The following is a 288,358-nucleotide window of genomic DNA, read 5'->3' as shown; positions in this document are numbered from 1 at the left end:
TCATACTTGAGTTTGACAAGATTCTCCCAAAGCCACATGAACATTTTTCTTCTGGATGAAGTAGGGAGGATAATAGATGTGAATATATGCTGCTTTAATCATAACTTTCAAATCTACCAAAAAGAGACAATTTACATTAAAAAGAATTGGAAAATATTTCTAGTTAGTTTATAACAAAGTTTTTAAGCATTTAAGAATAGAATTTTAAAAAATGTTACCAAACTTGTAAGGCATACATTTATTTATCTACAAGTATGATATAAATATATAAATATATATATAAATATATAATTATAATGGGAATATTTCTTTGCTGAGTTGATGACAGTGTAGCATTTTTATATAAGAGTTTCCTCCAAAGCAGAATGCAGCAAAAATCCATACATATTAAGGGGGCAAAGAGTTGTAATGGATTGTTGAATGTGGCATTTACAGAGCTGTGAGTTCTTTTTGGACTGATACTGTGAACAGAGGAGTGACCAAGTAATCCAGGACTGTGTCATCGGTCATTACCTGCTTGCTGGTAGACTCCTCTTTATTTAGCCTGGCCAGAATCATTGAGCATTTCTTGCCTCGTAGCCCAGGCTTCCTTTTAAAAGAAAAATAAAGCTTGTGAAATGTGCTTTTAGTTGCAGCCATTGAAAGATGTCATTTTTACTTGCATGCAAATGAGCCAATATTCTTGCCCATTCTTTTTTTGAACTGGGTTTATAGCTTTAGTTATCCAGTCAGCTTATTCATACAGAAGGCGACATTATGAGAAAAAGCCTGTAAGAGGCTTGTGCCAGCAATCTTCCCAGTCCCCTCTTTCAATATGCCTGGAGGAATTGGGAAACTTCTATTTCCTTTTATAAGCAACACAGTTTATTTTGAAAGCTGGACCCAGATAAATGTGAACCTTAGGTATGATTCATTCATTGAAGCAGATAAATTCAAACCACAGCTTGTGAAGGTTGATTTATTTCAACAGACCATAATTACAGTTAACTATGGGGTTTATGTTCAGGTAATATTACCTCTGGATGCAATCATAGTGTCCAATGAGACCAGGATTCAATATTTTGTTCGTGTGTCTGTATGAAGGTGCATGTGTGTGTACATGCAGGTAATGATCTTGATCTGTGGCTTCACAAAATATAAGAACTGCCAAAATATCCTGAGATTTGTGGCTTTAGTCAGAGAGTACATGTATAGTATAATCAAGAAATCCTCGTAAATATGTGTTACTGGAGACGCTAGAATGAAGGGTGGGTTTTCTTGTGTTCTCAAAGAGTCTTGACACTCTTTAAAGAGTTAGAAGCTTTGCAGGAATACGTGCAGGTTGTTACGATTTGTATAATCCCAATCGTGCCAAATATTAAGGCATCGGACAACTGTTTTTCTGTCCCTGCCAGGTGGTGGAATATAATTGCTAGAACGGGCAGTGGTCCACTTAGAAAAGAATCTAAGTTCATTTGACCATCTATGTGGAAACCCCCGGTGTTGGTGTGGCTGGAGCTGAAAGAGAACTCTGTTGAACTGCGTGATTCTGTTTTGAGATCTTATTTTTCCCACAGATTCTACCTTGAGTGTATGTTCTGTTTAGTTATTCTAAACAATGTGGTATTTATACAAATCAGTTATGAGCTGATAGCGCATAAATTCACAAAGCCTGTTTCAATACTTAAACTTGTTTCAGGCTATTATGCGTTGTGTAGCAAAATGGAAAGTATTCATTTTCATAAATGCTAGTAGTGTTTGAACGAAAGTGGCAAATAAAAGTGTTTGCATTAGAATTGAAGCAAACCTGTGGTGATGCTTACTTTTTTGTTCTGCAATGAAACATTTACTTGTGCTGGAATTTTTGTATTCAGTGCTTTAAATCTTAAAGGCAAGTCTGGAAATGACATTATTGTCGGAGATATTAGGCACTAGCTATATTATAGCCACCCAAGCTCAAAGGATTATTCTCTAGACTCTGTAGTGTAGATGTGTTGGTAACTTATTTTTTTATTCAGTGCATCTGGACATTTTTCATCTGTGCTAAATTGATTCCTAATGTGATTCAAAAGGGAAGTGAAGTAAAACTTTTTAATATTATACCTCGTTACCTAATGCCTAATGTCGAAAAAATTGTCTGTAGTGAGTAATTTATCTCATTTTTTAAATGAGACTTGGTAGGTTGGACTTACATTTACCTCTTCTCTTTCAAAGAATGACAGAGCATTAAAAGGGAAGGATAATTTCATTGCCCTGCACTTTGCAGAATGAATCTTCAATGTGAAATTTTGCCATTATCTTCCTGCGTCTGCTGCTATGCATTAGTCTTATCAAAAGCAATAGATTAAAATTAATATAATTCTTAACACACATCATTGCACTGCATGTCTGAATTGTCTGATTTGCTTTAAAATAGTTAGTGTAGACAAACATAGAACAAAAAAGAGGAAAAAGAATCTAAACAATTGTATTGCTTTTTTCCTTGAGAATGAGAGATGCTTTTTCCAAATATTTGTGAGACTCCAACTTATATTTAGAGATCCACATGAACTCAGGATACAATTTTGTCATGTCTTCGGTGTCTGAAAAGGTGATCAGTAAGCTGTTATTTTTAAGAACACAGATTTTTTTTGTCAGAAGAGAGCTTAATCTCTGAATTTGAAAATATTTCTTACCAATAATTTTAGGTTTATGAGTTTTACTTCTGATGTATTCAATTTCTAATGTCCTGTTAGAAGAACAAGTAAAGTTTATGGAATATACAACTCACTTCAATTTAGAAGAAGTGGGTTGTATATTCCATAAGCTTTACTTGTTCTTTAATTTTGTTTTTAAAAAAACCTTCTCTATGATTTGACATAGAATTGCTCTAGAAAAGCTTCTTTTGATGCTTAATGGCACAGTTTAAAAATATATATTACAATGAGCCTGAAAAGTGGAATTTAGAAATATGATTATAATTGGAAACAACATAAAGGTGTCATTTTTATTAGTATAATTCAACTTTTATTAGTAAAAGATTCGTCTACTTATTAACAGACTTGTAAATATATCAGACTTTTATATATTAGCAGAAAATATCTGAAATAAATTGAATACAAATGAATTAAATTCTCTTATTGGAAATTGCTGCTTATGCCACATTTTTTGAATGAATCTTATAAATTGTTTTCTGGAGTTTTGCAGTCCTGAATTATTAAAGGATCAGATGCTGTATATTGAACCATAGCTGATGCCTGTTGGAGGAGACCCAGGATTCAGACCTATAGGATTCTGTTCTGGTTGAAAGGATGAGATCTTGCATAATTTTGCCAGTAAGTTATTTGCAGATTAGGTAAATCTATTTTCTAAGATAATGTTTATAACATTATTTTCTAAAAAAACAACCAGATTATTTGTCAATCACTTGCAATACATAGGCCTTTGAGAGGAGGAGTTAAAATTAAGTATAGCATTTTTAAAAATTCATTAGTAGACAATAAACTATTTCTAACATTCTGATTGTAACTTCTGTGCTCCAAAATTTTGAAGGGTATATTTTCTTTGATATAAATATTTTGAATGTTTATACTTCTTTTTCCTTGGGCAATGGATTTTTTTTGTAGGGGACAAGTTCACCAAAGATGGCTAAAGATGCTTAGTTGGAGGTGGACAGGTACAATATATATGGAAGTCAATTTTGGAATTGCAAATTGAATACTGAAGATCAACTTTTGCAGGTATATAAATGTGAACCATTGTTGGATCAGGCAAAAAAAATTGAGAATTCAGCATGTTGTTTCTTGCAATAGAAAGCTGGTGTTTTAGAGAATGTCCTTTTTAGCACTTCTGATCTGAAGGTGTGCTGCTTCTGTATATGCAGGTCATGTTTCATTGAGACGCATCGCAAATTGGTTCTGTATTGGCAGTTATATTCCTTTTCGTTTGTCTAATACTTTTAAATAAGTCTGTTAATGTCTGTCTCTGCATCTTGTGATGTGGAATTCTATATATCAATTATAGGAAAAGTTACTACATAAAACAGATTGCGGGGTTAGACTTAGAACCTTGTATAATGTCACAACCAGGGAACAAAAATATGCTCAATATTCTAAGATTATGTGTCATGCTAGTATATTCTGTAGGCATGTCCTTATGGAAAACCTGTTTACTTATGCCATTATTTCCCATGTAAATCATGTTTTCCATATACAGGTAGTCTCATACATTTAGTAACCATTCAAAGTTACAATGGCCTTGATTGAATGATGGCTATGACCAGGCCTCGGCGTTGCTGCCATTCTAACACCCTCCCCAGTCACGTGATCCCGATCTGGACACTTGGCAGCTGGCTTGCATTTATGACTAGTTGCAGTGCTCCACGATCACATGATCACCATTTGCTATATTCCCTGCTGGTTTCCCCAGAAAGTCAATGGGAAAGCTGGCAGGGAATATCACAAATCATTCCCCACCCATGCATCTTTCCACCACCCCCGAATTCTTGCATATCTTCACTGAACCTCATCACATTCCCCATCACTACTATGTACCCTTGCACTCCCTCCCCAAGTCTCACTGTGCAATGCACATCCCTCACGCCCTCTCCCATCAGCAGCAGCCACTGTTGACTTGCTTGAAAGCCATCTGGGACTTGTAAGTTCCTGTCAGTTTCCCCACTGATCGGATCGTGGGAAGCCAGCAGGAAGTTTCCTTCCCCATGGACTGTGAAATTTTATTTACAATAGCAACTGGAACTGCAGGGATTATTGTCACTAAGAGATATGGAGGTATTTTATGACCTTGTGGCTTAGTGACAGAAATTCTGAAACCAGTTTCTGTCATAAATCAAGGGCCACCTGTATATTTTTACACAAATTGTTAGAAAGCAACTAGAATTGCAAGAAGTAATACAAAAAAGAAAATTCATTAAAATTTATTTTGCCTGAAGTCCAGATTTTCATTTAATTTTGTCAAGCAAGATACATTCCAGCATAAAGCACTAAGACAATTATCATGGATTCATTTTGCTGGTGAAGAGCTGGAGGAGATGGACATTATATGTGCAGGGAAAATGGGGTGTGCCATCAGAATTTGCCCCTGCTTGTCTGGGGAAGCCAGCAGCCATGTTACCCCGATAAAGGAAAAATGCAAGGCCTCATCTGAGTTTTGATAGGGCACTATTTTGCCTGGCAAGTTTGATCAGTTCTTGTTTTTAATGGGACATCTGGATTTTTGTAATCCAATTCTGGTATACCTGCATTTACAGATATATTTCTGAACATTTGTTGGTTTTGTAAGTCTCAAGGTTGTTTAAAACTTTTAACTGGTGCCTTCCACTTTCTCTTTCCTCTCTCCTCTCCTGTGAAGCCATTTCTTCAGCACTTGCAAATTGTGATGGGTGTGTTTTTATCTCTTCTGCAGGTGCTTTTCTTTCTAAAATCAAAATCTGTATGGGCCCATAATATCTGATGTCTTTTTGCTCCTGGAATATAAGGCTTGCTATGTCTCGATCTGACATGCTGATTGACTGACCCCATTCTTGCCTCACATGGCATTGGTTTCTTAATAGTTCATGATTTTTTCCATTTGTTTGGATGTTTTGTTCTGAGAATGAAAAGTACTAGTAGACCTCCAAGCTTTATGGCCTTTCCATGGCTTAAAACCACTAGCAGAGTTTGAAAATACCTTTTGCCTTACTGTATGAACTAATCTTGACTGGGATGAATTTGGGGTCCTGCTGAAAAGGAAGTAAGCTCAGATTTGCAAGTGAATGTGAACCAGAGCCTATGGAATTAGTTTATTCCCAATATGCAACTTTTTTGGGTTTGTCAGAGATTAATATGTTCCCCATTTGATACCACCGGTCATCAAATGCCATAAAATCTACAGCCAGTCAGAGTGATTCTGGAATCAGACTTTGACCTTCCCCTGTTCTTTGTCAAATAAGTCTGGTAGCATTTTATTGCCAAATATCCAGAAATTGCCAAGTCACATCAGTACTGCTATTTAAAAATAGGTTCAGATGTTTTAATACTATTTCCATATAATCTGTATGCAGAATTTTGTATACAGTTTTAAAATATTGCCAATTATGTCTAAGGCTAGGTATTTTTCATACAAAAACTTCCTCCAATTACAAAAATTTAGTTTATTTTTCTCTTAAACATTAATGAGCTTTACTCTTCAAGGGCCCCATTGGGTCAGCTGTCTCTATAAAAAGAAGTTCTTCAAGGCCAATTTCTGCATAGCTTCCTAAATCCTGATTCTGTATATATTCTCTCTCTCTCTCTCTCTCTTTCTCTCTCTCTCTCTCTCTCTCTATATATATATATCCTTTTTATATTATACCAAACAGATAGAACTGAGATTCCATTTAGTAAGTAACTCCTTCTTGTATTTATTTATTTTTATTTATTTATTTTATTTACTATATAACTCCCCAGCCCTCCTTTGTAAAGAGGCTGAGTAAGTAAATAGTTATGGGTTCTTTCAGTGAGAGTCACCAAGCTGTGCTCTAGGTAGCATTGGAAGAATGAAAAGAAATTGCTTCTTTTTGCCGCTACCGCTGCAAATAGTTCCTTATTGAAATTGGTACAAAAAATACTGAATGCGGCACTTATCAAACTGTTTCAACAGCAGCAGAATGTTACAGCTGGATATGAAAAAAGCTATTGCTTGGATAAAATGAGTTGCTTAATGCATATTTAACCTACTTGGGTTTTCTGCATGTATTTTTCATTTTAACTGAACCTTCTATTCCAGTGATATAAGCTATGTTTGCTACATACCCCGAGAGATGAATCCATTTTTCATTTTGTTGTAGAACAGTTTGCACCAATATATTCACCTAGGCATACATCTAACTCTGCTGTTTAGAAATCTGCAGTGAATTTTTAGATCTATCATTCCTGCATTTATGCTGATTGGACAGTGTTAAATGTTTCTGTTTAAAGGGAAACAGAAGATGTAATCCTTCACTTACCACGTAAAGGAGCTTTAATTCAGTGACTGAAGTGCTAACCCCATTTGTTTGGTAGGTATAAGCTTTTTGCAGAAATCAAAGTTCAGGTAACTACCAATACAGTTTTAATCTGCAAGAACTCCTGGAAGGCAGATGTAATCTAAGAGGTTTTTTGTCTGACTGGTAGTAAATTATTGCTGTGAATCGTTGCTTAAATGAGAGAATTAGTGCTGGTTACAGAGTCTTTAGTGACCTTGTCTCTTCCCAAGAATTAATGTAATGTAATGCTGCCAAATGATTGCTGGGGCGGAAATTTACTATTTTCTAACTATTGATGAAAATCTGAGACATTTGAACGAAGCATTTAAAATTGCCGTGTATTTTTTATAAAGCATTATTTTTCCATTTGTGCTTCCTTAAGTAATCTACCCTTGATTCCACAGTTTAATAGTTTAAGGTAGAAGATGCTGTATAATTTGGAAACTGGACACAATGGGCCTGACACAATAGTATGTGTATTGATGAATTTGCAATGCTCCACGTTTTTCAGTATGAAAAATAAATAAATTTCTGACAAGAAAGTGTATTTCCGTTGCAGAAAACAAATATATGAAATAAGATCCTTTGAGTTGAAATGTAGATACTTTTCGTGTTTTCGTCTTCTTTTTAAAAGTAAACACACAATTGCTTCAGGAATATTAAAAGCACACTGAAATTCTTTCCCTTCTGTAGATGCTACAATTTTTTTAATGCAGAAGGAAACTGGTTCATTTTGTCACAATTATGCCTACTATTCCTGTAAGAATCTTGTATCTTAAGATATCAAGTTCATGTTTCAGAAATGCTTTGCTTACAGTCAGTCTCCAACAGAAAAACTTAGTAAATGACCTGTACTTAAGAACATGGAGAATCGCTTTACTAGGCAACGTGGACCAGCTGACTTAGCATAAGATTGGTTCTTATGTTCCCAGTTACTCTGGGCATTTGAACATCAGTACCTGATCCCTATCCATTCTTGTATTCACATTTATTGGAAGCAAAAGCAAACTTGTCAAGACAAATGCAAGATGCATACAGGTGTGCCTCTTGTTCCCTTTGCTGTGGCATTGATAGAGAGGGGCTTTTCTAATATTGAAATACAGATGGCAATACATATTTTTTAATCATACTCTTTATATGCAGTTACAGATTTTTTTCTCTCAAATGGACATTCCTCGTGTTCTAATTAGTTGCCAAATTCTATAAAGGCAAAAGACTGTGGAAGCCATGGAGAAATATAGTCTGAATCTTAGTTGAAATCTTAGGAAGGAACCTTTCTCCTGTTGTGCTCCCAGTCTGGATCTCTGTGGTTTTCACGAGGGAAGCTCCAATGTCTGTGGTAAGCAAATTGGCGTCAAAAGGGATCCTTGAGGGAAAAGAAAACTTGAAAACCACCATTTTAAGGGTCTTTACAATACGATGTTATGCTTCTTGCACTTGTGTATCGGCTGAATGAGCCAACATTGGCTATAATATCAAATAGCTGCCTTGCCCTTATTCATTGCATTAACATTCAATAGAGAAAAGTGGAGAAACTAAATGTGAATTATCATGTTGTTCATCAGAAGCTCCCAGCCTTTTGGATTAACAAGGTATCTGAAATTGAGGCTAGGAAAACATGATTTAATTGATGAACAAGTTTTATAGGGTTCCTTTTCTTACGCTGTATTTGAATGCAATTGTGTGATTGGAGAGTCAAAATAATATGACAGATCTGTTCAAATAGGAAATAGAAAAGGATGTGTTATCTTATTGTGCTAGGAAATTAGGCTGAGGAAGGAGTTCCCTTTTTATTTTGCTCCTGTTGGCTTCCTCTCATCAAATTAAACACGACAGAAATTGCATTCCTTTTGTCTGAACTGAGCTTGTGAATGGATTTACTGGCAACAATGTTATTTCTTTATTGAAAGACATCAAATGCAATTCTTTTTATTATCAGCACCTCTCAGCCTGCGGCAGTAGTTGGTAGATGTTGAAAAAACCAAGCAGGATCAAGTTTGAAAGAGATCCAATTAGTGTTGGATGGGAGATTATCAGGATTCCTAAAGCTGTGGACCATACTGGAAAGAAGGCAAACTACTTCTATATTGATGGCAAGGGAATTATAGAGACATGCTTGTAGGGAAATAGAACTCAAAGGAGATTGTGTAGTTTTTACTTTATTATTCGAAAAATATTAAGTATCCCAAGAATGACGATTCAAATCTACATGTATTAGAACAAACTACAGCACGTAGTGATGTTGTTTTCTGTGCGGTAATGGAAACAAATAATTATTTTCTACATTAATAGAACTTCATTTTAGAATGAAACTTGGAGATGGCATTCTGTTTGCTAAATCAATAATAATCACAACTGACAATCAAGATAAAACAACGAGAACGTCTTCAAAGGAAATAGAGAAGCACAGGGTAGCTGAGTGGAAAGTTTTCCTATAGAAGCCCCAAAGAAATAGATAAATGAGAACTACTTATGACTACTTATACTATATGGAGATCATAAAAAAGGTATTTTCTGATACTCTCTGTGTGCGTGTGTGTTGATGATTTATAACTCATCCTGTTCCCATTAGACCAGTGACTTCTAGTTAGTCTTGTCCCATAATAATGGAATATACTTTCTTTTTCTCTACATTATACATGGAGTCACCTTTTAATAGCAGTGACACATGGGAGAGACTGTTATAGAGGAAGGCGAAATTGATCTATTCAACTGGGGAGCAGTGGTAGTACTGGTTTATGTGTCAGAGGTCTATTTTGAATAACATCTCCTACCCTCAGGAAATGTCACGTGAAAGAACATTTAAATTAGTGTTGTTCCTCTCTCAGCCACCGGGTATTGGAATTGTAGTCTGCTCAGGAAGAGAATGCTGTGCAATTTCAGCAAAACTTTCTGTGCCTCTTTCTCTGGTGCTATTTATTTTTAGCACTTGGTTTTTATATAACTAACTAACATTCTTGTTTATAGCTCTTGACCACATATATCTAATGTAGATTTTCAAAGACTATGCTTTTTTTACTACTTTGATGGCAAATCACTGTATGTTGAATTATTTACAAGTATCTTGGTATTTTATGAATTTTATATACAGTATAAAATGCACCATGAAGAGCTTGTCAGTGCTTTGGGGAGAGGGCATGTTTTTACAATATTTGAGAATGAATTATTGGCTCCCCCTCCCTTATGGCTCTTGACAAATACCATTTCTTCCCATGCCCAGGCTTTCCAGGATGAGGGTGCTCATATGAGGCTTCCGACTGTAAACTATGTAATTAGTCTGAACAGTTTGAGAAAGATCACTGCAGCAAGGTATAAGAAGCATGCTCAGTGAGCAAGGCCAGATGCTACATGGGTGAAACTTGCAATCCCTGATCTCACTGTGAACTCGAACTCCCAAGATGTCTGGGGGGGCTTGCTAGGAGCTTAGCACATGCATAATATACAAAGAGAAAGAAAGCATTGTACACTTTACTTGTGTGACAGCAGCACGTCTGCATTATTTCAAGAATCCATTTCATTACTACACTTTTTTTGCTATTATTTCTTGCAAGCCAGCTTTTAAATGTAGCATGGCACTTTAAGTATGTTATTTTAACTTCTCCTTTTCCCTTCTTTTTCCCACAAGCACTTTAAATTCTATGGATATTGTTAGGTATTATATACAGGAGGATTGTCTTAGATGGAAAATAGGTAGCACTGATTACCATGGTGCAGAGAGATTAGAAGATTTTTTTTTTGCAGCCCTGATTAGCACAAAGGAGAACCTCTCCGCTCCTTGGATGTTTGAGCAGCTCTGCATCTCTTGTAAGACAATCCCCAGCTGTCTCTGTGTTTGTGAGCATATCAACCACTTCACTGGGAGTCCCAACAAAGTGTTGCTTGTTGTGCATATTTCTGCATGGGTAGACAAGTGGGAACAGCTTTCAAAAGAGGGGTATGATTTGCACACACCTGCATGTTGAAAACAGTTTATAACACTTTGGAGTGCCCTAGTAGCTTCTGCAGGAGGTGAGAGTATTATATACGCTCACTTTTCTTTATCGGCACTTCTGCACTCCTCAAGACTATGAAAGCAAAATGCTATGTTTGCATCCCACGTTTTAATTCAGATATATAATATTTGGACAGTTGACATGCAAGGTTGCTTGTGAAATAGGATAGTTTTTGCTTATTGAAATGGGCTATGTTTTTGCATCAAATCAAGTTTTTAGAAAGCTACAGAGCCATAAGAAAATGCAACTGAAGCTACTAAGGTTTGTAACATATACAGAACTGCAGCAATAAAATGGGCTGGACTTTCATCAGATCAAATTGTATTGAAATAATGACAGTTTTAGATTTTTTTGTAAATATCTCTGCCTCAAATAAATTCACCTTGTATTGGAGTGGGAGAGTGGGGCTTTCATGGTGGCAGAGTAAAAGCTGGGCCTGTATTGGGTAGTTTGAGTTCAGTTGCCCTGCTAGCTTGACTGCCTGCATTGTAGAGATATTCTATCTTTTGGCCACATCAAATGGAAATAAACATGGAATGTTTGAATTGCAGAGATACTAGGTAATTTTAATAAAAGAAGCAATTAGGGCTGTGGTTCAAGTCTATTTGGGGGTTGGGAGCTAATGTCACCTATCACTCTTAACATTACAATATATTTTCCCTCTCTCTGCTAGGTGGGTTTTGTTTCTGCTTTCCTTTTTAAAACAAAACCATTCCCCATATGATACACTCTATGAATCTGAAATAGATGGATAATATTTCCTTTTTTGTTGGAGTATTGAAACTTCTTGCTGTATATTCTTTTGGGTTGATTTTCATTGCTTTGAATTATCAAGATTATTTTGATAATATTATTATTATCGAATTATTGTATTATTTTGCAGCAGGCTGAAAAGGGATCCAGCTGTTTGCAAATGATTGGTAGCAGAACTGCCCAATTTATTTGTAATCCTCATTTTCCAAGCCCATGCAACCTCTTATTGTCCCGCTGATCCTTAAGCACATGGAGGGAGAATAAAAGGGGAGCTAGATGGTAATGACTTTGTAGGTATTCCTTTTGATGTAGGTAGAAGAAGAAAAATATAATAGTGAAGATAAAGGCTTGCATAAAACTCCTTTTAAAGCAGTTTAGCAACAAAAAAAGCTCTTATCAAACAGCTTTAAAATGTGAACGAGAAGTTAGCAACCTGGTTAGAATTCTGAAAAAAAATCTATAAGTGTATACTTGAACTTCTGTTTGTATTTTAAAACAAATGCAGTTTTCATCTTTAACACTGTATAAAAGAAATGTTATGCATGTGAGTGGTTTGAGAATTAAATGATTTAATATTCAAAGGTGGAGTATTTTTATTTCCCCGCAGTTTTACACCCTGTCTTTTAATAGAGAATATTCACCTTGAAGATTCTGCTAAATATGTATTTTTGTTCATGGAAATTCCCCTATTGCTTTTTTTCCCAGGCAATAAATCTTGTGGCCTGTTTCTATCCTCCTTTTATAGTCAGAAGCCGGTAATGCCTTATACTCAATATACTGTAACTCATCAAGATAAGCTACAAGTAATACAAACTATTCAAAAGAAACAGACCTAACAAAAGAGGAGGTGGAGTTGCATTGAAAAAAAAATTACATTGCTATAGGCATATACTACAGGCCACCCAACCAAGTAGAAGAAATAGATGGACTTTTTGCTAATCAATTAATAAATGTACATAGGAAACATACCACAGTAAAGGGAGACTTTAATTTCCCTGATATCAACTGGGAAACAAACTCTGCAGCAAGTGGGAGATCGAACAGTTTCCTAACCAATTTAGCTGACAACTTTGTCATCCAAAAGGTAGAGGAGGGATTTAGAGAAAGAACTATATTGGACCTAATTCTTACTAATAGAGAAGACAAGATAGAGGGAGTTGAAGTTGCTGGAACCTTGGTTGAGAGTGATCACATCATACTGAAATGCAATATAATGCAAACAAAAGCAATAGAATATAATCCAACCAGCATCTTAAACTTTAAAAGAGCTGATTTTAACAAACTTGGAAAGACCCTAAGCAAAATTTCATGGATAAAAATCCTAAAGGGGAAAACAACCCAAGAAGCATGGGAAAAACTGAAAAAATATAATCATAAAAGCCCAGTCCAACACAATACCACTGAAAAAGAAAAACAAGAAATCCAAGAAGAAACCAGCATGGTTGCACAAAGATCTTTCTGATAAACTGAAAGAAAAAAAGATAAAAAATGGAAAGAGGGACACATAACTAAGGCAGAATATCAGCAGATAGTCTGAATTGGCAAGGACAAAGTCAGGAAAGCAAAGGCTTAGAATTAACAAAGATTTGCAACAAAAGTCAAAGATAATAAGGAAAAGTGTGTGGTAGCAGCCAAAAAAAAAACCTAATACAATCCTAGTTGTATAAACAGAGGCATAGAATCAAAATCACATGAAGTATTTGTACCACTTTATAAATCCTTAGACCACACCTGGAGCAACAAGTATTGATTACCATATTACAAAAAAGATGTTGAGACTTTGGGGGAAAAAGTGCAAAAAAGAGCAACTAAGATGATTAAAGGCCTGGGGGATTAAAACGTATGAAGAATGATTGCAGGATTTGGGATTCACTAGTCTAGAGAAAAGAAGGACTAGGGGGTGACAGGATAGCAGTATTCCAGTATTTGAGAGGCTGCCACAAAGAGAGGGGGTCAATTTATTTTCCAAAGCACCAGAGGGCAAGAGAAGAAATGAGGGAAACTAATTAAGGAGAAACTTCCTAACAGTGAGACAACCAATAGAACAAGTTAACTTCAGAAGTTGTGGGTACTTCATCACTGTAGGTTTTAAAGAAAAGACTGGACAGCCACTTATCTGAAATGGTATAGGGTCTCCTGCTTTAGCAGGGGGCTGGAATAGAAACCTCCGAGATCTTTTCTAGCTCTGTTCTGGTTGATATGTAACTTAGAACCATATTTTCTGATGCTTGACTATCAGAATAGGAAGAGTAACCCCACATAGCTGCTGAGTTATGTCTGCCTTCCTCAGAAGTTGCATATGTCTGCTCTTCTAGATTGTGCAGTTATCAGAGTAGTTGTTCGGTTTCCCTTGGAACATGATAAATGATACAGGATCCTCGTGGTAGCAGCTTCCATCCTTTTCTCCAGCAATACAATAGCTTTCGATAGTTATAGTATTTCCCCAAAGCTGTATCACTTAGAAAAAAGCAAATACATTGAGCAAAATGTGAATTTCTTTGCCATTCACTCCACATTTATTTATGTAATCTCCTCAACCCCAGTGTCATGCCCCTGGGGCAGTCATCCCCTATCCATCCTAGGGCATGCAGGGAGGAGAGGATCAGGGTAAAAAATGTGGACTACTCAGGAGGAGAGTGATCCTCTTCATGGGTTGCAGGTGTGAGATCTGCGTAAGTGTTTGGACCTGCCTGCTAACAGAGGCTGGAGACAATTTAGTGTTTTATTCCGAAAGAAGGTTTATCTTGGTTGGCGTTCTTCCAACTGACTGTACCTGATTATCTTCCTGAAGTTGGCAATTATCTATCCTGGTCTGTCATGGAACTTTATTCAGTGCAGTTTGTTTTTGGTTTTTGCTTCGTTATCGGCTCTTTGAATTTGAACTGTGTTTCTTTCCATTGAAATGTTATTTTGAAAATAGTTTACTTCTCCACTGTGAAGCCAAGTTGAAGGCATTAAAGGACTTTTAGTTACGTTTTGGATTTTGTTATATTTCTGATATACTCTGGGTCATCACACCCAGCCCTCAAAAGGGTATGAGAAGAGTATTGCATATCCATAGAAACACACACAAGAAGCTTCGTCCCGTTTCCCTTAGTACAGATTGTACATACTCAAATAGAGTACTATCTCTTGGGAAATCTTCCAATATATTACTGCACTTCTAGCAATTCTCTAATCAGCTGACTGGCAAAGTACCCCCAACACTGTACATTTGGGCTGCAATTGATTAAGCATACCGTATGTCTCCAGGAAATAGAATCCTTCAAGAGAAGGAAAAAAAATTATGCTAGATCCAACATAAAATTGGGAAGAGATTTACACATCTTAAGATCAACACGGCATTCGACGGACAAGAAACTACCCTCATCATCTCCAAGGAAGGAACACTTCAATTGACCCATCTGACACTTCACATCAAAGTCCATTATTACTATAAGCACAATCATTCTCAAGGTTCTAGCTTTGTCTGCTGAATTGTACATTTTGATTTGCTGTCGAATAATCTCTACCTCCACTTCAGGCAGGTGCCCTCACAGTACATTTACCATGGAAGAGACAAGAATTTGTACAATATAATCGCTGGTTGGAATCATAAGAAATTATTTCTTCCTTTTAAGTCTTCAGCTGTACTCTGAAAATAAGGGGGCATATTCATTGCAAAACATTTTACAATAAGATTATAAATAATAGCATATATAGATAATCCTCAACTTATGACCACAATTGAGCCCAACATTTCTGTTTAAGTGACTTTTGCACTATTTTACAACATTTTTTGTTACAGTTAAGTGAATCACTACAGTTGTGAAGTTAGTAACACAGTTGCGGATCTGGCTTCCCCATTGATTTTGCTTGTCAGAAGATCACAAGAGGAGAACATATGATCCTGGGACACTGTAACCATCTTAAATATGAGTCAGTTGCCAAGTGTCTGAATTTTTAATCACCATGGGGATGCTACAACAGTCATAAGTGAACAAAACAATCATAAGTCAACTTTTTTCAGTGCCATTGTAACTTCAAATAATCATTAAATGAATGGTTGTAAGTTGACTATCTATATATCTGTATTGATTCAGCCCTCAGAATGGGCCTGGGAAGTCTTAAGTGTGCAAGTAGTCTTGGCATACAATCATAATTTTGTTGCTAAGCAAGACAGGTGAGTTTTGCCCAATTTTAAGTTCTTTTTTTGCCACACTTATTAAGCAAATCACTGTAGTTCTTAAGTGAATCATGTGGTCATTCAACAGATCTGGCTTTCCCCATTGACTTTGCTTGTCGAAAGCTGGCTGAGAAGATTACAAACGGTAATCCGAAGACCTTGGGACAGTGCAACTGTAATGAATACATACCAGTTGCCAATGGCCCGAATTTTGATCATGTGACCATGGGAATGCTCCAATGGTCGTGTGAAAATTGGTAACAAGTAACTTTTTAAATGCAGTTGTAACTTCAAATAGTCACCAAATTAATGGCTGTGAAGTTGAAGACTACCTGTATTAGCATCTTAACATTTCATTTAGAGTGTCAAACATATATTTGTTATAATTCCATCATTTCTAATGCTACATGTTCTCCTAAAGAGCTACCATCTCAAATAAGAACTCTTGAGACTGTGTGATATATATAATATACTGTATAATATTATATAAGGGAAAACCATAAAGAATAGAAGCACAGATGGTGACCTTGTTTGCAAGTGAAAGCTGGATTTTGCTGAATCAACCGCTTCCCAGGGTCCTCCTATTGGAGCAAGGCTGGACTGTAGGACAGGCCATTAAAGTAAGTCACAAAACAGGGAGGCTCTCTTTGAAAGATTACTTTTATTTAGCTGCATGCACCGAGTGGTTATAATGCAACAGAAACACAGAGGTGGGTGTTAGTTTAAGAAGACAAAGAGCATCATAAATCAGAGATTTGAGGAACAGGGATCAGCCACTTTGCCCAAGAAAAGGAGGGCATTTATAGCCACTTCCCTAATGAGTACTATAAAAGGTCTGTTGGCATTGAAGACAACTTTGTTCAAAGGAAATGAGCGACCAGAAATTACAACGGTGGTGGAAGCGGCTGCTTCACTGCCTTCTTCATTTACCTGATGAAATAAAATGTGCATGCTGAATTAGGAACATTCGTCAGAGACCAGACAGAAATAGTTGTGGGGATTTCCCCCCCTTTGACAATGTTTTTTCCCCAAGAACATCATTAGGGCTGCACAGTTTGAATCAATGACTACAGGTATCCCCGGTTTATTGTGCCACAGACATACAAACAAAGCTGTAGACATTTCCTTTTTACCCATAGGATAGGAAGGCTTCTTCCCTAAAATGCTACTGCAATATATGCTTGCAGGGCCTAAAAATATGTTTTTTGTTACAAAATGTATCTTTTAACCTTATGCTACTTTAAGCAAGCTTGACTGATTGAACTAATGAAATCAGTCATGCAACAAAATCATTTGCTTGGTTTATATTTCAGATTCAGCCATGTAGTCCTCCTCCCCACTTTTTTGTTGTTGTTGGAGCCATACAGTTTTGGAAAGGGAAGAGAGGGGTGAGGAATTTACTGCCAAATTAGGATTAACTAGACAAAGAGGTGGAAAATGGGACAGAATATTTGTGTTTATATTAAGTTTTCTGATTTGTTATTTGAAGCAATGCTCTTCACCTATCTTAACATAGCACCGATCTTCTCAACTGGTGTTTGATACTATGCCTGGGATAGTTACTTCTTATGAAACGGTTCAGAGATAATAACTTTGTCACTCCATCTAATAAGGTTCTTTTGCTATCCTGTTCTAAAGCAGAAGAGCTAAATTAGGTTAGCCAAACAGCTAAGATTTAAAAAAAAAATTGCTCCAGAAGAATTCATATGCAACAAGTCATTTGATCTTTTAAAAAATGTCTTCCAATTATCAGTTTAAAAGTCTCCACGATGGTGTTAAAATGACAAAATATGCATCACAACATCACAACCCAAGTGGCATCCTTTTATCTTTGTGTTACAATGTCCAATGCAAATATAAAAGCAGTGGAATTGGATTGCAAGTTATAATATATACAGTAATGCCATTTCTTCCCCTTGTTGCCCATTCCCCAAAGATGCCTCTTTTAAATCATTTAATTCACACAAGTAGACATTAATTCCATTTCAAAATGTTTCTACTAAGAAATCAGTGAGGTAGTGAGGGATCTGTCTCTCCTTTCCTTTCATTCAGCAGAGCATGATATTCATCCTTTTATCTTGTTCTTTTTAAGTACTGTGTGGCTTGAAAACTTTCAGTCAAACAGGAAGAATGGAGAAGAGGTCAGCACAGTGGTTTGTGAAGGCCCCCCAGGACCCATCCTCTCTCGCCTCATCTTTAATGTTTGTATGAAGCTGCTAAATGAGGGTAGCTGATATTTTGGGGCATAATCTCAGGGTGTGGATGGAACCAAGAGGCTGAAGCTGGACACTAACAAGTTTGTCCACCAAGATTTTCCATCCATCTAAACAAGTGGCAACTGTTAGATGAGCAGGCTTTGTTCGTTTGTTTGTTTCCTGCCTTGGTTATTTTTACAAATAACTCAAGGCAGCAAACATACCCAACATACCTTCCTCTTATTTTCCCCACAAAACAACACTGTAAGGTGAGTTTGGCTGAGATAGAGTGACTGGCCCAAGGACTGCCAGCTGACTTTCATGGCTAAGGCAGGACTAGAACTCATGGTTTTCGACTATTAGCCTGGTGCCTTAACCACTAAACCAAATGGGCTCTTGGTATCCCCGAAGGAGCAGACTTGGAGATCTTTCATATGAATAAAATGATCTGGATTTAAATGCAACTCAATCATGAAACCCACCCAAAATCGCTATCTCTGCCCAGCATTCCTCACAGGGTTGCATAAAGAAAAACAGTGTGAACTGCTTAAAAGGATCGCATTTATAAAATAATTTCCTTTCAAATATTTTGCTTCCTTGAAATAGGTCCTGCCTGTACCAATTTCTACCATGGTGCAATGGTGATCCAGAATGATTTGCCTTTTAGGATCACTTCAACAACAAGCTTAATTTTGGAAAGAGAACAAGGTAGAATGGAAACAAAGAAGACACCTGACTCACCTCAAGGAAGGCTTTGTGAAATACTTCAGAAACATAGAGGCCTGCTTCAGGATCTTCAACTATACCTGAAAAAAAGACAATAGCATAAAGTGAAAAAAAGTGAATTTTATTGTGGGAGAAACCAACAGTGACCCAGAGGTCTAAAATGGATGCTCTGCAGAAAACAGTCATCTTATTTGGAATAAAAGACTGCAAATATTTTTAGATATTCTGTCCCACCCAAGGTCAGGAGTCCAGAGTTAAACCATTCTGGGGGTGCTGCATAGCAAATTCACCTTCTCTGTGCTTGCCTCTGGTGGGAGAGAGTGCCGCTCTAGGTGCTGTGAGGCTTCATGATTAAGTGGTAGACATTCCTTTTTCTATATTTGCTTCAGGATTGTTTAGTTGTGAAGAATTTGTGGAAGGTAATCAGGAAAAACATTTTACAAGAGAAGAGGCTTGCAGTTCATACCACTAGTTAATAGCTAACAGCAGGAGATCTTTGTTTTTTTGTGTGTTTTTTTTGTTTTTAGAAATTGCTGAATTACAATTCTAAACAGCATCAACCAGCTGATGTACAGTAAGGAACACTGGGAGTTACAATTCAACAATATCTGGAGATCCACATTTCTCACCTTTCATCTAAAACCAGAAAATAGGTGTATGCTAAAATAATAGTTAAAATCTGAGGGACAAATTTGTGTATGTTTGTGTGGTATTTTTAAAAATAACCATCAGTTCAGAGTTCCTTGTGTTTATGCAAGAAAAAGGAACTAAGCACATTGCTAAGCATGGGTGTTACTTCAACCATCCAAAACATTTTTTTTTCATCCAGAGTCTTCTTCAAGATATTAAACAAAATAGCATGAAGATTGTGAACTATCTGGAGTAATAAATTAGGAACCTAGTAGCACATTTTCTGACTAACACATAAAAAGGCATAAAGTTTCATTCCTTAGACTTCAAGTGAGCTACAGATCATGCACATTTTTCAATAAATCAGGTTAATCAGAAAACGTGTTACCAGATTCTCTGGCATGGGCTATAGTGCCATTTCAAAAAGGTTATTTGAACTAAAATGAAAACCACCTTTTTTCCACAATGCATGTGATAGTATGTTGAGGAGGGAATTCTGGTCGGTAGATGAATTTTTGACTAAATTCATCAAAATAATGGTTGTTCCCCACTAAAGCACGTCACAACTGACCTGGCAGGCTGGCCCGTTCAGGGCTGAAAAGATCCCTTAATCCCATCTCTTGGAGTTTCTCCTTCAGGCTGAAGCTGCTTTCTATCTTGAAACGAGGCAAATGCACTGAGAGGGAGACCTCTTTCAAGGCACGGAACCAGCTTTCCAGTTTCTCTGCGGTCAGCTGCTGCTCTACTTGGGCCAAAGGTGTGTTCAGATAAGGTAGGATAAAAACCATTGTAAGATCGTCCCCTTGGTAAGGAAGCTCCAACACCTGGACTTTGGCACTTGCGATGGAAGCATAACGGAATGTCATTTCCTGATACATTGTGGGCACCACGCAAGGCTCAGCAGTGGCTCTAAAAAAGGGCTCCGCCCTTGTGTTTTCAAGAGGGAATTTGGATTTCCAGTGACCCTAGATCAACACAGTGACAGAAAACAGAAATTGAATGGACTAGGGCAGTATTCCAACCCACCCCCAAACTAACCCTCAAATGTTAGTTGAACAAATATTATCTGAACAAATATTCTATACAATTGTGCATTTGTTTTCTTACAATGGATCCAGATTTCCACAAAATCAATTGAAAGTTTATAAGGAAAATCTATTCTAGCATGAGGATAGGAAAGTGGAACACACAACCCAATCCATGTTAGACAAATTGAGTACACATCTCTAGAAAATGTTCACAACATAAACAAGATTTAAATACTATTAGGAATCTGTCCACCAATTAGTTGGGTTGGCAATATATAAACCAACAATGTAAGTTTGTAGCTTCAAGACAAAATCACTGTATAGATTTATACTATATTCCAATTGGTGATTATATTGCAAATTACCATAAGAGGGAGCTAGAGATCATAGCTTGCTCTCTCTGATATTCTGTCTCTCTCTGACATTCTGTTGCTATCTAAGGTTCTCTGTTGTATTTATGCTGTGCTTATACTTTGATATTTTTGTTTACTGTAAATGACAAAGGCAACCGCTAAGAAGACTTTGTAATTGGATATTCTTTGGACTATTAAACATATATGACCTGGACCGTTTATTGAACTGTGCTATTTCTTAAAGTAAATTTTAACTCAATTTAGTGTATCTGTGTGTGGCTGGATAATTATTCATAACTACTCTCATAAACGTTTCCATGCGCATATCCTTGTTACTCAAGGGTTATTCTGTACATATCATAACAAATACACAAATTCTTCTATAAACTTGGACACTGGAGAAGAGGAGAAGCAGAAACAGATCCACGTCCTTTCACTACCTGGAGTCAATCTCCTTTCTTGACAAACAGTGAAATAGGGAAAGAGGAAAGCCTCAAGGAGAAGTCTAGAAGCAGGATCTAAGTAGGCACACTTTATTGGCATCTGGGAGAGAGAAGTTTAGTAGGTTGCAAATATTTTGACATGGAAAGGGGGAAAGGCTAACTTTAAATTTGAAGATATGCTTTTCCCTGCACAATATACAATCTTGCAATATTTGCTGGAACCAGAGATGGTATTCAGCCGGTTCTGACCAGTTCTGGAGAACCGATAGTGGAAATTTTGAGTAGTTTGGAGAACCGACAAATACCCATCAATTTTCTGCCTCCCAAGCTGATCGACTGGGTCTTCTTTTGTTGCCCTGCACAGGAGAACAGAGCTGGAAAGCAGGTTAGTGGATTGGGATGGAATGGGGATTTTGCAGTAACCTTCCCTTGGAGTGGGGTGGGAATGGAAATTTTACAGTATCCTTCCCCTGCCATGCTCACCAAGCCACGATCACAGAACCAGTAGTAAGAAAATTTGATTCCCACCACTGGCTGGAACCAATAGGAAATTCTATTAATATGTTCTGATATTCTATCATCAGCTGTTGGCCAGGCACCCCTGAAAAACTGAAAGCGTTTGAAGATGTTCTAAAACCTGTAGACTGAGAAGCAGACATGATTGTGCTTCCTTCACTAACATGCTGCCTTAAGACTGAGTTTTCTTAAATTCCTCCAGATTCAGAAAAAGCCCTATATAAGAAGCAAAATACTGTAATTGCACAAGTGTTAGGCTTGTGGTCATCAGAGGTCCTTGACCTGATGATGGTTATAACAGGATTTTAGAGAGGAGGTTGTTGGCAGCCTGACCTGAAACACTTCCATCTTATCACACTCTGAAGAGACGATAATAAAAGAAGAATTTGATGTAAAATGTAATTGTGATAAATTTAGAATTTAAAATTAAGCAATGGAAGAATTTACTACATTCCATAAAAAATATTGTGCCAAAAGGCATTCAGTCATCTGTACATAGTCATTATAAATATGTGTCAACTCCTGCAAGATTTGGTTATAAATACAACTCAGGAATAAGGAATTTAAACAAAGGCATTTAAATAAATCGAAGGCCTCAGTCAAGCTTCCTCCTTTTTTTCATTAACAGCAAGGCCTATTGTTGAAGGAGGAACGCCTGTCAGAAATTTGTAAAATGGTCTGTGCTTATCAAAGATAAGATTGTACTTATCAAATTAGGTAATCCTCATTCTTCTTGCCTGTCTTAACTTGAAAAAATGCAGGTTGCATTGAAGTCTTAGTTAGCCAAATTACTTTAAGTGCAAGTTTCAGTTTTAAGGTTTATTTTCCATACCTTGAAGTAAATTGTGTTGATTAATATCATAACAGTGAATTCATCAATGACTCCTTCTGGGATCACGTTTGTTATACGTTTCTCAGTTTTATTTGCCACCCAATCATTGATGATTCCTCTAGATAATTCTGGCTTCTCCTGAAAGGGATAATAGGGAAAAAGGTAATTTTTTTTGTTTTATATATTGTATATCCTTTTGGATACACCCTATTCCAGTGATTCTAGGCAAATTACAGCATATAAAACTAAAATGTAAATGAAATATTTATAAAAATAAGAACAGAATAGAACAAAACAGAATAGAACAGAATATAAATCTTTATTGGCCAAGTATGATTGGAAACACAAGAAATACAATGTATACAAGATACAATGAAAGCCATTAAATGTTATTAATATAAAATATTGTGACCATTTGGAGAATCTCCCCTCTCAATTGACTTTCCCGTGTTATTATTAGCTCATTCCTTACAACACAAGGTTCCTCAACCTTGGGAACTATAAGACAGGTAAACCCAGATCCCTGAATTCCCTCACGAGAATGGCAGCTGGGGAATTCTTGTGTGTGTGTGTGTGTGTGTGTTTATATATATATCTATATATATATATATATATATATATATATATATATATATATATATATATATATATATATATATATAATATTTTATTTTTCTTAATATGCATAAAAACTATATATCTCTGAGCAATGTATTGTTTGGGTGCAATTGATTTTGAGCAAGAATACAACAATAATTATAATGGTATTTATGTACATATAATTAATAATCACATAATCACATAGTAGTAATACAATTAGCTCATCCAAATTTAAAAAAAATATGCGTATAATTAATTATCCTTTTAATATTTTTAGTTTCTAACCTCTGTTTCTATTAACCATTGGTAAAACAAGTCCCATGTTAGGAAGTATTGTTTCTTCCTTTTCTTTTTTTTTAAGTGTTAGTCTATCCATCTCTGCACATTCTAATTTTTTTTTTTCACAACACTTTCATATGCAGGGATCTCTTCATTTTTCCATTGCTGTGCAAACACAGTTCTTGCTGTGTTAGCACATGTAAAATTAGATATGCATTTCCTTTATTATACTGTTCTGGTAAGATACCCAACAAGAATATTTCTGGTTTAAAATCTATATGTTGCTCTATCAGTTTTTCTCACCATGTATGTTAGAACAGTATTTTAGACCAGTATTTATTTGCCTTTGAACATGTCCACCACATATGATAATACAAACCTGGTATCTGATTACATTTCCAACATTTAATTGACAAATTTTCAAACATCTTTGCTAGTCTCACTGGTGGTAAGTGCCATCAGTTGGGGAACTTTAGGAGTTGAGATTCACACATCTTAAAGTTTCCAAGGATGGGAAATACTGCCTTATATGGTAATAAAGATTGAATTAAACGATTTTAAACTTGTAGATAATTCAAATCAAAGCTACCTCAACTTTATTTCCACCTCATGACTGACCTTGCAAATTAAAAAGCAGAAGTTCATAGTGCAGTAAACTAAGCGACAAAACGATACTTGGATGCCAGGATCAGTGGGATTAGAGCAAGAACAACTGCCCCATTGAATGGAATAGGACAGTGTCAAAACTGGCTGAACTAGTTCTTTTATTTTCTTTCTTACTTTTTTTCTCAAATACTTCAGGAGCTGCAACAATTCATTCCCCTGGCAACCTGGAACAGATTTGTCCCACTCCAAATTCTGTTCTCCTCTTAAAGCAGATAAACTCAGAATTATAAAAGATTATTGGAGTGCCAGTCCACCTGTAAGACAGGATGGTGTAGCATTTACACTGCTGGATCATCACTGGAGAAATCTAATTCAAATATTACTGGATGATTTTTGGCAAGTCAAGGGGTTCTTCTTGTGAAAAACTGGAGGAAGTAATGTCATGCACGCCACACTGGTTATAACTTTAATATATTTATTAGTGTTAACATTTGAAGAAATGTGTATTCAAGAAGCATACAATATGTGGATTCAGTGGTGGTATTCAGCCAGTTCGCACCAGATCAAGCGAACTGGTAGCAAGAATTTGGCGTGGGTCGCCGAACCGGTGGTAAGTTCTGGCTGGCCACGCCCCCCCGGTCGCCCTCCCGCCTGATGCTCACTCACTCTGCCCGCCTGCCTGACATTCGCCTAAGGTATTTCTTTCTTTTTTCCCCCTCCCGATAATCAGCTGTAGATAAGATCAGCTATGCCGGGATTCCCCTTGCTGAGGCCCAGGAAGGCAAAAAATGGAGGGAGGAACTGAGGCTTCCCCCTCCATTTTTTGCCTTCCAGAGCCCCAGAGGAGCAAAACTCCCCCCCACCCCGCAAGACTCTTTTGAGGCTAGGAAGCTCCCAAAATGGAGCTTGGAGCCGTAGGGGAGCAAAAACGCCCCCACCCAGAGGCTCCTCTGTGGCTAAGAAATTCCCCAAAACAGGGGGGTGCTGCAAAAAAGCTACGCCCACCCAGTCACATGACCACGCCCACCAAGCCACGCCCACAGAATCAGTAGTAAAAAGTTTTTGAATCCCACCACTGTATGGATTGGGGGAAAGGTGATAAAAGTAGCCATGCTGACTGTACAAAAATTTGCACACACAAAGGCAATATCTTTGTTGGAACAACAAAAACATCACAACGATGTGTATAAAGGTTTGAATTCTTTGGAACCTTTTTTTCTGGCTGGGTGATAAACTAGGGAGAACCCAAGTAGAGTGTGGGGTAACATTGGGTAACATAAGCAGGGAAATCAACAGTATTCAAAGGCTGAGGCCTTACCAGGCCAAAAGCTAAAGTACAACAGAAATTGTAACTTTGCATTCACCCACAGCAGCACTGAGTCAGCAATCAAGGGTGCTTTGGATAGGAATGTCCAACTTTCAAAAAGTCACAGAGCCAGAGCAAGGTTTTCAGAGGCATACAGGATCCTAAGATTTGCAGATGATATTCAACTACTTGCAAATAGAGCAACATTACCCCATTATACTGTATGCATAGCTCACCTTGAAGTTCAAAGGCCAAAGTTTAGCTCCGTAAACCACTTCGCTAATGTTCTGGTAGGTTTCATTGAATTTGAGAGATTTTTCCCCAAAAAGGCGATTGGCTGATACCAACTCAGAGGATTTGTTGACTTTCTTGTACAGTCGACAGTTCAGTTTGGCAAAGAAGAAGTGGATTTGATCAGATGTTTTTTCTGAAATGGTATCAAACTGAAAAACCTTTAAAAAGAGACCAAGGAGAAAGAAATTGGAAAACAGTTAAAGCTAGTGGAAGAAGTGGCCCTGCCTAGAAATGCCACTTGGTGGGTGGCCTGTCCAATTTCAGTTGGGATAATGGAATTGCAAAGACTGTGATGCCAGATTACCATGGCACACTTGAGGCATATTTGAAGGACAGAGAAAAACTTAACATTGTAATGATTTCATGTATATAGGAAAATTTACTAAGCCTCAGAAGTCATTGACACGTTATTTTAGAAGCCTAGAAAATTGTGCAAAGATTGATCACATTTATGCTAAATAACCATTTTTCATTTGACTTTGAAATCTTAGTCCCTCAAAAGATTTGACTGTATGGAGGGCACCCTCGTTCACAGATGTTTTCAGTGCAAAGTACATAGAAAACATGGCTTTTTCAGGCTTCAAAATTTAGTATGCCAGGCTGATCCACAGCAATGAAGGAAGAAGCTGCCTTCATTTTGAACAATTAAAGGTTTTTAATTCAGATTTTGAGAATCTGAGTGTGTACATGCATGTATACCATTTAGTGCATAACAATTTTAATATCCATGGATTTTAAGATGATAGATTGCAAGAAAGTCTCTTATATACACTGCTCTGTAATATGCTTCCCTGATAATGACATCTATTTTTCTTTTAAAAAATGTTAAGGCTGTGCATATAAAATGAGAGAAGAATGATCTTTGCTAATATGGTAGCAAGAGTAGCTAAATCCAACCTAATCACCAAGGAACCTGATGACGGTTCCTGACATTTACCGTCATTAGCTGTTGAAGAGTTGTGCCACAAGCACCCAACTTGGTCATGGCAAAGGCAGTGGAAATACTGATTGGTGACATAAAGAAGTTTTCATTATCATCCCTGGCATTGGTTAAATTCTTGTATAAGAGAACAGCAAAACGGGAATTAGCCTTGGACAACTCCCAGACACGAGGGTTGGTAGAAGTTGGGATTTTCTCATGATCCGCCTCCTCTTGCAACTTTTTCTCAGGGTTACGATAAATACAGACTGGATTTACTGGGATATCCTTTGGCTTGGCTGTACATATATCTTGTACTGAGTGGGGCTTTGTGGTGCCAGTAGACCACAAACAGAAGAAACACAGTATCAGGAACTGCATCTTCCTGTAATCAAGAGAAAGGGACTGTGTGTTACAACACTTTTCTTTTTCAAATCAAGGCCATTTTACATCCCAGTGTGGTGTGAACCATTTGGAGGAGTGGTTTGAATGGTTGACACAAAGCTAACGCCACTCTTCATTGAAGCACCCCAAAGTCAAGAGACATATGCATATATTCCTGAGTGGCATTTGATTTTCCTAGGGATTGCTTTGAGAAATAGGAAGGAATGATGGGTAGCGTTCTAAGTGCAGTTACTATAGATACACAGACATTTCTTTTTTACTTTGAGTTGGGTAAGTGGAGTCACAGCCCACAGTCTTGACCAAGTATGTCAATCTCTTCATATAAATGGACTTTTGCTTGTCTACTTTGAAATAGAAAAAGAAAACACAAAAAAACCTCGGCGAGCAGATCCAAAAGGAAAATAATAAATTCACATCAATTAGCTTATATCCCATACATGATTTTAACCTGCAATTTAAGAATGGAATTTTCACATAAAATGGGAAATTTGATTTTTATAGGATGTCCAAGAAAATATTTTGGGGTGAGATGCATTTATTAGATATTTGGTTAGCTATGTAACAAGCAACCAAAAACAGTACCCATCTTCTGCCATTGTTTCTTCAGCAACTTGTAGTCTACATTGTTGTGACTATCAAGGATTAAGTGCCTAATTTCCATATATTTATCTAATCCTCCTTGAAAAACCATTAAAGTTGTTGCCTATGAAGAAATTGATTTGACTATCTTGTTATTTACCGTATCAAATTCCATTGAACTGCCTTGAGTTCTAGAACTAAGAAAATCTTAAATTTACCCCTTTTTTACCCTGCCTCTATTAATTTAAGTAACTCAGTAAATTAATTTGAATTAAGTAATGAACATACTTAATACTCCTTCCTCCTCCTATTTTCCTGCAACAACAACCATGTGAGCTGGGCTGAGATAAGAGAGAGGGACTTTCATGCCTAAGGTGGCACTAGAACTCACCACCTCTTGGATTCTAGGCTAGCACCTTTACCTCCCAATATCAATCTTGCTGTATCTTACATAAATTTTAATGATTATGTGTAATTTTTATTTTAGCCACCCTACTTCATCCCTTCTTTTTAAAAATGGCCCTAAAGGCTGAGCATTTCAATGATTCGGGAGAAATATGTAATACTAAGCTAGATAATTGACTGCTCATAGCCATTTAAACTTTCCCTAAAACCTGTTACCCAAGAAGGTTACTACCTCACTCAGGATTGGTTCCACATAGGATACTGAGATTCTAATTGAAAACCTTTAATGCTGGATGAAACACAATAAACTTTGTAAAAGAATATGGAAAATTATATTCTTTCCCCCCAATTCTGTTTACCACATCCCTATTTTTCCAGTGAAAGTAATCACATACTTCTATCATTGTTTTTTTATGTTTTCTTTGCATAATAACTATCTGAAATGTCTTACCTCTTTCTTGTGTTATTCTCTCCAGTAGCGTAGGATGTTCAAAGAGCTAATTTGTTAATTTAGGCAAAAAACCACTTCAATCTGTAAGAATATTCCCGATGGAGCTTATTGCCCAGTTGTACTCACCTCAACCAGCTCCCAAACAAGAGAAGGAGAGAAGAAGAAAGGGGGCGGGAAGGTCAAAGGCCAGTGATCTCGAAAAGCAAGTTAAACAAATAATGGGGCAAAGCAATGTTTATTCTGAGAGCAGCTTTAATGTTCAACCCGAGGACACATGCCTCACATATGGCAGAGACCCAACCCAGTGAGAAAACAGTCATTGAAAGTTACCTTCTTTGCTTTGCTGCACACAATCTTCATTTGGCAACTGAGAGAGATTTTAAGACCAGAGAGAATTCTTTGGGGAGAAAGCAAACAATGGAGCTTTCCAAAGGCTTCCCTTTGAAGAGTGCTGGAGTTAGAATTCCAGCCCTTTGCCAGAAGCCGTGATTAAAGTACACCATGGTGAGGTCAGAGCCTACAAATAACAAATAGTGGAGAGAACAGTGGGGAAGTACCAGTGGGTTAGGAGCATCTTTCAAGGATTTTAACAATGGTAGTTCCACAAAAGGATAATGTACTAGGCTGACAGAAATTCTGAATGCCCCCCCCTCCCCCATTTTCTCTCTGCAGTGTACTGAAACCTCCAAGATGCTTATTGCTACTAGATCTCTAACATATTGCTACCATCTATTGGTTGTCAGGATTGTTGCAGCTCAGATCTGGTACTCCAAGCACAGCTAAAACTTCCTTTTACAAAATACTGAGCTTCTGAGCTGTTTCCCACCAGCTTTCCACTGTCTCATGAAGAACAGCAGCCATGACTATTTCTTCATACCCTCTACAGTTTGGAATGCACCTTTGGGGAACTTCCCTTTTAAGATTCTTCAGTAAGAAAAACCAACCCATACCTACACCAAGTAGCTTTCTGGCTCTTCTATTTGACTCTTGAGGAAAAGAAAAAGGTCCCAGTCAGACCTCTGGTCAATTTCACCCTACTCTGCTTGGTGGCTGTATCCAGAAGAGTTGCCAGAGTCTGCAAGCCAAGAAAAGCCTCTGGCTGCCTCTCCCACTCTGCCTTTCCAGCCACAAACAGCTGTGGTTACAGTTGAACATAAACAAAACACCAGGTTGCTAAAGGATTCACAGCTGAGCAGAAAATAGGTTCCCTTGAATGTCTTTTCTTTCTATGTATAGCTAGATATTATTCTTTTCCCTAAAGTAAGCAGGCTAAAACTTAAAACTGTTAAATTGAAATCCAGGGTTGTTTTTTTTTGGGGGGTGAGATACTTGTCCCACAGAAATTATTAAATATCCATGAAATGGGGGCTTGTCGGTGAGAGGCATTTATTAGGGACTTATCTACAATTTGCTGATTTTAATGACCACTTAAGGACCTTGATTCAAGTTCTTTGGTGGAATAGAGCAACAGTGAAAACATGGTAGAAGAAAAAGAGGACAGGTAGTTTTACTGAAGACCTATTTGTGATTTTTATTATCAGGTATTTCCCCCAATGCCTCAAAGGGGGCCTTTACAGCAGCCTGAGTTAGAATCTGCCACCAGCTGTGTATTCTGTCAAGTGCATCTTTCCTTGTATGACTACAAACCAACATAATTTTTGTATATGCTGCATCAAATACAAGAGTGCATCTTTGTAGAACAGTGGTTGTCAACCTTCCTAATGCCACAACCCTTTAATACAGTTCATGTTGTGGTGACCCCCACCCATAAAATTATGGCTCTGTTCCTAAGACCATCAAAATATGTGTTTTCCGATGGTCTTAGGCGACCCCTGTGAAAGGGTCATTCTACCCCCAAAGGGGTCGTGACCCACAGGTTGAGAACCACTGCTGTAGAATGTTTGAATTAGATAGTAGTTAAGACCCTCAAGAAAGGCTCATGTATGCAATTTCCCTTGCTTAAAGTCCACTACATTACTGGCAGATCCTGATTTCTAGCTCCCAGAATAACACTGCTTTGCACAAAACACATGACACCTCAGGCATTCTCCCTGTTATGTCTTTGGAATTGCCAGAGCTCTTGGCCAACTGTGTCCCTTAAAGCAGTGGCCCCCAACCTTTTTTGTGCCGCGGCCCGGTATCGGCATCACAAAATGATCCGCGGCCCGGTACCGGCATCAGCACACATGATAAGGCAAGGCGAGCCGAGCGACCGGCCAGCCAGCCGTCCCCCGCTTCTCCCCACCTTCAACTCCTCCTTTGTACCTTTGTCAATGGGCTTCGCTTCGGGACGGTCGCTCATCTCGCCTTGCCTTGGGTCCTGAAAGAATCCTCGTGCTTTAGTTTCATTCGAAGCCCGCCCCTTCGATGAAACTAAGGTGCGAGGATTCCTTCAGGACCCAAACACCGCTTTCCAACCGGAAAAGCTCACCTGGAAGCACTTTCTCGTCAAACAAGATGGCGGCGCCCAGCAAACCGGCGGCCTGGTAGGAAATGTTCCACGGACCGGTACCGGTCCGCGGACCGGTGGTTGGGGACCCCTGCCTTAAAGTGTCCCTCTTGCAACCATCTTTGATGCTTTCTACATCCTTCTATCTCTTGGCATAACTATCACATAATGCTGCTCAGTGAAGGATACACTACATTTCTGGGAAGCTTCAGGATGATACAGGTAACTATTAAAAGGAGAGAGACATAAAGGAGAACCCCAATCACTGCATATCCTCCCCTCCTCTTTCTCATAGTTACCTTACCAATTACCGGAAAATGGGAAGAGGAACATCTGAAATTGGTTTTCACAAACTTTTGCATTGGAATGAACTGCATGAGGAAAGCAACTATGGTGATGCTTCAAACCATAGTCAAGGTTAAGGAATATTTCAGGAAACGGTATAGAAGCCCTTCCATGACATTTTGGAATGTTGCTCTCCTACTGTTGGACTGTTCACAAGCTCTTGGGATATCATCACAGGGCCAATGCTGAGGAGTTCCCAAGGCTTCTGCTTTTAGATTATGTAATCTCCATGTCATGTGAGAAGGTAAACACGGGCTTGTTGCAAGCAATCTTGGTCACAACACATAGGTGGACATATGTTGAATCTGTGCTTATGAGAGGATGTGGATTTATTTAGCCTACAAAAGTGGTAATAGGAAATAGAAAAGCAATCTTACAATATGTGAAGGGTTGTCACACCAAAAAGGGAGTGGATTTTTATTTAAGGTTCAAGAGTGTTTTAACAGGTACAGGATCAGTCGGTTAAAACTCCAAGGAAATGGGTTTAGGTTTGACTTGAGGAAAAACTTGATTGATTGTACCAATTGTAGGCCAGCTATCATACCATGTGTTGTTAGTCTTCAAAAGCTGCATGGTAGTTTCTCAAAGATGCTGTGGATCCTGCACTAAATAGAGGGTTGAACAAGATGGCCTCTAAGGTCCATTCCAATGCAATGATTCTATGTAGTTCCACTTCAACCCAGTAAGCAGTTTTGATTAGTACTCATAGGAAAATGTTCCCAACATGAGATATTGTACTGCTCGATATTCTCATGTTATTTAGTACCTATATGGAGCTTCCGGATGCGATCATTCATTGGTATGAGGGAAGGACCTCAAGTACAGTAATCACACACAAAGTTGCACCAACACCCAGGTTGAGCTGGAGAAGTTATGGACTGCCTGAAAATGTATAGAGGCTGTTAGTATCTAGATGGATAAAATAGGCTCAAATGAAATACTTCCAAGATCAAGTTGTTTTTAAGCCAATAAACATCAGGGCTCTCCAAAAATAAAAGCTGTGCTATTCCCCAAATGTTACCTGCAATTTGCTTAAACAGGTAGAAGCCATAGCCAGAAAACTTTTTGTCCAGCATTAACTGGCATGCCAATTGTCCTCCTACCTGAATCAGGAGGCCCTGATGAGAGCAACCCATCTGCTTAGCACAGGGGTGTCAAACATCATGTGATGTATCACAACTTTTTTCCCCTTCACTAAACTGGGGGTAGGGGTGACCAGTATGTGACACATCCGGCCCGTGGGTCATGAGTTTGACACCCCTGGCTTAGTACATGGTTGAACTACTGGAGGGTGCTCTATGAGGGGCAGCCTTTGGAGAATAATTGGAAGTTTCAATTAATCCAGAATTTGAGTGCCAGACTGTCTGGCCCATCACTGTTTACCATACAGGCTTCACATTACCATGAATTATTATAGGTAATACTTTGCCACAGTAAACTCTGGGCAGACTATCTTCTTGCACAGCTCATGGGACTTTGACAAAACTGCCAGCCTTTCCTACAGGATTACCTATATTATGGAATGATATCCAGAGTCTCAGAAAACACTAAGACTCTATAAAGATTTGTTTCTATGAGCTTTTGGTTCCAGCTTGACTGGCATGTGGGGCTTTTCCAAGCATCTGTTTGTTTTTATCTTTTAAAATTATTGTTATTGTGTATTTTGGTTTGTTTTTACCCTGTTGTACATAGCCCAAAGTCTAACCCTATTCAACTTCTATCTGTTGGTTATCTACAGTCAATCTAAAATCAATACCAAAAAGTGAAAGATTAGAATTGTTTTTCTTTTGTATACCCACAGTTCATATGAGCTTTGAAACTAGATATAGCGGCTAAGAGCCCGAGGCAGTTCCAAAAAACATTTTATCATCGATCACAGTAACTGTTTTAAAGTCAAATTTTGCTCTCCTTTCCCCTTAGTTGTTCTAGCCCAGTTACCTTTCCTGCTTTAAAACTTGTAGTAGTGGCTCTCAACCTAACAATATTGGTTAGGCTAAGTGTAAAACAAGTAAAAAGCTACAAAACCTATTATCTTTACCTGTTCTAGTGAAAAACCTTTTTTTTTTCAGGAAAGGAGTGTAAGTAGAACTTAGTTAATGATTACTCATTCAGCAACATTCAAAGTTTGATGGTGCAAAATAAGTGGTATGGTGCTTTAAATTCTGACTGGCTCAGTACCCCTATAGTCATGAGATTGCAATCTGGTTCTTGGTAAATGGCTTGAATTTGCAATGGCTGCTGTGCCTGTGGTCATGTGATCATTATTTGCAACCTTTTCTGCCAGTTTCCCATAAGCAAACTCAGCAGGGAAGCTGGCAAGGAAGGTTCCAGGTCGCTTCTCAAAGTTTCTTCTGCCACTTTTTCCTCTGAGAAGTCCAGCGGGGAAGTAAAAGATCTCCTGTACGCTGTAGCATGTTCCACACCAGCACTTCCCTGCCTGCACTCTCTACGGCACATTTGCCCAGCCATGCTCATACCACATGAGCGCACCTTTCCGAATCTGGAACAGCCATTGCACACATATACTGAGAGCAACATTAAATACCAAGCAGAAGGAAGGCAAAGGTCAGAGAAAAGGAATAAACATTTTATAATACCAACTAACAGATACATGTAAGCAAATTCAAAAAAATCACCCACACCTTTTACTTAGTATCTTGGAATCTTTATTATCATCAGCATCACCCTAGACTAATTCTTTTTTTCTTTTATTTTTTTTTGTTAAATATACCTCCGCAGGGCACAATCACATACAATCAATACGATTGGTAAATTACATGAGCTCTATCCCAAGCATAAATGCACCAAAATGTCAAAAAAGTTATTAAAAAAAATGAACTCCACCCAAAAAGGTGATAATGACTTAAGAATGTCTCGGGGAGACTGGTACAATCCTAAAAAGACCAAAGGAAACTTGGCTTAACACCCCACCCCACCCCCAAACCATAAGAATGCACATAGAGAGAGAGAAATCCCACAACTGGAAATGACCAGGAGGTTTTGAAGGAGGGAGAATAATGTATGTCAAGTTGGCTGAATAAAAATAAGGAGCAAAATCCAGATTGCTGACTGCCAATCCTTGAAAACTAATTTAAAAAAAACAAAAAAACTAAAGTTGCCTTCAAGGAAAAGGGTTCATGGTTAGCAACAAGGCTGCTTACATAGCAAGCAGAGACTGCAAGGCAATTGTAAACTCACAACAGACAGCAGAGGAACCCTTTAGGGGGTTGTGCAGGATTAGAACTGAGGGCTGCCAAGACAGCTGGCCAAACAGACAATTTTCATTAGGTCTGCCCTCCTGCTCTCCACCTCTGTCCCTCCCTTTGAATGGCTAACTTGGAAAGAGTGCCTTATGCAAATCCAGCTGTGGGATTCTGATCCAGTTACACAATCTGGTTTTGGATGCCAAAGACTTGTGAGTATTGTCTGCTACAACAAACTAACATTAACAACAAGAGAGCACAGAGGTGGTCTTCTTGCACACATCCCACTCTTTTGGAGGGATTTGTGTGGAAGACATTCCCACTACAATTGTGCCTGAAGTCACTTTTAACATACACAAAAGCAAACAAATTTTGTTTACAGCGAACACCAATATGCCACAGGATTTTGTTTTTATAAAATTTATATATATGTATACATTTAACATTAGCATACCTAGTACTTTTAATTTTCAGAGAGAAGGATGCACTTTGGTGTGTTCTTTTAGATTCCTCCCTTCAGTATGTTATGTCGTCAGACAAGATACTTTTTTATATGTGAAAAAAGCATCAGGCAGCCATATGTAACATGCAGGAAAGTAATATTTGATACAAGAATAGAAGCTCTGCAGCCACTGAATGGTAACTATAGCTATTTAAGACACTATCAACACAATGAAGGATCACTGTTCCAAATTTTAAATTTCATACAGATGTCAAAATGCAATTGTCCCGGCTATAACATTTCATTTTGGGTATTCACTACTGTATCCAACACAACATAGAAATCTTACTGCAAATTTTATAATAGGAGAATGGCACTTCTTGGTGTTATACTGAGCCAACCTACATAGCCTTATTAATTTACTCTTGTGACATAGATACCAATCTCTGGGCTGTTTTGATGAAAAACAGACACTTTCTAATATCTGAATTTTGCACAACAGATCTTAAAAAATATGGAGCTACTGTTTTGTGTGCAAAAAACTTCAAATGGCACTTAATCAAGACTCTTATAATTCTGGGGTGATATTTGTTCTGCAGCAAAAAAAAAGTTAAACCATGCTTCACAAAAAGAGGTAAGTACTTCCTATTTATGTCACATAATTGCATCATAATTATTTCATGAAACAGGAAGAGGTGTAGGCTAAGGCAATCTGCAACCTTATAACTGCTGTTTTTTATTGTATTATGATGAAACAATTATGTGTTATTTACTTGTGATATGTACCACACTGAAATAGGGGGTCTGGACAAGAGAACTCCAGTGAAACCATGATTTAGTGCTATGAGAATGAACTTCCAACTGTATTTTCATTAAATGCCTTTCATTTCTTTTCTGGACATGAAATACGATTACTTCTGCATTTGATTCACCATATTGTCTGATTAGGTGGTTAAGTGGTTAAACCATGCTTCATCTTACCACTGTTTGAAACAAATCAACTATATGAATTATTCTGAAATTAATACAAACATTTTATCTAGGTTTAGATGACATAGCAATTTGTACTAAATCTAAAACAAAATATTGTGAACTTTTAGCTATTCTAGGGGAAACATAAATGCTCAGTGTTCACAGTGGCTCATTCTAGTCACAAATTACAGCTCAGGGTTATTTATTTTTTTGGTCAAATATTGATGGCATCTTCAAGTGCTTCCCTGTTTGTATCAAGTGTCTTTTCCAGCCAAATCAGTTCAGAGACTGGATATGTACTATGAATCCATGTTACTGACAATAGTGAGAATTTTTAAAGAAAATCTATTAAAATTCTCACTCATACTAGTAAATGATGTCACAAGGTGATAGCGAAACACACAAAGTAAATAGCTTATCTGGATAGGATTGTCATATTCTGAAGAAGTTTCTGCCCATCCTTCTTAGTATTTTGAGATGGATAAGAAGTAGGCAACTGCATGACTTCCAACTCAGTTTTTCAACTGGAAACAGGAAGTGTAACTGGAGGAGGCTCTTTCTGGGACTATTTGCTTTAATAAAGTTTATGCTTACCAAGTGGACAGAATTAGGAAACAAGAATGCTTTTTGATTAAATTATGTTGCTGAGATGGTGGATGTGGTTTGTGATTCCTATCCAGAGAGATTTCTGTATAGGTTTGGAAAAGCAGACAATAGGTTACTATTTGTTGTGTTTCCAACCAACAATGAAACTTATTTTCCACAGTCAAATGTAAAGAAACAATTTACTTAACTTGACTATGCAAACATATTAGACTGATGGTACTGTTTCAGAATCTCTCTCCAGTTTCTTTCAAGTTTCCGCATACTTACTTCTAGTACAGTTCAATAGAAAATTTCAAGAAGGAACAGTGAAAATAAACAATGTTTCTTCTAAAAACACTTTTTGTACATTATAAATCTAAGTGTGTTTGGGACAACATTCACACATCTTTTAAAAAGGTAATTAAGGTGTAATGACTGCAAATGTAATGACGCTTAACATAGCACTTCTGAAATGAGCTAATAAGTCATCATCATAGAATGCATTTTGTAAGACTTGACAGTCAAGAATTTTTATATCTATTTACCATTGTTAAGGTTTGAAAACATAAAAGATTTTCAATCCAAACAGGCTTTTGTAGTAAAATGGTTAGAAGAAAATAGAAAGAAAGAAAAAACAACAACAATCAAACCAAGAGTAAAGCACAAGTCTTTGGCTCTCCTTAAGTGAATAGGGTATTTTCCATATTTATACAGACCCCTCATTTGCCTACAAGTAGGGGCAATACCACATTTATGCATCACTGAGTAATAACACCATAAGGAAATGCAACTTCATAGAAGTTATGGGTACTCAAATTCATCTGAATGCTCTATTTTGAGGCAACATGCTGTTACCTGGTGCATGAAAAAGGGATGATGATGGGAACATACAAAGGAGAGATGTAAAGACAAGAAGCAGAAATTGAAAAAGCAATGTTCAAATGGATCTTGCAGGTCCTAATTAGCCAAACACATTTAATCTGTAAATCTGAGTTGCATGCACTGAATTAAGTATTACTGAATTGATATTCCGAAACCTGGGGTTTTGCTTTATTTAAAAACAATGACTTAAATCCTTCATAAAACTTGCTTGAGGCTAAATATTTTAGTATCTTTCAAATACTTTTTTAAAAAATTTAAATACACAATACAAGTTTTGCTTATGATGCCATAGCATCCTAATATAAAGAACAATCTATTTCATACAATTCAGTGTATTCCAGCCAAGTTTAAATTAAAATGTTTTAAAAAATGACATACTGCTCTTTATTATGTACAGCACAGCTGGATGACAGTGATATTGATATTCTGTAGAAAAAAGACTGATCATAACCATGAATCTCATTCAACAATTCTCAGAAAAATGTATTTTAGCTCCACAAGCAGTCTAAATGAAGAGTGGAGGATATTTAAGAGTTCAGCTATGATCATAACACAGCCATGCATATGGATTTGGCTTGTTTCCTCTTTTCTAATGGACAGAAGGCAAATATTTTTCTGGCCTGCAAAAAATCAAAATCTAGAATGTGAAGCTAAGGTTCATGTGGATGACTATATAAGCCCAAAGTGTCACTGTTTCCACATCAACCTGAATTCTGCTCCTAAATAGAAATTTTATGGGGTTTTAACACATGGACTTAAAAAAAGCTAGCTTTTAAAAAAAAGACACCTGAGAATACAGTATTATACATTGTTCTGTATGAAAGCCAGACAGTTCTTTACATGCTCATCACTTCAAGTTATCCTCTAGATCCTAAAAAAGAAAACAGCAAACTAAGCCAAGATCAAAGTGCTCTGCAAAGGTTAAACAGAAACTATTTGCTTATGTATAAAGGGCATTAACCTAGATAGGGCACTGTGCACAAAGTACAACTACAGGAAAATAATGAGAGGTTAGCTTAGATTCAAAGCATTTAGCAGAGATTTCTCAATGATAACAACTTCTTCCACACACTTTTTTGCCTAGTGCTTTATGAACATATGTACATGTACATATGTAAAATAATCATATGTACAACATGAAGAATATGCATGTGTACAAAATATGGGCCTATGCATATACAATATCTAGAGGCACAGACGTGCTATAAATGGTCTAAAGAATGGATTAATGTTAAGAGGAGATGGTTTTGTCATTACAATCCCAACTCTTCCATACTTATATCTGATATATATATAGTTAAATGCATTAAAAATGTTCAGTCTTCCCTCTCTTTAGCCAGAAAATGTCCTATAGGAAACAAGTCTGCTTGGCATATCTAGATGGAAGCCAATTTTTCTGTTATTCCAAGTTGGATTTTCTTTGGAAGAGAAAACATTTAAGAATGGCCTTATATTGGGAATAGCGAGCCTGATTCACTAAAAAGTCTTCTTGTATTGGAGACATGGCAAGAAAAATAATTTATATAAGCAAACTTTCTTTAATTATGCCATGACATTAGTTTACTTAAGAAAGAAAGACAGGAAAGATATAACAAAGTACATAAAGAACATTAAGTGAGAACCTAAAGAAAAGCAAAGTTTTTCTTCCACTTTCTTCTAAGTGAAAGACTGAATGGTAGTATGAAAAGAGAAAGTTCTGTATGATATCAAGAGTGATTTTTGATACAGAATTAAATCAAAGAAAAGAGAATTAAAATATCTTTTAAAAAAGAGAGGGAGAGTGTATATGTGTGTGTGTTTGTACGTATATGAACACATATACATACACATACATACATACACAAAGACACACCACACAGAATGCTTCCAAGTCCTGGATGCTATAAAATAGCAGTAAACGTGAGGAAATATCCTTAAATATCATATGTACACAGACACAAACATGAATGTGTATACACACATGTACATATTTTAGTTTTTTATTTAAACAGATGCTCAAATCCCAAGGCAATAAGGACATTAATTTTTTGGCCAGCCAGATTGTGAAATAATGTAAAAATGCAACATCTTGACTAGGTAACTATACTAAATAATCAGTACTTGCAAATGTCTCTATTTTGAATCTTCCTACTGGTAGGCAACAGGGGGGCCTGTATGCTCACAACATATTTTGTTTAAGAATAAAATGGATATAAAAGGATGTTTTAACCTCAATGGATTTTAAGGGAAGAAAAGTAATCTAGAACAAGGTTAATAAACATTTGCTTTTACCCAACCAAAGCAATTTATTACATAGCCAGTGCATTTTGAAATTTAAAAATGTAATTTACAGAGAAAGGATGCAAGAATTTTCTTCCAGACTTTTCACATATGCACCTTACTTAATGCAAGTAAAATGGAGAGAGGAGGACAAAAGTCAATTTTACACGCTGTGTGTATATGAACACTTCTGTGCATTTTAAGAAATGTGATAACTGAACTAATACTGCAGAGCTAGGAAGTCTTTTTATTTCATCCATACATGAAAGGTTGCTGCTTCTGTAATGGACTTGCTGAAATTAACATGATTTAATTTTTTCAGAATCATTTGTTTTGTTAAACTCAAATCTCTTGAGTTTCAAAGATTCAGTTTTGCCATGAAAGATAATGCTGACCAATCATGGTATTACTAGCTTTGGATGCAAAATAAGCAGGAAGGAGAATATTGTTACATCCAATTTTATGTTTCCCATCATGTATAAAATAGAATTTATCATCTTGCATCTCAGGCAGACTCCAAAATTATCTTGCATCAGAAAATCATCCATGTACCTGCCTCCCTCAAGGATATAGGATGATACAGAAATTGTAGTTCAAAGGAAGAAAAGAAGCTGAAGACTCATATTTACTACACTAATCTTTGCACCTTTATCTCACCTGAAGCCATTTTATACTAGTTTCTAGATTCTGCTTTAATCCAGTTCTGAGGCAGGTTTATTAAGCTTACTTATGCAAATGAAATACTTTTGCTTTATGTTACAAATGCCATGATCAATGCTTCTTAGCCAGTTTATTATGAATGCAGGGCAGCACATTTCCATTTACTTTTAAAATGGAATAACTATTGCTACTCCTTGAAGTTTTCAGTGTCCAATAAAATGTTTGATTTCTAATGCAATGGAAAATCCTTCACAATTTTAAATTAACAAAAAGTTATGATAGTATCTGTAAGAGAGGTACAGATTTGGGACAATTTATAGAGTTTTCTCCTCCATCTCAACTCCTTATTTTTAAAAACCACAAAAAGAAATGGTGAATGAGCTTATTCTGAGGGGGGGGGGAATGAACAACATTTAGAAAAGTTAATGATACACTGGGTATGTAACAATACCAAAATAAAACAGAAAGCCTATCCCATTAGATCATACAATTAATCAAACAAAGTACGTATGTCTCTGTGTGTAAAATGTGTGTCTGTGTCTGTGTGTCTCTGTGTGTGTGTACATATATATATATATATATATATATAATATCTGTTTTTTTAAAGCCCTGGCATTCAAGGCATCCAAAGTTATTAAAATAAAGTTCATTCACAGAACAAAAACAAATTTAATTTGAGTTGTTTGCAGATACTGCTAATTTTCATTTTTTTAATTAAAAAATGTGTTAATGTGAACTATGTGCAGGGTTTGTTCCTAGTAGTGGTGTTGTGCACATTGTCTCAGACTTGCTATTGTTGAAGACTTTTGCTTAGCGTCTTTCATCAATCCAAGGATGGGAAAAGGTGACCCCCGACAGAAGTGGAGGGATAGTCTTATTCTTTCAAGGAGCAGAGGTGGGCGTTGCTCCGGTTCTCTGGGTATCTTGGTCACCTGCTCCTACGTCGGTGTCCTCTGACAAGTTCAGAGCTGTAGTTTTGTTTGACAGAAGGCCTATAATTTCTTGAGTTGGGGCAGATCCATTTGGAAGATCACTGTTGAGTAATCAGTGTCAAAAAAGAAAAGAAAAAATGAAGGGATGGAGGGAAAAAAAGAGAAAAGGTTAACATTGAGAAAAGACACTGGATATAATTAAGCTATTTCAGATGGCCCTCTGAATTAGTATGTAGCAGAATCAGTATGGCACCAAATCCTAAACAAAAATTACTCTCTATCAGTACTATTTTTTAAAAAATTACGTTATTTCTACACTCTGCCAGGAATAATCTAATGCTCATAATACCTGCCTATTATCTCCATCTTCAGATTAATTCTAAACTGCTAATCTCCAATTTCTAATTTTTCCTCCAGGCCTGGTTAGAATAGAATAGAATTCTTTATTGGCCAAGTGTGATTGGACACACAAGGAATTTGTCTTGGTGCAAATGTTTAAGTGGACATAAAAGAAAAAATACATTCGTCAAGAATCATAAGGTACAACGCTTAATGTCACAGGGTACAATAAGCAATCAAATCATACTAGGAAAGTCAATATAAATTGTAAGGATACAAGCAACAAAGTTAAAGTCATAAAGTCACAAGTGGGAGGGGACGGGTGATAAGGAGTAATGAGAAGATTAATAGTAATAGAAACGCAGACTTTGTAAATAGTGTTGAGGGAATTATCTGTTTAGCAGTGATGGCATTCAGGGAAAAAAACTCTCCTTGTGTCTAGCTGTTCTGGTGTGTGGTGCTCTGTAGCATCCTTTTGAGGGTAGGAATTGAAACAGTTTATGCCCAGGATGTGATGGGTCTGTAAACATTTTCACAACCCTCTTTTTGACTCGTGCAATATACAGGTCCTCAATGGAAGACAGGTTGGCGGTAATTGTTTTTTCTGCAGTCCTAATTACTCTCTGAAGTCTGTATCTATCCTATTGGGTTGCAGAACCAAACCAGTTAAAAGAGATGCAGATGACAGACTTAATACACTGTAGAACTGAATCAGCAGCTCCCTGGGTGGTTTGAGCTTTCTGAATTGGTGCAGAAAGAACATTCTTTGTTGTGCTTTTTTGATGACGTTTTTGATGTTAGGTGCCCATTTTAGGTCTTGTGATATGACAGAACCTAGAAAATTGAAGGTCTCTACTGTTAATACAGTGTTGTCTAGTACTATAAGAGGTGATAATATGTGAGGGTTTCTCCTAAAATCTACCACCATTTCTACTGTTTTGAATGTGTTCAGTTCCAGACTGTTCCAGTCACACCACGAGGAAAGTTGTACAACCTCCCATCTGTATGCGGATTTGTTGTTTTCTCAAGTGAGAACTATTACTGTTGTATCATCTGCAAACTTCAGTATTTTAACAGATGGATCATTTGAGATGCAGTCATTGGTATATAAGAAGTGGAAAAAGCACACAGCCTGGGCGGGGGGGGGAGGGGAGAGGAGGCGGCTGTACTAATTGTATAGGTATCAGATGTGATTCTGCCTAGCTTCACTTGCTGTTTCCTGTCTGTTAGGAAGCTTATGATCTACTTACAAGTGTGTTCAGGTACCGCTAGCTGGTTTAGTTTAATTAGAAGCAGGGGTGGGATTCTACCGGTTTGGCCCAGTTCTATAGAACCGGTAGCTCCGAAGAGCAGCTGACACCGAACCGGTTTGGTCTAAAGATCTTCTTTTCTTCGGTTGGAGCCACTCACCCGCCTGGGCTCTAGGCTGTCCTTTATTCCCTGCTAAAGCAACCTTAGTTACTTTGCGCAGCACAGCTGAGTGCCGCAGGTCAGCAGGAGAAGGTTATTGCTTGCAGAAGTTGATTTACAAGTACTGTGCACCTGCGCACAGCGTGCAGTCGCTGAACCGGTTGTTATGCCGGTAGGATCCCACCCCTGGTTAGAAGAATGTCTGGAATGATGGTATTGAATGCTGAACTGAAGTGTAGAAAGAGGATTGGTTGTTTGGACTCTGAAATAATCTGTCTGGAGAATAATAAACCATCAAAACTTAGTTGATCTATAGATAGAAGATATATTTTTAAAGGGATCTGCTTGCAGTTTGTGGGTTTCCTTGTTTAAATTCACATTCTTCATTAACCACAGAAAGTTGCACCTACAGTACTTGGACATCCCTATCACCATTTGGGCCATTCCACAAGTATAAGTAGGATAATTTATTAGAACTCTGTCTCTAGCACATTATCCTAATAAGCATGAACAAAAGCAATAACTGGGAAAGGTAATCTAGTATATATATCTTTGACCGATGGGGTATGAGTGTGCACTTAGTGCACTTAAACAACCTATTAAAGATCTGGAAATCCAACAAGATCTGACTGCTCTTTCCAAGAATGTTTTCTGAGCAGTCAAACTGCCCTATTTAAAGAAGTTAGATATTTATATCAAATAACCGTCCCAAAAACCTGAATGCCATTAACTTTAGCATGCTGTAATGTGCTTCCCATAGCAGTTTTGGAGGTCTGATACAAAAAACTATCATATGAGCTGAGACTCTGCCCCTGTGGACAATGGGCCATTCAAACTATAACTCACATCCTGCTATACTGCATCTTTTATAAAAACTCACAGGCTCAATTTATAAAATCTTACCTGATAATATATCTAGGAAATGCTGATATTTTTACAGGCAAATACTGTTATCAGATCAGTATGAAGTAGTTTATCTGAATGTAGCCAACTTCTGCTGTGCTATATGTAAAATTGGACAAACTAATTGCTCATTGTTAATCCACAACCAATCACAATATATTATTCTGCTTGTCATTTATTTTTATTTTTTCCTATTATTGTTTTCATGCTTTTATTTGCTGGAGTGTGACTGAAATAAAGATTGATTGATTGATATATCTTTGACACATTGTTACCTTAAGAAATTATTTTTTAAAGTTGCCTTCCCACCATTGCAATAGCAGAGTTTATCAAACTTGGCACAATGAGCATGTTCTGCTGTGTATCAAGTTATTTTGGCTCAATCTAGAAATTCTGTGAAGGTTAAGCCAGTTCTAGATGATTGCACTGTCAAAAGTACTAAAGACAGTAATATTCTAAGGTTGCTGTGCTGGTTAAGTACCAACACCAATTTGGAGAATGTCTTTGGAAGAAACCAGCACTATCACTGAAAGAAGCGCCTATTGAGAAATGTCAGGCATGCGCTGTATATCCTGACTACTGCCATTTGGAAAACACTGAAAGAATTTTAAACACTGGCTGATAAAATAAAACAATGTCAATACATAAAATTAAAATAACTGTACCCAATGTAATACTTAAGTTTGAATTAAATTACCAATAAAAATAATACTATTACCTGAATGCTAGAGAAAGATCTTCAGGTGGTACTTTGCCTTGCTGTCCATTTTCAGTCTGTTTACTAGCATTTGCTTTGTTTTTCACATCCAGTGAAGACTGGGTCTCCTTGGGAAAGGAAAGACAAATCCATGGTTCACATGTACTTGTAAGTTTGCTTTATGAGTGGGAAGAAATTGTGAAGCAACAAGCCAAGCTCTACATCCATACTCACACGAAAGCTACAAACAAAGGAACATAATCCTAGACCAAGCTGTTTTATTTTATTAGACTAGAAAGCTTTCCAACACATGTGCAAGCAGCAGAGACCGAGGAAGTCTATCACCATGGGCTGGAAAAACCAGTGTCCCTTTTTCAAATGACATTTCAAAAGTATTGTGTGCAGATTGTAACCTAGTGTGCTTCAGATGCTTAAGAGGATTGATTATTTGCTGTAAATTTGAGTGTTTGCCAACATTCAATTATGGTAGCTTGCAAAATTAAATTTGTAGAAAAACAAAAAAATTATAAGCTACCAGCTCCGAATATTCAAAATAAATGACTCTTGTCCAGAAACTGTGAGAGCAGTTAACACTGCAACTCACCAAACAGCAGGAGCAGCAGGAGCAGCAGCAGCAGCAGCAGCAGCAGCTTCTCTGCCCAGCTTACAAAACACTCACCATGCTTAGTTCCCGGGTTCTCTTCCCGATTTCCCTCTCCACCTGGTGCAGCTCCAAGCTCAGCTGTTCACTTGAGATCATTCCAGGCCACTTAGGAGGTGGTGGTGGGGGCTGTGGTTGGCCTGCCAAAGGGGTCGCTTCCCTCTGCAACAGCAGCCTGTTACTAACTGCCTAAATGCACAAAGCCAAGCACAACTGAGCACACAAAATATACCATGCAGACATGGGAATCAGGCCAAAATGCAGGAATATTGCTTGGCTTTTAGTGCCCAACATTCTTCTTTATAAAAAAAAGAGGCTGATTTATTTATACTTTCTATACTGCCCTTATAGACATGCTCATAATTATAACACATAAGACAGCTTAAATCAGTGGGTAAAGTATGCACACTTCTAAGTTTTATAAAACCATACTTTTTATTTTAGGGGAATTTCCTGATGAATTTTGGAATTCTTTTGAAGTTTATGAATTCATCAATGATATATTAGAATAATCGAGCTTCCATTAAAGACAACAATTTTCTCTGCTTTGCAACATGGAATTAAAGTTTCTCTTCTGACTTCGTGTGGCGGTGCAGAGGGAAAAAAACGATCTCCATCCTTAAACTCTGATTTCTTCATGATTAGGGACCCTTTGAAGGCGCAGAGAGCCCGGAGAGCTCCGTGAAACAGGGAGGGACAGCGAGGTGGAATGCAACCATCCACCGCAACTAAAGGATCCCTCTTTAACCCGGTGTGAAAAGCGTCCTGTCATGTCATTCTGACATGGCGGACTCGAGACCGTGACAAGCCACAGCAGACGAGGAAAAAAAGATTCTATGAACAGACAATGACATTCTAACTGGCGAGAAATTCCCAGATTTGCAGTGTGTGGAACAGTCAAAGTGAGTAAATTACAGAAGATTTGGTAAATAAGGAAGTTCGGGGGGGGAGGCGGGGGGTGTAACCCCCAAAATCCTAGTGGCAATTCAAAGGAAAGAGCTGTGATTTATAGATGTAAAAACTGAAAGAGCAGAAGAAAATTGAAGTTTAGAGTGACAGAGAGAAGTGCAATGAAGCTGGAGGGGAAGAGTGTGAAAGCGAGAGTGGGAGAATGGAAGGCACCAGACCAAAAAGAGGCAAAAGGAGAAACCTGCGATCTGATACTTGCCAAAAGTAACAGAGTAACGCAGGTCGATCCGAGCCTGAAGAAGAATGGAGGGATCCGGGACAGATTGAGAGAGGATCGGAGGAGGCATCAAGACAGTAAAAGAGGTGGTGAGGGTGGCGTGTGGTGGGGAAAACTTGTGGGGAGTGGCGGAGAGAAAGGCGGGTGTTTTCGTCAGCCCTGAGATTAACGAGAGAAGTGAAGAGGACAGAAAGAGAGTGTGAGAGAGTGGAGAAGTTAAACTTAGAAGGAGTGTGAACTATATGAGACTCATAGGCAACAACGAACAAGTAATCAGAAATACCAGCAGAAACGGAGTTGGCAGTGAATGCAATACTATCATGGGACTGTGGATAAATCTGATCCTAAGACTATTTGAGGAATGGTATAGAATTAACTTGATTATTATAGTGATTGCTTTGATTGTTTTGTTCATATTACTTATAGTATACAGACTCTACTGATTGAATTATATTTAAGGTACAGTTAAAGTATATTTAATATTTATAGCATTTATATTAACAATTATATCAATTATATCATACTATATTTATTATAACTAATTTAGATGAATTATAATTATTGATTATTTTACAGAAAGTAATAATATTGACTATATAATTCATAGAAATAGAAATAGAATAGTTAAATGCCTAAAATAGTGAATATCATATTATGGATGAATAAAAGGGTAATAGTTATTAATTAGAGGTAGATTTACGTTCCAATCTAATTCAACCTAATTTAAGATATTAAGACATAGAAAAAATAAGGTAGAACGATAAAAAGTTATCACTATTAGCAATAAAACTGTTGGATGGTAATTTGGGAAACTATCTATAGAACCTCAGGAGAACAGAACAAAATATTGAAGGAAATGATCACTATCACAACAACAACCCTGAGGGCAGGAAAAAAAACTACATCGAATCCAACGGTGGCGATGGCATCTCCATCAAACCAGCGGTCAATAGAAGGGATGTTAACCACAGAGAAATCAAGTTCTACACTGAATACACAAACAATGCAATCCACGTTGTTAATGATTCAAGAAACCATGGTAAAACTCCAAGACAATGTTGAGACACCATGGTGAAATGAAAACTGATATTCAGTAATTGGACTACAAAGTGGATTCAATACAAGAGGCGATACAAAAAAAGGAACAGAAAATAAAAACGGTGGAAATAAAAACAGAACAGAGAAAAAACTGAAATAGGTAGATCAATGAATGATGGCATTGAATAAGGATCTAGAAGACTCCCTGATACATCTAGAAATGGATCGAGCCTCTTTTTTAAAAAAGATTATAGAACATGACTGGAGCTTGTTTTTCTGGATGCCCAAAAAGCATTTGATAACTTAAATTGGCAACTTATGATTCGAGAAATTAAGGAGATGAAATTTAGAGATAAATTTGAAAAAATGATAAAACCAGTATATACCTCCCAAAAGGCTAGTGTAATAATAAACGGGGACACTACAAAAATATTTAGAATAATGAAAGGAGTTCATCAGGGATGTCCACTGTCACCTCTGGTATTCATTCTGACATTAGAGACATTATTAATAAAAATTAGAACAAACCCCAAAATAAAAGGAACCAAAATTAAAAAGGAAGAGTATAAAGTACAGGCATTCGCGGATGATCTGGTATTTTTTATTGAGAAACCACCGGAGTCCGGACCAACTTTGATATAAGAAATAGAGAAAGATGGAGAAGTTTCAGGTCTTAAAATTAATAGAGTTAAAACTAAAACGCTAGTGAAAAACATAACATTAAATACAAAAGAGAATTAGAAAATGTAATCAGATTACAAATTATAAAAAAGATTAAATATTTAGGAATTTGGATAACAGCGAGTTGCTTCTCAATAAAAGAAGACAATTATGTGAAATTATTCCATCAAGTCAAAAAAAATTTGGAAAATTTTGGAAAAAATTTGGAAAGATGGGGGACTCTACAATTATCTTTATTAGGACGTATTCAAAATGAATACTTTACCTAAACTACTTTACCTATTCCAAACAATTCTTATAAAATTAGACAAGAATTTTTTATAGATCTAAATAGAATAACCATAAAATTAGTTGGTCATGTAAGAAGGCACAGATAAAATTAAAGAGATTTACAGGACAGCAGAAGCAGAGGTGGCTTTGGACTCCCGGATTGGGAACTCTATTATAAGGTGGCAACATTAGTATGGGTGCAAGATTGGATTAATTTAAGGAATAGAAGAATACTAACACTTGAAGGGCATGATCTACAAAGGGAGTGGCATAGGGAAAAAAGTGGGATAGGGAAAAAAAGTCACATCTATATTTTTATAGACATAAAATAAGGAATGCTGAGAGAAATTTAAAAAAAAAAAGCATTATATAAAAATCCCAGGTTGGCTATCCATCATGGAAGCAATGATCCACCCCAACACAACGGATGTAGACAAAATGGCCAGATACAAGGAAACCTTAGATAACCAAAGGAAATTAAAAAATAGGAATTGAAGGATCAGGGAATATCTATAAACTGATGGCCTTACTTGCAACTACAATCAAAATACAAAAAAGATAGTGAGGAATATGGAATTGACACTGAGCCACAAAAACTAGATAAACTTTTGACTGGCCCAGAAGAGAAATTGTTATCAAAATAAGTATAATTACCTATTAGAATTTGACAAAGCAGTGGAAATAGTGAAGGGATCAATGATAGCATGGACCAAAAATCTCAGGTACAATATTGAGCTAGAGGAGTGGGAAAAAATTTGGAATATAAATTACAAGATAACAAAATCGGCACCTTACAAAGAAAACCAATACAAAATGTTTTATTGCTGGCATTTGGCACCCACAAGGCTGGCTAAGATTTATCCAAACTCAAATCCAAACAGTTGGAAATGCAGACAAAAACAGGTACCTTCTATCATATATGGTGGTTATGCCCTGAAGTGAAAAAATATTGGAAGAAAATACAAAAGTGGTTACAGGAAATAACAGGAAGTCAAATAGAATTTGCTCTGGAATTATTTCTCCTAGGGATAATTAAAGGGAAATCCAATAAAAGGAAAAATATATGGTGTTACATGTAATAACAGCAGTAAGGATAGCCTTTGCGCAGTGTGGGAAGAAAGACTGCATAACATCCAAAGGTCTAGTAATTTTTTAAAAAATTGAATGCGCAGAAATGGATAAATTGACTATAGAATTAAAAGGAAAAGAAGATTCTGAATATTATGCAATATGAGAGAAATGGTACAACTGAATAGATAATAGAAATAAGAAAAGGAAATGTATACAATAGATATAGAAGGCATAGAAGTAGAACATATAGATTGTATTGGACATGATACGTAGTTGTATAAAAATGTCACAGTACTCTTTAATATGTGATTGAGATATATAAAAAGGAAAAATCCATTAAAAATATTTTTTTAAAAATAAAGTTTCTCTTTTGTAGTATATTCAGTCTTAAGCAGGCCAATGAAAAGACCCAATAACTTGGCCAGTGCTCACTGCAAACTAACTGCATCCTAGTATGTGCTTCTTGATCTATTAAGAGTTCTACTAGAGTCCAAACTGTGAAAACACTGATATAACTGATTTATATAGTAGTGTAAAGATTTATCTTGTCCATATAGCCATAGCAGTTTGGGCAGTCCCAGTAGCCATCATTAAGCAAGGACCTATGTGAACATAACTAATGACTTCCTGCCAGCTTCCTCATTTACTTTGCTTGTCAGAAACTGGCAAAAAAGGGGACTTCCGGCTGATGTCATGATGCTGTTGGACATGAGGAGCAGGTCTCCGCACTGCCACGCTGAGTTCTCTCTGTTGGAGGGCTCTGAAAGGAGCTAAAGCCACCGTGTAGGGGTGGTGAAGAAAAGAGAGACGCCCTGCAGTTTGCGGAGAGCAGGAACTCTCCTGCTGGATTCAGGGCTTCTTTTTTCTCCCTTCACGAGAAGAGGCAGCCATCATGGCTGCAATGAAGCTGGGACAGCCAAGAACTGTGCAGGAGTGGTACAGATGAACAAGTGATTGGAGCTGGGTGAGAAGATTCCTTTTTATTTAGACACTTAACTTTAAAGGAAAATAATCCAGAAAAAGAGACTCTTAGAACTATTTTTCAAAGCAGCTAACAACCACAGAGAGAAAAATCCTAGACCCGAAAGAGGACTAAGAGGGGAGAAGCTAAAGACTGTTTCAAACACAGAAAATTGGATTCTTAAATTGGATAGACGTTGTTTTAGAAAGGCATTATAAAATGCTGGACTATCCACTTGAATCTATTTAAACAGCTGACTTTGCTTCAATAAATTGAATTAAATTTGGATTAATTAAATCATTAAGATTTGAAACAATGCTGAAACCTAAGCTGAGGGCGCCATCTAGTGGGTGAATGGAATATACCAGACCCCTACAATTTTAGAAAAAAACTTTTTTTGAAGTGAAAAATAAACAACATTCATCTGGAGGACTGTGGTGACATTGACTGTTCTATAACTAGTTACTTTATGATCACTGGAGACTCTAATTATGGAAGATATTTAAGTAAAGCAAAGTGATTTTTGATTTGTGGAAGCTTCCTGGAATTTTAAATGGAATTGATTAATAATCCTGAAATGTAAAGAACTATGATTATTGAACTTTCTGAGAACTAACATTGTACTGGAATATATTTTTTTGGGACTTAAGTAAGAGCAGGACTTATTCGATTAAGACAAGACAATGGAGAAAGGAGTGAGATTTCAAGAGAAATGGTGTTGATGTTCCAAAGCATTAGAGGTATTATGGAAAACAATCAGAGGTAAAGTACCTAATGCAAGCCATATATGGGAAAATGGAAAATATGTTACAACTGATGAATGAAGATTAGAAAGAGTACAGGAAAGAGAGGAGACAGCAGAAAGAACAGAAGAAAAGGCTGAACAGACAAACCAGAATATAAAGCAGGAAGATGGGAAGGAGAAGGTGACAAAGACAATAATGGCTGATGAAATAAACTAAGAGTAAAGCGCTTTAAGAGATTTAAAAAGGGAATCGGATAACCTGGAAGATATTGTCACGCCCCTGGTGGAGACTGACTCTGAGGAAGAGGAGGAACGGCCAACAGGGAGTGGGAGTGTGGCTCCAGAGGTGGTGGAGGAAGCTGGGGAAGGGCAGAGGCCGGCTGAGCAGTCAGAGGAGGATCCAGGCCCATCCCCTATCCATCCTAGGTCACCCAGGGAGGAGAGGATCAGGGAAAAGCGAGGTCTACTCAAGAGGAGATTACCATGATCCTCCTCGTGGCTTGCAGGTGGGAGCTATGTGTATAAGTTTGGAACTGCGCAGTTAGAATTTGCAGGAATCAATTTAGTGTTCACCTTGAAAGAGGTTTATCTTTGCTGGTGTTCTTCCCATGGACTCTCCTCAATTATTTTCCTGGAGTTTATGATTAGTTATCTTGGCTTGCTTCGGAACTCTCGTCAATGCGGTTTGTTTGGTTTTCTTTTTGCCTCATTATTTACTTTTGTGACTTTAAACTGTGCCTAATAAAACAGTGAAGTTAAGTTGAAGTGAAGTTAAGTGAAGTTAAGCCTTACGGACTTTAATGTATGTTTTGGGTTTTGAGAGACTACGGGTCATCACAGATATTTCTGTCAGGAAGATAGGGGTTTGGGTGGACACTCTGGAGACTTGACAGCTTAGGAGGAAAGAGATGGGAGAAATATTCAGTCTTAATGGTGAAGATACAGATGTTGATAGAGATAAAGATCCAAGAGAGGAGTATGGGAGAAAAACGAATAAGAATTGAAATATTAAAATGGAAAAGAGATGATGGATAGAACGGAATTATTAATATCTATCTATCTATCTATCTATCTATCTATCTATCTATCTATCTACCTACCTACCTACCAACCAACCATATTTTTTGGATATAAGACGCTCCAAAGTATAAGACACACCTAGCTTTTGGGAGGAAAACAGGAAAAATAATCTGCCTCTGCCTCCCAGCAATTTGCCTCCTTGCAGCAAATAGCCTGGTCAGCTTCAATGCACAGCCTAATTAGCACATGTAGTTGATTGTTGGTTGGATCAGCCTCCCAACAATCAGCTGTTTCCAGCTGTACGGATTGCCATTGCCTATTGCTGCCTCCGCACACCTCATTTTTGGCCTCCATATCCTGCTTTCAGCCTTTGCATGTCCCATTTTTGGCCTCTGCGTGCCCCATTTCAGTTCCGGGCAGTGGGGATCAGAATGGGCAGAAAATGGGGCACGTGGAGGCAAAAAATGGAATGCGCAGAGGCCTGATTAAAAATTTGAATAGAGGTAGAAATAAGAATACACACCTTTATATGAATCAATAGTTGGAAAGATTGGACGTTGAAAGAGGGTATTATAAGGCATGTTTAAATAATAGGAAGACTGGTACTTGAATGGCATATTGTGACTTCAAACAACCAAATAATGAAGGGCTATGCCTTATGTAAATATGTGTATTAATATTAGGATTAGCAAGGGTGACCTGACTAGAAGTTAGAATAGAGCTAGAAATAAGAAATAGGGAGATTATTAGCAGATATAATCTTTATACAATAGAATATAAGTAATCATCTGATAGAAATATTAGAGGTTGAAAGATGGTTTTATCATGTATGCTTATCATTGGCATTAAAATGGAATATAATATTGAATAACTACTTTTAAAAAACATGTATATTAATACTAGGATTACATAAATTAGATTAACATAACAACCACTTATGAATATCATTATTGATGTTTGTATCAAAATGAATTATACCAAGAGGCCACACTGTTCATGTAGTGATATTGATGTTTATTTAAAAATAAAAACCTAATAAATCTTGAAAAGAAAAGAAACTGGGAAGAAAGATCACAAATTGTGAACAAATAACTGGGGGATGCTGCAACATCATAATCCAAGCCTGCCCTGAGCACCCAGATCATAATCATATGATTGAAGGGGCATTGCGACAAATGACACTGACCAAGTGGTAGTTATAACTATAACTCATACTTATAGTACGAGTTATAGTTATAACTACCATTTGTTCAATGCCATTTTAAGTTCAAATGGTTGAGAAATGAGTGGTATGAAGACAACCTATATAGTATCACTATATAAATGAAAAATAGTTTAAATATTTTGTTTTTAAAATCCTGTTAGCACTGAAGGTTTTACATAAATAATTATAATATGGGGTACCCAACTGCCGGGCTGTGGCCCACTATTGGGCCATGAGCTATTTGCAACTGGGCTGTAGAAAAGGCAACCAAGTGCACATGCATCCTGACTTGCTTGAGCAGCGGGTGAGCATGTGCATGCGCGCTCCATTTGTGTGAGCGGCATACGCACGTACATGCCATTCACGCAAATGGAGCTGTGCATGTAGTACGGCCGCTCGTGCAGAACCATCCTCTCTACACCCCCACCCCCAGCCAGTCTGCAAAGCCAGAAAGATTGGGAAACTGATATAATATATAATTTTAAAATGTCTGTGTCTAGAAAATCTGACCTGGCAGACAGCATAGTACTATCTAATACATAGATACTATTCACGTCCAATGGATAATAATTACTATACAGTAAATTATACTAGTGTACATCATCCTAATTTAAATGCCATTAACATAGTAAATTGAGAATCCCAAAATAAAATAGCCAGGTAATGCTTTTAGTAGAGAACCTATGCAGATTAATTTTTAAAATATTTATAAATATTGTTAGAAACTGGTACATCACATTAAATATACTAGAATATAGGGAGGAAATGATTAAGAAGTCTTCAATCCAGGGGAAAACCATTTTGTTTTAATATGTTACTGTTAATTAATTCACTGATTTTATTCTTAATAAAAATGAACTGCAATAGTTGGGATAATAAGATGATAATATATACTTTTTAATGATTAAAAATATCAATACTCTAATATAGTATTTCTATCAACTCTACAATGAGCTAATTTTTTTTATCCTTTTCTATATTTGAACAAAATGTTTAGTGTTGATAATCCTGATTACACTACTGTTAGGAAATCTGACTTGCATATAGTACTCCTTGCTCGATGACTGGTCATTTAGCAACCATTCAAAATTATGACAAGACTGCCTCAGAACTACTTAGTTCTGAAGCCACCCTCATGATCACTTAATTGCATTTTGGGCACTTGGCCACCTGTTTGCATTTATACCATTTGCAGCGTCTTGCAGTCATCTGGCCAGAATTTTTGGTTTCCCGCCAGTTTTTAGCAAAAAAATGTCCATTGTGGAAAACAGATTCAGTTAATGACTGCTGCTATAAAATCGGTCATGGTCGTGTGTGACTCACACAGTAACTGCCATGACTTATGACTACAATACCAGGCTCAATTATGGTTGTAAGTTTAGGAATACCTATATTCAAGTTTTTTTTATTTATAGGTTGCAATGGACAAGACAGAGGTCAGGGTTAATCAACCAATCATAATGATAAACAAAGTCTATTATAACAAATGACAGGAGAAAGAAACTGAAGACAAGCCTTGGGGCTTATGTCTTTCTTTGACTTTGCATGACAGCATAAAGTTCTTAGAGAAAGAACAATTGCAGTAACCTAGACATGCCAATATGTTTAATTGAGGAAGATGGGCGATTAAGAAATAGGAAATATAATAATTAATGCTCTTATAACAAATAAATTGATAAAAACTTAACAGCTTAACTATATTTGAGGGACTACCACAAAGAAAAGGGGGTCAAATTATTCTCCAAAGCACCAGAGGGCAGGACAAGAAACAATGACTGGAAATTAATCAAAAGAAAAGCAACCTGAAATTAAGGAGAAACTTCCTAACAGTGAGGACAATTAACCAGTGGAACAGCTGGCCTTCAGAAATCATCATCACTGGAGGTTTTTAAGAAGACAGTTATCTGAAATGGTATAGGGTCTCCTGCTTGAGCAGGGAATTGGACTAGAAGACCTCCAAGGTCCCTTCCAGCTCATTGTATTCTATTCTGTACGATATGAATGCATATATAAGATTAATTTTGATGAGTACATTATAGTTGTAATATTGTTGATGTTTTACTCTCTCCTTTTTTATAATGAGTTAAAATATATTTTAAAAAGAAAAGGTTTAATGATAATAAAGGAGATTATCAATGTGGATATTTTCAAGCCATCCAATATTCCTCCATTAAGCACCAGCAAACACAGCATGCACAAATTAAGCAGAACTTGTGTTGCCTTCAACAGCAACACAAGAATTGAAGATCTCCAGTGGTTACTTGTGACCTAGACACTTCGTAAGTAAATGACTGCAATGCATTCTACACAGGGCTGCCCTTGAAGACCACCCAGAAACTACAGTTGGTTCAGAATGCAGCAACCTGAGCAATAATGGATATGTTGCAGGTACAATTCAAGGTGCACATTAGTAAAGTAATTCACCGTAAGCCACCTCATGTTGTCTTTTTGCAAAAACACAGATATTCTGGGTGATAATCAACACTCCTGTCCATTATGCTATCATAAATTTAATTTTTCAACCCAAGAAATAAATTTTCTACATAGGTTCTCAATAAATTATGTATAGCTATCATGTTGTCTGCTATTTAGGGGGGAAAAGAACACTATAAAAGTACAGAGAAGTAAAACAGCAATAATACTGATTTCCATTACATAAGATTTATGGATTTCAAGTTTGTGAATGTGTGTGGGAGGACAGGGAAAACAAATATTATATGCAAACGAATACAGAAGTCAATGGTACCAGCCATTTCTTCCTTAATACTGACATTTTAAAATCACATTCAAAGTGACTGAATAGTGGTGAGTTGACTTTTTCATTCTGAAATTCTATGACATTATTTGAACGCAATATAAAAATCTACTTACAGTGCTCTGTCTCCCTCTCTTTTTCATTTCTCTAGTTCTTTCTAAGGAAAAGTACAGAGCTAAGAATACATACCTCAAGTCCTCGTGTCTGCTGACTTATCTGATGGTTTAACTGCTGCAGTTCAAGACGAAGCTGCTGTTCTCTCTCAGATGATGGCAAAGATTTCCCATGATTAGCAATGTCTGTCATAGACAATCTCTCCCTTTTTGGATAAATAATTGTTTGGAAGGGGAAAAAGGTTTTGTTGTTGTTGTTGTTGCTTCTCAGTTTAATTGAGAAAACTTAAAACATATATAGCATGTGTAAGCTCAAATCTCCTACCTGTCACCAAGCCGTCCCTGAGAAGGTACATTTTGATGGGGTGAGTATGGTGAACTTCCCCATGCACTGTGTGTTCCATATGGGCTGTAATCTATTCAGAACAGAAAAATCCTATATAAAAATTATTCATTACAATTATTGTAATAGAAACCTAGTAATTAACAATTTACAAATCAACCTTCTGTGCAATCTTGTAAAGAACGCATTTACAACAGATCACTATGAGTCACCATTTATTTTAATACATATTATCACTCTTTTTAATATATATTGATTCTACGTAAAACAAACAGGGTTTTTTAATGTTTGCCACAATTTTAATAGCCTTAGGTCACATTTTCTTCCTTTCTTAAACAGCTGTAGTTCACAGCAAATAGATCTGAACATGCATATCTTAAAGCTGCATGGCCCAATCTGTGACTACTTTACTGCCCACTCTATGAGGAATTAAGCCATCTTGGCTGACTTTTCCATCAATTTTCCTTAGCAACATTACAAGGTAGCAACATGATCTTTAGTTTCTAACTTTTATCTTTTCTCTATGTAATTCGAAATTTAACTGGTGATCTCAGCCGAAATTTCCTTTGGAAAAGAATCCTGCAAGTTTTGTGCATTATTTGTAAGCCTACAGTAGTAGGAGTAGTGGCTCCATCCCTACTACGATTGTTCTGGTAAGCTCCATAAAAGAATACCCCCAGCTTTTCAATATTCTATTGAAAACTAAAAATTTGAATGATCTGAAAATAACCTTTTCTATCAAAAGAATAAAAAAGAACATAAATCTGTCTTATACCCAAAGACTCGGGACTAAGACTGCAAGGTGATGGCCCCTCCCATAAGGGATAAAAGCCAGCCCTCAGAGGTTGGGTTCTTTGCAGGAAGCAATGAAGTTCTTTCAACTCCAAGTTCCTGTGGAAGTCTTGTCTATTCTGGTTTGTTTTCAGAGACTTTTGTTTTTGGATATTTCCCTGCAATTAATCTTGTGTTCTTGGCAGCCTTTCACAACTTGCTCCTATTTGGGGCAATTAGTTTTAATGAATCTTTGCTGTGAATGAACAAAATTCACAGAGATGCATCAAAAAGGTTTGCTTTCATATGTACTTTGTGTTTATTTGATTTGAACGAGGCTTGGGTCAGAACAATGTTAGAGCAGGTAGCACATACTGATTGAAAACTTTTCTCTTCAGGCATAGGAGGTTGTTCTTGAAAATTACACTTAGCTTGCTGAATGCCTGCCAACCACATTTAATATGCCACTCAATTTCCTTTATTGTATCACCTTCCATTGAGATCCATTGACCAAGGTATAAGTAGTGGTCTCCTACATCTAGCTCTTCTCCAGATATAACTTTTTTTCTTTCTTTGGTGAATTTATTAAACATCACCTGGCTCTTTTTCGCGGTTATTTTTAAGCCAAATGGTTCTCCTGCTTTGTGCAGTTCTTGTATATATCTTTGTAGCTCTTCTAGGTGTTAAGTGATTTAAATAGGTGCCACTGATTTTTATTCCATCTTTTGCCCAGTTTAGTTTGCGAAATACTTCTTCAAGGCAGGCTGAGAAAAGGATAGGTGATATTGTATCACCTTGTTGTACACCTTGTTCTATGTTGATTTCCACCAGTTTATGAGTACTAGCATTAATTTTAGTTAAATATATATAAACTGCGTTCATACAGTAGAGCTACGAGAAGAAATCTAAAGTCCATAGATAGTCCTCAGCTTACAATCATAACCGGGACCAGAATCTTGGTCATTGAGTGAAAACAGTTACTAAGCAAGATACCCACATGATCGCTTCACTCAACAATCACAATTCTCGCTTTCCCAGTTGTGGTTGTTAAAAGTGATTTTTGGGGGGTCATTAAATGGAGTGCCAGGGAGAGGGCACTTTCCCTATCTCATCACATCTGGAATGTCTTGGGATTCCGTCCCCCCATACCTGGGTCCACTTTTACCTTTTCCTGCAGTTGTAGGCACAACCAGCCAATCCAAAGGCACAGCCATCCTTCTGAGGCCACCTCTTGCATCCTGCAAGTGGGCCCCCTTATTGCAATAATGGGAAGGTTCCTTCTCCAAAATGCACAATTTGGAGAAGAGAACTTCCAAATGACTGCAAGAATGATCGTGTTTTCTACCCTTCCTGGCCTAGGGTAGAAAACTAGCAAGTGCCATTGTCCTGATGGTTAGAAATCTTTCTGGCCTTCAGAATGACAGTGTTTGCTAGCTTTCTAGCCCTAGGAAGACAGCAAACCTTCAAGATTTGAGGTCTATTCTTGAAGCCCACCAAGGAATTTCCCTTCTCATCTGTGTGAGGACGGGAAATTCCTCAGTGCACTGAAGGAATAAAGATCTATGGTCCATTCTTGAAGCCTGCTGAGGTATTTCTCCTCCGCTTGCAAATTTCACTGCCAGCTTCACCATTGAAAGGAGGGGTCACGTGACTGGGGGGGGGGGGCAGAGTTGACCTTTCATGGATGGCCGGAATTGCTTTGAGTAATCATCAAACAATCTGTTATAGGTTCAGGACTACTTGTATACCGCTATTCATGGGGAGTATTATTTCAGCTTTCTTTTTATTTTGCCAACCTATGTCTAGACCTGTTTCCATAATCAAGCCACAGTACTGATTCAAAGGTACTACTACCTCCCCCTGCCCCCCAAAAAGAAAACATCAAGAAAATAAAGCTTTTTACCTGAAACACTGACTGGTTTTGCAGAAGCCCCTTGAACTGCCATGGCTTGCATGGGGCCTGGATTCTGGTACATTGCTTTGGAGGTACGTGAGATGGCACCAAACCTTGATACTGTAGGCCTATCTCCAAAGGGAATAAGATCGTCATCACCAGTCTCGGCTGCTCTCCTTTGTAAATCCAAACGTTGATCTCGCATTCCCTTGCTGTCCACATTCTGGAGTAACAGATTAACTTATCAGAATTACAAGCAAGCTTCTCCTTTTTAGCTGACATATTTCTCAGATGTTTCCATATCACAATTATGGTTGGGAAGGGGCCTGATTGGAGAAAGAAACTTGTACAACAGTAATTTTTTAAAGGTGTAAGCAAATAATATTAACAGCATTGAGACTATTCTTTGCTGGCTAAATATTTAGTAGTATGAATGAACAAATCAAGCAAAGGCATTTGGAAGTAGATACAATAAAATAATTGCTTTATCTATGGAACATTATTCCTTTCTCTCAAAAAAATACAATATTACCAGACCATTTTGGACTTTGGGGAAAATTTATAATGTATTAACTTTAAATAAGTGGAGCACAGCTGGAGAAAAAAATTATCCATACTTCAAAGTTCTCTCCCCAATTTTACTTTATATATATGAAATTATAAACAGGGAGAGGGAAGAACTAAATTCTAACTCAGCTGCAGACAGACAAGTAGGAGAAAGACTGGAACAAGCAAAGTCAATGGGGAAGCCAGCCAGCAGGAAGTTGGAAGTCTCAGTCATATGAGGTCCTTGCCACACAATCCTTGTTTTAACAATGGCAACTGGGACTGCCAGAACTACAACCACCAGTGTTGCAATCATATGACTTTTTGACTTATGATCATGTCCTTTCATGGCTTGAGATTCCAGTCCCAATTAGTGTTGTTAAATGAGGACGACCTGTACAGTGTTAGTAATGATCCTTAAACTTGTCAGCTGTTGCCATATCAGCTGCAAATATCTGGAGAATCTCATTGGAAATCTTTCTATAAACAGGTCATCTGGCAATTTACCAATTACTAAGAGTATCTCACTGGTGTTTTTCAGCATGCTTACCACCATCTCCACAAGACCCACTGCCACAATGTCTTTGGGTTTTGCATCTTTGGTTCCAATGTAGGAGCCAATAGTGTCACACGACCAGGGAGAGTACTGGCTGTAATCATTTCCTTTATATTTTCCTGCTACCTTCAGGTCTTCATCCAAATACTGCATAAAAACAAAGCCCACTCATGTCAGCAAAAGAAAGGAAGCACTATGCTGTCATTTGGAATTGTCTAGACTAATTACAGGTAAGAACATTTATTAAACATTTGAGACAATCTATGAGGTTTGGAATTTCTCAAACTTTTAAAACTAATTCCTAATCTATTTTTCTTCACCATGAGGAGAAAAACAGCAGAGGAGACTTACCTGAACAACATGCAACCTTCCCTGCCAGCTTTCCCATTAACAGTAGTTGTGGGAAGCTGGCAAGGAAGTTCCTAAATGGTGATCATACAACTGTATCTCATTGCAAAGTCATAATCATGAACCAGTCATTAAGATGCCTAGATCACAATTATGTGATCATAGGGACGTTGTGATGGTGGCAACTTCTTGGATAGGTCGTAAGTTCCCCTTGTTGAGCATATTTGTAACTTTGAATGGCTGCTGAATGAGGGGTTGTAACCAAAGGACTATTTGAATCTGTAATTCTAGAGTACTGTGACCTTCAAAATGGTCTACACACCACACTATACTACATCCTATTCACTACCCTGACATCCTATTTAAAGAAAGAGATACTATGGTTAAACAAAATATATTTTATTGCCTTTATTTCATGATTAGGATTATGATTTTTGTTAGAATCTCCTTATTTCTACATTATCTTTTTTCGTTTGAACTGATGAGTCCAAAGTCTTTGGCAGTTGGGTTTGAAGCCCTTACCAGGTTTGTGAACACTGATACTTCTTTTTCTGAGGTCTGCAGAAATCTGTTTTGAATGGGACATGATTCATTTCCACAACAATCGATCATGAAATGAAGACTGATGGTGCCCACCAACAATATTTTAATGGGAAGAACCCCTCAAACTCAGTGTCTAATTATCATCTCAGTGATTGGAACACCTGATTCAACTTTTCCCTTAAGATAGTTGGTTAATCTAGATCTTCATATATATTTTCCAATAAACACAGTGATTTCTACTCATTATGTCTGCAGGATTATGGATTCTTCTAAAAACTTCACAAAATTTTCTTAGCACTATATATATTTAAGTTTAATAAGCATGAGTTCATCATTGGGGTATTCTAAGGATGCTAGTTGAGATACTATTCATATTCTCACTGTGGCCATCTGATGAGATACACAGATATTGTGAACTGGATAGACTAGACCAGCCTCTTTCCTTTACATGATACGATGGGACTTACATCATGGCACAATATTCTTCAAACAGGTTGTTTACATTTCTCTCTTTAGGACAAATTTCCCATATTTTTTTAAAGCACGTGTCATATTCTCTACTAAATTGTTTTAAACACATGCTTACCTCATCAGTATGTAAAGAATGAGGCAGGGTTGGCGATGATGCAAATGGTGGTGGGGAGATGACCTTCCTTTCTTCCAGCTGAGCCATAATCTCCTTTCGCCTTCGATGCAATTCATCTAAACTAGGATGTGGCTGAGGGGGAGCCCGACTATACGGCTCCTGAAGGTTTAAAAAAACATACAGATATGAAGATTCCTGTATTCTACAAATGAACTTAAGTCTACAGTCCCAAAGTTGTAAGATACTCTAGCAAAGCAGCAAAATTATTTCAATACAATATAAGTTTCTCAGTAATCCTCCCTTCTTAGATTAATTAATTTCTGTTCAGGCATTATCAATTTCATAAGGCGAAGGGCAAAACTATTCTGCTCAACAGAATTTTAGAGAAAATTAGGAATGCTACCTTAAATTTCTACAAAATTAATGTAAGATTTTAATATCACATTTTATATTTAAGTTTTGATTTTTTTAAAAAAATGTAAACATAGCAAATTAACCACCTTTTTGGTGACTGAAGGAACGAAAAGCTATTACAATCCAAATTATACACTGCTCAAAAAAATAAAGGGAATACAAAAATAAGATATCCTAGATCTGAAAGAATGAAATATTCTTATTAAATACTTTGTTCATTACATAGTTGAACGTGCTGACAATAAAATCACACAAAAATTATTAATGTAAATCAAATTTAGCAACCCATGGAGGTCTGGATCTGGAGTTACACTCAAAATTAAAGTGGAAAAAAACACTACAGGCTGATCCAACTTTGATGTAATGTCCTTAAAACAAGTCAAAATGAGGCTCAGTAGTGTGTGTGTGGCCTCCACGTGCCTGTATGACCTCCCCACAACGCCTGGGCATGCTCCTGATGAGGTGGCGGATGGTCTCCTGAGGGATCTCCTCCCACACCTGGACTAAAGCCTCCCCCAGCTCCTGGACAGTCTGTGGTGCAACGTGGCGTTGGCGGATGGAGCGAGACTTGATGTCCCAGATGTGCTCAATTGGATTCAGGTCTGGGGAATGGGCGGGCCACTCCATAGCATCAATGCCTTCATCTTGCAGGAACTGCTGACACACTCCAGCCACATGAGGTCTAGCATTGGCGTGCATTAGTAGGAACCCAGGGCCAACTGCACAAGGGGTCACAAGGGGTCTGAGGATCTCATCTCGGTACCTAATGGCAGTCAGGCTACCTCTGGCGAGCACATGGAGGGCTGTGCGGCCCCCTAAAGAAATGCCACCCCACACCATTACTGACCCACTGCCAAACCGGTCATGCTGGAGGATGTTGCAGGCAGCAGAACGTTCTCCACAGTGTTGGGCTGTAAGCACAACCCCCACCTGTGGATGTCGGGCCCTCATACCACACTCATGGAGTCTGTTTCTGACTGTTTGAGAAGCCACATGCACATTTGTGGCCCGCTGGAGGTCATTTTGCAGGGCTCTGGCAGTGCTCCTCTTGTCCCTCCTTGTACAAAGGCAAAGGCAGTGGTCCTGATGCTGGGTTGTTGCCCTCCTACAACCTCCTCGTCTCCTGATGTACTGGCCTGTCTCCTGGTAGTGCCTCCATGCTCTGGACACTATGCTGACAGACACAGCAAACCTTCTTGCCACAGCTCGCATTGATGTGCCATCCTGGATGAGCTGCACTACCTGAGCCACTTGTGTGGGTTGTAGACTCCGTCTCATGCTACCACTAGAGTGAAAGCACCACCAGCATTCAAAAGTGACCAAACCATCAGCCAGAAAGCATAGGAACTGAGAAGTGGTCTGTGGTCACCATCTGCAGAACCACTCCTTTATTGGGGATGTCTTGCTAACTGCCTATGCTTTCCACTTGTTGTCTATTCCATTTGCACAACAGCATGTGAAATTGATTGTAAGTCAGTGTTGCTACCTAGGTGGACAGTTTGATTTCACAGAAGTGTGATTGACTTGGAGTTCCATTGTGTTGTTTAAGTGTTCCCTTTATTTTTTTGAGCAGTGTACATTTCCAGGTTTGGAATCTAATAATCTGCTAGTTATTATGCTAAATGTATTAATGTACTTTCTAATCACTGATACTAGTTTTCCATGAACTTTTGACTATAGTCTGTACCTAATTATACTTAGTGAACAAAAGGAAGATCACCAAAGCAGGGGTGGGATTCTACCAGTTTGGACTGGTTCTATAGAACTGGTTGTTACGATTCTGCGCAGTTCAGAGAACCGGCAAATCACGCAACTGGCTGGCCCTTCCCCTCTCCACCCGCCCCATCACTTCTTATCTCGCATGTGCGCCATCCAACTTGCCTGTGTTATGCCTTCGCCTAATTTTTTATGTTGCAGTTTTTCCTCCCCCCCCCCCGATAATCAACTGTTCCGACTATCAGCTGTGCCAGGTGATTTATATTAGCTAGAAAGCAGGAAATCATTGAATTTCTTGTTTTCTAGCTAATCAAAATGTCTGTTGTACTGCTTTGCCTTTGCCCAGGAGCCTTCCCTGAGTCAGGGGTGGTATTCAGCGGGTAGGGTGGGGGGAGAAGTGGCCTGAGAGCAGAGCTGAACCTTCCTTAGGACTGAAGCTTCTACTTTTCAGTGCAGACTCAGGCAGCAGATTGCAGAATGGTAGATCTGTGAGTGAATCTGTGATTCTGCAAGCAACTCAATCTGCCTGCCTGCTTTGCCTGATTTTGGGTAAGTTGCTCTTTTTTTATTAAAAAAAAATCAGTATTTACATAAATATTTACAATATTTACATACAAGCCACGCCCACCCAGTGACACGATCACTAAACCATGCCCAGTCAAGCCAGGCCTACCCAGTCACATGACCACCAAGCCATACCTACAAATTAGGCCACGCCCACAGAACCAGTTGTTAAGAAATCTGAATCCTACCCCTGCACCAAAGCCACATATATAAGAAGCAATCTTGTTTCATTAACACTTATACGATCAGAAGCATACGTATGAATAATATAAAATGCTGTAGATGTTTATAATCTGCTCACCGTGGCTTTGAAGAAGGTAGGAGACCACAGAAGTTAGCAGTTCATTGTCTGTAGACATTGGAACACAGTAACCTGGGCTGCAATTTATCCTGCCATTTATTGGCTATCCAGATATTTAAAACCCACATTGGCCTCTTAAGAGATACCCAGTTATTTTGCCTCTCTAAACTCTGGAATATACCGAAACAACATATGCCAACCACTCTATAGTTGTCCTGATTCTTTGCTACACACCAGAAATACTATCTTCCTGTGGTCTTCCTGCAAACTGGAGTTGTTCTGGAATTTGATGGGGAAGAAATGCAATTCTGTCCCATTTCATGATTTACAACAATCAATTATAGGTTTTCAATGCCTTAAACCTCCCTCATTCCTTTCAGAAGCAAAATTAATTATAAAAAACAAAAATAAATTTAAATTTCATTTGAGATATGTGCACAACTTGGCTGTTCTTGCAATATTGTATTTTGATAGATTTTTAAATCTAAACTCAGAATATACATTGCCCTGAGTTAACAGGCTTGATTAGTTTAGGGACCTTAATGAAACTATCTACCCATAAAATGAGAGAGCACACAATTGTTGCAAGAATTAAAACTAAAAATGATGCATTGCTATTACCATGATCATTAAATTAAAAATGTAACATACTCTATGATATGAAGGTCTAATCTGATTCATATGTGGTCCAACCGGATAGTAACCCTCCACTTGTTGATATCTGTCTCTTGTTTCAGGTACATATGATGATACAGCAGGTGGAGAAATTTCAATTGGAACAGGACTTCCTCGGATAATATCTTCCCGTTGGTATGGCTGAGCAGCAGGATACACACGTCTGCTGTCATAATGGGGGGGATATACAGGTTGACTCATTGGAGGGTATTGCTGTGGCTGTGTGCTGTATTGCGAGTTCATGATGCGATCTTGGAGATAGGGTGCATAATGTTGTTCTACAAAAGGAGGACCAGGTTCAGGAATAGATGATGGAGGTCGGACAAATCGAGACATGCACTGTAGTGATTGAGCTGGAGGATAATATACACCTAAGTATATGAAACGAGATTTAGAATAATATTTAGTCCACTGTTTTAACTACTTCAGAGAATCAGAGTTTGTATGAAACAAAATGTCATATTTTTTTTCCCCATTCACATCTGAGAACATACATTTATTTTTGCAAACTACATCTGTCATAAAAGATAATAGAAAGCATCATATTCTGATGATAGGATTTAATCAATATTTTCTATGCAACCACTACTGTATAGTGCAGGGGTCTTCAAACTTGACAGCTTCAAGACTTGTGGACTTCAACTCCCAGAATTCCTTCTCCAGTCATGTTTGCTCAGGAATTCTGGGAGTTGAAGCCCACAAGTCTTAAACTTGCCAAGTTTGAAGACCCTTGGTATAGTGCAATATTAATGCAATATCAGGAGTTTTCAATTTAATTGTATAGAATGTGAAGGATGTGTGTTTGTGTTTTATTTTTATAGTTATAATGTATGCTGAAGATAGCGTTTAATTTTGTTGTACAGGGTGCAATGACAATAAAGTAAACTAAAAAAAAAGGAAAAAAAACAACATTTTATTTCAAGACCAAATTTCATACAGATGGGATTTACCTGCTTGATAGGGTGGAGGTTCAAATGGGGGAGCTGTTCCTCGAGGATCTGGATAGAACACATCAGTTTGCTGAGCTGGGTACAACTGGGAACCTCGGGGAACGATTTGGAGCTGCTTGCCTACTGAAATTGGAGGTAACTCTGTAGGTCCTCGGGGGGGCACTGGGTGAGAGCTCTTGGAAACAGGTTCCAGCCTAGATGACACAAACACAACGTTGGAACAATTACAACTTAGTATAGATACAGCAGTGTTTTATTGTTGCTATGTGCTCCCATTTACTTGTGGGAAATTTAGAAGGATTTCTCTCTCAAGTATTGCTAACGGTGATTGACAGTGATAAGCAGCAGTTTTCAATGATCTGAGAGAGGATTCCTCATACCCCTACATCTGGGAAATGACCTTTGGATCACCTGATTCCAAGCACATGCTCTTCTGTTATATTCTGCCACTAATCTAAGCACTCCATCCTTATGTTTCACATCGCAGGAAACCCCAAGCACTTTTTCTAATTTAGACCAATATCAGATGGCTTTTATAAGAATCCCTTTTCCGTTTTATTTATTTGATTATGTTCCACCTTTATTATTTTTACCAAATAATGTTGCAAACATATCCAACACATATTTCTCCTCCTCTTTTCCCCACATAATGTGACATTATGGAAGACATCCAAAGAAAGCGACTTTTAAATGCCAGGATCTATGACTGAACGTACAGTGTGGACTTAAGGAGAATCTTCCTGGACTATCTAAATGGAACTGACTAACTGTGGGACATAAAGAACTATATCTATTGTATTCCCTGAGGAGCAAAGCTAGGACTGTGTAAACAGTTTCTAAGCTGGCTTTCTGAGGTCATAGACAATTGAGACTGTGGGGCGATGATAGAACACTGACAAGACTATTGAGCAATACTTGGACCTATCAAAATAATAAGATGTTGCACCAGGGGGAGATGAGTGAATTTCAAAGAGAAATGGTGTTGATGTTCCAAAGTACTTATGATATGTTGACAAGGAACCACAAAGAGATAAAAGACTTAATGCATGACATACATGGGGAATTAGAAAATGTTCAACAAGGGACAATGAATAAAGATCATAAAGCACAGGAAATAGAGGAGATAATAGAAAGACCAGAGGAAAAGATAGAATAGATAAATCAACAAATAAAAGAAGAAAAGGAGAAGACAATGAAGACTTATGAATTAAATCAGGAAAAATATATATTAAGAAACTAAAAAATGATATTGGATAAACAGAAAAATATTTTTGAAGAGAAGATAGGGGCTTGGGCAGATCCTTGGGAGGTACAGCAGCAAAAGATAGTAGAAATGGATTAAATATTTGGATTAAACAGGAAAAAGGTAGATAGAGATAAAGACCCAAGGGGGGAATGTGGGAGGCAAGTCAAAAAATGAATAAGAATCGAAATACTAAAACAGACAAGAGATGATGTTATAAAGGAAATGCTTTTTAATATAAGATTGGCTTTATTAAGAGCTAGAATAGAGGTAGAAACAAGATAAAGGGGGAATATTATTATACATATTTTTATATAATATACTAAAAGCAATAGCTAGATGTAAAGATTAGATGTTGAAAGATGGTGTCACTATGTATGTTTAAATAATATTGTGATTGTTATTAGAATGACACACTAAAACATTGAACAACTAAATAATGAAGAAACACACTCTAATATAAATATGTGTTACAATTACGTATGATTAAAGTAACAAACATTAATATTACTATTATTACTTGTACCTAAATGAATGATACCCAGACACCTCACTGTTCATACAATGATATTGATGTATATTCAAAAATATTAAAAAGAAACATTAAAACAACCCTGTGAGGTGGATTGGGCTGAGAGAACTGGCTCAAGGTCACCCAGCTGGCTTTCATGGCTAAGGTAGGATTTGAACTCATGGTTTCTTGCTTTCTAGCCTTGCACCTTAACTATTACAGTAGCAACCTTACAAAATTACGGTTTGCTTTCTTATTCAATGTAAGCAGAAAATCTCAATAGCGGCAGTCCTTGACTGTGACTAAGTTGGAAACTTAAGGAAGGCTGGCACAGTCAATTCTTGGATGGAAAATTTCAAAGAAATATTATGGTGGTTGGTCAATTTGGGAAGTTTTAAAACAGCATTTTGAAAGAAAATGATTGCAAATTACTTCCACATTATTGGCAGGATATGAACAACATGAACAGCAAACAAATTCAAGTTTAAGGAGCTCTTATACTTTGAATACAGGGCGAGGGGTCCCCAACCTCTCGGCCACGGCCCACTACTGGGCTGTGAGCTCTTTGCAACCAGGCCACAGAAACGACAGGCAAAGGGGCACCCACGCTCCATTTGCATGAGTGGTGTGCACATTTGCCAGCCACTTGCAGGGAATGACCCTCACCCCCACCAGCAGTCCACAAAGCTATATATATGTCATTTTTTTCCAGAATACAATTTTTGCATATGGAAACATGTGTGGATTATTACTCTTTTGCAAAGCTTATTTATACTGTCAAATTCTAAAAGATAAACAATATAGAAGCATACAAATCAGGAGGTGATCCAGGGGCACTGCTACTGTGGTGGTCCATCTTCCCAGGTTTCATGACTGAGTCATAACTGGAGTCGGTCCCACGAGAGATAAGTTGTGTCACTGTACTGCCTGGTGAAACAATCCCATTTGGCAAGGTAGAGGGTTTTCTACTGGGTAAGTCCACTGTTGCTTCATCTGAGATAATAGCTGCTGCTGGCAGGCCCACTTCATTTAGTTGACCCAAAGAGGCACTCAAAGGTCTTCGAGGAACTAGACGTTTGTTCATCTTGCGAAACCTTCAAGAAAAAAAAATGGCAATTAATCAACAAAACAAAATAGAAGTATTATAGCTGCAGCAGGATACATTTTAAATCAGGCCCAATATTTACAAATATTATAAATACGTGCGGACTTCATACAGCTAGATAATACAAATAGCCCTTGAATTACAATGGTAATTCTCAAAGATCCATCTCATCCTGAGCACTCTTTTTTGAACTATTACCATCTGGCAGAGAGTACAGGATAATAAAACAAGGACAAATAGGCTGAAAAACAGCTTCTATCCCAGGGCAGTAACTCTGTTGAATTCTACTGTATACTGCAATATTAATGTAATATCAGGGTTTTTCAATTCAATGTATAGAACATGAAGGATGTGTGTTTGTGTTTATTTTCAGTCATAATGCACACTGAAGATGGTATTTAATTTTGTTGTACGAGGTGCAATGACAATAAAGTAAACTAAACTAACTGGGATTGGAATTTCTATTTCTATACAATGTGGTTGGAAAACATGGCATCACATGGCTGCTGTCAACTCATAAAGCATTCCTATGCCTGTTTTAGAGTTGCCATAAACAGGGGGGAGGGGAGGAAATCTGAAGGAGCAGTGCAGCAGTTTAAAGCCAGAAGTACATTCCAACACTTATCTTACAAAGATTGTAATTAAGCTACCGGATCTTCTGCCCATGAAAATCCTTAATTGGAGAACATGATTGATGACACCCAGCCTGTGAAAGTGCTTCATTGGAGAATCTGATTTATGACACACCCAGGGAGAAAACAGGGTCACAGGTAAATTACGTATGCCAGAGTTGGCTTCATACAGGTTAATGTTAGACATGTTGCTCCTAATAAATCTTTTAGTTTCTTCTGAAGCTTGACTCGAGGCTCATGATTTAATTAGGGCAATTGCCAGAACCTTGACAACTGTATCACTTAACAACAGCAAACTGAGCACTCCTCATGCCCATGATTAATTGAACTCTGCAAGTTGATAACTGTGGATCCATCCTAAGTCAAGCCATTCTGAGTTTGATCCCTCCCAGTCCCAAGCCTTGGTTCTTCTAAGGTAAGGGCCTGCCTCCTCCCAACATCCCCCTCCCCATCTGCATCTTTGGCTGCTCTACAACCTGCCTTGAGGGCAGTAGCCTCAAAACTGTAGGCTTCTGGGGCTGCTTGTCACACTGTGGCTCAGAGACTTCTTGGTACACTGTGGCTCTGAGACTGCAAGAAGCCCTGAACCTCAGTACACTGCAAAGCCACCCCGGAAGCCTCAGGTGCTCCAGCAGTATGGCATGGTATGAAGCCCAAGCCAGCCCAAGAAGCCCCAGAACATCAGCGCAATGCAAAGTCACAGGTATCCTAGGAAGCCTAAACCACTCCAACCCAGTCCCAGTCATCCGCACTATTCTTCTACCCAGGGTCCTGCAATCCTGCACCCTGTCACGCCAGCTGACCTTCATCGTCCTCTTGCTTCTACTGACAAGATATGTCTTCCTTGGCCCTTCATAAGGCATCTGCTATCTTCCCCATGTCTGTGCTGTGTGCGACCTTAGGCAGAAAGCCTTGTATAGCCAAAAGCTGACTCATGAAGGGCCAAGCTGGGCATGCTTGGTCAGCTGTGGAAGCAAGAAGATAGCAAACATCACATATGGCTTAGGGGAAGGTAGAATGCAGGGCGCCAAAAGGGCAGAGATTGTGAGGAGATAGGCAGATAGGAGGAGTTAAAGCACCCCCGCAGTTTTAAGTGCAAACAGGTTGCCAAGTGTCCAAATTTTAATCACGATTGTGGGGAACTGCAATACACATAATTTTGGGGAGTGATTGGAAGTCCCTTCGTTCAGTGCTGCCATAACTCTGGCAGTAGTCACTGAACAATGATTGAAACTGAAGACTATCCTGTAGTCCATCTGTGGCAATTCTTTTCACCCCAAAGGCTGTAAAAGTTGCTGATCTCGAAAGCTGCAAACATATCTACTCTCACTTATCCACCACCTACAAGCTTGATACTCAGCAACCAAAACATTCACTTCTTCACTTGGCCCTCTCTCCTTCCCTTTGTAGTTTCTAGACAAGTAATTTCCAAGTATGAATTTTGATGATTCCATGTTCTGTTTCTTTTTTACCACAAAAGGAAAGTAAAACTTCAAGCATTTGTACAGTGAAATCCTCGGACAATGGCCCTTACTATTCATGTCTTTCCTTGTGAAATCCTTTGAAGCAACAGCTACATAATGTTTCATGGTGCTTCTGCTTGTCTCAGTAACTCCCATTTATATTCCTATGTTGCAGGAACCACTGGTGATTGCACTCAGTTGAGCAGCAAAATGGATGAGAGAATATGCATGTATTGTATAGAGATTATAGATAATGATGGAACAAAAGCAAGGAAAAACATTAGGTTCCAATATTAACAGGGGTAAGATGAAGATGATTTTGTATATGTTTCTGAAAGGACTGAGAGAGAGATTAATTACAAAGACTAAAAGGATATGAATGCTAGCAGATGGGCTAGCAGCTAATTGATGCTTATCTCTGACCTTGAGTTCAGAGTAAAAAACAGTACTGTAACACAAAATTTCCCACATGTCAACTGCACATCTTTTAACTCAGCCTTCAAGTATGGCCATATCACAACCTATTTGGAGTAATTGTTTCTTAATGATCCAGTAGCTCAGTTACCCAATCCTTCCAGTTTTGCAGTCCAGTGATGGTGGGGAGGGAAGGTTCCGCGCGAACGGCCAGTAAGCGTGCACATGCAGCTCCATTTGTGAGTGGCAGGCATGTGCCCCCACTTCTTGCGCACATGGAGTGCACACATTTGCCTGCCACTTCCGAGGCCCAGTTTCTAATGGCTTACAGACCAGTAATGGGCCATGGCCTGGGGGATCCCTGGACTAGGTTTGTTTGTTTTTTTCACTGAGCTGTTTACCAGGATTCCAAACTCTGGGTTATTAATTATTGACAATTGTTTTCAATTGCATTACTTCTAAATAGGAAGTCTTGTGATAAATGAAGATGAAACACATCTTCAGACCTCAACTCATCTTGTATTTTTTAAAATTATCAACAAATACAATCAGAGTCATGTCATAAGATAAAACATTACAAATGGAGATAGGAAATAAAATAATATGTTCACAAATTGTAAAACCACAAGATTAATTAAAAATCCAAAACTGATTAAAGTAGGCAAGAAGATAATTTTTTGTACCTGCTTTTAAGGGAGACTACACTTGCTCAAAAACATCTCTTCCCAACTCACATTTCTATGATGTTCATCTTCAAATGTAAAGATGCTGAATATTTCATTGCTCAGCCCAAGTGAAATAAATTAAGGATCCTGTCCTTGGCTTCCTAAATAGCTGAGGAAATGAGTGAAGCCTGGGAAATGGGGCCCTTTCAGTAAATAGAAGTGCTGATTTACTGCCAGCTTATCAAGTTCTTAGGAGCTGAGGACTTGGAAGTACAAGAAAACAACAGCCAACAACTTAATAGCCAGCCATCAACGCCCCAATCAACAACTAAAATGTCACACGCAACCAGACACCTCATAAATATTATGCAGAGAATAACCTAAAGCACACATTCTGATGAGAGAAAAGTTTCTTGGATCCAGGCTTCAGCACAAGTCCAAAAACTTGGAAGATTAAAACTCTGGTCCTGGTAACAGACTCAGAATGGATCCTGCAACGTTATCCTGGGACCCAAAGGTGCTTTTTTTTCAAGAGGCAACTGGACTTTCTGGTTTTTCTTTGAAGATGTTTTGCTTCTCGTCCAAGAAGTTGAAGTTTCATCCAAGTTTCGCTTCTCATCCAAGAGCTGAAGAAGTCTTCAAAGAAAAACCAGGAAGTCCAGTTGACTCTTGGGAAAAAAAAGCACCTTTGGGACAAACATGACATGGATGACTGAGAATCTCCATCGACATTCTCATGGGACACATATATTTGCCTTCATTTATGAAATAATTTCTTCTTTAATAATATTTTAATAATTAAAACAGAAGTTCAATTAAATATTTTTATAATTTCTTAAATGTCTTCTAAAAAAAATAAAACCACAGTAGTACTTATCAATTTCTTGTGTTTAAAGGTCGATTTTAAAAATTAACTTTTTTGCTTATAATATCAGCAATCCCTAATTAGAATTTTAAAAAAATCTCTGAGGGTGATGCAGTCAGACGTAAAATGCTGCTGTATGACTTATAAACTTATAAATCAAAGGTTTTACTATTCTGTTCCTCTGAGGCTGACTCAAACTGAACTGAATGATTCTGACTTTGAGCTCGTATATAATATTTAAGGTAGAACAATGACATGGAACTTACTTTTCTAGTTCTTCCTGTGAGTGTGCAAATGTGCAGCTGGCCCCACGGGGGCATTCTCTTCTCTGCTTCATATCTCGACACATATATGTCTTGTACTTGCTGTGCTGAGGTGGCTAAATTGGGTAAAAGAACACAAAAGATTATTTGGAAAATAATTCTCCAAAATAAATAGAAAAAAAAATCTCAGGAAAAAATATGGAAAGATATCTTTGTTAAAAATGGCATGAGTGACTATGTTTGATTATTGTAATTGATCATCAAAATCATAGCATATAGATAATACCAGTCTGTTCATATAAAGATGTGTATGATCATCCTTTATGTAGATACAATAGATTATTTTAAAAAGAACACTTAATCATATCATTTAATAGCGTTGATAGGGATAAGTAATAATATAGTACACTAACCTCACAGAAAACTAAGTAGTTGACTGATCTTGGCTTCAAAGAAAGTCTAAAATCTATTATCTCTTGTGGCAATTTGTTAGCTTACATACAATGTGAAAGAATAAACAACTGTTTTATTTCAGAAAGGAACCCCTCATCTAAGTATACTTTTCTGTTTTATTTCAGAAAGGAACCCCTCATCTAAGTATATTTTTCCCAAGCTCTGCACTATATACTAGCGGTCTCCAACCTTTCTTGTCTGGTGTGCTCACCCATGGTGGTCATGGGGAAGGGGATGGTTTCGCATCGCTTTCACAAATGCAGCTTCATGTGCGCCCACACACTATGCTTACCCATCACTTCCATGGCCTGGTTCCAAACAGGCTGCAGCCCAACACCAGACTGCAGACGAGGAGTTGGGGAGACCTGCTATACACTATACCTGTTGCTGATCTGCTCCCTTTTTGCTGTGATTCTGGATGTAATCAACCAGTCCATGTACCACAGTCCGTACAGCAACTAATCCATTCTCAAGCTGTTCCCACGTGGGTGGTGGAGCATCTATGTTGTTTAGAAGAAGAAAAAGCTTACTTTTCTCAGCAATGGGAAATTTTATGGAACAAAAAACTCTTTCAATATAAAAAACATTCAGCTTTTTTAATAACATGGAAAATATAAGACATTTACAAGGAACTAATGATATGCAAGAATTAAGATTTGATTTTGAAAAGCAAATTAGTTTATTTCATGACAAGAACAGGATCCTCTGGCCATTTATTTACTTCTTTCCTCTTTAAAATAAACTTAGCTGGTTTTACATGGTAATTTATGTTAGAATGTTTCTGTTATATTTTTGCACTGGACTTTTCTGGCAAGAATACAGAAATAAAATAAATATATCATAAAATAACATGAACTCTGAAATTATCATAAGATTATGTTTATGTGGTTTTTGAGGTTAGAGTATCATCTCCAGGGAGTAGAAATTTTATATAAATGTGCAGTCAGCACTAACTTCTGATTTATACATAGATCCAGGGGTGGGCTTTAAAAATTTCAGCAGCCAGTTCTCTGCCTGGTTGCTGGGTGGGTGTGGCATGGTGGGCATGGTCTAGTCAGCCTCCTGCACCACGGGGGTGGGGGGGGGGTGTTTCACCTTCCCCAGGCTCTGGAGGCTTTCCTCAAGCCTTTGGGAAGGCGAAAACTGCCTCCCCCGGGCTCCGGAGGCTCTCCGGAGGCCAGAAACGAGCCTGTTTCCGGACTTCCAGAGCCTCTGGGAGACCCATTTTCCCCCTCCCCAAGCCTCCATGCAGGCCCTGCACTTACCTCATACCCAAAATGTGTTGTGTGGAGACTCCTGGGAGGAGTGGGGCAGGTTGGGAGGGGTGGGGTAGATGGGGCCAGCCAGGGGTGGGATTTGTCAGTTCACTGAACCGGCCATAACATTAACTACAGGTTCGCCCAAACCCGGGCGAACCCGTAGCAGCCTACCGCTGCGTAGATTTCTAAAAATTGTAGTCCACATACAGGAAAAATTTGGAATTGCTGGTCAAAAGATATAGTTTCATGAAATTGATGAAACTGGCTCTAGTGCACAGAAGCTTATGCCCTAATAAATATATTAGTTTTAAGATAATATAAAAACTGTTGTCTGCCTGTCTGCCTGCCCATCCATACAAGTTTACCTGGACTAGGATCAATATTTGCCAGAAGTTCAAGATGAGGTCGAAGCCGGGTCAAATTAGCTGGATCACCAGTCCTCTGCAGAGCAATTGTTAATTCCTGAACACTCTGTGCAAAAGAGGCTGGGGTCTGCAACTTAACACATTCACATATTAATCATCAGAAATGCTTCCTGTCCACATGGACACCCCAATCAAACCCCATGGAAAAATACATGTAACATTATCTTATTATTTGTGATTTGATATAAAGCACTTTGTCTTCAAAAATTTGATGTCTTCTCCAGAAATACTGCACTAATTCCTAATTATAGTAGAAAAGAGTATACAAAGACACTAAAATAAGTTTTTAATCAAGAAAAATGCTATTGTAAGAAGACAAAAGTGAACAAAAAATTAACTTCTGGCATCTTTTGCACTCATCCTTCCATTTCAACAGTATCATTATTAGTTATGTATAAACAAAGATCTGGTTTCTTTTGCACTGCATACACATGAGTTCCCTCACAGACTCTAGTTCTCTCCATTGGCTCTATTTACTTAGTACACAGGAGTAAACGCATGTTAAAGTGGATGAAAACTTCTACATCCCGAGTATCAAATCCTGAAAAACCAATTAAGATTTGCTTTATCAGGATTAAATGCTGCAAAAGAAAAACAGCATGCAGAAAACTCTTGAACTTTATTTATTGAAATAAATCTATAGGTTCATAACACAGTACCATGGAAAAACTGCAATGCTCTTTCCATCTTTTGCCACAACCTTCTAGGGCAAGACTGAGTCGTGAACTGGGGAGAGTGACAGTTGATGAAGGGTGTAGCAAAAACAGTTGGACTCAGTCTCCGGGCAGAAAGACATGTGTCAACCCATCCATGGATTCTCCAGTGGTCGTGCTGGAGAAAAACTGCAATGCTTTTTCCAGTTGGACTGCAAGAAACTGCTTCTGCATTATGGTGTCATACATGCCTAGGCTTCAAAAGTTATCGACTAAAGCTAAAAATTACTTCTGAAATTGTACTATGCTTCCAAATGATTTTAAGTACTTGCCTCATGCAGCCTTATATAAATGTGCTTTAGTCTTTTTTTTTTCAAACGTAAGTACCTTCCAAAGTACTGCTTAGAGCAATGATTATATCTTAGCTCTAAGCTTAAGAAATGGTCTAGGGCTGTTTTTATTTTTATTCAAGGAGTTAATAACGTTCAGGAACATTACTACTGCTAGAAATAAGTGTATTTTATACTAGTTTCTACATAAAGCCCTCTCAAAGTGATTTACAAAATAAAAAATATACAATAAAATAATAAAACAGTTTTAAAGTATATAAGAATAATAAAAGCAGAAGTAAAAAGCATTCATCTGGAATTCACAAATAAATACTAAAGTGAAAACAGGTAAAAAAACCATGCATTCTAGTTTAGATGCTCATGATAGCCTTATGTCTATCCTTATGTCTATAATGGTGAAGAAGGTTCCCAGGTATTTTGGACCAAAGCTAAAGTTTACAACTAAAAGGGATATTCCATTCCCATGACGGGTAGTTCTCAACTTACAACCACAATTGAGCCCCAAATTTCTATTGCTAAGCAAGGCAGTTGTTAAGTGAGTTTTGCCCCATTTTACGATCTTTCTTCCCAAGTTGTTAAATCAATCACTGCAGTTGTTAAGTTAGTAACATGGATGTTAAATGAATCTGGCATTCCCAATGACTTAGCTTGATAAAAGGTTACAAGAGGTGATCACATGACCCTGGGACACTGCAACCCTCATAAATACATGCCAATTGTCAAATGCAGGAATTTTGATCATGTGACCATAGGTATGCTGTAATACTAGTGCGAAAAAGATTCACTGTCACTTTTTTCAGTGCTGTTGTAACTTCAATCATTAAATGACTGGTTGTTAAGTCGAGAACTACCTGTACAAAATCAGAATGAAAAAAATTGGAATTGGTGCATTTCACATATAAATATGAATTTCTCTTTACAATTTTATAAGCATTTTAAAAATTGATTTGAGAAACAAAAGGATAATGATTTAAAGAGATACTACCTTGTCAATAATGGACTGCATGTGGGATTTGTGAGACTGGTCTCCATACAGTAACGAAGACCACTGATCTGGAGCTATCCGCAAACCAGCTTCCATAGCAATTTGTACAATTTGGGAATCATGTTCTCGTCTCAGCGCTTCATATGTTCTGAATTCCTCCTTCAGCTGCATTAGGGAGGAATCCTCATCACGTTTAGTCACCTGGTTGAGGCAAAATTATTAAAGTAAGATAAAGTAATAAACCTAAGGAATAAATAAGTGTGCCTAATCAAGTTTCTCTCTTGCAAATGATAATTCTGTGGAACTTTTTGCATCATGCTATTTGTGCAAAAGAAGTTCACATACACACACACACACATTTATGAATGGACATAACTACTGGATAAAGAAGATCCATAAGCATTTAAGTTCTTTTGTACCTTGAAACAGGAGGCTCTGTAAAGAAGCTGGACAACATGCCCAATGCTGGTTTTAGAAGCCTGAGGAAATCGTGGCTCCAACCTCTGTACCACAAAGAGAACCAAGACTTTTCGAGATAAAGCAGATCCATCTTCTAAAGCTAAAAGAACTAACTTCAGGGCTTCCTCCTGCATTGCTGGAAAATCAAGAGGACCACACACAGGATTAATATTGGATTTTTGTAAAAATATTACAATTAGCAATTATATTAGAAGTTATAGAAATCTCCAGGTTACATCAGGATTGTGCAAGAAAAAATGCCATTCTCTTAGAGCAGGGGTTCCCAACCAATAGTGCTCACACCTCTTGGGGGTAGGAGACAATATTCCAGAGGGTGCAAAAACTTGGGTTTAGAAGTTTCAAAATTATAGTGTAGATGCATAATAATATGCATATAGTTATTTTTGTAAGTGGTGCAAGAATATATCAGAAGTGTTCCAGGGTGCAGGGTATAGAAAAGGTTGGGACCCCTGCCGTAGAGCATAATTTACCTGCATTAGAAGGAACCAGACAACTTTCACTTTCATATCAATTACTAGTCTGTTTATGACATGGTTTCAAAAATAGGAATGACTGAGTGCAAAGACAAACCTATCCCCCCAAAATGCTAAAAACCCCAAGTATATTCTTTACTGCAAATAGTTCATTATAGGATTAATTATGCCACTGATTATTTCCATCCAATACTATTGCAATATTTAATACAGGCAATCCTCAACTTATAACCATTCATTTAATGACTTTTTAAACTCACAATGGAATTGAAAAAAGCGACATGACCAATTTTCACACTTGCAGCATCCCCAGAGTCATGTGATCAAACTGTGGGGGCTTAGCAACTGGTGTGTATTTATGATGGTTGTATCATCCTGAAGTCTTGAGATTCTCATTTACAACCTTCCTAGGGAGCTTATGAAAAGCACAATCAGTGGAGGAAGCCAGATTCACTTAACAACCACATGATTCACTTAACAACTGCAGTGATTGCTTAACAACTATGGCAAAAAGTCATAAAATTAGGCACAACTGACTCAAAAACTGCCTTGCTTAGCAGTGGAATTTTGGGATTAATTGTAAATTGGGGATTCCCTGTAATGAATGAATAAATCAGTGTAAGTAGTTGATCGTGTTACTCCTTGCAACTAAGACGTGGTCCTTGAGTGCTATTTTGTGTCCCCTAAGGCAGAACCCACCAATTGCTGGATGGGCATTCTGAAATTGAAGTTTACATGTCTGAAAGATCCCCAGGCTAGGGAAGGCTGCTAGGAGAGCTCTGGGTAACAACTAACTCCAAAAATTTAAATGCTGAATTTTTACAACTAAAGTAGTGGAAACTTATTAAATATTATTTTATATTTTTCTTGAAGTCTGAACTTTTAGTTTTTATTTGCGAGACCTTTTCCTTAATACTCTGGTACTGCTGGAGCCTGTACTGAATCTTTAAACAATTTAATAAAACACCATCCTACTGTATAGCTGAACATTTAGTAAAACTTTAGTAAAATCTGTCAAATCTGTTCAATGTAAAGTAGAAATAAACCACGCTATCATTAAAAAGAAATTGGTTTTTTAAATGCTTTCAATTGTTCAAATATAGAAAATATGTAAAGCAATTTTGCTCATATAACAGCTGATCTTCTCAGTGATAGAAAGCCATTTCCCCTGATATATACCTGGTCCAAGGAACTGACAGCCTCTAGCCCTCACTGCAGCCCAAAGGTTTGAAGATAATTGCTGGGGATTCTGGTGCTGAAGAATAAGCTCAGTAACAGTTCTTTCACCTAGAGATCGGGCTGCACGCATAGCTCGGATCCGCCCTTCTTCTTCTACCAGCTGGCAATGAACTAATGTCACAAGCTTCCTTTGCATGGGCCGACTAAGCACACTCTGAGTTGTGCTGTTCAATCCTACACCTTTAACGAAGAGAAAAATATTGGGAGTTATTTCAGAATTTCTTGAGGGCAATGCAAAAGTTATTTACAATCTATTGGGGGCTAATTATTCAAATAGTATGCAAGGGTTAAAATTTTGTGGTATTTAGATCTGCTGAGGAAAACTTTTATCTGTACATTATTCTTCAGAATTTCTTCAAGGCACAATTTCTTCTGCCTTGAAATTTTGTTCATGTTCATATTAACTGCTGTGAAACAATAATACAATTCCCTCCAGTTGGAAGTAAACTGGTTCCTTTCAGGACACCAAGTGCCATAAATACCACATAACACCATAAAAGGTGAAGGGAGGTGGGAAAAAAAGCATGGTAGGGTGTTTTTTTTTTTTTACATTTTTTCAAGACTACTTGCTTCAGCACTTGTTTTCTTAATTCGACATTCTTTACACATGTTGTTATATTAAAACATGACAAAAGGATGACAAGCACGATTCACCTCTTGCACTGCTGAGTGGTTTAAGGTATAAGGCTAGTTCTTCCACACATTTCCTGGCTTCCTCATAATGTTTAGTATCTTCAGCACCACTGCGTAGAGTTATTGGTTGCTGTTCTGGCATCTGTAGAAAATGTAAGAATATTACCAATATGTTAAGAAATGGCTACTTTTATGTTTTTATTGCTCCCACCTATTTCTGCCAAATTTATGTGCAGTTCCTCACTTTTCATTAACTGTCCATTCCTAGCCTGAAGAAGACAAAGCAGTTATTCTAACATAAAGAAAAAATATGTGATTCCATACTATTTATACACAAATACATTCAAGGAAGAACACATTATTTCCAAAACTACAAAAATAGCTTGTTGGATGCCCAACAGCAGATTGGTTAATGATGTACAATTTAAACAAATCTTTTTCATATGGATTTCACATTATTTCACATGGTAAAACTATTAATTGCTTGCCTAGGCACTCTACAATGAAACTTTGGGACTTTAGGAAACTCTTTCCATAGCCTGGTGATGGTTTATATATTTGAAAATGTTACGGTTTGTTACATTTGTTCATTTCATTATTTGCTTTTTCTGAGGTTTTTTAAAAATACAGTTGCTTATTTGATGAAAAAAATGTCAACTAGTTAAAATAAATCTAAAGCAGGAGACTAAGGAAACATTCCCTTACTTGAGCACCCACAAGCTGCAGCAAAGCTGAGTTCACAGGAAGATGTTCTATGTCTGTATTGATAGTGGTCTGGTCGAAAGGACATGCTTTCCGATGGAGCTTGTTCAGGCACATCTTGCAGACTGTGTGGCCACAACCTAGACTGATGGGTTTCCGGATCGTTTCGTCGAATGTTTGTGTGCAAATAGGGCAGGAGAGAAAATCCGTCCATTGTGGAGCTTGTACAGGCATTGCTTCAGGAGTTACTTCACAAGACAAAATCTAAAGCAGATTCCACTGGAATCAAATTTATTTTGAAAAAAAAAAAACTGTTTTTAAATAGTTTCTGTAAGTACAGACAGTCAGCACATAGTGTGAAATATAACCTAAAAAGTAAACAGAAAAAAATAAAATTAGCTGTTGGAGAGTTTATGTGAAATATTACTGAAAAATAATTCATCTATTTTATACCTAAGACAGAATAAGTGGTGTACACAGTACCATGAGTTTTATTGCTTTCTCATGATTAATAAAAAAATTATGTGCTGAGGAAAGTATAATGATTACTTACTTTACATTGCTCAATCTTTTTACAAGAAAATTATCCCATTAGCTTTTTTTTATAAAAGAAAATAGTTATAAATTTGCCTCCCTGATTTTTATTAACCCACACTAAAATGTATGCAAACTACATGCTATGTCAGATAATGGTTTATTTTCTAATAAAATTTTATTAGAAATTTTCTAATTCTAAGATATGACAGCACTAAGTGGTATTCATGGTCAGTCCTTGAAGTTATGGCTGCTGCGGTGCCCCTTTGGTCACATTATCAACATTTGGGTGCTTGGCAGCCCACCCGCATTTATGACCAGGGTGCCCTTCAACTCCTCACACCTCTTATCTCCCGCCCCCCCGCCCAATCTCTGCCCTATCTCCTTCTTCTCTGCAACCTCCAACTGACTTTGCTTGACTTCTTCCTCCCAGTGCTGAAGAAGCGTGCCTGACTTGGTCCTTTGCAAGGCAGCTACTGATCATGCAAGGCCTTCTTCCTGATGTCGCCTATGGTTAGTAACTGCTTCCCAAAAGGCAAGGCCTTTTGTGTGCCTTGTCTGCAGCAGCAGAAGACTGCGAAGGTCAGCTGTGGATGACACGGGCAGCAAAGAACAGTGCAACCTTGTTTAACAACTGCATCATTTAGTGACCATTTGCAGTTATGACGGTAATGAAAATATAACTCTATGACCAATTCTCACATTTACAACTTTTGGAGGTCTGTAAAGCATGGAAAACTGAGCACAGTTGTGGTTCCACCTAGCAGCTTCTTTGCTTAACAAATGAGTTGCTGGTCCCAAATAAGAACTTGTAATATAATTTGTTCAAGTTGCAGAATTCACATTTTTCAGAGTACAATTTAGTAATAAAATTTCATTTTTAAAGTGCATTGACAATACTTAAAAAGTGGTACTTTCATTCTAATAAACAATGCAATTATGTTGGAACTAAATAATACTTAAAGTGAACTTTTAGCCATTAATTAATAAATGACATATTGTTACTCTTTTTATATTTCAAAACCACTCTTTATTCAATGCGTTGGGTTCTTTAAATTTCTCAATCTTACCTCATCTAACCTCTAATTTGTTTGACTTTCACCTTCCTCTACATATATTCACTCTTTTTATATATATATTTATTTTGTGTACAAGATGATCAAACCATGTCAATATACTTCTTTCATATTGGTCACCCACTTTTGCTTTCAGTCTATATTCATTTAGTCCACATTCATTCTTGGTCCTATAAATTATTTTACTGCACCACCTTATCCCACTGCACTCAATTTTTTTCCATACAGGTAGTCCTATTGGGACCAGAATTTCCTTTGCTAAGTGATGCAGTCGTAAAGCACATGATATCATGTGACTGCATTATTATGTGGCAGCAATTCTGGCAATCCCAGTTGCTGTCATAACTCTACATGCAAGGAGCTTTAAGTGGGAAGCAGAGCAAGTTCTAGGTTAGGAGTGTCAAATCACTTTTATTAGACATCATTTTCCATAACTTTCTAACTGATGTAATTGTTTCCAGAGATAGTAGTTTTAGTATGTATAGATCTTAATGCTATCCATCCAGCCAAAAGTGATATATGTGTATATTCAAAAATTGCACAAATTGGAAAATTAACACAATTGCTGGGTTCAAGAACATAATAACTGACAATAGGTAAGTGTGATAATGTAGTTCTAGATCTGGAAAAACAAATCTTTCCTGATTAAGTGATGGTTGCATTTTTGGTAAAGATATTCTTAGAAACAAAGAAATGTTCTAAACAAAAAATTTATTTTCTGAAAATATTTTCCAGATATATAACTAGAATTCATCTCAGAATGCAAATTAAACTGGGAATAATATGCATTTTGAGGGGGTTACCTTTCCCCAAAGTTTTAATAATTCCCATCTATCAATATCTGAATAAACTGCTCAAAATTTTATTTATATTACAGTATATTATTGAGAAATATCCTTTGGTATATACATACCTAAATATTTGATGGATTTGATTCAAATACAGAATTAATATTCCAATGGATGGGTAATCCAATTTTTACCTATTAGCATCGATTCTGATTTGGGCGAGAATATTCTCCTATTTTGCTAACGCCATCAATCTTTAGCATCAACACTGGGATAATAGTGTGAAGTTTAGAAATAAATGAAAGAACAACATTAAACAAAACCAATCTGTTCAACTGATTTATGTACTTCTCCTCAGACCTTTCTATGTTGTCTAATAGCACAAACCAAAGGTTTCACTCAGATATTAAAAAGCAAGAGTGAAAGCAGATATTCTTGTCTTGTTCTTCTAAATAATAAAAAGTAGGAGAAACCACCCCACATAACATACCACACAACACTGCTAGACAAACATTCAGAATATGACATCACCTTATACTTTGCTCTGTGTACGTACAAACGGACACCATCTACAAATCCATTCATCTTTCTCAAAGCACTGAAACCTTTTTTCTAGCTAAATGCTCAGTTATCACTCTCATTCTTCAAATAGACCAATTGTTTGTAGTCTTATATGTAGCTGCCATGTTGCTAACATTTTCTCCCTAGACCACAATCATAGAGAATGTCCAGCAAAACTCATGTGCTTCTTTCATTACCATTTTAGTCGTTAAAAAAATAAATATAGGTAAGTTAAAAGCTTTTTAAAATGGGATTAATGACTACTACATAGTCATACTATAGATAGCGTAGCGATGTGGAGGTCTGACAACTTTGATAATATGAGATGTTTCTTTTTCGCAGAGTTCTGCACGCAATGCTTACAATTAGAAGGAAAAAGAATGTTTCATTTCAGGCTGGTTAGTTGAACAAACCAAGTAGAAGAGGAAGGCAAATAAGAGGAAAACCTTACAAATTACAAAATAAAATGTACTTTGCAAAAAAACTTCAAATTTGTTTGCTATATCTATTATTTCCTTTGTTTGTCATAAAAAATGAAACAATAGAAAAAGTAATTCTTAAGATCATATGCAAATACACTATGCTATTCCCAAATGTACATATCACATAGAATGGCAAATATAATCACTTACATTCTGGCTTTTTAAGGGGTTAATGTGACTGCCTATCAATGTTTCATGGCCAACCTATTTCCATCTAGGAATACAGACATAGTATAATTCTTCAGCTAATTCTTCAGGAAAATATAACCCCATCCATATCAAAATCTCTACTTCAAGTTTCACAAGATTCTGAAGATTGAGCTTTTTCAGAGAACCCAATTTGACCTGTTGCTACCATCTTTTATTCTGTTTTGGTAATGTTGTTGAATTTACAATATGCCCCACACATGGGAAAGGGAAAACCTTCAGCAGGCCACAGCAGCTTGCAAGCTTCCCTGCCAGCTTCCCCACTGACTTTCTTGGGAAGCTGCCAGAGAATATTGTAAATGTGATCAGGGCACTTGACAACTGATCCTAAGTGTGAACAAGTTGCCAAGCTGGGGGCAATATGCTGGCTCTGTAAACCACTTAAAGAGGGCTGTAAAGCACTATAAAGCATTATAAAAGTGCTATTGCTATTGTGATCATGAGACTATGGGGGAAGGAAGGGTGGCACGATGGCAGGAAGAGTTTTACAGACTATAAAATATCCTTTTCAAGCTGTCAACTTCAGTTAGTCGTTAAAAGACTAGCCATAAGTTAGGACTTATTGTACATAAAAATCCCAAATAACATGCATGGTTTTTAAATTTGCATGTATTTAGAACAGTAGGATCATTTAGTTAAGACACAGGTAAGAAATGATATGTAATGTAACAATACCATAGAATGCCATTGCTAAAGGATACAGTCATAAAGCATCACATCACTGTATGACTTACAATTGACAACAATTCCAAAAGTCCCAGTTGCTGTCATAACCTACAATGTATTGGTCATTAAGTGGGAAGTGGTGGAAGTTCAAGATAAGGAATGCAGGATTACTGCAAAGGGGTGAGAAACGCCAGGGGAGGCCCTGGGAAGGCTAGGGATGGCAGTGCATGATTTTGGAAAAAGCACGGAAGGCCTGGTGCTGACTGCATGAGAGCAGAGGCTGGACGGATGATGTGATGCAGCAGAAGCACAGGAAAGCCAAGGACCAATGGGAGTGAAGAAAGACTAGGGGGATTTACAAGACTGACTTGCAACCTTCTTCCCATTACTACTTGTGGAAAGTTGGCAGGAAAGGTTGCAAATGGTGATTATGTGACTGTGGGATGCTTAACAATCGTTAAGTGCAAACTGGTTGCCAGGTGCATGATTCATGATCATGTGGGTGCATGGGCACTGAGACAGCTGGAATTTTGGGAATCAGTCGTTAAGTACCAGTCATTCAGCACCATCACAACATAAAGATTATTCCAAGTTTGTTTTTCATGATATGCTTTTAGATGTCTTGTTTTGCTCTCCATTGTCTCTCATGGCTACTGATTTCCTGAATCTCAGAAGCAGCCATTTTGAAAGCTTACCTGCTTCTACCAGTTCCAGTGAAATATATGCTTCCACGTATTTCTCAAACAATCTGGTTCATTATAACAATGGGTTATTTTTTTAAAACAATGTTTCAATTTATAATTAACTTATCAGGCAATTTCAAAGTTCTACTTTCAATTGTTCCTTTTCCTTATAATTTCACCTCTCCAGTCTTTCTCAGCTCCTCAGGTCTATTTGCTTTTTTCTCTCAACTTCTGACACCCAAAGAAGGGCTAAGAGGAAACTTTTGTACTCTTTTTTACAGTATTTTGTGCTTTGAAGGATGAGAAATAAACAAAAGATGGTACATACTGCAGAAAAGGATAAAATACTTAAGAATAAACCTTTTAGGGACAAAGTGAAACTCTTTATAAATCTGTTTTGGAGTACTATTTTGAGACAAACCAAAATATTTTTTAGATCTCAAATCAGATACTTTTGAATCTATAATTTATAAATTTTAAAATATTAATATCAAATTTTCATATATGACACCTAAAAAATAATTTGCTTAGCACATATGAAGCATTCAAGTTGTAAATGCTTCAAATTCAAAACCATATATCTGCAGTGATTTTGTCTCATGGAAGATATGGTGGGAACGCTGGAGAAGGGACAAACACTTCAAATATAACATTTATCATCTGATCAATATTTAAAATATATTTGCTGAATAAATGTATCAATCTGAACATGTACTTGGATAAAAGTCTCTCAAACAGAATGGCATAAAAGCATCTTTTCTACCACATTTAAAAAAACAATCAAAACTATAGTAATAGATAAATTTAACAGCAAAATGACATACAGTATATTGCATTCTATAAATTCTACAAAGACAGCAGTCATAGACAACTTCAACTTAATGATTTCATTCAGAACACTGCCAGAGGTCAAAGTTATAAGTTCTGGAGACTGAATGATATGCAAACACAGCCTGACAAACATGTCATCATTATCCCAATATAAAAGACACATACTAAGATGTATTATCCTGCACAAATCCTGTTTTATTGAAAAAGGGAATAATCTCCCTTCAGGGTACATCTCACATGCTCCATAAGGCTGATCAGAGTCCTTGGTATTCCACAACATTTGGAAGTAATCTTCCTCTGACAATGGGAAGTTATCTCTCTAATTCAGCACAACAGCAATACGATAATCAACTTGCTAGATTGTGTTTCTCCTTGAATTCATTACTAGTAATGATGTTGATCTAGTAATAAAAGGTAGGTGACAGGATTGCTTGGAAATTTGAATGTACTGTTTTTTTCAGGCAGGCAAAGCATTTGATTTTATCTCAGACTGGTGATTTCCCCCCTTCCTTTTTATTCCTTCATTTCTAAGTCTATTATAGGAGAGAAAAGAGATTATTTTCTAATGGCAGTTGCACGACATGGAGGATACAGACTTTCTGTCATACTTCTTTGGCATGATTTTTTTCAGGGCATTTCTTACATCTGAGACAGTAATAGAGACATGACGCTTCTTCTTTCTCAATCGCTCAGCTGCCAAGGACACCTTCTTGTAGAGATCATGCACACAAAAATGCAGAATATTTTGTGCCTCATTGGTCATTCGGACACTGTCAAGCTTCATCTTCTGCAATTTCCTGGGAGGTTTTCTAGAGATTTTCTTTCCATAGCCACGTTTTACATGTCTTGCATTTCTTTTTTCCACCCTAGGCTTTCTCTGTCTATACTGAGCCCTGTTTCTTTGCCTCCGGTATATCTGTCTCTTTTTCCTGCTTCTCCAGGTGGTAGCAGCCATTGCTTGAATTTAAGCTTATACACCCAAACTCCCTGCCTGCCTGCCCGAAAATGCCAATGTCCTGTCCCCTTGATGTATTCTTATATAGGGCTGGCTATTCAAATAAGTACCACATACAAGTCAGATGATTGGCCAATAAGAACAAAGCCCAACATAACCGCCTCATAATGACTTAACTATGACCCATTACTGTTATATGCAATGGACATAAACAGAAACATTAATAATGTGTTGCAAGGTATGTTGGATTGACGTTTTATCAATTATGGTAAGCTATCATCTACATGATTCTAACAGATTCTTATTCTTAGATCATGCATACACAAAATAAAAATAACCTTTCCCTGCAACCTTTTGTGTATAGTTATTTGCATTTTTTATTTAATGTCTTTACTATTCCCTCTCAAAGTGAGGTATGTAAGGCATACTATATAATTGTGAATGTAAAGCATTTTGAAAAAAGACATTTTAAAAAATAAGACACCAAGTTGTATTTCTGCCTTTCTAAAACAATCCCACAGGAGTGCTTTTTGAATTATGTGTGGGCTAAAGGTTCAATAAGTGAGATCATAATATATTTGGATCCAGTTTCTAAGTGAGCTTGAGCAAGTCAGTTTAGTCTCCTTAATTTTCACTGTTCCATGGGTATAATGGGAAACAAATCTTGTACAGTGTATTTCTTTGCTCCATAAATGAAAATTCATATAAGAAACAAGTCCATGACTATGAACCAAGTTTAATATAAAGCTCACAGCAACCTATCAGCAAGTTTATATGTGCAGCAGATGCATACTGATTACCAGAGTTTTAATTGTTCTTCATATAAAATCAGTTTAGCTCCAAAAACTGCATTTACCGTTTAGAAATTGATTAGGCTTCATTTTCTTAGACAGCATACCATATCTAGAAATGTTAGCATTCTGATACAAAAATAAGCAAAAATTACAGCCATTTATAAATTTCCAGGCTTGCATGCTTTAGACTTTTGAATCTTGCTTCTGACTTGAATCCCAAATCAAATTAGATACCCTAATGAAATGAGTAGATGTTTCAGTTTGTGGTGTTAGATGGAAGAGACTAAGACCTACAGTTTTATGTATTTATTTTATACTCAGTTTTAACACAGATTGTCATATTTGGGCTGAAGAATCCAGATGGCACTAGGTAGTAGCAAAATGATAATACTGTTGTACAAAGGGGCGTTGTGGCTCTGAGGCTGCAAGAAGCCGCTGAACCACAGGGCATGAGAAGCCCAGTCCCAGTGTGGACCAGCAGCACAGTGCAAAGCCCCCCCCCCCCCATGAAGACCTATCCCAGCCGCTCTCACACCCTGCACATCAGGATGCTTGCTGCCCTGCTCTCTGTCACTCCAGCTGGCCTTTGCTGTTTTCTTCCTCCCACTGCTGATGAGGTGGACCCACCCTGGCCCTTTACGAGGCAGCTGCTGCAAATGTGAAACCATCTTCCCCAGGTCTTGTAAGAAAACCAGTGTGTGCAATCTGGGGAAAAAAGCCTGGTACAGCCAGCAGCTGCCTAGCAAAAGGCCAGGCTGCGCATGCTTGGTCAAAAGCAGGAGAAAAAAGATGGTGTACCTCAGCTGGGGCATCAGGAGACAGAGTGCAGGGAGTCAAAAGGGCACCGATGGGGAAGATACGTGGGTAGGAGGAGCTGAAGTGCCCCTGCAGTCATAAATGCAGATGGACTGCCAAGTGCCCAAATTTTGATCACATGACTGCAGGGACACTGTAATGGTCGTAACTTCAGTCTCTTTGCTAAGCTATGAACAGTCACTGAATAAATTGTTCTAAATTGAGGACTACCTATACATATTATATACAGCACATTTTAATCCTTAAATTTAAGGTTTTCATTTTAAATGTTTCATATGCCACCCTATAAGAACATTTGTCCTGAAAGGTAACATACGGTTTTTTTTTAAAAAAAGTAAATATATTTAAATCCTTTGAATCAGTCCTCTTAGTTTATAATATATACAGATCCTATTGAAATATTGTATATAGAGTAGTACTAGTGATTTGCAGTCCCGTTTCTACATAAATGCTACCTAAAATGGATCTGTTCACACAAATCCCAAACTAAAAGGAAATGAATTAAATATGAGCCATTGAAGAAAATGATGCAAAGCTATCAGTTCATTTGAAAGGGAGGAGAGCCAGTTGTTCCAATCAATAGAATGATAACCAGTTTTAAGTGTGGGAGGTCCAGCCTCATTTAAAGAATAGAATTTGGGGTATTTACTATCAAAGTCTGAGCTTTACAACACAGGCTTATGGAAACTTGTCGTGGCTGGACTAAAAAAATGGTTACTGATGTTTTTGATACTTTACTATACTGGAAAAGGTTACAAAACTATTTCCAAAATGCTTGGACTGTCAGGCAAATGGCAATTCAACACCATTGTTTACCTTTTTCAGTTCTTGTGTATTGGTGAATGTCAATGCTCATAAGACCTCAATCAGAAGAACATTGAACAACAATAGTGTGCATGGCAGGGTTGCAAGGAAAAAGCCATTTCTCTCCAAAAAGAACTTCCTGCCTATTTGCAGTTTATGAAAGATCACATGCATAGGTCAGAAGGCTACTGGAAGTCTATAGGACTTTGGGGGGAGATTTGAAGAACTGAAGACAGTTCTGCAAAAGTGGAGCAGGTGAAAATGGTAAAAACCAAAGAATTGGTGAGTAGGTAAGATTCTTGCCACCACTCCAGGTAAGGAGAGAACTGGAGATCTCCTATATGTGTTCTAGATCTCCTATATGTGTTCTAGATCTCCTATATGTGTTCCTTGGAAGGAGACACAGGACAGTTGTTTTCCATGTGTCTGAATGCTGGAAGATAAAGAGATTAAGCATCTTGCTTGCAACAGTTGTGAAACCTCACTTTCTAATCACTTCAAGAAATTACCTATTAATCATTTTAAAGCTATTAGACCTTTGAAATGACAGGTTTGAAAAATCTTCATCCAGTGAGTTTATCTTCAATTCTGAATGAAAGAAAAAAAATTATAAGGTTAAGGATTTGCTGTGAGATCTAAAATAAAGAATGGGTGAAAATGAAAATGATGTATGAGCTACATTAATGAAAGTCAGAGCATAGTGAAATAATGGGATTAAAATTTTAACCTAAAGAAGACCAAACCAATGACAACAGGTACAACAACCAGCTTTAGCACTAATAATAAAAATATTGAAGTGGTAGATAGTGATTTAGGATCAATTATCAGGAGAAAAGAATCCTGAAATCAATACCACAGGCCTGTGATGGAGAACCTGCAGAACTATTTGTGCTAGCACGCAAGCCACAGGCAAGCTTACCTCACTGGGCATAGGCATGTGTGCGCCTCACAGCTGATTTTTTCCGGTTAGTTCAAGGCCTTTTTCAGCCTCCCAGAGGCTTGGAAAAAGCCTCTGCATGGCTTCTCAGGCCGAATTATAGGCCCGTTTTGTCACTTCCGGAATTACAGGAAGTGATGAAACAGGCCAATAATTCGGCCTGAGAAGCCTTGCTTAGGGTTTTTCCAAGCCTCTGGGAGGCTGAAAAAGACCTCAAACCAGCTGAAAAATCAGCTGTGAGGCGCATTGCAGGTAATGGGGTGGGGGTGGGGATTGTGCGCACATGTGCATGGGGTGTGGGGTGCATACTGCATGCTGGCACGCGTGCCAGTGTGCTCGCAATTTTTGGCACAGGAACCCAAAAAGATTAGCCACCACTGCCACAGACTATCAATCTCAGTAGAGTAGCCATTAAGTCTTTGGAAAGAGTATTCAGATGCCAGAAACTATGTATATCAACAAAGATCAGAAAATGAAACTTTATTGTACATTTATTGATGTAGAGAAATTCTATGTTAATATGAATAGGACTTGAATAAGTAAACATGGAGGTGAAGGTAGTTTCCAAAGAGGGTATGAATGGTATATGAAGAAAGTAAATCATATGTAACAAATTTAGTGGTTTGTTGTAGAGCACAGAGTTCAGTATTGAGAAGAACATCTGATTTTCCTTTGGTTATTTAATATATTTACTGTATAAATAAATTTATAAGGAATGCTTTCAACGTTAGAAGTGTATAACAATTATAAAGTGTTTGTACTTTTTTGTGCAGTTGATACTGTTCTTAGGCTGAAAATCTGTATAACTTGTAGCAAATTAAGCTTCTATAATGCAACAAAGAACATTGGTCCTACCTCCATGATCTTTGTTGGATGTAACATGGAAAATAGAGTGAACAGTTTTAAACAACTGGCAAAATCTATGCAAGTAGATAAATTAGTTTACTTTTATTTATTGTTTACCAAAGATGAGAAAATAGATGGAGAATGGCCGTTGGTGCTTACCTGACATGCCCTTTCTCGGCGAGCTGCGTAGAGCAACCAGAGTGGGAGGTTCTCCAGTCTCTGCACTCACAGGCTGAGCTCTAATTGAGGAAAGCTCCTCCTCCACCACGTGACTTCCTCCTTAGCGTTCCCCAGTTTTACGAAGACGAGAAGACAAACAAACTATCATCTCATCTTAACTATTGTAATAAACATTAACTCCTTGACTCATTGATTCATTGGCCGAAACAGGATTCCCCACCAGATGGATAAAATAGGGTGGGGCTGGATGCTCTACACAGCTCGGCGAGAAAGGGCGTATCAGGTAAGCACCAACGCCCATTCTCCCTCGAGCTGCTCCGAGCATCCAGAGTGGGACATACCAAAGCATGGACTGTCCTACGGGAGGGACTCCGTCTGGGTCAAAATCTCCTCTGGATCTCTGACAACTTGTTGTAGGACTCGTCTGCCAAAGGACGCATCTACTGAGGCAAACACATTGATCTTGTAATGACGAATGAAGGGTAACAGGGAGACCAGGTGGCTGCTCGACAGATGTCGTTTATCAATGCCTGAGTAGCCCAAGCTGCTGAGGTAGCCGCACTCCTTGTGGAATGTGTGGTTATTCCGCTGGGAACAGGAAGTGCTTGTGTTGAGTAGGCCTTGGAGATTGTTGCTCTGATCCAACGGCCTATGGTTGACGGGGATACTTTGAAACCCAGCATCTTAGGTTGGAATGAAAGGAATAATGATTCCAACTTCCTGAAAGGTTGAGTGCGATTGATATAAATACGAAGTGCACGCCTGACATCGAGGGTGTGCCATTGTCTTTCCCTCTCTCAAGAGGGTCTAGGACAAAAGTTAGGAAGAATGAGTTCCTGTGATCTGTGAAAGGCTGAGTTAACCTTGGGTAGGAAGGAAGGGTCTGGTCGCAGGACCACCCGATCAACGTGAAAAATGCAGAGGTCCTTTCTAACGGACAGAGCTGAGATTTCAGATATCCGACATGCAGAAGTGACTGCCACAAGAAACATCACCTTGAATGTTAGGAATTGAAGTGATGTCTCCCTTAGGGGTTCGAAGGGAGGTTTGGTAAGTGAAATGAGGACCTTGTGAAGATCCCAGGTTGGGTAACGGTGTACCGCTGGGGGATGTAAATTGGTGGCCCCTCTAAGGAATGCTCGGATACGAGGATGGTGTGAAAGCGAGCCAATATTGTCACAGGAGATGACGGTTGATAAAGCTGCAACCTGTCTTCTCAAGGTATTAGGGACTTGTCCTTTATCTAGACCCTCCTGCATGAAGGCTAATATTTGAGCGATAGATGGAGAGAGTGGATCAATGAGCGATTTGTGGCACCATCTACAGAAAATATTCCAAGTGGCATTATATATCCGGGTGGTTGAGGGCTGTCTTGCTGCCAGAATGGTATCAATGACCTGATTGGAAAAGCCTTCTTTCCTTAAACGGTCCTGCTCAACCTCCCGACGGCTAATTGAAGCCACTGAGGATTTGGATGCTGAAGGGGTCCCTGAGAAAGCGAGATCCTATCTGGAGGGATCCTCCAGGGAGGGGCCACAGATAGGTTGCGAAGGTCAGCAAACCACGGTCTCCTGGGCCAGAACGGGGTAACCAGGAGAAGTTCCGCCATCTCATGGATCAGCTTTTGGATTACTTTGGGGATTAACGGTAGTGGGGGAAATGCGTATAAGAGCCCTGTGGGCCAGGGACACCGTAGGGTGTCGTGATTCTCCGCCCCCTGAGCGGGGTACCTCGAGAAGAATCTCGGGATCTGGGCATTGAGCGGTGATGCAAATAGGTCCACCAGCGGGTGGCCGAATATCACTGATGCCTCCTTGAACAGTGAGGGGTGCAGGCTCCATTCTGACTGGTCTACAGTGGACCTGCTCAACCAGTCTGCCTGAATGTTTGAGACCCCCGAGATGTGATCTGCCCTGATGGATAAGAGGTTGGTCTCCGCCCAGCGACAGAGACGCTCGGCCTCCCTCATGAGCCGAATGGAATGTGTGCCCCCGTCTGTTGATGTGCGCCTTGGCTGTGATGTTGTCCGTCAGAACCAGGACGTGACGTCCCCGCACTTGGGGGAGGAAACTGCGCAGGGTATACCGTGTGAAGCTCCAGCCAGTTTATATTGCACCGTTGCTCGGTTGCTAACCAAGTGCCCTGAGCTGAGAGTGAGTGGATGTGGGCACCCCATCCAGATAGGCTGGCGTCTGTTGTGAGGGTGACCCTCTGGGGCTCCTTGAAGAAATGACCTTTGTTGATGGCGGGTCTGGTCCACCAGAGGAGGGATGCGAGAACCTTTGGAGGTACCTTCACCACAGCCCTTGAGTTGCTTCTTCCGGATCGCTGATATGGCAGCAGGAACCACTGAAGGGATCTGGTATGCAAATGGGCCCAGGGAATGGAAATGCATGAAACCAATTTGCCAAGCAATTTTGACAAGTCCAGTAATGCCCCCTTTTTTGCTCGTCTGATCTCCCTGACCGATTTCTGGATGCCGAGAAATCTTTCAGGAGAAAGGAAGACCCTTCCCTTAACTGAGTCAATCACTGTTCCTAGGTGTGCTATTCGAGTGGATGGAGGGAACTGGCTCTTTTCCCAATTCACGAGGAGGCCATGGGCCTGGAGAACCGAGAGGGTAGTCCTGGTGTCCCTTTCTGCATGGTGTTTGGAAGGAGACAGGATGAGAATGTCATCAAGATAACAGTGAATGTGGATGGGAAAATTCCTAAGGTGAGCCGCTAAAGCCGCCAGAACCTTGGTAAAGGTCCTCGGGGCCGAGGCCAAACCAAAGGGAAGGGCCACATATTGAAAGTGTTGACCGTTATAGCAAAATCGCAGAAATTTGAAATAGGATGGCCGAATAGCGATGTATAGGTATGCCTCTGAGAGGTCAATGGAAGTGAGCCAGTCTCCCTTCCTGGTGCCCTGGAGGATAGACTGTAGTGTGTGCATCTTAAACTTATGCCGAACAATGTAACAATTAAGCCTCTTCAATCTAGTATGGGTCTCCAACATCCGGAGTGTTTGGGAACTATGAAGAGGTGAAAATAAAACCCCCTTCCTTGTTGCGAGGGTGGGACGGGCTGTATAGCCTTGTTTTCAATGAGATGTTTGATAGCGGCTTCTATTACAACACGCTTGGTGCGGTCCCTGGAAAGAGATATCATAAATGCTCCGGTGGGGGGGACTGAAATTGGAGGGAGAGGCCGAATTTGATGGTGTCCCTAACCCAGGCATCAGATGTAGATGATTCCCATTGGTCGGCAAAATATTTGAGGCGTCCGCCAATGGGATAGGGAGTTAAGGGATTATCTTTACTTCCTGCGCCCCGGAAGGGCCTCCTGTAGTTGGCACCCCTTCTGCTCCTGTCACCCGGGTCGGTTCGATCCTGAGGTTGGACCGGCCGAAAGGGCGGGGCTCTCTGAAACCTGGGAGAGAAAGGTGTCTGATAGGAGGTTCGAAAGAAACCCCTCCGAAAGGGCTGGGATACTCTGGAATCAGACCTGTGAAAGAGAGACGGAAGAAATTTTTTCTTATTTCGGCTTTCCATTAATAAAGGTTCAAGGGCCGGACCGAATAGTTTGCCTCCTGAGATGGGAGCAAAAGCCAATTTTACTTTGTGTTTAACGTCTGCTTGCCAATGCTTGAGCCAGAGCAGACGACAAGCTCTAACCTGAGATGAGATGGCCTTGGTGGCAAATTTAACGGAATGGAAGGTAGCGTCGGCCGCAAATTCTGCTGCCACCGTAAGCTTGGCAATGTCCTGGTGTGCCCTGGTGTTGGATAGACAGACACGTTGCTTTAATTGACGGAGCCATCTAATGGAGGATCAAGTAAAGAAGGATGCGGCCGTGGCTGATCGAATGGTCCAAGCACCAGATTGATGTGCCTGGTGTAGCGCCATTTCGGCCCATTTATCCTCTGGTTTTAGAGCTTCCAGAGCGTCGCTTGGGGTAGAGGATGACGCTAACCCCACTATGGGCTCGTCAACCTCAGGAGTCTCTAACAAGGTGGAAAACTCCGCATCGAGATTAAAAAATCTCCTATCCTGACTGGAGGGGGTGGGAGGCACCCGTGTTGAAGCCAATTGTTTCGCTACCAGGTCAGAAAAAATGGGCAGAGTAGGAATAACTTCGGCCTCCACGACCGGTTGTTTGAAAATGGAATCCTCTGGATCTCCAGAGGCTGCTGGGGAAGTATCAGAGGGTGACTGAGACATCAGACCAGAAATATTTTTTGCCTTGAACAATAAGGACTTGAACAGGCGGGGTTTGAACAAGCCTACGAAGGCAGGCTGGTCAGGGGTAACACCCTCGTCCTCTGAAATTTCTCCTTCCATTGGTTCCACCTCTGAAAGAGGCTCAGAGTAATGTATAGACCCCCTATCAGATTCTTCCTCTTCCCTGAAGAGTTCTAGGCCTGCTTCCTTTTCCTCCTCCTCCTCCCCTTCTGGAAAGGGGATTTCCCTCTGGGGAAGTACCTGACCATGGTGAGGTTCCGGTCTGGGGAGAGATCTGCCAGAAACGGATTTGATGTCAGGGACCATCGTTTGTAGGTCTGGCCTGGCCATCTGTTGGAGACCTTCCGCGATTCCTTGGCGGATAGCCATCTGCATCCATTCTCGTATCTTGTCTGGGATCAGGTCTGGGGATGGTTCTTCTTGCCGTAGGCCAGCAGCGGTCAGAGTAAAAGTAGCCTCAGGTGTCCGGGTGGCTTGAAGGCTCTGAGTGGGCGAGCTGCGCCTGGAGAGAGAAAACTGGTCTGGAAGAGGGTGGGGTTGAGTTGAGGTAGATGGGGTGGGAAGAGTAAGTACTGAGGGTACAGATTGTGAGTCCCTTGATCGTTTATCAAATTCCTTCTCTAGGGCTTTGTGGCGCCTTAAGGCATCTCTCTGAGAAGCTTTGGATGATTCCTTAGCCTGCCTGCGCAAATGGTGTGTTTTGGATTTGGCCTTCAAAGAAGGTCCTCTGGGGTTGTCCTCTGCCATAATAAAAGGGAAATGTAAGGTATGATAAGAACCAAATAAGGCGGTTGGCTCGCCTAGGAGTTCGACCTACAACAAGGCCGGATATCCTACAGTTGTACCACGTCCCCCTTTTGGAAAATTTTTACTTTTATAATAATAATAATAATAATTATTATTAATAATATGTATATGTGTGTGTGTGTGTGTGTGTGTGTATATATATATACACACACATACACACACACACATATATATATATATATACAAAAAGGGAAAAAAATATGACCAATTAAGGTCTAACAGTACCGGAGTAATTTAGGGTTATTCCCAATTGAAATAAAATACTTGAGAAATTAGGAAAAAAACAAAAGGATCAGATTAGCCAATAAGCCAAATGAACGCTGAAGCCAAAACAGAAATTGGGCCTCCTGTAGCAGCCCCCCAGACAAAATGGGTGGTACTAGTGCTGCCTTGTACTTCGCCTCTGAGCAGGCTGCGGGATAGCCAACAAGTAACAATACTAGGCAATAGGGCTGGGAGCCACAATGCCTAACGATCAAAAAGGCTCTAAACAGGCCTTCCGGTCCTACCTTGGGCCTCTAAACAGTCACCGCAGCAAAGTAATCGAAAAAACAAAATGGCGGCCAGCCATGAGGCGGTGCCCAAAATGGCGGCCGATAGCCGGCGCGAGAACTCAGGGACGGGAATTAGCCTCCTCAAAGAAATTCAATTTAAAAGGAAGTAGAACGAAGGGCAGAAAGGAGGAATAGCTCTCCTTCTAATTAAGGCATTCGTGGGGGGAAGGAACAACGAAGCGTGGAAAACAACGCGCAATAAAGGAGCTGCTGCTTGAGAGCAGAAACGGCAGGGAGAAATGGAGGGGGGGAGCGAAGGTGCTGCTAATCCCCCATTTCTACCCCCCTTGAGGGGTGAAAAAACGCTCCTCTCCTAGGTGGAACAGACCAGTTGCACAGGGGCTTAGAAATGAAAAGGATCAAACCTGAAGTAAAATTTCTGAGTGTTTTTTTTTTTTATCCTGAGTGGCCAAGGAGCTTTGAAACGAACTGCCTGTCTCTTGCGAGGCTGAGCTAAAACTGGGGAACGCTATGGAGGAAGTCACGTGGTGGAGGAGGAGCGTTCCTCAATTAAAGCTCAGCCTGTGAGTGCAGAGACTGGAGCACCTCCCACTCTGGATGCTCAGAGCAGCTCGAGGGAGAACGTCAAAATTTAGAAATGTTTATAGAATAGGTAACATTTCAGGGAACTAAAGTTGAAAAGGGTACAAGGAAGTAAGAGTTGGTATGTTGATATGTTAAAAGGAACATGGAAATTTGAGTTGGTATGGTAAATACGTTAAGGAAAAAAATAAATTGCATGCTGTGAGAATGGGTCATTGAGGATGGATATTATATTGAGGAAATGTCAACTCTTTAATAACCACATATTATTTCCTAAAATGATATGTTCTGAATCTGATCCTTCAGATATTCCAATAATGCACTTATTGCCACTATAATTGAATTGATATACCTTGCCGATTGTCCTTTCTCTCTTTCCTTCCACCTTTCTCAGCATTGTAATTTGTAAAATTCTCCAGAGCACTAAGTCTTCTCATAATGTACATGAAGTATAATAACTTGAACCTGCTAATTTGTGCCTTGAGTGATTTGTTTGATTACCATTGTTATTTGTTATATTTGCTTCCGAAAATATTCCTGGAATATTTTCTGCTTCAAAGATCAAAGGCATCAATACTATTTTTGCTTCCATTCTCACAGATTTGTCAAATATCTAGTAAAGAAGGTGACTTGATCTATGCACCCCATAAACTGCATAAAACTATACAGCACTTCACAAGTTTTGTTCACTGAAAAGATTAAGAATCAGAACTCTGCCATATGCCTTCCCAAGGAGAATTAATCAATGATCTCCTTAGCTTTTTAAAACATTCTCAGAGTATTTATGGTTTTTTATTATTTTTCCTTGGATACTACATTTTAATATTTGTTTCAAGTTCATTTTTCAATGCATCAACATAATCCAATAATTGCATGTCCCAACAATGCAAATAAGTTTATTGGAAGCTTTTGGTTAGACTTTTTCACTTCTAAAACAATACATGCAGCCCTCAACTTACAACCATAATTGAGCCCAAAACTTCTGTTGCCAAGCAAAACATTTTAAAGCAAGTTTTGCCCCATTTTATGACCTTTCTTGCCACAGTTGTAAAGTGAATCACTGCAATTGTTAGTAACATGGTTGTTAAGTGAATATGGCTTTCCCATTGATTTTGCTTGTCAGAAGGTCGCAAAAAGGATCACATGAACCTGAGACACCACAGCTGTCATAAATAGAAGTCAGGTGCCAATCTTCTGAATTTTGATCACCTGACCATAAGGATGTTGCAACAGTCATAAGTGTGAAAAATGGTCACAAGTAACTTTTTTCAGGGTATTGTAACTTCAGTCACTAAATGAACTGTTTTAAGTTGAGGAACACCTGTATTCCATTTCCATTAAAATTATTTGGCATTTTTTCTTCCTCTTTAAATGTTTATTGCTCTTTGATTACATTCTCTGCAACTTTTAAATCCATCAATCCATCCTTTTATATATTTATAAAAGCGAAATACCACTCACGCAACATCACAAAATCTCCAGAACCGTAAAGCCTACAAACTTGAAATTTGGCATGTATGTTCCTCTTGGCTTCTAGGTGCTCACTAAGAAAGGATTTTTCAAAATGACCATCAGATCATTAGTATTTCTTAATGCAGTAATTAACACACTCTGATGCTAAGGAGTTCTACTCCCTCTCCCCACGTGAAAAGAACTCTGTTCCCACTGCCAGCTGCCTCACATTCCGTTACCTTAGTAACTCCACAGCCATTTGCACCACTCAGGTGACCCAAGGACACAGACAAATCTTCATGTTGCCTCAAGGACTCTCTAAAAGGATGCAAACTACATTTCCAAACAGTCAGAGCTGAAGAAGCTCCTTGGAGAGAAGCAAAACATTTTCAATGAAAAACCAGAAAGTCCAGTTGCCTTCTGGAAAAAAAAACACCTTTGGGACAACACTTGGAGTCTTGTATCTTACAACAGTTAGATAGATAGATAGATAGATAGATAGACAGACATAGACAGGACAGACAGATGATGGCTAATTAAAAGGAACGGAAAGGGGAAAGAAAAGGAAGGGAAAGGAAAGGGGGAAGGGAAAGGAGAAAAGAAGGAAAGGAAGGGAAAGGAGGAAGGAAAGGGAAAGGAGGAAAGGAATAAAGAAGGACAGGAAAGGAGGAAAGGAAAGGAAAGGAAAGGAAAGAAAAAGAAAGAAAATTAGTAAAGAAGGAAAGGAAAGGAAAAGAGGAAAGAAGGAAAGGATGAAGGGAAGGGAAAGGAAGAAAGGAAAGAAAAGGAGGAAGGGAAGAAGGAAAGCCCGGGTTCCTGCATAGCCCGATCACATAGTTTCGTTGCGAAGTACCGGTATCCAGCTAGTAGCTTATACAAATCTTTTTTCACCATTTCTTGTAGAATTTTCTTATATGTACTTTTCCAAACCTACAACCTCTTTATCACACCAGAGGCATCTTCATTTTTATTTCCTACTTCAAATGCTAAAATGGCATTTTGTAATTTGATTATTTTTAGTTAGTTCCAAACAATTTCCATGTTTTTTTTCTTTATATTCACATCTCATTATGTCTGACGTGACTCTTCAAACAGATGCACAATATTTCATACAGGAGCATTATTTTCTTGTTTTTAAAATCTCATTTCTATCACATTTTTCTGTTTTATTCCCCATCAGTATTTTTCATTGTAACTATAGCAACAATAAAATATCTACATTCAGAAACTCATTTTGTTTGTATCTTTATTAATTTTTTCCCAATTTTCATCACAATCAGACCAATGATGCTTTTTGATTAATTCCTTTTCCATAACGGATTTATATTTAAACTATGTATTTGAAAGTAATAGATATTTTTCTAAGTAGATACTTACCAGTCACTATTCCCATTCATGTTGGGTCAAGCAGCCCAATTACTTTTCTTATCTGATATCATTCATCTAACAGAATATTTTTTTCTTCTGGGAAAAAAGCACAATTTTCACAAAATTCATAGCTGATTCTTTCATTTGCTCTGTCATTCATAGTACCTCTAAACCCAGTATGTCTATTTTTTTCCTTGAATTTTATTTGTTAATTTACAGTCTTCACAATTTTCTCCTCCCACATTTGAAGTAATGATCTTCCATGGGCCAAGGCAATCACCAGAGCGGCCAATAGATACAAATCTGTTTGCCATCATTATTATATCCCATTATTTGAAATAATGCTTTTTAATTTACATAATTCTTAGTTTTAGTAAAGTAGACAATCTTATTAGCCATAGTCATACCCATGTAACATGTAATTTTCCCTGATAAAGATAAGAAAAGTAATGGGCAATTTGTCACATCTTGGCCAATTTGCAAAAAGAGCAATCAAAACCTAGTTTTATCAGAATCAGGCTAATGCTGCCCTACATTAAGCTAGGAAACTTAATCCTAAAGACAATTTTGCAAGTAAAGAAATAGTTGCCCATATCTATCAGTTAGGAGGAACATGCAGTGTACTGACAAATGCTCCCAAAATAAACCAGAATAGTGACTTAGAAGGCCTGGCAAATTGAGGAGGAATGAATCAAAGGCCTGTATTAAATTATGGGAGTAAGGTTCTATTCAAACAAGTTAAAGGCATTTACAGAGAAAGAGCCATAGGCTCAAAGTACTTATTTAGAACCAGAATAATCTAAACCAGGGGTGTCAAACTCCATTTCATTGCGGGCTGCATCAGGGTTGTGTTTGACCTCAGGAGGCGGCATGGCCAGGGTAGGTGTGGCCAGCTCATCATTACTCATGTTGGGGTGCTTGTAGTGTCCAAAGCGCTCTGCCAGTGAAAACGGGCTCCGAAGCTCCATTTTTGGCTGTGACAGCCTCAAAATGACCTTAATTTTTGCTGGCAGAGGCATCATGGGCTGGTCCTTCACTGTTTCCAGGGCAGCCCCGCAGGCCAGATCTAAGCACCCTGTGAGCTGGATTTGGACCCCGAGCCTTGAGTTTGACACCCTTGATCTAAACAATCTGGTTTATACATGGATGTAACCACCATTACAACAGAGCTTCACAGGAAACGGACCAGGAATTTTTTTTTAAAGAAAAATGTAACATTGCTAATTATTTTGATACTTGAGATCATGTCAAGCTGCATTAGAGTTACATTGAGTTGTGCATAAAATTTAAGAATCATTTAGTTAAATACCTTTTTAGAGAACTTGAAGTTAAGCCATGTTCTCCATCAGGTAGATTAACGTTTTATGTAAATTGAAAAGCAAAGATATACAAGTAGAGCATTGACCATCTAGTTGTAAAATGTAAGTATCTGTGAGACATAAACAGTAATTATAATAATAATAAAAAAAACCAGGTGGATCAGTGACTATTTTTCCCCAATGTCAAACTTAATACAGGCATTCAACATAGCCCCCATGACACTTTTATATGGTATCCACTGACCCTCATAATTAAGTAAAGAGATATTGTTTAAAAATTTGTATCATGGCCAAAGGAATCTTATGTTCAGTTCTCAAAATAAAATATTTCTTGCCTATAACACAAGCATATCAAGCTGAGGCTACTTCTATCTGGAGCAATTCCCTCAGCCAAATCACATAACTCTTTTTAAGTTAGAAAGATGAGTAAAAATAAGATCATTTAAATAAACAACTGATAGGGAAAGAATTGATGAAAACAAACTTTCCTCACTGTAAATTGCTTATTCAGCCATCTTGTGTTTTGTTCTTGGTGGTAAAATGGATGTTTTTTTTTCTTTATAGAATCTTTACTAGGAAATTCAGAAGCTCACAGGAAGTTCAAAAGATCAGTGCATGAATCTAAAGAAATTACTAAGTGGAAGAAAGCTAGTCATTATGATAATTATAAACTCAGTGATATCACATTTTATTGGATAGTAAATTTAGAGAGGGAGACTGAAAAGACAATGAGAAGCAAAACTAAATGTACAAATGTTTTTAAAATGTTGCATTAAATAGCAAAAAAAAAAAAAAAATCCTGGCAAAGTATGGTTCAGATTTTGCTAGCTCTTATAGTACACTTAAATCAGCAAATACTGTATAGCTACAGATAACATAGATATTCTAAAATTACAACATCTAGTGTCTTAGAACAGAGTGAAAACTTCAAGTTTATACAGAAATAGAGTCAAAAGATTCAAAGTTTCAACTGAATATTTCTGAAATAAAATGTGTGTCAAGGTGGTTACCTTGATGATAGCCCCCTACCTCTCTTTAACTCAGTGGTCGCCAACCAGTGGGCGGTGAGAAAATTTTGGTGGGCTGCAGAGAAATCTCACCCCCAGAGCACCCCCCCCCAGGCAATTAATTCAGGCTGCGCAGAAACACAAGGCTGCGCCACCCACATGGCCCGCAGGAACGCTCCCCCACCCACTCACTCCTTACCCGGCAAAAATTGCCTGCTAAACTGCTATTTTTTTCCTTTTTCCTACCATCATCTGTTCTGCTGTGCCAGGAGATTTAGATTAGCTAGGAAGCAGGAAATGGTTGGATTTCTTGCTTTCTAGCTAGTCTTTAGATCTTCCGCTCTGCTTTTAAGCACAGCTGAACCTCTCTTAGGACTGTAGGTTCTATTATTCAGTGCAGACTCATGGCAAGCAAATTTGAGAGACTGAGGTAGCCGATGGCAGATAGATCACTGAATGATTCTGTGAGCGACTCAATCTGCCTGCCTGCTTTGCCTGATTTTGGGTAAAAGTTGTTCGTTTTTAATAAAAAAATTCAATATTTACATACATGGTGTGTTGTGAATTAATTTTGTGAGTTTGCTTGCAAGCAAATTTTATGTGACAGACTGAGCTTGCCAATGGCAGATAGATTTCTGAATGAATCTGTGATTCTGTGAGCAACTCAATCTGCCTGCCTGCTTTGCCTGATTTTGGGTAAAAGTTGCTCTTTTTTAATAAAAAAAAATCAATATTTATATAAATATTTATAGTATTTACATACAAGCCATGCCCAGCCAATCCCATGACCACCAACCCACACCCACAAATTAGGCCATGCCCACAGAACTGGTTAGTGGTCACTGGGATTTAAAATTATGAGCTTGGTGTCCCTGACGTCCAAAAGGTTGGTGACCCCTACTTTAACTCATTTTAAAATGATTTTGTGCTATCAAGACATTGTTTATTCCTGGCAACTGCCTGGAATGGTTCTACAGTTTTCCTGACATGATTTCAGAAATGGTATGCCTTTGTCTTCTTGCTAGGGCTAAGCGAGCTAACTGACCCAACGTCACTCAGCTGGCTTCATGGCCAAGGTGGAACTAGTACCCATGGTTTCCCGATTTTTAACATGTGTCAAATTATTCCAACCATGTTTGGATTTTATTGTCTATAAAATTTATTTCCTTAAACTAAAATCTCCCTTGACCCAAGGTCAAGTTAGTAAGTTACCTTGTACTGTACAATGGCAGACTAAAGTTATGTACTGATCTGTATAAAATGATACACTATTATACAATAGATTTGTGGAGTTTTCTTTATAATTGGAAGCTAAAATGTTGAAAAGTGCTTTGAGCAGTGTTTTTGGATAGAACCCCAAAACGTGCTTGAGAACATACATGTCAAGACCACCTTCCTTTCTTGAGACCATTCTTTGTAGTAAGTAGTGGTATAGTATCTGGTGTAAACTTTACTGGCTATAGGACTGTGATGGCAAACCTATGGCATGTGTGCTGGAAGTGCAGGGCCACTTTTGCCGGCACGCAAGAGGTCGCCTGGAAATGCTCCACTGTGCATGCGTGTGCGCGCTGCCGACCAATAGCTGATTGTCGGGTATTTGGCGTGCATGTGCAGGGGTGCACAGGAGACACATGCACATGTGCAGAGATGTGTAGCGCCCATGGGGGGAAGCGCGTGCATGTGCAGAGGCATGTGGGGGCAGTATGCATTGCCTTTTGGGTGCTGGCATGCGAGCGCGCACGCATATTTTTCAGCACGGGAGCCGAAAAAGGTTAGCCACTACTGCTATAGAAGATACTTCTTTCCATCAATGTTAGTCTGCCTTTCAAATTAAAATTCGAGTATATTTATTTATATAATGTATATACAATTACAGTTAGCATACCTCCAACCTAAGATGTTAGAAAGGATCTTATAGCATCTTAATGTTTAGATTATATAAATAATAATAATAATTAGCTGTTAAGGCATCAGGCTAGAAAGTTGGAATTTTCATGTCCCCCCTTACGCATGAAACCCAGCTGGGTGACTTTGGGCCATTCATTCTCTCTCAACCCAACTCACCTCAAATGGTGGTGGTTGTGCAGAAAATTGGAGGAAAGTGTGTTGAATATGTTCACTGCCTTGAGTTATTTGTAAAAGTAATAAAAGGCAGAATACAAATAAATATTCAGGAATTATACCAGATGTAGTCCTGAAACTTTTGTACATTGAAACGTCCCACCAAAAACACCTTAATCATTAATAATTTAATTAAATTGTTAATGTAATCAGAAATGAGACTTCTTTTTCCACTCTATTATTATATCATTAATGGCTGTTTGTGCATTATAACCTATTTCAATGACATACTGATAGATTACATTTGATTTGACAGCCAATGTCATAAGAGTCACTTCATATGAGGTAGCCAATGTTGACAAAAAATAAGTCACTTTTAAAAATGGGGAAAAATTAAGAGAAAAACAAATTTTATAGACCTGTAGATATTTATAGTACAAATATACTTATGTACAAAATAGTATGGACTATTCTCAAGATGTCATTTCCTGCTACTCTCCCAGTTTTTTAAAAAACATTGTTTTTGCTAGATATAAAAGCAGTAGGCTATTTAAATCTGTATTCCTCATTTCCAGTCAAATAAATTTTTGCTGTATTTTCTTAACCACAACACATATTTGATAAATTCAAAGAAGCAGAACTTCTCCAAAGATTTAAAATTCCATTTCACTTTTATTCATCACTTATTTTTCTGGTTACAAACTCAATCTACCTGAGAGTGTCTTCAAAATATGCGGGGAAGAAAACAGAATTCAGTAAACTGCAAAACTGATTTTAAAAAACTGTTTTAGATCTTAGGAAAAGCAGAAAATGGACCAACATTAATCTTTAAAATATACAGTGGTGAATTCATATTCTTCCTTGTATGTACTAAACAAAATTGGAAAATACGATTGATGGAGGAACGAATCAACTCATAGCAATGTACACAAAACGACAAGTTGTACAGGTATAAAATCCCAGCCCTTTACACTAAAGAAATTCTGACTCTTGGAAAAGGGGCTACTCCTAATTCCAAGCACGGAACTCGACACATGCAGGGAGATCCTATGTTCAAGTTTTAGTTAGGCTTTCAACCTAGCACATATATCCTAGGAATAGGAAGGCAAGGAACTGATTTATGGCACCAGCACTTCTCACTTAGGTCCATGAGGTGAACGCCCAAGCAAACTTGGCCAGGATTATCAATTTAATAATACAACAAATCTAGTACTCTACTAAAGAACCCGTTTCTTTCATCCTCCGGCCCAGAATACAGAGGAAGCACGCAAAGACATTCCCCTCCCAAGGCTTCCAACATCGGACAGTTTCCCCTGCTCGGTTTCGAAGGCACCAGAGCGGCAAGCGGCAGAAATCGAGAACGGCGGAAGCCTGAGGCCTACAGAACCACATAAAGGACAGAAAAAATGGAGGAGGGGAGACGTAGAACAGAGAAATAGATACTCTCAGGCGCATTAGAAAGCCGAGTTTCCTTCACAGAAAAACAGGCGCCGCCGTTTCTCTTTCTTTCCTCCTTCCTTGAGAAAAAAGGAGGAGGCCGCAGCCTCCGCCCTATTGTCTCCCGATCCGAGGAGCTCACCTCACGACGGCGGCAGCAGCTCCTCTCAGCTGCGGACTACGGCCATGGCCGTCACGCCTACCTCCTCCTTCAACAGCATCGAGAGTCGGCCGACCGCGGCCTCCTGCCCCAGCCTTTGGCCCTCTGCTGCTGCTGCTGCCACGGCTGCTCCTGCAGCAGAGGCCATCTTGGGTGCCTCTTTGCTTGCTTCAGCAGCAAAGCCTTCCTCACTGCTAATGCAATTGCTCCCTGGGCCTCCCCTTCCTGCTCCTGGAGGGGTGGAGCAGTCCTAGACTCATCCTCCCGGCTCGCTTCTGGCGTTTGTTTCCTTCCTTCCCAAAAGGGGAAGCGGAGGAAATTAGACTGGAAAGCTCAGTTCTTTATGCCCTAAACGAAGTAGGAGGCTGAACAGAAAAAACGCCTGCCATTTCCCGCATTTTGAAACGATGTACAATCGACAATGTTTTAAGAGCGTCGTCTCCTGTATACCTACTAGAGCTCAAAACCTGTTGAATGTAAGGTGCTTCCTCCCGGAGAAGAAGGGGACTTCTTGAATAAATCCGCGCAGAATTCGGTTGTCATTTTGTTAAGCTATTCGCTGCATTCTCAGTGAAGCCTTCATAGAGCCAGAAACTGCAGCAAATGGTGAATTTCTATCTCTGCATAACCACAGAATACAGCAAATGGGATCGGCGTAAGCAATATGCCTTCGGATGTTTTCATCAGGCAGGCGTAGAAAAATAATATAAATAACAGAAACTAGCTCTATCATAATCAGATGATGCTTCTGGTTTGTTAAAATCCTGGCGACCGCTATAATTAGCATTAAAGGGTTTCCTAATTCTTCGGTGCTATCTGGCATTTTGCCATTCAGATATTTAAGCCTTCCTGCTGATGGCATCTTGTAATGTAGTTAATGCAAAATGCTAATCATTATCAAGTGTTATACACAGGAATAATGATAGTAAGTCAAAGACATTAAGGCTGTAAGAAACAAAAAGCAAAACCAACTTTACACCATTGCTATTCAATATACATTTTAGTACCTTTCAATTCTATCCCATTTATCTGAGGATTTCACCACTCCATCCGACCATAAATTTTTCACTCTTCTTTTTTCTTCATTCATATATTTATTTATTTTTATTTATTTCTCATAGATTATAATGACCAAACCACTTCACTTTGTTTCATTATGGCCATTCACTTTGTATTCAACTCATTCAGCATCTTTTCAATCTTGATGGTATTTCCTCTAGGTTTACCAGTAGCTCATTCCCACTAACACAACCAACTCTTCCACATACTGAAGTGGGTTGAAAAGATGATTTAATATGCGTTTCTACCATTTCCATGATGTAGAAAAGATGTTGAGACTCTAGAATGCAGAGAAGAGCAGCAAAGATTATTGGGGACTGGAGGCTAAAACATGAATGATTGCAGGAACTGGTATGTCTAATTTGATGAAAAGAAGGACTAGAGGTGACGTGATAGCAGGGTTCCAATATCTTGGACTGCCACAAAGAAGAGGGAGTCAAGCTATTCTCCAAAGCACCTGAGGGTAGGACAAGGAACAATGGGTGGAAACTAATCAAGGAGAGAAGCAACTTAGAACTAAGGAGACATTTCATGTCAGAACAATTAATCAGTGGAACAACTTGCTTCCAGAAGTTGTAAATGCTCCAACACCGCAAGTTTTAAAGAGATTGGATAACCATTTGCCTGAAGTGGTTTAGGGCTTCCTGCCTAAGCAGGAGGTTGGACTAGAAGATCTCCGAGATCCCTTCCAAGTCTGTTGCTCTGTTCTGTTTGGAAATTGCACCTGCTTCAAATGGCCTGTAAGGAGGTCAAGGAGTTTTCCTTTCACAATGCAATTTCCAGGGCTTTCAGAAGAACTACAGTGAAAAATAAGTGATCAGTGAGTGACGGGATGTGGGGAAGACTGGGTGGGATCCAGTGGAGTGGGAAGCAGACCTGGCATAGTGAGTTAGGGAGAGAGGAGTGATACAACATCCTTGTGATTAGTTATAAGGGTGAGTGGATTGCCAGGTGCTGGAATTTTATTCACATGACTATGCGGGCATTGTAGCAGTCATAATGTTAAAACTGGGTTGTAAGCTTTTTGGGGGTCCATCATAACTCCAAAACAGTTGCTGAGCAATTGGACATATGTTGAGGACTACCTGTATACCAGGAGTGTCAAACTCGATTTAATTGAGAGCCACATCAGGATTGTGTTTGACCTTGGAGGGCTGGGGTGGTGGGGCATGATTGGGGTGGGCGTGGGTCATGGTGGGCATTTGACACCGACTCAATATGCATTTTTTTCCTTTTGCATTCAAAACAGCTATTCCAGACAAAGGTAGATTTACTTTCTGGTACAGTCTCAATTCCATAATGTAGAGATTAAAGACATGTAGAGTCCCTGGCTGCTATGGGGCTTGAATCTTTTGTATAGAAGCAGAGCATAAATGAACAGACAATTTATCCAGATGTCTCTAAAATTGTTTGTCCAACAGTCCATCAATCTTTGCTACTACCTCTGACACAGCCCTAGAAGAGGACTTAATATTAGTAATATACAAAATTGATATACTACCCAATTCCCAATGATTCTGGATGACTCACAACAATACAGAAATTTAACAAATCAATCACAGGTAAAAGATTAAGATAAAAGATGACAAACTCAGTGATAGTAGGGGGCTCACTCTCATCAAAGACCTGGGCAAAGAGCCAGATGTTTTTGGTTCTTTTGAACAATAGCCATTCAGACCTTGGAGGGTACCTAGATCTAACTGATGCTGCTAAAGACAAGGTGAAGAAGGTGCTGTCTGCTGCAGCACTCTGTCAGCCAAAACGGGCCAAGGAAATTGATGTATCTTCTATGAGCTTCTATTTAGAAAATGATTTGAAAGATGATATAGACACCTTGCTGTACTGGGGCCTAGTCAGTTTTGGCACAACTGTATTTATGTCATTATGCTGCTGCTAAATTATTTAGATGCCATCTTGGAGAAGAAAAAAGAACAAATGTTAAATGAATCAAATGTGAAAAATTAGATCAACTTCAGGAGGCAGAGTCTCAAGGTTTAGATACAATACTTATCTCAGTAGTTCAAAGCTTAGTATGTGGTTCTCCTTATCTGGCCAGCAGAGGCACTGCAGGCTGGTCCTTTGATATTTTCAGTCCAGGCCTGCGGGCCTTGAGCTTGACACCTCTGTTGTATACTTTATGATAGCTACATTCCTGTCTGCAAAATATTGTAATTCACTAAACCATGTTCATGATAAATTAAACCAAGGAATTAAATTAAATCAAGGAGTTAAGCTTGTTATATGTACAGAATAACCCTTGAGTAACAAGGATATGCACATGGAAACGTTTATGAGAATAGTTATGAATAATTATCCAGCCACACACAGATACACTAAATTGAGTTAAAATTTACTTTAAGAAATAGCACAGTCCAATAAACGGTCCAGGTCATATACGTAATTACAGTCCAAAGAATATCCAATTACAAAATCTTACCGGTTGCCTTTGTCATTTCCAGTAAACAAAAATATCAAAGTATAAGCACAGCAACAGAAAACTTAGATAGCAACAGAATGTCAGAGATACAGAATGTCAGAGAGAACAAGCCATGATCTCTAGTTCCCTCTTATGGCAATTCACAATACAATCAACCAATCGGAACATAGTACAAATCAATACAGTAACTTTGTCTTAAAGCTACAAACATACATTGTTGGTTTATATATTGCCAACCCAACTAATTGGTGGACAGATTCCTAACAAAGCTAAGCCAAAGTATGTCAGGATACCTGAGATTTACTCCAAACTTCAGATTAGAAAATACACAATAAATTATATTTCTTTTAAACAGTGGAATTGGCTAAGTAAAAATGTATGCTTCTGCCAATTTGGAGAGTTGAATATGTCATAAACATAAATGTAAGCTGAATGTAATAGATGTAGGTGTACATATGGATCTGAATGTAGCAAAATCATACCTTTAGGAATGAATGGGTGATGAATGAATATATCACAATACAAAAGTGAATGTCCAGTACAAATGAAAACATTGAGATGATAGGTGAAGAGAGAAAATGAAAGTATGAAGGAAAATGGAATGGATTGACAGTAACAGAAAACTAAGAAAATCACAGTTGGATGGAGACCTCAAAAGCAATTGAGAAGTTTAAGGAAGAAAATGCAATGCAGAAGCAATGTGGAAAATATAGTTTGCCTGAAACTATATTGTGAATGGTTTGGCTTAAGTCAGATTTCACTTTTTGTTTCTTTCTTTGATACCTTTCTTCCTTTGTCTTACTATACAGGTAGTCCTCATCTTATGACCACATTTGGGCCCCAAATTTCTGTTGCTAAGTGAGATATTTGTTAAGTGAATTTTGCCCCATTTTATGACCTTTCTTGCTACATTTGTTAAGTAAATCACTGCAGTTGTTAAGTTAGTAACGTTATTGTTAAGTGGATCTGGCTTCCCTATTGATTTTGCTTGTCAGAAGGTCACAAAAGGTGATCATATGGCCATGGGGATGCCGCAATGGGGATAAGTGTAAAAAACGGTCATCACTTTTTTCAGTGCTGTTGTAACTTCGGAATGTCACTAAATGAATGATTGTAGGTCAAAGACTACTGACAATATTATGCTTTGCATAATTGTGCTTTCTCCAAAAGGTTATACCGCATTACAGTTATGCATGTATATGTCAACAATAAAATGTGTATATAAATTGCAGGTCCATGTTCAGACATTCCCAATTGGTTGTAGCAGTCTAAATATAAAAGTAAAATATTCTTATAGTTAAGCTTTACTCCTGCTTGCAGGATCTTGCTTAATAAAAAAGAAATAGCATGATGGATATGAATGCATGCATTACCAGCAAACCTGCTGCACTGTGTAATAAATTCAGCTTCCTGGCAAAAATCATTTAAATGTACTGTATGAGTTACTGTGTTTAAGCAAAACTTTTCCATATATTATCTTAACTTTAATATTAGGAAAAAAGCTAGTGACAAAAATTCTAGGATATAAAAAATTCTTTTATCAAATAGCTATTTGTCAATGATATACATTTTATCATTTTGCCCACATCATTATGGGGGACTAGAACAGTTACATGGTTTGCAAATTGATAGTTTAAAATTTCAGAAGGAATTAAGAAATCTGATCAACAAAATTATGTATAGTATACTTATGCTCTCTGTTGTTACAATGATATAAAAACCAGTGATTTTTTTTTTTGCAAAACCATGTGGCTTACGTGTATTAATTAAAATTTTAGATGCCTGCATGATTTGAATTTTGTAATGTACAGTCCAAACATGCACACGCAGAAATACATACACCCTTATATACAGTATTTTCAATTTAAGCCTGTAGTCACAGGTATGGATGAACAAAAAGGACTGCACTTTTTGTTGGAGGACAAAGGATTAAATAACAGTCAGGTAAATAAATAGAATCTTTGATTTGTATACAATATTTCTTTTAGATACATCTTAAATTTGTAGTTTAGGTATTATTGATGCTTAGGTTTTATTTAGGTTTTGTTGATATTCAGTTTTGAGTATATAGTTTTAACACCTCCGTTTACACGAATTTACCTCCAGTGTGGGTGTAGATTCCTGAAACAGGTGTTGCACTGGATTTCCAGATTCATGTATTTATTCAGTTTGTGGAGTCTTAGGATTCCTTAAATGAGCTTCACTAAAATTATTCTTTTCAGTAAAATACCTGAAATTCAGGAAATCTGATGCTTGCTTTAAAACAGGGGTGTCAAACTCCTGGCCAGTAGGCTGGATGCATCATGCACTGGCCACGCCCACACCCGGTTTAGCAAATGGGGAAAAAGTCCTGATATGTCACGTAACGCCATCATGATGATATGAGTTTGATGCCCCTGGTTTAAAATATTTCAAAATTGTGAAAGAGAATATCAAAAGACAGAACTCAGGAAGAATGTCACAAAAGCTTGCTGCATGAAAATGTTGCTCTGAGCACTAAGTTTCTTTTCTGTGGTATACTTGAATTCAGTGGTATAAACTTCCATGTTCCTTTGCAAAGTAATCAGGTTTTCTTTTCATTTTTGGTCTTCAGCAATCTTATAGGTTCTATCCCCCTCTGGATACTTCCCAAAAGGATTACACTGAACTCTTTCAGCTGTACTGGTTGTAGAAAGTCAGCACCTATCCTCCTCCTAGAAGAATAAAATAGTTTGAGGAATATTAAAAAGGCAGAATATTATGTTTTCCTAAATGCGAAATGGAGAAACATGTTGGAACTGAACCAGATGGATATTTCTTTCCACATGGTGAAGACTGGATTTTTCTAATTGTTGGCCTTGACTCTTAAAGGAGCTGCATAAATACAGTTTTTATACCTGAACTGTTAAGAGGAAAGAAAAAAAGATGGCCCCTAGATGGCAGCACAAAAATACAGAAAAATCTTTGGTGTCAGTCTCTTGCTCAGTCTAGAGACCAAGGGTCTTCAAACTTGACAATTTTAAGGCTTGTGGACTTCAACTCCCGGAATTTGTCCTCAAGTCATGTTAACTCAGGAATTCTGGGAGTTGAAGTCCACAAGTCTTAAACTTGCCAAGTTTGAAGACCTTTGCTCTTGACAAGGAAGGTGTTTTGTCTCACCCCAAAAGGAAAAAAAAAGGCGTCCTGAAGATATATTTGCATTAGCTAGTTTAGCCAAAACAAATATTGGAAGAATCCCAGAAAGATTTTGCAAAGCATTTAGAGCAAGGTGTTGGTTAGGAGTTTTTGCAATTTTAGACTTGCAAACTGCAGGGAACATAGAATAAGAGTTGGAAGCGACCTCAAAGATCTTCTGGTCCAACAGGAGATCCTATACCATTTCAGACAAATGGTTGTCCAGTCTATAAACTGGAAATGCCTTCAGTGATGGTATACCCACAATTTCTGAAGGCAAGTTATACCATTGGTTAATTGTTCTATCAGGACATTTCCTTAGTTCTAGATTGCTTTTCTCTTCGGTTAGTTTCCAACTATTGTTTCTTGTCTAGTCTTTTGGTGCTTTGGGAAATATGATCCCCTCATACATGTAGTAACCCCTCAAATATTGGAACTGTGCTATCATGTCCCCCTGGTACTTCTTTTCATTAGACTAGACATGCCCAATTCCTGTAACGATTCTTTGTATGTTTTAACCTCCAGCCCCCTAATCATCTCTCTTTTCAGAATTTCAACAGTTTTTGTATTGTAGTGGCCAGAACTGGATGCAGTATTCCAAACGTGATCTTACTAAGGCTTTGTAAAGCAGTACCAGAACTGCATGTGATCTTGATTCTATCCCTCTATTAATGCAATTTAGGATTGCATTGGCTTTTTTGGCTGCTGCCACACACTGTTGACTGAAACAAGAATTCTACTTATAGTCAAGAACGTCCAACATTACAAATGATTTTGACACCACATAATTCTGAATGTCCCAAAACATTCAGCTGAACAACAGTAACATACCTACATAGATATGTTTTCAATCATTATTATTTTTCCTTGTAGAAAACCTTATTTTAAGGTAACCTCTGTTTCTGGTCTTTTTCTTTCCTTCCTTCTTTTTCTTCTCCCTCCTTCTAAATATAAGGTATTGGCTTGTCCTTCTCTTGTTCACTGATTAGACTCCCATTTCATTTTAGCAAGCTTCCAGCTTTATTAATTTCAGTAAGTCAACAATAAACTTCAGCTGATACAAAATGCAGCCATGAGGGTGCCAAACAATGGTGCACATAAGACCTTTGCTGCATAAACTGCGTTAGGTGCCAGTCTACTTCTGGATACAATTCAAGGTGTTGGTTATGACATTTAAAGCCCTACATAGCATGGCGCCAGAACTGTCTTTGCCCCATCACATCAGCCCATCCCACTAGGGCAGATAGGGAAGGTAAGTTGTACACACTGTCAGTTAAAGAACTCCAAGTGATGGGGTCCAGGAAGAGAGGCTTCTCTGCCATTGCCCATGCCCTTTGGAACATTCTTCCCCCCAGAGGCAGCGTGTGTCCCCACTCTCCTGGTCTTTTGAAAATATCTAAAGACCTGGCTCTGTCATCTTGCTTGGGGCTCACAGATGAGCACACAGCTGTGGGGGTGGTTAGCACCCTGAAAGCCCCCCCCCCATCTTTTATTAACTTTTAATTCAACTTTAACTATCCTTACCTGTATTTTAAATTTTATATTTAGTTCGCATGTTTTTAAAATTTTACTTGTACACACCCCCGAGTTCCTCTGTGAGGAAGATGATCAGTTTCTAAATTTGATAAACAAACATACAGGTAAATTAATGCCTTGCATGCAGCTTTCCGCACTATTTTGTACTATGGCACTATACAGAGGAATACATAATTATCACTGTCCATGTGGCTGGACCTGCTGGAAATTGTAATCAGCAAATCTGGAGCATAAAAGCATTACATTTTGAGGAGCACAAAAAGAATTATTTGATGATTAATCCAATCATATCTGATGCACTGATTAAAACAACGGGAAGACCAAATAGAGGCACACCTGTTTTAATTAGATAACAGCTTCCATTTAAAATTCATTTTTTACCATGATAATTATTGGTCTCAAAGCTAATAAGCAGGATGTAGCTTCCATTAGATGTAAGGGAGTTGGTATTTACCATTAGTTGAAATATAGCAAATAGTATTTACCAATATGTTGGAGAGGTACTGGCATATTCCTTGCAATATGGTCAGTTTTGTTTTAGGTCAGGGTTAAGTTGGAGTTATCTTCATAACAGACTTTATGTCTTGTATAATCAATTCCTTATAAATTCCTTGTAAACTGAAAATCAATTCCTTGTGTGTTCAATCACATTTGGACAATAAAGAATTCTATATTCTATTAATTGATACACCAGGTAGAAACACTATACAGAAGTGACATTTTAGACCGTATCACGTATACATTAAGGCTTTGGACCAGGGCTGTCAAACTCATGGCCCAAGGGAGGGACGTGGCTGGCTTAATGGAGGGGGAAAAGTTGTGATACATCACATGATGATGCCTTGACTGAGTTTGACACCCCTGCTTTGGACTATTGAGCTGTTTCGCCAGATGATACAGTTTTATATGTACACAAGGAAATTACTCATGGTTTCTCTTGATACCAATGTAATAATGTTTTGGTACAAAACTCAGGTAAAGAATACTGCATAGGAAGACTTAATTTGTTTTTACAATGCACTTAAAAACACTTGCTGCCAGAGAACGGAAGAGGTCCAGGGGCCTGAAAATTCATCAAGAGACACATTAAATTACACAGCTGGCTATTTTTAGGTGATTTTAAAGAAAATTGATTTTCATTACTGTGACCATGATTCTGATTCATAATAAGGCTATTAAAATACAGTAGTAACGAAATATCAAAAATATTATTTTCAGCTAAGTGAAAAAAATCCTTAAAAATTGCACCATTCATCAAACCCAGGTAGCAGCTGTAAAGAGAGATTCAACATTTCAGATTTAACCTTTTGCCCTTTGAGTTTCATGACAATTAGGCAGTTTTTACAAATCTAATACATTAACAAATACATAAAAATACGGTCCTGGATCTTTGGCTTGGCAGCAGAGTTTGTTCCTTGGTTCTGGTAATTTAAAAAAAAAACTTTTCTTAATTCTTGATAAAGCGAATTACACCCCCTTGAATTCAGACTCCACATTAGTGAGAATGCAAATCATTCTTTTAGCTGGTTTACTTCACGCAGCTTGAAGATGCTGAGTGTTTGAAGGAACGAAAGCTAAGAGCAATATTGCATTCTGAACTTTAGCTCCGGGGTAGACAATCGGAACGAGGCAGAGACTTAACCAAATCGAGTCGTGTCGGAGCACGAAAGGCGGAAGGAAGGATAATGAGGAAGGAGCATGGAGCCGCGATCCTGTTCTTTGATAACATTCGGGGCTCGATCCTGTAAGCCTCCCCAACTACTACCATTCCACCCTCCGTTGCTGGATTCTACCCTGTCAGTCACCCCAGAATAGTCCGGCGCGCCTTTACACGGGCCCTGAGGCGCCTGCGCAGTTGCCGTAATGTAAGCTTGGGCGGTTCCTCCTGCCGGCTTTGCTCCGCCGTTCACTTCTCCTCCGCCCCCTCCGCGGAATCGTCCTCGTCACCGCCGCCTTCAGCCGAGAGAGAGGAACGGAAGAGGCGCGCCTCCTCTTTTCCCTCCACGACGACAACGGTAGCGGCGGCGGCAGCAGCAGCAGCAGCGACACCCTCCCGAGGGAGCGAGCTCTGGGTGAGGGGCGACGGAGGCGAGGCTCGCTCTCCCACCGGGGGCGCTGTCTTGTCCGGCATGCGGAGTGGAGGTGATGTGCTAAAGAGAAAGGCGAAAAGGAACGTTATGAGTGAGTAGATCTTTGCTTGGAACCGCTGGCGAGCTTTCACGCCTTTGGGGCGGCTGAATCCAATTGCCTTTAGTGTATTCTGGCTTCGGGTCCTGAATTTAGGTTTCCTCTCCTCTCCGCTCCAGATCTTTTTTTTTTTTTTTGGGGGGGGGGGGCGGGAAATCACCGGACAGGCGCGTGGTGAAAGTAAATCGGTGCACTTCGTGGAGAGTTGACGTCTGCTCCGAGAAGGAGGTCCAGCCGCAGAGGAGCCCCGTCCCGAAATCTCTTTGGCCTTGTAATTGCTGTCCAAACAAGCTGAAGGGTGGCGACCTTAGGCAGCTCAAAGTGCGTGGGCTGCCGAAGTGAACTTTTGAGGTGCTTTACGCTCGTCGCGTACTTTATTTTATTTTGTTTTTAATGGAGAACTTGGCTAGGATGGAGCGTGGTTGCCGGTGATGCTCGCCTTTTCTTGCGGCTTAGTGAGTCCGCTTCAGAACGCGGTGGATGAGATCCGTGAGAAGGGAGGCACTTACAGGAGGGCACAATCGCGGCGTGCTTAAGGTGAACTTGAGCGATGCCCTAGTCTAGTGAGATACAGGAAATGCGTGATGAGAGGAGGGATGTCGTTCAGGCTTTTTTCCCCCGTGCAAAAAGCAGTGGTTTTTTTTTTATTTAAGTAAATGGTTTAGGTAGAGAAATAAATCGATTTTCTTTAGATATTATATTGCAATTCATTTGTAAAGATCCGAATATGGAAGTTTAATAAAATTCTAACAAATCTTGGGTACACTTAGTTGAACTAACTGTGTAAACTGTGTTATTTACAGACAGAGAAGTGAACATAAAAAACAAGTATAAACTGGATCTAAATGCAATATGTAAGACTAGTTAATTTTGTTTTTGCTGAAATTTACATGCATGTTAGCCTTGGAGTTATGATAGGAAAGTCAGACTCCAGGAGCAGGATTTTGCCAGTATTTCAGGGTGGACTGAGTTCTGTGAATTAATATATGTTAAAATATGAATGAACAGTTGTCATATTTGTATAATTGCATTTAAAGGCAAATCTTATTAAAAGGCTTTAGAATTGGTCAAGATTTTTTATAAAGACTCATTTGCAGGCAAAATATTGATTTATCTAATTAACATAATTGCCCAATTCACACATAGGTAGGCTAATTATGGTTTGTTGTATTGTGGAAATACAATGAACCCTAATTAGCCTATGTATATGTGAACTCAGCAATACTCTCTTATTGTGATAAAATATAAATGTCATGAAAGTAATCCTAAGAAATATATTTGAAGCAGGCATTCTGAAAATGAATCTAGAGATGTATTCATACTGTAGATACTTTTATGATGAAGAGATAGCCAGTTTGGTATAGTGGTTAAGGGACTGGCCTAGAAACCAGGAGACCAAATCCTAAGCTTCCCTTAGGCATGAAAGCTAGCCCAGTGCTGACTCTGAGACAGCCCAATCCACCTCACAGGATTGTGGTGGGGAAAATACGCAACAGTATTAACTACATTCATTGCCTTAAGTTGAGTGTGTGTGTAGATATAAAAATTATTAATTTAATAGGAACTTATATCCCTGATAATTTGGTTCTGAAGAACATTTATTGAAGCAAGTTTTCTAGTCTAACTAGGATTCAGGGAGTTACATTCCCAACATATTTAGAGCTGCCAAGTTATAGAAGGCTGTTTAAAACTTTTGCTTTACTGTTGAAAAGAAACAGGATTTATACTGTAGTGCAAATCTGTGTGTGTTATGAACAGGAGAATCTACTGGAGCAGCTTTCCCACCCATTATAAATAAAGTATCTTGCATTGGAATGCAATGGAATGGCTGTAAATGCTAATAAAGCCTAATTGAATGTGCTAGTTGAACATTAGAGTGCATGCTTCAAACGGAAGATTTATGCTTTTTCCTTCATATTTCTAATGAATGATTTTTAGTCATAGGCCTGAAAATGCTCCATTTAAAACCTTGAAGAACCATATGGGGATAGATAGCATTGAACTGACTGGCTCAAATGTTCATTCAGTGTGATATATGTACATTTATATCTTGTGCCAAAAGTATTCAACTTCGTTTGGTACATACTGAGGTTGCAGGCATGCTTTCAGTGTTTGAAGTTAATTTTTAATAAGTTAACTTAAGCAAATGTACCACTACCAACATTCATAAATATGGTTTAAATTTAAAATATGTAGCAGGTTTGTAGTTCCTAATATATAAGAATTTATTACTGGTGACATGGATCAAGAATAAGACATGGCATGTCCTGTGATAGTTTAAAGTCCAGTGCGTGCTGTGATGTTTCTAATCTGCAGCAGCCTATTTCTTAGAGTAACCTTTGCCATTTGTAATAGCAATCACTCCCCTCATTTAAGTTTTTTAAAATATTGCATAAGACCTAAAAGACCTATTTCAAAAACATTTCATGTTGTTACTTCACTGATTTCTAATTCTCTAATAATTCACAACAGATTATCAAACCAGATCAGTTTCAGTGGGAAAATAAAAATATCTGAATTGATTTTAAGTATATTTTTTAAATCAAGCACCTTTGTATTGTTGAGAGTCTATATATTAGAGATATTTTAGCATAGAGGAAATATCTTAATGCTCTTAAATCCTGAACACTGATACTTTTTATGTTTTGCAAGGAAAACCTTGTAATTATTCCATAATATTAGGTATGTTCACCTCCTTAAATTATATATAAAAAGGTAGGATAAAAGGTAGAAGTAGAAGAAACATAGCATGGATAAACATACATAGTGAGATAAACCAACCCTCAACAATTGTAAAATTAACGTTTTTCCAGAACTATTTTCCCTGCTTCTTAGGAATAAAAAAATTCTTAAAGCTTTTCATTTTTTATTAGCCTTAACTTTTATGTGATTATTATTTTCCTATTATTCCAGTATTAGTGATATTGAAAAATAATATATTTTTGTGAATTTTTACTTCAGAATGTAATATTTATGTCTGAAAAACATGGATAGAATTATCCTGTTCTTTGCTGTACTGTATAGAAATTACTATATGAGCTTTTCAAAATATACTATTTCAAAATATATTATTTAAGGAATAGAACTAATAGAGGGAAGGAATTGAAGATTGTGTATAATAGAAAGAAATGGTGTAGTAGGAATTAAGATTGTGGAAGGATATGGTGGTGGGCCTAGAGTTGAAAAATGGAGGTAAAATTGTTCAATTAGCAGCCATTATTTTATCCTGAGCATCGGAAGGAACAGACTGATCTGGAAAATTAGAATCTCCCTACTTTCTTTATAGAATGTGAATTATAGATCCCCAAAAGAAAGCATAGATCCTATCTAATTTACCAGAAAATAAATTTGCATATTTAGTTGTTTTTTCCCCAGGAACACATTGCGGTAATATGGCTTACTTTCAGATTTGGTCAGAATAGAACGAAACAACACAGAGCTAATCTTTAATAAGCATGAGATATTTTTTCTTGTACTTTGAATGTCAGTTAGCTGTATGCACCTCTCAACTGATGTTTTCTTATTTTAATGGTGAATGCCAACAATTCATATGATACTTCTATCACTGTGGCCTAACAAATTTGTGAAAATTCTCACAAAGAAGAACAACATGACCACAAAGCAGCACACTTTCCATTTTGTCTAACTTGCAAAAAGAGGGCCTTCATTTTCTCTAAAATTGTTCATTATGTAGGAAAGGCTCAAGAAAAGGCATTGAAGGGTTTGAATTCTGTCTATAAATAGAGCTTATGGTTGAAACTTTAGTTTCTAGCATTCTTTCATTATGGCTTACAATTTTCTACAATAAAAATAAGTTACCGGGTGTTTTTGGATTCCATTCCTCTTTTGCCAGCTGAAGCTTGACAGAATGTCTTTACAAACATGAACTGAGAGACCAGGTTGGGAACCTCTGCTTCACAAAGACAGAGTCAGTTGGAACATGAGATATGAAAATATGACAACCAAAAATGATATGAAATTGTGAGAATATAAAGTTTAAAAAAAGATATTGCATATTTAGGAATAGATGAGCTTAGGGTGTAATGGAACATTTCAGTCCAGATAATTGCACAGTTTACTATCTGTGCCTGAAACCACAGAAAGAAATAGAAATAATTGCTATATCTCAATAAATAATAAGATTATGCCATTGCAGCAAGTGGATATGAAATGAACACCACTGTTTACCATAAGACATTGATAAATCATTGAGCAAATTGCAAGAGGTGTTAAGTCGGGGTGGGCTGCTACTGATTCGCACCGGTTCAGGTGAACCGGTAGCTAATTTGATCATTTTTAATTACTGGTTCAGCGAACCAGTAAATCCCACCTCTGGTTGGCCCCGCCCACCCTACACTTCCCCTTCTAGGAGTCCCCACGTGGCCCGTTTTGGATGCCAGGTAAGTACAGGGCCTGCATGGAGGCTTGGGGAGGGCAAAAAATGGGCCTCCTGGAGGTGCTGGAAGGCTGGAAATGGGCCCGTTTCTGGCCTCTGAAGGAATTCCAGAGCTTGGGGGAGGCCATTTTCACCCTCCTGGAGGTTCGGGGAAAGCCTCTGGAGCCTGGGAAGGGCAAAAATGCCCCCCCCCCGTGGTGCAGGGAGCCAACTAGGCCACAGCCACCATGGCCGCGGCAACCCAGCAACCGGGCAGAGAACTGGTTGCTGAAATTTTTGAAGCCCACCCTTGTGGTAAGTGCAATATCAAAGAAGGACATTGTATTGTTAATGGGCTTCCCAGTGTTAATATATGACAGATGAACAGTTAGAAAGTGAAAAAAATAGCCCATCATGAAATTATAAATTCAAAGCTGATCCCTAATAGTTTTGTGGACTGCAAGAAGAGCTAGTCAGTCAATCCTGGGCTCAATGGCTGAGAGGCCCTTGAGATAGTTATCAGCAAATACAAAATATATATTCTACCTATTTGTTATGTGCATGGATGAAGGGTTAGAAAAATATGTACAATGCTTAATGTGGTTGAAATAGAGAAAAGAGGATATGTTGAATGGCTAAGAACAGAGGCTAAAGGAATGTTCTTGAAAAAAATCTTCAAGTATGTGATGCTAAACATTTTGGTTTGAAATGTTCTCACTGAAACTACTATTTCAAATATAAAGCATGTTGCTTCAAGCATTTAGGAAGCTTTAATTCTAAACATTCAGTTTTGAAGAACATTTGAAACACTAGATGTTCCTTACAATGGATTATCTTCCAAACATCTATACAGGAATAATTTTGCACAACTCTTGACTAATTAATGGAGATATCAGGCTGATGGGATTAGTCTATATAAGCAGTAATGTAGGTTGGCTTTTAAATTATGCTTAATTAGGATAATTAAATTTGCATAACTAATATGCATTGTTTTTCATGTTTAAGGCAACACTGGCAATGTTCTAAAATGTAATACCTAAATATCAAGATTTTAATATTGTGACCATATGAATTTACACTTTTGTTTGAAAATTTATTGATGTTATTTTTCTATTCTTTCAAAAGCAAAGATATCTCTGGGGATCTCTTTTTGTTACTAGTATGATGGCAAGTATCATGTTTTTATAAGATGGTTCTCTCCCACATGTCGTAGTGACATTTGGTGTTATGAAAAAGATTCAGGAGAAATGCCATGTAGGGGGACAAGGGGAAGCTACTGATGGGGAAGTATAGAATTCTGGGATGAAGCCTGTAACTGCATGGCCAACATAAGTGCTTGGGTGCCAGAAGCTCAATTTTGATCAAAATCTTATCTAAGTCAGTCAGTTTATCATAGAAACCTTCTGTTTTAGAATCTTTATCATACCTTGAATGTATTTGCGCATATGAAAACCAATTCATCTTTATACCTTTTTCCTCTAGTTTTTGTATAGATTTAAGTTCACCCTTTTCATTCAATATTTCACCATATCTAACAGTTTGTTCCTTTTTGTATATTATAGGATAAGAAAATGCTTCAATAGTTGATAGCCAGACTGGAATTTTCAAATAGCATTGTCTTTTAATCTTCTCCCAATTTAACCACAGAGACTCCCGTATATAATGTCTTCTAAAGTACCCCTGTATTTTAGTTCCTTTATACCATAAAAAAGCATGCCACCCCAACAACAGGTCATGTCCTTCTAGTGTCAACAATCTAGTATTTCTTAATGTTATCCATTCCTTAACCCACATCAAATTTGTAGCTTGGTAATACAACCCCCAATTAGGCAAACCAAATCCTCCTCTTATTCTAGCATCTTGCAAAAGTTTTAACTTTATTCTCGCTTTCTTACCTTGCCATATATATTTCAACACAATTTTATTTAAATCTTCAAAGTAGTCTTTTCCAAGCCTAATTGGAATTGTTTGAAACAAATATAAAATCCTGGGTAATATATTCACCTTGATTGTTGATATTCTCCCTATTAATGACAGTTGTAAATTTTCCCATTTCGCCAAATCTAGTGCTATCTGCTGTTTAAGTTTAATATAATTATTCTCTTTTAGTGTACTGCATCTTGCTGTCAAGTATATCCTCAAGTACTTGATCTTATTCGTGACTTGAATTTTCAGTAGGTCTGCCAATTCTTCCTTTTGTCTTGATAGCATATTCTTTGTCAAGATCTTTGTCTTATCTTTATTTGTTTTCAAACCAGCCACCTTTCCATATGTCTCTATCTTTTCTATCAATTTTGATGCTGTTTCTAGTGGGTCTTCTAACATGAAAACCAGATCATCTACAAATGCTTGCAACTTAAATTCTTCCTTTTTAATTTTCATCCCTTTTATATTCTTTTCATCTCTAATATTTCTATTTAGCACTTCCAAAGTTAACACAAACAACAGAGGTGATAGTGGGCACCCTTGTCTTGTTCCTTTTCTTATATTGATAGATTCTGTCAGTTCTCCCTCTATCATTACCTTTGCTGTCTGCTTATGATATATAGCTTCTATTGCTTGAATAAATTTTCTAGAAAAGCCCGTCTGTTCCAGCAGTAATAACATGAATCACCAATTCACATTATCAAATGCCTTCTGTGCATCTAGAAATATCAAAGCCATTTGTTTTTCAGGATGTGCCACGTAGTATTCCAAAGTTTCCAAGATTACTCTCATATTGTCTTTGATTTGTCTCTTTGGCAGAAATCCATTTTGGTCAGGATGAATAAAATTATTTAAATATTTTTTAAGTCTTTCTGCCAATATTGAAGAAAATATTTTATAATCTGCGTTTAGTGGGGAGATAGGTCTATAGTTCTTGATTTGTAATGGATAGGACTCTTTTGGAACAAGTGTGATATAAGCTTCTGGCCATGATTTAGGTATCCTCTTCTTTAACACAACTTCATTCATAACTTCTAGCAATGGAAAATTCAATGATTCTTGTAATGTTTTGTAAAATTCTGCCGGAAGTCCATCTGGGCCTGGTGCCTTTCCATTATTTTGTTTCTTAAGTGCTTCAGTTAACTCCATCATCATTATATTGCTTTCTAACATTGTTTCAATCTCTTTATGTATCTGGGGTAAATTAGCATTCTGTAAATACTGTTTAACTCTTTCCTCATCAATATTCTCTTGTGTGTATAGTTTCCCATAATAATCTCCACTAATTTCCTTATTCTCTTTACTACCATAGCAAACTTGGCCTTGGTCATCTATTAATTGCAATATTTTCCTTGATTCTTTCTTCTTTCTCAATTTATATGCTAACCATCTACCTGGTTTATTTGCATCTTCAAAATAGTTCTGTTTGGCACCTCTAATTTTTTGTGCTAATTCTTCTTTTTCTATTAGACCCATTTTATGTTTGGTTATATCCATTTTTAGCTTAATGTCCTTTCTCTGTGGCACTTTCTGTAGCTCTCTTTCAAGTCCTTCATACTCATCTTCTAATGCCTTAGAGGCTAATCTTTTCATAGTATTTCTGTCAGCCTTCAAGATCTTCTACTACTGCTTTGCATCTTTTGGCTGGGATGAAGCCTGTAACTGGATAGCCAGCATAAGTGCTTGGGTGCCAGAAGCTCAATTTTGATCTGAGTGATTTCCCCTCCCCACAGTGTTATGGGAGTCTGAGATAGTCGAGCATGATGGTGAGTATGGTGGTGGTGGAGGAATGGATCTTCCGCACCATATTTTGTGATATGTGGGAAATTTTCGAAATCACTTAGAAGAAGACGCAGCAACATTCTTGTCTTTAAAAAGCCTCAACTCTTGAGGGAAGCTCTGGGAAGTAATCAAAACAGCCCAGGAAACAGCAACAAGTTGTGCTGTTGCTTGATGATAAAACATCATCGAGGAAAGAAAAATGTGTGTCTAATCTTTAAAATGATAGGGCACTTGTTGCCTCCTGTGATTGGAATCCATAAACATGAGATGGAAATGTGTGGGGAATTCAATCTTGGCTGAGGAAGAAGGAGAGAAAAATTAAAAACTTGAGCTACAGAGACCCAACCTTTAATCATTACTAAGGCTAACAATTACCAGAAGGGTTAAGAGTACACCCAAATAGTGTTGGCTGAGATTGCTTCAAAACAAAACAAAACAAAACACCAGATAACATTTTGTTTATTTGTATTCCATCCCGCCTTTATTATTCTTACAAATAATTCAAGGCAGCAAATATATCCAACACATCTTCCTCCTCCTATTTTCCCCACAACAACCTTGTGAGATGGATTATGCTGAGAGAGAGTGACTGCCCAAAGTCACCCAGCTGGCTTTCGTGGTTTAAGGTGGGACTAGAATTACCGATCCTACACACTTTGCACAATTATATCACCAATTGTGGCCTTTCTTTGGATCATAAAACTTTACTGCATCACCCGTGTATTTGTCACCTCTTGATTATTACAATGCATTCTACAGCTGGGCTTCCCCTAAAGACCAGCTGGAAACTTCAGCTGGTGCAACAAATGTTTTCCTCCTCCATTATAGAAGAAATCCAATTAACAGAGATAAATAAACTCAAGTACAATTTAACAAACTGTCAGATCCTTGACCATATATAATTAAAAATCACCTAATGAAAGATCGGTTATCAATAAAGTATTGTTAAATTACTAAAATACTTTATCGGACTTGTCTCAATTTTTCACAAAATAATTCAATAATAATAGTAATTGGAAAAATATATACTGTATTTTAAAATAGCATACATCTGTATCTTTTTCCAAAAAACATTCTACTTAATTTGCAAGAATTTGTGCCATTGTATGAGTCATTGAATAATTGTGAATGCATAATGCATAATAATGGCATTTGAGAGCCAATTTGGTATAACCAGTTAAGGCACCAAGGTTCCTAGTAACTGGGAGACCGTGAGTTCTAGTCCCATCTTGTCCCCAAACCAACTGGGTAATCTTGGGACAGTTATGGAAGAAAACCATGGCAAACCACTTCTAAAACCTTGCCAAGAAAAACGTAGAGATTTATTCAGGCAGTTGCCAGGAGTCAGTACTGACTTGAAGGTGTGCAATTGTGTGCACGCACCTACATGCTCAAACAGATATCTACCTCCTCCTTGGAACACTTCTCTGTCAGGTGTTTTCTATCATTACTTGAGCCTCTCTTCTGGTGTCTGTTTGGATGACAGCAATTTGTATTAAATTTCTGCCCTGCCAGTTAAACACAATTCTCTTTAAGTTTAGTAATCAGAAATAATCTGTATTCATAGCTTAGGGGGAAATACAAATGTTGCAGCCATTTTCCAGTTCAGCAGTTTTCTGATTCTGACTGGCTGACCAACTTGTGCTCAAGGTGATAGAGAGTGAGAAGTCTGCTGAGACATTATTAGGCACCTTGGAGCTAAAACCATTTGGGCTAAGAATAGAATTTGGAATTGTAAATTTAAAAATGAGATCTCTCTTTGGACCCTAACTGTTCTCAAGAGAATAATAAATGGGGAATGAAGTAAGAGATTATGTAGAAAGGAGATCAGAAAGAGAAGTCAGCTAGGTTATGATTCTGTGATGTTCTTCACTGTCTTTGGTTGTTGGTTTGTCTATTACACATAAATTTGGCCTTTGTAGTCTTCAGGAATTAATTAAAAACTGACATATCCTTTTGCAAATCCTCGTTCCCATAAGTGAGCTAACATAATAAGTAAGTCACATTAGAAAAAAATATTAGTGAAAATATTTTTCAGTATAGTATTAATATGATGGCAATGCCTCACCTGAAAAATAAAAAGTAAGGCACAAAATTATTTTATACATTAAAATTTAAAAACATAATTTAAAACATTTTATGACCTCAAACCAATTAAGAAAAAAAAAAACTACACCCTTTTATTATTTTTGCTTTTTTAAAAAAGTGGAATGATCACTTAAAGCTTGATCCTATGAATAAAACAACTCTAAATATTGCTGGAAAGTTTTCTTTTACACTTTGTTGGAAAGGGAAAACAACAATAGTTCCAAATGCTGACAGATCACACAATCAACAATCCATTGTTGCAAATCAGTTATAAAGTTATTGTTTTAATAATGTATAGTAATTATTTTGTCCATCTCCCAGGCATGAAAAGCCCAGCATTCTTGGTTTCTTAATAGAATCCAAGTTCTGGAGAAATAGTTTTAAAATTACTTAACAACCCCTTGCTTAGAAACAGAAATTCTAGTCCAAATTATGCTTGAACGTTGAGGACTACCTGAAAAAGATTGTCAATATATAGTGGCAAAAAGAGTTTGTTAATATCTTTAGAACTTATCCATAATCTGATTTTAAAATTAATCCGATAAGCAGATAAAGAGATTGAGCAAACCACACTCAAAACAACATACAGTGTCATGTCTTTATTGAAAATATTGAGCAAGTGATCACCATCTGGTGGAATTCCCCAAGGCTTTAGATTTGGAAGCTGCTGGTAACCTGTTTCAAGCAGCAATAAATTCACTTAAATGTTTCCTTAATTTGTTGATCAATCCTGCACATTGGTTTGGAGGGATTTTGATGCATTCCTCTTTAAGGTATTTTTGAGCTGTCTTGTATGAATTACATACTTTGGTCTTGCCACAACATTTTACTTGGGCTAAGGTCAGAACATTCCAAAAAATGAAATGTCTTTTGCTTCAGCCATTTGGTTGTAAATTTACTTGTTAGTTCTCATGTTACCTTATTCACATTATTTAAGCTTCAGCTCACAAATACCTTGACATTCTCCTATGGAATTTGCTGACAGAATCCAGAATCCATTGTTCCCTCCATGATTAGGAGTTCTCCAGAACCTGAGGCATATTGACATTGCCCTGCTTTTTCTGGAACACTGGATGTTAAGGATTTAGACAATAGCTTCATATCTTGCATTGCATCTAGGTCAATTAAAAGAAGCATAAAACATCTGCTATTTTTAATCCAAATGTATAACGGTTATTTTTACATTTTCATTGCTTTATAAGAGGAACAACATCTAATATTCACTCCCAAATATATTTATATAATTAATGCTCTTTAACCATTTGTTTGATTGAAGAACATGCCACATAATCAGTAAATTTGATTGAAGAACATGCCACATAATCAGTAAATTTGTTGTATTGTAAATGTATGTATTTGTTTAAAGCATTTTAATAAAGATTTTGGAGCTTGGAATGATTTTCTAGACCAGTGGTTCCCAAACTTTTTCAGTTCACTGCCCCCTTGGTGCTACAAACTTATCCTTGGCCCCCACCCAGGGGTGGGATTCAAATTTCTGTGGGCGTGGCCTAATTTGAGGGTATAGCTTGCTGTCACGTGACTGGGTGGGTGTGGCTTGCTGGTCATGTGACTGGGTGGGTGTAGCTTCCTGGTCACATGACTGGCTGGGCATGGCTTGCTGGTCATATGACTGGGTAGATGTGGTTTGGTGGTCATGTGTCTAGGTAGGCATGGCCAGGTGACTGGCTGGTTGTTTAGCAAGTGTTCTAATTTATGACTGGCCTCTCCAGAGATACTTGACCTGTTTTTGGAGTTTTGACAGCCACGCATACACATGCACACACACTCCCTTCTAACCCTTCTAACCCTGCTGGAGTAGGTCATTGGACTAGAATCGGCAAAGCATCTCTGATTAGATTCTAGTAGTGAATAAAATCTAATCAGAGATGCTTTGCCGATTCTTGTTGATTTGTTTTATTTGTATCTCTTTATTTTATGTTGCTGAATTTTATTGACATGTGTGTCCCTTCTTGTGCACAACCCAGAAGCTTTTGTGATTCTTTGAAGCAAAAATTACTGACCTCTGGCTTTGCTCTACTTTTCAAATGTGCTGCCACTGCTGCGTTCTAGATGCCGGCCCTGCAGGTCCACCCCATTGAGCCCACTGCACTGGAGGGACCTACTCAAGCAAGTCAAGTCAATGGGGTGAGCCTGAGAGAGGGAAAGAGAGAGAGAGAAAGAGAGAAGGAAGAAAAGAAAAGGGAGAAAGGGAAAGAAGGAAAAGGGGACAAAGAAAGAGAGGGGGATGGAAGGAAGGGATAGAAAGAAAAAGAAATAAAGAAGGAGGGAGGGCGGGAGGAGAAAGAGTATGAGATATCTATTCTAGTCCAATCACCTGCTCCAGCAGGGTTAGAAGGGAGTGTGTGTGTGTGTGTGTGTGTGTGTTCTCCTTGTAACTTATCAGTACATTTTAGTTTTTGCCTTCAGAACTGGCACTGTAATACATTGGGGAAAAATAATTTTTAGGGTGGAGATCTGGTCCAATGGATCCTGTTTAAAGCCTCAACAAAATGTGAGAGCTTCCTGATAGTCTTGACCATGTTTCGGCCACAAAACCTTTAATACAAGCCAAAGATGTTTCAATGTGCTGGCAAAGATGTTACAGTGTGGAAAAGGACCTCAGTCTAAACTCGGCCTCATTTCAATCTGATGCATCAGCTCTCTCTCTCTCTCTTTTTCTCTTTTTCTTTCTCTCTCTCTCTCTCTCCCTCCCTCCCAGACTGGCTTTGCTCTACTTTCCTGATGTGCCTGCGGGGCTGGCACTTCGAACATGGATGGATGGATGGATGGATAGATGGATGGATAGAGAGAGAGAGACAGAGAGAGACAGGTAGGTAGATAGATAGGTAGATAGATAGGTAGGCAGGCAAGCAGGCAGGCAGACCTTTTGGATGACTGTATGAATAGGTAGGTAGGTAGATAGATTGGTAGGTAGGTAGATTGATAGATAAGTAGGTAGGTAGATCTATATTGGTAGGTAGGTAGGTAGGTAGACAGAAAGACAGGCAGGTAGGTTGGCAGGAAGGAAGGCAGACAGACAGACCTTTTGGATGCATGGATGGATAGATAGATCTATATTGGTAGATAGGTAGGTAAGTAGGTAGACAGAAAGAAAGCAGGCAGACAGGTAGGTAGGCAGGAAGACAGGCAGACAGGCTTTTGGATGGATGGATGGATGGATGGACAGACGGACAGAAAGAATGCGACAGCACTTTGGGAAAGTAGAACAAAGCCAGAGTGGGAATTGAAGTCCATACTAGTTGCCAAGGTTGAGAAACATGGATATATCAACCCAGCCATTCTGGTTAGAGTTTAGCATGCTGTTTGATTCTGGCTTAGTCAATAAACCATGGCGAAGTTCTTCCTGCTCCTTAATGCAGCTGCCCCTCTGTCCCTTCTCCAGCCCCAGTTCTTTCTTTGGCATCCAATTTTGTAATGCAAATCTCCCTGAGGCAGTGATGCGGCTGACTTCACCCTCTTTGTTGCGACCCAAGGTCCACTTCCATCAGGCCAAGCAAGGGGAGGTGCTCTGCACATGCTCAGAGACTCCCAACTTCAGGGAAGTGCTCCACCCATGTTTATACTCTGCCTGGGAGGAGGAAGTCGTGAGGAAGCAGCCTAGACCGGCGGAGGGGAGGCGGAGGGAGTGATCACTTGGAAAGCAAGCAAGCAAGCGCACGGCTCGGTCAGAAGAATTGGGCTGCAGAGGGAGGCTAGGTTCTAGGTCCGGGCTGGCTGCATAGAGCCAAACTGAACTGAGCCACATGCCTTGGAGAGCCGCAGCTGCGCCCACCTGCATCCTGTGCGCAAGCCCGGCTGGCTGGAGAGGTGGAGTCTGGGCAGGTGCTGCGCACTCCCTTGTTTTCCTCTGTGGAAGGTGGCTCTAATACTGGACTACCCACCCCTTCCACTGCGTGCCTTGGGAGGGTTTTGCTTTCAGGCCTTCTGGCATGCCTCTGCTGCTTCCACCAGAGAGGGCAGCCTGCAAGCTAAGGTGCCCCCTGTCCGCCACCTCCCACCTCTCCCCCCCAGGCTTGGCAAGGCTTGCCATGTGAGTTCCGCATTTGAGGTGCCGGCTACAGAGTGATTAAACAATCAATGGGTTGCATGGCTGGCAGTCAGTGAGCCTGCAGGGCCGGTGCTTTGAATTCCCCCCTGCCGCCTCTTAGTGCCCCCCTGCCAGCCTCCTTGCCTCTTAGCGCCCCCCTAAGGCATCCCACTGGTACCGCCCAAATTTGGGAACTACTGTTCTAGACTATTTTGTAATTCATAATATAGTAAACTAGTTGAATTTTTAATGCATCACTATTAATAAATCAGAAAGTTATTAGTGCTCATTTGAATTTTAAAAATGCTGCTTGGAAGAACAACTATATATTTAAAATTGTAAATAAAAAGAGAGTTCTAGTGTCATATCTACTAAATTGTGAGATCACCAAATAATATGCAAATTTTCTAATTTCATTCCTGGGCTTTACATGCACTCTGTAGAAGGCAGCCATATGTAGAATAACAGACCATTGTCTGTATCACATATGAGAGGCAGATTGTAGATGTATTTATGAAGTTGTTAAATATCTGTATTTTACAAAGTATGATGTGTTGGGTTTTCCATTCTCCAAATACTGTACTTTTGGATACTATAAAATTATACTTGTAGAAGACTGTGATCTAAAAGATTTTAGTAACAAAAAGATTCATACATAATGACTAATTGGAAGTAATTTTGCTGTTAGTTTTGATTCTTGTGGCAAAAAGAATTAGAATTTTGAGTTTTGAAATGGACTTTACTTTGCTGATGGATTTTGTTTTGATGTCTAGAAAGAATAGGTTATAGCCATGATGGAGAACCACAGGTGGCATGCAGAGCCATTTGTGCGGGCATGCGAGCCCCAGGCAAACTTACCTGCACTGTGCATGCGTATGCTTCCCAGCTGATTTTTGGCCTATTTGAAGCCGTTTTCGCCCTCCCGGAGGCTCTAGGCTCCAGAGGCTTCCCTTGAGCCCCCGGGAGGGCAAAAATGGCCTTCCCGGGGCTCCAGAGGCCCTCCAGAGGCTAAAAGCGGGCACTTCTGGTATTTCCAGAAGACCCATTTTATGGCCTTCCAAGGCTTCAGAGGCTTTCCTTAAGCCTCTGGGAGGGCAAAAATGCCCCCAAATGCACCGAAAATCAGCTGGGAAGCACGCATATGTGCAGTGTAGGTAAGGGGGGGGCACAGTGTTGTGCGTGCATATGCTGGGGGGCAGGGCACATTGCATTGTGGGTGCCAGCATGCATGGGCACTATTGTGCGCACGTGTGCTTTCGGCATACCACAACAAAAAGGTTCGCCATCACCGGGTTATAGAAAAGGGAATGTAGTCTTAGAGAAAGAGGTTTGATTAGAATTGTATGTATAACTGCTGAGAGGAAGATAGAAACCTGCTTTTTATATATTATCGTTGTATAAAGGTACGTACGTGTGTGTGTGTTCTTTTTTCTTTGCCTCTTTTTTCCCATTCTTTTTTCATATCTTTTTCTTAATTTTAAAATAAAAAATGGGCATTTTATTTGTATTAAAAATAGTTCCTTGGAGGTATTTCCAGTTTTATGAAAATGTTTCTTTTAAAAATAGTCCATTAAAAATCATTTTGCAAAAGCTGAGAAATTTCATCCAATGATAAAACTTCCTTTGTTTTTTTTAATTAGTTCTTATTTTTACTAGTTTCTAAATTTTTCTCATTTCAGATGAGTAATCCTGTCATAAAAATATACTTAAATTAATAGTAATATAATACACTAATACAAGAACCAGCTTGTATGACAGGAATGACAGAAAGATTAGTGTGAAAAGATTTTGCATTGTCCTGAGATCAAAATCTGATGGAGAAATAAACATATATAGTCATCAACTGCTAAAATATGAACTAAATTAAATAAGATATCTATTTTTAGGAAATGATCATTTGGAAATAGTTTGATTACCGGTATGTGAAAAAGAGATATGAAGGTATTTATAGAAGTTTAAGACATACTGTTGCTTGTGGAATTGTTATACTGTACTGATAAAATGTTTTCCTCCATTTTTTTCTTCTAGATATTTCCAGATGAAGAACAACAAATAATACAAACCATGGAAAAAATACTGAAAGATTTTGACAAAGGCCTGCAAGAAAGTATTTCTGATTTTGTGGATTTGAGTGGCAATTGCCAACAATCTTTTGAAGAGATTTCTGTGAACCAAAGCTCTATGCATCTTCCACTTGATTCTCCGACCACAGGTATGTTTCTTTGTTTATTAGATTTGTCTACCCATTTGATCCCATTTGAAGATGACCCTAAATACAGATAATCCTCGACTTACAATAGTTCGTTTAGTGATTGTTCAAAATTACAACAGCACTGAAAAAAGTGATTTATGACCATTGTTCACACTTATGACCATTACAGCATGGTCACTTGAATAGAATTCCAGATGCTTGGCAATTGACTCATATTTATGATGGTTGCAGTGTCCCCAGGTCATGTGACCACCTTTTCCAACCTTCTGATAAGCAAATTCAGTAGGGAAACCCGATTCACTTAACAACTATAAGGAGTCATTTAACAAATGTGATAAGAAAAGTCTAAAATGGGACAAAACTCACTTAACAAATTTCTCACTTAACATAAATTTTGGGCTCAATTGTGGTTGTAAGTTGAGGACTACCTGTGTTAGCAGAAATATTTTGTAAATTATGTAAATACTGAAGGAAATATTTAGGAAAAGATAAAAACATTCATGATGCATGTTCTTATTCCTATAATGATTGCTGAATTATACATTTATGTATTTTGCTGACATATTACTTTAATTATTTTAACATTCATTTTCATGTTTTAAGAAGGAGGAATATTATGAGGGAAGCTGTTTGAAACTTATTTGAAAAAAGTTGTCGGTATCTTTTAAATTACAGATAGTTCTTGAGATATGATCGTAAGGGGGCCTACCCATTAAAGTTGCATTTTGTGACACCCATTAAGTAAAGCATCTCACTTGATGATTTTCCCCATCCCTGCTCCAATATAATAATTAAATGAACATACAGGTCATTTAATGGAGCATGGGCTGCCTAGGGATGGGGGAGACTTTTGGAAGACTAACACAGGTCTAGGCCAGCCTACTCAGGCCCTCCCAAGGCCCCCCCATTCCTGGAGAGACCTCATGCCCCTTGATTCCTGCCCCTTGGTTCCCAAAACGCCTTTTCCAACTGCCACTGAGTCCAACAAGCCTTAAGCTTGATTCCATTCCATCAGGTCAAACCTCTTCCTCCACTCCTTTTGAAGAGTTCTGAGGCCTTCTCAATCGAGCTGCTCCGAGCATCCAGAGAGTGGGAGGTGCTCTAGTCTTCACCAATTGCAGGCTGAGGTATAATTGAGGAACGCTCCTCCCACCACGTGGCTTCTCCATGCGTTCCCCAGTTTTTTAGCTCAGCCTTGCAAGAGACAGGCAGCTATAGATCATTCTCCTTGGCCGTTTCAGGATTTCTGTTTCACTTTCAGGTTTGATCGTTTCGTTTTGGCTTCTTTCCTTGGTCATTGCGCTTTTGGGTTTTAGTTGTGTGTAAAGGAGCGAAGTTTCGCCCCCTCAGGGGGGAGATAGAGGGGTTTTAGAGCCTTTGCTCCCCCCACCCCCCCCTTCCCTCTTTCCTGCCCTTTCAAGCCGTTCCTGCTTTTAAGCAGAGGCTTGCTATCGTGCTCTCCTAGTGCGCGTTGTGTCTTCCCCCCACGAACGCCTTTCCTAGCCCTCATTTGTCCAGCTCAATCTTTTTAGCTGACTGCCTTTTTCTTAGGGCTATTCCGTCTCTGAGCCCTGCTTCCAGCCCGGTAGCCATTTTTAGGCGTGCCTCGTGGCGGGCGCCATTTTGCCCGGGGCTCAAATTGCTGCGACGTTGATAGAGCCCCATAGCAGGCCCTACAGGCCTGTGGGAGCTTTTATTTCAGAAGGAGTGTTGTGGCTTTGTGCCCTGTTGCCCCATTTTAATTGTTGGCATTCCGCAGCCTGCTCAGAGGCGAAGACAGGCACCTACTTCCCAGGTTGTTGGGAGGCAGCCTCAGAGGCCTTTACAATTTCTTTCCTGGTATATTTTTTCGTGTTTTAAGTTTGGCCTCAGCATTCATTTGGTTAAATTTGGTTGTTTAGAGATAGTTTTCTCATCTTAATTTTTCCCTATTTAAAAAAAAACAAAAAAAACAAAACAAACCATTTATATTTTATTAATAATTTAGTTCCTTTTTTTGGTCGTTTGGTGCAGTTTTTTATTGTATACCCTTAGAGGTGTTTTTTTCCTTTTTCCAAAAAAATAAATATATATATATCGCTATCTAAAAATTTTTCCAAAAGGGGGACGTGGCTCAACTATAGGATACCCAGCTCCCATTGTGGACCGCATTCCTAGGCGTGCCAACCGCCTTCATATTCAATATACCTTGTTTCTACCTTTTGGTTATAATGGCAGAGGAAAATCCCAGAGGGCCTTCCTTGAAGGCTAAGTCTAAAACTCACCATCTGCGCAAAAGGGCCAAGGAACCTACCACAGCCTCTGAAAGGGACGCCCTGAGGCGCCACAGAGCTCTGGAAAAGGAGTTTGATAGACGCTCCAGGGACTCTCATTCTGTAATTCCAGCTTCTATTCCCTCTACCTCTAACCAACCTCCCCCTTTGCCAGAACAACCTTCTCTCTCCAGGCACAACACACCTGTCCAGAGCCCCCGGGCCACTCGAACTCCAGAGGCGACCTTCACCCCAACCGCTGCTGGCCTACGCCCAGAAGACCCTTCAACTAGCATCATCCCTGACAGCGTTAAGGAATGGATGCAGCTTGCCATCCGCCAGGGGATCGCGGAAGGTATGCAACAGTTGTCCAAGACAGCCTCTCAAGCAATAGCACCCGAGATTGATTCTGCCTCCGGAGAACCTCTACCCAGACCGGTGACTCTCCACAGCCAGGTACCTTCCCAAGGGGACCCTCCTTTCCCAGAAGGGGAGGAAGAGGAGGACGAGGAAGAGGAAATGGCCTTTGCACCCTACGGGGCAGAGGAAGGGTCAGAGAGGGGGTCCCTCCATTATTCTGAGCCCTTTTCCGAAGTGGAACTGCTGGAAGGGGACATGTCGGAGGATGAGGGCATCTCCCCCGACCAGCCCTCCCTTGTAGGCCTGTTCAAGCCTCATTTATTTAAGTCCTTGCTGTTCAAAGCAAAGAATATCTCAGGCCTAACTCCCCAGCCATCTTCTGATTCCTCGCCAGCAGCCCCTGGGGCTCCAGAGGATGCCATTTTCAGGCAGCCAGCGGTGGAGGCCGAAGTTGTGCCAGTCCCTCCAATCTTCTCCGATCTAGTGGCGAAACAGTTAGCCTCTTCCGGTCTCCCCTCCGCCCCCTCAGGGCAGGACAAGAGATTTTTTAATCTCGACGCAGACTTCTCCACCATGCTAGACACCCCCGAGGTGGATGACCTATTATCAGACTGGTATCCTCGTCTAACCCCACAGACGCTCTGGAAGCCTTAAGGCCGGAGGACAAGAAAGCGGAGATGGCGCTGCGTCGGGCGCACCAGTTTGATGCTTGGGCCATTCGGTCTGCCACTGCCTCATCCTTTTTTACTAGGTTGTCTATTAGGTGGCTTCGACAGCTGAAGCAGCATGTTCCTCCATCTAATACTAGGGCCCATCAAGATATTGCAAAACTAACAGCAGCAGCTGAGTTTGCGGCCGATGCAAATTTTCACTCGGTGCCATATCCTCTCATGTTATGGCCCGACGGCTGCTTTGGCTTAGGCATTGGCAGGCCGACATTAAAAACAAGTCGAAACTGGCCTCAGCTCCCATCTCCGGAAATAAATTATTTGGTCCGGCCCTGGAACCATTGTTCATGGAGAGCCAGAACAAAAAGAAATTTCTTCCGGCTCTTTTTCGTAGGCAAGAGTCCAGATCCTTTCAGCCCTTTCGAAGGGGCTCCTTCCGTACCCCCTTTCAAACTCCCTTCTCCCCCCGTTATCAGAGATCTCCAACCTTTCGCCCGGCCTATCGAGACTGGGGCGATTCGGGAGACAGATCCAGAGGGGGGGGTAGTTACAGAAGACCCTTCCGGGGTTCGGCAGGTAAGACTCCCCACCATCTAAGATAGGTTTTCAGCCCCCTTACCCATTGGCGGTCGCCTTAAATTCTTTGCGAGCCAGTGGGAAGCATCTACGTCTGATTCTTGGGTTAAAGACACGGTCCAATTTGGTTTTTCCCTTCAGTTCCAAGTCCTTCCACCTGAACACTTCATGGTTTCTCCCATTTCCAGGGATCGTACCAAGCGCGCTCTCCTAGAGACTGCCATTAAACATCTGTTGGATATTAAGGCCATACAGCCCGTGCCACCTTTCAACGAGGAGAGGGATTCTATTCCCTCCTCTTTCTAGTCCCTAAGCACTCTGGGGGTTGGAGGCCCATTTTGGATTTAAAAAGGCTCAATCGTTATATTGTTCATCATAAATTCAAAATGCATACTCTTCAGTCCATCCTACAGGGCACCAGGGAAGGAGACTGGCTCACTTCCATTGACCTCTCTGAGGCATATCTTCATATACCCATTCACCCTTCCTTTTCTAGATATCTGAGATTTTATTACAATGGCTGTCATTATCAATATGTAGCCCTTCCCTTTGGTTTAGCCTCGGCTCCCAGGACCTTCACCAAGGTTTTGGCAGCCTTAGCAGCTCACCTCAGACAACTCCCTGTCCGTATTTACTGCTATCTTGACGACATTCTCATTCTTTCTCCAACCCAAAGCCAAGCTGAGGGGGACACCAGAACCACTCTTTTAGTACTTCAGGATCATGGTTTCCTTGTAAATTGGGAAAAGAGCCAGCTTACCCCTTCCACTCAAATAGTTCATTTAGGGGCGGTGATTGATTCAGTTGAGAGAAAGGTTTTCCTCTCCCCGGAAAGGTTTGCTAGCATTCAAAATTCGATTAAGGCCATCAGGCGGGCAAAGAAAGCTTCATTGCTGGACCTATCTAAATTGCTTGGGAAAATGATCTCATGTATATCCATTGTTCCCTGGGCCCGATTTCATTCCAGGTCCCTTCAATAGTTCCTGCTACCTTATCAACGCTCAAGAAGGAGCAATTCAAGATTCGTAGTAAGGCTCCCTCCAAAGGTTCTCACCTCGCTACTCTGGTGGACCAGAACCACTACCAACAAAGGGCATCCGTTCAAAAAACCCCAGAGAGTCACCCTCACAACAGACGCCAGCCTAACAGGTTGGGGGGCCCACCTTCGTTCGCTGTCAGCTCAAGGAACCTGGTCAGTAAATGAGCGCTCTTGCAGCATAAATTGGTTAGAGCTCCACGCAGTATATCTGGCATTACACACCTTTCTTCCTCAAGTTCGAGGGCGTCACGTCTTGGTCTTGACGGACAACACTACGAGCAAGGCCCACATCAACCGGCAGGGGGGCACTCACTCCATCAGGCTCATGAAAGAGGCTGAATGGATCTGTCGATGGGCGGAGGCCAATCTGCTATCCATAAAGGCGGAGTACATCTCGGGGGCCTCCAATGTTCAGGCAGACTGGTTGAGCAGAACCGTCGCCGACCAGTCAGAATGGCGCCTGCATCCCTCCCTTTTCCGGGAGGCCTCAGGGAGGTTTGGGTTTCCGCTAGTGGACCTGTTTGCGTCCCCATCCAATGCCCAGACACTGAGGTTTTTCTCCCAGTACCCCACCCAGGGGGCCGAGAACCACGATGCCCTGCGTTGCCCTTGGCCCACGGGGCTCCTATACGCTTTCGCCCCCCTACCACTGCTGCCCAAGGTGATCCAAAAGGTAATCCTTGAGAAAGCGGAACTTCTTCTGGTGGCCCCATATTGGCCCAGGAGGCCCTGGTTTGCAGACCTTCGCAACCTGTCAGTGGCTCCTCCTTGGAGGATTCCACCGGACAAGATTTCGCTGTCCCAGGGACCTCTTCAGCATCCGAATCCACAATGGCTTCAGCTGACTGTTTGGAGGTTGAGCGGGACCGTTTAAGGAAGGAGGGCATGTCCGATCTGGTCATCAACACTATTCTGGCAGCCAGGCGGCTTTCAACCACTCGCATATACAATGCCACCTGGAACATATTTTGTAAGTGGTGCCACAAGTTACACATTAATCCGATCTCTCCATCAATCGCACAAATTCTGGCCTTTTTACAAGAAGGATTGGGCAAAGGTCTTTCCCCCAACACTTTAAGAAGGCAGGTGGCGGCCCTATCTACGGTTATCTCTGGCAACCTGTCTGGCCCGCTTTCCCACCATCCTCGCATTAGAGCCTTTCTTAGAGGTGCCACTAATTTGCACCCTCCAGTAGTTCACAGATACCCGACCTGGGACTTCAACAAGGTTCTCTCGGCACTAACTAAGCCCCCCTTTGAGCCTCTAAGAGAGACATCACTCCAACTCCTCACGCTCAAGGTGGTTTTTCTTGTGGCAATTACATCGGCTCGTCGGATATCTGAAATAGCAGCTCTATCCGTTAGAAAGGAATTCTGCGTCTTCCACGCTGATCGGGTGGTCCTGCGGCCAGATCCCTCCTTCATGCCCAAGATAAACTTAGCCTTTCACAGATCACAGGAGCTTGTCCTTCCTAACTTTTGTCCAAGTCCTTCTCAAGAGAGAGAAAGGCAATGGCATACTCTCGATGTTAGATGGGCGCTCTGTATCTATATCAGTCGCACTCAGCCTATCAGGAGGTTGGAGGCTTTGTTTTTATCTTTTCAACCAAAGATGCTGGGCTGCAAAGTTTCCCCGTCTACTGTTGGCCGTTGGATTAGAGCTACAATATCCAAGGCCTATTTGTCACAGGCGCTTCCTGTTCCCAGTGGAGTAACCGCTCACTCTACAAAGAGTGCTGCTACTTCTGCAGCCTGGGCTACTCAGGCTCCTATTCATGATATTTGCAGAGCGGCTACCTGGTCGTCTCCATCTCCATTTATTCGCCATTATAAAATCGATGTTTTTGCCTCGGCAGAAGCCTCCTTTGGCAGACGAGTCCCTGAGCAAGTGGTGAGAGATCCAGAACATGCTCCGAGCCAGACGGAGTCCCCCCTGTAGGACAGGCCATGCTTTGGTATGTCCCACTCTCTGGATGCTCGGAGCAGCTCAATTGAGAATGGGCTTTGGTACTTACCTGACACGCCATTTCTGGTCGAGCTGCGTAGAGCATCCAGCCCCACCCTATTTGGTCTGTCTGGTGGGGAATCCTGTTTCGGCCAACAATTCATATTGGTTTTTTTTGTAGTTAAGTGTTGTTTATAGTTAAGATGAGGGGATAGTTGTTTGTCTTCTCGTCTTCGTAAAAACTGGGGAACGCATGGAGAAGCCACGTGGTGGGAGGAGCGTTCCTCAATTATAGCTCAGCCTGCAATTGGTGAAGACTAGAGCACCTCCCATTCTCTGGATGCTCTACGCAGCTCGACCAGAAATGGCGTGTCAGGTAAGTACCAACGCCCATTCCAGAGTGCTGAAATAGATCACTAAATTGTATAGCTATATACTGCAATTCCAGAAGCGGTAGCAATATTTACAGCTACCAGGATACAATTTGGCCCCTCTACACATGACAGCTACTGCCAAAATTGTGGCATGCGGCTGAGCACAAAGTGACTTGTTCCACTGGTATGGAAAGTTTCAGAGCTCTTCAAAAGGTAAGTGAGGAGGAGTGTGTGGGGCTTGGTGGAAAGGGAATCAGGCCTAAAGCTATCAGGGAGCCATTCGGGGAGGGAAATGTTTGCAGGGACCCTGTGGCAGAGGTATGAGAGAAGACAGTTGCATGGTGCTGCAGCATCCCTGCAGTTGGTTATAAGGGCAAATGAAAGTGGGAGTGCTGCAGCGGCCGTATCTATGGGGCTGGTTGTAAGTAGTTTTTGTGGGAGTCCGCTGTAACTTTGAACAATGGTTAAGTTGTAAGTCGAAAACCACTTGTACTTTAGCAAAAAGGAACTTTTATAAGATTCTTTTATGGTCACAGTGCGCTTGGGGTTTAGAAATATTAATATAACAATAATCATCTATAACCTTGGAACAGATTTCAGAGGCAGCCCAAGAACATTGTTGTGGTTATGATTCTGTCATGAATAGCACTTTGCAATGAATATTGGCTAATTGTTGAATTGTGTTTTGTTTCAGAATCTTCATCACAAACATCTCATTCTTTCACTGTACCTTCAGAAGAAGACAGTGTATTATTCAACAAACTGTTATACCTTGGATGTATGAAAGTTTCTGCTCCCCGCAGTGAAGCAGAGGCCTTGTGTGCCATGGCAACTTTGAAAAACTCAAATCATTCTCCATCTCCTGTAACTCTTTATGTTCCAAATATTCCAGATGGTTCTGTTAGGTGAGCCGGGTGTTTCTGTTTGTGTATATGCAAGATATCCAAATAAGTTTAAGAACAGGACAGGAATGGATTCCCGATTCCTTCTGTAGGAACTTCAAGTTGCTCAGTAGAATCTTTTGTTTTCTGTTTTGAAGATCATATCTAATTCCCATCTTTCTTTCAAGTTCGTCAAATGTTGCCTGGATGTTTGCAGTGTATAACTGATAGCAGATAGCTGATTAGGAAAGCAGGTGATTTAGTTCCAATCTAGACATAATGCAAAATTATATTGGCACTTGCAGCAGCTTTATAAGCTCAAGTGGGGTGTTTTTTGGAGCAGAGCTGTTCTAGATTTGGTTTCATGATCTAAGGAGCTCTTTCCACTTTTACTAGATTAAGAACTATAGTGAAATTTAAGATATGATGTATGAAAATAATACGTGTGAAATAATACTTTTCTATCGATATTAGTTTTACTGTGAAATAACTTGATGGATTTGAAATTGTACAAAACTACAAAGGAAAGGTTTATCAACAACAGAGGTCTTGATGATATTATGTCACCTACTCAATCATAGACTATGTTATATATGTTAGTTATAGTTGCTACCAGAAGAGCTAGTTCTCTTTTTCGCCATGCTTATAAGTTCTGAATGTGACATGCGCTGCTGGATTAGATGGGGCTTTTGGCCTCATCCAGTGAAAATTTTCTTTCTGTTCGTGTACTAGCAGCGACTAAACAAGAACATCATGCATGGGGGTGGCTCTGTATGATCTTTCTGATAAATCTCATGGGAAACAATGGTGTCAAAAACTGAAGGAAAGAAATTAAATTTCTATTTTCTTTCCTTTTCTTTTTCTTTCTTTTCTGTATTTTTTCTTTTTCTTCATGTCTACTACAGGCGATATATATATATAGTGTGTGTGTGTGTGTGTGTGTGTGTGTGTGTGTGTATACACACACACACACACACACACACACATGTTTTCTTAAGTTTTCGTAGGTACCTACATGTATGGTATTCAGACGAACACAATACAGAAGCCGGATGATGGCAGATGAGATTCTGCCGAAATGTTGCTGCAACTTTATAAGCACAACTATAATGACGTGGGGAAATACCCAAACAAAGCTGAATACCATATCTATATCTATATCTATATCTGTATATCTCTATATCTCTATATCTCTATATCTATCTAACTTTGGTTATTCGGGTTTTCTCCCGTGTAAAATTGGAAGTATCCTGGCGACGTTTCGACGAAATCTCATTCGTTATCTTCAGGCTTGTGTCTTCGGCTTTGTGCTTCTCGGAGTAATGTGAGCTTGCAGCTGTTTCTTCCTTTTACCTGCTAGTGGGGGTGTGACTTGATTGGGTGGGGGCTTGGCTGTGTTCTGATTGGGTGGGGGTATGTTCTCATTGATTGGGGGTTTGGCTGTGTTCTGATTGGTTGGGGGGTTGGCTGTGTTCTGATTGGCTGGGGGTGTGTTCTGTTCAGGTGGGGGCTTGGTTGTGCTCAGGTTAGTCTTAGTTGCTGGGGGATTTGAACTGGTGAGCTGTGACCCTGTTGTTTGGCTTCGAAAAACGCCCACACAGCATGAATAAATGAGATGATACCTCCCGCCTACCAGCCATTTAGAAACCCGCCCTCATTAATAAACGAGTACCTAACATGAAGAATGACACCAGACCTACACCCACGAGGGCCACACAAGATGCTACCACCACACTTGCACATAGAAAGCAGACTCACACCCACACAGATGATGAGACACGACCAAGGACCAGAAACCGTACCGCAGCTACATCACTACCCGCTTCAAACCCCTCCGACCCATACATGAAGCGAATGGACACCCACCATGAAGATGTGGCACGACCACGAACGCGAAGCCAAACAACAGGATCACAGCTCACCAGCTCAAATCCCCCAGCAACTAAGACTAACCTGAGCACAACCAAGCCCCCACCTGAACAGAACACACCCCCAGCCAATCAGAACACGGCCAACCCTCCAACCAATCAGAACACAGCCAAACCCCCAACCAATGAGAACACCCCCCCACCCAATCAGAACACAGCCAAGCCCCTACCCAATCAAGTCATACCCCCACTAGCAGTTAAAAGGAAGAAGCAGCTGCAAGCTTATATTACTCCGAAAAGCACAAAGCCGAAGACACAAGCCTGAAGATGACGAATGAGTTTTCGTCAAAACGTCGGCAGGATAGTTCCAATTTTACACGGGAGAAAACCGAATAACCAAAGATCCACATACAAATACCCGCGAAAACCTCAGAAAAGATAGATAGATAGATAGATAGATAGATAGATAGATAGATAGATAGATAGATAGAAAAAAATAATTATGGTAAAAGTTAATATCTTGCCTTCAAATATATATAAAACATTTTCAGTGAAATTAATGATTTTGTTTGTGTTGTTTATGTACTCTAGTATCTCACCAGTTAATAGAGTTATGATGACTTGTGATTTCACAGATTATAATTATTTAATTATATATTCTAAATTTTATGCCTAGTTGTATCCAAACAACCTGTAGTTTTAACAATTAGTTGAAGCATAAAAGAAAAGAAATAAAAGAAAATGGGTGAGGAAAGAAAACAAAAGTTTTAAAAAAGTACTGTGAAAATGTAATTGCTGAAATGCATGTCAAAGAAAGCAGTTGTGATGAAATTCTGAATACTCAGATATCATTAAGAATTTCTACATATAGTAAATAGGAACTATTGAACTAAAATACATTCCGAATATAAGTGACAAAACTGAACAACAGCACGTTATTGTCATGTGACTGGAAACATAAGATGTATTGTGAAATTTAATAACATTTAAAGATTTTAAATTCCAATCTACCTTTTTGTGGACACTTTAAACATTTTCCAGAGTGGATTGAGGTATCAAAAATAGCAAAGAAATTATTATTGCTTACAGAATTACAAAAGTTTTTCAATTTTCTTCATTTCATTTAGAATAATAGATCAGTCCAGCAGTACAGAAATTGCTTCTTTCCCAATCTACAAAGTGTTGTTCTGTGTCCGTGGGCAAAATGGGACTTTGGAATGTGACTGCTTTGCGTTTACTGAGAGTTACTCTGGCACTGAGGAGTTTCAAATTCATGTCTTCTCTTGTGAAATTAAAGAGGCAGTAAGTAGAAAGCATGTATTATTGTTTCAGAAAGCACTATTGAAATAATAGGTTATGGATGAGAAATGTCTGATTCACTAGACTGTTGCATCTCTGCAGAATGTGATCAAAGCTGCTTCTTCTTTTTTTTTTAAAAAAACCCCACTTATATAAACCCCTTCTTATGTAATATAACTCTAGGCAGCTCACAACTATAATGAAAACCAAACAAGAGTAAACCAAAACCCATCATCTCAGCCAATACTCTCCAATATATCCACCAATATAATTCCTGAACTCCACCCTTGTCCTGTTTCAACTCTTGGGGAAAAAGAACACTAAAATGGGATTGTGCCAGAACTCAGGAGAAGGGTATTCTACATAACAAATATTTGTACAGAAAAGGCACACTTCCTATGCCCCACTGGGTCATAACTCTTGAGGGAATTGACCTAATAAGCACATCCATCCAGGGGTGGGATTCAAATTTTTGAACAACCGGTTCTGTGGGCATGGCTTAGTTGGTGGATGTGGCTTGGTGGTCATGTTATTGGCTGGGTGTGGCCAACTCAATATCAGTCACATCGAGGCACGCATCTCGCCTGGCATGACTGTGGGGATGCTGCAACAGTTGTAAGTGTGAAAAATGGTCATAAGTCACTTTTTTCAGTGCCATTGTAACTTTGAATGGTCATTCCACACAAGCAAAGTACCAGCAAAGGAGGGGAAAAAACTCCAGAGATGTTCCTGAGACAGGAAGTCTAGTCCTGCCAAGAATGTAATAAGAGTTAACAGAGAGGCAGTTTCTGTAAGCAACACCAGAATGTTTCCTTCCTGCCTTCCTTACAGGTTTAGGCCAGTAATTTCTTCTAACAACCGGTTCTCCGAACTGCTTAGAATGTTAACAGCCGGTTCTAGCGAATAGGTGCAAACCTGTAGAATCCCACCCCTGCATCCATCCTTTCTGACCTGGTGCTAGGGGCAGATGCCTGAGTGAGTGGCAATCCTACAAATAACTTGACATAAAGCCATATCGGACTTTAAAAATGATAGCTAAAATCATGAATTGCACCTGGAAAGAAGCTGGGAGCCAGTGTAGCTCGTGTAAGATCAGTGTAGTTTGGTAAATGGGGGTGGAGCCAATATTGTGTGCGCTGCTGCATTCTGGACAGTTGTAACTTTCAAGTGGTTTGCAAAGGCAGCCTCAGCTATACTATATTACAATAATTCAACTGTGAGTGACCACGAACAAGACTTGCTGGTCCAGGAATGGGCACAGAAGATGGATCTGTGGACAGGTGCTCCTCCCCTCCCAGCATAGCAATCACCTCCTTCTTAAGCAGGAGTAACAACCCAAAAAGACCTAAGTTGCACCTCAGTTTGGGAAAGTACTACTCTGTTGAGAGTCAAAGATATCAACAGATTCAGGAGGATCAAACCCCCCAAACCACTCTATTTTGTTAGAGTTTCTAGGATTTTACTTTGAGATTTATTCAGAAAGTAGTTCTTGTTTATCTCTCTGTCAGTGATAGTGGTGCTTGCTTTCCAAAACATGCCCATTGTAACTACTAGGTGGGATTGCTCAAACAACACAATAATGTGAACTAAAGAGGGATTGGGAGAAGAGCGCTATTCTCAGGTAGAGATAGGATGACTGCATATCATTGTTTGCATCATTATTTGTTTTGTTATATTACTATATATTTCTTTCTCTACTTTCTCCTTCCTTTTCAGTTCTTTCAATTATGTAAACTAATTTACATATCTCTGGTTCCTCCCACCATGACCCTCACAACCTCCAGGTACTGGGTCAGCACTGAAACAGTATCACCTGTCTGGCCAGGGGTGGAAATGCATAACTATGTATCATCAGAGTACTGATGGTAATGCATCTGACACTATCAAGTGAACTCACCAGTGTTTTCATATAGATATTAAAGAGAAGTGCAGACCTGTCCCTTGAAGCACTCACATTGCAAGGGCCTAGAGTTAGACAACCCATTCACCCCTAACTTTAAGTAGAACTGACCACAGGGGAAAGAGGAAAATCACTATAAAACAGTGCCTCCCACTTCCAGTGGTGTCAAAAGTCACTGAAAGTTCCCAGAAGACCAAGCTGGTTGTACCACTAGCATCTAAAGTTCTCTAAATGCCATCTTAATACCATAATACAGTCTGATAATCCTCTTCATCCAAGGTCCTCTACAGTTGAACTCCCAAGTACATTCTCAACAACTTTCCCTATAAAGGGAAGATTGAAGACTGGATGAAAGTTATTGAACACTGTTGCATCCAAAGATGGCATCTTGAGAAAGCCCCCCCTGTAAGGTGCCACCCCCTCTCACAAAGATACTTTAATCATCACATGAACCCATCCACTTCTATTCCTCTCTTACCTTTTGTATCTCTGTTCCATCCATCATCTCTTTAGGGAACAGATGAAAGCAGAAATTTGCTTTAAATCTTCCATTTCTCTCAGAAAAAGCATTGGGCAAGCAAAGTTAATTCTTGGGACTTGGATGCCCAACTAGGAACACATTCAAGTACACAGCCAGTGCTTCACCTAAGGAGGGCATGCTCTGGATATATTACCAAGTAGATGCCATTTGTCCTGTAAAGTGACTCTTCAATGTTATCTGGCAAGAATTTAATCAATTACTTAATTTCTATGCATCTTTTATTATTTTATGGCTATAGTCTTCCATTATGTTTTAAAGGAATGCAAATAATGTTTACTTCAGTGTCTTTCAAAAACTGAGAATAAAACTTGAGTTTTATCATGTGATCTTAAAAATCTTCATTCAGAAGTTAAACTTACTGTTTTCACTGAGGATTTGAATGTATGATCTGTGGTTTTCCTGAACTACTAGTCACAAGGATCAATCAATTGCATTACAAATAAAAGTAGTAGAAACAATACTAATAATAAAAATGAAAATAGACAAAATAATATATTATGATTAGTGATGGATTATCAATGGGCACTTAGGGTCTGCCTAATTTTGCATTCAGTATAGCAAAATTTGGGCACATTTAAAGAAATTACTTCCTACTAATTTGATAACAACAGTTGTACATAGAAGAGACCAGTATTGGCCGGAAATTTTATTAGGTAAAGTGTTATAATGTGAATTCTTATAGAAGGTACAGTATACCGTAGTATGGGTGTTGGCAACCTGCAGCTCCACAGCTGCATGTGACTCTTTCATCTCTCTGCTATGGCTCCCTGTCGCCTTGTCGTGGCAGAGGGATGAAAGAGCTGTTGCTCAGTCGTGGTGGCGGCAATGGCCAGAGCCTTAGTGCGGGAGCAAAGCGTCCCTACACTGGCTGAGACAGCATTCCGCCTTTGTCGCGGTGCATTGCTATTGATGCCTCCGTGGCCTGTCCATTTCTCTCACATCATCTTGCACAACACAGTGAAATTGAGCACACTTCATAATGGGGGAGACTGGGTCCCCTCCTTTTGGAGCTCATTACAACGCAGAGCATCATCGTTGGCTCATTCATGCCTCCCTGATGTCAGTTTTTCCTGCAGAGCCTCTAGTGTTGTGATGCCCCACCTCCCCTCCTGCCGGTTGTCTTCAGCTCTCTGCTGACCAGCTGATCGTTAGCAAGCTGTTCCTGGGCTCGTCGGCCTCCAGCCATCAGATTCCCACCACCCAGCACCAGTTCAGGGATTCCTGTCTCCCCACCAGGGGATAGAGGGAGGGGAAAGAGAGAGAGGCGGGAGGGGGGGGGAGAGAGAGGGAGGGAAAGAGAAAGAGAGAAAGAGAGGGGGGGAGGTTGAGAGACAAGAGACATAGATAGAAATAGACAGGGAAGGAAAGAAGGGGAAGAGAGGGGAGGAAAGAGAGAAAAAGAGGGGGGGAAAGGAGGAAGAGAGAAAGGGAGGAAAAGAGAGAGGGAAAGAGAAAGAGGGAAAGAAAGAGAGAGAAAAAAGAGACAGTCATTTTACTGGGTGGGAGTGAGTGATGTTGAGTTGGCCACGCCCACCAGGTTTTGTGGCTCCCGGTGTTTCTTTTCTGTGGGAAACGGGTCCAAATGGCTCTTTGAGTGTTTAAGGTTGCAGACCCTGGTATAGTAGGACATGAGCTGTAGTTTCAAAAACCACTTGTCTGCAGGGACACAATTTCAGCTCATATGGTATTTTTTTGTATCAGTTTTCCAAAACTGCTATGGGAAGAACACTGCAGCATACTAAAGTGAATGCCCTTCAAATTTCGCTGCTTTAAAAGGGGGGTCACAAAAATAATTTTGGCATTAGCTTTTATCAGCAATTACTATATGTTTCCTAAATTCAGATTACTATTCATGAATGTTTATGATAACAGTTTTCTTTTACTGACATGGATATGGTTTATTGTTCAGTTCACTATTAAGCCATTATCTATGCTGTGCTTGGCATCTTATATTTGATAAAATACATTTTGTTCTTTTAAGGTTCAAATATCGGATGACTTATTAAAGAACATCAAATTGTAAATTTGCAAATTAGTGTTTTCTCTGAAAATTAATAATATGTAAAATGTAAAATAATTACCTACATAAATGTTGTACATTTTGATTTTGCATTAGAAATGATTGGTTTCATTAAACTTTTTCTATTCTCCCTAATTATCTTTTATGCACTTGTCTGATCTTTTTATTTTTAGGTTAGCCGAATTTTGTATAGTTTTTCAACAGCATTCAAACGTTCCTCCAAACAGGCATCAGATAATGTGAAGGATACTATTGTTTCAAGTCCTGACAGTGATATATTCATGTTCACTGTTTCTTTAGAGGTCAAAGAAGATGATGGTAAAGGAAATTTCAGGTAAATGAAAAAAATGACAACATGGAGGGAAAAAAACCTAAATAATTTAAACCCATGAAAGTAAATTATTCTTGCCTATTTGTTCAGATTGCTTCATACCATCCTGTAAGGAATTCAAAATGCATATATTCACAACAGAATGCAAGGATTGATGAATAGTAAAGCAGTTTATCATAGTTCAGAAAATAGGTTATATATTCCCAAACTTTTAAGATTTGTAGAAACCAGGGGCAATGTTGGAATAGACAGTCTTTTTAATAGTGAGCTGCCTATAATATGTAAAAACATTTTATTTTGTGCCTTTGGTCTGATAATTTTGCAGTTCTTCGGTTTTAACGAGGTATATGAACTTATTTTTATCAGAATTTTTATTAGAGTTTGCTGTTGAACAAATTATGATAGAATGTTATTCTTCTTTAGTCCAGTACCAAAAGACAGAGAGAAATTTTACTTCAAACTAAAGCAAGGCCTTGAGAAGAAGATTGTCATCACTATAAAGCAGATTTCCAACAAAGAATTAGCCATTGAAAGGTAATAATAGCTGCCACCCATTATTAATAATGCTTTGTACCATTTATAATATTATCAATGTCCAAAATAGTAATTTAAAAACAGGAAGGTGAGTGAATTTTGCACCAGTGTTTTATCATTTCTGTTGCTGACTTGTTAATGATCCCAATTGAAAGTGCTTACCGTGTATACTCAACATACACATAAGCCAACCTTTGAATTTTTAATAGAGATCCTGTGAAAAATGTGCTAACACCCCCAATAAGCTGAATCATAGGTTTTCATAGGTTTTAATTTCACAATTAGCTTATCTACAGATGGCAGATTTTTCAAAGTATTTTAGTTAAAAATTCAAGGCTCTGCTTATACAGAAAGATATATAGGTAAAAAGCTGAGGGGAAAAAACTATCACATATACTTACAGGGAAGCCTATTTGTGGATAAACTGGACACATTTTTGGGGATGAATTTTGGCACTAAAAATTATTGGCTTATCCTCAAGTATATCTTTAGTGCTCTAAACCAAGGATGTCAAGCACAAGGTCTGGCCTGTGATGTGATTGGATCTCCATCCTGGAAAATGTAAGGGGCCAGCCTGCGTCACTTTGGCCTGGTCTACCCAATGCGAAGAGGAAACATGCCAGCAATTTGGGGAGTGGCATCAAGCTGGTCACGCCCACCCAATCAGCCATGTCTCAGCCAGTCCACCAACAACCGCAGCCCTGATGCAGCCCTCAATGAAATTGGGTTTGATACCCCTGTTCTAAATTATAGACAGATACAATGGGGCAAAGATCAGTAGCTACCTTGCTTAGCAATGGAATTTTTGGACTCAGTTCTGGTCATAAGTTAAGGAGAAGCTGGAGTCTGAGTTCTATGAAGGATTGTTCACCTGCCTAAGCCTGCCTACCCTTGTTTGGGCCATACCAGGAAAGCTCAGTTCATAGGTCAACAGGAACAGGACATTTAGCCAAGGATCCCAAATGTGTGCAATTTTTTGAGCATCATCCCTTCAATATTTCTTCTTGAATATATTCTGAAGCTTTGTTTTATATCCTTTTTCTTGAAAAGTTTAATAGTAAGCATATGTTCTATTTACTCGTCCAGTCTTAATTTTGGATATCCCTAGCTTGCATTGTTTTAAAATTCAAACCACTGATTCCAAGCTGTCTTGTATAACTTTTGATGTAAAAGACATTGTAAAAATGTCTTCTATAAATAAAACCTCTGACTTTAGTGACTCCTAGGGCAAGGATAAAAAAATCATGAATTTTTATCTCTTCTACATACAGATTTTGTTTTCCAGCTTCTTGATAATACAGTACTAGTCATTGCATCATTTAAAGGGTATTAAATACAGAAATTAATAAGATTTTATCTGTTATGAAGATATCTTGGAATTCCTGTATTGATTCTTGTTTCTTATTAAATGTAACACTGTTATTTGAATTTTTAGTATTTGGATAGTAATAATGTCACTTAGATTGGTTCTTTTTTGGTTAACAATTTAGGTTTATATAGTTCACTGTAATCATGATTGCTGAAATAGGCATAAGCAGTTTGGTTCACATAAAAGGCAAGCTATCAACTATGATTTACAAATCATAGTGGCTAAGTTCGTTTGTTAGTCTAAACCAAATTAAACAAATCACATGAAAGCTTAATGTGGAGTACCAAACTAGCATTTTCCTTCAGCAAGATGTTTTAATAGCTTTGCCCACCAATTTCTATTGTCTGTCCTTAATATTTGTTGTTGATTTATTATATTAATTATATTTTAAAGTGTTTGTGAGCTTTTAAAAATATCATAAGCTATCTTGAAATGTTTTGGAGTTGATAAGGTTGAAAGAAATACATTTTAGTATACAGCCTGTTTATGAAAGTTTTACTAGCCAATATTGAGTTCTCTAAATATGATCCAACATTTCATCCAGCATTTATTAGAACATTTTTCATATTTTATAAAGAACTATGTATTAAAGATAGGTTTTTGATTTTAAAAAGGTTCCTTCTGTTGTGGATAATTGTTCTAATGGCAGATTATATCATGGTTAAATTAATATACCTGAGATCTCTGACATATTTTTTCACTGTTCTCCTTTTTGTAAAAATAGCTGGGTGATGTGTTCCTGAATCTGTTAGATTCTAGTGATGTTGAAGGCTTTCTCATGTTTTAAATTGTTTAGAGCTCATCCTAAAGCTGCCATTTTCAGTGTGGAAGATACCTTTTTTCTTTCAAGATGGAATCTTGAAATGGAAAAAGTTTGAATTTGCTTTTCTGTAAAATAAAATAAAATTTGAATAAAATTGCTTTATTATTAAGCAAATAAAAAGCTATCTGAAAATTATGGATCCTAATTCATGTCTACTAAAAAAACATTTTAAAAGCAACAGAAATGTTGCTTTTAAAAACCATCTCCTGTAGATGGCAGCCTTTCCATAAGATTTGAAATTAATTTTAGTTTCATATTAGGTTCTTACTGCTTTTCTCTTAATTTTTTCAACAATGCTGTACTCAGAAAACCTATTTTATAGATGATTGTCATAGTTGTTTATGCATAAATCTGGATTATTAACAGTGTATTTTTTAAGGTCAGGTTTGTCTGCACCCACACTCACGTTGTATAAAAATTAACATTCAGTGATAGTTATAAATTTTAAGTTGGTTAATTTTTCCTTAGTTTTTTTCCCCTATTGCTGTGGGGAAGTTCTGCACAAACACAATCTGCAAAAAAAACATAGAGATAAATTTTTGTGGTTCCTTTGCTAGGAAACTATTATTTTAACTTCTCACTCTTCCTTCTTGAACAATAACCTCAATAGCCTAGTTATTAATGTCATTGTATTTAACTGTAACTCACTCACCCTGACTTAATAGATAGTCCTTGCTTAATGATTAATTGGGATCAGTAACTCTGCTGCTAAGGAAAGTGACAGCTTATTCTCTTGCAATCAATTCCTTCTTCTCCAATCTCTCCACTCTGGAGGTGGGGAGGAATGGTCAGACAAAGGAGAGATTGTCTACAGAAATTACATGCCCCTTTTCTCCCCAATGTTGGGAAGTATTCAGTCTAGCAGGGAGAAGGGATGAAGCATGGTACAAGTCTAGAGTCACCGCACAACTATAGAAGAGCCACAGCTGGTCCTCCCTGACTTCCTTGGGATCTTGTCTAGTTGTTCCTAGAGGAGAGCTGCCAGACTGGGGAGATTCCTGTATTATTGGCAGAACATAATAAAATAGTTAACTCGAACTCTGACATCCCCACTTTAGAGTGGAGAGATTGGAGAAAGTGATTTCAAGAGAATAACTTGTTTGCATAGAGTGCCTGCTGCTGCCAATCTGGGCTGCCAGTGCAGTTGTGTTGCTTTCAGTGTGTAGAAGATAAAAGCTTTACTTTCTTGCAGCCCCTTCCTCTCCAATCTGTTTGCTTGGCAAAGGGGTGAAAAAAAAAACAGGGCAGCCACAGGATAGTGCGCACTGACTATAAAGGCAATTATGTGAGTGAGGAAAACTGAGAAGTTTGCAAATGATCATAAATTGGCTGTAAAGTTATTTTTAAATATTGTCACAACTTCAAATAGTCACTAAACAAGTTGTCAGTAAATGAGGATCTTATGTACTAGTACTACTTCATTACAGTTTTTCTGAACTTTTATAGAAGGAAATCTTGTAAGAATATGGATTGTTTCTCTTTCTGTCCTGGAAGGTAAAATATTATTTTTCTACCTTCCGGCACCTATTTTGAAATTCTGTTTTGGTTAGCTGGTGGGATAGTAAGTAGACTAACTCACCTCTATCTTAAAAGCAGATTTTTTTTTGTAGAGGCAACAATTTTCATTTCATTTTGTTTCCTTTTGTTTCGTTTCATATGCCGAGAGCAAGAAAACAGCAGGAAAAGACAATATTTAAAACAACAAACATTAATCAAAACAGGAAATTTAAAAAATATTATGATCTGGAGTAGTTGCCAGAGAAATTAATGTCAGCTAAGCATCTCTTTATAATTAGTAATTATCTACCACCACTGGGAAGATCCTACTGCTGTCCACTAGATAAACTAGATCTATTGGTGTGGTCACAATCTGGAATTTCCCAGCTGAGCTTAATTGAAATACTGAATATGCTGCAGTGGCAAATTTTTAAGCAAATTAGTCTTAAGATAGCTAAGCTTTCGATGTAGACAATGAACAATGAATAATGTTGCAATAGTAGCCATACTGTTTCATCAAACGACAGTAAAAACTCCATGATTTGGGATATTTGCAGGCTGAATGCATTCATCAGCAATTGCTGCTAGGCTTCATCTAACATTCAGGTCCAAAGTTAAGATGACTCCCTCAAGCTTTAAAAACAAACATAAGCCAATCTGTTTCTCAGTTGTAACAAGGTGCAAAGGCTCTTTACTTATTAGAGACCAGGAAAGGAAAAAAAAACCCTGAATGGACAAGGAAGGAAACAAATGACAAGTGCATGATGAAGTCATCATGTAAATGCTACAACTCGTCTTAGCTGTTGTGACATTAGTTCATATCACCTATCAGTAACATCAGAGTATTTGTTGTGTTTAAAGACCGTAATCCAAGGAAAACTGAAATATTATCTAGTGGTTTGAAGGGATTAACCCTCTGAAAATACAGTCCTTTGGGTAGTTTATACCAGTGAGTCCCAACCTTTTGGACACCAGGGACACTTCCATGGAGAAAGGTTTTCTGCAAACTAGAGGGGGCATGGTTTTGTGTGATGCCTGCATCCTGGGGATGGGGCTTCACTCATTTGATCAGACCAACTGCTGGCATGCTGTGAACTGGTACCAGTCCACACTCTGGTTTACACTATCCTTCATCAGTATATGCAGCTTGTATTAGGAGACCAGTTATGGAATATTCCAGAGCAAATGCAGAGCAAGAATAGCTGTCAGTGATCTGTCAGAAAATAAAATCCAAAATCAATATTGGCAGAAATAGGTAACCCCTCAGTACCCCAATTATGGTTTTACCATTGCCCAAAGATTGTAGTATTATTTCTAAAAAATTAAAATTGAATGTTTTAAGGGAAGTGATGGTTACATGTAGTCTTTTGATTCAACTGCAAAATGAACTTTGCATTTGCAGTTTTTGTTAGTTAAGTAAGTGGTAGAACTGTGCAGCGCTTTGGATTTAATATGGATGAAACCAATATAGATTAATTGTTATTTTTTTTATTTTATAAATAAAAAATAAACATTTTATGTTTTATTTTATTTATGAATTTATTGAATATTGTAATGTTTGTGTTCTGTGTTTATAATCTACCCAGAGTCACTGTTGATAAAATGGGCAGCGTATAAATTAAATAAATATATAATTAAAAATATAAATGCAGCATTTGCCTGCAGCTAATTAAAATAACTGTGTTGGTTTTCAGAACCATGTAGCTACAATGGAATCCTCCTCACAGCAGCTCCGTAATCCTAATACTAGATACAGTTGCTTTAAGAAGCTGCAAACAAGTACTGTATTTCTCTTTCTCCTTGTTTTGGAGCACCGCTTTTAGTAAAATCTTAGGCAGTATACAGCCCTAATGCATTGTTTTCATTTGTCGTCTTTCCATTGTAATCAAAGATACTTAATAGATGTGGTCTGACTGTGCTGGGATTTTCTTCTAATTGCTACATTTCTCTTTTGCTAAAGAAGCTCTTACTATCCTTCAGAGTATTATTTCAGTAATGTTCTGCTGCATTCTGAATCTTAGAAGGACTCTTGGAAACATAGAGTTTTTTTGCTAGCTTTGTATTTAACTAGCATTTACTGGCCTAAATATTTGTTGTGTATTCTACTTGCCTGCAAACCAGAATGGAACCTCAGAGTAAGTTTGACTTCTGAATTTCTTTCCAACAAGATTAATTACTAGATAAAGCCAATCAGGTGAATTATTCTACTTTTTCCTACCCATGGTATTGTCAGCATCAGTGACAACTGATTAGATTTTACTGTTCCAAACATTTTGTGTATTCCTCAAGCTAAAGTCACTCAAATGACTGTCTTGATAGGACCTGGATTAGACTGTTTTTCCCTATTTAAATTGAAAATTATACTCTGTAATATCATTATACAATTAAGTGTTTTAAACTTGACTTTTTCTTGTGTTCCCTAATCCTGATTGCAGGTGCTTTGGAATGCTGCTAAGTCCAGGTCGAAATGTCAAAAACAGTGACATGCACTTACTGGATATGGTAATAATTCTCTAGTGTAACTGGCAAAAGCCTATGTGCTAATATTCATTTTGGGTTTAATGACTGTCAAAAAAAATCCATTGTTCTCACCCCAAATATAGCCTTCTGGAATCAGAATTGGAAATGCTTTTGTTTCTTTTCTCATGAAGGCAATAAATGGTTAAGCTTCTAGAATATTTTTCAGCAGTAACTGTGTAGTTGCCTCATTAATTGCTGATTGCTGGATTCCATATTTGTTTATTTATCAAATGTATATCAGCCTCAGTGGTGCAGTGGTTAGCGTGCAGTACTGCAGGCTACTTCTGCTAACTGTCAGCTGCCTACAATTTGGCAGTTCACATCCCACCAGGCTCAAGGTTGATCAGCTTTTCATCCTTCTGAGGTCGGTACAATGATTGTTGGGGGCAATAGGCTGACTCTGTAAACCAGGGGTCGCCAACCTTTTGGACCTCAGGCACCACCAAACTCATAATTTTAAATCCTGGAGACCACTAATATGAATTTTTACTGGCAGTATCTTGCTGACGTTGGTGGGAGAGAGAGAGAGGGAGAGGGAGGGAGGGAGGGAGAGAGAGAGAGAGAGAGAGAGAGAGAGATCTGATCTAACCCTTCCCTCCTCTCTCTCTCTCTCCCCCCATACACACACACACACACACACACAGAAGGGGTGGGATTCAAATTTCTTAACTGATTCTTCAGCGTGGCCTAATTTGTGGGTGTGGCTTGGTCATGTGACTGGCTAGGCATGGCTTGTATGTAAATATTATAAATATTTAGGTAAATATTGAATTTTTTATTTAAAAAAGAGCAGCTTTTACCCAAAATCAGGCAAAGCAGGCAGGCAGATTGAGTTGCTCTCAGAATCACAGATTCACTCAGAGATCTGTGTTTCTGCCATCGGCTATCTGAGTCTGTCACATAAAATTTGCTAGCAAGCAAACTCAAAATTAACTCACAACACACCATGGATGTAAATATTGGATTTTTTATTTAAAAAAAAATCAACTTTTACCCAAAATCAGGCAAAGCAGGCAGGCAGATTGAGTTGCTCACAGAATCACAGATTCTCTTAGAGATCTGTGTTTCTGCCATTGGCTATCTGAGTCTGCACTGAATAATAGAACCTTCAGTCCTAAGGGAGGTTTGGCTTTAAAAGCAGAGCCAAAATTCTAAAGATTAGCTAGAAAGCAAGAAATACAATGATTTCCTGCTTTTTAGGTAATCTAAACCTCCCAGCACAGCAGAATAGCTGATGTTCGGGGAAAAAAAGGAAAAATAGCAACTTAGCAGGCAAGTTTGCTGAGTAAGGAATGAGTGGGCAGGGAGGGTTCCCGCAGGCCCTATGGGCGGCGCAGCCTTGTGTTCCCGCGTAGCCTGGATTAATTGTTTTTGGGGGTGAAATTTTCTTGCGGACCACCAGTGGGCCACGGCCCATTGGTTGGCGACCACTGCTGTAAACCACCTAGGGAGGACTGTAAAGCACTGTGAAGTGGCATATAAGTCTAAGTGCTATTGTTATTGCTATGTAGCCTCCCATCTCACCCAAAGGGGGACCTGTACAATAATAAGCTAACCTAAAAAGCTACAGTAATAAATAATATAAAAACAAAAACACTAACCCTTGGCGAAGGGAAGATAAAAATGACTCTGTCAGCAATAAAGCCATCAAATTCCAGATTCCTTTGGAACCATAGGCCTGTCAGCATAACCAGGTGCTGAGGGCTTTTCAAAATATCAAAAGGGATGGGCCAATCTAATTTCAGGGGGAAGGATGTTCCATAAGGCAAGGATCACAGTAGAGACCCACCTGGGAGCCACCAGATGTGGGTTCCTAGCTGATCTTACTTGCACCCATCCCTTCACTCAGAGATCTAAATGGAGTGGGCTAACCTGGGAGGGGTGTTCCCTCAGAAAAGCCTTTAAAAAAAATTAATTGTGATTTTCAAGTAGCTCTCATCACCTTATCAAATTTATGTAGATTTACTAGGATAGTCGTAGTTAAATGTTGTCAATCTGAGAGCAGAAGAACCAAATTCAATTCCTCCTTCTATAGAGAAAACCAGTAATGGTACAAAATGAGGTGAAGATGTAGATGTCCTAAATAATTTCCAATGTACGAAATCCATCAGGCTTCCAAAAAAAAATAAAAATGATTTTATTAACCAGTTGGTCCAAATATATTTGTCCAAAATACTTAGATATGTATTTCACATAAATAATTGAGAATATGGAAATTTGGCAAGGAAAATGCTTTATAAAAGACCAATTGAAGTAAATATGACTATTTATATGTACATGGGCATAATCCAATCTTTATACTATAAACATATGGGGTATTTTTAATGTATCATATGTAAGATGCGAGATCTAACGTCCACATAAATTTGCTGTTTTTAGATAAATGTGCTTTGTTTGGCTCTGTCGTTTTACATTCCTATACTCACATAAGCTATTATTAAAGCAAATGGCAAATTGAAGTAACTTACGGGAATTATCTCTACTATTGTTCAGTTGTTAAGACTAAAAATTGTACTTGTTTTAAGATGTTTATTAAGAGTTTTAATTGTACAGACACAGTATTGCAAAGAAAACTGCAAAGTAATTTTGGAAAAATCCTGTTTTTGTTCTTAGGAGTCTATGGGGAAAACGTCAGATGGTAAAGCTTATGTAATAACTGGACTTTGGAATCCTAATATGCCTATCTTTTTAGTCTTAAATGAAGAAACTCCTAAGGGTAAGTATGCATTTAAAATGCTATTCTGTGATCACATTATTGGAAAGGGATTAAATATATTGTGTATAGCCTTCTGTTTTAATAGCATTCTTCATACACTGCAATAGGTTGTAAGTCAATAAATATGCATTTATTTATCACACAGTAGATATTGCATTAAAAAGTCAGATCTGATGCATAAACAGAAGTGGGACATTAGAGAGAAAAGGGAAGAATAGGTGAGAGGGCAATGTTATGAATACCAATATGGAGGTAAAGAAGAGAAGAATCTCAGCAGAGTAGAAATCATAAGTTCCCAAGCATATAATGATATGAGTATACTTTATTGTTATTGCCATTTAATGTGAAATTTAATTTTCTTTGTGTGTTATAGATAAGCGTGTATACATGACTGTGGCAGTAGATATGGTAGTCACAGAAGTGGTAGAGCCAGTTCGTTTTCTGTTAGAGACACTTGTACGAGTGTATCCCGCCAATGAACGCTTCTGGTACTTCAGCAGGAAAACCTACACAAAAACATTCCATATGAAATTAAAACAGGTAATTTTTAATAAAAAGAGAAATAATTTAATGAGTTGGAGAGATATTGCATTGTCTACATATACTTTGCAAAATGCTATGTAAATTAAGTGTTGGGGGTTAAAGTTTATAGGCAAATGGAACCTGGTCGTCAATGGTACACAGGAAAAATAAATAGGGGAGAAATTCCTTTTTCAGTTGGACAATTTGACAGGTTTCTTTGAGAGCTGGAAATTGGAGGACATAATTGGAGGACATAACTGCAGATTAGTTGGATATGGTCCATCTTTATCTTTTGAACCCTACCTTCTTAACTGTAAATTAGCCAGGAGGAAATGGCTAAGGATAATAATACAGGTAGTTTTCTATTACCAACTGCAATTGGGACTGGCAATTCTATTGCTAAGTGAAGCAGTTGTAAAGTAAAATGTCACAATGATGCACTTGACATTAGTTTATCATTTCTGGCTGCAATTGTTAAGCAAATCACCATGGTTTCTTAAGCATAATACCACATGCGTGGGATTTGCAACTTCTTGTTGTTTTGCTATTTATTTATGGAATATTGAGTGTGGTTTTAGAAATTGTGTACAATTAAAATAAAAACAATCAACCAATATAATTAATCCAGTAGTGGTTTTTCCATTGAATTTGCTTATTGGAAGCTGAATATGAAAGTTGCAAATGGCAGTCATGTGACCATAGGACATGGCAACCATTTTAAATACACAATACCTATTATCTTGTAAGCGATTGACAAATCAAAATAAATAAATAAATAAATAAAAAACAGTGGTTAGGGTGAGCTCTAACCCTAACCCCAACAAATGGGAAAAATAAAAAATAACTACAAATTGGGAAAATAGTATTATATATATTGATTATATATATTATAATTGCTATAATACTATAATTATAATGAGCATATCAAGATTAGAAGTTGGAAGATAAAAACTCTTTATATGTAATTGTATCATTACTGTCAGCATTGTGTAAAAATATATTAATACATTGTCCACAAAAAACGTTGGTTGTTAAAGGAAAACTACAAATAAAATATACAACAAGTAAATACACAACAGTTGTGAAGTGCCCAAACTCTGCTGGGAGGACACTGCTGCAGACACAACTCTGAATGCTGGTTGTGAGTGCCACTTACTTAGCACAATCAAAACTGTAAATGATTGCTGAATGAACTTGTTGGTAAGTGAGGACTAACTCTAACATTGAGTCACCCCACATGTATGGGTTTTAGGCAAATTCTTAGAGAATGTGACAGACCAACTCCATGTTTTGGGTGGAAGCAAGTTATTTATATCTTTGATAATTAATGTACTGATAACTTTCCAAGTCTATATTGTAGTAAGTTATATGGGGGTCTGGTTTTGAAGAAGACCAAGCATCTTCACTTTCTTCCAGTTGCAGCAGCCCAAATTTTAAACAAGAGCTCATATTATAATTACAATTATGTAACATGCTATGATGACACACTGACTAAAACAATACTGTTTTTAGTTTTCTGGTATAATGTCTAGTTCATGGTATTCAATCTTGAATTACCATAAGTATCATAATATGCCAACACAAAATACCAATACCAAAAAGTTTCCAGTAAATAAAAAATGAGGCACATCATGGTATGCTACAAAACATTTTTTCAAATAACTTCCCTTATGCCACCAGTTTAATCATTCCTACCATCCAAAACATCAACAACTGGCTCCCTATCCTGAGAGAAACCAAACCTTGTATTGTTTACAAACACCCAACAATTCATCCCAACCTCAACACAAACTTGTAAGAGAAGTAAGAGAACTGCATGTTCATATGCAGCACCTCCATGGAAGCAGCAGGCGTCAAGGGAAATCCTCCTTAGAAAAGAAACTTTCTAGCAATCAGTAATTCTTTTGCTTTCAAATGGTGACAAACTCAAGCTCCATAAACTCTGCTTGCACTTCTGCAATAATGATAAGCTTCACAACAAAGAGTGATAGCATCAAAAGAAACTACAAACAGAGGAACAAGCACAGCTCTTAGTTCAGCGAACATGGGATCACTATCTTGCACACCTGCAGAGTCAGAAACACACCACGTGGAATTTCAGCATCTCACCATGCCCAAGAAATTGTTGTGTCATTTCCCCCGAATAAATTGTAGTATACCCAATGAGACCTGAACATCTTTGAATAATGGCAGCCAGATACATTTAAAATTTTTATGACTCCAACATACATCTTTATGATGTTATTTGTGTTAATTTATTATTCATTTATCATTTGTATTTGTTTATTGTCCTTACAATAAGAGAGGGATAAGTTGCAAACAGTTTAATGGAAGCATATTTGAAAGTTTTGTTGAAATAAAATTTGTTCTTCAGTATTCTGCTTGCTGTCTGTAAGAGGAAGAATGCTACATAGGTCATGGACATTCTTCCGCACCCTTCTGGGCAGCTTTCTTTGCCTCATGATGCATGTCTTCTTAACATTAATTTACAAAGTCGGTTTTCTGTTCATCAAAACTGACCATTTGAAAAAGAATTACAGTAAGATTCTTGAGGCACTAATATACTCATTATTTTTTCTGTGTGTTTCTCTTTTACTTCATGGAATATATCCTATTGTGTATGAAAACTTTTCATTTTAGCATTTTGTATATGAACTGGGAGATTGATTGTTTGGAAAGCAGTAGGGTAGAGAATTTTTGTTCATAAGAATATCTGCAATGAATCTCTGGTAGCTTACTCTGCTGCTTCAGAGGTGACATGATTTGTTTGCTTTGAAAGATACAAGAGAGCCAGTTTCATCGAATCCCCCCTTTTTAGTGGTGAGGCTATATTCTAGCAAATTATATTGCTGAAAGGAAATTCTGTTTCTTGTGTCAAGAGTAAATGCAGCACATAGTTCTTTTTATTAATGCATTTATTTATAGCTTTTTTGATGCCACCTTGATGCTTTACCATATCTGAAAAATAGCTCTTTTTTTCAGATTCTGAAAGAGTTTCAAGGACTGAATGATCCTTTCAAACCTATACATCTGAGAACATTTCAACCTTTTTATTTCTAGAATGAGTGATAACATTTATAAGCTATTTTCTTATGAAAATAAATGCTAAATGTTTAATGAAACTATAGAATCCTAGTTTGAAAGTTTGTGTATATTTTAATAGGAAATTATGGGTCTTTATTCTCACAGAAGAGTTGCTAGTTTTATTTAATAATTTTATTTTAATAGTAAATCAGTGTCTTAAATAGTCTAAAAGCTGTCAGAATTTATTATGCTAAACAAAATGTGAAGGAACATTTAATTTTTAAAATTATTTTTCCATCTATATCCTTTTATTCAGACATTAATACTTATTACAACTGAGACATAGCAGAAGAAAAATTTATTTTAAATACAAGGATTTAAGACGGTATTTAGGATTTCTTGTAAATATGATAAAACTGCATACTCAAATGTACAACTTTTAAATATGGGTCAATCCTGAGTGGGGGACAAAATTAACTTTACTGCTTTTATGGCTAGATTTTTGCCACAAATGGGGCAGAGGAAATCCATTTCTGTTCTATAAGATTTCTTGATGTCATATGATACCCTTCATAACAATATCTTTCCGGGATTTATGGCTGATTATGAAACTGATTTGAGCTATTTTTGCCTTATCTGATTGAATGTTCCTGGAATACAGGTAGTCCTTGACTTAACAACAGTTTAGTTAGTGACTGTTCAGAGTTACAATGGCACTGAAAAAAGTGACTTATGACCATTTATCACACTTCCATTGCAGGATCCCCATGGTTATGTGATCAAAATTCAGATGCTTCACAGCTGGTTCATATTTATGACGGTTGCAGTGTCTGGGGGATCATGTGATCACCTTTTGCAAACTTCTGAGATGGGGAAGCCTGTTTCACTTAACCATGTTTGTAAGTGAATCAACTACAATGATTCGCTTAACAAGTGCAGCAAGAAAGGTCGTAAAATTGGGCAAAATTCACTTAACAAATATTTGCTTAGCAACAGAAATTTTAGGCTCAATTGTGGTCATAATTAGAGTAATTATGTAATTAGAGATTGGATGTGGATAACCCAAGGCTTAGTCTTAATAGGCATTATAGATAACTACTGTAATTAAAACTAGGAAAATAAATGAAGTCCAGTTTATTTTTTTGCCTTGGTCTATTTTATACCCTCATTTAGGTTTCCTTTTTTCCATTTAGCATCTTATTGTCCTACTCTCATCGCTAAAACCTTTGAAGGTTTAGACATTTTTCAGGTCTGTAAGTTAACATAACCAAGGGCGATAGAATAGTGGAGAAAGTTGACTGACATCGGAATAAAGGACAACAGGCTATTACGTATTAGCTAAATAGGCTAGTTTCTTCCTACAGTTGATCTGTACCCCTTCACCATCCATATTAGCATATCCCAGTCTGAAAATTATTTCTAATTTTACCTCTGAAAGGAGGAGGTAGTCCCAAGCTTGAACAATGAATCTCTCTAAGACATGTCCTTTTGTCTTCAGTTCCCACATGCTCCTGTCTTAGCTCCTTTCTCCTGCTGCTGCATAAGATGCCATGCATCTTGTCCTCCTTTGATTGGCAATTCGCCTGCTAGCCTTCCATATCCTCAAACCTCCCCGTACTGAAAAAGATTATGCCCTTCTGCCCAGATTTGTCATGAAGCTGAACCCCGCCCCCCGACCAGGGTTTATTAGTACATGATTAGATCCATCTCGAAAATGTAAAAGGACCTCAGTTTAAAGACTTGACTTTATGTTACTCACAATGGTAGGTCCTGTGCCACAAGTGGGATTTGGCTCAAGAATTTTTTTCAGATGTGGCATGTAAGGATTTGAGTCTTTCCTGCTGGATCTGCAGTCAAGGGCTTCGTTTGTTTGTTTCCCTTGTTTGTATGCTACCCACTCTGTAACAGATCAACAGAGTTAGAGCTGCAAAAATACGATTAATACGAAAATTGAGCTTTAAAATAGTGAAGCTACAATTTAAAGCAATAGTATGTTAAATTTTTAATTACAACAGTGAAAGAGTCTTGAGTATATAAGGACCCTGTAAGCATGACTGAGGCTTGTCCACAATAAGGATTCTGTCCCTGAGAAAATATAGCGGTTTAGTTAAACTCCTGAGATCAGAGAAGAATATGTAACTTCTTTTCTATTCAGAATTCCATATGTTCTGTCCTAGGTATAACAATTGAAAATTTGGTAACTGGATGCAATATTGTATACTTAGGGTTTCTTGAAACAGTAATTCTAGCATTGAAAAAAAGATTCATAGAAATAGCATTCTGTTTAAGCCTATTAGTTTTCCAGCAAGACAAGAATTTTTGATGGATCCCCATCAGGTCCAACCAATGGGGCTTCAAAATACTTTTGCCTCAAAGAGCAATTTTCATAAGTGGAAGTAAAATGAACAGCATAGTGATCTGGCATTATGGCAATAAAAAAAAAACTGGACATGTTTATAAGGCTAGAGAAAGCAACCTGCATCCAGGTGGTAATTTCACAGTTTGGAATTCCCTCTATTAAATATCCATCTGTGCACATGTGTCCTCTGTTAAATACCTATAAATTATGTATAGGATATGCTATATAGAGCTATATAATCTCCTTTAAATGAATAATTGAATTGTGGAATTCTGTTAAGGAATATTCATCTAGAACCTTTTTTTGTTGCTTTTTAGGCATCAGTCAGGCTGTCTTGTACACTTAGATTTTGGGAGGTAACTTGATATATTCTTTATTTTGATTTAACCATCATTATACTTTGTAATATTGCATTGAATGACTACCTGGGAGTTGGCCTTACTATTAGGGTGCAGAGCCTGCTTCATGCAGTGTATTTTGAGTATGTTGAACAGACAGTGAATCTTTTGTTAGTAACTTAGCATTATGCTACATTTTTACTCCTCAGAATAGACAGTGAGTTTATAGATTTTCTGCTTAATGAATATGGCTGGATATTTTGAATGGGTGCTTTCTCTTCTCAGTTTAAGGCAACAAAATGTTTCAGATAGAAAAATAAATTATTTGCTAAGTGGGCTGCATTATTCCTTATTCTGTTTGTTTTAATTTCTATTTTGAATGGTTACTCTTTTTCTTTTTGTATTCTTAGCATATCAAACTTCAAATTAGCTACAGTGTTAGCAAGCAACAGTAATGGCTTAATGTAGTCAAACCAATATAATTTGTTTTACTCGTTAGTTTTTTTCATTCTTATATAGGGAAAATTGAACAATTGTTTTAATATTTAGAGTTGCTTAGGCTAAATTATGTTTTTTGTCATTTGTATTTAGTGTGAAGGGAAAGGCAGTATAAATGCTGGCGATTCAATCTATGAAGTCTTGAGTCTACACTGCAATTCTGAAAGAGAGGAAGAAGCAGTTAGTCCATTAAGTTTTGCTGATCAAATTTCTTTGCAAGAGGATGATGCTGAAGAGGGTGAGAGTAAAATGGACTTACGTATCTTGGTTCCATAATAATGGGATAAGATTATTAGAGTTATGGATGTCTTAAAATCATGAGCTGATCCTGTTCTTTCCCCAGGACGTGGATGCTGAAGTTTCCCAGTCTAGCATCTGGGGGACTATACCCATTTGGGAATGAGGTCAAGCTTCTTGAGTAAAGATGCTGTTGAGCAGCAGGGTGGGCAATATACTGCCAGCATACCTAGCTTATTCCTAACTCCCAACTTCAAATAAAGGATATATTGTGAAATTGATCAATATTGTTGCTCCCGATCTCTCTTGCAGGAAGCGATAATGAACTCTCAAGTGGTACGGGTGATGTATCCAAAGATTGTCCAGAGAAGATATTGTATTCTTGGGGAGAATTGTTGGGACGATGGTAAGAGTTAATGAGAAAAATGTTTAAACTACATTTTAAAAGAAACTTTCAGAACTGCAGAGTAAGAAAAAAATGAGGTTTTTTTTAGAAGTATTTAACTCAAATATGCAGATTCTCAGTCCTAGTGTTGAAAGCAGTTTGTGGAATCCCTCTTATTTTCACCAAACTGCAATTTAAAAAGACAAAATGGAAAATTATCATATCAATAGAGGGTAATGTTATTAACTATTTAATGAAATAGTTATGTAATTCTAATGAAATGTAAATTAAATTACTTTGTTCTGGCCTTGCCTATTTGGGAGAGTATGATCTAGTTTTGTGTATATAAACTGGGAGATCTGCCTTAGGCATGAAACCTACTGGGTGATCTTGGGCCAATCATTCTCTTTCAACCCTAGGAAGGAGAAAACGGCAAATCACAAAGTTTTGCCAAGAAAACTGCAGGGACTGAGAAATGGACATAACTTAATGGAAGAAAAATATATAAAAAGATCTATTGTCTGGATTGCATGCTTTTTTTTTTTTTGTATTTTTAGTAGGCTAGTTTTTACAGAAAAGAAAACCATTTGCTATTGGTATAGTTGGAACAATCACTGATCAGGTCATTTTGTGTTAGCCCAGAGTTGCTAGCAACCAGTCTTCCCTTCAGTGGGTCCTCTTCAGGTGTCTAATGGACCCTGTTGAGTTTCAGAGAAAACTTTTACTTTTTCTGCAGTTCTTAGGTACAATTCAACTAAGTCTTTGTCACTACCTAAAATGAAGGGACAGACATGGCTTTGAATTGGATCACAGGTACAAATGAAGAACTTGCTTGTTTTCTGATAAATTCGGGGAGATGAAATAACAGAAAAGATGTTTAAAATGGTGCTGGAGAAAGCAAATGTTGAATTCTAATTGTGCCTTTCGTAAGGTGACCTTGTGGAAATAAAAGCAGCAAAATGTAATCGTTTCCCACTGTCATGGTGTGCACAGATAATTGTCCCATAGACTTGCTTAGGGAAATTCCAGTCTTGCAGCTCCAAAAGGACCTGGAGGAAATGGATCCCTTGGGTTTCAGGCTGGGATATAGTATTGAAATGGTGTGGCTTATATTTAAATGTGACCATAGCAAGATCAAAATGGTGATAAAGCATCCATCCCAGTCCTCCATATTTTCTTAGCAGTCTCAATATCACATAGAGAAATATAAGAAACAGAGAAAAAAATTGAACAGAAAAAAAATTCTCTTTATCTTATCTAGGCATAATAATCTGGAAATGCGACCAAAAGGTCTATCTTCATTGGTGAAAAGAGGTGTGCCAGAGGCTTTGAGAGCTGAAGTGTGGCAGTTACTAGCAGGATGTCATGATAATCAAGCGATGTTGGATAAATACAGAATTCTTATCACAAAGGTCAGTGTCTTGTTTTCTTTAATACAATATGGCTATATATTTTAAAGCAGTGATCTTGTTTTTCAAATAAAATAGGTTAAAATTATGGTAGGTATACTTTGCTGTCTGCTCTGACCTTTCAGTGAGGAATAGTGCTTCTCTGTATGTGTGAAGTTGCATGATTATCTGTATACGATATACCAAATCTTTCATTTTTCTGCAGTTTTAAATACTGCACATTATTTAAGAGAATATTTGAGTAGTTAGGATGGTTTTAACTAGGAGCTGGTTATAACCTCTATAACCGTATATTCATACGAGCCAGTTATTTGAGAGATCACTTATTTTACTGTTATCTGTCTGGCCTGTTTGGACTGGTAAGATGGGTGTATTTTGAATCCCTCATTTTTTTTAAGATGGATGTCTTCTCATTGTGGTTCTTGTCCTTTGAAATGGGCTTCCTCTTGAAATCTGGGTGGTGCCATTCTTAATGGCATTCTGGAAGCCTTTAATCCTGCCTATCTCCTGGGCTTTGGGCTAGAATGGATGGAGCTCCTGCTAGATGTATGATTTCTGCTTTATGTGTTGTCTGGATTTGCCATCAGTTTATTGGTTCATGTAGATTGTTATTTTTACATTATATTGTGAGCCACTGAGAAGCAGCCTGCAGTCTGGTGATACCTCTGAATGAATGAATGAATATCTTGTTTTAGAGCTCTAATGCAGTTTAATTCATCTTACTTGTTTGGAGAGCAGAGTACATAATAAATCCTAGAATGAAACTTAGAATATAACAGAAAAAAATTCAAGAATTCCATAGTGATTCAATCAAAACAACTGTTTTATTTACTTACTTAGTGCTTTTGATGTTTGTAATGTTATATAATTTTCAAGGCTTATGTAAGAATTTTGCTGTTGAGAAAATTTTATAAAAAATAGTAATATGGGGTTTTTTTAAAGTTCAATTATAGATAGTACATTTGAGAGTGGCTGACATTTAGTTCTACTTTTGGTTTCTTTTAACATTACTGTTGCTGTAACAACTTCCTAACTTCCTTTCTTTAAGAAAGCCATTTTCTATAACAATAACATTCAATTTATGAATGTGACTTTCATTCTTGTCTTACTAAAAAAAACACCCCTTCCCATTAGATTTTGTGGGTGTTTAAATATTAAGTCTTCAACAGAACATTATAAATTAAACTTACTTAAACTTAACTGACATGAATATTTTTTTTATTAATGACATAATTGTGTCTTAGTTCCAAATTGGCATGTGAACATTAATGAATATATTCTGAAGGATTATATAATAGAAATAGAATTGTTATATAACAATAAGATAGAATTCTAATTGTTTTGTCTTTTGGCAACTAACCCGCCATGCTTTTCAGTCAGTTCTTCCTTGTTTTCTCTATCATGAAGATCAATTGGACAAGCCAGGAAACCCCATTCATGATTTTAATATTACATGTGACTTGACTTTATAATGATGAGGATGATGTTATTCATTCAGTTGTCAAGAAATTCTATGGGCCAGGTTCTCTCCACATCTTCCGATCTTGCAGTACTACTTTGAGTTTTTCTATGCTCTGGCTGGTGTCAGCTTTGATGATATTCAGCCACCATCTTCTTTGATGGCTTGGTTTTCTTTTACCACTATCTCTTCCAAACAAAATTGTTTTCTTGAGTGAATTCTGCTGAATGACATGGCCAAAATAAGTGAGTGAAATGGCTTATTCCTCTCTTAACAAGCCAGAGCCATAAATAGGTAAAGTTTATTCTTTGATTATCATTCGAACTTGCTCGAGCACTGTAAATCAAAACTAGACAGAATACTGTCATATCAAAATTGATTCAGCATACAATTTTTTGCTGAAAAATTGAAAATGGAAGCATAACCATATTTTTATTGTGAAACTGTTTTTAATAACATATTTTAGTGATGCAGTTGAATATAGTACATTTGCTAATAATTTAATAAATTTAGTAATAGGTTTATTAGTAAGCACTTTGATGTGAGAATGGTGAGGCATAAAAAAATAATACAAATTGTTTTTCATATATTGTAAGATTACTGTGAGATTGCTTTTCCTTCATTATGTCTTCAAGATAAACATACCAAATTCCTTCCAGTCCTATTCCATGTACATAGATTCTGTGCCTATCATGAGCCGTAGTGGCACAGTGGTTACAATGCAGTATTGCAGGGAAATTTTGCTGACTGCTGATTGCCAGCAGTTCGGCAATTTGAGTCTCACTAGCTCAAGGTTGACTTAGCCTTCTAACCTTCCGAGATTGGTAAAATGAGGATCCAGATTGTTGGGGACAATATGCTGACTCTGTAAACCACTTAAGAGAGGGCTGTAAAGCTCTATGAAGTGGCATATATGTATGTCTAAGTGCTATTGCTATTGCTATCACCATCATTATTGTCCTTATCTATATTCTACTTTGTCAGTACCAAGATCCTTGGATTGCAGTACCCAAAATTGAGACATGTTTTTCATGCAAGGTCTGATGAAAGCAAGCTGGGTGGTACTGTTTCTTTATATAAAGTGGATACTTTTTCAACAAAGCCATAAAAATATGTCCTATGTTTATTAGGTGGAAGTAGTTTATGTGACATAAGTATAAATTTAATGATCTTTAGCTTCATTAGAGGATATATTACATACCATCCTAGAGCTTGAAATTTTTATCCCTTTTTTCATTTAAGACAATAGCTCACTAGAGCCTGAAAGTGGAAGGACTTTCATTGTGTCTTATTGAACCCTGTTTCCGACTAGGAATTCAGAGTCAGCATCTGGCAATTACTGTCTTCAGATAACAATCCAGAATTTCTGGCTTTTTTTTCTGAGTTTCTGTGCTTTGAAACATAGATTGTAGTTCGTGAGGTAAAATGTGAACGTATTTTTGACATTTGTTCTATTCAGTCTTTTTCTTCCCATCTATATTCTTTGTACAATTTAAAGCTGCTCAAAATCTAGCAGTGTTAGAAATGTGCCATTGATTTCCTCCCCCTTCCACTGCCACATCATTGCATGAACTTTCCTGCTGTTCCTATAATAAAGCCCTCCCTTCACCTTTTAAACAAATCCTTGCCTCCTTTTAAATTTTCTAAATTGTTAATTTTTATATTCTTTTTTTATATTTTACCATTTTACTGTATACCTTCAGAATCCCCCCCCCCGAGTAGATGGTTCAATAATGTAAACAAATAAATTGTATATAAAATAGGTAATATACAGTAGAATCTATTCGTAGCATATAATTTATTAAATAATACAAATGTAGTTATATTATCCTGGGCTGTTAAAAAATATTTAAAAAATACAGTTGGGAACTGTATAACTCTGCTGGTCAATGTATAGTAAACATGAGTATTGTATACTTTATCCTGAGAATAACAAAAGCATGAAAAAACATTTCATATGCTCCTCAGAAAAAAGCCAATATATTCTGTAACTAGTTCTAAATAAAGATTTTCATCAGGTTCATTTTAAATAATACGGGTATTCCTTGAATGCTCTCTGCTATAATTTCTTTGTTTTCTAGAATGTTCATGATGTGCATCATAATTACAACATTAACCAACTAGTTATTATAGTAACATGGTAGTGCTTGCCCAGCCACCTGATTCCGCTTAGCTGCCTGTGTGCCCTCCTGACCCTGCCAGCTACCACCCCCTGGATCAACTGTGCTTGTATTGTGCTGCATTAGCCACTTGTACATCTGGCAGCAGCCACTCCTGCCTGGCTGTGCTTTTTCTGGATTGCAATGGCTGCTTGCATACCCTGCCACCCCCCCGCCCCCACAGAGCACCTGTCCCATGTCTGGCCATGCTGTGCCACAGCAACCACCTACCTGCTTGAAGGCTGCTTGTAAGCTGCCTGGAAGTCACAAGTTCCTGCTGACTTCCCCATTGTTTTTGCCTATTGCAAGTTGATAGGGAGTTGCACGGAAGTCCTCTCGTAAGAATTCATGATCTTTGGTTAACCACAGAAGTGGGAATTACCAGGATTTCCACTATTGCAACTAAGTGGCATGATCACATGATGTCATGCTTTATGACAGCATTATTTAGCAACAGAAACCTGGTCCTGATTATCATCATTAACCAAATACTACAGGTTTATATTTGCTGAATACCTGCCACAGTTAATTGTCCTTTTCCACAAAAGATTCTTTATTTTGGCTTGCTGTGATATTCTCCTTTCAACACTCTTAGGGGGAATGATAGAATTAAACTAGCTTCTAAGACTGTTTATGTCTACATAATAACTGATCATGTTCTTTTGTACCATCACTATTATAGAGATAGATGTAGAGTCTTATTTTTCCACTTTTGACAGAAATGTAGCTGCTAAAATCAATTTGTACTTTTTTCTTTTTAAGGTTCCTTTGTAACACATTATATTGGAAAGTTTGTGTAGCATTTTGAATGTTCCATAGGGCATTGTAGATATAAATTTTCCACAGTTTAACTTTAACCCATGATATCAAATCAAATGCAGATATAAAATAGATGAAACTGCATGAGCTAGGTTTAGTCATATATTTCTTTACTAAATATTGTAAAACAAATGCATGACAAATGGGAGAATAATTAATAAATCCACAATAGATAGACGACTGTTACTATTCATATATAAGTTGCATGTAAAAATTCAGTTTAGTTCACAAGACCATCTTGTAGAAACAATCTCTTTAGTGTGAGAAGTGAGATGGGTTGGATTCTCTCTCTATCATTATTTAATGTTAATATAAATTCCTTAGTGGTCTACCAGAACACTCCTGATTTTCCCCCACCAAAGTTAGCATATAGATAGATCCCCATGTCATGTCCCTGTTGGAGCCTGAATCCTGAAGAGGGAGACGAACAGCTGACAGGGAATGGGAGTGTGGCTCTGTTGGCTGTGGAAGAAACTGGGGAAGGGCAAAGTCCATCTGGGCAGAGCAGGGGAGAGGTAGAACAAAGGGAGGGGGAGTTCAGAGGAAGACCCAGGCCCACCCCCTCTTCATCATAGGGCATGCAGGGAGGAACGAAGAAGGGAGCAACGTGGGTTGCGTGGCTTATGGGGGAGGAAAGGGCCCTGATTCCCTTCATTAGCCACACTTGGTAATGAGTGTTTAAAGGAGATGCATGCTGAGTGTTAAACGTGAGTTTATCTTGCATTGACTTTGATTATCTGTGTTCCTGGGGTCTTCCCAACCATGTTGAGATGTGAGCCTTGCCTTCACATCTGGAATTCTTGCTTTTGCCCTGTTGGACTAATTACCTCATTTTGCCTTGATTGGACTTATAGTTTACAGTTTTTGTTGACCACATTTTGGACTTGATTCTCTGAAGCCAAAGGTTGTTCCTGGGAGAGTTTTTCTCCAGCCAGAAGGTAACCAGGAAATTGAGGGCAAAGTTGGAGCTAATAAAGGGACTCCTATTGATTATCTGACTGTGTTGCCTTTGTGCCATTTCCCAGGTCATCACACCCCATGCTACTTCATCAGATGATTCAGTCCTTCTATCCCAGGCTCCCATTAGATTAAAATGTGAACTTAAGATAATGTCCCATTCATGTCACAGTTGATGAATTAATACATTATGAATAGACAAAAATTTGGTATTTGCTAAGTGTCCAGAATCCTCACATGGTAATTAAATGGACATAAAATTGAACAAACTAAAATTTTCAGATACCTCAGAATTGAGGGGAGGGGAAATGCACATAGTTCAGAATGCTGAAAAATCAGTCTCGCAATTTATTATTTTCTATCTTACTGGCAGCACAATAGAATTTGGTAATATCCAGTTAAGTAGAGTCTATTTGGAGCCCCAAAAGAATCTATTATAGAAGATGACTTGACTTGGTATGTCAATGAAAACAGTATAAAACAGATTCTAATTATAGATTTTACAGCACCTGGATTATATAGTATAGTTATATATATAATATGACTATATATGGAATTTTTTATGTCTGCCTTCCAGAATAGATGAAGTCAGAACATTAAATTGATTAATCGTTAATGCTCTTCTCAAGTAAAACTTTGTGATCCAATCTAAGTTTCTGGCCAGTTTGAAAATATAAGGCAAGAAAAAAATGCTCCTGGGTAGGAGAGACTGATCTTGTTGATTTCCATTTCCAGAATATGTTGTGTCAGAATTCTTTTGGGTTGTTTATATCCCCAGGGAGGGAAGACTCATGCAAAAAGCCATGAAAGTGTATTGTCCTCAACTTGTGACCACAATGGACCCCAGAATTTTGCTCAGAAGTCATTGCAGTTATTATTAATTAATTAACTTATTTATTTTTTGCTTTGCTTTGCTTTGATTTGTCAATTGCTTACAAAATAATAGGTATAAGTATATACATAATTATGAATATATGAAATGGGTACATATAAGAAAAATAAAAGAAACAATAGGACAGGGATGGTAGGCACGTTGGTGTGCTTATGCACGCCCCCTACAGACCTCTTAGGAAAGGGGTGAGGTCAATAGTAGACAGCCTAAGGTTAAAGTTTTTGGGGTTTGGGGAAGAAACCACAGAGTCAGGTAGAGTATTCCAGACATTGATCACTCTGTTGCTGAAGTTGTATTTCCTGCAATCAAGTTTGGTGCGGTTAACCTTGAGTTTGTATCTATTGTGTGCTCTTGTGTTGTTATGGTTGAAGCTGAAGTATTCATTGAAAGGTAAGTCATTGCAATGTATGATTTTATATACCATACTTAGATCAGACCAAAGACGGCGTAATTCAAGGTTTTCTAGGTCTAGAATTTCAAGTCTGGTGGCATAAGGTATTCTACAACGAGTAGAGGAGTGGAGAACTCTTCTTGTGAAATATTTCTGGACTTTCTCAACTGTGCTGATATCAGATATGTAATGTGGATTCCAGAGTGATGAGCTGTATTCGAGTGTTGGCCTAGCAAATGTTTTGTATGCTTTAGTTAGTAGTGTGATATTACCAGAGAAAAAGCTACATAGGATTAGGTTAACAACTCTTAATGCCTTTTTGGCTATGTAGTTACAGTGGGCTCTAGCACATAGATCATTAGAGACGAGTATTCCAAGGTCCTTTACAGAGCTTGGATCATCAACAAGGTCTTGACTATTCAGCTTGTATTTTACTTTCTGATTTTTTTTTTTTGCCAATATGTAAGACAAGCATTTATTTGTTGAGATTTGAAATTGCCATTTGTTTGACCATTCTGATACATAGTCAAGATCTTTTCGAAGGGTAGCAGCATTGTCTATGGTAGCTTTACATCATCAGCGAAGAGAATGCAGTTGTTCTTAATATGATCACAGAGGTCATTTATGTAGAGTATGAAGAGAGTTGGTCCTAGAACACTGCCTTGGGGGACACCACTATTGACAGGTACAGAATTTGATAGGACACTCCCAATTTTGACCATTTGTTGTCTGTTTGACAGGAATGCTTCTGTTAGTTTTAGGAGTAGTTTGTCATGTACCACTGAATCAAAGGCTTTACAGAAGTCTGTGTAGATTGTGTCTATTGTTTTGCCCTGATCGAGTTGTGTAGTCCATATGTTTTTGCAGTGTAAGAGTTGCAGATTACAGGATAGTTTTTTTCTGAAACCAAATTGTTTATTGGAGAGTAGGTTGTTTGTCTCTAAGTGGAGGATAATGGATTGGTTAATAATTGATTCCATGACTTTACAGGTGATGCAGCATAAGGAGACTGGTCTGTAATTTTCAACTAGGCTGGGGTCTCCCTTTTTGAAGATGGGGATGACCGTGGCTTGTGACCATAGGTTAGGCAAGGAGCTGGTCCTGAAAGATTTTTCCAAGATTATGCTTAGAGGTTCTGCTATGACAGTGGATAGCTTTTTTAAGAAGTAGGCACATATTCCGTTCGGTCCAATAGATAGAGATGGTTTTAGATTGCGTAGTGCTTTTTCAACATTGTCTTCTGTAAAATCAATATGTATTAGATCATTGTAGTTTTCTGTGGTTCGGCTATGATCTAATTTGAAATACCACGTGACTGCATTCTATTATTGTTTTTATGACAAAAACCTACAAAAAAAACTCACATCTCAGTCACATGACTCTGGAATGCTGCAACCAGACATAAAAGCAGTCATGTTATGGAGTGGAAGTTGTAATTTCAAGGATGGGTCATAAATAACTTTTTTGAAATTAAACAGCTGGTATAGGTCAAGGATTACCTGTACAATTTGTGTAGAACAGAGTTCCCCAACCTTTCTGGCTTTGTGGACTGGCGAGAGGTAGATAGATGGTTCCCCTTGCATATAGCTAACAAGCGTGCGCATGCGCACAGATCCATTTGCATGAGTGGTATACATGTGAGTCCACCATTTACGCAAAAGGAACACATGTAAATGCACTCACCCACTGCTCACACAAGTGGGGTTGTGCACGCATGCTCACCCAGCATTTCCACACCTAGTTGCAAACAGATCATGGCCCATTAGTGGGCTACAGACTAGTGGTTGGGGACCTCTGATCTAGAAGATATTATCTTCTAATCTTATGAGATCCTATGAGGAAAAATGTTGATTCACTCAATACATAAAGAAGATTAACTAGATTTTCAAGTTGATCTTCATTGTCTGTTCCACAATGACGATCAATATTGGAGACACAGGATCATATCTGGAGCACATTTCTTAATATTTGGATTGCACAATTTCTAATTTTGAATAGTTGTCATAGTTGTCAACTTGGGCCATGTTATGCACCGTATAAGAGATTACATGCTTCAGCTGTAAATAACTTTAGGAAGGCCAAGTTAAATAAGACATGTTTTATTCTGTATAAAATCCAAGTTTACTATTCCTCACATTTGCCAGTATAGCACAATTGTGTTAAACCTTGAATAATTTTGATTAGGCATACACAAAGATATTTCATTTTTGCCTACTTCTGTCTTAACATTTCAGTTTAATGTCACTAAAATTAAGTACTTAGGACAAATAACAGTTTCAAATAACAGTTTTCTAATGTGAAGAGGTATATAAGGTATATAAGAGCATTGTGAAGAGGTATATAAGTCTAAATGCTATTGCTATATTGATCAATTCTGCAGACTGTTAACTAATTGGAGCATGTTTTTCTTTCTAATGCTGAGTGACATATCTTAATACAGAATATCTACTTTGTTTATCCAGATGCCAGTTCCCATGAGATAGGATAAATATTAAAGTAGTATAAACATCTGAAAATATCAAATTTCAAAGTTGAGTTAATGCATGTTGTACAGGTAACATCTTTCCTAAATGGAACAGTTGTTGGGCACTGTAGAAAGATGTTTAAATAAATTATTAATTGCACTGCTTCCCCATCATAAATATTTACACAGGCCTTTTTTATATAAATGCAATGATGTTATTACTTGTTGAAAAAGATGTAATCTATAATCTGCCTGTTCTCTAGGGTTATGTGTAGTAAGGATTTCCAAAGGGTACAAAAGATATTTTTCATTTCTGGCATAATTTAATTAAATATATGTTGCTAAATAACTTTGATTCCAGAGTTGTAGTTGAATTACAGTAATCAGTAATACTGCTGTCTGTCAAAATATCCTGAAATTTGCAAAGTGTCAAATATATATGATGGGATGATGTTTTCCGCCTATAGACCCTAAACATTAAATATTATTTGAGGATGCTAAACTACAAATTTCATAAATTAAACTAGCTTAAAATAAAACAAATTTTAAAATTAAACTTTTAAAAATAATACTATGTGATTAAAAAGGTAGATAACTGAAGCTACATTTTCAAGCAAAATGAACAAACATTGGAATGCCTAGTGGAAAAACACTATAGAACACATTTTCCAGACTATGAGAGTCTCCTTTAAACAGGTCTAGAAGGGAAAGATTTCCTCTAAATATTGTATTTGAAGCTTTTTGTCTGAGGTAGAAGGTAGATGAGAATGAGGATGATGAAAGTGCTAACAAAGTATGTGAGAGAAAACCATACAACATATAGACTTATGGGTATGATTCAAGATGTGAATAGACCCCTGCATAGCACATGACCAGACTCTTCGAGGAACCATCTGTCCTATTGTTTCTGCCCGCCCAATCAGGTCTGTTGGGGAGGACATGCTCTGGGTCCCTTTAACCCAACAGTATCACCCTGTTGGATCCAGAAGTCATGCCTTCATTATGGCAGCACCTGCCCTGTGGAACAGCATTCCCCACTGGAGATACAGATGTTAACCTTTGATAAGGCTCTAAAGACCTGGGTTTCGCCCCTGAGCTGTTCAGAGCATCCAGTAGTGGGAGGTGCTTCAGTCTCCTCTTGAATAGGCTGGGCTTAATTGGCAGGACACTCCTCCTCCTTCATGGGACTCCTCCCTAGCGTCCCCCAGTTCTTAGCTCAGCCTTTATTGGAATAGGTAGCTTTCCAGATTGGCCGGAATAGCAGCTAAAACGACAGAGATTCAAACATCAGGTTTGCTTTTTTCAGTTAACTCAAGGACTCCCTTTGTCATCTAGGAGTCCCAATAGCCTCCGATGGTTTTATTACCACGTGGCCGCCGGGGCTAGTTGCGCTTCTCTAGAGGAGATAGACTTTCAAAGAGATCAAATTACCATTTGAAAGCCCGCAGCCGCCAGGGCTCATTATCCTCTTTTGGGGGAGTGATCGCAGCACTCCAAGAGCAGTTTCAGGCGGAAGCCTCTAATCCACAGCCCTTATCTTCCCGATCGTTAACAAGAGCCTTTCCGAACAGTGTGCGTGCCTCATGTTCGGCTCATAAACGGCTGAGGCTTTTCCCCCTCAAAACACCTAAGGGGATTGGCGGCATAAGCACTGCTTATCCTTTCCCGCATAGTCTCTTTTCGCTGTTCAGAACAGTGATTTAGATGGGAACTAGCTGCTGGACAATTTTAGCCGCACCAAACGGGCAGGCGCCATTTTGAGGACTGTATGGAATCCATTCACCATTAATCAAAATAAAAAAAATACACCATGAGAGGCTTTTTCCCCTTACTGGGTTTCCCTCGTAGAGACCAAGGGATTGGCACCTCTGACTCCAAAACTCTGGGGCAGAGGATCTGATTTTTTTAGCTAATCCTCACAGAATAAAAGTCCAGCAGCTCAACAGCGAGCACCAAGGCCTAAGTCCGCCTGTGCAGGGCAGCTGTTGCAGGCCAGTGTTACTCATCTACTTCTGGCATGAAGAAGTGTTGCTAATTGGATTCGAATTGAAATTGATTGGATTAGAGATCAATAATACAACAACAACAATAACAGGGATTAAATAATTTATAAGGGTCCTCTGCATCTTTTTGGAGCAGGTCCCTGGATGTGCCAACCACCTTTAAAGCCTCATTGACAAATCTTATAGTGGAAATGGCAAGCAGCAATGGCTCAAGGGCTTCTACCTCCAGAGCAATGACCAGGGTCCTGGGCAAATCCAAAGCTTCCAAGAGGCCTTCAAAGGCCAAGGAAAAGGACACCCATAGACGCCATCAGGCTATAGAGAAATAATTGAAGCATATGTGGGAGACAGAATGGACTTCACCAGGCCCATCTCCCCCTCGAGCCTCCCGGGCCCCTCCTCCTCCCCTGGATCTTTCTCTTCCATCCAGGCGTAATTCTGCTAGGCAACTTTCTCCTGGTACCTCAATGACAGCAACCGTATGACGGTGGGCCCCTGAGGCCACATTTACTCCAACGGCGGCCAACTTCCACCAAGAGGATCCCTTCCCCAAGGATGTTCCCCCCAGGATGAGGGCATAGATGGAACTGGCAATATGACGGGATTGCAGCTGGCATTCAGCAGTCTGTATGGGCCAGAAGATAGTCCACTATCTCGGAATGTGAATCTCACTCAGGATGGTCACTAACCGGGATGGACCAGCAAATTCCTCAGGTACCTCCCCAAGGGGAATTTTCTATCTTCCCAGGCATGCCTCCCCAGGGGCTTCAGGAAGAGGGGAATCAAGAAGAACAAATGGACCAACTAGAGAGAGGGTCAGCTCATGACATCGATCCGGCTCTGTCAGAGGTGGAACCACTGGAGAGGGGCATGTCCGATGACGAGGGCCTCACTCCTGACCATCCAACTTTCACGGGACTATCCCACCCTCAGTTATTCAGATCACTTTTATTCAAGGCCAAGACAACTGCGTGCCTTGATAAAGCGACTACATCTTCGCAACAACCAATTTCACAGGAGGAGGCAGATGATTTAATTTTCTCTTAGCATATAAATGAAGCTGACATAATACCAGTCCCACAGATGTTTTCCGACTTACTACAGAAACAGTGGGCTTCCGCAGTAGTGTTTCCTGCCCCTACGGTATATGATAGGAAATTTTATAACCTTGCTCCTGAATTTTCCAATTTCTTAAACACACCCTCAGTTGATGATCCGATAGTGGCCTCGGAATCCCCCTCTGCTATTCCCAATGAATCGGAGGAGGTGCTTAAGCCAGAAGATAAGAAGGGAGAACTAGCTCTTTGCAAGGCTCATCAATCTGACACGTGGGCTATAATAGCGACCACAGCCACATCTTTTTTCATGTGGTCTTCCCTCAGATGGCTTCGCCACCTGCAGGAGACCATCCCATCCTCCAATATACGAGCACACCAGGACATTGCCAAACTGATTGCTGCAGCAGAATTTTCGTCGGATGCAACTTTTAATGCGGTAAAATTTTCCTCTAGAGCCATCACACTGCAAGTATCAGCAAGGCAGCTACTTTGACTCAGGCATTGGCAAGCTGACACCAAACACAAGTGGAAGCTTGCCTCAGCACCTCTATCGGGTGAAAAGCTGTTTGGCAGAGCCTTGGATCCTCTCTTCATAGAAACGAGGAACAAAAAAATGATCCTTCCTTCTCTTTTTCGGAAGTCAGACACCAGGAATCCCCAACCCTTTTGGAGAGGTTCCTTTCGTCCCTTCTATCAGGGACCCTATTCCCTGAGATTCCAAAGGTCCTCTGGATACCGGCAGGTACAGCAATCTGAGAGGTCTGAATTTGGGGACAGGAATAGACAGGGAGGGCAATCCAAGAGGCAATTCAGGGGAGCAGGAACCAGGGGCTTCCGCCGCCCTAAATAATTCTTACCAAGATGCCCCCATTGGTGGGAGGCTAAAGTTTTTTGCTGACCAGTGGGATTCCTCCACGTCTGATTCCTGGGTCAGGGACACAGTTAGATTTGGGTTGGGTCTGGAGTTCCAATCCACCCCTCCGAACTTTTTCATGAGATGCCCAAGGTCTAGGAACCCTGATAAAAGATCTCTTATACAAACAGCTATCAACCGCTATTGGAGATCCGGGCCATTTGACCAGTGGCACCAGACCAACAGGGCAAAGGTTTTTATTCACACTTTGTGGTGCCGAAAAGTTCAGGGTGATGGAGGGCAATTTTAGACCTGAAACGTCTCAACTGACCACCCTACAATCTATTTTACTTAGCATTAGACAGGGTGACGTCCTAACATCAATTGACATCACAGAGGCATATTTACACATTCCAATTCGACCTTCCCACAGTAAATTCCCCACATTCTGCTATTCTAATCTACACTTTGAGTATGTCGCCCTCCCTTTTGGTCTAGCTTCCGCCCCACAGGACTTTTACTAAGGTTCTGGCAGCCCTGGCCACCCATCTCAGAAATGCTTCTGTCAGGCTACAGTGTTATCTTGATGACATTTTAATTTTGTCATCTTCCTGTCAACAGGCCAAATCAGATACTCTTATTACTTTGCAGTCCCTTCAACAACATGGTTTCTCTATAAACTGGGCTAAGAGTCACCAAACTCCCTCTACCCGGCTAGTTCACCTGGGAGCCATTATTGATATGATGGATGGTAAGGACTTCCTCTCACCAGACAGGCAGACAACTATCTCAGGAGATCAGAACCATCAAGTGAGTGCCCCTAGCTCTCTTATCTAAATTACTGGGGAAAATGATCTCCAGCATCTCTTTTGTTCCCTGGGCCTGCTCCACGCTAGAACCCTGCAATGGTAGTTGCTGCCGTACTAACAGGTCAGGAAGAGACACCACCAACGCCCGAGTCACACCTCCACCAAGGGTGCTGAGATCACTTCATTGGTGGACTGTCCCATCTATCAACAAGGGCTGTCATTTCAAAGACCCCCACAGAGCCACCATCACGACGGATGCCAGTCTCTTTGGCTGGGGGGCTCACTACCAGTGTCACACAGCACAAGGGCGTTGGGCCATACCAGAGCAATTGTGCAGCATAAATTGGTTGGAGCTCAAAGCAGTCCACCTGGCTCTTCACAGCTTCCTCCCGCAGCTTCGGTCCAAGCACATCCTCATCCTGACAGACAACATTACGACAAAGGCCCATATCAACAAGCAGGGGGTATCCATTCGAGACAGCTGATGAAGAAGGTGGAGAGATTGTGCCTTTGGACCGAGATCAACTTACTTTCCATCAAAGCGGAGAACATCTCGGGTCGGTCAAATACCCAGGCAGATTGGCTGGGCCATGGTAGATCAGGCAGAATGGTGCCTACATCCAGATCTTTTTCGGGAAGCAACCCAGAGGTTTGGCCAACCAGTCATCGACCTGTTTGCATCCCCCAGCAACACACAACTACCTTGACAAAGTCTTAGTTGCACTCACAAATGGTCCTTTTGAGCCCCTAAGGACTACAAGTCTCTGCTTCCTAACCTATAAGGTGGTCTTCTTAGTCGCAATAACTTCAGCATGAAGAATCTCCGAACTTGCAGCTTTATCAGTGAGACAGGACCTTTGCACTTTCCATACCGTCAGAGTGGTCTTTCAACCTGACCCAACATTCATACCAAAAGTTAACTCGGCTTTCCACAGGGCACAAGAGTGCCTTCCTAACTTTTGCCCAAGGCCAAACCATAGACTCGAACATCAATGGCATCAACTTGATGTGAAATGAGCTTTACACTCTTATATAGACTGCACTGCAAATTTTAGAAAATCAGAGGCTCTGTTTATTTCGTTTCAACCTACCACTCAAGGATGTAACATTTCCTCTTCAACAATTGGCAGGTGGTTGAGGGCCATGATTGCTAAACCATACGAGATGCAATCACTGCCAGTTTCCAGAGATATAACAGCCCATTCTACCAGGAGTGCAGCGACTTTGGCATCATGGGTCACACAGGCACCACTACATGAGATCTGTAGGGCGGTAACCTGGGCCTCTCCATCGCCCTTCATTAGACACTATAAAATTGATGTTTATGCCTCTGCCGAGGCTGCATTTGGTAGGAGGGTTTTACAAAGTGTCCACAGGGACCAACGAGGGACTTCTAACCAGATGGAGATCCTCCCGTAGGACAGTCCAAGCTTTGGTATGTCCCACTACTAGATGCTCTGAAAAGCTCAGGGGAGAATGGGCATTGGTACTTACCTGATACGCCTGTTCTCCATGAGCTGTGAAGAGCATCCAGCCCCATCCTTATTCCGTCTGGTGGGGCACTATTCCGGCCACACGTTAGATAGGGTAAAGTATAGAAAGTTTCAACACTTCGACTTTGCCAAAACCTGGGGGACGCTAGGGAGGGGTCCCGTAGAGGAGGAGGAGCGTCCTGCCAATTAAGCCTAGCCTATTCAAGAGGAGACTGATGTTCTTCACAGCTCACCAAGAACGGGTGCATCAGGTAAGTATCAATGCCCATTTCCCAGGTATTTGGGCCAGAGGATTAGGTGAACTCCACTCTTGATGTTTTTTTTTTCTCTTTGAGACATATTGTATACCTTAGATATCAGGGATCATGTTGCTTTAATTCTGGTTGTTGGGAGTCACTATTGTAAGATAGTTAGCCATAGTAATTGTTTAAAAATAGAAATAAAATAAATGAAGTCTTTGGAACATAGCAATTCACTCATATTAAACCTATTTATAAAATACTAAGTATTCCAGTAAAAGGTGTTAGCAACCCAATAAAGGCAAACAATATAGTTATTTAACATCAGAGCATTTTATTGCAAGAAAACAAACAACTTCTGCATTTGATATAATTTTAGGATCTTTAATGATGCAATTACTAGGCTATTACACTAAGAGCAATTTTATAGTGCTATTAAGATTCTGTAAATTTGGGTAATATATAGTAATCTTAGGTTTTGCAATGTAGCATGTGTTGAGAATTTGATTATTATCATTATTTACCATGAGCATTCATGGAAATAAATGAATGGATGTTTTTATAATACATTTTACATGTTTGCTTTCATTATAGTTGTTATCATGATCCAAATTTGAAATGTCAGCTGACTACAGGAATTTTTTGTTATTTTTGGTGAGTTTAATAATTAATAGACAATTGTTGTCAGTAAGAATTAAATTACTTTGACTTGCTAACTGGTGCTGTTCCGGTATATAGTTCAGTAAAAATGGCTTTGGTGATGGAGCATTGTAGTGTTACCCCAATGAATATTTTATGGTTTGTTAATTGGAAGAATATAGCCGACAAAAACGTCTCTGTTCCTACAGTTTGCAATATATTAATTTGGGTGGTCATTTTCATTATCTTCCCTTGTCATCCTTATTCATGGATTGCTGTGGAAGGGTATAAGCTAGCATTGTGCCTGGCAACTGTTACCTAGTGACAGCTTCAGCTGTAATAGCCATTGGCTGTGCTTTTGACTGGGACTGAAGGACCGAGTCACCTTCCTGATGGTGGGTTTTTCTGCATCAGCTAAGGATGAAGAGGAGGGGCAGACTTAGGGTGAAAACTGTAATATCACACGGAAACATGTAAAGAATAGAAAGAGCACTCTTTCAGCGAGCAGGATAGCATCTGCACCTCATTTTGAGACAAAAGCTAGTGTATTACCAAATACACGTTATTGCTTCGGGAAGAGAATGCAATCAGTACTAATTTTATAGTAGTTTGGACTGCTTACGGAAGCATATCATAGGCAACATGTTATGGATGGCATTAAAAATAAGGATTTTCAGCACTTCGTGGTGATAAGGAACATGAGGCGTGAAACTTAGAAAAGGATGTCTTCTATTCCATTGCTGCAGCAGGAGCAGAGAAAATACTTAATCTCCCTCTCATGAAAGGAATTCCACACCATGGACTATTAAATAGCACAAGTGTGATTCCAGGACTTTAAAAAGGAAAAGGAAAAAAAAAGAGCCCTTCACCTGAGCTTTAATATAAAATTGAAGTGACTTTGGATTTTTATTTTTTTAAGACTGGATTATTTGCTTTTTTTTGGATCTTTAATTAAAAATGCATTTGATTTGTGTAGAAATAGGTTAGAAAGTAAGACTGCTGCATGTATCGAATGCCTGCTTATTAGTGAGTATTGAAAGAACTTTTGTAACCCATGGATCTGTCATTATTGCAAATGTAATGAATATGTTAATGTTTTGCCACATCATACAAGCCTTTGAAAGCAGATGGTTATTTAATTACTAAAGAAAATACACACACAGCAACTGAGAAAATGAATCCAGAAAATAAATGGAATAATACTGTACCATGACAGCTTTTCTTGTTAAATCAACATTTCATTAGCTTCTCAGAAAAAATGTAGATGAGAGTTAATGATAGCACTGTGTTGAACATATGAAAAAAAATATGGAGATTGCTATAGAGGAGAGAAGTGACTGGGACAGAGCTATGAACTTCACTATAATGATTCTATGTTGTTGCAGTTGTAGCCTTATTTCAGAAGTCAATGATTTCACTTTGTTTTTCCTGACATTAAATGCAAGTTTTGTATTCTGTGAGAAGCTTGGATTATCTTGCTGAGATTTTCACATTAAGGTTGGCAAAGTGTTTCAAACTGAATTGGCTGTTAAAACTCTAACACTACGCCACTGTGTGCCTTTTCTTTATTATATTTTATCTTCTTAACTAAACAGAGAAGATTTAATTCATCAAAGGGATGACAGGAGTCTTCATATATCAGTTACTACTTTAACTATATTTCTTAACACATTATTACCAAAGACTAATGAACCTAGTTTGCATTCATGGGTTCAGAACAATATCCATACAAACGCAGATTAAGATGATACAAGGAACATTATGATCAAAATAGTATATGGAGCATTTTTTTTGCCATGGCTTCCTTTTTAAAAAATTCCTCCCTTCCCCAGGAAAATGTACTTCTAGAATTTTTAACTGCAACATTGTGTATTTCTTTTCTTCCCACGCTGCTATTTTTGTATTTCTGCCTTTCAAAAGTGTAGTTTGAATGATTGGTTTTGTTTAAAAGTGCCTTGTGCTTTGCTGAGAAAGGAAGGAGTACAGGAAGAAGCTGGATGGTGGCCTTTCTGCTTGCTTTCTAGATTTCAGTGCTGGCTATTCAGAAGCAATGTTAATATTTACATGGAGAAACTGAGCCACAGGAAAAAAAAATAGCAGGTGAACAATGGATCGCTAGTAACTGGAATTCTGACTATATTGTCAAATAATACAAACTATGAACCAGTTCACGTGGACTGAATGGAAGAATCTGAATATGAATGATAGTAATGTGAATGTATCTGAGCATCTATCCTGCCCTTTTGGATTTGGACATTATAGTGGCATTGACATTTGTATCCTTGAGACTATTGTTATTATCTTACTAACATTTTTAATTATTACTGGTAACTTAACAGTAATTTTTGTCATTCACTGTGCTCCACTTTTGCATCATTATACTACCAGCTACTTTATTCAGACTATGGCATATGCTGATCTTTTTGTTGGGATTAGTTGCTTAATTCCTACCTTGTCATTGCTTCACTATTCTGTAGGTGTTCATGAGTCCTTAACTTGTCAAATTTTTGTGTATGTCATCTCTGTATTGAAAAGTGTTTCTATGGCTTGCCTTGCTTTCATTAGTGTGGATCGCTACCTTGCAATCACAAAACCACTCTCCTATAACCAGTTGGTCACTCCCTGTCGATTGAGGATCTGCATTATTTTGATTTGGCTGTATTCGGGACTTATCTTCCTGCCTTCCTATTTTGGTTGGGGAAAGCCAGGTTATCATGGAGACATTTTTGAATGGTGTGCAGCTTCTTGGCTCACCAATGCCTATTTTACTGGATTTATTGTGTGCTTACTCTATGCTCCAGCTGCCTTTATAATCTGTTTTACATATTTCCACATTTTCAAAATTTGCCGGCAGCACACCAAAGAGATAAATGACAGGAGAGCTCGGTTTCCTAGTCATGAAGTAGATACTGCTGAAGAAACTGGACATGGCCCAGATAGCCGCTATGCTATGGTTTTATTTCGTATAACCAGTGTGTTTTATGTACTCTGGCTGCCCTACATTATATATTTCATGCTAGAAAGCACTAAAGTGCTGGAAAATCCAGCACTCTCTTTTTTAACAACCTGGCTTGCTATTAGCAATAGTTTTTGTAACTGTGTAATATATAGTCTGTCAAATAGTGTTTTTAGATTGGGACTTTGGAGATTGTCAGAGACAATATGCTCAGTTTGTATATGTAAAAAAGACAGCGTGGTTCGAGAGCCTGTTCCTAGAAAACGGGCTAACTCTTGTTCCATGTAAGGAAAAAAAATAGGCAATCATGTACAATCTGATATATAGGCTTTGTAATATTTGTATGTTGACAGCATAAAATTTGAAGAAGTAATATCCATTGTAAACACAAATTATATTTTGCAACAGTAAGAAAACATTGCTGGAATGGTGATGAGTGGGAACTAGTAAATGCAAGTAAAGCTTCCAGCAGACTGAACTTAAACCGAGACTATCTTTAATAACAAAATTGTCACTTATGAATATGTAAAAAACTGTGGTAGTAATATAAGTACTGTATATTATTTTAAAATGCTTATTTGTGGAGGAATACATTTTAATTTTTTTCTAATGTATATCAAGATGAACCAATGTGTTCTTTTGTTCTTTTGGAGTCTGTGATCCAATTGTTTGGGCACATTTTTGCTGTTCAGTCAGAGCATGCATTTAATATGTATATAAAATGGTTTTAAAGTGTACATTTTGTATTCTGTATCACATGGTTTTCCTAAACTATTATTAAATCGTTGTTTAATACTGGAATAAATAATTTTTCAGTTGACTGTAAAGACCTTTTGGTTTTTCTGAAAAAATCCTATTCAGATTCTAAGGTATTAATGCCAAATGCAAGTCAAAATCTTAGTACTTTGCTATATAATAGTATGGAAATTCTGAAACTCAGATAAAAGGCATTTGTATCTAGATTTTGGTAATTAAAAATGTTGGACAGGAACCAACTAAAATGTAGCAATGTCTTTTGATTTCTACAGAACAATTGAGAATGCATAATCCCATTTAGTTTCACTAAAACCAGCGTGATTTATATAGCTTAGTTTTGTATAGGGTTTCCTCCAAAAATATTAGTAAACCATATTAAAAATCTCAGCTCAAGTTGTTATTGAGTTTTCACATGTGGCCCACATTTTTAGTGTCAGCATTGTAATTTATTATTTCATGACAGTCCATACCGTGAAAATCTTTCTGTAACTTTTGCAGTAAAATATATTTTTGTACTCAGTTGTGGTAATAATAAAAGAAAAGCAAAATTGGTTTCTTAATTTATACAAGTTTCAGAAAATATTTCGGCGAGATCTAGAGCAATGTCTGATATGTACTGAATAAAGCTCTGCATTTTGCTATATTTTCAATAATCTTACAGGATATTTAGAATGAAAATGCATCTATGAATGTGAAATTATATCTCTGAAATAAATTGGAAGAGAGAATTTGTTCCCATAGGACTAAACTCTCAGTACCTTTTTGACAATGCTTTTCCTATTGCCAAAGGAGATTCATGGAGTGGAAATAATATTCAAGGTCTGAATTTACTTAAGATACTTACTGTATTTAAAACTCAGGTCTAAAAGATGGGCAAGTGATGTTTTACTTTACTTTAGCTTATCTTTGTGGTTTTTATGAGTTGGGAATTGTCTGGAGACTAATTAAGTTTTCACTCAGGTGCATTGGTTTCATGTCCATTTCAAGTTCAGGTAGGAAAATTCGATGCCTAGAATCTTGAGGTAGAACTAAATAGAAATCCCTATCCTTATCTGAGATTAACTTGGAATATACTACAGTCAAATTATTAAAAGTGTTAATTTGTTACAATATTTTCTTAACTTTTTAGTCTCTTCACATACAACCAAATGTTGGAAAATAAGTGTGTAGAGTTCTAGAACTCTTGTCAGTCTAAGTGTATATCAGCAGGATAACTTTCCCAAAGAGAAGAAAGCAGCACCAAATTTAGCACTGTAGAGAGCCCAGCAGAAGGGCGATTGCACATGGGTGGGTTCCAGCTGAAAGCAAGAAGGCGGGGGACCAGAAAAACCCCTGGTTCATTCAAAGCAGCAGCTTCATATATAGTTAAGTGTCCCATTCTTAAGTCCTCTTCAGTCACATGACCTAAGTGGAGCTGCTGTTGAAAGATTGGAAAGAGTCAGATAAGACATTCCCTGTAGGATTTCTCCTTAACATCAATTCTATATTTATTTATTTATTTTATTTTGTCAAGCATGCATTTGATAATATATATATAACTATAAACATGATTATTAATACATGAAATAGATACGAATAAAATGGAACATCAAGACAGGGATGGTAGGCACGTTGGTGCGGTACTCGATCAAGTGTTATCATTGCTTTAATATATGTTTACTGTTCACTTTTGTTTCTCTCTCTTTATTCTTTCTAATCCAATAGAATGTTGGAAAGAAAAGCTCAGGACTTTGTCTTTCGGCTGGATATATTTTTGAAAAGTGAAAGCACAGAACCAAATTTGGTCTGGCAGAGGAAGTCTGTAAATGGGATAGATCCAGCCAGGCGTTACAGAGAAAAATATTCCAGAGGAATATCCACCAATGCTGCCCTGCAAAAAAGGTGTTATGTTGCTTGCTATTTCACACAGCAGCAGCATAAGGGGAGAGCAGAGCCGCATCATGCATCCCCCATAGAATCAACAGGTTAATTCTTTATCTGAAGGAAAATACAGTAGTAATGTCTTCTATGGCTACAGATGGAAAAGAAAGAATTATTGAAACCATGTTCTGCAGGCTTTGCTAATTTGTTTATTAACGCTAGAGAATGATGGAAATTGTGAAACGCTGCCAGGATAATTAGTAACTAATTGAATGTCTTAACTCTTAATGTTATTTTATGAAAATAGTGTTGCTCTATTCAAGAACATGATAACTATAGCTTGTAGATAAACTTCATTTAAATAATTTATATTAACCAAATAGATCAAAATGTGATGTGTTCTGTAGAATTATAATTAAATATCACCTTTTCTATAAGCTAGAAGAAGCTGCAATAAAGCTTCTAGCTGCCAGTTTCTATTATTGATGCCTTCAGAATGAGAGAGGAAGTAGTAGCTAACAACTCCATTGGGTATCGATAGAGCATTTCTTCCAACTACCGTGTTTCTCCAGCAATACGACCTCCCCCAATAGGAAGACCCAGCATGTTTTCTAGGCATAAAATTAAGCCCCTACCCCCAAATTTAGGCCTATTTTAAAACATGCAAAATGGGGGAAGGGCAGGGAGACTTGCCATTAGGAGCGCCCCGTGGGCAGCAATTCCTCGCCACCAGCTGCTCCTAATGGGTGATCATGGCAGAGCGCGGAGAGCTCCCTATTCCTGCCAAGCACCTTTGCGGCAGACCCAAGACCTTCAGTGCCCGCCGCTGTTGATTTCCCTTCTACCCATGCCGCCGCCGCGTTTGGAGCTGCCACTTCCACGTTTGGAGCACCACTGCTGTTTGGAGCACCGCTGCCGTTTGGAGCTGCCGCTTCTGCATTTGGAGCTGCCACTGCGTTTGGAGCTGCTGCTTCCACATTTGAAGCGGTGCCGCTGTTTGGAGCACTGTCGCTGTTTGGAGCTGCCGCTTCCGCATTTGGAGCTGCTGCCGCGTTTGGAACCCCACTGCTGTTTGGAGCACTGCTGCTGTTTGGAGTTGCCATGTCCACATTTGGAGCTGCTGCCGCCTTTGGAGCTGCCGCTTCCGCGTTTGGAGCACTGCCGCTGTTTGGAGCACCACCGCCATTTGGAGCGCCGCCGCCACTCCAAACACGGCGGCAGCTCCAAACGCAGAAGTGGCAGCTCCAAACATGATGGTGGTGTTCCAAATGGCAGCGGCACTCCAAACACAGAAGTGGCAGCTCCAAATGTGGCGGTGGAATGGGCAGAAGGGAAAGCAACAGCGGCGGGTGCCAGAGGTCTTGGGTCTGCAGCAAAGGTGTTTGGTGGGAGTAGGGAGCTCTCTGCGCTTCGCCATGATCACCCATTAGGAGCAGCTGGTGGTGAGGCTGCCCGCGGGGCGCTCTAGATGAGGATGCAAGGGGGGGGAATTAAGTCACCCCCGAAAAGATGGCCTAGCCATTTTTTCGGGGCTCAAAAAATATAAGACCTGGCCTTATTTTATGAGAAACACGGTACCAGTTGAGGCTACCAGAGAGAAAGAAATCAGCAGACCTTTATTGTGCTTCAGTTCCATTATTTACTAAAATACTACCTGCTGAACTTTTAGCTGTGTTTTTTCCTCTTTTCTTTTTCTTCACAATTACTAATCTGCAGGAATTACCTTCTTTCTGATCTTTGCAAAGTAGCCTAGGAACTCTTTGGATTGAAGACTATAGGATAAAAATGCATTTGCTTCTATAAAAAAGAAATATCTGCCTAGCTGTCCCACAATATTATTTTTTGACATTTTTATTTAAAATATTGTGAGCAAATATACCACTATTTCAGTTATGCGACTTGAATTATAGTCACAAGAAAACAGGAATGCTAGAAGGAAGTTTTATTAATTCTAGAAATGCTCTAAAATATTGAGACTTAATTTTTTACCAACAAGCAACTTGTTACTGCTTGAAAATTGATGTATCTTGAAAGGGGCTCCATTCTAATCCTGTGTATGTTAACCCTTCAATGCACTTTGTATCATATAAATACAGCAACATGTTTATTACATTTTACTGCATTTTTTATTAATACTAACATGCAAATTTTTGTTTAATTTTATCGACCATTTACATTTTTATTCCTGTGAGTAGTTGTCATAGGGGCCCCAGTATACTGCTTTGCCTGGGGCCCATAATGCTGGTAAGACGGCCCTAACTCAGGTTGTCTCATGTAGCTGTTGAGTTTTGGTCACCAGCATCTTGCCTTCTTGCACTCTGTTACCTGCTTCAGCTCTTCCTCTGGCTTTACAGCAAAGAGTTATTTGCCATGGAAAGACAGCTTAGATGTTTTGTAGGCAGAGAGGACAAGGCTTAAGGCAGGCACCAGCAAAAATGTGTTGAGCAGCCTTTACAAAGATGTATATGACTAGGCTTGTGTTGGAGCATGTGGGATAAAGAAATTTCCTCTGTTTTGGCCTTTTAGTTCTTAGTTATGTCTCACTAGGGATAGCTGTTCTCTCTTTTCCCCACTCTCTCTAATTCCTACCTTGCACCTTTAACTTTCTGTCTTCTGCCATTTCTTGTCCTGTTAAGCACATGATATTAAGAAATGGACTAAAGAAGGGTTTGTATTGAAGTGTATTGAAGTTTATATTACTAAATTTTTAGTTACACAAGTTGCTAATGAGATAGGATAACAAGGTTCATTGATCTTGAGACATTGTCAATATATGCAAATGTGGGAAATATTTAAAGAGAAATTTGGTTAAAAATAAGGATAAGATATCCTATAGTAAAGAATTAGTTCATGTAAGCAGGAAATGTCAGTGATATCATGCATATGTGTATAATAAGTGATAATTTTCGGTTCACAAAAGCATAATGAGTGGAAGAATTTGGATAAAGAGAATAACTTTTAGGCAACAATCCTATATTAATTATAGCACCTAAATTAAATAGGATGGCTACTGTGTTTCTTAAATCACATCTCTTTATAGTTAGAAGACATTATTCCATACAATGTTTGTATTCATTTTAAATCTAATTTAAATTAATTTTATTTTCAACTATTTATTCAACACAAATTGCTAGTGCTGTGTTTGAATATGTTTGGATACCCTTCTGTGATATCCTACTGATAATTTAGAACTCACTATTTCTGAAGAGACATTTATTTGTAGTTCATTAATTTTTCCCAATTTGATACTCTTCAGATGTATTGCATTTCATCCCTAGTACCAGGAAATAATGCTGGCTATGCGATTATAAGAGTTGCAGAGCATCAGGTTAGGAAAGCTGATAAAGATATTGTAATTGTGTACCAAAATATGTATATTTAGATATCTAGTTACATTTAGATGTGTAACTATATTTTTTTATAGAAAATAGAAAAAAATGTACCACTTTATACAGTTCAGGAGAATTTTATACTACCTGAAGATAGGATCAGTTCCCAAGAGACAGGGAAATTAAGGAAGATTGAGAGAGAAAAAAAGTGTAAGTGAACAATGTGGAATATTACTATAGTATGAAAACATTTTCATTTGAATAATGGTTTACACACACACACACACACACAATTATTGCCACCATATCAATTCGTGAAACTTTTTTTTTATTTACCTCATTTTGAAATGCAGTTTTCCTAAAAATAGATTATTCTCCCATGTACTTTAACATGCATTGCTTTTCTTCGCTGTAATCTCATTAGAGCAAAGTAAATTTTAGCTCCAAGAGGAAGAAGAAGTATGAGTAATTAGGAGATTAGTTTAATTAAAGCAATTGAGTAGTGGTTACATTTGTGCAGTTTGGGATTAATTAAATTTCTTATTAGTGATGAGGTATGTAGTTTCTATAAAATCCTGCCAAGTAATACCAGAATACTCTTTATTAATGGCATTATTTTTATAGTTGAGGTTTTTCATTGGGTTTCATCATTCTAGCATCTTATTACTTTCTTTTCAAAGTTTCGTTTGCTGTATTTCCAATACAGTTTAAATGGTTGGTATGAGAGATTGGTAAGGAGGCTGGGAAAGTACTGAAAGAACATAAACAACCAGAAAATGAGAAGGAATCTGTTTATTTCAAAAATGGCAACTGAGATAGCAAGAACTGCTAGAAGTGATTCAAAATATTTTGCTTTGATGAGTTCACTAATAAATGAGAGTTGTAAATACCTATTGAAGCTTCAATGAGTCAATATGTACCCCTAATTCTAACAAAGTTTACATAATTCTTGCTTCCTTACATGTGTGGGCCCTGAAAGCTGAACATTTTTATTGTGATTTCAGAAGTAGAAAAGAATTGAAAATAAACAACAATACAACAGTAATTCTATAAAGCAGTATTTCTCAACCTTGGGAGCTTTGAGATGAATGTACATCAACCCCCAGAGTTCTCCAGCCATTACACAAAAAGTTGAGTACGCAAAATTAAGTTTAAATAATAGTAATGCCATCAAACATCCACATCTGCCTATCCCAGGTTCTTGGGATGCATTTGATAAGTAGATAAAAATGCTAGATTCAGTCTGAACATCACGGTAACAATGCAGCAAACCACAATATTAACAGCGAAGAAGAAAAAAGGACATCTGAATAATATCTGAAGGACAGTGAAGAAGAAGCACTGAAGCTGGTACACCAGAAAGGCTTATTGAATACTACAGAGATCAAACTGCATTACAAAAAAAGAACAAATGAATAAAAAAGAAACCTGGGAAGACAAAGTATTATATAGCCAGTACACTAAAAAAAATAGCATACAAAGCAGATAATAACAAGACCTAATGGTTAAGAACTGCAAGGTTGAAAAAAAGAGACCTAAAGGGCTAATTCTAGCTGCACTAGACCAAACCAATAACAGGGAATATTTGTAGCTCAGGGTTGAAATGAGGGGTATTTGGTGATCTCTGAGCTTACTTGGTTTCTTGCAGACATTTCATTACTCAAACTAGGTGACATCATCAGTGCTAGTAATGTGGTTTGCTATTGGTTTATATCCTAGTCTAGTGGCTTGCCCTGTCGGTGTTGGTGGGGATGGTCTTCGAGATTCTTTGGCTGGACTGCTTCTTTGGAAACTGCCAATATTCAACAAACACAAACCCTAAAAAGAATTACACTGCCATACATCACAAATATCTCAGAAACCACCAACAGACTATTACAATAACGTGGAATCAGAGTAGCACCCAAGCCAATTAAAGCCCTTCAAAACACCCTAAGCAAAGCAAAAGATCCAGCTACCCCAGAAGAAAAACAGGAGTAATCTACGACATAGTGTACTGGCTGCAACAACCACTTTGTGGGACAGACAGGCACAAGACTGGCAGAACACATCCATGAACACCAATTAGCACTTAGAAGACATATAGCCAGACTTAACCATAGTTAAGTTGGAAAAATGTGGCCATCCTACACCAAGCCAAGTCCAAAACCACCAGGGAATTTCTAGAAGTCTCGCACTCTGACAGATTAGCCATCAATAGACACGTAGACATTAACAACACCCTAGACTTAAGAATTGTCAATAAGAAAGACAAAAAAATCTGGATAGTGGACTGGCAGTACCTGGAGACAGCAGAATAGAAGAGAAAGAACTAGTAAAGATAACGAAATAAAGAGAGATATTAGAGATAAAGAGATAGAGTTTTACTCAGAACAACTTACATCCTGTGACAATACCTTTAATACCATTAAATATCAACATACACCTGGGAAGGACTCAATAGGGGTAAAAATGCTAAATCCAGTCTGAACATTTGACTGACTGTGCGACAAATCCATAGTAATAACATTTACATACCATTAAACCTCAGGCTTGCAGCTTGTGAGGAGCCTTGCATAAGTTTGTACCACATCTTAATTGCAGCAGCAAAGATCACTTGATGCTTGATTGAGCAGGACTTATAGGAGCTCCCACCAAGTGACCATCCGTGTTGCAGGTAAGCAAAGTGGCAAGCTTGTGCCTTTTCTATGAACAATTTCTGCACTTTATCTTATAGTGCACATTATATAATAAGTAAACAATTACAGTGAAGTAGAGAACTGCAGATATTTGCAGTATGTTTGGTTGGTAACACTTTTATCTGTTCATTATCAGCAATATGCTCATTCATATGCCTTGTCACACACTGATAATATATGCACATGATAGTTTCATATTCCTATGAAACTCTTTCCTGTTGTATTTGTGAGCTTCCAGCCCTTTCTACGTAGTCATTCTGTCACATCTGCCTTGCCTTGAACCCTAAGCAAGAATGATCTATGACTCTATTTTCGGAGAAAGATATTCTTTAGTAAAAGTCAAGGGTAGTATAATAAGGCAAAGCCAGGTTTGTGCACCAAATTCCCAAGCATAATTACCCCTCCCAGATCCTCTCCCCCCATTAGCCCTTGATTGTCCAATCATATTGAAACTAGATGTTGTTGGAACAGTCATCCTTGGTATGTGGCTACATTCCTTCGCGGATGGTTGTCCTTGAATTTGGTTTCCAGCAGGAACAGTGAACTGGGATCCTCCCCCCCCCCCTCCTGTTTGGCTCCCTCCCCGTAGCTCATGGCAGATTGGCACCAAAGCAAAGGTGAAAGGCGACTGAGATGGTAGGTCTGACACATTCTGAAAGCATAATACCATAGTCCAGGGAACTCCAACCTTGGCGACTTTAAGAGTTGTGGACTTCAATTCCCAGAGTTCCTCTTTACTGGCTAAGGAACTCTGGGAGTTGAAGTCCACAACTCTTAAAGTTGCCAAGGTTGGAGACCCCGCCATGGTCCCCATAGCCCCAAATAATACAATAGTGACTATTTGTTGGAGGCTGCAGCCAAAGTGGAATTGAGACAAAAGTGACCCTAGCAAAAGAAAGAAGGATATTGAGAAATATAGAGTTTATTTTTCTGAACAAACAGTCTGTTTGATCTGTATGTAAACAGGAAGGGAGAAAAAGTTTGGGATGATAGTGATGACACTTCCAGTAGCATATTTATACTCGTAATATGGAGAGAGCTTGCACGTGTGTAGGGGAACAAGCAAGCAGATAGCAAGACTACTGTTAGCAGAAGCAAAACAGAGCAACAACCTAAATAAGCAACTGCACAATAATGTTGCCAATATGTTTAACTATTCTGGATCTAATGACAACGTAACTGCTTGAGAGGAGTCAGTCTCCCAATACAGAAAAGCTGACTTACCGATCCCTCTTTCCTCTTATGGCTTTGGTGCCTCTAAAAATCTCCCTCTGCTCCCTGCTTTATTCCTTTGGATGCAGTTAAGAGCAGACGGAGCCCTACCATTGCTCCAGTATTTGGTTGTGTATACGGTAAAACATTTTCCTGAACTTCAAAGATGAAGATCTGGACTACTCAGAACGTCTACTATATACCTTAATATTGATTGGTTGTTTTAAAATATGAAGAGTTATATAAGGGTTGAGCACAATCTATTTTGAAAAAATATAATTACAGCATTTTTGCAGAAAAGGGATATTTAAAAATAGCAGGTCTCTGTGAGAGAAAGATAATTAAAGCACGAATAGTAGTGATTTATATAGTGCTACAACTTTATAGTTCCTATAATGGATTATGCATATTTCAAAAAGTGTATTGTTGCACAAGTGCAAGGAATCAAATGTTACACTGATTCCTGAGTGTACTACATGTGCTTTTGCCTTTTCTTGCTTCTAATTGACACGTAGACTGGTATTCAGGAGCAATTACCATGCTAAAGCTAGTTTTCAGGAGAATATGAAAGGACAGAAAGAGAGACTCTTACGCAAGACATTCATTCCCCTTCTCCTGCCTTGAACTCCTATTACCTAGAGGGTTTCCCCAGTCTTTTCAGAGTGTGTATACAAGGAATTTTGCATGTAATTTAAAGGATTTACTGCTATATGACACAAGGATCTCACTTCAAGATGTAGAGAATGATAGCAAAGAAGCCAAACATTATTTTAGGAAGAGGTGTATGAGCTAAAATTGCTGAACTGAACACTTCAAATAGGGATTACTCTGTAATGAGTGGCAATTAGAAGGACCAGCCGATGGTGTTTCTAACTGGTAGAAGCTTCTCAGAGTCATGAATTTAAAATAGGTTCCTATATAAATTTAAATGATAAATAAAAGCAAGTTAAAAAGAAAAGAAGAAGAAAGTAATGATGTTCTACACAATAGACAATTATTGTAATGTGCTGTAATCATGGGACTGCAATCCCATGATTACAGGGCTGTAAATCTTTTATTAACAGTCACACTAATAGTTGAGTTTCTTACAGGTCAAGTCACTGAAATAGTTCTAAAATAAGAGATTGCACATTTTCCTGGGCCAAGAACTTGGAGGTTGCAGAAGGCTTGCTTAGACTGGATTAACATTTTGCATTAGAACCTCCTGGAATATTGATTCTCTCTCTCTCTCTCTCTCTCCCTCCGCTCCCCCCCCCCCCTTACAATAACAACTGTGCACTGGCTGGAGTCACTTCTTTGAGATGGGCAGTTACATAAATTTAGATAAACAGTAGATAAATAAACCCAAAATAAAAACATATTGTAACAGTGGCATCAGAGAGACTCCTGAAAGTTCTTTGGTCTGTAGTCATCATGCCTATAAGACTGACCAAGTCAAATCAAAACCACCTTGTTTTGTTCTTTTCTCTATAGGTTTTACAAATGAAAAAAGAGGTAAAAGAAACTCATGAGGATTATGACTTTATCATACTTCTTTGGAATTTTTAAACTCAAAAAAAAGGAATTCTTTATATTGAGTGGCGGGGGGGGGGTAAGTAAGACCCTTCAGCAGAAGAAATGGGAGACAAAAAAGGGACTATATGTAGAGGAAGAGTTTGGGGGTTGGTTGGCCTATAATAATGATAGAGGAGAGGAAGTGGAAAACAGCAAGTGGGTCAGAATGCTGAGGGAAGGAGAAAGCAGACGGAGGCATCGAGCATATAGGAAAGATGTATTGGAAAGATGTAGTAAAAAGCAGCAGTAGGCTACGGGAGTGGAAGATGGAGATGGGGAAAACTGGGGAGCATAAAAGACCTGGGAGAACATCAGCATAACAGACACTCTGTCAACCCATTTTTTATATTTGCATCTTTCAATTATAGGGACAGCCTCCCCCACACTGATTCATGCTATGTCACAAGAACTGCTCTGCTATGATTAGCGATTGTATTATGTACTTCACTGAAGCATAGAATAGAATAACCTTTTCGGTTGATGGATGCCGCAAACTGTCATGCAAAATTGTGCATTGTCAGTGTTAAAAAGATCCTCAGGGACAGTTTCTGCTTGCATTGGCAGAGTATATGCTAAAATTGAAGTGATACAGGGAAAATTAGCATAGATAGCCCCTTTGCAAGGAAGGCATTTAGATTTCTGAACTGTCCTTTATTTATTTATTTGGAATGGCTTTAACAGCCTTAAAGGCTCAGATGTCTCATAATACTATTCTTTCAGCAATTAATCCTTTTCTGTTTTTAAAATTGTAACTTTATTATAAATTACACATGAAAGAAAATTAATAAAAAATCTAAAAACAAAAGATTAAAAAGAAAAAAATAGAAGCAGAATTTTTTTGGAAAAAAATAGAAAATAATAATATAGTAAATAGAAAGAAAATAAATATATAAAGAAAATAGTTTTCCCTTCTTCACAATAAACAAATTTAGTAACTTATCACCTTTTCTTCAAATGCAACAAATGACCTCTTTTTCCCATATCTTATCTCTTATCTATAAACAAATCCTTAAAAACTCATTTAATTCCTGATCAGCAAAAGTCCATTAAGAGTTACCAGAGATATGAACATATCTGTTTTAAACTTGATCAGAGTAAACTTTATATTCCTTCCTTTTAACTTTTAACAGTTTGATCTCTAGTCCCCTCAAACTTGATTTATTTTCATATTTTCTTTATCCCTTCTCACAAAATTCTTCAAAGCTTTAGCCAGCCCCTTTTGTAAATGCAATATAGGAAATTACTCAGGTCATTCTCTTGGCTGTGTATCCCTTTTAGTTGTTGAGATATCTGCTGATTTCTTTTATATGTCCAGTATTGCATCTTTTTCCATATCATTCTATCATTTTAAAATCCATTTTAAAATCATGGATTTAAGTCTTTGTCTTGGCCAGTAATACATGTTCATCTTCCATAACCTATTTTATCATTTGTTGTATTTTAAGAGAAGGTGATTATCCATCTACAATTATCTAAAAAAGGAACACACTCTTATACTTAACTTCTGGGTCCATTGTTTGAAAATATCCTTCAATATGTCCAATGGTAAAAATTTTATTTTGTTTTATATTAAGAATGTTAAGTATTGTTCTCCTTTAATTGTAATCATTAGTTCCTTCAGATTCCCTGTAGTATCCAACCTTCAAAGTTCCATGTTATATCATGCTTGTTAAAAGAGTTCAAAACAACAGCTTTCCCCACAGGAAGAATTCTTATAATTAATTTCAAAATCTTATTTCAATTCCTTCTGGATCTTTAATCCAAAATCAACTTTCCAAAATAAATCTTCTAATCAACCTTTTTCTTCAGGTCATTAATCCTTTTTTGAATGTACAAACAATGAAAAATGTTCCTCCAAATTATGTTATGAATGAGTGGATATAACCTAATTTGTTATAAACATAATAATGGATATACCATAATGGGTAAAACATAATGTATTATAACATATAACATAATGGATATGATGTAATTATGGATATAACATAATGGATATAACGTAACAGAAAACCAAGGCTCAGAATGAACTAAGTCTTGCAAAACTGTCAAAAATAATAGAAAAAAAGCTTCTTTGAACATGTAAAATGCAGGAAAAAATTAAGGAAACAATCCACAAATGGGAGAAGATGGCAAGTGAGAAAGAGAGCAACTAAATTCATTTTTGCATCTCTCTTCACTAAAAAGAAAAAGGCCAGCTTATCAAAAACAGAACCATAAAACACAGACAAGGAATAGGAATAGAAATTAAAATAGGCAAAAACATGCTAAGAGAATATTTGTTTACTCTGGATGGGTTCAAATCACCAGAACCGGATGGATGACATCCCAGAGTTCTGAAGGAGTTGGCTGTGGTGATTTTGGAACCATTGAACCATATCTTTCAAAGATCCTGGAGCACCGGGGAACTACCAGAGCACTGGAAAAGAGCTGATATGGTTCCTATCTTCAAAAAAAGGAAAAAAGAATGATCCAGGAAATCATAGAACAATCAGCCTGACATCAATACCTGGGAAGACCCTGGAAAAGACAATCAAGCAACATGTCTGCAAACACTTAGAAGCAACCAAAATTATAACCAGAAGCCAACATGGGTTTGTTAAAAACAGATCATGCCAAACAAATCTTATTCTTTGACAAAGTGACTAAATTAATGGACCAGTGAAATGCTCTGGACATAGTATATTTGGATTTCAGTAAGGAATTGACAACCTACTTCTTTGATAAGTTAGAAAAATATGGGATAGACAGCATCACCACCAGGTGGATTCATAACTGGCTGACAAACCACATTCAAGGTATAGTCCTTAATGGAACTACATCTAAATGGAGGGAGTAAGCTTGTACTGAAAAGCATTTCCATGTACTAAGAATTCCATGTTTAGTGCACAACAAAAGAGCAATCTGATTAAATTGCAAAAGTAATATTGCTACTGTTTTCGGTAACAGTTAAAGCAGGTAACATACTGATCCTCCTATTCCTAGCAGCCATGAATCTCTTGGCTGTACAGCCTTTCCTAGAGCAAGAGAAATAAGTTGCTAAGGTGATACAAACAAATTGCAAAAATAAAGGCTGCATGGTATCATTGCACCTGAGTTTTTTAGTAACAAATCAATTAGATGTTACTGGGAAAGGGGATGCATTGTCAAGAGTTGAGAATTAGGAACAGGTCAGCCTGAAAATAACTCTTTAAACAGAATAGAGTGTACTACCATGTTTTAATTATCTAAAAATCTTTAAAATAGAAGTTGTATTATACTGGCCTTATAGCTGTAATAAATATTTGAAGACTCTATTAATAAGTGTTTACATTTACATCAGAGTTTATTTAATATTTAATACGTCAATTCATGAGGAATTAGATACATTTGGTTCATGTGATAGGCAGAAATTTAACATTATTGAACTATTGCTTGAATAAGAGATAAATATACTTCAACACAGACTAATTTAGAGCTAAGAAGAAAAGAATTAAAAAATAATGGTACGGCTGGTGTTACTTAATCTGAGATAAACATGAATTTTAAAAAATCATATTATTTTCTATTAATATTTGAGGGGGAAAAGTGGGATGCACTGGTTGTTTGTGTCCTGTGCATTTCAGAGATTTTTTGCATTAACTGCTAAAATGAATCGGCTTGCTTTCTCTTAAGCTAATTCATAACCTGAATTTCATCTCACTCCCAATCTAAATAGTTCTTCTCTTTTCAGACCTTTTTTTATTAGAGTTCTTACTAACATTCTGATTCTTATTTTGCTTCCTTTCCATTTTTCCTTCTTGAGATCTCTTAAGCGTATTTGATGCTGATATTGTCCATTTGTTAAATATAATTTTTGCTCTGTTACAAACTTTCTAGTGTAATTGATTTATTATTTAATCTAATATCTAATGCACATTCCATAATCTTTGAAAACTGTATTTTTTAGGAGAGGTTATGGAATCAGATGTTTACTGTTGGTACTATGAACATAGTGATTTTTTTTTTTTTTAAAAAAATGATGAATACCAAACTGTTGACTAATGGTATTAATAAAAGATTCTATTATTTTCATTAACTTGGACTTGCGCTACTATTACCTACAGCTGCTGGAGGTGCAGCACATGGGCGGTTATCAGTGAAGCATAAACTCAGTGCTAATACTGGAATAAAAAAAGACAGATGGCAGAATGTGCTATTTATAGTTCATTCCAACCTGCCTCAGGCAAGTACTGCAGAAATGGTTACAAGAAATGCTGTCAGTTACTAAGGAGATGAAGCAATGCTGTCAACAAAAAGTCTAAATTCCTAGTCTTAAGGAAGATTTCTGAACACAGGAAAATAGCTTTGGGTATGCATGTTCTAAATTCATTCTGGGGGAGGGAACCATAATTCTCACATTCTTTGCTGAAAATGAATTCAAAGGAAGAATTCAGCTTTTATTTTTATTGTGTAGGTCCTGGATGGCTTCTGTACTTCTGTAGTTTTCTCTGTCTTCTACAAGAGAAGAAAAGGGGGATCTAAGGCCTAGATCCTGGGTGATGGATTCCTTTTCTTCTGGATAAACTTTATCTTTTTCCCTGGTAATTTTTGAACAACAATTTGGTAACCCTAATTGATACAGTCCAGGATTCTTATTTTCTGTTGCACTAAAAATACTATATTAATAAGAAAATAGTTAATGGAAAAAACAATAAGAATACCATATAAAATATAAGAATAATAAAATTATTAATAATTATTAAGACTTGTCTATTCTAAAGGGATGAGCAACTGTTACTTTGTACTCAGATTCCCAAGAAAATTTTAGCCTCAGTGCCTCCTAGTATGGGGAGAGAGTAAAGCATCTTTGACCTTTTTCGGGAGCGGTTTTTCCACCAGAACCAGTGGCCTCTTTCAGATATCCCCTTTGTTTGTTTGGAACTAATACTCTGAATTGCAAGCTGATTAAATCCTTTGCCCATCAATTAACACTATTGATTTGAACTTCATGCCCCCTCCCCAATATGATGCTTTTTTTTCTCTGTGATGATGTGGTCCCTATTCAACTTCAAGTTGTTGTTGTTGATTTGAATCAAAAACCACAATGAAGAATTTATTACTTAACTGTATCTTTGGATCTTCAACAAGGCATCAATGAATTCACACAAAACCCTCTTTCTCTCTTGGTGCTTCACTACTGTTTTCGTTCCAAGAAACAGCACACAGTATATACATTTTAATAATGGAGTATGAGGCTTTCACCAAAATTTCTAGTCTGCCTCTTCACCAAGATGCTCAAAGTAAAATGCATGGTTATTTCTTCAATGTTACTTCTCTTCAACCTGTTAGAGAACTAGACAACAAAGGTTAGTGACTGATTTCATCCTGAGATTCAAGGCTGCAGATACTTTAATCTAAGCCTCATCAGTCATAGTCCAGTTCTATTTTGCTCTGCACTTTATTAAAACCCAGGAAGTGTACATAGAAGCATCTATAGTTAAATGTGTACATAGGAAGATCATTTGTTGGACCACAGATTAAAAAAAAATTCTCGGGAAGCACAGTTGTGCAGGGAAAAATATGCTGTATTATATCTTGACCCCTCTCTTTCCTTTGGCAATAAATGTGAAGTAAATATTTATATAATAATTTTCCAGGTCTTTATTGTAGAGGAAAAGAATGAGTTAAAGAGTAATTATTTCTTATTCAAGCAATGTTAAATGATGTATAAAGTATCACCTAATTTTTTTTAATGTACTGCTTTTATTTTTCCAATTGGACAAAAATGCAAACTAAATAGTATACACATGTTTTAAATGGTCAAAATTCTAATGCTAATTGTACTTTAATTTGTTTTATTCTTTGCTGTTAAATATTTTTAAACATGTTGACTAACAAGCTGTTAGTTGCATTTTAAAAGCTACATGCCATAATTTTGTAATAAATCTCTTGAATTTTGTTTTTAACTGTGAAACAACTTGTACCTTTGCTCTGATAATGCAGTTATATGTTGACATTGTTAAAAATAGAATAAATACTATTATTACATTCACATTTTATAATTTATTATGACTTCATGACTGCAGAACATCTTATAATGAAATGAGTGCAGACTGTATTCTACCAATTAGCGCATTGTAAAGTTCAATTTCATTAGTTTTGACTTAAGAAATGTATGCAATCTGTTGACTTAATATTTGTTTCAGAAAGTATATAAAATTTGAAATGAAGCTGAGATTTCGGCAGCATTGTTGATAACAATTGGTTGCATTATGCCCTGTTATTTTATGGGGGGTATTATGTGGGAAGATCTAGCAGCTTTCAGAAGCACTACACAACAGATAGTTGGATATCGGGTCTTGTTGTTGAAGTTAGGTTCTAAGGAACACTTGGGATTGCTGAACCTGTTACCTATGATTTCTCTGTGCTGCCTGATTTCGCTGAAGGATTGACAGTGGAATCTTATAGATTTATGACTTTGAAAGGCTTCATCCCGCCTCTCTATACAGTAGAGAACAAAACAGCTCAAGAGTTTTGTGAAGTAGCAATCATGGACCTGACCCAGATCATCAAGGGCCAACACACACCAGGTTTGGGTTTTATCACATCATTATTCTAGGGTAGAAAGCATTACTCTCAAATAATGTTTGTACACTTATTTCAAGGCAGTTTGCCTTGAAATGAGTATACAATAAGGATGTTAGATCAGATTACTCTTTTAGGACCTCTCCCTGTTCAATGATCCTGGAGGTTGTCTGGTTTACTGAAGAGCTCTGAGAAATGAAACAGCAAAAGAAAGAGTGCTATTGGAGGAAGATAAAAAATTAGTCTGACCAATTACATTAAAGAGCCCCTTTAAAGACTATTTGTTGTTTTAACCATTCAGTTGTGTCTGACTCTTGGTGACTTTATAAGGCAAGTGTTCTTCATGCTACCCCATCAAGGACAGCTTCCTTCAATTGTTGGATGTTCATTTTTGTGTTAGAGACTATCTTATTACAATAAGAGCAGCAAAATTTATTTTTCTGTTCTTCTTACATTTGTGGCTTGCTGACTGTTTAGGCTGGTTTGATCCTTTTTTGGAAGAAAAGCATCACAAATTATCTGCAAGGCTGTGGTAAGGATTATTCTAAGCATCTGATGATAAAAATGACTCGGATCTGTTCTGGACTAACTTCCAGCTGAGCAAGTTCTATTGAAGGCATAGTCTTTCCCTCTTATTTTGGAGGAGTTTTAAACTCCTCCAAATCTTGAAGAACATGTTCTGTATTACTAGGATAATACAGGTATTCATCAACTTACAACCACAGTTGTAAATTTCTAGTCACTAAGCAATCAGGGCTGTGAATCTAGCCATCTATTTGTTATATCAATGCTCCTGCTGGCTGATTAAAGGCTCCAAGAAACAATATGGAGTTGGCTCCAAGTGATGATAAATTCCTCCTCGAGTGAGAGGGTGATAATGCTGGGCTTGAAAGAAATGGTACTATGAGCCCTTCTCAAGAAGCCATCATTGGACAAAGTAGCGTAAGATAATTTCAAGTCATCCCAAACCTTTTTGGGGGAAGGTGATTGAGAAGGTGAGTCATGGAGGAAGCAAATTATTTAGATCATTTTCAGTTGAGTTTCATGACTTTGTTCAGTACAAAGAATTTGTTGTGTTTCTGGATGACTCTCTGGCAGAGCTGAGATGGGGATGGTGAATAATAATAATAATTGTGGCGGAGCTGAGATGGGGATGCTGAATAATAATAATAATAGTTGTTATTATACACAGGAATTGAAATCACAGCTGCCAGTTTTTTAGCTAACATTGACCTTCTTATGCATTGAGTTCTTCCCAAGAACCTACAATGTTGCAAAATGTATTGGTATAGTTAGTATATGTGCAGATCCAACGAGTATGGCCTTTTGTAATTGATAGATGGAAATTTTGTCAATGCGCAGAGTGAAGTGCTGTCCATGATTTTTTGATATGACACCTAGTGTGCTGATGACAACTGGGACTGTTATAGCTGGTGTTTACATATAACTCTTTGACTTATGACTGGTGACTTAGCAACTGTTCAAAGTTATGATGGATCTTCTCAGAGCTATTTATGACTCATTTTCAAGAGTGACTGGCCCCAAATCATCTAACTGGTTTCCATATGCAAGGGAGGCATAGAACTCATAGTTTCCTGGTTTCTAGGCCAGCATCTTAACCACAACATCAAACACTCTATCCAGGTTCTACCCTGAATCTTTCCTGGTTCTCCTTCATCTCTCAACAGCTTTTATTACAATTGATCATAGTAACCTTATGGACTGAATGTAGGGACATGAATGGGGGACATGACATGCAGTGGTTTGCCCCTTTCTCCATGGTTGTTTTCAGTCAGTATTGATGAGCAGGTAGAGAGGCCAGTGATCTTCCCTTTCCAATTTCATGCCCACAGGAAAAACTGCTGGATAAGGCTTGGTTATCAATGGCATGGTATGTAGGTGTTTGGTTATTAAACACATCAGCCAAGGAACTCATTTTGTGAAAATGATTTTAAAATAGTGTCAAAATTTCAAATGTATCTACTGGCCTAGTAAATTTGTAGATGCTTGTTCTAAAAAGTGGGATAATTCCTAAAAAAAATGAAAATAGGCAACATGGACATCTAAAGCTAGGGGACAAATTTTGTCTTCATCCTCAGATTTCCCATTAGCTGGTATGTGACGAAGCAACCTAAAACAGGCTTTTCTTATTGCATTTATGATTTAAGTGACAATGTCCTTCTCTATACTGGAAATTTATCAAGCAATTGAATGAGATTCAGATATGAAGATGATTCTTATTTGAATCCATGTCCACAAGTGAAAATTGCTATGACTGACTCTGCAATTAAATTAGACTGAGAATTAGCTTGGCAATATATCTGGATTTAGGTTGCTCTAATTGTGTATTAAAATATTTATACTTTTCGCAAGAGACTGTTGATGCTTTCTTAATGCATGCATAGTTTTCCGGGAGTCATAATAAATAGTAGAACATAAAAGCCATGTGCTTTGTCATGCCTCATTCGTAATTGCTTGATAACTCAAACTAACATTTCACATTTTAAATTAATATTTGCTTCCCAGTACCATTCCATTTCTGAAACCAGCAGGATGTTCTTTTTCTTTCTCAAATTTAAAAATAATTTAGCAGTCTATCTCTCTTGTGGTAGATTAAGATGCATTGGAATTGGAAACAACTAGCAATGCACACTAATACATTAGTTGCTCCAGACTTATATTCTGTATATTAAAAGAAAAAAAGATCTATTTATAAATAATTAATAATAGAAATGTGTATAAGTTTACAACTTGTATTAACAATTTATTAATCAGCTATGGTAATTTCCTGTTAGTTGTGACTCAAGCAGGAATTATTTTTTAATAATTTATCCAAAGCAGATTCTTCCAGGATATGTCATAAGACAGTAAATGCAATGCTTTTTATTTTGTAAGAAGCAAACATTTATTTAGTTTTCATGCATTATAAAGTAGAATAATCTGGATACCATCCTGCTCCGGTTGTCAACATATTTTAAAGATAGGAATATAGTGGTTATAAAATTTGTCAAGCACATGACTTATATTGTAATAACTGTTCTGCTACCCAAATTTAATATGGTGGATTTTTTTATCTTTCCCTTCTTTTTGCAGGAATCTACCCAGGAGAGTGTCATTACACGAGATATTCATCGTACATTTCCAGCACATGAATATTTTAAAGATACTGGAGGAGATGGACAGGATTCTCTATATAAGATTTGTAAGGTATAGCTGCTCAAATGTCTTGGAGTTTTGTTAAGAAGTTAAACAGGTTTGTGCATGCATTTTCCTAATTTATGTGACAAACAGCATTACAATAGTATGACATCAGAGTAGATTGGGTTTCCCACCCAATCTTAACTGAAAACAACCAGATGTTAGGATCTTGCAGTTTAGATTAGATGGAGAGGCCCTGGTAGAGAATGCAAGGAAATAATAAGGTTTGGGTTGCATCAGGATCTATATACTACTAAAACTCATGTTTCTATAACCTTTAACTGAGCAAAACAGTGCATCATAGGGTAATACTTTTTGACCCAAGGTACCTCAAATGGGCTAACTTACAGAATGTGTCCAAAATCTAAGACATAACTCCCAAAGGAATGAAATATGTGGAAGTTACTGTTTCAGTATTTCCAGGCTGATGCTGCTTCAGTGCTGCTGAGCTGCTGGTGCTGCTGTCATGTAATCAATGTCTTGTGATAGCTTTCCAGCCTCTCCCACAGTCACTTTCTCCCTCCCCCACCTGGTAGAAGTCACTTACTTGCCAGGAAGAGCAAGGTGAAGGAAGAAAGGGAGGGAGAAATAGGAAGGAAAGAAGGAAAAGGGAGGGAGGGAGGAACACAGTTCCTCACACTATCCCTCTGTGCACCTTCCCCTATCCATGTGGCATCTTTCTGAACCCCCATGCACCCTTTTTGATTTACATAACACCTGTTATACCCCCTAGACACCTTTCTTGCCCTACCCTCCTGTGCACAATCCATGACCTGAATACTCACTCTGACCCATGCGGTACCTCTAGTATACCCATGTGACACCAACATCCTTCTGAACCCACCTCACACCTCCTGCAGCTGATCAATCCCATGTAGAAAGTATATCCTTCCTGACCCATGCTGCTCACTTCCCCACTTCCTGATCCCAACCCACGTAGCACTTCTTCTGTACCCCTACATCTCTTCCTGACCTGAACTCTTGCGCACTCCCTCTTTCCTTCTTCCACCTGGCTGCAGCCATGTACCGGCTGGTTGATCTTGGATTTGCAACTTCCTACTTGGCTTTTCCACTTAACTTTCTTCCTGCAAGTTTTCCACAAGGAAAGCAAATTGAAAAGCCAGTGGAAATTCAAGGGAGGGAGGTAAGGCAGGAGGGTGGGAAGGCAAGAACAGTGAGGAAGGGAATGGGAGAGAGGGAAGGAAGGAAGGAAGAGTAGAAGGGAGGAAGAAAGGAACAGGAAAGGGGGAAGTAATGAAGGAAGGAGGAAGGAACCGTGGAAGGAACACTCTCTCTTCCGCCTGGCAGCAGCTACTTTATCTGCTGGCTGTCCTTCAACTTGCAATTTCCTACAGGCTTCTCCGCTTAACTTTCTTCCTGAAAGTTTCCCACAAGGAAAATAAATGGGGGCATTGGCAGGAATTCAAGAGAGGGAGGGGGGGGAAGTAGTTAATGAGATTTCTGATGTCCCCTGCCAGCTTCCCACAAGGATATTCAATGGGGAAACCAGGAGGAAGTCAGAAGTTTCTCTCACTCCCACTGCTTTTTCGTTTACTTGTGGCAATTCTGATTCTTTGTTTAAGTAAGGAAATATCTCTGAAATGATCACCCAACAGAGGACCCACCCACTAAATCAATAGGTATTCTGGCCTAGCAGTTCTCATCTCTTTTAATTTTGGGACTCTTACATTCCTAAAAACCACTAAAGATCCCAAAGATCTTTTTTTAAAATGTAGATTATATCTATTGATATTGTATTTACTATAATAGAAATGAAAATTGATACGATTTTAAAATATTTATTCATTTAAAAATAATAACAATAAACTCATTACATGTTAATGTAAACAATTTTTTTAATGGAAAATAATTTTAGTTTCCAAAACAAACATACATTTATTAAGAGCACTGGGACTGTTTTATACAGGACCCCTAAAGATCCACGGATCAAACTGGTGCTGTACCTAAGAGGTGAGGGCCAGATGCTAGAACAACCCTGGAGTATTAGTGAGGACAGAAAGGAGTCCATTTTTTTGGTGCAGGGCCAAATGTCAGTTTGGAAAGGGAATTGAACATTATCTTCCTTAATTAATACTTCTAAGTGCCCTGAACAGAGGTGGTATTCAGCTGGTTCGGACCAGTTCTGGCGACCGGTAGCGGACATTTTGACTGGTTCAGAGAACTGGCAAATACCACCTCTGGCTGGCCCCTCCCCCTCCCCTTCCAGGAGTCCTCCCCCCAGTGTCCTATTTTGGCTCCCAGGTAACTGCAGGGAGGCTTACTAAGGCCAAAATAGGGTGCAGGGGGGCCTTCAAGGGAGAAGTAAGCCTTCAAGGGAGGGAGAGAGAGAGAGGAAGGAAGGAAGGAAGGAGAGGAAAGAAAGGAGAGGAAAGAAAAGAAAAAAGAAAAGGAGGGGGAAGGGGAGGGAAAGGAGAAATAGGAAAGGGAAAGTGAATGGATGGATGGATGGATGGACGGATAGAGGGAGGGAGGGAGAGAAAAAGGAGAGGAAGGAAGGACCACAAACCCTGGCACTAGATACAGCTTTAGAGGATGCTTTGAAACAGCACAGCAATCCAGGGCTGGAAGGGACGTCGGAGGTCATCTAGTCATCTAGTCCAACCCCTGCTCCAGCAGGAGACCTTATATCATCTTGGTTATTTTGGTGCCTCTAACACAGAGGAGGAATTCCCAGAAATGCCCAGGCATTGCTAACCTCTCCCCCCTAGTAAAAAAAACCTAGAGCAAAAATTTCATGCAGTATTAAAAAGAAGAAGAGAAAAGGGGGCTGCTGTGTATGGACTGATAAATTGGCAAAATGGACTGCTAAATTAGCTATGCTTATTTAGCCACATAACAACCAGGCTATACCCACCCAGTCACATGACCACATAGCCACGCCCACCAAGCCACTCCCACAGAATCAGTAGTATTGTCTTTGAAAATTAATAAAATTTGTTTAATTAAAAAAAATGCTTATTAATTTTTTTTTTACTGGCCCTAAACCTTTCCAGGCACTTAGAAGGGGCTAACAAATGGGATCTTCCTTTTTGAAAGCATAGTGGGGATCTGCAATGTTTCCATCATGTAAAATTATTGATTTTCTGTGTTGTACTACATTATGAAATAATATTGGTGACCTGGTTTCTTGCTTGCATGTATAGTACAGATACCTTTCCCCCAGGAAACCAAAATAATTGGCAGAAAGTAATGATTTTCAGCTGCTTGGACTCCTGTGGCTGAAACAGTTTAATGTGAGGCCTGTTGTTCACACTCACAAGTTAGCAATTTCTGTTAATCAGAAACAATTTATTTTAGTTATATTGAGAAACCTCAATATGTTTCAGTATACTGTATGTGTGGCAGTTTGTTAATAATTTATGAAAAAGATAAAAGTGAAATATAGTCCTAACCTATTTGAGAACACTTTTTTGGGGGGGAAAAAAGACAAATTACTTTTTGAATATTAGTCATATTCTGCTTTCCATTTTGCCTTTTAACCTAACCCTCCTCACCCCAGAAGTCCAATTCAACCTGGCCACAACATAACTGGTTACTGCACCCAGTAGTGGGATTCAAATACTGTATTTTTTGGAGTATGAGACACTCCGGAGTATAAGACGCACCTAGCTTTTGGGGAGGAAAAGAAGCAAAAAAAAAAAAATCTGCCTCTGTCTACCAGCATCCTTCCAATATTTATCTGGCCAATTTGCTGTGGCCCGTTTGCCGCGGCCCATTTGCCGTGGCCCCTTTGCTGCAGCCCGTTTGCCATCACCGCAGCCTGTTTGCCGCCGCCCATTCGCCACTGCTGCCCATTTGCCACTGCTCGTTTGTTGCTGTCACCTGTTCTGGAACAGCTGATCGGTGCTGACCTCCCCCACCGCAATATTCACTGTATAAGATGCACGGACATTTCCATCCACTTTTTTGGGGTGGGAAATATGGTAATTTAACAACTGGTTCTTCCTAGTGAGTGGTTGGGTGGGTGTGGCTTGGGGTCATGTGACTGAGTGGACACGGTCAACTCGACGTCACTCACAAGGTGGGGCTGCCACGCAGGTGGGCTGATGCTGCAGAAACAGGGCAATTTCCTACATACCATTCGGAGCCCTTTCCCCTCACTTCTGACAAAATAAAATCCCATCTAAAGATCACGGCTGCCTGCCAAGCCTGCCTGGCACATGCTGGCAAAAGGAGGCTAGGGGAAGAAAAAGAGAAGGGCTGATGGAAACGCCCTGTTTTCTTTTGGGCTGTCTGAGCCACGCTGGATCAGGATAGAGAGTTGGGAAAAATAAAAAAGCCCACTCGGTCCGTACTCACCAGCACGATGGCAAATCTCTCTTCCAGCTCACCAGTTCGGGCATTGGGAGCTTGAGGGGTGGGATTGCGCCTGAAGTCCATCTTCTGCTCTTCCAAGCCCGGCTCTGCCTGCAGCCAACCATCAGCCAATTTTCTTCCAGAGTTCGTGCAGGGAATCCTGTGAGCGGCAGCATATTGCATGCTTTTCACTCCAAGCAGCCTGGGCTGGAAAACGCATGGCTGGGGCAGAGTGGTCCTCCTTAACAAACTCCCAACTGTTGCTGCTGCTTGTTAAGGCATGCAATATGCTGCTGCTAAGCTCCTGGGTTTCTCGCACAAGTGCTGGAAGTCTGGTACGCCTTCCGTGTCCAATCAGCCTGCGCTCCCCTCTCGCTCCAGGCATTGAATCACCCAACACCCCACATGCACAACACACCCCCCCCCCCAAATTTTTTAAGACTTAGAGCTATGGGGAGGCAAGACACACTGATCTCTGTCTTCCTCTAGTACCGGTCTTGGAAAAGTGAACTCTCACAATCGGACTCAAATTCTTCCACACTTGTGTGAGGAACCCAGGAGCTTAGTGGTAGCATATTGCATGCCTTAACAAGCCCACTGATAGCCAGAGCCAGGCTTGAAGCAGCAGCAATGGTTTGGAGCTTATTAAGGAGGACCTAAGAAGGCAGGCAAGCGGCCTGGGCCATGGGGACTGCAGGGAAGGCAGTGGAGAAGTCAGGCAAGTGGGCTGGGTCACAGGGATCAGATGGAAGGCAGTGGGGAACGCAAGGCAAGTGGGCTGGGCCGCGGGAACTGCGAGAAAGGCAGGAAAAGAGGCTGGGCTGCGGGCACCTGTGGGAGGCAGCAGGGAAAGCAGGCAAGCGGGATGGCTGTGGGGAAGGCAGTGGCGAAGGCAGGCAAGCAGGATGGGTTGCAGGCGCCATGTGGAAGGCCGTGGGGAAGGCAGACAAGTGGGCTAGGCCACAGGATCCACGTGGGAAACAGCTGGGTGAGAAGTGAAGGAAAACTCACCAGGCAGAGACCAGCTGAGCTGCATGGTCGAGGCAGGCGAAGGAATCAGAGAGCAGTAGCAGCAGCAGCTATGCCATGGGTGTGACTCTAGGTGAGTGGCCTAGGTGAGTGAGACGAGATAAGGAGTGACTGGGGCAGGCGGGGCCAGCCAGCAGTGCAATTAGCTGGTTCTCCGAGCTGCGCAAATAATTAATAACTGGTTCGTCCAAACCGGCTGAATCCCACCTCTGACTACACTCCTATATAGATTAGGGTGCACAATAGCTTTTCAGGTTTCAGACACAACAGGCCTTTGGATGATATTCTGGAGTCCATGATACTTTCAAATAGGCAGCAGCAGAACAGTGAAATAGATTGGGCTAAAATATATGTAGCTGCATTAATATTTAATGAAATAGAACTAGGATGATTCCTCCCTATTTATTCATTTGTTTATTCATGAACACCAAAAACTGCAATTTGGCAGCAGCATTTTGGGGAACCCTAAACCTAGCCCTTGCGTAATAGCATTCTAGATAGTTATGGATTTCTCCTCTTGTTTTCTACCTTAAAAAGAAAACACTGGAAAGATCTAATTTATTCAACTACTCTCACTTTCTTATGTAAATTACCACTAAATAGAAGATACCACAGTATCATCCTTGTTAAAAATTATGAAGACAGGTAAAAAGTCAGCTATTTAATGAATGAATAAATAAATCAAGAATTGATACTGAGGGTATCTGCATTTGGGATGTACTTGGTGCTGCTGCTAATGTTATTGTGATTTTGTAGTAATGTTTATTAATATGATATACACTATATATTTATTTATTTATTGTATAGGTAGTCCTTGACTTACAACAATTCACTTAGTGACTATTCAAAGTTACAGCAGCACTGAAAAAAGTGACTTATGACCCTTTTTCACACTAATGATCATTGCAGCATCCCCATGGTCACATGATTTACATTTAGATGCTTGACAGCTGACTCATATTTATGACAGTTGCAGTGTCCCAGGGCCATGTGATCAGCTTTTGCAGCCTTCTGACGAGCAAAGTCAGTGGGGAAGCCAGATTTAACAATTGCAGTGATTCACTTAACAAATGTGGCAAAAAATTTCATAACATGGGGCAAAACTCTTAACATATTTCTCACTTAGCGACATAAATTTTGGTCTCGATTGTGGTTGCAAGTTGAGGTGTCAAAGTTGTGATATCATGTTGTCGTCATGTGATGTATCACAACTTTTCCCCCCTTTGCTAAATGGGGGTGGGAGTGGCCAGCACGTGACACATCTGTCCCGCGGGCTATGAGTTTAACACCGGTTTTTAAGCTATTTTAAGCTATGTACACTGGTTTTTAAGCTATTTAGATTATGTGGGATTTTTTTACTGAAATAGTAGGGAGGCACATACTTAATAAACAAAGCCACATCTTTCCAGAAAAAAAAAAAAAAACCAGAATACTCTTAAGAATGATTGCACTTTATTCTTTGCCAAAAAAAAAAAAAAAAACCAATGAATTTCAGTTACCTCAAAAGTCCTGGTAGAAGAAAGATGAAAATATTTAGTGAGTAAACAGAGAATATAACTATACATACAAATAAATACTGCAGTTCTTATAAAATGAAACTTAAGAAAAGTGACAATTGCTGAGAAAATGCTGAATATAGAAGGGTGCCTAGATTCTGAATATTTTCCAAAGATGGTTATATTTCCATGTAGAGGTATTTTAAATACTGGCTGATTTGTTTCCCTTTTGGTACTGAACACCAGGGGTCCCCAACCTCCAGGATGCGGCCCACTACTGGGTCTTGAGCCTTTCAGAACTGCGCTGCAGAAGTGGTGGGGGTCACATGTGCGTGCATCCCCATTTGCATGAGCAGCAGGCAAGCATGGATGCACGTACTTCATTTATAGGAGCAATGGCCAAGCAAATGGAGTTGGGCATACACGTGCTTGTCCATTGTGCATGTGTCAGCTTTGGAATCCTTATTCATCGCTGCCACATAGCTTGAGAAAGTAGGAGGGGAGTGATTTTAATTGAGTAGCTCTTAGGAGACAAAATAGAATTCTTTCGTTAGTTCAAGGTCAAAGAGTGTGGCGCAGGAAAAAAAGGAACTTAGTTTGGGATTGGTTCATGTGATGTGATGATGAGTGAAAAGGGGATGGTTTGTAGTTTGGGACATTGTGGGAAGTCCGGGAAATTTTTAGTTTCGAAATTCCACAGATGTGCCAGGTGCTATTCTAAAAAAAGTACTTTTGAGATTATGCTTATCTCGGAGTTACTGATCAGAATGGAGGTTCCCGGGAACGCTGACAGCGTGTGCATGCTCTTGTCCACCACTCACATGGAACCATCCCCTCTCCTCCCCCTCCCCCCTCCGATCCACAAAGTCGGAAAGGTTGGATGGACTCTGCAATACACTTTTGGACTCCTAAAGAGACTCCCAAAGTTTTACAAATATAATAAAAAACCCAATAACTATAATAAAATATTCACACACACACACACACACACACACACACACACACTCTGACGGAGTGTCTGTTAACTAGTAGAAAATTCATGGTTAACATGACAGATTAAAAGCTCTATGAAACAGCTGTGGCTTCGCTGCCTGCCTAAATATCATCAGGGAGGATGCCAGCTGAAAGTCTGAGAATAGACTTTTCCACTGGGAGAGAGCCATAATAAAATAGCCTTGTCTTCTGGCTCACATCCCTACTGAGGAGGAACAGTCTAGATGGATCAGTTTTACCTAGAGAAGATGGTTCTGTATTACTAGGATAATACAGGTATTCATCAACTTACAACCACAGTTGTAAATTTCTAGTCACTAAGCAATCATAAAACATGATGTCATGTAACACAGTGATGACAAGCCTGGCAATCTCAGTTACCATAGTAACTCCAGATGCATAGGTCATTAAGGGGAAAGCAAAGGGAATTCCAGATAAGGAGGGTAAGGTGCTGTCCTGGAAGGCCCGACATAGCTGTGTGGAAGTTGGGGATTGCTACAATGGGATGCAAGCTTGGGGAGGCTGGGTAAAGAAGATGTGGGATGTATGTATGCACGTGTATGAGTACAGAGAGTCTGAGGAAAGAATACCCTGTGGCTCAGGCTTCTTGGCACATTGCAGCTCTTGGGCTGCAAGAAGCCCTGAGCTACAGCAGGAAGCCATGGCCCTTCTCCCCCCAACTCCCCAAACCTCAGCCCTCCATTCTAATCCAGCAGCATTGTGCAAACCTGCCATGCCTAGGAAGCTCCAGCAGTATGGTGCAAAACTGCAGCACACCAGGAAGCCCTAGCAATGTGGGTCTTCTTGGTGCACCATGGCTCTGAGGCTGCAAGAATTTCTTGAGTTGCAGTACAGTGTGAAGCCCGGTCCCAACTTGGCCCAGCAGTGCAGCATTAAGGGTCTTGTTGCTACCCCAGGAAGCTTCAGCCACCCCAGCCCATTACAGGGCAGCTGTAGTTGCCCTTACTATCATCTATCCGCTCCAAAACCCTGGTCACCCTGCATTCTGCACCCCAGTTGACTGTTATCGTCTTCTTGCTGCTGCTGCTGCTGCTGTCGACAAGGTGTACTTGGCCAGAGATGGTATTCAGCCGGTTCGGACTGATAGCGGAAAGTTCAGAAAACGGACAAGTACCACCTCTGGCTGTCCCCACCCACCAGCCCCCGCCCTCTCCTGTCCTATATTCCCTTGTTTTTTAGCTCAGCTGATTCACGCAACAGAGTGGATTGCTGCACCTCAGCTGAGCTAAAAAACAGCTCACCTCACTAGCGCTGACACAGAGGGCGGTTTTTGAGTGCTCCGCGCGTTCTCTCTCATACAACCAGTAGGAAAAAATGTGGAATCCCACTACTGACTTGGCTCTTTGTGAGGCAACTGCTGGCCTAGAAGACGCCATCTTCCCAGATCTTGCAAGAAAACCACCATGTGCAATCTGGAGAAGAAATATAGGTAGTCCTCAACTTACAATGACAATTGGAACCAGAATTTCTGCTAAGCAAAGTGGTTGTAAAGTTTGACCATGTCACTTACCTTTAGGGAGCCCTGCAGTTCCAGTTGCTGTCTTTAAGTGAGTCTCATGGCAAGGCAACAATCTACTGGTTCCCCACAACCAAAGTGTGTGGCAAGCCAGCAGGAAGTCAGAGGCCACCAGGCAGCTAAGTGATAGGGAACAGAATGAGGCACTGTATGCAGGAGAGGCAGGGATATGTACAAAACATGTGGTGTAATCCAGGGAAGGTGTGCAAGGGTCTACAAGGACTGAGGTGCAGCAAGGGTCAGGGAGGGTGCAAGGGATGCAAGGGAAGCAAGGATCGGGGAAGGTGCTGGGGGTGCAAGGGTGTCTGAGTGGCACAGAGTGGGTTGGAGAGGGTATAAGTCTGAGGGAGTGTTGGTGAGGGTCAAGGACGGTGTGCAGGGATGTGAAGGGACCTGAAGGTAGTTTGGGAAGGCTACATGAGGGTGCAAGGGGGTGTGTGAAGGGAGAGGGTGCATAAGGATACATGACGATGCACAGGAGAGGCCCAGGAAGGTTGGGAGGATGCGCAAGGATGCATTGTGATGTGAGGAAGGTGCAGTAAGGATAGTGAATGGTGTGCAAAGATGAGGGGTTTGTGACCGCGAGGGAGCGCAGGCAAGGGTTGGGGGAGGTTCAAGGGGATGTGCGTGGGTATAAGATACGGCAAGAGTCGGGCAGGATACAGAGGCATTTCAGTGGGTATGCAAGAGGTATAAAAGTGAAAAGCTTGAGGTGAAGGGAAAAGCAAAACAAGTCATAATTGCATAATTAGATGAGATTCTCAGAAAAATGAGGCATTTAAAGAACAAAAGGCACTATATAAAGTAATGTGTGGTCATGATGGGAGCGAGGACAGGGAATGAATGAACAAGAATCTCTACAGTTGAATTAATAATTCAGAACAAGTAATATACTCAGTTTGAGGTATCATTCCTTGTTGTTTGAATACCACGAGAAGGAAAAATTATATTGTATCTAGGTGGCTTTTAAAAAATATTCATTTCAGTTTGTCTGTGACCAGTGCTTATAATTTATTACTAGGACACAGTTATTTGTAAACAAGCAAAAAAAAAAAAAGCACCACCTGTTCTGAGAATACCAGTTTCTTTCAAATGAATTTAAAATGCCATTTGGTATGCCATAAATCACAAAATGCTGCTTTTCGTGAATTCTGTGCATCTCAGGGTTTCCTGTGAATATTTAGAACACTGCCAGAATGTTCTAGACTAGAGCTAAGTGTATTGGCAGGATTTAGCGCTGTCACTTCTGCTTTAACCCAGTAGAGACACCTCCCACCCCCACCAGCACAATGAATTGCAAGAGGTATTGTGAATGCTAGTAAGATAGCCAGTGAATTGTTTTGACTTCCTGAGGTTTTCCAAGCTCATTCTGCCTCAGTAAAGACTATTTCCTCAGCACTTGCCAGAGGCATTTCACTGCCTGACAACAGTAGGGGTGCCAACTGATTGTAGTCTTTCACCTTTGTTAGAAGCACTATTATTGTTTAGATGCCAGGCTTGATTTGATTCTCCGGGGCTTTAGATCCCATCTTCAAAGCACATATTTGTATGTATGGTATTGGTAGGGCATAATTAGCTCTTTCATATGCTTTTCACAAGCTGAGATTAATTTTTAGGAGATAAAAAAATTGAATCCTGTCTCCTAAAAAGCAGTTAAAAGCTGATTTCCTTCAGTGTATTCGTGGCTGTTTCAAGTGATTGATTGATGCTTGAAATGAATGACAAAATGGTATGCTTTTTAAAGTGCTGTAATTTATACTATGGAAAGTACATGCACACAATGAATTTAGAGCAATAAATTTCCATGTTGCGTGGGAAAATGGCTTTCAAGCTTTTATATTTCAGATTAGCATTTGCCATCTTTATGGTAGAATGTAAGAAAAGCAAGTCATTCATAGCGAGCCATGTCACTTCAGTTGACCATGAAATTTAATAATTTACAATTTCAATCAAATATGCTTTTTAATTCCAGGCATATTCAGTTTACGATGAAGAAATTGGCTATTGTCAAGGTCATTCCTTTCTTGCTGCTGTTCTTCTGCTGCATGTGAGTATACTACAAAAAGAAACACCGTTGTCTAATCAGACAAGCAGATGAAATGTTTGTTTCCACCTTTCAAATTTCTAATTGTACATTTCCCTACCTATTTAATCTCACATTGGCACTTACAAGAATAAGTAGATGTTCCTACTTTTCAAAATTCAGGGAAATTTAGTCCTTGGAGTAGATGTTAAAGACACCTTTTCTTTTCACCTGTTATAAACTTTTAGCCAGGCTTTGGTGTATACAAAAAGCTTTTACGTCAAAGAAGGAAGCCTTTCTCCTTGTTAAGGCAGGAGTGACTTTTGTTTGGTTGTTCATAGGGGAAAGACTTCTGTTCATTCCTTTTATGTGAGGTTGTTTGCTTCTTTAAATGTGAAAGTAGATAATCTTGTCTTGACTTGAAGTCTGTCGCTTGGTCCCAGGTAAGGAAATTGCCAGATCATTCTGGAGCATATTTTCAATTGGCCACTGAGAAGAGAGGATTAATCATATTCTACACAATATATGCCTCTCAAAGCAAAGGGAATTTTTGAAATTCAAACACAGTTGCAGACCATAGGGGGGAAAAATGGGTTATGCTTTGCTAAATTACAGAATTCTAAATCACTGTATTTTTATACACAATTAGCAACATACTATTAAAATCATTTTGATTAGTGATTGATTAGTCTATTACTTAGGAGATAAGTTTTATTTTGTTCTATCCCTAAATATTAGATAGTTTTTTTCCCTTTTATAGCACTTCGTTTTTACAAAAAAGCACATTTATAAGAACTCACTGAATATATGGAAGACCCATGTTATTTTAAATTCTGAAAATTCATACCCTCTTGAGAAATTCCAGTCAATTCCACAACAAGCAGCAGGTACAAAATCCTGACTGAAAGCTATTTGAATGCATATTTTAGTTTTCTCTTTTTGCCTATTCATAGCATAAACACATCTACAGAAGGGTTCTTGGAGGTCACTTTATATTTATGGTCTCCATGCAGATGCCTGAAGAACAAGCCTTCTGTATCCTAGTGAAGATCATGTATGACTATGGCCTGCGGGACCTGTATAAAAACAATTTGGAAGGTTTGCGGAGAAAATTTTATCAGCTGGAGAAACTTACGCAGGTATTACCTGGAATTTTTCTTTGCTTTAGAAAAAGTATATGCTAAAAGAATAGTGAACATATCCTACCATAGGTACATAGGATGTGGTATGCTCAACTGTCCATGAAAATTGAGGTATTGATAATTAATGTGCAGCCTGTATGTGTATTTGGAAATATACATACATAAATAACATACATAATGTATGAAACACATATGATCTTCATGTTTACTACTGAAGTGTTTATTCTACAAATATTTCCTAACATTGGCTTAAAAATATAGCAGAAGTATAAGCATATACTTCATAAGTATAAGAAAATGGTGCATTTTAATTTAGATTCTGATAATGCATTTAACATCTTTGAGAAGAAAAGTTATATTCATCTTTGTCTTTCACTGTTCTCCATAGGAACAGCTGCCTGATTTATATAACCATTTTGTGGAACAGAATCTTGAAGCTCATATGTATGCCTCCCAGTGGTTTCTCACCCTCTTCACTGCCAAGTTTCCACTCTGTATGGTCTTCCACATAATTGATTTACTACTTTGTGAGGTAAAATTACCTTCTATCCATAAAGAAGTTTGCTTTGCATGAAATGAATTGTCATTTTTCATGAGCTTATAGTTACAAGGATGATTGCTTCTTTTATTAGATGGAGGTGCACTGCCTCTTGCACATCATTCTTTAGTCCTATTTTAGTTTGAGTTGTTCTTCCACCAATATTTCTTTTCAGCTTTGTTTTAAAGTTGTATTTGAGTAAATCCTTTGCTGTCCCTGTTTAGACAATGGAATGATTTAACTCAAGGCATTCACTTATTATAAAAATTGTTTCAGTTGTCTGAATCAAACTCCTCATTGTTTAGAGGATAGTTAAAAGTACAAAAGTTCATTTTAAAAAAATCACAAAAGGAATGAGTCAGAGCAAGTTTTGCATTTGCACATGTTGCAGTTGCATATCCTAACTCTGCTCTGGCAGGAGGGAAAGTTTTACCTTAATTTCTGGTTACTGTCAAAGCTCTTTGTCCAACTTAGCAAATGATAATTCGTGAACAGAACATGGCATGAACCATGCAGCCAGTTTATAAATCTGACTTGTTTCAACAAGCCATAATTAAAGTTCAGCTAAGTTCAGAGTTAGTACAAAACTGGTCTCATTTCCAGTAGCATTCAACACAGAATACATAATTTAGTTGAACCTGCTTTGATTAATCAGAAATTGATGTAGTCTAATCTCTTTAGTGTAGCCTGCTTGATTAATCAGTTGGACTGATTCATACATGTTAACCCATAGTGTACATGCTTCTTTTTGGTTTTGTTTTGCTTTATGTGATATAAAACTATATCTTTATGTGCAAATTTAGGCCACTATTGCCTGTTCAACAAATCCTGATTTTACAAAAATCCAGACATGGTGGTGTTTTAAATGCATCCTGTACAGGCCTTTGAAGAATTTTAGCTTTAAAGTAATATATAACAAACAGGATTCATCAAATGTAGGAATGGGAAAGGGGAAAAGGAAGAATTAAAGGTGGTCCTCAACATACAACAGTTCACTGTTCAAACTGAAAAAAGTGACTTATGACATTTTTCACACTTATGATCATTGCGGCATCCCCATAGTCATGTGATTTACATTCAGATGTTTGACAACTGATTCACATTTATGACTGTTGCAGTGTCTCGGGGTCACCTTTTGGAACTTTCTGACAAGCAAAATCAGTGGGGAAACCAGATTCACTTAACAACTGTATTACTAATTTAACAGCTGCAGTGATTCATTTAACAAATGTGGCAAGAAAAGACGTAAAATGGAGCAAAACTCACTTAATAAATTTCTCACTTAGCAACAAAAATTTTGGGCTCAATTGTGGTTGTAGGTGGAGGACTGCCTGTATTTTTGCATGATTATAACGAGTGTAGAACAACTCTGTTTAAGATTAGCGTGTGAGTATCATAAATATTAAAAAGAACTCTGCAAATTCCTACACATGGGAAAGAGAAATGAGCTATGGAGAAACTGCTGATCATTAAACAATAGATTAATAAGTTCTGTGCCTGTCTTTAAGCCATTACTTTCCTTCTTTTATATTTGACTATTGTTTTGTGAGGATCTGAAGTAATTATTCCAAATTGGTTCAGCATTCATTTTATTACTTTTACAGTTCTGACCTCTAGTGGATAAAATTTCCTTAGGATTGTTTCCAAGCATTATTTTAAAACCTATTTATAGGATTGCTTAATAATTTGATTCAGTGGTGGGAATCAAATAATTTAACAACCGGTTCACCCAGGGGCAGGTTGGCTGTCGTGGGAGGTGTGGCCCATTCCTGTCCTCCAGTTCCACCACAGATGCGGGATGAGCCTCCCGTGGCAGCCAACCTGACCCTGGGTGAACTGGTTGTTAAATTACCCCTCCTGTTATCAAAGTGGATCCTGGGCGCTGCACTGCAATGGAGAAATGGAAAATGGAGTGGCTTGCACAAGGGAAGGAGGAGGAACAGGGAGAAGAAAGAGGGAAAGTGGCCTCCTCCTTTCCTTGGCCGGCCATTCCATTTCCCATTTTTCCATTGCAGTGCTTGCCACACCCACCATCACCCAGATGCCTTTGCCCAGGCATTTCTTTGCCTACCTGATTTCCAGCTCCTTCACATTTCTCGCCTTTGAATTCAATCAATTCCAACTTTGAAGTTGGAATTGATTGATATTTTTTTTTTAGTCCCATAAACTTTTGTTTCCCTGCACATGCTGGTGAGAAATGGGATGGAGAATTACTCGATTAAATCCTTTAAAATATTGTTTTTTGTATGTTTATCTACAAAAACCTTGACACAATCCTAGTATGAGTATTGTTTACCTAGGTAAATCCCTTGCAAGCTGGATGAATACTATTTTTTGTTTCTTTCTTCTCTACACTGCAGGGTCTGAATGTAATCTTTAATGTAGCCCTGGCTCTCTTAAAGGTAAGGTAATTCTGTAAAATTCTTATCTTTCTGTATTCACTCCCTTCAGCAACTCTACAGAAGTACCTTGGTGCATATTGCTTATATGCGCATAATTTTGTTTACTGTTTTGATTAATTGGTTTCTGGAAAATGTCATAGAAAAGAGAATGTACTCTCATCTAATTTATTTAAAAAATCCCTTATTAGTGATCATGAAGCATTTTTTGTAATTCCTTTGATTTTTAATCCCAAGAAATTGCAGTGAATCATTATTTTGTTAAGCTCTTTCTTAATATGAACACATTTTGGAAGCAAAAAGTCCAAATGCTCATTATCCATGCTACCTTTCATGTAGACTGCAGTAATATGCTCTACATGTGGTTGCTTTTGAAGACAGTTCAGAAGCCTCAACTGATCCAGAATGCAGTTAATTGAGACTAGTATATTCAGCTGTATTTTACTTGTTGGTGTTTAATTATTTGGTTTTCTTGCAGTTCTAATTCAACTTAAAAGCTGTACCCAAATAGGTATTGAATCATCTTTTCCTTACAAACTTTTAGGGATAGTACACTGAGAATCCCCATCCTACAAGAAATGAATGGGCTGGGGCTCAGAAAGTGCCTTCTAATTGGAGTTCTCTCTCTTTCAAAGACCCTGCCTCCTAAGATAAGGATATCTTCAATCTTCTGGCCTTCAAAAAAAGGCACTGAAAATTTATTCCAGATGGTGTCTAATATAAAACTTGCTTGAGTTAATTGAGTTGTTGAGATTTTTGTTTTTATTGGATTGTTCTTCCTTGATAAATCTCCTTGAGACTTTTAAGAAAATGGACCTTTGAGAAAATGGACAGGATGTAAATAATTATAAAAATACAAGCAAATAAATGAATCCATTGTTGGTCTGATGATATTTATACTGTAGTTATGAGAACCCATTGCAAGGTGACTTCTACATAAGAATGTTTCTTTGACTGATTTCAAAGTTGTGTCCTGCCTGGACTAATTATCACATATTTAGCTGTAGTATTCAACGATAGTTATGTAGCATGGACATTTTCTTGGCTCTACGCTTCTGTTGATCTTGGTGAAAATGTTAAAATGCCACTGGGGCATACTGGGGTTCTCTCCTATGTTAAGAAACTTCTATTATCTTTGAAGATGAGGAATGCATTTCATAGTTAAGAAGGAATATTGGCAATGTAGAACAAAGAAATATCTTAGTGATATTCTATCAATGTTGGATGTGTAATGCTCTTCCAATCAGAGATGATGTGTTTTGGGGGGGTCCTCCTGTGCAGCTCCTGCATGAAAATTAGTTTGCAGCTGTGGCTAGGAAGGTCTTTGCATATCTCGTGTACCAGTTGCGTCCACATCCTAGGTCATCTTGTGTATCAATTGTGCCCATATCCTAGATTTTAATTACCTTCCAGTTGGGCTATTGAAGGATGCTGTTCATGGGGCTACCTTTGAAAAGCATTTGGAATTTCTGCTGGCCCATAATGGAATGGCATAAGGGAGTATTGGTTACTTCCCAGTATGCCTATGTGACATCGCTGTTATTTGAACTGCACTGGTTCCCAGTAGGCTTCTGGCTGCCCTTCAGGGTATTAGCACTTTGAAGCCTTATATGACATGAAGCCGGATTATTTGCTAGACTGTCCCTCCCAGTGTCCCGTCCCCCCCGCCCCAAACCTATTAGATCAGGCAAAATGTGCAAACTCTGGTTCTCCTGTGGATCCTTGGAAGCTTGTCAGTCTCTCATTTTATGCAACAGCTTCCCCTCTAAGATACGGACAGCCTCTGTCTTTCTGATCTGGAATGCTGTGATTATCTAGTTATTACCCCAGGCAATGAGATTGGGGTTTTATTGGAATTGTGGGTGTGGATATGCCTGATGGATTGATGTTAAGATTTTTGTCAGGGTCCTCCTATCCCGTTCCTATTGGAGGTACTGTTTAAGGCGCTTCTGGGTTGAAAGGATTAGCTGATCACTTTAGCACAGGGGATGGATGACCCTGCCATGCAGCAACAGTTGGGCTTGCTAATCTCCAACCCAGCATCCTAACCACGTGAGCTACTGTGCTCCAAGTCCTTAAGTTTCCTTTTAAGTGTTTGTGAATTTTAGCTTTTGTTCTTTATTTCTCTCTGCCATCCAGAGTACCTTTGGTAGATGAGTGGCTACATATATTTGTTAAATGAATGAATGAATGAATGAATGAATAATTTACATGCTTTGTTTCTGGTAACTGGCATCAGCTGAATATGGTTGGCCATAAACAAACTGTTTTCTGGTTGACTACAAAGCTTCCTCTCTACCTGTTACGAAAGGAATCTAAATTTCTTGGCACAACTTGGAATAACAAATTGTGCTATTGTGCTACAATGCTATTTTAAAAGCAGCAAATGTGACTTGCTAATGGTGTGCTAAGTGATAGAAATGTCTAGCAAATGGTAGAATGTGTGCAATTGTATTTATTCTGCTTGTATAATCGTCTTCCTTTCTTGAATATGTATCAAGAAGATTTCTTCACTTGCACTGCTGTGAATTTGTTTCTGCCCAAAAACTCTTAACTGAAGCTCCTTAACAGGAAAGTTTACACACTGTGCATTCCCTTTAGCAAGTTCTTTGTTCTTTGTCACCTTCCACAGCTATAGTACTTTAGGAACACAGCTGAAGTATTTTCTACTCTTCTGTTTGAATAACTAGCATAGAATTACTAACAGAAATTGTAATTTTTATTGTTTTAATGCATTTTATTTTTGCTGTTTTAATTCTGTTTCTGTAAGCTGTCCTGAGGCTCTGGGGAATGGATTGCATACAAATATAGTAAATAAATAAGCACAAAGAAGATTACTTTATGCCCATATTTTACATTTCTATTTAAAGTAGCAGCCCAATTTTGTTTAAATCAGGACATCATCCTCCAATTATATTTTTTTCATTTGCCATTGAAATCTCTGTGTGGAAAGGACTATATCATAATTACTGCTTGTTCCATGTTATATTTCTAATGTGTTTTTAATACGTAATATTTGCATGTTTGCACATGTGTTTTACATTAATCAGCTATATTTGAATTATCATTTCAATTTCTTTATTCAAGGGGTAGCTCTAAATAATAAAAAATAGGATTAAGCTGATATTTTAAAAATGACAATATTTCACAATTAGCACAAAGAAACCATTTTAATATTTTAAGAAATTCAGAAAGCTGAGCTGAAAATCATAATGGTTAAAAAAAGATTTGAAATTCCCCCAAAGTGTGAAATATTTATTGATATTATTCAGTATCATTGAAATCTTATTTCGTTAATGAGCTTGTTTTCCACTCTACAGTTAGAATTAGAAAAAGAATAGCAAAACTTGAAAGATTCTGTCACCTTCGGATATTTTTGAGCACCTAATAGAAATATCCCAGATCAATTTCTTACATTTTATGGTCTAATGGCCCCAGAATTTACAGTATTTTTCTTTGTAGGCATTTGCCTTAAAAGATTGGAGTTTCCTTGATTATAGTTTTAAGTGAATGATCTGTTTGAATGAAATCTCTTCTAGCAGATTTCCTGTGTTGGCAAGGAATTCCTTTACTGTGAAATAATAATTTTGAGACCATCTATCAAATTAATTCCATTTTCAAAAAACTTTGTCATATAAATGTTCAAGGTATAAGAGTTAGTTTAGAATTTTTTAATGAACAGGCTTAATTTTTCAGTAGAAATAATGAAAGACCTGTTCTAAGCATATGTGTTTCAGAAAAAGTGAACATACTACAAGGGAATATAAATTCCATACATTAACTATAGTTGTTATTATCTGATATCATTGTAGTCCTTTTATGATCCTATAACTAAATCAGGAATGGCAAATCTATGTATTTATAAATGTTGAACATTTCTGGTAAGTTTCACTGTTGGGAATTGTAGTTCAGCAAGACCAGAGATTCCTCACCCTTTATATTTGAACTTATCCTTATATAATCCTGTAATTTTAAGGGGATACTGTTTTAAAATCTAAATACAAATTTATTTCATGTTTAGTACAGTTATTTATTATATGGGTGGGGGGGTTGGACTAGATGACCTACAAGATCCCTTCCAACTCTGATTATCTGTTATACACTGCTCAAAAAAATAAAGGGAACACAAAAATAAGACATCCTAGATTTGAATGAATGAAATATTCTTATCAAATACTTTGTTCATGACATAGTTAAATGTGCTGACAACAAAATCACACAAAAATTATCAGTGGAAATCAAATTCAGCAACCCATGGAGTTCTGAATTTGGAGTTACACTCAAAATTAAAGTGGAAAAAAACACTACAGGCTGATCCAACTTTGATGTAATGTCCTTAAAACAAGTCAAAAAGAGGCTCAGTAGTGCATGTGGTCTCCACGTGCCTGTATGACCTCCCTACAATGCCTGGGCATGCTCCTGATGAGGTGGCGGATGGTCTCCTGAGGGATCTCCTCCCACACCTGGACTAAAGCATCCCCCAACTCCTGGACAGTCTGGGGTGCAATGTGGTGTTGGTGGATGGAGCGAGACATGATGTCCCAGATGTGCTCAATGGGATTCAGGTCTGGGGAACGGGTGGGCCAGTCCATAGCATCAATGCCTTCATCTTGCAGGAACTGGAACACACGCCAGCCACATGAGGTCTAGCATTGTCATGTATTAGGAGGAACCCAGGGCCAACCGCACCAGCATATCGTCTCACAAGGGGTCTGAAGATCTCATCTCGGTACCTAATGGCAGTCAGGCTACCTATGGCGAGTACATGGAGGGCTGTGCAGCCCCCTAAAGAAATGCCACCCCACACCATTATTGACCCACTGCCAAACTGATCATGCTGGAGGATGTTGCAGACATAAGAACATTCTCCACAGCGTCTCCAGACCCTGTCACGTCTGTCACAGGTGCTCAGTGTTAACCTGCTTTCATCTGTGAAGAGCACAGGGCACCAGTTTCAAATTTGTCAATCTTGGTGTTCTCTGGCAAATGCCAAACGTCCTGCACGCTGTTGGGCTGTAAGCACAACCCCCACCTGTGGACGTCGGGCCCTCATACCACCCTCATGGAGTCTGTTTCTGACCATTTGAGCAGCCACATGCACATTTGTGGCCCGCTGGAGGTCATTTTGCAGGGCTCCTCCTGTCCCTCCTTGCACAAAGGCAGAGGTAGCATAGAAAGCATAGAAACTGAGAAGTGGTCTGTGGTCACCACCTGCAGAACCACTCCTTTATTGGGGATGTCTTGCTGACTGCCTCTGCTTTCCACCTGTTGTCTATTCCATTTGCACAACAGCATGTAAAATTGATTGTCAATCAGTGTTGCTACCTAAGTGGACAGTTTGATTTCACAGAAGTGTGATTGACTTGGAGTTCCATTGTGTTGTTTAAGTGTTCCCTTTATTTTTTTGAGCAGTGTATTAGCTTCCAGTTATCATGGGCTTCAAGTCATGTCATTGAAATTATCACAGAATTAGGAGATCAGTCAGCGGCCAGCAATATGTGCACAACAATATGTCATAATGTGGTTTGCATGTGTTGATGTTTACATTATGACTTATATAACAAGTCATTGTTAAAAGATATTCAGTTTTTTTGCTGAAGTTTATGTATAAATTTAGTCGGCCAGTAAATGTCTTTTTCTATTAAACCTAATCTGTATGCATATCTCAGGCACTGCTTTCAGACTTTTATCTGGGGTACTTTCAGCAAATATATTTGACTTCTAAAGAATATCATGGTTGCTGTTTTATGAGAGTAAATTGCTAGAAGTTTTCTGGCAAGATATAAATGTAAAACATAAATAAATTCTTTTTCGTTAAATGCTTGATGCTCATCTAGGGTTGTGTTAGAAACATTTAAGATATCTATTTTCATTAATAAGAAAACTTGCAACATTATTTTCTGTAAGAATTATATTTATGCTATATATATTTGAGCTTAGCAGCCTTTTAAAATCATTTTTCTAATGAGATAGTGTAATGATAGATGGGAATGGCCTTGGGGAATGGTCAGGTAAGAGGGTATAGCCACAACTGTATAGAGGACAGAGCAAAAGGCTCAGGGGGGATCCACCCTAAGTTACAAGGCTGCAAAGGTGACAGTGGCAGAATTGTGCTTTCAGACTTGCAAGAGTTTGTTAATGTAACTTTATAATAAAATATAATTATTTGGTCATGATTCATTTGGTCTACCTGGTAAGTATGACAGATACTGTACCATTTGGATGCCCAGTTTACATAGTGTTGATTGTTTTTTACAGGATGATGCAATTATTCAGTCTTTTAGTTTTTTTTCAGCTAAATTGAGGTGCTGAATTCCTTACAATAATTCAACATCCCCATGGTGAGTGGAATTCTTTTCTGGCTGTAGGATACAGCCATATATGGTGACTGAGTATTTCTCAGTTTGCCGGGATTAAGAGGCTGACAACATGTTATTTCTTCTTGTTGCCCAAAAGAGCAGAAAATAGAGGCTTTGGTGCCAAGATATGATGCTTTTCCTGCCATTTCTCAGGGCAGAACTATGTCTTACAGTCCCCCTGTTCTTGGATTTTGCTCCAAATCTGAAAAGGAATGGCCAATTAGTAAACAAAGCTTTAGACCTGCATTTTAGGAAATGAAAAGGCAAATTGTTCCCGTCACAGAAAACACAACAAAGCAAGTCACAATTGAGAAAAGGAGCCATGGTGCATTTATTAATCTAGATTTTTTTTTTTACCTTCTTCCTTGTTATATATAGTACTTCTATGGAAAGTCACAAAGAAGACAACATTTTTGACAGAATGTTGTTCCACAGTCTGCCTATGAATGCCATAATAATTTTTCAGAACTAGAGCATCAACAAAACCTGAACACGCACAACTCTGGCTTATTCACAACAAACTCCCTCCTTACCAGCACATGTATAAGTATAAGAAAGTTATTCTTGTCACTCTTTTTTTTGGTAAGGCATCATCCAATTTCGTTTGTATATCCAATGCAGCAACATCTTCCACATCATTCCCATAGTCCATTGTTTTAAATCCACTTTCAAATCAGATTCAGTCCTATCTAGTAAAGCTAATCCTTTTCCATATATTTCAAACACAGCTTGTCTATAGGTATTTCCAGAAGTAGGAGACTTGTGGTTACTGAGAAGATAATCAGGACTCTCTTAAAGAGTAAATGAGTTTGTAGGAACAGGGTGATGTTTGTTTTCTCCTTTCATTAATCCCTGACTTCTCCATCTTTTGTTTTTAACTCAGACTGGATTTCATTTTAGAATACCGTAAGGATATTTGGTGTGCTATCTTTTCGGAACACCAGAGAGCAGTGCCCAACAGACCCTGGTCTTAGTGTTCTTTGAATGACTGATTAGATTAAATATACAGAGTGCATAGGTACTGTTGATCCCCCAGATAGAAATATGAAAGAATAAGTGTTTCTTAAATGACTGAATATACTGAATCCTAATACAGTATGATATATTCTTTTCTTTCTTTTTCTATATATGATTCCCTTGTCACATTAAGAAGAATAAACAATTTTAGTAACTTATCACTTTCTTTTAAATTTCAACAAATTATTTCTTCCCATATTTCATCTCTTCTTTGTAAACAAATCGTTAAGGTCTCATTGTTCAGCTGGGTGAGGAAAAGTCTACTAACGGTTACCAGAGATAACAACATATCTATTTTAATCTTGACCAGAAAATCAACTATATGTGGGTATATTAATAATTTTTATTTATTTATTTATTTTGTTATGTTTATGTGTGTTTATATTGGAGGTGGTGACCCTTTGCAACACAATTTCATTTTAATGTATGCCGATTAGTGTACATTCAAAGTGACAATAAAGTTATTCCTGTTCTGTTCTATTTTATTCTATTCTATTCCTATTGTTTCTATACCTATTCCAGCTACTATTTTCACTTTACATTCCTTTTTATTTTCAACAATCTCGAACTTTTTATATTCATTTTCTTTCAACAATCTTATTAGTTAATCCTCTCAAATAAAGTCCTGGAACCTGATTTTTTCTCATTTATTCTTCTCATGAAATTCTCAGGAGAATTTCCTTCTCATGAAATTGTTCACAACTTTAACAAGTCTTTTTCATAAATTCAGTATATGAAAGGTATTCTTGTCACACTTTTTTTGGTAAGGCATCATCCAATTTCATTTGAATATCCAATGCAGCAACATCTTCCACATCATTCCCATAGTCCATTGTTTTAGATCCTCTTTCAAATCAGACTCAGTCCTATCTAGTAAAGCTAATCCTTTTCCATATGTTCTTTCAAACACAGCTTGTCTATAATGGTAGACACTTCTAAAATTAACATTTGGGTCTCTTTGTTCCATTTTGTATTAGTAAGTTAAATTTAAGTTCTCCTTTAACTGTAATTTTTAATTCCATCTGATTTCCTCAAATGTCCAACATTCAAAATCCTATCTTATCATAAATTTATATTTCAAGTAGTCAGAACAGCAGCATTTTCCTATGGGAAGGGTTCTAATAATTAGTTTCAAATTTTTATTTCAAATTACCTGAACTTCTAGTCTGTTTATAAATTTCCAAAATCAACATTCTAACTATCCTCTTGCTGTTTATTACATAAGAGAGATTTTTTAAAAAAGTCTTTAAACTTGTACAAAATTTATTTTGCTAAGGATTGAAGGAAACTCACGTAATATAATAAACTTGCCATTATGAAGATTGTCTGAGAGATGATGACCGGAAGGGAAGCTGGTGTGAAGCACTACAGTGAGGTGGCAGTTTGCCAGGAAGCAGAGCACATTCCAGAAAGAAGGGAGATACAAGTGGTCCCACAGCCCAAAGATTGGCAGAAGACACAAGTTAGAATTTCCCCTACTTAGAATCTCCAGGGTATATCTGTTAGGCTGAGGGTAATAAGGTTTTAGTTCGGCAAAATTCTGTCTGTTATTTGTAGGCAAATAAAGAACTGACTCTGGCTGAACTGTTCCATGTCCTTCTTGGGCTTAGCCTAACATGTTCCTAATATCAAAAAAACAATAAGTAAAATTTACAAAGGTGATTAAGAAAGGAAGTATGTGAACTCTGTGTCTTCTTAAATGTGCTGAACCACAATGTGGCTTTCCCTCCTCTCCTAGCACTCTAGACCTGCCAGTGACAGCGATTTTGCAGTTTGCCTTATCTTTCCCAGAAGTGCTCAGTAATAATTATTGATTGTGGCTATCACCAACTTTTCCCATTTCTTTCCCCTCCTGAACTCATTGTGCACGGTCTGCCTGTGGAGAGAGGGGGAGGGAGGGAGAGAGAATCTGCAGCATTTGAAGAAGTGCATTCCTGCTCACAGAACCTTAAAGCATAGCACATACTGTTTAATTTGTCAGAAATGTCTTTATTTTTAACAAAGGAACAATACTGCCATTTGGATTTTTAAAATTGATTCTGCTATTCCTTAATAGCAATGGATCAGCTTTGGAACAGATTGATTCAAAAGAAGACAGCATTTAAGCAGCTATAGAAAACAGAGGTTGTTATTTTGGTATATGAGACATACCCTATCTTTTGTTTCATCTATAATTCCATAACACTGAATGTTAACCAGTCTTTACATATAATTCCTGGAATCTAAAGGAGCTACAATATAATCTGTTCCCCAATATTTTGTGGGGTCTATTGTTGGTTTTGATTGTAAGTTTTTAAGGTTGCATATTTTTATAAAACTGTCAAGAGTTCTGAGGGATACTAAGACATTAGAAAGAGTGCATAGAAGACCAGCTAAGATGATAAGGGGCCTGCAGGATACAAGGAATGGCTAAAGTATCTCTAGTGTCAATGTTCCAGGAATTACAGCCACTGCAAATCAGAATTCTGAGGCAATTCAATTCCTCAAAGAACAATTTTTATTGGAAATACCATCCTGATACAAACTGGTGAAAAGCCAATTCTGAATTTTCCCGGGCTTTTCACAACCTTAAAAGAAAAAGTTTCCAATCTTCTAAAAACAATAAATCACATTGTTCAATCTGGATACTAGCTGGTTGCCTGGTTACAACTCTTTCCTCCTCCTGGGGCTGGCCAGCCATTGGAATGCCTCTGACTCACCAGAGAGCTATTCTATTTTGTCTACCAACTTCCCTCTGTTACTCCCCCCTTCACTTCCACATGGTGTCAGCCCAAAATCCAGTTACGGGCCTCACATCTAGCCTAATGAAGAGAAGAATTAGGGGTGACATGATAGCAGTCTTTCGGTACATGATGGGCTACCACAGAGCGGTGGGAGACTTATTCTCCAAAGCTCCTGAGGATAGGAGAAGAAGCAATGGATGGAAGCTTGTCAAAGAGAGATTCAACCAGGAACTCAGGAGAAACTTCCTGACAGTGAAAACAATTAGTGGAAAAGCTGGACTCCTGGAGTTGTGGGTGCATCTCTGCAGAGGGTTTTGAAGAAAAGTCTGGACATCGATTTGTCTAGGATGATATAAGGTCTCCTGCCATGGGCAGGGCATTGGACTAGGTAACCTCCAAGGGCAGTTCCAGCAGATTCCATGGGAGTCTATGGGATTGCAGGAGAGCAAAAATATAATTAATAAAAATGTCAAGATTAGTTTACATGTTTTAGTAGAAGAAAAGTTGACAAAACCAGATTTAAAGAAAAAAGAAATAATATAAATGCAGAATTATTTAAATAAATAGATGATTTCTGGCTCTATCAAGTCAGATACTTCCAGGAATTCCTAAATAATTCATGGAAGTTACATGCCCCATGTTTTATGATGGTTTTGCCAAAAGCCAGCATTACCTCTGTTTATTTGACAAAACTGGCCTATAGCAAATTGTGTTTTATTAACAACCACAGCATTTGCTTAATGACCACCACAAAAAAGGTTGTAAAATTGTGTCAGTCATATGGATGGCCTGATTTACAACCATCATGACTATTGCTGTTAATGGGCAGGCTCCATTACAATTATAAGTGGAGGACTACCTGTAAACGCATTCTTCTGGGTAGTTCATTTTGGGTGGAAGGGCAGGGAGGAATAACTGCTACAGTAATTTTTTCTCCCACAAAGTTTCAGTTGTTACCATCCTCTCAGATATCAAGTAATCTCTATGTCCTCTATTGTGGATATGTTATTGTAGGTATGTCATCATGCAAATCTGAGAATTAAGCATTAGATTCTTATTATGAAGATTCTATTGTGTTTGGGCTGACAAAATACATTGATACCTCAACTTAGTCCATCAGTAGCTGATCATAGCCTCAGTGAGAACTACAAGTATGCTTTATTTACGCCTGGAAGTTGAGTCATGGCAACTGGACTTCTTTTCTTGTTGGTTTGAAACATTTCATTGCTTATCCCAAGTAGCTTCTTCAGACTGGCTGAAAAGTCTACTTGGATAGTAGCAAAATATTTCCAACCAACAAGAAAAGAAGTCCAGTTTCCATGACTGAACTTTCAGATAACTTTACCTGGAGGACTGAGAATCTTCATTGACACTGATCCCAAGTTATATTGTAGTCATATATATTATATAAGGGTGCTTCCCTGTCCTGTTTTTCATTTGTTTGTTGGACTACTCATCCCGCATGTGTCCAAAGTGCCTGGAGTCCAGCATGTAGCCTAGAAACAACATTTTAAGTCATGTGTCCATAATTTCCTAGGCAACTGGGGAATTAATTCATTGCTCAGCATCTTTTACACCAAACCAGAAAGTTTTCAGATGTCACTGAAAATGTTGGATGTTTCAATCTGAATGATAGCTAATGTAAGTAAGAGCCATCGTGGTGCAGTGGTTAGAATGCAGTACTGCAGGCTACTTCTGCTGCCTGCCTGCAATTTGGCAGTTTGAATCTTATCAGGCTGAAGGTCAACTCAGCCTTCCGTCCTTCCAAGGTGGGTAAAATGAGGACCCAGATTGGTGAGTGACTCTGTAAACCTTTTCGAGGGGGCTGTGAACTGGTATATAAGTCTAAAGTGCTATTGCTATTGCTTATGTAAACAAGTTGGGCAGAATCTCGGTCAAGCAGCAGAGAGATTTGATTTGGCCTTAGGCACCCTGAAAGCAGTAGCAGGACAATCCTAAATGGTTCATGCATTTGTAGAATGCATAAAATGACATGGCGATATATATACCATATACGAAGAATGGATTAGATCATTGAAGGGAAAAAGTCAGTGGAAAGTTTTTTTTGCAGACAATATCAAATAACAAATATCCCTCAAGTACATGTACATGCAAAACTGATTTCTATGTTGTACTGTATATGTTTTACTTTTGTGTCAAACACATTTTCAGTTACATCCCCCATTTAATATTGTTTAATGCTTATTTGGTACATTTAGACTGGTCTTTGTGAATTTCTGAAATTTTACCTAAATAAAGCTGTTTGTCCTGAAAAGTATAATTTGTGTTGCACAAACAGCACAAATTGCAGACATTTCACAGTTTTAGCATTTGGCTGTTCTATTTTTCCATCTGTCTTCCATTCATGCAGCAATCTGGGTGGGACTGACAAGTTTTCCTTCCCTATTTCTCTATTCCATATGTCTAGGCAGGATTAAATCTTGATTTGAAAGCCTTTATTCTATCAGGGTTAGTATTATGGTTGAATTTCAGCCTGGCTCTCCTAAGCAAGAGACAACAAGGTTGTCCGTGTCCTGGGCAGCTGTGGAGTTAACATATAGGGAAAGAAGGCGGATTTGGAGGGTCGCTCGCCATTGGCTTCTTATGACAGCATTCTCCTCTGAGGCATCCTCTGCATGCTCATTCAGCTGCCTCCGCCTTTCCCTCCCCCCCTCCCCCGCCTTTTCTATCACTTCATTACCGATTCACAGAGAGAGGCGGCAGCAGCAGCAGACGCCTAACCACGCTTGTCACGAATCAGGGATTGCAATGAGCTCATCCTTTTTTTCTTTGCAGCTTTACAACCAGTCTGGGCTTTTTGCTCTTTCTGCCTCTCCTCCTTGTACTTACACGCACTTCCAGGCAAGCTGGGCCATTGCAGCCCTTTTTTTTCTGCATCATTCTCTGCCATTTTTCTCTTTTTTTTTCAGGCATTTTTAAATCCAAGTCTTCAGCTTATATTTGCAGCTGTACTTTGGAATACCGGCTTCTTCTGTGCTTCCTCCAAACATGTTTTCTTGGGGATTTTTTTTGATATTATACTTGGTTGTCTGTGTTGTGGACAATAAATGCATTTGTTTCTAAGAGATCTAAATCTGGCTCCCATAATACTGTAGTGGAAAACTGTGGCTTAAGAAGACAGCATTTCTCATTCTGGATACTTGCAGTTTTTTGCTGATGGAGGAAGGGGTGTCTTGCCCATCCCCAGCTCCCAAGCTAACGCCACCCATCAGAAGGACCCAGGATATTCACGATGAGAGAAGCAAGCTTGTGAATGAGTATGCTTGTCGAGTGTTGGAACTTCTGGGGATGGGGCATCGCCTGTTTGTGCCTCGTCTTCTTGCGGTGAGATCCTTGTTTTGCAAAAATGGGTGTCTAGCAAATCTGTCATTCTTGCCTACTGTCTGTCTACTTTCACATACCTAGTTCATCTAGTGGTTCATTGAGAGGGTCTGTCTCTCTTAGTCATTAGAGTTGGGAAGCAATGGCACTTAGCTACCTTCCTTCGAAGCCAGGCATAGGCAACGTGGTGTCCCCCTGTTATTTTGGACAACTCCCACCATATTACATTATTGGTCATGCTGATTGGAGCAGCTTTGTATTCTGGTCCCAAATCGCTATGCCCATTTTAGATAGTGGAAAGGAAGAATTGCCCGTTATTTTGTGAATCCAACATTATTTCTCTGTTCTGAACCTCTGATTTTAATTTTTTTAATGCTCCATTATGTAATTTTCAAAAGCATGAACATGGAAAAAAGTACTGTTATTTTTAAATTAATGTCATTTAAAAAAAAACCATGTTGTATGACTTGTTGCTATTAAAACCGAGGAACATCCTTTTATTCTGCCTTTCTACTGAGATATAAAGGATAATTTTGTTAATGTCCTAAGCAAACAATCATGTCTGAGATGGATTCTAGAATAAGGATATTGGCATGAAAGTAACACTGTACACTCTACACTCTACACTGTTTTAATGTCTTATTAAATAATAAAAATATAATTGTTAATGAACTGTGATTCTGAAATATGTATGCATATTCTTGTCCTTCATTTGGTGATGAATATGGAGATCCTATTTGACAAGCAAAAAATACAACTTTGAGGTAACCAAACTTTCTCCTAAAACTCTTTGGATGCATCTGAATTTCAATTCTTTGCACTATTCTGGTCCATCGGCTTATTTAATAAATTGGCAAAATACCATCAAAACATTTTAACATTATAGTGAATAAATATTACCAAAATCAAAAGATAAAACATTTCTATTATTTTTAAAATTATGATCTGTCTGACTCAAGATTTGTCATTGTCTAATTTATAATCCAACATGTCCTTAAAAAATTAGGTTTCATAGCAATATATTTCATACAGTGCCTTTTAGTCCTGGATTGTAGCTGTTCCAAAACAGAGTTTCTTCTCTATTAACCTGTCCTTAAAATGGCCAAGACTCTGTTAAGCTTTAACTGCTGCCTCTAGAAAAGCAGTATATGTATGTGGCTAAACTTTAGCAGTTCAACTACCATAACCAGTAAGTGATCATCCCTATTTATTTCGATAGCGTCCCTCAATAAATTGTATGTATTGTTGACATAAGAGAAAAATTGCTAGTTCCTTTTTTTTAATTTGGCATCCTTATAAATCTTAATAAAGGATACTCAAAAATTTTGTACAGTAAAAATATAAATCCAGATGAGAGCTCAGGGAACATTTGATCTGGTATACTATTTCCGGTAGGTGTCTATAGAACATACTGAGGATGGCTTTTATTCTCTGCAACTTGTCACCAACATCTCCTATTTAGCTAAAGCAAAGGTGTGCTGTCTTTGGAAATAGTAGTTCTATTTAATTGTCATGAACAATAACTGAAAAGACACAATATTCATGTTTTTATGTATTGGTTTGTCTTTAACATTTAAAATTCTCTACACTGTTTTATTGTCATCTTTTCTAGGTGAGGTACCAGAGTTATGCAGACACATATGTGAATTTATATAATGAAACTATAATTTTCTTTTTTGCTTCTTTTTTTAACAGACCCCCGTCATGGTTTAATTTTTTCCAATTTTTCACTCCTATTTTTCAGTATCTTATCCCATATCACACAATTACAGCTATGTATTATAACTCTTCAGTGTATGTAATTTTTTCATGGCTGTATTCCTTCACATTAATTTTATCTTGTAATTTTTTTCATCAGTTTCATTCATCACACCAAATCCAAATCCAAATCATTTGTAATAAATTAACAAGATCAGTTTGTCTCAACCCAAAAGAACGAGTATAGTATGATTAAAATGTTGGATCAGGAGAAAAAAGGCCAGATTCTAGTCTACTATCAAGCCTAAAAGCTCACTGGGTAACTTTGGGCCAGATACTCTACCTTATGGGGTTGTTGCAGGGATGATGGGAGGAAAGAACCTAATCATGAGCACTGCATTGAGATCCTGAATGAAAGGCAGAACATAAACCAAATAGCTAAATACAAATAGGAAATGAGTTGTTTCTCTAAATTTACATAAGTTATTGAGTGATTCCTATTATATATTTCTTTTTAGCAATTTAATTTTGTTCCTTGGCCTTTTAACTACTACAATTTTGTATAAGTTATTGACACCCCCCCATTAGTTCTATATATATAAAATCTAGTCAAATGTAAAGTCTATTAGATAATCCCATGAATCTGTTTGGGAACATTGTCAAATTTTATAGATTGTATAAAATTGTTTGGGGATTTAAGAAAAATTAAAACTAGCTTAATACTTTAAATTTGAAGCAATGCATACTAATGCACATAAAACTAGATTTCTATGATTTATCTGATACTGTTATCTTTATTACTGGGCGCATGAACAAAATGTAAAATATTTTTTCTTGTTTGAATTTGGAACAGACTATTATGGTTTTTTATTGTTTTTATTTTAAATATGGTTTTAAATTCTGTAAACTGCCTCTAATTGCCATGGGCAAATAGGCAGCAATATAAATTCAACAAATAAATAAATAAAGGAACAAATGAATGAATGAATGAATGTTCCCAAAGTTCTGCCAAACCACATCAAAATAAAATCTGGATTCCACAAGAAATTTACTAGAAATGTTGGACAAGCCTGCAATACCTCACCAAACTTACCCATTTCTTTTGCATGATCTCTGTTACTTTATATCCTCTTATCACCTTTTGTTCCCATTCTTTTCTTAGCACCCATATATTATTTTCTATACCTGTTTCTTATTTCAGTGGTCTTAAGAATAAGGAACAGGCTCCTAGTGCAGTATATCATATTGATGCTTCCTGAATTCTCATCACATTTTTTTCCTACTGCCCTGTCTCCCCTCAGCTACTGTAGCTGATATCTCATTTGACACATCTCACTGGCCTTTCTACTTCTAATTTCCTTGATCCAAATGCTCCCGTCCCCATATATCCATTCAGCTGCCACGCCCACTATGATATCCATACATACCCATCACCAAAGAAGGCTCCCCCCACTCACTCTTACTCTACCCCAGCCGTTCTGCCTTAAAACAACCACATTTTGTTCTATATCTGGAGCAAAGCAGCTGCTAACATGTGCAGATCAAACCATCTGGTAGTACTTTTTCAAACAAGCACATTTTATTAAAAGACATAAGCTTTCATGAGCAATAAGTTTAATCAGATATTAGTTTAGTCAATTCACACATCTGTTGAAGCTCACAAAAATGTATGCCTTTTAATGAAAAGTGTAAATCTGAAAAGATGCTGCCAGACTCCTCCTGAATTTTTGCTACTGTAGACTTAACAACCAGATGAAAATATCTGAAATGCAGTTTGGTTTGATTACAAACTACCTAAAGCCAGACATTGAAGCAATCTGCTTCATCCTGTTCCCTATCCTGATCATGAAATATAAAAATTTCTTACTTGTCATGATGTTTTTGAAGTTTGTGACTGCTTTTCTCAGTAGGATTACTAATGCATTTACTTTTCTATCACATAGAATATAATAGAATTCTTTATTGGCCAAGTGTGAACAGACACACAAGGAATTTGTCTCTGGTGCATAAGCTTTCAGTGTAACAAGTGATAAATTATGATCATAATAATCATAAGATATATTCATCAGAAATCATAAGATACACCACTTAGTGATAGTCATAGGATACTAAATAAGCAAATCTTACTAGGATACTAAATAAAACAAGTAATATAAGCAACAAAATTATAGTTATAAGAAGATAAGGAAATAGATAATAGGAAGGATGAGATGGCTAATAGTAATAACAGTCTAGGCAGTTGATAGTGTTGTGGGAATTAGTTGTTTAGCAGAGTGATGGCATGGGAGGAAAACTCCCCTTGTGTACAGTTGTTTTAGCATGCAATGCCCTATAGCGTTGTTTAGAAGGAAGAAGTTTATGCCCAAGATGTGAGGGGGGTCAGTAGATATTTTCACAGCCCTCTTTCTGGCCCATGCAGTATATAGCTTCTCAATGGAAAGCAGGCTGGTAGCAATATTTTTTTTTTCCTGCAGGACTTACTATCCATTGAAGCCTATACTCTATCATACCCATTTTGAGCTAAAAATAATGCTCAGTTCTTCATTATTGGCATGTAATATGGAGAGAAGGAGAGAGTATTAGGAAAGAAGAATTTCTGAGGCTGCTTGATGTATCCCTACCCAGAGTCCAATTGCCGTAGATGCGCCTGAGGTTCAATTCTTCTTTGAACTTCTTTGTCCCATCTGGAACTTCTTTGACACCTGTGGTGCTTAATGCTATTGTTGAATAGAGATGATGTATCCACCCTGACTGAGGTGTTGCTATTATCCCAGCCAGGTTTAACTGGACTCCCATACAGCTTCTTTCTTCTTTCTACCTGGCCTAGCGTAATGGTGCCATTTATAGTGCCACTTGTTCATTGCATTCTGTTTATAACCAAATTGCTGGGCAAAACCCCCACTGTTTCTCGCTGTTGCTGTTCTCACTCCTCATGCCCTGACTACAGCCATTGACCTAACTTCTATGTTTTCTCAAAGGTTCTACTACTAGGCAGCCTTATGGCTGAAGCTTCCTTAGTACCAGGTTCCTCTTTCCTAGGCATCCTGCCAAGCAAAACCTCCTGGCCAACTGCCTGGATCCCTTGCCAACTTTTGCTGGCCAACGTGCCAGCTGGACTTACTGGGACTACTGTTGCTTTTCCTGAGCTTTTCTATGCTTGCTAACCCAGTAACTGAAGTCTTTTTACCCGTACTATTCCAATCCTGCACAGCCTTCCTTTTTTTCTTCTCTACTCCCTGAAACTTGAAACTCTAGAGCTCTTTCGCCTTTTCAGTGGGCCTGGTACCCTCACTATTGGACCAAGCTTCAGGTATTCTTTTCTCTGCCCACTTATCCATTTCTAGTAGCAAACCTGCTTTTCAAGACCCTCTCCTCTTTGAATGCACCTTCAAGTTAAGATATATGTGTTCCACAGAGAGAACTCAGGAACCATCCTGTCATATCTGATACACCCTGTAGTTTTAACACATTCCACATTCTAGCATGATGTAATTACAAAGCAAAAATAAAATGATCTATGATCTGATATTTGAGGGGCTGCCACAAAGATGAATCAAACTATTTTCCAAAGCATCTGGAGGCAAAACAAGAAACTATGGATGGAAACTAATCAAGGAGAGAAACAAACTGGGATTAAGGAGAAATTTCCTAACAGTGAGGACAATTAACTGGTGGAATAGTTTACCTTCAGAAGTTGTGGGTGCTTCAATGCTGGAGGCCTTCAAAAAGAGATGGGACAGCCATTTATCTGAAATAGTATAGGGTTTCCTGCTCGAGCAGGGGTTGGACTAGATAACCTCCAAAGTCCCTTCCAACTCTATGTTCTATTTCTGTTATTCATCTGTACCTATCTAACTTCATGATCCTCTGTCTTTTCTGATAATTGGCTTGTCTTTAGTTTCAGCCTGCCTGAATGTCTGTATTCTCATTAGATTTTTTGCCAATTATTGCAAATGTTTAATAATTTGAATTTTCTCTTGTATTTCTTTTCATTGTTATATAACTATATAATGTACAATTTTTGAAAATTCTAGCCACACAGTCTTGTTTCATATATGCTGGAATAGAGTGTTCGCATTTACAGCCCTTATTCATGCATCTTTAAAAGTTCAACAAATATTTTAGGTAGTTTGTTGTATTTCATCTGATCTATTGTTATTATATAAACTCACACTTTCTAAAAGAATTGCTTTCGGAATGCTTGCTGATTTGGCAAATATTTCTGTTTTCTGTAATCTTGTTTGCAAAGGGTTTTAGAATGGTCTTTTAATCTCCTTTAACTTAATTTGCTTTTAGTTAAATCTCTTCCATGATTACAGACAGCCCTTGTCTTCCAACTGTAGTTGAGCCCGGAACTATGGTTGAAAGGTGTGCTGATGCATTAAGTAGGTTACCATGTGACTGCTTATGATTTTACAACTTTTTTGAGGTGGTCATTAAGCAAATGCCACAAATGTTAAGTGAATGCCACAGTCATTAGATGAACTGTGTGGTTTTTAAGCAACCCCATTTTCTTCAATGGGCATTTGTTGTTGTTGTTATTGTTGTTGGAGGAGGAAACAAGAAGTAAATCCCAGAAACCTGCAAAAAATGCTGGAATACTGTAGATGGCTATAAATGCGAGCTGGTTGCCATGTGCCCAAAATGCAATTATGTGTCTTGTGTGTATGGGGGTGGGAGCATCAGAACCCTAAACGGAGTTGTAAGTAGCTCTGTGTATGTATATGTGTGTCATAACTTCTAATGGAAAGTAACTGGTTGTTAAGCAAGGACAACTTGTACACTCGAGTAGCCCTAACCTAGTTAAAATGTTCCTCCGATTGTAAATATGCTTTTCATATTTCATTCATTAGTTCCTTCAATTTGTTGACATTCTTATTCAAGATATTTTGCATTGTCTATTCTTGCTTGATGTTGGAAATCTGGCTTCAATTATTTTTTTAACCTTATTGCCCAAAACTCCTCCTACCTCCCCAAAACCATTCGTTAACTAGCATGATAATTTGTTTCAGAAGCTACTTGAAGGTGCTTCTCGTTGATATTTTGGAAGATTTTTTCTAGTTTTCTCCTTCCACAATTCACAGTGTCTCTTTCCTCTTTCTACAGCTTCTTAGATTCCTTTTTGCATAAGTTAAATGGACTAAATCAGTTACATACTAGAGATATTAACTGCTTTAGATTGTTTTTTAAAAAGGGTAGTTTGGAACCTGTATGAACTTTTCATCCACCTATTAGCAGTCCCTTAATTGTTCGCCTTTCTCTTTTTCCTATTATATAATCAATATGTTTTTATTGTCCATCTGGTAATGATGTCTGAAACAGGAGTTGGTTTATTAGACCAAGAATTCTGGTCACAAAGCTTTCTTTGTTAATATACTGTATCTCCTTCTAATGATGCTTGCCCGACCCAGACCTCCTTATACTTTCAGGTTCTCTCACATCTCCATCTACTGTTATCTCATCATATCCAGATGGTATTCCGCCAAGGAGGGATTTCGTCCATGTCCCTGTCTTATGTGTGTCAATATTCAGTTTGAAAGATTTAATGTATGAGTTAGTTTCTCTCTTTACAGATAGTCTTTGACTTACAACAATTCATTTAGTGACTGTTTGAAGTTACAGTGGCACTGAAAAAAAGTGACTTATGACCATTTTTCATGCCTATGACTCTTGTGGCATCCCCACAGTCACGTGATCAAAATTCAGATGCTTAGCTATTGGTTCATATTTATGACAGCTGCAGTGTCAAAAGATGTCATGTGACCATCTTTTGTGACCTATTGACAAGCAAAGTCAATGGGGAAGCCAGATTCACTTAAAAACCATGTTACTAACTTAACTGCAGGGATTCACTCAACAACTGTGGCAAGAAAGTTCATAAAATGGAGCAAAGCTCACTTAATAACTGTCTCATTTAGCAATAGAAATTTTGGGCTCAATTGTGGCTGTAAGTCAACTGCTTCTCATTAGGAAAGCCAAAATTTATAATTGTATGTTAAATTCTGTTCTAATACTTGAATTCATTTATAACCCTCCTGTTTGGTAAGACACACATACTTAAATTTATGTGCGTGAGCATTTATGCTATCACACACAAAATAAAAAACTATAATTCTTACATGTATGTAAAAGAGAATTCCATTGCAACATACTAACCACATTTGCAGTATATCACTGAGGAACAAGGAGAAAATGGAGGGCTATGAGGCCTGTCCTTTGTCAGATCTTTTAGGAAGCTGATCTGGGATTCAATTAAACCCAGTAAGATAGTGAAAATGAGAGCGCAAGAACAATTTATTGAGTTCACATTTTAATTTCCCAAATAAAAATTCAAACAAATATTTATCACAAAATGGGAATGGGGATGAGTGTGTATTTTTCGCATATATCTGAAGTGAGAATATTGACAAATTTCTGCTTTTTACTCTAGAAGTACTAACTCTTTTAAGAGGAATTATCACAAAAACAAATTTACTTTGTTTAATCATTAATATAAAAAGTGGCCACACACCCATATTCCAAGTTAGTCCATATCTGTGGTTTTGTATATTAATTTTGGTATGTTGGCTATAGGATTTATGTGTTTACAAATGTGGTTTTTTTTTTGTATATTTCTTACCTTTATACATAGTGAACGTTTGTTAACCATGAAGACAATTGTTGCATTGTTCTGTCATTTCTGAAGCTTTCAAAACCTTCTTTCTCAGAGATCTGAGAAAGAAAAGCTATCAGCATGATTTTAACATTACTAGCTTTTTAAATATGTATTTTTTCCAAGTTTATTATTTTTACAAATAACTCAGGGTGGAGAACATATCCGACACATTCAATTTTTTTAAAGTATAGAAATATAAAGATGTATTATATTATGCTAACTGTAATTTTCTTGTTTTTATAAAATACGGTTATCTACCTTCTTATTCCACTGATTGGATTTATGCTTATATAAATGCTTATGAAATAGAGCAAAGCACCTTTGATTCACTATTACACCTGTTCTCCAATATATTTCTTTGCAGACTTCCAAAGAGGATCTTCTGCAAGCTGATTTTGAAGGAGCTTTAAAGTTTTTTAGAGTACAGCTGCCTAAAAGGTACAGAGCTGAAGAAAATGCTAGAAGGCTTATGGAACAGGCCTGCAATGTCAAGGTAAGATTGAATCTTGGACATTTGTCTGCTTAAAGAAAATTCAAACCTAACTAATAATATAAGGTGAATTAAGGATGTTCCCAGATAATTTGCTGCAACCATTATATATGATGGCATGTGAGAGGGATCTTGGAGTCTTAGTGGACAACCAGCTAAATATGAACCAGCAATGTGCAGCAGCCGCCAAACAAGCTAATGCAATCCTAAATTGCATTAACAGAGGGATACAATTGAGATCAAGTGAAGTACTAATACCACTCTTTAGTGGGTCTTTAGTGCTTTCTGAGCTTGGCTGTTTGCTTGCAGAGATCTCATAACCCAACTAGATAACATCAGGGCTAGTGAGTGTGGGCTTAATGCCTGTTTATATATAGTAATTTTTCCTGCCAGTATTGGTGGGGGCTTGATTTTCTGCTTAGTAGTTCCTTGATTAGGATATTGTTTTCTGCTTGATTTTTTTTGTCTAGTGTTAATCCCTACTTATCTAATTGTTGACCATTGGAGGAAATGTTTTCTGGTCTTGTTTCCTTCTTAGGTTTTTATCATCTCTTTTGAGTGATGTGTATATATGGTTTATTTCTTTGTCTGAATATCAAGCTTCCAGGAATTTTTGAATTTAGTGTTTTGGATATAGTTTGGTATAGGATGCTCACAGTTTCCCGGTTGAAACCAGATGATTCTCTCCACAAATTGTGAGATTAAGGAGTTTTCATTCTGTCTTCTGACTTCTAGATGGTGTTAATGGATGTGCTCTGCTAATCTTCTGCCAGTCCTACATATTAGCTGTTAACATTCCTTACATTATATATAGTAGAGGATTCCTGTTTTTTTTCCCCTTCCAGGGCTGCTGAGTCTTTTGGTTTATTTAAGATGTTTTTGAGGGTTTCGTTGGATTACAGGATCGTAAAAAGGGAGTTTGGTTTGTGTGCCAGAGTGATGCCATGTGGTTGTAATAATCTGTTGATTATTTCTGAGATGTTTTTCATAGCTCACATTTGTTGTGCCATAGTGGGTTAGATAGTCAGGCACTTTTCAATAAAGTTGCCTGGGTATCCACTTTGTTGTAAAATGTTGTATAGGCGGCCTATTTCCTTTTTCTGGTGTTCCTGGTTACTGTAGTGTGTATCTGCTCATCTGAATAATGTTCTTACACAGCTTTTCTAATCAGATGTTGGATAGGATGTTGTATATGAAAAGTATTAATGAAAAATATCTCCAAATGCAAAGCAGTATTTTCAGAATAGCAATAGCACTTAGACTTACATACCCCTACACAGTGCTTTACAGCCCTCTCTAAGCAGTTTACATATTTCCCCCAACAATCTGGGTCTTCATTTTACCGACCTGGGAAGGATGGAAGCCTGGGTCAACCTTGAGCCAGTGAAACCCGAAATGCCAAACTGCTGGCAGCCAGTGATCTGCAAAAATAACCTGCAGTACTGCATTCTAACCACTGCACCACCGCAGCTCTTATATGTATATGTATGTGTGAATGAATACACAGTATGTAAATCCCTTGTATGGCAGAAAAACCAGAATTAGTAAGACAGGAGTCCAGGAAAATGTGCAGTTTTTCAGGAAAAAATGTACTACTGTGGTGGTATCTTTTAATGATAAAGTAGAGAAACATTTTAATCAGAAAAATTGACATCATGCAAAAGTTTTATCTGAGTAAACATGAACTTTAATATGGCAAACTGTTGTGAAGGCATATCAATCTAGTTTCTTGAGAGTTTGGCAAAATAACAATCAGCCTTTGCTGAAATAGGGAAAAATATGGGCAAAGAAAGGCCATCCTTTGTTTTTTAAAGTGCTATTGGCTTAAACCCTTCCATTACCCTTCTGTTTATATAAACAGAGTCAATAATTGCTACCAGTGCCTCTGTCCAGTTGCAACTCCAGTCTCTCTAAAATTCCTTTAAATCTGGTCTGTGGTTTGTGGCTTTAATACTTTGTTTGCCACTGAGCAATATAATGTCTGAAGGAGGGCCGTTTTACAATTTATGGCAAATGCACTTATTTTAGAGTCTTCTAAGGCAGGGGTCCCCAACCCCTGGTTTGCAGACTACTACTGGTCAATGGCCTGTTGGCAAGTGGGCCGCACAAGTAGCAGGAGAGCGCGAGAAGCTCCTGTGGCGCAAGAAGCATGCACATGCATGAAATCATCCCCTCCCCCTGTTGCTGCCGCCACTGCTGCCAGTCTGCAGAGCTGGAATAGGTTGGGACCGTTGTTCTAAAGAATATTGCAAGAAACATAGTAACATACCCTATTTCTTCCAATAACATTTCTTCATATACAGATCATGTAAATGATTAAATCTTCATGAGATTGCGTAAATGATCAAATATTTATTTTTAATTGAGCCATTGTAACAATTCTTATCTCAATGGTGTGAGATGTTTGTGTGAAAATATTTTAGTGCTGTATATATTGTACATACTTTTGACAAGGTTACTTATTTAATCATTAATGAAAATAATTATAACTCCGTGAAAGAACAATTATTGTGATCTTGACCAAATCTCAGAAAAATATTCATAATGTCGTTAACGTTTCTACATTTTTAAAATTACCTACTTGTAGTTCAATACTTTAGAAGGTATTTTTTAATTTTGTGTCATGGTAGAGCAGAATAGTGGAGAATTCTGACACAAACTGAGCAAGCAACATGCTGATGCATACTTTTTTATCCCTCCCTCTTAGGTCTGCCAACAGAAACAGTTAACAATAATAAATAGCAAAGCAACTGTCATTACTTTTGGTTACCTATCTAACAGGCTAAGGTCCTAACGAAAACCCATGGTTTGCTCTTGTCCTCTAACTCCTGGCTTTTTTGAAAGAGGAACTAAGTAGTTGATTCATAATTAGAAATTTTCATATGCAAATGTTTATTTATTTATTTATTTGGTTTGTCAATTGCTTACAAGATAATAGGTATAAGTAAAAACATAGTTATGAATACATAGATACATATAAGAAAAATAAAAGAAACAATAGAACAGGGACGGTAGGCACGTTGGTGCGCTTATGCACACCCCCTACAGACCGCTTAGGAAAGGGGTGAGGTCAATAGTAGACAGTCTAAGGTTAAAGTTTTTGGGGTTTGGGGAAGAAACCACAGAGTCAGGTAGAGTATTCCAGACATTGACCACTCTGTTGCTGAAATCGTATTTCCTGCAATCAAGTTTGGTGCAATTAACCTTGAGTTTGTATCTATTGTTTGCTCTTGTGTAGTTATGGTTGAAGCTAAAGTATTCATTGACAGGTAGGACATTGCAATGTATGATTTTATATACTAAGATCGAACTGAAGGCGGCATAGTTCTAGGTTTTCTAGGTCTAGAATTTCAAGTCTGATGGCATAAGGTATCCTGCAACGAGTAGAGTAGCGGAGAACTCTTCTTGTGAAATATTTCTGGACTTTCTCAACTATGTTAATATCAGATACATAATGTGGGTTCCAGACTGATGAGCTGAATTCGAGTATTGGTCTAGCAAATGTTTTGTATGCTCTAGTTAGTAGTGTAATATTACCAGAGAAAAAGCTACGTAAGATTAGGTTAACAACTCTTAACGCCTTTTTGGCTATGTAGTTACAGTGGGCTGTAGCACTTAGATCATTAGAGATGAGTACTCCAAGATCCTTGACAGAGTTTGGATCATCAACAAGGTCTTGACTATTCAGCTTGTATTTTACTTTCTGATTATTTTTTTTGCCAGTATGTAGGACAGAGCATTTATTTGTTGATATTTGAAGTTGCCATTTGCTTGACCATTCTGATACATAGTCAAGGTCTTTTTGAAGGGTAGTAGTATTGTCTGTGGTGTTGAATAGCTTTACATCATCAGCGAAGAGAACGCAGTTGCTCTTAATATGATCACAGAGATCATTTATGTAGAGTATGAAAAGAGTTGGTCCTAGAAGACTGCCTTAGGGGACACCACTATTGACAGGACAGAATCTGATAGGACGCTCCCAATTTTGACCATTTGTTGTCTGTTTGACAGGAATGCTTCTATCTAGTTATGCAGGTGTCCAGAGATACCGTAAGATTTTAGTTTTAGGAGTAGTTTGTCGTGTACCACTGAATCAAAGGCTTTACAGAAGTCTATGTAGATTACGTCTATTGCTTTGCCCTGATCGAGTTGTGTAGTCCATATGTTTTTGCAGTATAAGAGTTGCAGATTACAGGATAGTTTTTTTCTGAAACCAAATTGTTTATTAGAGAGTAGGTTGTTTGTCTCTAAGTGGAAGATGGTGGATTGGTTAATAATGGATTCCATGACTTTACAGGTGACGCAGCATAAAGAGATCAGTCTGTAATTTTCAACTCGGCTGGGGTCTCCCTTTTTGAAGATGGGGATGACCGTGGCTTGTGACCATAGTTCTATGGAGAATTGTTATGGGTAATTTGTTTTTTCTGGTTTGGGGAGTTGTTATTGGTATATATAGTTTGATGACTTTTTTGACTTCAAGTAAAAATATGTTGTAATGGTCTTCTACAGTATTGCATCCAGTAAATAGAAATTGCCAATCAAGGGACGAGAGATCGTTGTTTATAAGATCATAGTTGCCTTTTTTGAAGTTATAATTGGGGATTCCGTTGTTGTGATGATTTTTGTGTGGACGTGTGTTGAGACAAAAGTCAATCATGTTGTGGGCACTGTTGGTAAAGGGTTCTTTAATTTGTATTCCCTAAATTGAATTCAAACTATTGCAGAAGATGAGATCGAGGCAGTTGTTAAGTCTAGTGTTGTTGGTTACTAGTTGTTCTAGTTCCAGATTTGTTACTGCATTGTAGAAGGTTGCATGTGTGGTTCAGTTGTATGGGTCCAGTTAATATGAGGTAGATTGAAGTCATCAAGAAAGATAAAAGCGTGTGGGCAGGATGCTGCCCATGTTACTAGTGTATTTAGCTTGTTTAGAATAGAATAGAATAGAATAGAATAGAATAGAATAGAATAGAATAGAATAGAATAGAATAGAATAGAATAGAATACTTTATTGGCCAAGTGTGATTGGACGCACAAGGAATTCTGTGCATCTAGGAAGATCAATGCCATTTGCTTCTCTGTGTGTACTTCATAATATTCCAACGTGTCCAATATTATTCTCATATTGTCTTTGATCTGTCTCTTAGGTAGAAAACCATTTTGGTCTGGGTGTATAAATTGATTTAAAAATCTTTCTGCTGTTATTGATGCAAATATTTTATATATTTTAATAGTGGCACTTTTACTTTCCTCGCAGTTTTCTTCCAGAGATGGAAAGATAAAAGAAAAGGATTCCACCTCCTTTTTTATTTTTCACTCCCTTAGAGGCAATCCAGTGTTCTCTCTTGTTTTTAGTCAGAAATAATTTGGAAAAATCTCTCAACAATTTGATCGCATCGTCTTCTGCCTTCTCCTCTCTTCCAGTAGCTGTCCCCGGCTTTGTAGCAGCGCACAGTGGCCGCCTTCCCAGCTGTCAAGTTCAGGGGCTGTTCTGGGCCGATCAAGGAGATTGTGAACTTCCTGTGCTCACCAGAACTGCTCCCCACTTTCATTGCTCCTCTGAAGTGATGTAGGTCTGTTACGGACCTCCCAGCAGTCTGGGTTTAGACGGTATCAAGGAGCTCCCATGAGACACGTCGTCCTACTGCAGTTTCATTATATTATATTACTTTTTATTTTATTTTATTATTTTTAGTTTTGTGTGCTGCCCATCTCATTACACTGGCAGTGAATTACTATTGGAAGACTTGAAATACCAGGTTAGGGACAGATCATGGAGAATATCTAAGAGGCCTGTCAACCCTGAAGCTGACCTGACTGAAGCCATCTTGGAGCTTCAGTGTTGCCACACTGTAGCTGAGGGATAGGGAGATGGGATTTGAGATAGCTGGGATTTTGTAGCCAAAATAAAATACTTTCTCTTGGGAACCAAGAACATTTTCACACTTGGTCAGAGGAAAAACCAAAAGTATACATATAGGCTGGCTTAATAGCAGTAACTGTGAGAGGGATCTTGGAGTCTTAGTGGACAACCAATTAAATATGAGCCAACAGAGTGTGTGGTCATTTTGGGGCAGCCAAAAAAGCCAATGCAATCCTAAGTTGCATTAACAGAGGGATACAATCAAGATCAAGGGAGGTACTAATACCACTCTATAAAGCCTTAATAAGACCACACTAGAATACTGCATGCAGTTTTGGTCACCACACTATAAAAAAGATGTTGAGACTCTAGAAAGAGTGTAGAGAAGAGCAACTAGGATGATTAGGGTATTGGAGGCTAAATGAATGGTTGTAGGAACTGCTCATGGCTAGTTTAGTTAAGAGAAGGACCAGGGGAAACATAGCAGTGTTCCAATATTTGAGGGGCTGCCACAGAGAGGAGGGAGTCAAGCTATTTTCCAAAGCACCTGAAAGCCTGACAAGGAATAACGGATGGAAACTGAACAAGGAGAGATTCAACATGGAAATAAGGAGAAATTTTCTGATAGAACAATCAACCAATGGAATAGCTTGCCTTCAGATGTAGTGGGAGCTTCATCACTAGAAGCTTTCAAGTAGAGACTGGACTGCCATATGTCAAAAATGTTGTAGAGTCTGCTTGGATGGGGGGTTGGAGTAGATGACCTACAAGGTGCATTCCAACTCTGTTAATTTGATTGATTGATTGGAAGGAAGGAAGGAAGGAAGGAAGGAAGGAAGGAAGGAAGGAAGGAAGGAAGGAAGGGTGGGTGATGTCATCAGGCAACCAGACAGAGCCTTGATTGGACCGTGTGACTGAAACTTTTACTTTTAATTAGGTGAAAACTGCAGGAACCTTCAGAGTAGGTTTTCACCAGATCTGTTCCAATATATATCCAATAAAGCTATTATTGGAGGAATCTACCTGCCTCGTATTGCTTGCTATGGGTCTATTACTTGGAACCCTGACTAGCCACTAAGAGTTGAAAACAACTTGAATATAATTATATTTATCAATTATAAATAATTGATAATTATAAATATAATTATCTTCAATCAAAATGTCCTATTAAAGTTACGATTTGGGCCCTTGAAAATTTGTTACTTAAGTGAAATGTACAAAATATTTCAAAGATATTTAATGTATTCTTAACTCACATATTTAGAAGAATGTTTTCAGTGTAACATTTATAGTAAGATCTTTCTATATACATAGATCCAAGTTCTGGTTAAATAATGTGTTCATAATGTAAAAGAAAAAACTTCAATTTCAAAACAGAGTTTGTGTAACTCTGTTTGTTTAACAGAGTTTGCGAAGAGTTGTGTAACTCTTCTCTCTGGTTTTATATTTTCATGGCTTCATCCAGGTGTTTCCTCTTTAGACATTATTCAAATCACTGTACTTAATTTGTTTTTGCACAGAATGACAAAAATGAATGAATTCATTATAAAAAGTTTTGGTTTTGACTGTCTTAAATGAAATCATAATTTTAATTACTTTTTAAAGAATTACAAATTAAATATTAAGAATTGTCAGTTATTTTTACATTTCATGAGAAGAATTTTAAGGAAGTGACTGAGCAATTTTTCTGGTCTTCTGAGAAATTTCAGCTGAACTAAAGCAACTACTTCCTTAAACTTGGTGCAATAATTAGTGAGTTCAGTTACCCTCACATCGGTTATATACTCAGAGCATAACAATACAAACACTTGATTATGGAACCACCCATTGCAAAGTTCTTGTTATTTGTTAGTAAGCAAATGAATGAATGGTGACCATTGCAGCTTGGAGGATCTGATATACAGGTTGTAAATGTTGTTAAAACAATTTTGAATATGGTATTTTACTTAACACACATAAATAAAAATATTTATGATTGAACTTTTAAAAAAGGAAAATGTGTCAAAAATGCAGAAATACTGTGAATGTTGAAAAGAGGATTCAAGAGAATCACTTGGCAATTATTAACCCAGGAGGAGGAGGAAGAAAAGTCTGATAGTTTTTCAAACTAAGACATTTTATTTAAAAAGTCTATGTTTTGGGTGCTATAACTCACTTCCTGATGTGTAGATATACTGTATGAAATGCTTATGTGTCCATTGGGTAGTTTTACTATGATATTGAGAAAATGGACTTGTTTTATTAGATGGATTGAGATGTATGAGGTTTGATGGTGGGGTGTAAGTTGTTGATATCATAATAAAATTTCAATTTTCAGAGAGATTCATTTTCATCAGTCCAGGATTATGAAAATGACATCAATGGATATCAAATAAAGGAGAAATTTTAAGGGATAAGAATTGAGAAAGCATTCTGAGTCAGCTATGAAAATGTTGGAATATTGTGGAGCCAGGCATCAGTGGTGTCACTGATATCTAGGTGTATGTTATTACCAAAGATGCAGTCATGCACTCATCCAAAATGACTGCAAAGTGAAAGGCCTGTCAAGATATGCTGTGTTGATATCAGCTATGATGTTTTTCATAGCTTGAAATTAACATGTGGGATGTTGGTGTATAGTGACTCAGCATACATAGTTGTTAAAATAGGTTTGTTAGGGGATTGCCAATAGATTTTAGACTTCTTAGGAAGTGTGTTGTGTCTGTTACATAGTTAGGAGTCTGAGGCACACTTCCATCAGTCCCTTGTCATGAATAGATTATTCCAGTTAATTGGAGTTGCTAACCAGTGCAGGGAGAAGGGTCCAAATAAAATGTTTTTTTCCAAATGGCAGTTGGGGATTTATGCAGCAGTTTAAAAGACAGTTCTTGTTAGCTTCTGGAGCCTCTTCCTCCCTGATTTTCCCAATCGGCTTCTTGTTTTTTTGAGGAACTCTGAAAAATGAAATGAGTGAAGAGATGCCTGGAGTGATGCTGATGGAAAACAAAAAGCAAATATGATATGACAGGGGTACAAACTCAAATTTAAACTTATTTTGTCATGATAAGGACAATGAAGCCAAATTTATTCTCCATTTTTATTGTGTCTGCTGAAACTTTGCCAGCTATACTGTTGAGTGTATAAGGGCAGGAAGGGCCAGAAGAACAAATTAGTACAAATTATGACCACTTGTCTAAGCACTTTATGGAAAAAGTAACCCATATTCACTCTGAGTTGGAAGCCAGATGGACAGAATCAATTGATAGAGGTCAGGCCCTTGGATATCTTTTGGTGTGCTGTAGGGCTTGAGCTGCTTCCCTATCCTGTTTAACATCTGAAACCACTGAGAGCGGCTATCCATTATATCAGGGTGAGATAAAAGGCTGTGCGGATGAAATCTAACTCTGTACCAAATGAGAGATGGAGTAGATAGATATTCTAGTAGTAGTCAGTGTCTGGAGGGACACATACTTTCTATATCTGTAGATACTGTATATGGCATGCAAAGGAAGTTTAAAATAGTTGTGTTTTTGAACACTAATTAAACTAGTACAAATGTATCATGAAAATGGGAAACTTGAGCTCCTAGATAAAAACCATTAAAACAGGAAGGAGCATGATAAATATTTTGCCATACATTCCACTGAAAGATCTTACGATACTACAACATTATTTTTAAAAATTGAGATAAGATAGCAATTAGTATATTATTAATTTCTCAGTAAATTATTTTGCAGAAAAGTGCTTGAACTATCTTAAAACATCTGCATATACTGCTCTACAAAAAAGTCACATGCTATTAACAAACTACATCTTATAGGTGCCCAGTTTTGGACTTTTTTCTATGGAAAAAGATAATTTCTATTAAGAGAGGAGTCATAAGTGTCTTCCCAAGTAATCCAGTGCCTGGATTGTCTTTTAGAAAGATGTGCATAGAAGTTTTTAAAAAGAGGAACTAAAAAAGAGGAACTAATTACTTTATTTGATGGCTAAATGATAGAGAAATTAAGGTTAGGATTACTATCCAGAAATGAATCATGTTACTTGTAAGTTCATAAAAAGTCTATTTTAAATGTAGTTTGGCTAAGGTGGGGTATGGTAAGCAATTCTTTGTTTCCTTTTATCTACAGATGCACTTGATTGAGTCATAAAATATCTAGATGTCCTTTAAAGGTTTTTTTTCCTCTTAATTTTGGGAAAATTTACCATTTCCTGGTTCATCCTTTGGTCTTTAATACAGAGTATATGAGAGGGTAAACACCTTGAAGCCTAGGCATTTCTCAGTTGTAAGTAAATTCTTCTTGAAAACCTTCCCAGGCAGCAAAGAATCATGGGAAGTTCCATTCCTTGCTTTCTCCTACAACAGGTGTCTTTGTTCAGTCACCTTCTGCACACATTATCAGCCTTGCTGAGTCAGACTGATAGAACTACAAAGACGAGAAGAGTACTTTCATTTCTAGCAAGGATTTTCAACCAGGAAGTTGAAGCTAGAAAATCTTATTTTTAAAAAAGGCTTTTGTGAAAAGATTCTCTGCCCCCAGTGACATAATCTGAAGAATATAGTGGAGGATTTAGAATGACAGGCAGGAATTTGACCCACTGATGAAGAAGAAGAATTACTTGTTTACAGTATGGATCAGAGCTACCTTCATTGGGAAGAAAACAAGTAAGCCCACATTAGCCTCAGCATCACCAAACTGCATTACTAAAATAGCTTTTTGGATTAAATGTAAGATATTTTAATCTCAAGGATTTGTTCTTCATGCTTTCTCTATTTAAACCTATTAAAATTCTGCCCAGTTTTGCAGCAATAATATGATGCTTTTATTTTTCTCATTAAAACAAAAGGGTATTCCCAGGTTTACTATTTAAGTGTAAATAATATGACCATGAAAGATTTTGGGAGTACTTGCTGAGAAAAATGAAACTGAGGACAGAGAAAAGTTATATTTTCATTTTGCAAGTGACGTTTTGCTAACAATTGGACTTGCAAACATACATCTTGTCATTACAGTATCACTTCTGTCATTATGTATATAGGCTTCTTATCACGAGGCTAGGCAGGAGAGAATATTGCAGGAAACAGCAATGGAATGAGTCATTTTTAAAATATATTCTATTTTTTTAATTTATAGAAATGCTGTTTTCTAATATTTTAGAAACATAAGATGGAAATAAAATTTTAAAAGTTTTTTTCAAGATTTTCTTTATTGGTATGTTGATCAATCTGTTCTCTTAAATGACCAACACATTTTTCAATTAAAAATTCAAAAGGATGGGATGGTTGTGTTTAAAAGTGAGTTGGATTCTTTTTCATTTTGGGGAAAAAATAGTTTATTTCTTGTGAATGAATGTCATTTAAATAAGATTTTACCATCTTTTTGACTAACAAAGAAAGCCTTGTGCCTCCATTTAAAAGATACCAATTTATTTTTTTTATGTTAGAATAATTTTTTAAAAAAATAAAATGTGACTTGAAAACATATCCAACCATGCAAATACAGATTCTTTCCAAAATACAGAAAAATCCCAATCATGACAGAATGCTATTCGTGTCTACTGTGCAAATCTTTGGAAAAGGCATAAAACCTTGAGAAATCTGACTCCTCCACTAAAAGGAATCTAGTGTGATTAAATACCGCATTTAAAGAAAGCTTTGTGAGAACATAGGAGCTCTTCACTGGGGACTGAACTGTTCCTCTTTCTCTCAGCTTCTTTTGGAGTTACTTTTCTGTTGGAAGATTACTTTTTATGGTTGAAGAAAACTTAAGGAAAGACTGTTACCATATGGACATATGAACAGGTGTTTCAACTATCTGTGGCCCATAGAGACCAAGAAAACTCCCAAAGGAAAAAGCAGCATCCAGGAACTGTTCTCATTGGCTGTGGGAGCTTTTCTTTCTTTTTCCTTTTCCCCTCGTTTTTTTTTTTTTTTTTTTTTTTGGTTTGTTTCTTTCTTCAGTGACACTCCCTGCCTAATCACTTCAGGTGGCTGCTGTGCAAAAGTCATATCAAGCTAAGCTGAACTGAGCTAATTCTTCGTCCTATTACTGGTCACTGCTAACAGTTTTTGCTGACAACATGATGGAAGAAATTTCCATTGTGATGGCCTACGATTCTCATGTCTTTAGCCAGCTGTATGATGAAGATTTTCTAGCCAGCCTGGTGGCAATCAGCAAACCTAGATATGTGGTAGGTGTTTACATTATGAAATATGATTTGCTCCAATTTATTTTTAATGTATGTAACATGAAAAAATCCTTGTTCCTCTGTGTTTTTCAGCTTTCACTATTTTAACAGTTTCTGGATTGAGACATTGTTTTGAAATCTTTCAGATTCTTTCTTGTGTGCAATTCTGAACACCCATGAATTTGGTTGTCCAGTTCACCTGTAGTGCTCCTACATGAATATTACTGTATCTAGTTTAATTATTTAACCTCACGCTGCTTAACCTGTAGGACTAGTGAGCTTATTGCGCACACACAAAAGAAGACTTCTCCACCCCATATTTCTATTTGTTTGTGTTTATATATGGTACAAAAAAGAATGTGAGTGATTATGTTACATGTGGTTTGTGTGTTTTATTTTGTTTCACTTGACAATAGAGATTGGAGGTGAATTTCATAGAAAAATGTTGGCTTTAAATAAATTCATGTTTCTCTGTGGTACTTAAAGTTTCATTGGAGCATTAAGTCTGGCTATTGTGTTGGTTCTATAGAATCTGAGTTTTGAGAATGTTGGGAATGTTAATCTTTAATTTATCTGTACAAATATCTAGCTGCACAGAATTTATACTGAATAATCCAGTATATAGTAATCATGATTTAAGCACATTCTGTTTGGGCAAGTATATTGCTGAATAAGCCACAGTTTTTATAGCTAGTAGTGTCCTGAGGCAGATTAAACCTTTAACTACTTTACAAAATCTCCATTCACCACAAATTTCACTGTAATGCTTTACACAAAATATTTACTACCTAAAAAAACAAACTATACTAGAGTGCTTTCAAATAAATTTAATTTATTCTTAACTACCAAGTGGAATACAAACCTGTATCTTTTCCTTTTGTGTAATAGTTTAATAAAATTATTTGTTAGTTAATTGTTTTGGCCTTCGGGATAAAGGCCGCTTTTAGCAGTAAATGAGCATTTTTGCATGTCAAGTAGATATTTTTGCATATGCATTTGGTGGATAGCCTGATATTCTGAGATAGAACTATGAACAGGGAGATATAAGCAAATGCCAAAAAGATCAACATTCATAATTAAAACTGAAGAATTAAAAATATAACTCCTATTTTGGATTCCAATGTTTTCCACCCTTCATTCTCAGCTATTTAACTCAGAAAACCTAACATCTAATCTGCTGTTTAATTTCTGTACAAAATATGTTACCATAAATGTATTCTGATTCTTCATTCAGATATGAATATAGATGTGTAAACACTTGTTTTTAATAGTCCAGATGGAATTAACCAGATGGAGCAATTAAATATAAGCAGAGAAATTTTTAAAAAATGAAATAGTTTTATTTCTATAAAAGCACCATGGTAAATCTTAGCTTAATAAGAACTGTAAACCCTTGCAGCCTTTGTCAATTGCCTCAGTCTGTGAAGAAAAATTACTTGAAAATCTCTTATATTCTTAGAATATAATAGCAGAAAAATTCTTAGTACAAATTTCAATAAAAGAATTCCATTTGGTTCCTTAAATACCATTTAAAAATAAAAATCAGCATGAATACCAGTGATAGTATAGAACACAGGAAAATATATCAGCAACAAGGGAAATGAAGCAATGGTTATTTTATAAAACATCAAAATATAAAATAAAATACCTTCTATAAAAATGTTCTGGAATTTGATTTTTACTATCGAACATGCTATGTATGTATGTATGTATTATAAATTACCCATTTAATCTTGCTTGATATTCAGCCCTTTGTAATATCAAAGACCCCATCCATCAGGCAGCATGGGACGTTTCACAGGTGTTTCCTGGGCCCATTCTACTGTCTCAGAAATAAATTATATTTTGTACATCACCCTGTGGGAGATCTAATTTATTCAAAATATAATCATTCTTTATGTGAATGGACAAGGTATTTTGTTCAAGCTAGTCTCTGTTTCTTGTGTTTCATTCTAAACATGAAATAACTTCTAAAACTAAATATTTTAATAGGATAATGGAAATAATGCAAAGGGTCTATACTTAAAAAAACACTGTGAATATAGGTGATTATGCATTTTTCTGTAGATTAAAAAAAATCAATTAAAAAAAATGTTGGATCAAAATTCCATTCTAAAATAAATAATGGAGAGGATTTGTATTAATTAACATTTCTCCAATGAATTATTTGTTTTGTTCTTTTTTATTGGAACATTCAGCAACATATAACTAAAGAGATAAGTAGGTTTTTGTTTTTTTTCTTATCTCAAAGAATCTGATTTTGGAACAAAGCGAAAGAATGACTTTGGTGACAAATATAGGTTCCTAATGCTGTTCTTTGATCTGTTTCTGAAAGACAGGCTCTGTTAAGCTAGTGAGTGTACAGGGTCTTATTTTATCACTTTTTAAAAATTAATCTTCGTATAGTACTAAAATGCTTTTTCTGACTGATTTTAGAAATATTAAAATAATGACTAATAAAAGGAATCTTAACAAAAATAATGCTTTAATACTACATTGTGAGAATGTATTGCTATAATAGCACAAAATAATTGTTTGTAACTTCTTTTCTTGTCCCAAAGGTGTTTTTTCAAGAGGCAACTGGACTTTCTGGTTTTTCTTTGATTCCATTCCCCAGCATCCAGTCAGAACTGAAGAAGCTTCTTGGATGAGAAGTGAAATGTCTTTAAAGAAAAACCAGAAAGTCCAGTTGCCTCTTGAAAAAACACCTTTGGGACAACCATGACTGGATGATTGAGAATTTCCATAGGCTTCTTTTTTTTGTTACACCAATAACTTTGAATGTAAGAAGAAGAAGTAGGCATTTTCAATAATACGAATTTTTTTTAAAAAAAGGTTTTTGCTGCTCTGGAATACATAGCACCAAACGGATGCATTTGGGAAGCTCACAGGCATAGAGTGGGATCCTTTCTTTTACTATTGCTTCCCAGAATCCAGAATTTCATATATGCTACTTATGATCCAGAAGACAATATATTGTCATTTAGACAGGCCATAGTTATTTCCTTTTTCAGTGAATTTCTTTTTGTAAATTATCTAAAGGGATATCCATCACATCTGATAGCAGATAATTTTGTTTTTATACATTGTGCAAAAGAAAAAAAAAAGACATGTTTGCCTGAATGCCCTAAAGGCTCCATGTTCTAGGATTGTGAGATGGAAACCAAAAGTAATTTCTGTCTGAGCATTTGATCATTTCACATATTTCATAGTATGCCTGACCTGCCTCATCATCTTTCACTGAAAACACCAATTGCTATAGTCTTTTATCCTAAAATATTGGCTCTAGTTGTTTCAGTATTTAAATTTATCTTTTCTTTTTCTAGGTTAACCACTTTCTGGTGTGCAATATTGCAAAGTATGATTACTTTGCCAATTCATGTTATTACTTGGGTTGTTTTATTTTCCATTCATTTCCTAATAATTCCTGTTATAGGAATTTGTCCTATTTAAGCAGCCAAATATGGGATTGAAATTTCCATTGAGCTGTCAATCATTACTTCAAGATTCCTTTCTACTCAGTCATTCCCAAATCCAGTAAGATACCATAGGCAGTACCTTATGGAAAATATTTTTAAAATATATTTGTTGTTTCACTATAACCAATTCTAAAGCTAGCATTCCTCTGAAAAAGCTGTACCATAATTACATGTATAACCACCAATTGATATTTGCACATATTTGCGTCATTCTCATTTTTATCTAGTATCATTCATAAAAAGCTATTAAAACATATGGTTATTTTATTTAGCAGCCAATTAATGCTATAGATTACACCCCCCCATCTCATATACCATATTATTTGCTTTAATGGTAGTTTGTTTCTTCCTCATTTTATGCTTTCCTCCCTGTATTTACTGATGCTTCTGTTGATCAGAGATAGTGATAAAGCAGCAGAGAATACAAGACAGACACTCACAGAGAGGTATCCTAGCAACCTCACTGTGCTACAAATATGCTGTGTCCCCAAGTGGAAAATAGAAAAAGAATAGAAAGCATTCTGGTGAGCTTTGCTTCTATTATTGCAAAATCCGGCTTTTGAGTGATAGGTTTTGAGCCAAGGACGCAAAGAAAAAGGGATTGTGTGTATCTCTGTTGGGGTATATGTGAGAAATAAAGACATTTATTTTGCTTTCAATGAAATTTGTGAAAATAGGATTTTCATTAAACTTTCTTGCCAAAATTATGCTGGGCTGGGGTTATCTGGGTTAACTGTTTTCTGTGTCATTTCATTTATGTTATCTGATTTGTATAAAAGCTGAATTTTTTCAAGTTCAGGTTTTGGGAGTTCTTCACTTGCAGCACAAGGTTTAAAACTCTGTTTACAGACCTCCCATCAAGAGAACTCGTTTTGATAAATGTCTAAATCAACATTCCTGCTCTAAGGAAGCAGCTAGTCAGAGGAGAAAACAGCAGGTGTTCCATTAGGAGATTTAATTGATAGTCAATTATCCTTTTCCTTTAACAGCCAGATGACTTTGTAGGACACATTTGGTGCTACTATTGCACTGAGGCCTCATGAATATCTCAGTCTGAACATTCACACTGTTTTCTCTATGCAGACTGATCTTTTCTGGCCAGCCTCATTGCCTTTTACTTTCTTAGATTCAGCTTATCTTCATATTTTTAATACCTGGCACTAGTACCAAATACTTCTATGTTATTATATCAACAACTATCATTGTCCCATTACTTTACTCTGTATATAGTTCAACATATCACATTGTTGTGCAGAATGGGATAATTTGTGTTGGCCAACTCTCGATAGCCATTCATGGCCAACTTGCTGTGGGATAACTGGCTGTGGCCAAGTCGCCATGAGGCAAATTGCCACAGAAAATTCCATACAGGATAACTCAACATGATGTTATCTGTTACTATTTCTTCAACGTTATTTCCATTTTTGTCAATGACGTTGAGTTATCCCACATGAAATCACATTAAAATTTTCTACAGCAAGTTGTCCTATGGCAAGTTGGCTGTGGCAAATTGTTCTAGACCCCTGTTACGTGTGTACAGCAGGGCTACAATTTCCATTTGCTGAAGTATGTCCTATTTCTCATTAATTTTTTCCTATCTTCATATCGTTGATTGCTCCTTATACTGTCATGATGTGTACATTTTTGTGGCCTCATTGTGTCCTACTCCCACTGTATATCTGTAATTAGAACAATTATATTTTAGGTTCGGTTGTTTATATTATAATGGAAAATGCACTACTCCCACACAAAATATTATGGGCCTTTGTAGGAGGTGCAACTGGAATTTCAAATTCATATTGATGGAAACCACTTGTTTTTCAAAGTAACTTTCTTAGTTATAATCATACACTTTGTCCCAAATCCCAAATTAGTGCCAGTTATAAAGACACCTTCCCACCAAGAATCCCAGTCCGTCTTATTTTGAGATGGGTACTTAGTTGCTGCTCTTAGCAGCAGGAAGTATGATTATTTTTTCCTATAGTAATAGAAATCATAATGTTCCATTGTGAATTGAGTTATATTCCCCACTTTTAGCCTTATAATTAGAACACTGTAGCCTTGTTGCGAAGAAGTAACATATCTACTTTCATTTGAAATCTGCTGGCAGTTCTTTGTAAGACCAAGTGACTACTTTGCTGATAATCAGTACACAATAGCTCCTACTTTTCTTAGTCCCTCCTATGTCTTGTTAGAGTAGTTTTTCACCTAGAATGTTAACCTTAACAGTACCTCTTTTTGTTATTTATTTTTATTAACCTACAGGTGCCTACAAAGAAACTGAAGAAATATGAGAGAGAATATCAAATGATGAGGGAGAATCAGCTGCAGCAGGAAGACCCTTTGGATCGATACAAGGTAATGAATGGGTTGCCATGTGCTCAGATACTTTCCATTAGAACAGAAAGAGATTGCCTTTGCAAGCTGAAAGGAGAGTTCTGGCCAGTGAGTTCACAGTGCCTTTTGTGGCACATTTCAAGAGACTTATTTCAGATAGTTTATTGTTAAATTTTATATTTTACTTGAAGCCATTAAATTTATTTTATTTAAGAACAACATATAATGTTTTTGTTTTCTCAGTTTATATGTTTGTAGGTTATACTTCTGGGAAACTGCATGGGATGCTGAAAAAGAATGAGGGATTCTCTTCTACTGACATGCAAAGGAGGCAAAGAATTATGTGTTAGACAAAGTTATGTGTGGTTCATTAACTTAGACACATTTTGAAAGGCAAATGCTTCCAAAATTGACTGGCTGCACTGAATGAATGACTTTTTCCTCTATGGTGCAAATACTCTTGGTGATTTTGTAATATTTATAACACTCTCAATCTCATAGACTGAGACACAGGTGGTGAAATAATTCATTTTATTGAACCACATTTCGATGTTATGTTGCTTTCAAGCAAGAACAAAACAGAATTCCTTAGTAAAGTGGAACTCTAGTTTTATCCATTTTGTTACATTTTTGCTCTGAATTCTCATAACTAGTTGCATGGAATAAAATGGCAACCTGAAATGGAAGTTTGAATAATATTTCTACCACTAACCTGTTCTTCCACTCAGTTGGCATATGTTATATATTCATTCATTCATTCATTCATTCATTCATTCATATATATATATATATGTATGTATGTATGTATGTATGTATGTGTATATGTATATATATATGAATGATACTTCTAGCCTACCTTACAGGGATGTTGTAAGGATTATTGAGGTAATGTATTTGAACCACTGAGTTGTTGAAATGGGTTTTATTAAGTATTAGGACTGAACAATTGCACTGTGTAAAATTACTAATAGGTCAAATAACTTTCATGTTTCTTGAACTTTTGTAAGTATTGTTACACGTGATATCTATTTGGGGCTTAGACTGGTAGACATTTTTTTAAGAAATATCCAAATTTATACCAATTCTTTTTAAACAAGATAAACCAAATGTTGAGTAATCTGGAAAATAATTGGATTTTTAATTATTATACTGCATTGATCTAAACCAAATTTGAATTCTAGCTTAAAATAATGTGTATATGATGTTCACGTTACATAATGTAAATTTATATAATTTTAAGGTTTAGATCTGCATCCACATATAACTTAGTTTTTTGTCCCTCAAATTGAACGTTGATGTATTGAGGCCCTGTAACTGTTGAATTCTGTGAGAGTGAGATTCTATATAGAATGAAAAGGAAAAGGAGGAATGAATTAAGAATTGAAGATTTAAAATTGTGACTTCAAACATTCAGGGTTAAATATATTCTATATTCTACATTCTATATTCAAAAGAATGATTCATTGTTTTAGCCAAGGCATTCAAATATGACAATGTTGCAATTCTGAAACCAAATTATTTTCTTTTAAAATATTTGATTTTAGACTCTTATTGATGGCAAGAGGCTTGCTAGCAGTTATATAAGATAGCTGATTTCAAGGACTACCAAGGTGGAAGGCATCACCCCCACTTTCAACAAGTATTAGATCTTTTTGATTTTATCTTTCAAATAGTTAGAATTATCTGTCCATGGCTACGGGCTGATATTAAAGTTCTGTACTACAGATTATATCACGACTGCCTCAAAACAAAAGTCAGATCAACATGCAGCTACAGTATGTTGTTGGGCTGTTGAGGATTTGGGAGAGATCCATGGTTGCCATGGTATCCACAACCTCCTGAGCTGTCCTGGACTCAATGCCACCACTCAGCAGATTGAAAATCCACCAGTATTCATAGCTTTGGGGACTTTATTGCCAGTTTGGCAGCAGAATCTAGCAACTTGGGCAGGGATGATGTCCTAGCAGCAGGGAGGGCAGCTCTGGACCTAGCTCTGTGGCCTCTATTTCAATGAGAGGATAAATTGTTGATTTTTAAGATAGCACTTGGCTGGACCTCTGGCATGAAGGGACAGGCTGAATTCATCCAAAGGAATGCAATTCAGTGGAATTTCAAATGAATTTGGCTTGGTTTTTTTTTTTTTTTAAAAAAGGACATCATTGGTGTTTTTTACTGCAGGAAATATCTTTTTTTCCATTTTTAAAAGCTTTGCCAATTCAGAATGAATATATTATTATTTGTGATATTTACTCAACTGGTACTTAATTCACATTACCTCATGGTCCGCAAAAAGTCCTGGTCTGCAAATCAACATAATTGTATTCTTACCATTTCTCTCAACATTCATTGTATCTGTAGTACCAACTCTGGTTTTCTTGTGCTTCAGCAAATCAAATATCTCTTCTAATATGATGGCTACACAGTGAAAGACAGCACAGCTTGCTCTCTAGAAGTCTTTTGTAGCTTGAGAATATATAGATTTTACTCAGGGACCAGTCAGAGAGTTCAGTCAGTGGCAATTCTAAACAATGAGTCGTCCTTGCATAGCTTCAGTCTTGTCAACACTGAAATGGAATTGAGATTGAGTGGCTCTACACACTGGCTCTTTTCAATCCGTCTCATCCACTGACATTCGTTAAGTGGGAGAGTCCAGATTATTAGTAGAAGTAGAAAGAAATAATTCTGCTCACAACTATTTCCTTGATGTTGTTAGGATTCAGTATAATCAAGTGAAACCTGTTGCCTGCTCCCCAAAAGCAACTTTGGAGAACCAAACAGGAGGAATTTGGAAATGGAGGAAAAATATCTCCTCATTGTTACTTAAGGATTAAAGGATGATCAAAAGAGATGTTTCTCAGTATCGAAGACTGCTTCATTCAAAGAATGTTGGATACATTTATGATACTGCGAATCCTTTTGTTAACTGCAAAAATATTAAGGACTCAGTGTGCTGCATGTATTCATGCTTACTCACTGATTATGCTAAAAAAAAGCCCGCTGTTTCCTGACTGATAATATATTCACAACAAATACGTACAGCCTTGTTATAGCTTTTTATTACCCGTCTCTCTTTATAGAATTATTTATAGGTTAGAATTCTTTAATATATATATATATGTGTGTGTGTGTGTGTGTGTGTGTGTGTGTGTATGTATACGTATACATACATATATACATCTCTCTCTCTCTCTCTCTCTCTCTCTCTCTCTCTCTCTCTCTCTATATATATATATATATATATATATATATATATATATATATATTATTTTATTCTATTCTAGCTGAGCATTACTCTTCTCTCTTGATGTATCACTGAATGAAAGAGTCCCTAGTTCCACACTGCCTTGTTGAATTCTTGCACTATGCCATTGGAAGAAAATATTAAGAAAAAATGTGAACACAAGCTTGTTTTCTTTACTTTTCTACATCATGAGACATTAAGAGAAAATAAGAATATTTAAATATATATTACTGATCCTAAGTAATAACAGGTGGCAGTTTGGAGGGTCTGTCACAGTTGTAGGAAAAACTCTTGTCAGAAATTGTGGAGAGATAATCATTATAGATTTACTGAACTGGATATAGAATAGAATAGAATAGAATAGAATAGAATAGAATAGAATAGAATAGAATAGAATAGAATAGAATATTGGCCAAGTGTGATTGGACACACAAGGAATTTGTCTTGGTGTAAATACTCTCAGTATACATAAAAGAAAAGATACATTTGTCAAGAGTCAAGAATCATAAGGTACGACACTTAATGATAGTTCAATGCTGTGTTCCTGTGTCAGTTGTGTCTTCCTCTGAAATGTCTGTATTTCACTAGCATTGAAAAAACATCCCCTGGATTATTAGCATTCAACTTTCGTAATAATGCCTGAATTGCGGGTATCCCATTCATAAGAGAGCCAGTGTTTGGTGTGGATGGACGGATGTATAGATATTTCACTGAATTTGTTTGTTTTTTTGGTGTTCACTTTACTTCACTCTGGTTTTCATTCTCTGTCATAATTATAGTTGCTAGAGGAGTAACTGTTAATCTCTTAGTGTAGTAGTCTAATGAATGTGGCATACATTTTTTTGAACTGTGGTCCACTTTATCATATACATTGAAGATAATTGTTGTACTTAAGTGCCCATTATGACCCTGTTTTGGACAACCTGTATGGACTGAATATTGGAGATGTCAATGCAGTTATTGTGTTTTGAATTTAATTCAAATGAGATTTCATATTTATTCAGTAATGCATGTATGTGCATATTTTTTAAAGTTCAGCTTTCAATGATGAATGTGTTCTCTTACCACCTTTTTATTGTTTAGTTTGAAGAGTGCAAATATATGATAGAGGAGAGGTTGCCTTGAAATACCTTTGCTTATGTTAATCTATATTTTACTAATTTAGCTGGTTAGATGTTATTGAAATAGCTTACTAAATAGTATAATTTTGAATACAAAGCATATGTCCTGAATAACTAAATCACTTTTCAAAGCTTTTCCCCCAAAAAAACATTTTCCAAACCTAGTTGTTTCTTCATATTAATAGAAACTTCATTATTCAGAAGGACTGCAGTTTGTTAAGCAATTATTACAACAGTGAGTAGTAAAGATAATTTGCAACACTGCTAGATTTTTCTTTAGGCAGACAGCAAGATCTTTGATGCTGCCTTCAAAGTCTTGATAGTCTTAGGAGTTTTAAGAGCTCATAGACTTTGAATATTACGTATTACCAAAGGTAGAAAATACAGGCGGCACACTTATTTGATCCATTAAGAAAAATCAGAGAGAGGCAGTTTTGTGTAGTGGTGAAGGCACAGGTCTAGAAAAGAAACCAGGAGACCAAGAACTTTAGTCCCACCCTTGGCCAGTCGCGCCCTCTCAGCTCAATCCCCTTCACAGGGTTGTTCTGTGGAAAGCAGAAGGCAGGAGGATTAGGCATGTCCCACCTATAAGTTGCTGTTGGTACATCATATTAATAAGAGAAAGGGTTATGTATATATAGCGTTTTTGTGGTAAATGTCTTTGATGAAGCTCAGTTACAGTTTATTAGTAATAAGTCCCAATTTCATGAAACTTTCTTTTGGCTAATGTGTTTGGAATTAGGAATGCAGAATTAACTTCTATCTGGCAAGACTTTAGTCGATCTATTTCAACAGCAGAGGCAGAGAAGTAGAAAAACTAGTGGCTATATATTCTTACATATTCATATAACTGTGACTTGTATTAATAACTCAGTCTGTATTTTTAAATTGCCTATAGCACCAGAAAACCCAGTGGAAAATATGAAGTCTTTTAGCCCATAAAGGCTAAAGTAGTTTGCATTTAATTTTTTTCATTTGGGCGTTAAACTTTAAAATTCCAAACTAACTAGTATCAAAAGCTCTTCTACATTTCAAGTAGGATTTTTTTTCCACTGAAAAAGACACATTGTATGTATTTTGGTGAAAGATGAGACACACAAGCAGTAGTGAAATCTACTTGCATCAAATTGACCAATTGCTGTAGTTGTTTATTCTTCATTCTGGGTAGTGCTGACAGTTTGGTGAGTTAGAACCTTCCTTCCAAGTCTGAGCTTCCTCCTTTCAATCCAACATTTGCTTTAATAGGCCATAATAGGAAATAAGCTATCTTTCAAAAACTAAGCCCTGGACCTCCATGCAGAATTCTCAACGTGGGGTTTTGTTCCCTTCCCAATTATTGTTGATTTGCCTTTAAATTTCATTGGATTGCTTCTCTTTTTGTTTCTCAACTTTTTATCCATGATTGAAAACGGTAGTTCCTTTGTGACTGTGCTGGAGGTAAGTTTTATTTGACTGAATGTTGTTGATTTTTTTTTTGTCTTTGGAAATGCATCCTCCTCCTTGTTAATTTATAGTTGAGGATTCTCTTTCCAGTTGGTGATGCAGAGCCCTGAGGCACTGTATTTGGATGTTACAATCTTTATTGTTAGAATGCAGATAATATAATATAGTAGTGGAAAAAGTGCTTCTGTTTACATATTTATCTTAAGTTTGGCTGGTATAATGCAGTGCACAAAAGTTATCTTCTGTATAGCAGTTTTAACAAATAAGTTCTTTCAAAGTTACCTTCCCCAGAGGCAACAAAATCAGTCTGCTTATTCCTTGAGATGCTTTAACTGCCTTTCCCTCTGAGAATGTTGCTGCTTTTCAGAACTAAAGTGATTTTTAATTACTGTTTTTTAAAAAGTTAAATCTATTATTGAAAGACTTCTTTCTTGTTGAGAAGTCTGGTATACAAGACCTTTCTTTTTCATCTCCAGAAGAAAAGACTTTAATAAGCTAAGAAAAGATTGGATACATAGGCTTTTTAAAAACCACTTACTAAATATATCAAACATACTTCCTTTGAAATTTGGCACACTCTTATTACAAGAAGGAGGACATTGCAATTCCTACTGCACAGCTTGCTTGCCCACTTGTCTGTAAATGCAGAGCCAGAAATCTCATGCTCACATTGTGCTATCTGCTTTGCAAACACTGAAGCTTTTTGGAAAGCACTTACTTAATAAAGAATATGGACTCAACTCTCATCCGGCTGGATGCCTTCAGAGCTTGCGGGCTTTAATGAATTATTCACATTTTTGTCAGATAGTCTTCAGAAATAGAAAATTAAGCAATAGAAGATTTGCAAATTTATAAAAACACAAGGCAAGAGAATTGCCAACTTCTCCATTATTCCGGTTTTTTTTTTTTGAAGGAACTGAAAACTTCAAGTCTTGTGGTTGAAATACAGAATTTGTGCATACAGATAGTACTCGACTTAGAACCATTTGTTTAGTGAACTTTTGAAGTTACAATCGCACTGAAAAGAGTGACTTGTGACTGTTTTTTACCAAAACCTAATGACTATTGCAGCATCCCAATAATAACGGGATCAAAATTTGGACACTTGACAACTGGCATGTATTTATGATGGTCGCAGTGACCCAGGGTCATTTTGTGATCTTTTTGCAAGCAAAGTTAATGTGGAAGCCAGAGTCACTTAAGAACCATGTTACTAAGATAACAACTGTGGTGATTCCCTGAACAACTGTAGCAAGAAAGATCATGAAATGGGGCAAAACTCAGTGACTATCTTGCTTAGCAATGGAAATTGTGGTCATAAATTGAGGACTATCTGTATGTGAAGAGGTTTAGTTTCAATATTGCTTTAAAGACTTAACATACTTTTGAACATTCTCGGAATGGCTTTACTGCCCTTTATTTGTAATTTGTAACAGAAGTAGTTGTAAAGAATCCTAAGATTAGCTGTGTCCACCTTAAACACCATCTGCTCTTGTCTTTGATTTCTGAGTTTTCAGATAAGTATTTCATGGTGCTGGTTTTGCTGAGTCTGTGTGTTTTTTAACTGACAAAAATTTTGTTTTCCACCATCAAATATACTTAACCAAAAAATGGGTCTTTGCTTTAATATTTAGAATTACTTCATATTAAAGAAGTAAATCTGATGCAGAACTCAATTTTATTTGGAAATCATTTCTAGAAATAACATATTTTAATTTGACAAAGTTTTCTTATAATTTATCATATGTTACAAATGTATTCTTTATTATTTATAGTTTTTCTTTTTTTTCTTATTGATTTTAAATGTATTGACAGTATTTTTAAAGTTCAATAGAGATATGTTCTGACTAGAAACTGTATAAAATGTCTTACAATATTTTAAGATTTTAATTGTGTATTAGAATACATTAGCCATATGATATTTAGATTTATTGTTTGAGATTTGCTCACTATCTGCCATATTTTGTTTTTTTTAATTATATGTATCACATACTTATTTTCTTTTCAATGTGTATTTGAAAAATAAATAAAAACGAAAGACATTACTTTAATTAAATACGGAAAATCCCTTATCACTTGGGTAATACTTTCACCTTTAATATATGCACCTCCATTATATTTAAATTGTAATTGAGCAATGATATACTGCTAAACATCAGAATAATATTTTTCTAGGTTAAAATCATGTTTAATAAGAATGTATATATAAATCTTTTGACTTAACCCAATAGTTTTTCTGTATTCTACCAAGCATTAGGATGTGCAAAACATTTTGTGCTTGAAACAGCCTTTTCAAGTATTCCAAACTCGAATTCAAACACATAGGTTGCAAGAGTTTTGTTTCGAGCTTTGCACAAAACATACTGTACTCAGAACAATACTTGCCCGTTTTGAGCAACATATTGACATGCTCAGTGTTGCTCCTTGCTCTGCAATTCAATGTTGGGTTTTGTGATTATTATAATATTTTTCCATGTCTAGCCAGTTGTGTATCTGCATTTGTTGGCTTAGACTGGGTGGGATGTTCTGGTGATGGAATGCTAAGGCAGAGTAGAATTCCTTATAAGAATCTTGAGGGCTAAAGAGCCATGAGGGACTTTGCTCTGCCAATGGGGAAGGAGGATGAGTTCAACTGCCCTTCAATTGACCAGAAGCAGTTCTAAGACTGCTACTATTGTTTGCTTCACCAGTAAGTATCTGTTTTCCTGTTTGCCTGCCTGCCTGCCTGCCTCAATCCCCCATCCCTCCCTCCACTCTCTCTCCCTCCCTCCTTCTCCCTCCTCCATCCATCCATCCACCCCACCCACCCACCCATCCATTCATTTCACTGTTGAAGCAACTTTGGGCATTTTACCCTAGTGGTGAACTTTAAAGCAATATTGTGTGCTGGATATAAGACAGATATCACCCTTCTCTATTTTTAAATTTATCTTCTTTAGACATATCTCTTTTACTCACTCTACCCCTATTTATTCAGGTGGGTGTGGAATAATAAATTTATAGTTAGATGGGGGCTATATAAACCTTCATGAAATCCTAACTTTTTAAAAAAATCAATGACTTAGAAGTTATAATCAGATAAAAGGCCAATTGGTAATACTTTTTGCAGCAGAAATAATGGGATCAATTGTCATCATAGTGGATACCACTACTCATAGTGAGTACCTCTACCTTCCTTTAGAAGGCCAGAAGCTGAGTTTGAGGGACAGGGAATGAGGAGTTATCCTACCCCGTGAATGAAGATCACAAATAGTGATAGAGGTGATGCAGATGAATCAGTAGATTATCATCAGCAAAGTGGGGGAGGGACCATCGGATGGGGTAATAGGGCTGCACTTTAAGCTTGCAGTTTTAAGACCCATTGTGATGACCTGGGGCGTGGCACAAAGGCAACACAGTCAAATAAGCAAGAAGTGTCCCTTTAATATCTCCAGCTTTGCCCCCAATGTCCAGGTTACTTTTGACTGGAGAAAAAACCCTCCCAGGAACAGTCTTTAAGTGGAGGAAATTCAGTCCGAAAACAAAGTACATACAAACTATAAATAAAAATCCACAAAAACCACGCTGCAGTAATTAACTTGACAGGGCAGGAGAAGAAATTGCAGACTTGAAAGCCCAGCAAAACACACACACAGTTGGGAAGACGCCAGGAACCCAGATAAGCCTCGATGATACCAGATAATTCACGATCTGCTACCAACAACCTTGTTGTGCACAGCTTCCCTTTTTTAAACATTGTGTTCCCGGCTGCAGCTAATGAAGGGAATCAGGGCCCTTTCCTTCCCCGTAAGCCACGTAACTCACATTGCTCCCTTCTCCGTTCCTGCCTGCGTGCTCTAGGATGAAGACGGGGTGGGCCTGGGTCTTCCTCCGAATTCCCTCTCCCCTGCTCTGCTCGGCTAGCCTTTGCCCTTCTCAGTTTCTTCCACAGCCAACAGAGCCACACTCCCACTCCCTGTCAGCTTCTCGGCCTCCCCCTCTGAATCAGATTCAGGGGCATGACACCCATGTTATGCTTCTGAACTGTTGCAATAGGTGAGGACACCAACATTTTTTCAACATCATGAATACTTAAGCACCTTTTTGGACATCTTCTATGTCCTAGAATCATGGAAGGTGCCTAAGAAGTAATTAAATCCTAAACCTGCACTGTGCAAGGATTTACTACACTATCTCTTGATAGAAAACTATCCAGCTACCAGTGGCAGCAACAGGAAACAGTAGTAAGTGAAACAGTCATTTGTGAGCAAACAAGATGGTCCAGAGACATCAGATTGGAAATTATGTATATTATGGCTGATAAACCTTTCAGCACTTGAATGCAAGTCTCTTTAATCCCCAGGAGTAGAGAAATAATTGAAGCTGTTTCTATTCTTATGATATACAGCATGAGTCAGTTTTTGCTGTCAGTTCTTTTTTAAAGAAAAACTTTGAGTAATTCCAGGAATTGACCCAAAAGCGAAGAAAGGTTGATCAAGAATGGATATCTCTCCTGGTAGACAAAGCTCCTTGTTGAAGATGAAGTTCAGAAGGAGTAAGGGAGAAAAGGCTATATCCAAGAGAAGAGAGGCTTAATAGTAGTAGTAGCAGGCAGGACTGTTTCCAGCCTGGGAATTTTCTTGGCATGTCCAAGCATACCAACCTCATCTTTGCTACATTGCCAAAAGAACAGAAGCCAAACCACGTGAGCTTGAAGAAGATAAAAAACTGCCCATTTTGGATTACCGTACCTGAAAAAAGTTGATAGCAGCTGACCTGCCTCTCTAAAGCATATATTTATTTCATATTAGGGCAAGCTCCAGCTTCTTTCCCTGTGTGATATACATTACAAAGAGATTCCAGTCAGGGATCTCCTGAGTAATCTGTACTGGGGCCTATCTATTTATTGCCCCACCTAAGTTAAGATGATATTTTGCCAGCTTTCTCTCAAGTTCTCCCACCCACTCTCACCCCCTCCTTCATGCACAGCCCATAAGGATGTTGCTAGGTCCCAATCAGTCAAGGTGCAGTGACTCTGAAGAGGCCCCATACCATTCAAAGCACATGTATATGGAGGCAGTTTTCTGGATCGCAGCAGAACAAATTCCAGGCCAGAGAAAAGGAGAAGAGGATCATTGCAACCTTATGCCATTGTCTGTCAAATAGGTAAGTAAATTGGTTTTTTAAAGACACTCTTCGCTGTAGGGAAATTAGAGTTTATGAACGCCATCAACAGAATGCCAATGTCCCCTCATAAAGAAGCAGTTCATTGGAGATAAAATAAGGCAGGTAAAGCCAATTGTATATTATCTGCATGAACCGCAGTGTTTTCACACATAAGTGTTGCTAATGTTGAAACAGTTGTTATCCATTCTACATAGAAGAACTAACATGGTAGCATATTGGAATGGGTTTGTAACTTTTTGGGGGCATATGTCTTATATTATAAACAGAAATGTTTTTTTCAATTATAAAGATTGAAGTCAAAGTCAACAAGACATGAGGAAATGCACAGAATGCACATACACTATACATGCACACCAAAGCTTAGCAAACCAACTTAAAGTCTTTTCACAATGTCTTCACTGTTCATTTGGTTAAACTTTGACATTTATTTTGTTGATACATAGCTTCAAGGTGCATTTTAAAAATGCATTGTTGGTTGCATTTTGCTAGTTCAAATATGTATGTATTAATGCATGCACTCATAACTCTTGTATATTCATGTTGAACTTTCAAAAATTAAGGATTTTCTGTTGGGTTGATTTACTGGGCTTTGTTTTATGTGTATGTGTATGTATATATATATATATATATATATATATATATATATATATATATATATATATATATATATATATATATATATATATACTACTCATCTACACTATTGTTTCTGATTTTGAAAAGAAGCATTTTTTCTATTATAGCAGTCAAAATTATTTACGCGCAATTTTTGCTGACAATTTTTTTCAGAACCTGGAAGTGGCTACAATAGTGCAGTGAATGTGTGTGTTCAATTTTTGTATGTGGATTTTTTGCTGTGGAAAAAGGAGGGAGGAGATACCTTTCTGTTTTATAGTGCACCTTTCTCCCTAGGAACCTAGCTCAGGCAAGAGTCAGACATTAATTGCAGCAGCCTTCTAAACTGGAACAGGCCCAGTACCACCATGTGTGGCTTTTGGCAAGAAGCTAGGCCAAAATGCTTTCATGTTGTTTCTATTTGCAATGGAAAATTTTAAAAGAGTAGGGGAAAGTTTTCAGACCACTATGGGCATGAGGGGCATCTCTTCCTTGATTTTTTTTTTTTTTAAGATGGAGAAAATGTGGTACATTCAAAGTCTGTTCCATCCTCAGAACACAGAACACTTGACTGGGGCTATTTTGTTCTGACCTCGAAACAAAATATGTTTCCTATTTTATGTATAACCATGCACATATCTATATTTTGTCATGATCAGTTCCAAGGTTACAATCGAATAATCTGCATATACCCCTTTTGTGTAAATTCATCATCTTTAATAATATTTTGCTTTTTACTTTGAATAGGTAGACATATAATTCTTGTTGCCATCTATATCTCAAGCAAACCTGATTCGTTTTTACATTTGTTCCTGCTTAAGAGATTGCATGTATATGGTCTTGATTCCTGCTTCTATGACTCTAACAGATCAAGATGGTAGAAGTAATGAAAGTAGCATTTTGAAGACAAGATTGAGTTAAGCTAGCAGCTTCAAAATCTTATGTCATGAGTCCTGCTGAAAAGACAGAAAAACACTTTATTTAAGCATGTTTTAGATATTATTAATTCAACTTCAGTATCAAATCAGATTCTTAAACCAGCATAAGGAAAATAGGATACAAAACAAAAAATAATGCAATGAAATAAAATTACATATAAAAAACTAAGAAATATACTATAATTTTTTAAAAAACTAAAACAATGTCTAAAAACCTAAAAAGAGGGTAAAAGCAATGAATAAGGCAAGGGGGAACATAGTAAACTGTCAACGATATTCCTTATTTGTGGGTATTTCTTACGGCAAGGAAAAATATGTCAGGGATGAAATGCTTTTTATATTCAAGATAAAACTAATGTTTTGCATGATCTAAGGAAATAATTATGAAAGATGACATTTATATATAGAATACAATATTGAGATGACATTGAGTACCTGAGCTTAATCTGATTGACTGATGAATAGTGTATCATTATATCATTAATTGCTTAGTTTTTGATGGATGCAATAAATTAGCAACATTTCTAAATGGATACATCTTCTCTTCTTTTTTCTCTCTTTCTGTTTGTTGGTTCTTCTTTTTCTGCAGAGGGAAAATCGCAGGCTTCAGGAAGCCAGCATGCGACTTGAGCAAGAGAACGATGACCTTGCTCATGAACTTGTAACAAGCAAAATTGCTCTACGAAATGACTTGGACCAGGTATGAAGCCTTCCTTTATAACTAAATTTCTGTGGAAATCAGAGTCCAATGATAAAAGAGAAATAAATAAACCAAAATAAAAAACATAATTATCCCTTAATATATGGCATTGATTATGTGTGGAAATTGAGTTAGAAGTATAAACAAGAGTACTTGATGGGTTCAACTAGACAGTTACTACTGTTGCAATCCTGGAGAATTACGATAGAATTCAAATTACGATAGAATTTCAGTTCTTCTTTTAGTATTAAAGACAGTTGATTATATGTACGTCTTATTATCAGAAAACTCAAATTTGATATTTTTTCTTATGAGAAATTAGGATTTTGGAACACTATTCTTTAAAAAGGGTTGAGAATGTATTTTTTAAAAACAGGATTATTATTTTTATTCTACTATTAAATAACAAAACTCTTACAACTTTTGAGATTTTACAAAAGGAATATAGTTTATCTAAAAATACAGAATAGCAACACAGTACAAAAGCTTGTTATTTACATTTTTTACTCGTGTCTTCATGGAAATTCTAGAGACATTAAATATAATGTAGAAGGCCTTAGAAAAATAAGTTTGGATAATATGAAAGACATTTGGAATAGAGTACTGAGGTATTCTATATTTCCCAATTAATAGTTTCTGCCTTTAGTAAAATTAGTAATTTCTTACAACCTAAAAGCTTAATTACTTGAGCGAAAAACATTTAGAGTTATATTCAAAGAAATGCTTTAAAAAATTTGGTTCTCATTGTTTCTATGCTGGACATAAATTTGAAAGATTTATGTAGGCCCTCTTTTAATTCTTTATGGTTAAAAATTATCACTATGCTGAACAAGGGTCTTGGATGGCCGTTAAAGGTCAAATATGTTAATGCCCTGTTTAATCATAATCCAAAATCCCTGGAATATGTCAAAGGAGAATTTTGGATTTATCAACCTGGGGAAAATATGATTAGGTACGAATGGTTATGTTCCAGAATAAAAACATTAGCTAAACAGATATTGTCAGATCTCTGCCTCTGAAATAGCTTTGAGCAATGGAAAGGAAGACTGTAAAATATGATTTGAAATGGTCTAGATGTGTTTAAAGGTGAAATTGTAATGATTACATTAAAGAGCATCATATAAGGTAGTTCTCAGTAGTTTGATTTCTTATTTAAAATGGTTCTTGTTTAAACTAGAATTAAATATAATGTTGCTGAGGGTTGTTTTTAGTATTATTTTCTCCCCACCCCCACCCCGCTTATTTTCTAGGGGCCTTTTGTCTTTATTATCTAGAGGATTTAATATAGGATTATTATTTTTCTTTTTTCCCTCTACTACACAGATTTTTAATATAATAGTTTTTTTGTTAATAATCATTTACTATTCAGTAATAATAGTAGCCAATACATATAATATTAAAAAGTTGAAAAGTTTTACAGAATTGATAACTTTATAGCTTAATTTAAAAAAAATTAAAGCAGAATTAAGTGTTAGGTTTGGATGCTACATAAATAATTGCTCCATATGTTAACTACTGGCAGAATGATAAAAATAATTGGATTGGAAGTGTTGGCTTTGAATATTTCAATATAGATATATGTATCACAGAGAATTGTTTACAATCCCTGAGTTCCAGAATTTGGGGGAGGGATAGACCCCGGTTGCACCTATGTCCATATCTTATTTATGGACCTTTGCCTGCACTGCCCATGCTAACTAAGGGGATCTCATTGTTCAGTCCATGTCACTCTGAAATTCCAGGCTGAAGATAAGGCAGATGTTTTGAATAAGGAACTGCTCCTGACCAAACAAAAACTAGTGGAAACTGAAGAGGAGAAGCGAAAACAGGAAGAAGAAACAGCGCAGGTAAAATGAGTTCCATTGATTCATGGGATTATACCAAAGAGAAAATGACAAAGAAAGTACCACTCTCTTACTGTAAAGAGATTTTGATTCTCTTAAATGTTTAGTGTATATTATTCTTGTTTCAGTTACATAGAACAACATTTTCTTAAGATCTTTGATCTTTGAATATCACTAATATTCAAAGAAATAGAAATAATTCCTAAACTCGTTGGACAGATTTTAAGTCATATTAGGAAACAAATTAGCGTGACTAGCAAGAGCATTAAGATGCTTAAGCTATGTGTTCTGTCAGTGCAAGAAGTCAGGAGCCAGAGTAGAGTTCAAAAATATTACTGATTCATATTATTTATATCCAAGAATCTGAACTGCTAATGTTTAAGGTGGATAGGTGCCAGATAAGAGCCAACAGACTTCAAGAGGTGCTGAACTTAGGTCTCTTATGGGGGTTTCGTTTCCAAACTGGTTCGGCTCAGCTTGGTCATCTCCTACTTGTTCCTTTTGTTATCTATCCTTGAATTCTTGCATCTCTTGAATGAGAAATCAGAGTCAACACTATTTATATATGTCAGTATAAGAAATCATGTTTCAAAGCGTTTTTTAAAATTAACTGCAGTTAATTAATAGCCAGTTCATCACTCTAGATATTCAACACACTGGAATTAGTTTAACTGCAGGATTAAAAATTTTGTGAAATCCTCAAGTCAATAACTTCTTGAAAGCGGGCAACAGAATTTCATTTTTAATGTGTGCCAGTATGCTCACAGTAAAAAATAGCAATAAAGGTTACCTTATCTCTTAAATTCCAGTTCAGGAATTTCACTATAAGGCACACTTTTATGTCATGAAAATCCAGTTGACTTTTAATTAAAGGATAGCAATATTTTGTTATTCTAGGAATTAAATGGGTAATTTAATCTCCTAAAATAAATTATAGCTCAGCATTTTCAGTTTTATTTATTTATGTCTACATTTCTATCCTGCTGCAATTCAAAGACTTTCAGCAACATACCAAAGATATGAAATGGTAGTATAGAATAGTAGCTTTTTTAAACAAATAGTATATTTCAAAATTGTTCAGTTATTTTTTTAGTTACCTAGATTTTTTATTTGTTTGACTAATATTAGTGTTAATTGATTTTTTTTCTTTATGCAGCTGAAGGAGATGTTCAGAAAGCAGTTGGAGAAGGCGGAATCTGAAATAAAGAAGACAAGTGCAATCATTGCAGAATACAAACAAGTAATTATGTTGGTTTGTGGAGGGTTGGGTGTTGAGTTTTCAGTTCTCTTTTAAGTTTATATAATTTGGAGAGGTACGATTCTGTTAAGTATATTAATTTCTAGGTAAAAGTTTGAAATGGTATGACCTAGGTGCTTTAACAGTGTCAGAGGTACATGGAATCTTTGGATCTTTAAGAGATGCAGTTCCTGACATGAAATCAACCAATATTTGGAATTTAAAAGTAGAATGAAGATTAGCAATGTGTCCACTGACCTCTCAAATAACATTTTAAAAAGTGTAAGCCTGAGAGATCTTGTCCAGCACTAGCTTTATTTTGGTTTCAAACTGTAGCATATATTTTTTTATTTCATTTATGATGTGTTTATTTTTACCATGATAATATATTTAGGGTTTTATTTCTGTAGAATCCCTAATGCATATTTTGTTAGAGTTTGTATTTCAGTAATTTTAACTGAAAATACTAACGCATAGGTGTTAATTCTCAGGACAAACCTCAATCTATTTGCAAGTTAAAATTTACTTCTTAGCCATCAAACAGCAAAGTCTAGTTAACAAACATGCTTTCTCCATGTTTAAAACTTGCAATAAACATGTTATAGATTGCTAATCATGATTCTCATACCAATAGTTGTGGTATCTTAGTTTTAATAATCTTAGAAATACCATTCAATTGGATGTGAATGACAGAGTTGATACACTGTAAGGAACTAATATACTGATTCATTTTAAATATGTTGTTATTTTATTAAAGAATGGTTAATTTTTGAAATTTCTTTGAAAAGGATATCCCATTTAAAATACTCCACCTTTTTTTAGATTTGTTCCCAGTTGAGTAGCAGACTAGAAAGACAACAAGTAGCCAGTAAAGAAGAACTTGAAGTTGTAAAGGTAAGAATTGATTTCTCTCAGCTTATAATGCCTCACATTAAATTCATACTGTTAGTGATAGGCAGGAGGAACAGGCAATTTCACAGGCTGAAACAAAATTGTTAATGGTTAAAGTTATCTATTACCAGTAAAGATTAAGGAGTTGTACAGGTATTGGCCTAAGAAATTTTCTTGTACAGTGGACTTACTGCAAGGGAGACATGTTCTTGTATCCTGTGCAACCTTTCAATCAAAGGAATGCTAATATGTCTAGTCTGGTGCAGCCTTTTCATCAAAACTACCATGTAAAATTAATTTTTAAAAAATTACTCAAAAAACCAAGGCCAAATTGTTACATAACCATCACAGATACTTAGAAGAATCTCATGGGGTTCTAGAAACAACCTTCCAAGTACAGTTGACAATGATTACAAAGGAAAAAAAAACACAAAATCCAAGGATCTGGAAAAGAGATGTGGGAGTAGTCAGCAGACATTACTAGTCATCAGAATAAACAGGAATTTAAAAAACGAATGAAAATACCTGGTTCAAACAGTAGAATCACTATAATTTTATGTTATTCCCTGTCATAATGTTTTCCAAAACATTACTGAACATATCAATAATACACAGGTTTATTGAACAATTAATCTTACTTCCTGAATCATGGCTAAGGGATGTCCATCAAATTGGCACACAGTACAATACAAATTACATTCTTTGTTAGCAAGTTCTAACAAAAACTAGACTAAGACATATCACAAAAAAGGAAATGGGAACAGATCTCCATTCAGTGCAGGCCCTAATTTTGTCTTGCATTTTGCACCTGCAATCCAAACTGCGTAGGATAGCAGGCCAACTGGAGCAGCTGTTGAAAAATAACATAAAATATATCCCAAGATCAGTGGGGAAGAAGAGCTAGCAGTGGATCAGGTGCTAACTCTGCTTTGAACATTTTCACCTATCTCCTTTTCTTGTTCAGTTGTGCTACAGTTTACCTGCTCTCTCTCCTAACTGCCTTTTTCCACTTACTGAGGCACAGTATAGGATGCTTCATTATTCGGTCATTTCCCCAATAGCATATAACAATAGCACTTAGACTTATGTACCACTTTATATAGTGCTTTACAGCCCTCTCTAAGCAGTTTACAGAATCAGCATATTGCCCCCAACAATTTGGATCCTCATTTTACCCACTCGGAAGGATGGAGGGATGGGTCAACCTTGAGCCTGGTGGGATTTGAACTGCCAAATTGTAGGCAGCTGACTGCAGAAGTAGCTTGCAGTACTGCACTCTAACCACTGCGCCACAGAGGCTCCTTATAGGCCTACTCTTTAGAAAATATGAAGTGGCAATACTGCTGCAGTTTCAGTGAATATGCTGTTCTCCTGTCAAGGAGCAACATGAACAAAATCTATTAGTTTATTTTGTCTGGCCTGGTTTGCAGATACTTCTCCTTATTCAAGTGTTGCTTCTTGACACAGTGATAACCACAACTCTTTGCTTTCACATTCCATATACACTAGTATGTTATATATTTTTCCTTTTCAAAGTGTGGATTGGGAACATTTCTAAAATAAAAACTCCAGAAAATCTTATTATAACGGAATGAGGAAAAAAAAAATCCTAGGTCACTAACCCTCCATTCCTTATATTATACTCATAGTCTGTAATAGATTTACTCTTGACATGTCATATTAGATAATATTCTTGGCTGAGAAGAACACAGGCCAACATGATTTTATTTGCTCAGTGATCAGTCACCTGAATATCAAACTGATATAGTGAATACAGCTGGACATTTCTGTTTTTCTTTTTGTATCATGCTCATGTAATTGGCTATTTTAGGGAAAGGTGATGACTTGCAAACATTGTAGTGAAATTTTCAGTAAAGAAGGAACATTAAAAGTGCCTGCTGTTAAAGAAAGGTCAGGAGAAGACACAGATGATGAGAAAGATGCCCTTAAGAAACAACTGCGAGAGATGGAACTGGACTTGGCACAGACTAAGCTGCAACTTGTGGAAGCCAAATGCAAAATACAGGTAATGAGATTTTAGAAGTATTTTCTTACAATGTTAAATGTATCAATTGTCATTGCATCCTTCAGTATGCAAAGAATTTTTTTTCTCCTGCATGAAGGCATTTGAAAGTTAATGGCTGTCCTCGTCAAAGCCTTCATTAACAAAATGGTATTTGTAGGCCTCCTGTGATAAGGTAGCCAATAGCAATAGCATTTTAGACTTATATGCCTCTTCATAGTGCCACTCTAAGTGGCTTAGAGTCAGCATATTGCCCCTGACAATCTGGATCCTTATTTTACTGACTTTGGAAGGATGGAAGACTTCAGCTGGTCAGGGTTGAACACCTGGCAAGTGAACTGAATTAGCCTGCAATACTGCATTCTAACCACTTAAAATGTCTGTAGGTTTTGTTGTGGACCCCCTATGAAAAACACAACAAATTTGAGAAAAGATGAAGATATTTTATGAAATGGAAATATATTTATTTCATTATGTAATATGTAGACAGAATCTTTTAACAAATAAATCAAATAAAAACAAAGTAATACTGCATTAATTTTTGTATCAGCATTAGAAGCTTGTGCTCACTTAAATTTGGTGGAAATTTTGAGGGGTGAAAATTTGATTTCCAGTTTGATTATTGATTAATTAAATAATCCAGTTTGATTATTGATTATTGATTAATTAAATTTGATTAACAAGCTTGGACTATCAGTTGGTCCATTAGGAGTACTAGCTTTGCTTAGTTCTGAAACCACAGAAGCGAGTCTTGATACTGTAGCAGCAATGGCCTCTAGTTTTTTGCCATACAGTTTATCTATTTGGGACGTGTTTTTACTTTGAATACAGAATGTATCTGTCAGGTTCTATATCCAGCTAGAATATATCTGTCAGGTTTGTCCCAGCTTGCCTACTTAGGCAAGAAAGACCCTTGACTGCATTTGTAGTGAAAAGTATAGTTTTACTAAAACCAAATGGGGTCTATGACAATTTGCTGTGGGACAACTTGCCATGGCCAACTCATGCAGGATTTCTCGCTGCGGGATAAAGAGTTACGCTAATGTCAAAGAAATGGTGGAATAGAATCATTAAAGAAAGGATGCAAAAGGAGGGGTCAAATGCAATGTGAATGGCAAAAATTAAAATATTTTTTAATTTATTTAAAATAATAAAATTGTTAAATTGTCTCACAGCGACTTGTCCCATGGCAATGTAGCTCTGGCAAGTTGACCCATTCCCAGCCAAGTGGTTACAGCATAAGAAAAGCTGGATCTGACTATTCACATGCAAAACCTGCCTTTTCTTCTTTTCTGGGACCCTATTTCCTTGACTAGTGTCCAAGAGTATTCAAACTAGGTGTTTTGGTAACAGCTTCAGGATTTGGCACCTCTTTGGTGGACTTTCCCATTCCATTCTCATGTTCTTGGATCTGCTAGTCTCTTCCGGATTGGCACTTCTGGTTCCTGCCGTCCTATCAATCCTCCTCCCTACATCCCCATTCTCCCCGCTCCCTGTGTTTTATGGCAGGATGCCCGTGAAGCAAAGCAGGCTAAAGTGATTACGGTAATAGACCTGACAATGTTACTTATTTGGTCATTTAGTACTTCAAAGTAAAATGTAAGGATTTCTTTTCTGTTTATCTTCTCGCCTCAATAGTCTTGTGAGATAGGTTGAGGTGAGAGATAGCATTTGCTGAAATTCACCCTGAATTTGGAACTCTCATCATCCCTAGCCAGTGTGGTCAACAGAGAATGATAATGGGAGCTGCAATCCACTTGAATCAAGAGGGGCCTATGTTAGGCATGACATTTTTACTTACATTTGTTCTTTATGCCAACTCAGATTACTCTGCTATATAAAGCCACTCTTTTGTCAGCACTTAATTCATCTCTTTCCTTAGGAACTGGAACACCAGAGAGGAGCACTGATGAGTGAAATTCAAACTGCCAAAAACTCTTGGTTCAGCAAAACCTTGAACTCTATCAAAACAGCAACAGGCACACAGCCTCTACAGCAGCCTCAACTCTCATCGTCACCTAAAGAAGGCAGCACATAGTTCCAGCTGCACCCCATGCAAAAGAGCACAATGGACTAAATCAGCTGAAGCCCCTTGGTGGTTCTTCCAGAGAACTTGTTCAAAGGGGGAGGCAGGGGACCCAGCTGGGAAACCAATTCCTTCTGTGTCTTTCATTTGTTTTAATGTGTCCCTTTCAGAGGGAAGTTCTATAAAGGTTCTGTTTCATGTGGAATACTCTTCCCAGCTGCCTTGATGGAAGCCCCATCTCAATTCTTTCATATTTGACATGTAATTTTTGTAGGCCTAGATGTTGAAACATGGATAATAATTTAGAACTACTTGTTCCATATGTTGCTAAAATTATTTATATTTTTTAAATCTTCCAAAAGAAGAAAAGAGCAAGGTAATTTGTCAGAATGTCACGGTTTGCTGGTGTCTCAGAACAACTTCACATCTCTCACTCCTCCTGGCAAAAAATGCAGCTGTTATTTTAAGATTTGACTCTCAGGCTATATTAACAATGTAAGTGGGAAAACAGAAATTCTAAAAAAAAGGGGGGGTGGGGAGTTACTAAATAAGAACATGCAGTAAAACCATATTTCTTTTTATATGTTGCCTTTGAGATTTCCAAAATTTACTTATATATTGCCACTACTCTCCCCACCCCAATACCATACCCTTTGCCAATCTGCAGATTATGGTCTTAATCTAAAAAAAGTTTTTATGAGCAGTGACCTTTAAAATGAACAAAATAAAATAGGTAAATTTTAATGGGTGATGGCACCTTTGGTGCTCTTGCACTGTTCCCATTAATATTAATAGGGTTTCTACAAGAGACAGAAAGTATTCATGGTAAAATGTGTCCAAAATGCATAAAGAAAAGCTAATTTATGATTGGTAGAGCAATTTTTGAAACGTTTCCTGTGTCTCTCTGGAAATCATACTTGTTTTGTATCTTTCTAAAGTGCAAAAAAGCATTTGTTACATTTTTGAATTGAACATAAAATGTTTATAAAATTGCTTATTTCATGGAGAATCAAATTGCTTAAATTGATGGATTTTTAAAAATTATATATAATGTGCATAATATCTTGCAGGTTAACATCACCATCAAATGACTATTAGTTGTGTATTTGGTTTTCATGCTATGAAAAACGTTCCAAGGTTCTATTCATTTTAATCCAAATTAATGCAATAGACTTTTAGTCAGTTCTGTAAAATAAAGTTTAACTATGCTGGTTCTGTGCTTCTTTGTTATATACATAATTTGCAAATATGAACTCTAAGGAGTAGCATAAAGTTTGCCTTCCCCATGTCTGGTAAAGGAACTGCTATTGCCAGTTAACTGTTGCTGGCTTTATCTCAAGGTGCTCAATGCCAAGCTAGAATCTGCTTGTCTAATACAAGATTGAGTGCCACAGAAAACAATCACGGCAACACAATCTGTTTTGATTTCTACATGATCATGAAATATCCATGTTATAATCCAACCGCTTTAAGGTTTAGAAATAAGTGTGAATTAATTAAAATTATTGGCTGTGGTGATCTAAAAAAAAAAAACACCTCTGGATCCTAAGGAATTTTAGAGCCCCTTTTAGATAGTTCCTGAGGCCCAGTTCAAATGCTTGTATTGCAGTGTTGCATTAGTGATACTGGGAGATTGGCAATGCATTAATGAAGTTTGACTCAGAGGAATCTTAAGATCATCCCACCTTTTGAGAATTGGAATCCAAGTCTAGAGTGGTTTTGAGAGGGAAAGGCCTCCATCAATTCTCTGCTGTTGGAAGCAATTTTGCGGAGCCTTAAGTCTGAACAGGCAAGCATCTCCTATGTTCTCTTAAGGAGACCAATTGCTGCTTCATTAGAAGGCAATGATTTGGGGCAATACATAAAAGTCTTTCTCTACAAAGTGTCTGATGTCTGGCCCATAAACTGGGTTACCTTCCTTAGCTGTCTGAGCCCATAAATAGTTGCAGGGGAAGGGTTGTTGCCAAAGATATGCATCCTCATGCAGTATTCTGCAGTGTTTTAGAAGGGTCGTTGTCTCTGAATCAGAACCTCAAGAAATTCCTTGTTCCTATTTAATGAGGAAGCAGTGGATATCTGCCATGAATGTGACAGAATCTTTATGGAAGTAGAATAGGACTCCTGTGAGTCTGTTATTAAGGACTGGGCCTGAGAGAAGGATGTCATTTAGCAACATTGTCAGATCTGCCATCACACCGCAATTAGCTTTGCCTGGCATTGATGGCATCCTTCCATAAGAGGAAGAACCAGAGGTACCAATCAAAGACACTGGTTGAGAGATCCAAGGACAAAAGCATGAGAATGGAATGCAAACACCCACCAAAGAGGTACCAAACCTGGTACTAAAACACCTAATTTGAATGCTATTGGACACTGTCCAGATGACCAAGGGGGGAGATCCTGGGAGAAGAGAAAATTACTAAATTTATACCAGAATAGTCAGATCTGCCTTTCCTTATGCTGTAAACATTTGGCCTTAGTAAAAGCATATCTTTTTTAAAAAATGGAATCAAGAGTTTTTCTTCTCTAAATGTCCAAGCTGGGATAGGACTGACACACATCTTACCTACAACTGGAGTCAAACACTACTCAAATCTAGCCTGTTTTCTTAGGGTGGTATGCCCAAAAATATGGGAGATACCAATATTCCTCATTGTCTTTAAGTGCAGGTGCTAATTCAGCATGATCGTTTTCAAGTATCTTTCCCATGAAGGCAAAGAAGTAATCCCTCGTTTCTGGTTTTCTCAGAAACACACCGGAGGCAAACCG

General features: G+C 37.9%; 4 protein-coding genes and 1 non-coding gene across 8 annotated transcripts; 3 read left to right on the top strand and 2 right to left on the bottom strand.

Moving 5' to 3' along the window:
• Positions 1-16,513: 16,513 nt before the first annotated feature.
• Positions 16,514-28,728, bottom strand: SERPINC1 (serpin family C member 1). 2 transcript variants are annotated; one of them, XM_026703356.2, is made up of 7 exons: positions 28,565-28,728; positions 26,617-26,983; positions 25,622-25,837; positions 22,595-22,732; positions 19,994-20,387; positions 18,808-18,872; positions 16,514-16,801 (listed from the first exon to the last, which is right to left on the bottom strand). In XM_026703356.2, the coding sequence occupies exons 2-7, from the start codon at positions 26,977-26,979 to the stop codon at positions 16,619-16,621; spliced, it is 1,359 nt and encodes a 452-aa protein (XP_026559141.1). In that variant the 5' UTR covers positions 26,980-26,983; positions 28,565-28,728; the 3' UTR covers positions 16,514-16,618. The 2 variants fall into 2 exon arrangements, with proteins under 2 accessions (XP_026559141.1, XP_026559140.1); XM_026703355.2 differs by having other exon boundaries at positions 28,439-28,587.
• Positions 28,729-33,884: 5,156 nt separating this feature from the next.
• On the bottom strand, positions 33,885-107,535 carry RC3H1 (ring finger and CCCH-type domains 1). Of its 3 annotated transcripts, XM_087930480.1 has the most exons (22): positions 107,317-107,512; positions 102,660-102,779; positions 101,360-101,446; positions 81,245-81,609; positions 80,561-80,681; positions 79,847-80,086; positions 78,134-78,309; positions 77,715-77,915; positions 75,667-75,799; positions 74,424-74,542; positions 73,593-73,705; positions 68,995-69,276; positions 66,429-66,622; positions 65,455-65,849; positions 61,809-61,967; positions 60,326-60,478; positions 59,239-59,452; positions 56,547-56,637; positions 56,298-56,427; positions 45,196-45,366; positions 44,538-44,644; positions 33,885-41,268 (listed from the first exon to the last, which is right to left on the bottom strand). In XM_087930480.1, the coding sequence occupies exons 4-22, from the start codon at positions 81,473-81,475 to the stop codon at positions 41,118-41,120; spliced, it is 3,381 nt and encodes a 1,126-aa protein (XP_087786606.1). In that variant the 5' UTR covers positions 81,476-81,609; positions 101,360-101,446; positions 102,660-102,779; positions 107,317-107,512; the 3' UTR covers positions 33,885-41,117. The 3 variants fall into 3 exon arrangements, with proteins under 3 accessions (XP_087786606.1, XP_026559126.1, XP_087786607.1); XM_026703341.2 differs by lacking the exons at positions 101,360-101,446; positions 102,660-102,779 and having other exon boundaries at positions 107,317-107,535; XM_087930481.1 differs by lacking the exons at positions 101,360-101,446; positions 102,660-102,779 and having other exon boundaries at positions 75,667-75,793; positions 107,317-107,532.
• A 9,652-nt stretch (positions 107,536-117,187) lies between these two features.
• On the top strand, positions 117,188-286,799 carry RABGAP1L (RAB GTPase activating protein 1 like). The gene is made up of 25 exons (XM_026703343.2): positions 117,188-117,700; positions 133,954-134,137; positions 142,045-142,255; positions 145,227-145,401; positions 150,033-150,193; positions 150,614-150,724; positions 156,849-156,915; positions 159,547-159,649; positions 160,023-160,189; positions 166,484-166,628; positions 166,940-167,033; positions 168,274-168,424; positions 208,638-208,751; positions 220,087-220,161; positions 221,151-221,276; positions 221,668-221,811; positions 224,178-224,219; positions 246,375-246,503; positions 264,273-264,365; positions 277,458-277,568; positions 279,311-279,415; positions 280,569-280,652; positions 281,472-281,543; positions 283,372-283,566; positions 285,446-286,799. Exons 2-25 carry the CDS (start codon positions 133,990-133,992, stop codon positions 285,599-285,601), a joined length of 2,979 nt encoding a protein of 992 aa, XP_026559128.2. The 5' UTR covers positions 117,188-117,700; positions 133,954-133,989; the 3' UTR covers positions 285,602-286,799.
• GPR52 (G protein-coupled receptor 52) lies at positions 184,988-188,954 on the top strand. Its single transcript, XM_026703357.2, has one exon. It carries the CDS (start codon positions 186,815-186,817, stop codon positions 187,898-187,900), a length of 1,086 nt encoding a protein of 361 aa, XP_026559142.1. The 5' UTR covers positions 184,988-186,814; the 3' UTR covers positions 187,901-188,954.
• On the top strand, positions 199,552-199,660 carry LOC113438192 (U6 spliceosomal RNA). The gene has a single exon (XR_003374341.1). It is a non-coding gene; the product is annotated as a U6 spliceosomal RNA (small nuclear RNA).
• Positions 286,800-288,358: the final 1,559 nt, after the last annotated feature.

The sequence above is a fragment of the Pseudonaja textilis genome, chromosome 3 (assembly GCF_049901715.1).
Source record: "Pseudonaja textilis isolate UNSWEBS1 chromosome 3, rPseTex1.2, whole genome shotgun sequence".
NCBI classification, from domain to species: Eukaryota; Metazoa; Chordata; class Lepidosauria; order Squamata; family Elapidae; genus Pseudonaja; species Pseudonaja textilis.
This window is presented reverse-complemented; position numbering and strand designations above follow the sequence as displayed.

Bases quoted from the DNA above. Each gene is read 5' to 3' on its own strand.
- SERPINC1 (XM_026703356.2), bottom strand. From the start codon at position 26,979: ATGCAGTTCCTGATACTGTGTTTCTTCTGTTTGTGGTCTACTGGCACC. The intron at 25,838-26,616 runs GTAAATGTCAGG...CTCTTTTTAAAG, and splicing joins CTCTTCAACAGCTAATGACG to GTTTTTCAGTTTGATACCAT. The intron at 18,873-19,993 runs GTCAGTTGTGAC...TCTTTTTTTCAG, and splicing joins TGAACGGGCCAGCCTGCCAG to GTATAGTTGAAGATCCTGAA.
- RC3H1 (XM_026703341.2), bottom strand. From the start codon at position 81,475: ATGCCTGTACAAGCTCCACAATGGACGGATTTTCTCTCCTGCCCTATT. The intron at 80,682-81,244 runs GTAAGGGAATGT...CATTTTCTACAG, and splicing joins TGCAGCTTGTGGGTGCTCAA to ATGCCAGAACAGCAACCAAT. The intron at 80,087-80,560 runs GTGAATCGTGCT...TCTTCGTTAAAG, and splicing joins ACCACTCAGCAGTGCAAGAG to GTGTAGGATTGAACAGCACA.
- RABGAP1L (XM_026703343.2), top strand. From the start codon at position 133,990: ATGGAAAAAATACTGAAAGATTTTGACAAAGGCCTGCAAGAAAGTATT. The intron at 142,256-145,226 runs GTGAGCCGGGTG...CATTTCATTTAG, and splicing joins ATTCCAGATGGTTCTGTTAG to AATAATAGATCAGTCCAGCA. The intron at 221,277-221,667 runs GTATTACCTGGA...TGTTCTCCATAG, and splicing joins AGCTGGAGAAACTTACGCAG to GAACAGCTGCCTGATTTATA.
- GPR52 (XM_026703357.2), top strand. From the start codon at position 186,815: ATGAACCAGTTCACGTGGACTGAATGGAAGAATCTGAATATGAATGAT.